Source organism: Podarcis cretensis (genome assembly GCF_951804945.1).
Source record: "Podarcis cretensis genome assembly, chromosome: 17".
NCBI lineage: Eukaryota > Metazoa > Chordata > Lepidosauria > Squamata > Lacertidae > Podarcis > Podarcis cretensis.
Genome location: NC_137187.1, coordinates 18,573,048 through 18,861,405, shown reverse-complemented (window position 1 = coordinate 18,861,405; position 288,358 = coordinate 18,573,048). Strand labels below are relative to the sequence as shown.

General features: G+C 41.8%; 4 protein-coding genes across 9 annotated transcripts in view; all 4 read right to left on the bottom strand.

Moving 5' to 3' along the window:
* The window catches only part of NFIB (nuclear factor I B), a 302,316-nt gene extending 235,455 nt beyond the window's left edge, over positions 1-66,861 (bottom strand). For all 3 annotated transcript variants that reach the window (XM_079959475.1, XM_079959476.1, XM_079959469.1), the window contains exon 1: positions 66,751-66,861. In XM_079959475.1, coding sequence (XP_079815601.1) covers positions 66,751-66,846 — 96 coding nt within the window. In that variant the 5' untranslated portion in view covers positions 66,847-66,861. The remainder of the gene's footprint in view (positions 1-66,750) is intronic.
* Positions 66,862-90,081: 23,220 nt separating this feature from the next.
* Positions 90,082-129,479, bottom strand: ZDHHC21 (zDHHC palmitoyltransferase 21). 4 transcript variants are annotated; one of them, XM_079959777.1, is made up of 9 exons: positions 129,320-129,479; positions 123,369-123,489; positions 122,548-122,746; positions 120,862-120,960; positions 116,168-116,279; positions 113,725-113,863; positions 106,351-106,467; positions 91,087-91,130; positions 90,082-90,603 (listed from the first exon to the last, which is right to left on the bottom strand). In XM_079959777.1, the coding sequence occupies exons 3-9, from the start codon at positions 122,699-122,701 to the stop codon at positions 90,471-90,473; spliced, it is 798 nt and encodes a 265-aa protein (XP_079815903.1). In that variant the 5' UTR covers positions 122,702-122,746; positions 123,369-123,489; positions 129,320-129,479; the 3' UTR covers positions 90,082-90,470. The 4 variants fall into 4 exon arrangements, with proteins under 4 accessions (XP_079815903.1, XP_079815905.1, XP_079815904.1 ...); XM_079959779.1 differs by having other exon boundaries at positions 122,548-122,752; positions 123,374-123,489; XM_079959778.1 differs by having other exon boundaries at positions 122,548-122,752; positions 123,378-123,489.
* A 10,223-nt stretch (positions 129,480-139,702) lies between these two features.
* CER1 (cerberus 1, DAN family BMP antagonist) lies at positions 139,703-141,789 on the bottom strand (the record flags this gene model as incomplete). Its single annotated transcript, XM_079958878.1, has 2 exons — positions 139,703-140,125; positions 141,295-141,789. The coding sequence occupies 2 exons, from the start codon at positions 141,787-141,789 to the stop codon at positions 139,832-139,834; spliced, it is 789 nt and encodes a 262-aa protein (XP_079815004.1). The 3' UTR covers positions 139,703-139,831.
* Positions 141,790-151,124: 9,335 nt separating this feature from the next.
* FREM1 (FRAS1 related extracellular matrix 1) lies at positions 151,125-225,082 on the bottom strand. Its single transcript, XM_079959912.1, has 36 exons — positions 224,847-225,082; positions 219,382-219,476; positions 218,116-218,417; positions 216,875-217,071; positions 216,049-216,372; positions 212,980-213,088; positions 211,761-211,892; positions 208,033-208,377; positions 206,644-206,786; positions 205,665-205,861; positions 203,609-203,699; positions 201,993-202,160; positions 201,061-201,269; positions 197,837-197,930; positions 195,908-196,160; positions 193,436-193,630; positions 191,873-192,058; positions 189,520-189,716; positions 187,182-187,407; positions 184,717-184,861; positions 183,660-183,801; positions 181,982-182,177; positions 180,846-181,110; positions 175,361-175,775; positions 173,663-173,864; positions 171,833-171,977; positions 168,073-168,202; positions 165,978-166,050; positions 163,643-163,792; positions 160,616-160,845; positions 159,149-159,196; positions 158,327-158,482; positions 157,779-157,907; positions 156,224-156,339; positions 154,820-154,905; positions 151,125-152,510 (listed from the first exon to the last, which is right to left on the bottom strand). Exons 1-36 carry the CDS (start codon positions 225,075-225,077, stop codon positions 152,311-152,313), a joined length of 6,522 nt encoding a protein of 2,173 aa, XP_079816038.1. The 5' UTR covers positions 225,078-225,082; the 3' UTR covers positions 151,125-152,310.
* Between the last annotated feature and the right edge of the window lie 63,276 nt (positions 225,083-288,358).

Below are 288,358 nucleotides of genomic sequence, written 5' to 3'. Positions count from 1 at the left end.
CCCCTGGTCTCTGAACTGCCTGCTCCCGCCCCAAAGAAAAGCTATATACCCTGTGCATCAGTAGCCAGGAGAAAAGAGGCATCACCATCGCTAGTGGTGTCACAGGTGGTAGGAGAAGCGTTAGAACCAAAGGGGAGTCAGTACCAGAGAGGTGACCGACAACAAAGCAGGCGGGAAGCAAGCATTGTTGATACTGCATGCCAGAACTAGCGGCAGGACTAAAGTCCAAGTGAGTATAAGATCTCAAGAAAGTCCTACTCCCCCCACCCCCGCAACCATAGATTTGACATTGCTCCGTTCTGGCCCCTGTGAATGGTAGAGGTGGGTGAATGGTAACATTGCATCGGCATCACCCTGTTATCTCGGCATAGATCCCTGATATCTGTGGAGTCAAGTAGCAGTCAAATACAACATTCCCTGTTTTCCTAGAGTGGACATGCAATGGGATGTTTGGTCCAGCCAGTCAGAACTTCCTGTTTCCTCCTGGGCTGGGACACACTTCCTCTTGCATGTGACTAGAGGTGGACATGGCTTTACCTGTGCAGGTAACAAAAGCACTGGAAACACAGCCTCTCTCTTTTCCTTTTGGACTTCATCGTTGGACCAGTAGCTTTTTAGCTAGAGATGTCCTGTTGGCTTTCAGCCAACAGAGGACAAAGAGACTATCTCCAAATGGGATAGATACTCACTGTATCTAAGTATGCCTTCAGGGATCCATCTGTGAACTGGTGATGCTGTGAGTAAACTACTTTTATATATCTTAAATAAGATTGTGGCATGTTTATTCTTTCAAGAGGGAAATAAGGGATCTTATCAGGAATCTATACTGAAAAGCTTAAACAAGCCTGCAACCAGCTACCCACTGTGCGCTTGAAAGGGGAATGGTAAAACTCTGCTAATTTATAGAACTTGCTAGCTCAAGTTAGGAAGGGTATTCTCCCTCCCTGAACATTCCCACATCAGTGTATCCATCAGGATCCATCAGCGTAAGAGAACCGCCGATTGGTACCCTTTACCCCTCCAGCTAGCGTAAGTGGAGTACCAGATTGCACTGTAAAGTCTCCAAGAAAAAAAGCAACAATCAAACAGAGGGTTAAATCTGCAAGCCCATTTTCTTCCCAACTTGGGAACAAGGAGGTTTAATAAAGTAGAAAGTGGTGTTGGGTTACATGAGCCTGTATTAAAGAGCCCGAAGAAAAAACTGCTGGAGGGAAAGGCTTGCACCTTTGATCCTTAACACTTTCAGTACTAATATAAAACCATATTTATTTAGTTATTTATCTATGTATCAAGAATATCCAAAATAATGCATAAAATATACGAATTGGCTGCTTTATACCAAATGGAATACATGAATAACACTGCTGGAAGAGTGTTCTTTGCTAATCCAGTTTTCATTTCAATGAACAAATGTTAGTCCACCTTCTTTCGTTCTTACAAAATACATTAAATAGCATACCTGTGCATCTTATTTTCCCATTCTTCTATTGTGGATGTATTTCTTATTCACAACATACAACATCCTTTCTGCTCCAGCTCCTAATGTATCAAACACTTCTCAGGAATCTATATGTATGATTTTCCTATCAATCATTCAAAATATCAAAGGTTTGGAATTCATAAGTATCCTAGTCATTTCAATACAGGTTGTTTGGTTGTTGTTGTTTTTTGCTATTCAAATAGCTATGTGCTATACAAGAATGAAATTGAGAAGACCCTGCCACAGCATGATAAAAGGTAACGGACCCCTGGTTAAGTTCAGTCAAAGGTGACTCTGGGGTTGCGGTGCTCATCTCGCTTTCAGGCTGAGGGAGCCAGCATTTGTCCACAGACAGCTTTCCGGGTCATATGGCCAGCATGACTAAACCGCTTCTGGCACAATGGGATACCAGAGGGCACAGAAACACTGTTTACCTTCCTGCCACAGTGGTACCTATTTATCTACTCACACTGGTGTGCTTTTGAACTGCTAGGTTGGCAGGAGCTGGGACAGAACAATGGGAGCTCACTCCATTGCAGGAATTTGAACCTCCAACCTTCCAATCAGCAAGCCCAAGAGGCCCAGTGTTTTAGACCACAGCACCACCCGCACCATACCCTCCAATATTTCTCTGATGAAAATAGGGACTTCGATAACAACAACATTTATATCCTACCCATCTGACTGGGTTGTGCTAGCCACTCTGGGTGGCTTACAACATATATGAAAACAGAATAAAACATTTAAAAACTTCCCTTTACAGGGCTGCCTTCAGATGTCTTCTATAAGTTTTACAGCAGTTACTTATCTCCTTGGCTCAGGGGTCGCATAACTCCAAACTGTCCAGCATTTCTCTAATAGAAATAGCGACATCACATTTTTTAATTTTTTTTTCATTTTTTATTGTTAAAATAATTCAACATTAATACACATACAAACACACATTTCATACAACATACCTACATACCTACAACATACCTACACTCAATCCCACAGATAATTCCCATCACCATTGCAATTGAGTAGATTGGAAGTCTAACACAAAGGGTGAGGGGTGTTGGATGGTGATGGGAGCGACATCACATCCAACATTAGGAGTCAAGGCTCTGAAGGCTGCTCTGTTTAAACTTATCTATGAGGCAGAGGCTTCCCATGGTGATCTGCAGTGTTCAATTGTAACATTTAGCATGGCCTGGTATATGAATCCTCTCAAATGCATAGAAGGTTTTTTGTACCAGTGCCTGACACTATTTTAGAAAGAGTGGCCGACTGCACTAGAGATTACAGTGGGGACATGAAGTGTCACTCTTCTGTGTGGGATGAGATACATAAGTAGCAGTTAAGTACAACATTCCTTGTTTTCCTAGAGTGGACATGCAGGGGAATGTTTGGTCCAGCCAGTTGAAAACTTCCTGTTTCCTCGTGGCTGGGACATACTTCCTTTGCATGTGACTAGAGGTGGGTGTGACCTTACCTGTCCAGGTAACAAAAGGGACAAGGCACACAGCTCTCTCTCTCTCTCTCTCTCTCTCTGACTTCCTCCGTTGTAGGAGCAGCTTTTCGCTAGAGATGCTCTGTTGGCTTCCAGCCAACAGAGGACACTGGGATCATTTCTCCATATGGGGTAGATCCACATGTACATATTTGTAACTAAGTCTGCCTTCAGGGATCATACTGTGTTCTGCCTGATGTAAGTAAACTTCTTTTATTGACTTTGAATAAGATTGTTGTGTCTTTATTCTTTTAAGAGGGATTTAATGGAACTTACCAGGAACATACAATTCAGTCTAAGACAGACTGAATTGTATAATAGTGAGAGACTTACACAAGCCTGCAACCAGCTATTTGCTGTGCATGTAAAAAGGGGAATGTAAACTCTGCTAAGTAAAGGAACATGCTAACGCAAGGTAGGAAGGATATTAATAAACAATATATCCTCTCCTGCCTCCCTGAACATTCCCACATTCTGAAGCGGCTTCCCATGTGGATAAGGAAGACTCATGATACACTCTGCAAGGGTTGAGCATCTGAGAGAAGAATCTGAGCCTCTTTTGGCAAGCGGTCTCAACTTGCTAAGGGAGACCCAACGCAGCTGTAGATGATACCTCAATTTGTCATCGGAACAAACTATCACAGAGAAGAAACAACATATTGTGTCTTCTGCAATAATCCCACGACATATGCACAAACACATGTGCCCAAACAAAGAACACAAAATGACAGAAAAGTCTCACATCCACTAAAAAATGTTCTGTCTCGTTCAGAGCCCAAAAAGCACTATGACCTACTAACAACAGAGAGATCAATAAAGGAAATCTTTGTCTTCAAACCCTTCCAAAAAAAAGAAGTCGACTATATCGTAAATGGTTAATATGTTTTACTGCTCAATTTCCTCTAGCAGTGATTCTCTCTCCCAGTGCAGGAAAGAAATAGGGGATGATAGGGGAGGGCCCTTCATATCTCGCTGCCATTAGTAGTGAAAGCTCTGTGGCGAGCAAAAAGAACTGTATATATAAACATATCGGAATTATGGATGGGGAGTGTGGGGATGCGGAGGACGGGGGGCGTCTGCTGATATGTCTCCCTTTAGATGCTCATGATCAAAGTCTAGCACTGACATTAGATAATCAATCTGCAGTTGCCTACATAAAAACCTGGGCAGCATGCAGTCTCCATCGCTTTCAACAGAGGCTTTAGACATCTGAAACTGGGCACTCACCCAAACATTTAGATCTACTCGCAATATTACATACCAGAAAAGGCAGCACAAAATCTGAGGCCCTCCATTTTATTTGCAGTGAAGAAAAAGTGAAGGACTGCCTTCTGAGAAAGGCAGCCTAGCCGACCCCCCTTTCATGCTATCAAGACGTGTATAAAAATCTAGACGACTTGGAAGCCATGTGACCTTTCCACAGCTGAAAAAGGGCCTCAGAGACCTTCACACCTTCTGATTCTAATGCATAATATTGCTCTAACCCAGCTAAAGAGATATGTGCATGTAGGAATTTCAGCCTAATAAAATGCCCTCCAGGAATTAAGAGATTTAGAAAAAAAAACACATAAATAATTTGAAGTTCTTTTTTAAATGTCTCTTGTTTCTAAGGCAGCCTCTTTTGCAATCATCTTATCAAGGCTATCACTTGATAAGTGCAGTACTAGAAATGAGTCCTAAACTGCACGTGTACAACAACTATAGGCAGCCATGGCCCATGAAATGCATTGATCTCAAGCCAACTCTATTTACGCACAAACAATATGATACCATAGGACCAGTTGTGCTAGACCATGAATGGGGCCCATTCTACCCCAAGCTATAGGGTACTGGTGGTCTGTATCATTAACCCATATGTATTTGGATATGCATCTGGTTTATGATCACAGTTCCTAATTCAAGAGGTGATACACATGATTATGCCTGTGTCCCAAATTAGGGTAAACTTTAAAACTAAGTCTCCTACAGATTAAAGTGCAACATTCCCACTGTTAGCAGCTAGGCATGCACAATGTTTTTGCCAATGATACACCAAGTATGATTACAGTCTATTTAGGATGGTTTGGAGGTCATCTTCTGAGCGTGCGCACACTATGTTGTCATCAGCATACTGAAGCTCTATGATGGAAGTTATGGTAACCTTACTCTTTGCTTTCAGTCTGCTCAGATTGAAGAGCTTTCCATCTGTTCGATATATGATTTCTACTCCGGTGGGGAGTTTCCCTTTGACAAAGTGTAGGATCATGGCAATGAAAATAATGAATAGAGTTGGGGCAATAACACAGCCCTGTTTAACACCTGATCCCACTGTGAATGGTTCACTTTGAGAGCCATTGTTATCTGCAGTTGTTGCTGTCATATTATTATGGAGGAGCCAAATGATTACAGTACATGCAGAAAGAATGTGTGAAATCTGCACAGCCCCTGGACTCCAATATTTCTCCCGTGACTCCAGTGTTGCAAATGGTACCCACCGTTGTCAAAGGAGCCACCCACCTACCTGAAGGCCCAATGGAAGTATAGCAGGCATGCCTTGTAGAGACCCACACATTTTATGTTGAGGATGTTATCTGTTCTTTATTCAGAACAGGCTCTTGCATCAACAGCACAAAAAGGAGGCTGGGATCTAAGTGTGTAACTGCACTCCCTATGCTTTTTGTAAGAACATGAGATGAACCTGCAGGATCAGGCCAATGGCCCACCTGCTCCAGGATCCTGTTCTCACTGTGGCCACGCAGATGCCTGAGGGTATCTTGCAGGCTGCACATGAGAGCCACAGCACTCTGCCCACATGCAATCCAGGAATGCTCGAGTTTGTGACCTACCTGTATAGCCTCCTTCCCTGTTTTCAGCTGCATTTATTGCATATGGAACTGTGTCTTTGTTGATGCATTCTATTTTTAATTACGAACGGTGCCATGAGACTGTTGTGGAATACAGTGGTACCTCTGATTAAGAACTTAATTCATTCCGGAGGTCTTAACCTGAAACTGTTCTTAACCTGAGGTACCACTTTAGCTAATGGGGCCTGCCACTGCCATTGTTCCGCTGCCACGCGATTTCTGTTCTCACCCTGAAGCAAAGTTCTTAACCCAAGGTACTATTTCTGGTTTAGCAGAGTCTGTAACCTGAAGCGACTGTAACCTGAAGCATTTGTAACCCGAGGTACCATGGTATCTTAATCAACAATAAAATAAATAATGATGAATCGTGTGTTTGTATCAAGGATGGCTAATCCCCGGATCAGGGCCCTAAAAACCCCTCTAAGTATATTTGTCTTCCTCCAGCCTGCAAGACTAACTAGGAGTGCCGAGTTGGGCCCTACAATGGGCCATGCCTGCCAGGACGCTCTGGCGATTGTGGGGGGGGGGGCGGGTAGCAAAAATCACCCTCCAAGTCTCCCACCCCACCTAGTGGGCCAGTGCTCTGGCAATCACTATGAAGGGGCGGGGGGAGAGGAAGGCAAAAATTGCCCTCCAAGGTTCTTGCCCAGCATGCTGGCTCTCACCTGGGGCAGCAGGGGGTGGCAGCCCCATCCATATTGAGCAGGATGAAGTCCCTTGTGCCCCATATATCCAGCACCCCTGAGACTAACTAGCTTTGGTGGCAGCAGCAGCAAAAAAGGCGGATCTATGAAACCCTGGGTTGGTTGAAGCTTAGTGCACTGATGGGGAGGCAAGTTGCCCTCCCTGCTCATCAGATCAGTAATTTGAGGAGCAAACAGGAGAAAGGGCAATAAGGTGCATTTTCAGCACAGATCAGCTAGCGAGGGGAAGGCTGACTAGCCAGTCCTGAATCTTTATTTTTCACACCCTTGTGCCATACTCCAAAATCCTTTATTTCTGCTAAACAGGACAATTTGCCACCACAGAGCATATCTTTATCCCTATCTCTATCTATCTATCATCTGTCTGTCTGTCTGTCTGTCTGTCTGTCTGTCTGTCTGTCTCTAATGCCATGAGTAATGCCCTCTGCCAGAATGTTCCCATTAGTAGTGAGTGCCCAGATCAATACAGGGAGTTGGGCAGAATAATAATATTCCATCTGGCATCACTTCTCTTGGCAGCTCCAAATGGTTGCCTGGAAGAATGCCCAGTCACTGCTATGTGACCACCATGCACTGCTTTCCTTCCAGTGATAAAACCAGAGTATGTGGTTTCCCCCCCAGAACTACCATGCCATGATGATATACTGCTGCATTCTAAGGCTAATATTGAATCTGCAAAACATGCTTTGCTGGAATTCCATAATGTTTTCCGTACTCAGTACCCATCATTCCAGCCCATATTCATTGTAGTTTCCTTGCGTCTTTCCTCCATGAACAGCTCTGCGTGAACCATGGTATGTGCTTTTTTGGGTTTTTTTTTTTACCCTTGACCTTTTTGGAAAGCAAAAAAAGGTCAATAAGAAACACCACCAATGGCAGCTGCAACAGTGAAAATGCAAACTTGTTAAGTGTCATGACTTCTTGCCATTGGCTCTTGACCATCCCCAAAAATTCACAGAGTCACCCAGAAATATCCAGTGCAAGGGAGAGCCACATTGCAGTTGTCTTCTGCACACAAGGAAACAAGGCGCTGCTGCACGTGCGGGGTTGCAAATGAGGCAGATGATAGATTTGAAACCAAGTTTGCAGGACTCAGCACATGGTGAGTGAAGATGGGATGCATGTCTAGATTTTTGGTTCTTTCATTCATTTTATTTGGTAGCTTGTTAAAACTTGTGTTTTGTGTTTTGTCTGTTGCCTGGAACACCCATTCCCAACCTAAAGTGGGATAGAAACCTAAGGGCTTCTTTTCTGAGCCTGTTTACTTTTTTTTGCAAGTTCAGCTTAGAGATAAGAATATCTCCAGTCCATGGATACTTGCCCAAACAGTGTGAGTGGAGACACACTGCTTTACCTTATGTTTGGCTATATACCTGAAGTATGCAAGCATCTGTTGCAGTGCATAGAGATTTAAAGTGTACCAGTCAATTAGAAAAATGCATTTCCGTCTTATTGGACTTGGGGCTGACACCATTCTCATGGATTTCAACTAGGCTTGTATTCATAATATGCCTCTCCCCTGAATAATCCCACTTCCACTTGCTGAGTTTTTCAAGAGATGCCTTTCCCAGGATTCCATCTGCAATGAAAATAACAGGAGGAGGAAGAACAGTTACAGAACAGAGCAAGGTTTTCTCTATGGTGGTGTCAAGACTGTAGAACTTTTCCTCTTTCTTCTTTCTGGAGATCTGAAGAGCAGCTTTGATATATTTTATGGTGCATTTTTTGACTGACTATTATTTTATTGTGTTTTATTGTTACTGGAAACCACCTTGGATTTATTTACTTATAGAACAGTGAGACAATATAATTACATACTCAGATTTGAATGTAAATAAAAAGGTGTCAGGAAAAATAACAACCAACAAAATTAGTTTGGTGGGAGCTGCTCTGTTTGTGCAAGCACTGCTGGTCTTTGCTACAATCCTGCATGCAGGTATACAAGTGCAAGACACACTGAAATAAGGGGGATTTAATTATAAAAACTGATGAAAAATGGCTGGATTTTGGAGTTCACCCAGCACTAGTAACAAGATGTCTTTTTAACTACTTCTCAAAAGAGTTATGAAAAGGTGGCATGGTGGTGATTAATGAAATAACTCACTTTCTGCTTTTTTTCTGTTACTGGGCATAAGCTGAGGACCTGTGCCTCCAGGCATTAATTTAGCCCTATATGTCAGTTTCAGTGTTGGTGACATTTTGCATAGTTGACATCTAAAAGAACACAAAATACCATATGAATGGCTGGTGAACACCCCCCCCCCCATTTTCAAGGCAGTCTTCTTGCATCCAGACACACTGGAAGAGATAATGATTTAGGGAAATTGTGGTTTTAAGAAACAGCCATAATTTGACACCACCTCAAACTCTCAAAAGGCTGAGGTCAACTTTGTCTCTTGAGATCCTTGGCAGCAGACAGCAGCACACATTCCTAAGCACCTATCTAGCCAGGATGAACACCTAGGCTGAACGGAAGCAGCCCTGAAGTCCAAAGGAGGGCAACTTGCTCGAGCCCTTAGGCCCATGTTCTACGAGGCAAGGGGAAAGATTTATTTCAAGTGCAACACATTTCAGACTAATCCTTCTTTGGGGACACATTTTGCATAAGCTGTTTCCATCAATTGCATGGAACCCTGTAGTAACTCCATACATTAGGCCAAAACATGTCAGGCCTGAAATAAATCTTCCCTCAAGCACCTGATTTCCTGCTAGTGGTGCTTTTTATGATCACATGTCCTACAAGCCCAAATCTTTAATAAGTGTCCAGAACTGACCCTCCCTAACTCTCTCTCTCTCTCTCTCTCTCTCTCTCTCACACACACACCACTTAAGTGTGTGTGTGTGTGTGTGTGTGTGTGTGTGTGTGTCGGGGGTGAGCTTAAAGGACCACAGCATCCTCACTGGGCCATCTTGCACAGCAGTGCCATTGGCTGTCTGCCAGACAGCAGTCCCGTCCCAAGCTCCTGGGCTTTGGCAGCTTCCTGAATTGTCTTTCCTGCTGCCTGCAGAGATATGCATCTGGGAAACCTATTAGAGGTGTGCTGTTGTCAGAGCCACCTCCAGGAAACCAGAAAGCTTGGTGTGGATGGAGGAGAAAAGGATAACAAAATCATTGCCTCTCGTCCTCCCCTTTATTTCATGGGCAGACATTTGTGGTGAGTGGCACTGTGGTCTAAATCACTGAGCCTCTTGGGCTTGCCGATCAGAAGGTCGGCTGTTCGAATCCCCGTGAGCTCCTGTTGCTCTGTTCTAGCTCCTGCCAACCTAGCAGTTTGAAAGCACGCCACTGCAAGTAGATAAACAGGTACCACAATGGCGGGAAGGGAAATGATGTTTCTGTGTGCTCTGGTTTCCGTCACTGTGTTATATTGCGCCAGAACCGGTTTAGTCCTGCTGGCCACATGACGAGGAAAGCTGTCTGTGGACAAACTGTGGCTCCCTCAGCCTGAAGTGAGATGAGCGCCGCTACCCCATAGTAGCTTTTGACTAGACTTAACCACCCGGGGGTCCTTTACTTTTACCTTTTACCTTACTTTTGTTGCATAATAATTCTAAGGCAGACATGGAAACCTGTGGCCTTTTAGATATTGTTGGACTACAGCTTCCATCCTCCCTGTGGTGTAGTGGTTAAGAGCGGTAGACTCGTAATCTGGTGAACCGGGTTCGCTTCCCTGCTCCTCCACATGCAGATGCTGGGTGACCTTGGGCTAGTCACACTTCTTTGAAATCTCTCAGCCTCACTCACCTCACCGAGTGTTTGTTGTGGGGGAGGAAGGGAAAGGAGATTGTTAGCCGCTTTGAGACTAACGAAAAAGCGGGATATCAAATCCAAACTACTACTACTACTACTATTCTTCTTCTTCTTCTTCTTCTTCTTCTTCTTCTTCTTCTTCTTCTTCTTCTTCGTCCATGGGGAGCTGATGTGAGTTCAAGTCCAGAAACATCTGGGAGGGCCACAGGCTCCTCACCACATTCTAAATGCTGCAGGATTCACACCTCTTTGTTTCGTATTGTATCACTGAACGGGAGGGGTGGGGAATTTCCTCTGTAACAATAGCCCTGTCAATCACTTGGTGAGAATGGAGACCATTGTCTGCAAGATTTCATTATGATTACCTTTTAACTTCTAAATATGTCGTAATCACTTCCAGACTCCTGCATTTATGATGCTTTCTTTATTTGAGGAAATGGACCATCATTTTTGACTGAGAGCCAGGAGGGGGTGGGGGGAGAAAGAGAGCTAAAAATGTGTTTGATGTGTATTTAAATGCATAATTTGTTCAATAAGAAAACACACACGCATAGACACACGTGTGCTTCACAAAAACCAGCTTGCTGACAAATTCATGAGAGGTCCATAAATCCATGTCCAGATGTTTACAACAAGGTGAAGGACATGGTGAGACGTTTGCTGATAACTGCACGCCAACCCCTTACATCTGCTTTCAAGGAGCTGACTAAGGGCTGTGAGTATGAAAGGGAGTAGGGACCTTGAACTAGCATGCATCCTTGGACATTTAACACCAATAAAGCAAACCTGCATTAAAAATATATATACCGTATATACTGGATGTAGCAATGATTTCCAGGTATTTATTAGACTTTTTGGATTCTTGCTATGTGCAGATTAAGTGGACTATTAACCTTCTTCCTTAAAAAACAACAACAACCCCATGCAGTTTCCCATGCCCAGTTTTGAAGGGAGAATTAAACAAAGATCCTGTTTCAAAACAAAACAGTTGTTTCATTTCAAGTTTAAATATGTTGTCTGGTTGTTGTCGGGTGGGGGCAAGCATGCTTGCTCTTTCTATATTAGAAGACAGAAACATCTGGGATTTGCTAGTGTTCACTTGTGTATGTGAAATGAGGTATTTTAAAGCAAATAGCTAGGGAGGCTTCTAGAGACACCTACTGGTGAATGCTGTTCCAAAAATCTCCTTGTTATCTTGCACAACAATCACAGATAGGACAACACCCCCCACTCTACCCCCCCCAAAAAAATCGCCAGTGAGCTCAAACTGGGTGTCACATTTGACTTTTATGTAATTTAAGCATCAAACCTTAAACATTTAGCATGCACACGTGATTTAAATTTGACTTGTCTTCTACTTGTCATGCCTCATCAAGAGCTGGACCATATGTGTTGCAAGATATCTATACTCTAAGATAGCCCATGGTGTCATTAAGAACAAAACAAACAACACTTCCTGATAATTTGATTGGGGAAGTGGTCCCATGCTATCTGTACCTCTCTGCCTCCTTCATTCTTTCATTCCTTGATTCAGTTCAAGGATTCATACTCCACCCTTAAACAAATTCCAAAGATGGTTTACAGTTGTTCTTTACACCAGAGAAATATCAACAGGAGAAAGGGGCTATGCACCCTTCACTCAGCGCCAGCACAACTTCCTCAATCATATTAGCAGTTCCATACAGCAGCCTTTTTTATTTTTATACAGCAGCTTTCTAATTATCTGTAAATGGGTCAATAAGCTTTGATTATTTGTTCTGCTGAATCTTAATGGCTTGCTCTTAACTGCTGCTTTTTGCTGCTTCTAGCTACCTTATATTGTATTCTTACCATTTTAATTATTGTTGAAAGTCACCTTTAGTGTTTGACCAGAAGCAGGAAAATAAAAAAAAAAATATTTGAAGTAAGAAAGAAAAACAAAAATTCACCAAGTAGGAGATCCTAATCACTGATTTTTATTTTTATTTTGGCCATAACATTCACATATACTTAAACAAATCAGAAGCATAAACTCTATGTCCTGTCACTTCTCACTGAGATGGTGAAGAGCGCCACTTTGCCAGCAGCCTGCCTCCCTTCCATCTTCCTTTTGACAGCTCAGGGGAAGCTCCCCCCCCCCCCCAGGAAGCAGCCTGGGAATGGGGCGCTATGGTGTGCCGCCTACCCACAACTCCCAAGCCTTCCCTGAGCTGTCGAAAAGAAGGGGAAAGGCTGCTGGCAAGGCAGCGCAGCTCTGCCCCTTCCCCCAATGGCTCAGGGTAGGCTTGGGAGTCGCGGGTGGGCAGCGCGCCAAATGTCACCCCTCTCAGTGATGACACCCGGGGCATCCCGCCCCCACTGCCCCCTTCCTCCGCCCCTGCTGGCTTCTCCCCAGTATTGAAGGGGCTGACATCGCACAAAGTGCTGACACCACACACAACGTGCTGGCGTGGCGTGTGACGTTACCGCTCAATATTGAGGGGGCCCAAAACCTTTCCACATCACTACCTGTTAAAAAAGTGGGGTTTTGCTTCAGGACATTTGGGTTGTCAACAGGACACAGTAAATGCCATGTGATTCGTAGCCCAAAAAATCAGGAACAGGCAAGGTACAGGGAGAGTTTTGTGATGGTGTGGGTGAGCCCTCATTGAGTAGCTCCATTTTCCTAAGTATCTATGGAGATTTTCAAATTCATTCATTGGCTAAAAGCCCTTAAATCCAATTTTGTGTGGGCCAGAATGCAGTCAAACAGCAGAAGAAGTTAATCACTCTGAAGTCACTATGCCTGAGCTGAACCCTTGTCAACAGAAATGTGTTTAGCTGGTATTTTCTGTCTTCTTCTGAGATACAAAATTGTGGCTCATTCTGAGAACTTGCGGTTAAGCAGCAGCAGAGAAGTGATTCACTCTGCAGTCACTACGCCTAAAAAGCCATTAGGGAGAAGTCTTTATTTGTTTTTAATTTAAAAGCAGGGAAGGAAAGAAAGTTCCCTGCCAGAGCCACGTCTTTGAAATTCCAGCAAGGAAAGTGTACAGCCAAATTGACTTTGCAATCGTGTCACAAGAAGGTCACACAACTCAGAATTCAAGCTGCTCATGCAGAAGGATTCTTAAGCAGGGAGACACAACATGCCCTGCTGACATTTGTTTGCCTCTGTGGAGCAGGATAGCGTGAAAGGAAAAAAGTTTCTTTATCTTAAAAAAAGGTAGACCACTGAGAAGCAGTCAGACAGACAGCTAAACATACCCTTAGTTCAAACTGAGCCTCTAGTTTCTTTCTCTGAATACTTCTTTCTCGGCCTCCACTTTTGGTATGTCAGATTTGTGGTTGTTGCAAAGAACCTGCCTTAAAACAGGAATCATCACATATTTTTCCTATATGTGGCCAGAATTTCTTTGCCTTTGCAATGTGAATGATAGTAAAGGTAAAGGAACCCCTGACAATTAAGTCCAGTCGTGAACGACTCTGGGGTTGCGGCGCTCATCTCGCTTTAAAGGCCGAGGGAGCCGGCGTTTATCTGCTTCCGCAGACAGTTTTCCCAGGCCATGTGGCCAGCATGACTAAGCTGCTTCTGGCGAAGCCAGAGCAGCATACAGAAACACTGTTTACCTTCCCGCCGGAGTGATACCTATTTATCTACTTGCACTTTGACGTGCTTTCGAAATGCTAGGTTGGCAGGAGCTGGGACCGAGCAATGCGAGCTCACCCCATCACTGGGATTTGAACAGCCGACTATTTGATTGGCAAGCCCAAGTGGCACAGTGGTTTAAACCAATGTGAATGATGGATACCAGCAATTTGAATAATTTGATCATCTGTCATACTTTATCTCCCTGTTTTAGCCTTAATGTTTAAATGTGCCACATGTACACAGATCCAATTAAATGTGCAGTTGTCATCTTATTTCTTTTGTGTGTTTTTAAAAGCAATATCAATTATACAGTATTTGAAAAGCTGCTTATAGGAGGTGGGAGTTGAAAAGATTGGTTTTGGGATTTTGCAGGTTTCAGCCAATCAGTATGGTGCACAGAGCCAGCTTCTACTGAAATGCCCATCTAGAACTCAGCCCTTTGCAGAAGAAAGTGTTTTTCGGGATGGTGAATGTTCTTCCACAGGACCCCATTGCTCAAATTCTGTATTGACCTTTTCCTTTGTTCTTCTAAGTTTGGGGAATAATTTCATAATTACCCATCAATATAATACTTAATATTTATTCTAGTGTGCATTTCCTCAGTAATCCTTAATAGCAACTGTGTAAAATAGATCACTATTATTTCTTTATTTTGAATACTTATGTTCAACTTTACACCTACAAGAGCCTCTTAGAGCTACTTTTAAAAGAACATCGAGTCTAGTACAGGAACATAAATTATATGGTGTCCAATAAAGATTGCTCCAGCCGAATTTCCTGCCCTTGTCCTTCCTTGGTATCACACCAGGCAGTAAAAAAAGTTAAAGGTAAAGGGGCCCCTGACCATTAGGTCCAGTCGTGACCGACTCTGGGGTTGCAGCGCTCATCTCGCTTTATTGGCCGAGGGAGCTGGCGTTTGTCTGCAGACAGCTTCTGGGTCATGTGGCCAGCATGACTAAGCTGCTTCTGGCGAACCAGAGCAGCACACGGAAACACTGTTTACCTTCCTGCTTTATCTACTTGCACTTTGACGTGCTTTCAAACTGCTAGGTTGTCATTAGCAGGGACCAAGCAACGGGAGCTCACCCTGTCCCAGGGATTCAAACTGCTGACCTTCTGATTGGCAAGTCCTAGGCTCTGTGGTTTAACCCACAGTGCCACCCGCGTCCCTACACCAGGCAGTAGCTTCCACCAAAATCCTCTAAGGCAAGGGCTGGGCGAGGGCAAGGGCTGGATCAATCCAAGGAATGATTCCATCATTCCACCCATGGTGGAAGCCGTCTACATTTGGAGGCAATGGGCAGTTGGAAGTCTCCTAATACTTCATATTATGGCCATATAACACACAGGGGTGGGGGAAGGGGTGTGTGGTGGGTGCGGGCCACCCTGGGTGTCACCACTGAGGAGGGTGACAAAATGCCAGGGGCCTGGGAGAGACGCGGTCGCTTGGGCACGTGCAGGCTCTGCGCTGCCCAAATGGTCCTCCCACTGCCTCCCCCCAGCTGTAGGGTGGCTGAGTGGGAGGAGGCAGGCAGCCCCTGGGGCCCCCGTGGTACGGCCTGCTCCTATGGGCAGCTTGCCCCGCCCCTGGGCGTGCTGCCCCAGGGCCGCTGATAACACAAACTAGTCTAATACTGGAGTGGGAATGTTCAACATCCTAAGTCAATACAAGTGATAAAAACTGAATGCTATCACAAGGCGCTTTGTCTTTTCTGAAGTCTGTCTGTCTATCTATACAGTGGAACCTTGGTTCTTGAACTTAATCTGTTCCAGAAGTCCGTTCAACTCCTGAAACCGTTCAAAAACCAAGACGTGGCTTCTGATTGCCTGCAGGAGCTTCCTGCACTCAAGTGGAAGCTGTGTCGGACGTTGGCTTCAGAAAAACGTTCACAAATGGGAACACTTACTTCCGGGTTTGCGGCATTCAGGAGCTGATTTGTTTGTCAACTAAGTCGTTCGAGAACCAAGGTTTGACTATATGTATGCCTGCCTGTCTGCCCAGGGTTTTTTTTCAGTTGGAACTCACTGCAACTCAGTTCCAGCACCTCTAAGGTAGGCACCATTGCCATTGTAAGAGAAAGAGGGAGGCATTCATGGTGAGTTCCGGCACCTCTTTTTCTAGGAAAATAGCACTGTATCCAGTGCAATGGTATTCTGGAACCCACCTGAGAAGTGCCAGAACTGAGTTCTGGTGAGTTTTCCCACTCTTTCTTTCTTTCTTTCTTTCTTTCTTTCTTTCACACAATGGATTGAAGGATTTCAGAACATTAGTCAAATTACAAAATTGATGCTCCAGATTTTGAAGCCCCTGATCTTGGCAGCTTCTCCTCATCCATGTTGCCTGGTCCTATACCTCTAGAAGCCCAGAAGAAGAGTCTCCTTTAGATTCCTACCACTTCCCCATAGCTCCACACTGCCAACCTAGGTGAAGCCATCGATGCACCAGATCGATCTGATCTCTATTCTTGTGTCTCTATCAAAAATTGAGCATGCTGTTTTCTTTTCCAACAATCTGAGGAACTGGCAGACTTGGCATGCATGCATTCCAGCTAATCAGTGTACACAATCATTATGCTGGAAGTGGTGTCATAAACACACTGCCTGCACTTAATAAGGAATAAAGCCGATCCTGGAATTTCAGCATATATTAATTTTTCTTTTCCATGTTACCTTGACCCATTAATCTAAGGAAGGGATTTCTTTTATTCCACCTCCCCCCCCCAAGGACCTGTCCAAACCATTCTAAAACTGATTATTGCTTTATCTCGCTGAAGATCATAATTAAAATAATCACTCCTCCATGTTCAGCAGCATCAGGCAGGAATGACACAATTTACTTCAGGTTTTTTTTCAGTCTCTTTCCAGCTCTGTGATTCTACGCTATACTGTAGATTAATCTCAGGAATCAGATGTTATTAATAATTGCTTGTGCTTCACTTTTGAGGTTTCCTGTATGATTTCACATGGAACCCTTGATTGATTTATAATGTGGTAACACACAGCCATTTATTAACCTGTTTCTACTGCCAACTAGCGATAGGGGCTCTGTGACATAAAGTATTCTCTACAAATATTTTTCTAATAAAAATAATGAAAAAAACATTTTTCATACAGAACAGATCCTTTTTTTAAAAAAAAAGAAGGTGAAAGTTGAGTCGATTTATGAAAAAAAATTGACATTTTATATTATTAAAAGCAGTCACATGCAGTCTAGGATGTTAAGAACATTTGTTATTGTCTTAATGGAAGCAAGAAAACATATAGAGGCACTGATGTGATAGCCATTCAAATCATACACACCAAGGGAGAATCTTTTAATGTGGGCATGTGAAAACAAAAATACAAAAATTCTGAAATGAAACGAAGTATACCTGATTATTTTATTTCAATAAATAAATACAGTGAGTAATTTTCATTTGAAGAGAAACTCTAATAATAAGCTAGGATTTGCCATTTTTGTTCATGTTTTTCATGGTAACATTATTATGGTATTTATTTGTTCTGTTGAAGTATTTATATCCCACCGGATGTATAGTAAAAGCATAATCGACAAAACAAGGGAATGTAGAAGAGCAGTAATAACCTCAATATACAATATACAATAATCACTAGTACAACACTTTTGAAATGATACTGCTCAGTGCAGGAAAACCACCACCAATGGAATTTCATCTAGAATAAGGTTACCAGAGTTTTTTCAATGAATGTGGAGACACTTGATTGAACTGAGTTGGAATGATAGGATTTTGTCAGGGGACTGATTTGTAAATCTGGGGACTATCCCTGGGAAATGGAGATGTCTGCTAACCTTATCCTAGAACCTTGGTGCCACTGCAGAAAAGGCCGTGACCCAGTTCATTCCATGCTGTACCTCAAATGGTGAAGGGGCCTGAAGCATAGCTTTCAAATATCATGTAGGGCAATCCTACCCTAATCAGAACTAAGTTCCATTCTGTTCCATGGCGCTTACTCCCAGAAGTGTGCCATTTTGTTGACTTGGAAGAATCAGCTATATCAGTGCAAGGAAGAATAATGAAATCTAAGCCCACTGGGTAGACACCCTTTTGACTTCCACAAGTGATTCTGCCTACAGTGACATCCATGCGATATCAGTTGTACATACAGAATGCTGTTTCTTGCTGAGTCAGACCATTGGTCCATCTACGAAAGCCTAGAGAGCTGCTGCCAATCAGAGAGAGGCCTCAGCCCAGTATACCTGAAAAAGAAACCCCACCCCCATCGCTCTGCCCAGACACTGAGGTCCAGCTCTGAGGGCCTTCTGGCAGTTCCCTCGCTGCGAGAAGCCAAGTTACAGGGAACCAGACAGAGGGCCTTCTCGGTGGTGGCGCCTGCCCTGTGGAACGCCCTCCCATCAGATGTCAAGGAAATAAACAAGTATCTGACTTTTAGAAGACATCTGAAAGCAGCCCTATTTAGGGAAGCTTTAAATGTTTTAGCGTGTTTTTAATATTCTGTTGGAAGCCGCCCAGAGTGACTGGGGAGGCCCGGCCAGATGGGTGGGGTATAAGCAATAAACAACAACAACAACAATTACCAGCCCTGTTACCAAGTTACAGTCTTTTCTGAGCCACTTTGTATAAAGTTGACTTGCACCTTGCGCTGGGGCAGCTGGTTGGCTGCCAAGCACATAAAGCTGTAATCACACAAGTTAAATGTGCACCAGTTGTGAGTTGGCTGTAAGTTAGTGGTGAGGAGGAACACAGGGTAGGAAGTGGACCATTGCTTTTCCATTATTGCAGAAAAGCAACAGACCACCCACATCATCAAACGCTGCTGTTGTTTGATTGCACCCATTCTTGTCCACATCTCTCGATGGCTCATGATGAGATGTTCCTGGATTGAGCTTCCCTATTCCTTCCATGTAACTAATTATGCTCGTTGAGCATGAGCGCAGGTGTTTGGCAGACCTGCATGTGCTGCTTCTTTTAAAAGTACATTAGCATTTCAGAACCTTGAATATCTCTCCTATTGTGCTTTCCTTTCTAAACCAAACTTCCCTTTCTAACCTGTTGGTCCTCCTAGCAAATTGCCTCAGATAAACAGAAAGCGAAGGTAAGTTTCAGTTTGCTGCAAAAAGACATTCATTTCCTATGGAGATATACACACTGTAATTTGCATTGCACAATGGAACGCATAAGGTGACACTTGTAAAAATGTAACTAGCAGACTCCTCCTTGTATTAAAGATCAGGGCTGCTTATTACAGTAGCTCATTATGAAGAGATACTAGAATTCAGGAGCATATCCATTTTTATTTATTTTTAATGGAAAACAACAAAATGTGGGGAGTTCCTAAGGAAAGAGCTCTACCACACAATTGCTTGTACAGATAAAAGCAAAAGCATGGATGGCAGTAATGATGGATTGAAACAATATGGCCTTGGTGTGATTTGGCGAGGAACAACTAGAAGAGAGAAGGTGTAGAAAGTCACTACCAGCATACAAAACCACAATCACCTAAACCTGACAGCTAAAATTACAGACACAAACACTGCTGTTTTTGTGTGTACGTGTGTTGCTGTTCCAGGCCTTATTAAAACTGGTTTCCCCCCCCCCCCACGTCATCAGAAAATAAGTGGATGAAAAAAAGAAAAGCACAGGATAATTTCAAAAGGATGGCGATACCATGGAGATATTCCATTAAAAATCCATTAAGAAATTGGGGAAAATGCTGTAACACGTTCATCTACCTGCTTGCTTCCACTGGAAATGTTAGAATAGCTAAGTTTGTCACTACCCAGTTACTTGAATTAAGGCACATCTGAAGTTTTGTTCAGATGTTCTAAACAATAAACTTCTAAAACGCGACTGTTAAATGTAATGAGAACTGAAAGTTTTGGTGCCTCACAATCGAAGAGGAATTTTTGTAAGGGATGTATTTGGACCCCCAGAACTAATATATGACCTCCTCTCCTTTGTCCCACTGTGAGTATTAAAATTATGATTAAACATGCAACCTGCTTCTAAGCATTTGGGATATGACAGGATACAGAGATCTATAGCCAAGAATTTTTCTGATTTTGCATGAAGGTATGTTTCATCGTACAAACTCTTAGGGCCTTCTTTGAGGTTTCCATCCCCTTGCATTTCCCTACTGCCTCCTTGTCCCTCTTTCCCACTAGGACTCTGACTCAAATTCTGACACCTGTGTCTCCCTGCAGTATTCAAACAATCCTCTCCCTAGACACTTTCTTGACTTTTCCCTATTTGGTTCCTCAGTTCTCCTGACTTCCATCTCTTCAGTTCTATTGCTTTGTTCATCCACCTTTGGTTCCTGTGAGATTTTAAAAAACCCAAATATTTCACAGCCGCTGTACTGATTTTGAATATCCTACAACTGACCTTTTTCCTTCACCAGGAATTTTTTTAATGCACAGCCTGTGACAGCGCCACCATTAAGCCAATGACTGGTGGGTGGGTGCTCACAGAAAGGCAACTGATGCCTCTTCCACAGTAGCATAAAATAATGCAAGGTGTGACCAGAAAGTTCGGTGCACGGTCACAGAAATTGAACAGCGAGAAATATTTGAACATACAATTGGCATCAGAAACCCATGAAATGCTCACAATTGTGTATGGAGATGAAGCTGTAGCTCAAAAGACAGTGTATGAGTAGTTTAAGCATTTCTGTGAAGGGCGGAAAACCATTGACGATGACCCTCAGTCTGGCAGACCATCAACAGAGTATGTGAGTTATTGATGTGGGATAGGCGTTTGTCTGCCCGAATGATGGCGGAAGAATTGTATATTCCATGTGAAATCGTTACCGAGGTAACTGAGTTGTCCCATCCTCCATCTTCTCCCAATTTGGCTCCATCGGATTTCTTTCATTTTCCAAAACTGAAATCTGCACTGAAAGGGCACAGATTTTCCAACATTTCACACATCCAAGCTGCTGTGATGAGGGAACGGAAAGCAGTACAAAAAGAGGACTTCTCCAGAAGTTTCCAACAGTTCTCAGTGGTGCATTGTATCAGAGGGGGCCTACTTTGGAGGCCTGTAAGGCATGTATGTTCGAATATTTCTCTCTGTCCGATTTCTGTGACCGAACTTTTCAGTCACACCTTGTAATTCCTCAAAGTGAGGTGAACAATGCTGGTTTCATTAAGAAGATTGTGATAATCTTTAACCGCCCCCCAACAACCCTGCAACAACAACACCCACAACACCAATAGGACAACACATCTAAGATCAAAGAGTAAAGTTTCTGGTGTGAGCCACTGGACTTCCTAATTCTTTGACCATTTTATAGCATGAATGAACAACCTTCAGGTAAGTCTCTTGTGAACCCAGTAGGTTACACTCAATTCTACCTGCCTTAGACTAAGAACCATCAATTTCCATGGCAGATTTTCAAACAATTTTATTAGGCTTTTGATTAGGTCCCTTATGAGTAAGCCCACTTCTCTGTTTGCTATCTCTTCCATCTCCAGATGTTTATGATATTAATGATATTTTTTCCTAGCAACGACACAACACAAAACCTGGTAATATGGGATAAACACCAACTGAGCACAGCAGTAATAGCTAAACATTCTTACAAAAACAGTTTGCCAGGAGCAGATAGCCATAGGTAAGCTGAGTGGCCATGCGGCTTTATAGTAAACATTTGCAGCGGCAAAACAAAGACACCGTCGCAGGCAGGAATCATCTCTCTGTAGCCCTCACACTTCTTGAGTTTTAATCATGGAATGGAAGCACCACTGCAAATCTGGCGGAGAGTCAAGTTTTTATAGGCAGGATTTTGTTGTGCTGTACATGAGTAATAATGTGATACAGCTGGCAGGCAGCATGTTGCTGCTGATAGTACAAAGGAAGAAGATTCTGAGAAGGCAACAAAGAAGAAGATTTTGGAAACCCATCTATCACATCCCGGAGGTTTTCAAAGGAAGGAGAGAAGCCACGGTTGAGGCTCATTCCACAATACTTCACAACAGAGACTGAAATTTAGAGCTGTGATAATAACAAAACATTTGCTAACATCCCCCCCACAGAAGGTCATTCTGTGCCATGTTATGCTAATTTGATATTGATAAAACTATACCTAAGAAAGACTGTTGTGTTTTTTGTATGAACTAGCCCTTTATTTTGGGAAAAAAATTGCTGTGTTAGTGTTATCTCCTCTTTTGCAAAATAAACCTAGATCCTTAATTTTTTTTTCTTTTCCCCGAACCATGACTTTGAGAACAGCGGAGGCAGCTGGGAGGAAAGTTCAGGGATAGTTTTGTTTGAAATAATTTTATAAGTTGTGTGTCTGTGTTTCTTAATTTAATCTTTTTGCATCATTCTGTATGATTTGTGGTATCTTATGTATTGTGATTTGCTGCTATTTTTATTGATTATAGATGACTAATTCTTTATTGTAATTGATAAGTGTAAACTGTCTAATTATTATTTGCTTATGTTTAATTTTAGTGTTTACTATTGTATTCTAATGCATTATTGCATATTGCTTTATTTGGTTATAAGTTGTTTATTTTAAAGTTATTATGACTTTTTATATAGCAGGGGTGCTATTTTTTAGGGAGGAAAGCCCCATTTTTTGGGGTGCCGGGCAAAAATGTCAAGCTTTTTTTAGGGGAGCCAAAGTTGTTGAGCTTCTTTGGGGGGAGACAGTGATCTACCAGTGATCTACCACAGCTATCCAGTGGTCTACCTGTAGATCACGATCTACCTGTTGGACGTGCCTGTTATATAGGATCTGATTGTTACTATTAATGTTTGATGTTTTATTATTTAATTTTGTGTGTGTTGGAAGCCGCGCAGAGTGGCTGGGACAACCCAGCCAGATGGGCGGGGTATAAATAAAATACTACTGCTACTACTACTAAGGGCCACCCTGGATAACACTGACGATACCACACACAGCATCCATGACAAATTGACCATAACTCATTAAATGTGGAAGTTGTTGCAATATGGTGAGTCGCCACATGGATTGCTCAGTGTCACCTCGCTAATGCAATCATTTGCAGTGGTGTGATGAAAATATGCTCAATACACACAGCATTGTATCCAGTAAGCTAAGGACTCCCACATGTCCTATTTTAGGGATGTCCAACAGGTCGATTGTGATCACTGCCAGTTTTTTTTAGTGGGAGTAAATCGCAGTCTCTTGGAAGTTGGACACCCTGTCCTGTTTTATTAAGCATCACTGAATAATGCTCTATTTACCTTCTTACCAATCAACTGCTGCCTTTATGCAGACTATTGTCCACAGAGTAATCAGCACAAATGTTGTGAATAGCTTCAGCAGCACTCAAATGCAATTTCAAAACTGCGCGGAAATTGTACAATATTGCATTATGAGTTGCCAAACAAAGCCTAGGCTTGCTTGATCCACTTACCCTATGATGTTTCAAGGTATGATTGACTCAGATGCAAGATGATTTACTGATATTAATTCAAAACAGATGGTTGTGATTGTAGCCATCTATGGATATGAATCAGATCTACGCATAAAAAACAGGGATTTCCAGCCAAGGTAGAATGACTGCCTGCTTTGATCCCACAAGCCTGTTGTTGAAGGATGTGCCATCTCTAATCCAGCTCTGAGTTGGATTAATTTTCAGAAATAAAAAATACAGCTTCCAGGTCATGAACAAACCATGCTATTTATTTGTTGGCATTTTTATACCTAGCAGACTGATGTACAAAGAAGCGAGTTGCATGAGAATTGGCATTCAAAAAGAATCTCCATATTCCCAGTTGCCCTCCCCTTAAAATGGTTGGGAGCAGGACAGACTTTCAAATAAGGATGCAAAAATCAGGTTTTCTAGATTTTCACAGACTTACCTTGCCTGAGATTGCAAGTTAGTTTGGATTTAATGAGGGTATATTAAACAATAACTGTTATTACCGTATTTTTCGCTCTATAAGAAGCACCAGACCACAAGACGCACCTAGTTTTTGGAGGAGGAAAACAAGAAACAAAATATTCTGAATCTCAGAATCCAGAACAGCAAGAGGGGTCGCTGTGCAGTGAAAGCAGCAATCCCTCTTGCTGTTCTGGCTTCTGGGATAGCTGCACAGCCTGCATTCACTCCACAAGACGCACACACATTTCCCCTTACTTTTTAGGAGGGAAAAAGTGAGTCTTATAGAGCAAAAAATACGGTATATACCGCTATCCTCTCGCTGGATGTCCAAATAGCGTACTCTCTCAGCTAGATCACCCTTAAAATTGCTAGTGAATCAAAAGGCAAAACTCGTGTTGCCTATTTTTAGAGCCAACGCCCTCAGTACTGTACAGAAGAATAAGATCTGGAAATCACATTTTTTAAAAACTCATAAAAAAATGAAACAATCCTAGAAGCCTGCAACCAAAGAACTGTCTGATTAGTCCAAAACATTATGTGAAATTTAGCACCCAACTTCTCCCAGCCACCCTTTTCAGTCCCATTAGGGCAATATCACAATCCTGCAATACAGACACCAGAATAGGTAACTTTCCCTGCTAGGACCTCACATCTGGACCAAAGTGGGGAAGCTTTTTCATGTCAAAGGGCACCAGAAAAAAACTACTATGAGTCCCATTATCAACTGGGGGACTGGGGGAGTTTTTTTCTGGGGGTTATTTACATGTCAGACATGCATAGAACAGTTTGGCCAAATCTACACTAAGTGATTGATTCCTTTATGATGATCTCTCTACGTTCAGTTTATTTATTTCTGAACCTCACTTTGTATGATGCAGACAATCTTCCTGCCCCAACAGGGGTTTATGCTTCTGATGAAGCCAGCATTTCTTTATGTAGACACGTGTCACATATAGTCCTTAAGGTATCACTTGTGCTCTTATCAATGAATTCTCCCCAAGTCTGTCACTTTTGCTGGTCCTTGGTAGCCAGCAGGAACCTGTTCTCCCCTATTTGCAAAAGCAGAGCAGAGCTTTGTCCCCGAGGTCAGTGGGAGATATTTGGACAATACTAAGAAAGATCTCAAAACTTTTTAAGTGTCTTCAAGTCTCAGCATGACATATGGGTCTACCTTGGACAGACTCCACCAGGAATAATGTGTTCAGTTCTGGGTACCACGTTTTCAGAAAGATGTTGAGAAGCTGGAAATTGTGCAGGGGAGGGAGACCAAGATGCTGGAAACCAAGTCATATGAGGAACGGTGGGGGAGCTGGGTATGTTTAGCCTGCATAAGGGGCAACAGACGAGATATGATAGCCATCTTCAAATATCTCAAGGGCTGTCACATGGAAGATGGAGCAAGCTTGTTTTCTCCTGCTCTGTAGGCCAGGACTTGAACCAATGGCTTCATGTCCCAAGAAAGGAGATTCCAACTAAACATCAGGAAGAACTTTCTGACATTAAGAGCTGTCTTGCTGTCTCAGTCTCACTCAGGAGGTAGTGGACTCTCCTTCCTTGGAGGTTTCTAAGCAGATGTTGGTTGGCTATCTGCCATGGATGTTTTAGTAGAGATTCTTGAATTGCAGGGTGGGGGGGGGGAGGTTGATTAGATGACTCTTGGGGTCCCTTGCAACTCTAAAAGTCTATGATTCTTAGCCCTGCTCTCATCTCAGCTTGGGAGGAAATAAAGGGCTTTCCAAGATTTGATGGTACAGTGGTACCTCAGGTTAAGAACTTAATTTGTTCTGGAGGTCTGTTCTTAACCTGAAACTGTTCTTAACCTGAGGTACCACTTTAGCTAATGGGGCCTCCCACTGCCACCGCACGATTTCTGTTCTCATCCTGGAGCAAAGTTCTTAACCTGAGGTACTATTTCTGGGTTAGTGGAGTCTGTAACCTGAAGCGTCTGTAACCTGAAGCATCTGTAACCCAAGCTACCACTGTACTGAGCTTTTCTCTTTACAGAGAAAAAAAGCAGCTCACCAGTGATAAGTGCATTTGTGTGCATTTGTGTAGTAGTGTGCATTATATCTTTTAAAAATAAAAAAGTCCTGACTTTCCCAGCTAAGAAATGAGAAAATAAGTTGTTTCAGCACAGCACGCTTTAATTGTCCACTTACAAACATTGTTTACAAAGGAGATGGAAACCTAACAAACAGAAAATAATGCTTTTCCATAATACTGTATATTCCATCTCGGAAGCAAAGGTTATTTGACTGTCATGATGAAGACGACGATGCAATGAACAATGCTGGGAATGCTGTACCAACAATTATAACAAAATCAAAAGCTCCAGCATAAACACACTCACTCAAGCCTTGCTTTTTTGTCTCATAGAAGTGCTATTGGATTTATGAGCCTTCCTAGCCAACAGACGCTAGGTGGCAATATTCTCACAGCTCTTTAAAGGAAAATACCAACCAAGTTTCTTGCAACAACTTCTCCAGTAGCTTGCCGTGATCGTATAGTGGTTAGTACTCTGCGTTGCGGCCGCAGCAACCTCGGTTCGAATCTGAGTCACGGCAGAAGGGAAGAAAATTTATTTGCTCTTAAAAAATAATAACAATTCATATTCTGCCAGCATCAATAAGTTCCATACAAAAAGACCATATATGTGTGTAGGGCTAAGTTTCTGATGCACTACATTCTAGACATAGCACAAAATTAATGTTTTCTGTGTTTTGCATGCCAGATAGAAAGCACTAGAGATGCAGAAAGGCCCACAGATTTTGCACGGAAGGCATATATATCCCAACAAACCTCGAAATTCTTGTATCAGAACATTTTTTTTAATGCACACACAAGTAAACTCCCCAGTTCTTCCAGATTTCAAGTACTTCTGAAAGTATAATGTCAGTTTGTATGCATTCACCTATTCTATCTCATTAAACTGGTGTGCGTTATTTAAAACTATGTCTTTATTTTATTTGTTCAAAGATTGGGGTGTGGGAATTAAAATATACACAGACATGGAGGAGGATTAAAAGATACAGACGATAGACATGAATATAGTCCTCTGAGTTAAAAGATTAGATTCTAAAGTGATATTATATTATATTTTTATTGTATATTTTTATTGGCTTCTAAAGTGATATTATATTATATTTTTATTGTATTTTAATATACAATAGAGTGGCTGGGGAAACCCTGCCAGATGGGTGGGGTATAAATAAATTATTATTAATTGCAATTATTATTTACTATAAAGCTAAATATTGATAGTGCCAAAGTATAAACATACTATAATCAATGAATAGCAATTAGATCAAAAGCCTGCATGGAATGGAACTACTGTACTCTACAATTGTTTTAAAAGAGCCGGCTTTGAGTGATACAGTATTGCAAAGCACTTGATTTTAGGCTTTTAAAAAACATGCGCATTCCTTTCTGCCGTGACTCGGATTCGAACCGAGGTTGCTGCGGCCACAACGCAGAGTACTAACCACTATACGATCACGGCAAGCTATGGAGGAACTGAAAGTCGCGTTGCTTTTTTCCCCTTCTAAACTAGATGATGACATCTGTACAACTAGCACCACCTACTGGCTAATATACAGATTTAAGAGTTGTTTCGTTGCAGCTTGAAAGAAATACAACTCACCCCAGTGAAAACAACTGAAAACCATCCAGACTTTTCAAATACAATTTCCCCATGTACCCATTTTGTGTGTGCATAGACCAATGCAGCCATATTCTAATGGCTCCACCAGAAAGAAGCTTCTAACAAAGGATTTTCTTTTCTGCAGCAAAGATAGAAGAGAGATCAAAGTTTGCAGCCAGTCCCCATTCCATTGAAAGAATGCAGGGTTTGTGCAATAAAAAGAATTGCCCATTGTATATATATATTTTTAAAAAAGCACATACAAAACATGGAATGAATTATAGAAGGAAGAGTTCCTTCCCCCTGAGTGGCATTATAAATAATAATAAAATGGAGACAAAACTCTTACAGCCTGGGGATTTTAGAATAGCCACGTCACAAGGAATAAAATGACTTGATCCTTGGGGAATAACATGGTTCCATTTAATTTAAAATTTGTTTTTCAATACTATATTATTAATAGCATAGCATAACTATAACCATAATGCAGAATTATTTTATAAAATAAAAATATATCACCGTACTAAAAATCTCCATGTCGTGCTCTCAGAAGTCAACAGTCCTTTCATGTCACACTTCAAAAAGCAACCTTTTTCAACATAAAAGGGCAGCAAATGAAAAACAAACAAAAAGATACAGGTTTGGTATCCCATTGCATGGGAGCAATGAAGGACGCACCCTAGGTATTCTTCCTTTGTTTCTCGCATGTAACCCTGGAAAGAAAATGATACCACATTCCTTGAAGGACAACCTCAGCAGTTTCCACCACCCAAAACATTGTTGTGTGTTCCCTGTACCTCAAGAGACAGCACAACTGGATTCTGTTTCCTAAGGATGATGGAACACTTGAGATTTGTGGTGTCTCTGTAATATTTGTTTGATTTATTTACAAGCAGAATATACTGAGAAGGTTCCTATCACTTATCCCACACAATGAAGATGCATAGGCTTCAGCAGGAAGTCAAATCAAAGCTCTTTAGCTCCATATTGTTGATCTTCCAATTGTTTCTTTCTCCCTTTCCTACTGTCTAGACCAGGCATGTTCAAAGTCCATTTTGGGGCCCCCCTGGCCTGGAGAAACCCTTACCCAAATGACAAAGAGCACTATATTCTATAATCTGGAAAGGGGTGCCCAGCTATCAGGAGTACACCTGCCATTAGCTTCAGCTACTGAAACATCAAGTGATCAGAAGGCACTTTTTATCATATGTGGTGGAAGTGTAAAGCAAGCAAAAATTATTGGGAAATGATTTACAATGAAATGAAAAAGATGTTTAAGACAACATTTGCTAAAAAAACAACAACAACCCCAGAAGCTTTTTTTGTTAGGTATTACAGGACAGGACTTGCCAGAAGAAGAGAAGAAGTTATTCATGTATGCCACAACAGCGGCCAGGATTTTGCTAGCCCAAAAATGGAAGGACGACAAGATACCAATGGCAGAAGAATGGCAAGCAAAACTCATGGAATATGCTGAAATGGCGAAGCTTACAGGGAAGCTTAAGGACAGAGACGAGAGAGCATTTAAAGAAGACTGGGAACCGTTTATGATGTATTTACAGAAATACTGTAAAGAAGTGGACCCACTAGCAGGGTTTGAGTAAACATTTACAAAAGAAATCAACTGTAAAAGTTAAGGAGCAATAATTGGGAAAATAATAAAATGTAAGATGGGATTTCAAATATATGGTATAAAAATGATAAGGATATGAGAACATGTAGTCAAAAGAATTTAAAATTAAGGTAAAACAAAATTAGCAGAAGAAGTGAATAACTAAAGAACCAGAAGAGGAGGTTGAGGGAAGTCATGGGAGTGAGGGAAGAAGGAGATTTGGATTTATACATATTTTTTTCTTGTGTTGATGATGACTATATTGAATATAAAATTGTAAAACTCAATAAAAACCTATTAAAAAAAGAAAAAGAAACATCAAGTGATCATCTCTGACTACAAGCTATAAGACGATGGGCCACCCACCAGCACCTGTAACACCATCCTAAATTAATATGAAAGCACATGGGAAAGAAAACTGCCGCACTCCCTTGTTGATACACAGCAACATTTTGCATTATCTAAAATTGGAAAAGCGCATCATCGTTATCCATAGATAACAACACAGCACCCTTTCATTATGTTACACAAGCCTCAGGAATTATAGCAATCATGGTTTCTCTTTTATAAGTTCTGATAGCAATGTGTCAGTATTCCTAATAAGAATTCTACATATGTTTCAAGGGAGAAAATGGGCCCTTGTAGAATAAAGAATTATGCAGAGTAGATGTCAAATGGTGCCAGGAAACATGCTAAATATCTCACAAAGATTCCAACAGAGACAATTCTTGGTATAACAAAATGGATTTGCACTCATTAGGCAACTGTAATGAAATGAAACCATACCATTTTATTAAAACAAACTATACCCTTCAATTTTCTTTAGTGTAGCATCAATCACGCGAGAACATCAAACAATGGCACAGCAATTAAGGCTATTTTGATAACTGCTATATCTTGAGATCACAGCTGAAGGTATAAATTTTGCAGTTGGAGTTTGCAGCGCAGTCAGACACATTTCACCCCAGCTAATTACAGCCCACAGTTAAATATGTTGTACAAGCAGGGTTGTCAGTCATAACACATCACAGAGACAATATTTGGAGGTATCATACAACAGGAGTGAAGCTGAGCTCCACTACAGATTGTGCATGCTCCAGTTTAGCATGTTCACCGTTTTGGCATGTAAAGCAGTATATAAATTTAACAACAACAACATCATAAATGGAACTAACATTTAAAGCTTGGATTCGAGACTAATATACAAAATAACAAAATGGACTTCATTGCCAGGACTGCCCAGTTATGTTTCGTAAAAGATGGAAGAAGTAAAAGACATAAACACAGAAGGGCGGGGGGGACTGCTAAATCCCATCAGATAATTTTGCCCAGTACAGTGGTACCTCGGATTAAGAACTTAATTCGTTCTGGAGGTCTGTTCTTAACCTGAAACTGTTCTTAACCTGAAGCACCACTTTAGCTAATGGGGCCTCCCGCTGCTGCTGCACCGCCACTGCACAATTTCTGTTCTCATCCTGAAGCAAAATTCTTAACCCGAGGTAATATTTCTGGGTTAGCGGAGTCTGCAACCTGAAGCGTATGTGTAATGGGGGTTGGGGTTGCTTGTGCGTAACCCGCAAACTGCTGCAAGCTGAGTTGTTTGGTTAAAACTTTCCCCCCGGCTGGACAGCCTCTACTCCGTGGCTGTCTCAATCACTGGCAGAATCCGTCAGTGGGCGTTTCCTGAACTTTTTCCAACATAAAAGTTCTTTGACACCAAGTCTCCGCCTAGCCTCCCTGCGCGGAAGCTTTCTGCGCAGAGTGGGCGTCCCCAGCGGAGGTTCTGTGCTCTCCCCGCTGGTCTCGCTGGAACAGTCTCGGAGCCCTCCCTCCGAAGCTCCCTCCGCCTCCCCTTTCTTCCTAGCGTCACGCCTATCTCCTTCCCCAGCGGAAGCTCCCCCTCTCTCCTTGCTGGTTCCCTCTCCAGCGTCATTGGGGAGCCTTACCTCCACCCTTGGCTCTGATGGCAGTTCCCTGACAGTATGTAACCTGAAGCGTATGTAACCCGAGGTACCACTGTACCTGCCCCAAGAGCAAAACATTCATTAAAACCTAGCATTTCTCCCCTACATAGCACAACAACGCTGACAATGGTTTTCCATTCCTGATTCAGTTTTGAGACAATAACCCTTGATCTCAATGTATGCTTACCATAGGAACCAAATCTAGGGTCTGAGGTCCCTTCGGCTCCCCCAATAAAATATTTGAGGGGGCCACCCCCAAGTTGATGGGCATTGCCATTCAAATGGTGTGCATGTGCCATGTCTTGCGATTGATTATAGAGGGCGGGGCTTATCTGGCCTTCTCCAATATTGTATTCAAGTTGGTACCTCTGGTATTTACTCAGAAGTACATCCTACCATAGTCAATGGGGCTTATTACCTGAGCTTTCAATCCTATATCTACTCACTTGAGAGTAGCTGTGAAAGGAAAATGCTTTCAACTGGATTTGGGTTGCTAAAATAGTTGCTTATTAGTTTGAAGGTTTTCTCTAACAGGAGAGTCAAAAGTTAACAGAAATAAAGCAAAAGTAAAAGGGGATGCTTTGCTCAGGAAGTGTGGTACAAGGGAATACTGTGAAGAGAAGGGTCAAAGTTTCATCATAAGAACCTCTAAATAGAAAATTAACCAGGATTCTACTCCCCTGATTAGCTGCAAGGTTGGGAGGGGTTATTAAAAATATAGTCTAGAAGTCAAGTCAGAAAATAGGATAGTGAATTGAAAGGCTATGGTGTCACCTTCTGGAGATGAAGAGCTTCAGGAAAGAGAAAAAGGGACTGAAACCTTAGGGCCTGGGAGAAGGACAGTTCTCTTGCACTGCCAATGGCCCTCAATAGCCCTGTTTTGTTTCTTAATGGTCCTAGCCTGGGCTTGATCATTTTACTAGCCCAGGAATTCCTCTGCAGCTGGTATTTCTCCCTTCACATCCCAAATAACCAAGATACAACCAATAATTAATTTCTAGGGTTTAGGGGGTTTGCCCCCAAATCTATAACAATATTTTGAAGTAGATATGGGGGGGGGGCACCAGGTGGCACATTGGAAGATGGCCAACAATAACATCTTAACAATTAACAATTAAGAGGCTGCTATGGAAAGTATGCAGCCTTCCCGACCCCCGAAGGAGATGGGGGGGGACTGCCTTGCCAGCGGTGTCCATAATGCACCCCCAGAATCGAAAGAAGGGGGTGCCCGGTCACTTGGCACACGCCCTCGGTGAAGTCGGCTTTTCCTGACGCTTTCTCCAATCGCGCCCTGGTTCGCTTCAGCTCGAAAATATAATTGGAAATATATAATTGGAAAGAAGCTGAAGCACATACATCAAGCGAAGTTCGGGAGATAAGACTGCTGATTAATGCATCTCTGTGACCGAAGCGACGGGAGGGACAAATAAATCAAGTGCTGAACCACCATTAAGAGACTGGTATGTTTGGAGTGAAATGGAAGGGGGGTGGAGGAAAAAACTTTTCTTTTCTTTGCCTTATGTGAATATTAATAACCCTCCACCCCAGAAAGACGAATTGTTGCCTTTTATTAATCACAAGCAGGAACTCAAGAGCTGTGTGGAGTGAATTATTGATCGAAGAGAGGACTGGTAAATATCAGAGAACGTAGGAAAATTTTATGACGCAGTTTTAAATGGCGTCTTGCTAAGACAGGCTTGTCTAAGAAAGACGGGGGGAGGAGGACCAGGATCATCGGAATGTGAATGATGAATGGAATGAGATCTAAACCTGGCAGAGCCCTTCTGTGATATACTTGGCAAGCCTGGGGAAATTAAAGGACAGACCGAGGATAAATTCTTTACGGAAGTGTGGAATGGCGTCTGTCCCTATGTGATATGACTTTGGGGAGAGTCTAAAACCCACACAGAGGATGTTTGTTTCCAACCTGCTTGTGAAGATTATCAGAGATTGCAAAGAAAGGAATATATGATAACAACAAGAAGATGAAGAAAGTAATAAAGAGACTATCTGGACAGAACTGAATAGGACTGTCTAATTACAGCAGAAATATAAGTGATGTTTGGACCCCCGTCCGGAGCTTGGAGTATGGGCACCCCCAACAAAAGTTAAAAATCTGGCTGTATAATTTGGAACTAATGTGATTTGGAAAATGTGATTTGATTGGCCGGTTAATAAAAATTATATATATATTTTTAAAAAAATTGAAGTAACTATACTCAAGAAAGCCCTGCTTGACCAATTGTGCTGACCGACTGTGCAGACCCAACTCTGCCACAAACCATATGTGTGAGAGTGGCTGTCACTAAGCGGAGACAAACAAAAGAGTCATAGCCTTTCAACACTTCCTTGGTGCCACCAGACCTGGTGTGCCGCTTGGGCAGTGCTTTTCAATAGAGGCGCCATGAATAATGTAAACGTTACATCAAGTTGCACTTAAGGAGAGTGTCTCTTACACACACCCGATACAGTGATCAGTGTGAGAGCAATAAAGGCATTGGTCTTGCTTCACTTTTACTGGTACAGGACAGATGCATTTTCAAAGTTCATGTCAGCAAGAGGATCTGTGTTCAAAGAGCAAGGAGCCATGGGGGTCCTGCTTTCTCTGCACAAGTTGGGCTCTTTTTTTTTACCGTGTGACTAAATAATAAGAAAAAAAAAAGTGTAAATCTACCAGGATGCTCACCACGGTATTGTTACAGATTTGGGGAGGGCATCTCTCAACCTAACTTACCTCACAAGGTTGTTGTGAGAATAATATGGATCTGGGAAGAGCCTTGCATGCCACACTGAGCTCCTTGGAGGAGAGTTGGGTACAAAAAAACATACATAAATCAAGAAATGTTAAATAATGGTGCTTGGTGTAATCATTTCCTGAACCTGAGTGTACGGGCTGCACATTTCCAAGTACTAAACAAAAGAAAAGAAAAGACCCAAATGGCATATCTATTATACTTCAGGAAAAGTAAAAGCAAAGTAGAAACAAAGCAGTATTAGTCTAAAACTATTATTACAGTCATACCTCAGGTTACAGATGCTTCAGGTTGTGTGTTCAGGTTGCGCACCGCGCCGAACCTGGAAATACTGGAATGGGTTACTTCTAGGTTTCGGCACTCGCGCATGCGCAGAAACACTAAATCGCGCTTTGCGCATGCACAGAAGCGCCGAATCACGACCCGCGTGTGCACAGATTGGTGCTTCGGGTTGTGAATATGCCTCCCGCATGGATCACGTTCGCAACCCGAGTGTCCACTGTATTCCTATTTCACACATGGAGGTTGAATCTGAGTCATATGACTAGTTCAGAATAACCACATCCTCATTAATGTCTGGTTACATATTTTTTTTAGTTCACCTCCCAGATCCCAAATTATAGATTAGAGGACTCCATCAATCCATGTCCCCTCAAATGTCCCCTGTAATGTGTAGCTGGAAGATTGCATTGTCTTCTGGTCCATTTTTAAAGCTGAATTTTAAAGCTTACCAGTGAAGCCCTGCACCATTGGAGATCTGACGCCCAATTGCACATCAACTGGCCTGAGCCTATCAGAGACTCTTCCCATCATCCTGAGGTGAGGCAGGTGAAAGGCCTTTTTAGTGGTGGCACCCTCTGCCTAAGGAGTCTCCCCTGGTGCCTACTCTGCTATTTATTTTAGCACCAGGGAAATAATTTTTTTGTTCCCTCGGGCTTCTGCATTTTAACAAGTTCTGACTGTTGCTTTCATTTAGTTATTAGAATTGCTCTCATTTTGCATCACTGTGCTGATTTTACTATTTGCATTTTGTTTCAAACCACATATAAATGTACTAGATAACTAACTAAATCATAGCATAACGTGACACCCTTGTATTAGTGATTCCCTCTGCCCTGCTTGGCTTCATTGGCTGCAAATCTGCATGGGGGAAATGCTACTGTGATGATGTCACACGTCACATGGTTTTTCACACCTCTCCTTCGGAAGCACACGTTGGAAGAATCCCACGTGTCTGCCATCAACATAGAGTTTGGGTCTCGGTTCTTACTTTGAAGACAAAAATGTATTTGGCTGCATTACATTCAATTAGATAATTTCTTGGAATGTGGTCAACTCTGAACAAACATTTAGGTTGGTTTTTAATATTGTATGACGAGCAACCCTCACTTAACTAACCAGTACTAGATACAAAAGGATTTATCTTCCAGTGCACGATGATGTCCCTTTAATAACTTGCAGCAACATAAGTGCTTACCTCCTAATAGGTTTTCAGCTTAAGATCTAATCATCCACTCTTGAATTAAGATGCTTGAATGAAGCCAACTCATTTGGAACTAAGCATGTTAATGTCAGAGACATATGGTATCGAGACTGAATTACAAAGGATCTCTTCTGAGCCACCTATTATGGAAGCAGGACTTAAGACCCAGCATTATTATTAGTTTAGTCATTTATTCGCTAGCAAATAATTGAGAGTAAGACCTCCTTAAGAAAGTGGAAATAGTCTAATAATTGCAAGCTGGGATATTAATGCACTTCCCTGTTCATTCGGTTTCACCCCCAATGTAATTTATGCCTTATATTCATCTGTAAATAACCTCTTTTTTAAAAAGCGGAAATGTTTTTTAAAAATAGTTCAGACTTAGTTATCCAAATCCCACTGTTAACGGAAACCAGCAGGTTAATGTTCCTTAACTTCTGCAAACAGCTTTGGGGGGAAAAAGCATTGACTAAGGCAACATTTCTAGTGCCCTCAATGGCCTTCAGCTAATCGGTGACATAAAACACTCAGACAGAATCAGTAACAAAATCAGTGACTTCAGCTGACAGCAGTTGTAGCCTGAAGTTATCAGTGTGCCTATCTTCTTCCAGACAGAAGTCAGCCTTTAGCTAGAATACTGGCGCCCAGATCCTAAGCGCATTAATTACACGTAATGTGTTTAGATGTTAATGTTGTAAGGGCAACAAGTGTGTGTTTAACAAAACCTAACTAGCAGAAAGCAAAACAGGGATTCAGAGGGCTTGGCTGAAATTAATCTTGGAAATTTGGGACTTTGTAAAATACAAAAACAGTTTTAAGCCAGGATCCTGTTAATTCCATTCTCCCCAAAAGACGGATTCAAGAAAAGAGAAGCATGTATGAATTTAAGTCTGCTATCAAACTATTTCTCGTTGTATATTAATAAGCTAAGATTTCTAAAAAAAAAATAAAAAATTCAAACTGTATGCCTTTGGTTCCCTCAGCCGATGACTGTTCATTCCAACAGTCCTGTGAGTGAAAAGGGAGGTACAATTTTTTACTGAATCTCGCCTTCCCTCTGCACAGGGGCGGAGCAAGCCAATTGGGTGCCTGGGGCAGTGCAGGTGCCCTGCGCCCAGGGGCAGGACCAGCAGTCCATGGGGGTGGGGCCAGCCACCTGTGGGGCAAGGCTAGCTGGGGCAGGACGCTCCGTGGGGCTTTTGAGGAGCCTCCTCCCACTCAGCCGCCCTACAGCTGAGGGGGAGGTGGCTTTCGGACCGTTTGGGGCAGCGTGGAGCCTGCGGGGGTGCTGAAGGCCCTGCGGTGAGAAGAAGAAGAGGAGGAGTTTGGATTTGATATCCCGCTTTATCACTACCCTAAGGTGCCTTAAAGGAGCTAACAATCTCCTTTCCCTTCCTCCCCCACAACAAATACTCTGTGAGGTGAGTGGGGCTGAGAGACTTCAAAGAAGTGTGACTAGCCCAAGGTCACCCAGCAGCTGCATGTGGAGGAGCGTAGACGTGAACCCGGTTCACCAGATTACGAGTCTACCGCTCTTAACCACTACACCACACTGGCTCCTACACTGGTGAGTGCCGCCTGGTATTTTGTCACCCTCCTCAGTGGTGACACCTGGGGTGGCACACCCCCCTTCCTCTGCCCCTGCCTCTGCAGTTCCCTGTGCCTTTCCAAATCTATTGCAGAGGTTTGGGGAACACTTTGAAGCGGCATGAGACGTAGCCCAGGGGACTGCAGGAAAAATGAGGAAATCGCAGAAAGCTCCTCTTCCATTTCCACTCCACTGGATCAAAGAGACAAAAAAAGTTCTTCTATATTTTTTAAAACAAGCATCGCAGAACATCAAATTACAACTTACAGCACAATTCGAACTATTGCATTCTGTTTCCTCAAGGCAATGCGGTTCAGCAGTTTCAAAAAGGGAAAGAAAGAAAAAGGTCAAGGATATCCACTTGTGAAATCCATCCACAACTTACTTTTCTAGAGCAGACAATGAACAACCTTTGCATTCTCTGGGACTACTCTGTTTTCCAGAGAGTGATGTGGAGCCCAACAATATTTGTCTGCACAATGAGGATGACATCTGCAAAGGCTTCGCAGATACAGTATTCACATGTTCAAGTCTTTTATAAGGGTTTGTTGTTGTTGTTGTTGTTTTGGCTAAACCATGCATCATCTGGCTTGGCAAGCTGCAACCGTGTTTCGTATTTATCAATAGCTATGGTTCTGGGTTTTTCATTTTTAAATGGTTTTATACGCAAATAACGATAATTGTTTTCATAGTCTTTTATTTGTGAGTCATTAAAAATGTCCGGAAGAAGAGCGCATAAATGTTTTAATATAAATATAATTACACAGAGGTATGAACATGTTCATATCACAGACAAAATCCACGAGGGAGACATACCATTATTCTAGGGCCACGAAGGGTGAAATCACTTCTGGCCCATGGCCTGCCAGTCATCCTCTTCACTGCTCAGAATGTAGACCAAGCAACCACAAAACAAGGTCTTGTCCATTTATATAGACAATATTAAAAGCATCACCCAAAAGTCACAAAATAGCGAGCGAGCCCTCAAATTCTTCATAGTAGATGAATAAGCATTTTGTGACAATTGGGTTGATCCTAAGAAAGACATTGCCCAACTGTGGACTCCCCCCCCCCCCAAATGGACCAACACAGCATCCTACGCTTTCTGTTTCAGAACGAAAACATTACAGAGGACAGTAAAAAGGTAATGGTTCTGGTTAGCAAGGTTAATTCTCTGTCATGAAGGCCTCAGCTGTAAACATGCACTATTCAGTTCACTTGAATTTAGTTGGTATTGCTTCCAAGCAGTGTTAGAAACTGAGATACGAAAGCTAGAAGCTAAATGGCACCTTAAACCTAGGTTGCGGAATGCCTAGGTGTGCTTTTTAATAACAAGAATAAACTGCAGCTAATATATTATGTTCATTTTCCACATGGTCTAGTTCTTCCCCTGCCCACCTCCCTAATATTCTTAAGAGGGTCTCTTCTCCAGTCTTCAGAGAGTAGCTGGAAGTGGGGAGGCAGAAAAAGGTCCTCCTTTCCTTCCACTCTGCAGTTTTAATTTGAAATCTTAGGCACAGTGTTGTACCCAGAGCTCAGAAACTGATCGTTTTAATGAAATTCCCTGTCACAAAACGAGCCTAAAAAAATGGGAGTTTCAAACACTACTTCCAAAGTAAAAATGTTTAGGGTTAAATTGGAATGAGGCAACATCTTCCGGTTACTGACCAGATTACTGGGCAATGAACTGCATTTTAAATGATTCTGAAATAAATTATTTGCATAAATACATTTAGGTTTAAAATATTATACCATTCTTAAAATTCTCTTATGCTGATTAAATACTACAATTTATCAAAAGAAGGATGAATTTCAAAGCCTTTCAGAAGTGCATAATTTGCAACAAAATATACTACAAATTATGAGCATGCTTTCTTCAATAATCTGAAAAATGATCTCAAATTCACTTCAATTATTCTGGTGCATTTTTTTTAAAAAAACTGCATTTTCCACCTGCATTTCTTTTCTGCAGTGGTAAAAAACCACCACTTGAGGGCACCTAAGCTTCTTCTGTTTCTCACACAAAACAGGAAACGAAATGCATAAAATGAAGTTACTTTCCTTTTAGCAAGGGAAAACAGGCACTTGGAACTCCACGGAAGAGGGGAAAAAAAAGAGGCTAGAAGGGGTAATTTGGAACCAATGGGGAAATGATTCTGGACCCTGCCCTTACAATAACCCTTCCCACATAAAATCACAAAAAAGTACAGTATTGCTTGCAGGCTTCCCACAGGCTTCTAGTTGGTCACTGTAATGCTGGAGTGGAGGGGCATTTGGTCTGATCCAAGAGGATTGCTCTTAGAATCAGTATAAATAGTGCACAGGATATAGCTTATGAAAAAAGGAATGGATTAAAAAAAAATTGCTATTATTAGGCACTATCATAAGCATTTCCCTTACCAAAACTAGTAAAGGAATTCTTGGATTTCAGAATTCTTAGTCTATTTATTGATTTTGCAAGCGGTTCAATAATTTAATCCATACACATTTGTTTATCAATTTGAGTCTTCAGTCATTTCATTCTTCATTTAAAAACAAGCACATTCAGTGTTCAGATCAGGTATAACTATATTAATTAAAACACCTTTAAAACATTCAGACTGTCATGGCAAGGCTTCCATCAGTGGAACAAGGAGGGCATCATTTATTTATTTTTTTAATGACTTTCCCTCCATCCTCCAAGCCCTCTCCCATGCCCCCAACTGGAGACTTCCTCAACTTTCTGAAGCCAAGAAAGAGATATATTGGTGTTGTGGTGGATGAATGAAAAGGAAAACCTTGACTCTGTGTGCACTATCTATGAAAAAGGCAAATTCTGTGTTAGGGGTCATTAGGGAAGGGGTTGAAAATAAAACTGCCAGTATTGCAATGCCAAAATGACCACACTTTGAATATGGTGTACAGTTATCAGACTGAATATCATGTACAGCTTTCCCTCAAAAAGGATATTGTTACCAGTGCTTTTTTTCCTGGAGGTACACAGGGGTATGCATACCCCTAAACGTTTTGTGAATCTAACAGGAGAAGAAACTAATTGTCGGTGAATTGTCAGTTCCATTGCTACCCCCCATGGTAGCCTCATTTCCTGTCACGGTGTTTCCTGATTCTCAGATGGAAGCAAGTGTTTAATATGTGAAGCAGTGTGGGATGTGTGGTGTTTTACTGACGAAAGTTTGGCCTCATTGATGGGCAGTATTTCAATATGAGTAGGAAAATTACTAACTATTTTTCATCATCATGAAGTAATGCATGGTCTTTGTACTTTTGTCCATTTACTGTTTTTATTTTTCCTAATTCAAACTATAAAATGGTGATTTTGTTGAGTCAAAGTGAGAGTACCCCTAAACATTTTTTTAAAGAAAAAAGTACTGACTGTTGCAAAGCTACAAAGTAAGGGAGGACTGAACCCAGACTTAGCCCTGAAATGTCATAAAGATATCATACAAAGGGGTGGAACAGGGCAGACTTACATGCACCCCGCCAATGAGTGTAACCCCTGTGCAAAACGCAGATTGCAAGTACTAGAACCTGGGGTCATTCAATGAAGCTGAATGTTGCAAGCTTTAGAATAGGCAAAAGAAGGTCCTTCTTCACACTGTCTGGTTCTGTTCTGGTAAAGGGGACGTGGATGGTGCTGTGGTCTAATCCACTGAGCCTCTTGGGCTTGCCGATCAGAAGGTCAGCAGTTCGAATCCCTGTAACGGAGTGAGCTTCCGTTGCTCTGTCCCATCTCCTGCCAGCCTAGCAGTTCGAAAGCACATTAGTGTGAGTAGATAAATAGGTTCTGCTGTGGTGGGAAGGAAAACGGCGTTCTCATGCACTCTGGTTTCCGTCATGATGTCCCGTTGTGCCAGAAGCGGTTTAGTCATGCTGGCCACATGACTTGGAAAACTGTGAACAAACGCCGGCTCCTTTGGCCTGAAAGCGAGATGAGCACCGCAACCCCATAGTCGCCTTTTACTGGACTTAACTGCCCAGGGGTCCTTTACCTTCTGTTCTGCTGAAGACAGCAAGGTGGCACTTTAAAATGAACCAGCAAGTTCCATCTCCAGATAATAGAAGTGTTGGTCTCTCCCCCCCCCCTTTTCCTTTTTGTCTAAGGGCTCTTCCGCAACTCCTTTGAAAACCCACATTTTCCAACTCTGGTTTGGGCCTTCTCGCCCTCCATGGTTCCTTACTCTTCCTTCTCTTGCTTTCTATTGTAACAGGACCACATGTCCTGCTTATTCATTTCTCAAATCTAGTGTCACGTTGCTAATTTTGAAAACCCCAACTTTTGTTATCAACCCATCAACACGATGTCTGAAGGGACATGAAAAAAAGAAGAATTTGGAGGGTCTTCCACTGCAATTCTATAAATGGAGACCAACAGGTCCTAGTTTCACTCAAGTCAGTAGAGTATGAGAGTCATAATCTTCCTGCATTGCAGCAGGTTGGACTAGATGAAGCTCATGGACTCTTCCAACTCTACAATTCTATTATTCTTTGATATGTGTCTACACAGAATTAAGCCCCACTGAATTCAGTAGGACTGACTCCCAGATAAATGCATCTGACCTCCTTGCACTTTCCTTCAAGGTACATTGGCCTGGATGGGGAGGGGTGTGAAAGAGGGGGAGAGAGAGAGAGAGAGAGAGAGAGAGAGAGAGAGAGAGAGAGATGGGTGGAGAGCAGCATAGTTAAACCAACTCTGTGCCTGCACAAGCTCCAGTTTGTTTGTTAGGGATCCTAATAGCAACAACAACAAAAAGTGGTTGCATGATTTTGCTCCAGTCCACTCCAGTCCAGAATTGGATCTGGATTACCTGGAATACACATCTGCATGAACTGTTGTCAACGAAATATGCATTGGGATGTATGTGAAAATACAGATTCCACTGAAGCTAATGCAGTGAAGGCAAACCACCTGCGCTCAGAGATGTTCCTTTTGAATGTGCACCCCAACACAATCTCGAAACATGGGAGGGGGCTACACTTGTTTTGTCCAAATGGTGACAACAGAGAGCCTTCATTATTATAAAGTCCAAAGGCATCAGGAGCAAGGCATTTTAAGGCAGTGGTTTATGACCTGAAAATAAAAGATAGCTTTACATAATTTCAACCTCGCTGCCCTCTGTACTTTTTTTGTTAATTATCCTGTCACACAAGGTCTCAAAACAAGTTGGATAAATGTGGAATAAAAGCTTTCAATTAACTATTTGCTCCAAGCTGTTTCATAATAATATCTGTTTATGGTATGAAGCTGCCCAAAGTATTTTAATCAAACATGGTAGAGTAATTTAATCCAGACAGTTGCGCATGTGAAGATATTTGCTTGTTAACCTTTCACTGAGTAAACAAAGCTTTAACAGCTAGAGTGACAGGGATCAGACATCTCCATTTCATGGCATGCCATATTCTCCAAAGAGTCTGCCACACAAGCCGGATAAACAACATCCATTTGCTCATATATTTTAGCCTATTCATCAGTGTACACATACTCTACAAGCTATATGGACTTCTTTTATTTCATATGAAGTTATTTGTGGCCAAGGGTGACAGATACATTTACAAAGCTTCAATTTACTAAAAAAATGCAAACTCATCATCATGTCTGAATTTTTATCTCCTTAACTCAGTTCTCTAGGAAGGTGAAGATTGCACAGCCGTAGCTGAATCAGACATTCAGACCATAGTCCAAAATAGTCTCAATTATCTGACCTTTGGGTCGTAAAACTTCTTTTTCAGGCTCGAGTAGGTTTTCCTAGCCCTAGGACTTTAAAGATGCAAGGCTTTATATCTACTCAGCACTTAAAGAAAGGACAAATATGTTAAGCAGTGTAATTTTTTCTTTACAGAGCCAGGGATAACACCCTAATAGGAAAAGACATTAATAATAAAACCAGGTTTTATTATTTTATTGTATGATTTTATATTGTTGTAAACCGCTATGATATGTTTTTATGATACAGCAGTATATAAATATTTTTATAAACATAGTCAAGGATGCATATGAAATTATATCTATATCTTTATATATATCTATATATAGAGATATATATCCCACACACAAATGTGGAAGTTGTAGTGCACAAATGCCCCCAGATTCTAATTAATCTTCAGTCATATTGGTGTTGGTGCTTTCTGATTAGCTCTTAGATGATATTCCAGATTGTCAGTATAGCAAAACCTTAATTAAGAAAAAAACAAAAATGTCTCAAAAAAATGAGCAGGGTCTGCAAGATATAATGATATTAGATCAGAAGTGGCCTGAGGCAAAGGACAAAATGATGCCCCACCATTCTATAGACTAAATGTCAAGTTTTAAATTCAACTCCAGATACATAATGCTTTTTAACGGCCTTTGGAAAAGGCTGGCTGTGTGATAGATTCATGTTTTTAAAAATATATAGCTACATGAGCCTGGTTCCCCTGGGGGTTCCCTGGCTGGTAGCTTCCACCACTCCTCTGTATCCAGCCAGTCCATGCCACACAGGCAGAGGAGCAAGCGAAGAGGGCACTGCAGCTTGCACACAACTTTGCCCCCTTGACCACACTGCCTCTGTCTCCTTCCAAGCCAACTTGGAATGGGAAAAGGAAGAGGCTGATTGGCATGGTGCCCATTCACCTTTCTTCCTCCCCAACTCTCCCATGGTGGTAAATGGTGACACTGAGATTGGACAGCTGGCCTGGAGGCCTGAAGAGTTGGGGCTCAGGCCAAGCAGGGATCTACCTGGAATGCTGGCAAGCATAGGCGAATATTTGTTTAAAAGCCACTTCCATGTACAGTGGTACCTCAGGATAAGTACTTAATTCGTTCCGGAGGTCCGTCCGGGGGAGGGGAAACCTAAAATAAATATTGGGGGGAGGAGACAAGTAAACTCCACCCCACATAATCAATCACATGATATGGTGCACTCACACCATTTGAATGGCAATGCCCATCAACTGGGGGCAGGGTTGCCGTATATCTGGAATTTCCTGGACATATCTGAAACCCGTCTGCCAAAAATACCATATTTTTCCGTGTATAACACTCCTCTGTGTATAACATGCCCCCTATTTTGGGGGACTCAAATTTATGAAAATGGGGGAAGAGGACTTCCGTGTATAAGACCACCCCCATTTTTTAACATTATTTTAGAGTTAAAAAAAATTCTAGTCTTATTCATGGAAAAGTACGGTAGCACCAGGGCGGAATTTTCAGAAATCGGGTAAAATGTCCTGGTAAAATCTGGGTGTATGGCAGCCCATATCAGAAGTGTTGATATTTTGGTGAGTTTCCCTCCAAAATAGATTTCTTTTTCTTTTTTTTAGATTTTGCAAAACAAAAACCAAAACAAACAACTCAACCAAAACAAAACAACTTTTGTTTCCAGATTTTCACTTTTTGAAATGTTGTTGTTGTTTAGTCGTTTAGTCATGTCCGACTCTTCGTGACCCCATGGACCAGAGCACGCCAGGCACTCCTGTCTTCCACTGCCTCCTGCAGTTTGGTCAGACTCATGTTTGTAGCTTCGAGAACACTGTCCAACCATCTTGTCCTCTGTCATGCCCTTCTCCTTGTGCCCTCCATCTTTCCCAACATCAGGGTCTTTTCCAGGGAGTCTTCTCTTCTCATGAGGTGGCCAAAGTATTGTAGCCTCAGCTTCACGATCTGTCCTTCCAGCACTCGGGGCTGATTTCCTACAGAATGGATACTTTTTGAAATATGGCAACCCTAACTGAGGTCAGGGGGAGGCTAAAATATTTTATTGGGGGCACCAGAGGGATATCGGCCCCTAGAAGTTAGTTCCTATAGCCTCCTCCTCCTCCACTTATTGTTTGGGCCAAAGCTTGCCCATCTTGGCTCCAGCTAGAAATGAAGAAGCCCCTCACCACTGGAAAAGTTATGTACAAATGTATGAGGGAGTATCCAGTGGTCTCTGCAGCTGCCACACTTTTGGGAAAGAGCACTGAATTTCCTCAGAAAAGACACCGAAGCCACACAGAAATTCCTTCATGCAGGAGCAAGAGGAGCGAGAAAGAATTTCTTTAATGCATCCCTAAAACATTAAAACAGTGTCAAACGCTGATTTCCAGAAGAACATCCCTTACTCAACAAGTCTAACGGGTCAGGGCCATTTATCCATAGACATAAGGCTTATCTCTTCCCCTTCTAAACAGAGGAGCCACAAGGCCCGTCCACACCAGGGCTTCAGAAGGGGAAATGTGGTCCGTGCACACAATGGCTACACACTTGCGCTGTTGTTCTGTGAACAAAGGACAAGATAATTACATCCTGTCTAGCATGTTGATAAGAAAGCACTAGAGCAAATAATGATGAGAAACCCTCCTGATTTTATCTCCGAATAGCTTGCTCATAAAATCAACCGATACCTGAACTAAGGGCATGCGATACAGCAGCAACAGTGAATAATACCTTTGTTTTTCACTGTTCCTTTTGTGCTATGTGCATGAATAGCGTTTTCTCTAGGGAGGTGGTGGTGGTGGTGGTTGCAGGCTCTGAAATTCCTTCCATCCCTCCCCAACTTAACAATGAAAGGTCTCCTTGATTTTTCACACAGGGCAATGAGTTGTAAGTTTGTCAAACAGAAGCAACCTCTCTCTGCTTAACATCCTCGGTGAAGTTCATTAATAAATTATAAAGCACTATTTTTTTTTTATTAAAAGAGATATAGAGAGATTAAAAGAAAAGCTGATCCTCACCCTCAGGCTCACAATCTGACAGACATGATACAAAAGGGAATGGGGGAGGGAACAGGAATGCAAGCAAATTCAGGTACCGATCTTCCCAGTTATATAATCTCAGCAGTTATCCCCTGAAGTGGACAGGTGTACTTAAGCACACATGCAAACACAACTCAGTAGCCTGTAGCACACTCTGGCCAATGGTGGAAAGCATGTTCTTCCAGATCTGCAGGCCATGTTCTTCCTGGCATAGAAGCTCCTTCTACAACCAGTATGGGTGGCCAGGCTGATCTTCCCCTCGCCACGATCTTCCTTGGAATCAGGAAGCACCATTTTCCTGGAATCAGGAAGCACCGTCTTCCCCTGGCCAAGGGCAGAGGCCAGAGTATAGTGGTGCCTTGGTTCTCAAACTTAATCCTTTCTGGGAATCCGTTCAACTCCTGAAACGGTTCAAAAACCAAGGCGCAGCTTCCGATTGGCTGCAGGAGCTTCCTGCACTCAATCGGAAACCGTGGAAGCCATGTTGGATGTTCGGCTTCCGAAAACGCTCAAAACCGGAACACTCACTGCTAGATTTATGGCGTTCAGGAGCCGATTTCTTTGGGAGCCAAGCCATTTGGAAACCAAAGCCATTTGGAAACCACTGTATGCAATCCCAGGGTGATCTTCATTTAAGCTTACTTTTGCTGAAGTATCCCTGGGGCAGTATGGGCCACAAAAGAGAATGGCTCACCTATGCCTATGTGGAGTGGCGTGAAGTAAGGCACTAGGCCAGGGCGGTCCAACTTTTCATACCAAGAGGGACGCAATAGTACTTTGACACAGAACCCTTAGCCTTGTCAAGTGGAGGGTGGGGAGCAGGTAAAGTTAACCATGCTAGAATCAAACTTAAACGGATGCTCCTTGATAAGCTTTTCCCTTACGATGAACAAACAGGGAGCCAACACTTGCATTAGGACTCAAATATATACTAGAGCATCTGAACAGCACTTTAATGTTAAGAAGCCTTGCAATGCTTGGATGTTTGAGAAGTTTGTTTATAAAGTCAAGATTCACACATAATTTTCTTAGCTGGTTATCCAATATCATTATCTGAGATATGAAGCCCTATCTGAAACACCAAGAAATTCTGTGTTTGTCTACAAGCTATAACTTGAGGTAATTCACAGCTCACTGTGTCTCTCTATGAAACCATGAATTACACTCCCATTGGTTAAGAATCTTGCTATTGTAAACAGAAGTCAAAAGTCAAGATCTCTTTGCATGGCTAGGTGCCACTGACTCTTTCAACTCTTACTCACCTGTTGATCATGCATTAACAAACCTAAGGTCTGAACACACTCTTTATCTATGAAATTTGGATACTGCAGAAATCTGAAGAGGACCTTTGAGCCTCCTGTTGTAATTGCAAGACTTAGGCTGCTGTCTAATACACTCTTACCCATAGAAGTCAATGGGGCTTAGTTCTGAATAGAAACACATGCAATTGCATTTCTCCACCCCACCCCAAGCATTGCAATCCTGTTTATATTTATTAAGAAACAAGTCTGTTTAGGAGTGCAGCTTCACACACTCCAAGAGTGCAGAGTTTGGGTATTAGAAATACCTTAGGTATTAGAAATTTCAGGCTGAAAGAAGCCTGCATTCAATATGAAAACTGAGCTTGCTTACACCATTAAACAGAAATATATGCCAATACAAGTCTGAAGGTCTCAGAATGATACAAAATTAAGCTGGAGATCGTACTTTGCTATATTATACAGCTGGCAACACGATTGACCCTGGTTTTTGAGAAGTATACTTTTAGGACCCACCTTATTTTATGACTGTAAGATTTAAAAAACTGTTTTTACTGTTGTGTTTTAATTGCTTTAACTTGCCCTGGAACTTGGTGTGAAGGAAAGGGAATTAATATTAATAATAATTTGTTATGCTTCAGTGACTAAAAAGAGAAGGCAAGTAAACTTACAATAATAGCTTTTATCAGATGAATTTCAGGAAAGACAGGGCAAAAACCAGGGGTCTTAATGCTAGCAAGAAAGGCGACAAACAAAAAAAGTGGGTCATCATCGTGAAGCCACAGGTTAAACTGGAAAGTAAGATTTAGAATGTAAGAATTATCATTGCGGATCAGACCAGTGATAGGATCAGGATAATGTCTTGAATAGAACTTTATCCTGTCTCTGACACTTCCTGGTACTTTGTGGTCATAATTCCACTACATAATCACACACCTAAGCTGTAGAACATTATAACAAAGGGAATAGTGAGCCCTGAAAGCTGAAGGACTCACGGTTTTGGGGAAATAATTAACGCCAGGTGAAGCTTTTACAGCATACCCTCCAACATTTTGCCAATGAAAATTAGGACATCCTATACCACACTAATAATAATAATAATTTTATTATTTATACCCTGCCCATCTGACTGGGTTGCCCCAGGCAATCTGGGCAGCTTCCAACATATATAAAAACACAATAAAACATTTTAAAAGTCATTATTATACAGGGCTGCCTTCAGATGTCTTCTAGAGGTAGTATAGTTATCTCCTTGGCTTGGGGGTCAACTAACTCCATACCCTCTGACATTCTCCGATGAAAATAGAGATCAAATCAGAAACTGGGACAGCTTCTGTAAATCCGGGACTGTCCCTGTAAATAGGGACACTTGACCCATTGTTAAGCATGTGACAATACTGTGACAATACTGTTACATCCCACCCCAATCTCCATGAGTGGTGCAAGATTCCAGGGGTTCCTGGCACTTCCATTGGGCTTCCATTGGGAAAGTTGAGGCACAGCAGATGCCTGGCAGACCTCGCGAGATCTCCAACATGACTTCTGGTTTCTTTTGGAAATCACTTCCAAGGTTTCATAGAGCTTTGGATATTGTCTGGAAGGTTGTGTCGGGGCTCCGACATGACTCCCAATAGAAACTGGGTTGTGGGTGCTAAGCACAAAAATAATTTTTGCGGGTGCCCTGGCACCCAGAACTCCCTAGAGCTGGTGCCTACGATACTCTCACTGAAATCAGTGAAATTTAATAGTGCCTAACTTAGGTAGAGTCTCACCCCTGAACCCTGTTATAATGCCCCTCAAAATCTAACACTCAAATTTACGGGAAATTGTTGTGGTGTGCATCATAACACATGCGGATTTTATATGTGGAGCTTGTGGCAGATACATGCTGGGAAGCAGTGATTGGCTGTGGCTTCCCAATCAATCTGTCATGGATGCTTGAGTTGAGATTCCTGCATTGCAGGGGGATGGGCTAGATGACCCTTAGGTTCCCTTCCAACCCTACAATTCTTTTTTAAAAATAAAATAAAAATTAAAATACATTTATTCAAAAGTTACAATACAGCTTTGTCCACTGCCGTGATATCACCAAATGATCACTCCAACCCTACAATTCTATGTACTTACAGTGAAAAATCCCTGTGTAAGATCATCACAATGACTAATCAAGACTGTGAAATAATTATGCACGGTGACGGGCCATGCCTTGGTGCCAGGAATAGCCAGACATAATCCTAAAGCTCACTTCACATGTAGCACAAAGTTAGCATGAAATTTAGCTATACATTATCAAGATTTCAAAGGTAGAGCTGATCTTTTGGGGTCTTCCTAAAAAACGCTCAAGAAATTTCAGGGTGTCCTGGTTTTTAATTTTTGAAATATGGCAACCAATAAAAGGTAAAGGTAAAGGGACCCCTGACCATTAGGTCCAGTCGTGACTGACTCTGGGGTTGCGGTGCTCATCTCGCTTTATTGGCCGAGGGAGCCGGCATACAGCTTCCGGGTCATGTGGCCAGCATGACTAAGCTGCTTCTGGTGAACCAGAGCAGCACACAGAAACACTGTTTATCTTCCTGCTGGAGCTGTACCTATTTATCTACTTGCACTTTGATGTGCTTTCGAACAAATGGCATAATGCCAAACTAACAGCATAATGAATTTAGGTAGCTATGCAACAATATAGGCTTTTGCCTAAAACAGGGAATAAGTGAGGACAAAATAAAATTTACTGACATTTTATTGTAAAATAATGACTTCGAGAAAATTATACATACTGTTAGTCATTCTCTTAGAAATAATCAAAGGATTGAGAGCTTCTAATCCTTTTCAAAGGTGCAGAGAAGTAAACAGGCCTTATAACCTGCTTTTTGAATTAGGGATAAGACTGAGAAAGTAGTCAATATCTTGGAGAATTGAGAAAGAAAACTCCCCAAGTTAAGCCCATAAGCAAATTTTATATGTATTCTTAATCCAGGCCTATTCAAGTGAAAGACTTAACTTTTTGCTCAAAATCTATAAAAAGTATTGAATGAGATATAAAAAATCATCCAATTAAGCTTCTTTTCAACAGGATCTATATCTAAAATGCCCTAACAGAATCCATATGTGCCCATATGTACTTATTCCCATGGTTGAACTAGTCATTATGGAGTTTGTTTCCATGGCTGAACAAGCCTCAGATTTTAGAAATAGTTCTGGACTATCTTTAATACAGTTACAGGACAGTGTACCATAACATTACAGTACATTTCAGAATATAATAGTATATTTCAGAATATACTAGGTCAACAGCAAGTAAGTTAAAAAGAAAAGAAGCAAATGCTTCATGTACTTTGAACAATTACTGCTTGCCCACTCTGGAGTAAATAACACTCTAGCCAAACTCAGTCTTAAGTATCCAATGAACAAGATAGGTTGTCTAAAGGCTACGAAGGCAATCTCCAGCAAATATTTCTGGGGTGGGGTGGAGGCCGTGCTAGGTTAAAAAATGTACTTCTTGCCCAATAGGTCCTCTTATTACTAAGTCCTCTTATTAGAACACACAATGCCTTCCACAAAGTGTCATTTTAAAATTAGAATTTGCGGTTTCCACAGTCGTACCATGACTACCAACTCTACAGCTTACTTGAACACAGAAGATTTAACCTGCTGTCAAAATCTGTCTTCATTTGGTATAGTTGTAGGGGCCCACACATTTTAAAGATTTATTTTAGAAGTATGAAGAGGCATTTCAGAGTACTGAGAAAATGTTCCAGAGTAAAACAAGCTATTCCATTACATTAATACTACTGACCTGCACATGAGTTGGAATTGGAGAGGAAGAACCATTGTCTCTGCAAGTTATCACTCCGCTTGCCTGATGCTAGTTCATGTTTCATATTAATTAGAGAAGTAACTTCTCTGGGCCTATTTTAAAAAGTGCTTTCTCTGCAGAAAGATCAATATTTGAGGAATAAAAGTTTCTGCATAGTATGATGCAACATGCCATTGGGATTTTGAATTACTGGCAGCTGAGAATTTCTAAAATAGCTGTCATATTGAATATTAAGATGTTTATCTCTGTGAAGGGCCCAGAAATTTCTTTCCTTTCATTTACATTTCTAGAAATCCAATATATGTGTCCTGCTTATATTCACCAACATTGCTAAAGTATTGGTACTTGTTTTGTACAAGTATTGTACTTGTACAAGTTTTGTACATGTATTGTACTTGTTTAACAGAGATGACAATTCATGTCCCTACACCAGGGGTAGGGAATTGGACCTGGCCCACACTCTGCAAGCCAGTTTTGACAGGCGGGTGGGCCAGCCTGGCTACCTGTCCATCAACTGTCACCATATGGCATCAAGTGCCTCAAACGTCAAAGGACAAACCAGGAATATGCTCTAGGTGTGCTCCGGCTTTTTCTCATCTACTCTGACTTGAATTTGAGCTAGGGCTATGAAGATTCAAGCTACAAAGAATTATAGAATTGTATAGCTGGAAGGGACCCTGGGCGTCCAACTCTCTCCAGGAGGAGAGCCAGTATGGTGTAGTGGTTAAGAGCGGTAGACTCATAATCTGGTGAACCGGGTTCACTTCCCGGCTCCTCCACATGCAGCTGCTGGGTGACCTTGGGCTAGTCACACTTCTCTGAAGTCTCTCAGCCCCACTCACCTCACAGAGTGTTTGTTGTGGGGGACAAAGGGAAAGGAGATTGTTAGCTGCTTTGAGGCTCCTTAGGATAGTGATAAAGCGGGATATCAAATCCAAACTCCTCCTCCTCCTCCTCCTCTTCTTCTCTGTAGTGCAGGAAATCAGATATAGCATCCATGACAGATGGCTGTTCAACCTCTGCTTTAAAACCTCCAAAACCTCCCTCCCAAGGGAGACAGTTCCACTGCCAAAAAGCTCTTACTGTCAGAAAGTTGTTTCTGATGTTTAGTCAGAATCTCCTTCCTTGTAACATGAAGCCATTGGTTCTAAAACTAGAGGAGAAGAACAGAGCCAGTCTTACAGCTGAGGTCTGGTTCTGTGACTTGCCACAAAGGGCTCATCCATGCTTCCGCTTCACCCATGTTTTCTAGGCATGGGCTTGAGTGGTTTCCCCCCCTTGCCTAGTTTCTTTCCAAGGAAAAACCCACTCTTTAGTGATGGATCAGAAGAAATGGCAATCCGGGGGAAGCAGGGCTGGATTTAGGTTTGATGAGGCCCTAAGCTACTGAAGGTAATGGGGCCCTTTATATGTCCAGCTGTCCTTTGTCAACAACTAATTTTCGCTGGTTTTTTTGGTGTTGAATATATGCTATATTGTAACTTATGGACCTAATAGGTATCTAAAGCCATTTGCACATTTTGCCATGCAACTAGTCCATGCTGAATGTAGGAACCCTATATATAGAAATGGGCAAACCAGTGATATTTTAGGGAGCAGGCTAGCAGGCAGGGCCCATTATTTACATCATAGGAGTCTACACAACAACACTGTTGCTCTATTTAGTTTTTATTTTAATTGTTTTTTTGTATCTTATATTTTGGAAATATACATCCATTTTTTCCTTAAAATTTTTGTTGGGCCCCATGAGAGTGGGGCCCTAAGCTATAGCTTGTTTAGCTTATGCTAAATCCGGCACTGGGGGGGGGGGGGGCAGAATTGCCGTTTGCTCTGATTGAGCGCTAAGGAGTGGTTTTCCTCAGGGGGGAAGCAGTGGAACAAGAGAAAACATGGATAAGTCTTCAATCGGCATGACTCAGGCTATTCCAGGAAACTCTCCACCTGTATCATTTGTTGTGTAAGTGTCATGAGAATTTGCTCCTCACTCCTCCTTTTCCAGTCCTTTCAGATTCAGGGCAAGGTCGTATGCTTAATAAAATAAGTGCAGGCCATATCCCTATTTCGTTCAGCTCTTTGGAGCACTTTCAGAAAGCTGGCACACCACTATCTTTTTGAGACACTGTCCCCTGCAATGAACTGTGGGTGTTCAGCCTTCTTTCTTTCCTCTGCTTAAACTTTAGCTAGATTGCTTTCCTTATCTCTCCTTTCCCATATCCCCTTGCCTCTGAACCAAGTTTAACCAAGTTTCAGGACTAGTTCTTACTCTTTAGCAGAAAGACACCCCGCCAGTGCTTTTCTAAAGAAGAAAATGTTTTCTGTTTTAAACTACATTTCATATGTTCACAAAAGACCTGGGAAGGTTCAATGAGTGATCCCCTCCTCAGTTAAAACTGTAACCCTACCACCAACTGACAGTGGAAGCTGTTTCATGGTTCTGCCACAGATCTCTCAGGGACTTTTGATACCATCAACCATGGTATCCTTCTGGACCATCTAGAGGAGTTGGGGACATTGTTACGCAGTGGTTCTGCTCCTTCCTCCTGGACTATGTCCAGAAACTGGTGATGGTGTTCAGACCCATGGCTGCTCACTTGTGGGGTGCCTCAGGGCTTTGTCCTCTCCCCCATCATTTCAAACATCTATATCAAGCCACTGGAAGAGACCATCAGGGGGGTTGGGCTGGGTGTTCATCAGTATGCAGATGATACACAGCTCTGCCTCTCGTTTAAATCAGAACCAGCGAAGGCAATGAAGGTCCTGTGTGTCTGGAAGTGGTTGGAGGATGGATGGCAGTTAATGGATTGAGTCTGAATCCTGACAAGACAGAAGCGCTGTTTCTGGAGAAGGTGGGCAAGTGTGGGTGACTCCCTGGTCCTGAATAACATAACTGTACCACAAAGGAACAGGTGTACAGCCTTGGAGCCATTTTGGACTCACTGCTGTCCATTGAGGCGCAGCTTAATTCTGTGTCTGGGCAGCTGTTTACCAGCTTCATCTGGTACACTGACTGAGACCCTCCCTGCCTGCACACTGTCTCTCCAGTAGGTTATCTCCTGCTTGGACTAATGCAATGCATTCTAGGTGGGGCTACCTTTAAAGGTTACTCGGAAAGTACAGCTAATCCAGAATGCAGCAGGAAAACTGAGTGGCCGCTGAAACCATATAACACCAATCCTGAAAGACCTACATTGGCTCCCAGTACGTTTCCAAGCACAATTCAAAGTGTTGGTGCTGACCTTTAAAGCCATAATGGCCTTGGCCCTATATACCTGAAGGAGCCTCTCCATCCCTATTGTCCAGCCTGGACACTGAGGTCCAGCTCTGAGTCCCTCACTGCAAGAAGCAAAGTTACAGGGAACCATGCAGAGAGCCTTCTGGGCTGTTCAGCAAGGCACCTGTGAAAACTACAAAGGCTTTGCATTAGAAGTCCACGCCTCTCTGACACTGGACGTGCTTGATGAATTTTTCGTGCTAGTCTGTTCCTCTGACCTACTTAATCCACTCCTTCCCCTGGCTTGGTATGTGTTTTTGAGACCCCTCTGCCAGCCAATGCATACGAGAACTCCAGTTCATGCAGTTTGCTCTGGATTTTGTTCCTGCAACAAGGTCTGGTGTATTGTAATAAGAAGCAGAAAGTATTTCTCACCAGAAACAATTACACACTCTTCAGCAGATGGTGCTAGATGGGATATTGCCAAGGAAAAATTGGCCTCTTCCTTTAGGAACATCTTCTTTCAACTGGGTGTCTTGACTGGGTCACAACTGCTAGCACACTGCTACCAGCTTCTGATAACTCTGCTATAGGAGTTCTATGTCTCTTATAAAAATATATGTATATTTTCCCAAGGTTTATGGTTCTCCTTACATGGAAAAATCTGGTGTGTCATCTTATTGCCTCCACTGCCAAGAACAGAGGGTCATCGGTGTCAAGCTATGTATCATTCCTTGTTTCACTGTAGTTGTTCCAGGCAACAGTTAACCATGAGAAGACTGAATCAGACATTTGGGACTACAGTTAAGGACTATTTTGCTAATGCCTGCACAGGCTGTACTGATTTGCTGCTAAATGTCTGAACTGCCAGAATGGGAAAATATTACATCTGAGATTATATGAAACTTCAGCCAGTGGTATATTTGATCTGATAGCTATTTCAACTCATGCAAGTCATTACTTTACCCCTCAAGTGTTTGCTATGTTGGCGCAAACATTAGGGGACCAGCAAATGAGTTTGCGTTAGTTAACATGAAGTGTAATTTTGCCTTTTATGCTGTTTTGTTATATTGGTAATTTTACAAACTTAATGATTTATAATGTTTTCATTCAGTTTTGATGAGGGATGAGTTATACCTAGTAATCACCTTGGGGGGCGGGGGAGATTGATTCAAGTTAACTTTGTGGCTATTTCCTTAAGCATAGGAAATTGTATGTTGAGAAAAATGTACACTTAAGAAAACCTTTACATTGTCTAAACTCCTTAGTGTATTAGTCACCCTATCTTTTACACATTTTAAGCTCTTTGTCATTATAGGAGAAATCATCTGCTACACACTTGCCTTAAGCAAAAGCAGTTCATAATCTTTGCCCTTAATCTCTCTTTCAGTTTCCTTCCAATTAGAAACAATCTTTCCCCAATACTTTAATTAATACTTAAACATTAAAATATTAGGCATTATGGAATAAATCATCTGTTGGATGCTTGCATCCAGAAAAACTGGGCTCATAAGCTCTTGTCCTTAATCTTTCTTTCAATTTTCTTCCATTAAAAAAAAAAAAAAATCTTGTCTCAATACTCTAATTAATGCAAATGATATTCGTGATTAGTTAGTATTATGCTAATCTGGGTCCAGAATTTACCTAAATCTGCATGGTGTTGTCTGAGTACCAGATTGCTTTGGGTTTCTTAGTAAAATTACATTAGCCTGCCAGCTGTACAAAACAACATGATAGAGTAGAAATCCAAGCAAATAATCAAGATTACATTAGTTTTGTTTCTTAATGAACAACTGTTTGCATTAGGGATTACATACAAATTATGGTTTTCCTCTCTGTGCCGAGGCAGCCAGGCATCTGTTAATAGGCTTCTTTTTTCCCCTGACTTCTCTAAATAGATTGAAGAGTGCTAAGGCAGCGAGAGAAGAGTCTAATATTTCATGTAATTGAATTTGTTCCATTACAAAGCAATCATCACTCTGAGGGCCACTGCTAAATCTTGAATTTCTTCCTTCAACTGCTCTGTGGAACACAGAGAATATAGTAGTGAATATTTTAAGGAAGGAACCAATCACTCTTCTCCTCTTATTACACAGGAACAGATTACATACCTACCTGTTGGCCGTTACACCTGTGCACTTGCGAATTCCTGCCATTTGTCAGAGAAGGAATGTCACTAATAAACATTATACATGGGGATGTCTAACTTACACCTAAAAGCCCTTTTAGCAAGGAGCCTGCAGAACGCAGCACTGGATAAAATGCAAACTTTTCCTCCGTCCTACAGAAATTATGTGCAGTTTACATATGCAGAACCCTTGGTCATCTGAGTAAGTATTAAACAAATAGTAAACACTTTTTAGAATTTAACACAAATACTTCTAAACACATGTGTGGCCTTTTTTTCTTTTCTTTTTTTGCACTATCCATTTACTGTTCAACAGCCTGATTCAATCCTGCCCTGGTTTCATTTTGAACACCAGTAACATGCCTGTTGTTATTTTCTGCTTGATTTAATTATTTTTCCTGTGTACAGGTCTACTCATTCTTCCATGCGCTAATCTCATCTGCAGAACTCACACTGTGACAGCTCATTACTGCTAGTAAAATGTAGGACGCTGATAGGGAAAGAAAGCCCTCCGTTCTTCCCAGTATTTTTGTCATTGTACATCCAGACACTCTGTTTGTGAGATATAAGTAAAAAAGTTAAATGCAGTTCAATCTGCAGACTACAGAATAGTTAAAGGCTGATAAATCTCACAGCACATGTTGAACAAGGGCAGCAAAACAAAGAAGCAAAACTTTAGAACACTTTTTTTTTAATGTGGCAGCTCCTATTCAGAAATGTATCAAATCTTTTCTTTTTAAAAGTGCCGAATATCTGAAGTGCTGCAAAGGAACAGACGTCCCACCTGTTGAGGAATTTAATAAACCACGAGGCAGATTTTAGCACAGGGAAGCAAACAGGAGATCAGGCTAAATAGTTTGTGACTTTTCAAAAGGCAACTTAAGCGATAGCAACCTCAGGAATACAACAAATCAGTCTGATTTAATTTGAGGACTTAGTAGGCTATCTGGAATCATAATTTATATATTCTGCTTCTTGTAATTTTAATTTTTCGTGACCAGGGAAGAAAGACACTCACTGCTTTCTCACAATTCAAGCTATCTTCTAATTTTCACATGTTGATTCTCTTTTAGTAACATTCTAATAGCATGTTATGCATTTCCCTGCCCAGATACTGTTAGTGACACGTACAATTTTGTGCTATAGCATCAAATGAGGACCAGAACATGCTTCCCTGCTGATATGCTTTAAAGTTAATGAAAATATTCATATGGAATTCAGCAACAGCAGGCATCAAACTCAACCACCCCAAATGCAACATTCTGAAAGCTTCATTACTCTGAAAAGTATGCTAAAATTAAAATTAAAAATGACAAATTCTTCCCTTCATTTATGGAATTTTGATATCTGCCTAGTATTCCTCTATGAACTTGCTCATTAAAAAGCAATTGCATAAAACACTTTTCACTAGATCTAAGTGTGTTGTATGAAGTGCCTAACGTGACCAGATCTCTCAGAAGCTGCAAAGCGCTTCTGATAAGACGTTTCAACTGCGCTCAGTTGAATGTTATCTGTTAACTCTGCTCTATCCCGTTTCCCCTTTGCTATTGTTATTGTTTTTATTTAAACCACTCCATGAATCAAGAACTTGTACGTTGAACCATACATTGTAGATTATTACTGCAAATTTATTGTGCTATTTTTGTGATGTACAAACAACATGAGAAGACCTGGTCTATTTATTTGTATAATTTTATTATCATTATGACCCTTGGTTAAAAAACCCAATCTGCAAAGCATAAAACAACAGATGAAAAGAATGAAAAATCAAAGAGAGTATCTGTTCTATTAAGGCAAGCACATTAAAAAGAATTCCTGTTCTACTCATTGTATGTAGCATTTAAGACTGTACAAACTAAAAGTCTTGCTAGCCTAGCTTACTTATGAAAGCACAGTAATAATAATATATTACTGTACTGTACTGCTTTGTTTATATGCCGGCCAGCAAAAGGCCCATCTCACATCTGTATTTTGGACTCCAAAGATCAATGGAATAAATGAATTCCAATTTGGCTTCTAGTCACTAAAAACTAACACATGCCATCATTATTCACATATGCACCCTTTAACATGTATAATTCAGTTCATTGGATAAAGTTAATATGTAAACCTGTGGCTTTTAAAAACATGCTTTATATACCCAAAGATCATCACACTGTGCTTTTTTTATGTAAGCCATCACTGCAACAATAAATAATTCCACCATGGCTGTTAGCAACATGTCCCAAAAGAGCTAGATGTAAATTTTTCTAATGGCTACTTTCTGAACTACTTATTATACTGTGTAAGCTAGATGGTAAAGCCTTAGCCCAATAGTTTCTTCTTCCATGGTATAGTTAGGGGACTTGAAATGTGAGAGTCTTCATTCCGCTGTGGTACATTCCCTAAGATTTCCTGCAAATGAAACACCATGAAGGGGAGCAAAAAAATGTTGGCAGCCTGATCCGAGGACTAAAGAGGACTCTCCCTGAAAGTTTCAGGAGGAAAGTAGAACTGGTGTGGCAGGGGTAGGGGGAGAGACCCAAGAACTTTCATTACTGGCCATGGAAATCAATGCTAGCTGAGAAGAAGAAAAAGTATGGAGAAATCAACATACAAGGCCCAGAGCATTCAACCTAGCCCTAACTGAAATGGACATAGAACATTAAAACAAAAGATTGAAGCAGACGTTTCAATGGATCAGTGTATCTCAATACACTAGTTCAACAGGCTGGGGCTATGCCCACAGAAATATGATTTCAGATCCTGGGATACATGCAGTAAGACTCATGAAAACAGATGCCAGTTCCACAGTTCTACAATCCCACTCACAGCGGCCTTTCTCCGTGCACATTTGTGAATCGGTGCTACTTTTGCCAAGCCCAAACAGCTTTCACACACCCCACTTAAATAGCAAGTCCCTCATGCCGCATTGCAAGCTCCTATTGAAAACCCCTCACATTTCAAAAAAACATTTGCCATGCAGCACAGAGACATAGCTGTCAACTTTTCCCTTTTCTTGCGAGGCGTCCTATTCGGAATAAGGGAATTTCCCTTTAAAAAAGGGAAACGTTGACAGCTATGCACAGAGAGTAGATGCTACATAAACGGAAGTTCAGAGTTTCCTTGGGCATGCAAAAGTAGCTATACCATTCTTTCGATCCTGGTCCATATCTTGGAATTTTGCTTACTTTGATGTTGAGAAAATGCAAAAACAAGCCCAGACTAGTTATTAAATCCTTGCACAGAGATCTTGTGTCATCTTCCAAACTGTACCTATCTGAGGAAGGTCTTCATAGACGTTGACTATGTTTATGTATATGTATCAGCAGAGATTAGTTGCAGTCAAATTAAATCTAGCACCCCAACTATTTAGAACTTTTAAAACACAAAACAAGCAAAGCGACTCCCTGTCATTGGGTGAATACTAAAGAAGGTTGAGCGGCATGGAGAGAGTTCAAGGCAGACTAGATTTAGACACAAAGGCACCATTGATCAGAGAATTTCATATATTGGTAACTTCAGGCATACTTGGCCAGGTCATGAAGCTGTACTAAATGTAAGAGAGAGAGAGAGAGAGAGAGAGAGAGAGAGAGAGAGAGAGAGAGAACAATACAATCTGGTTGTTTACCTAGCAAGAGTCCACCAAAATGAATGAGAAAATTGGACAGACAGTTTTTCTGGGTCATGTGGCCAGCATGACTAAGCCGTTTCTGGCGAAGCCAGAGCAGCACACAGAAACACTGTTTACCTTCCCGCCTGAGTGGTACGTATTTATCTACTTGCACTGCATGCTTTTGAACTGCTAGGTTGACAGGAGCTGGGACCAAACAACGGGAGCTCACCCCGTCGCCAGGCCTCGAACCGCCGACCTTCCAATCAACAAGTCGAAGCAGCTCAGTGGTTTAAACCACAGTGCCAACCGTGTCTCTTAATACGTATGGAAACATAAAATTGATGTTTGTTATTGATCATATTACATCATTCCATCCTCAAACCCTTTAGATTGGTGTTATGATTGCTGAGGCTTCTGGCCATGTCAAGAAATAATGTGGTTTCCACAAACATGGGGAATGAGCCCCAATTTCCCACCAGCTGCATCCCCACCCCTACCTAGATGTGGCTCTAGGGGGATATCTCCCCAAACCTTCAAGAGTGATTTTTCAGGCATCATTGAGCTATCAAAAGAAAGGGGAGCAAAAATGTGAGCAGGTAGCCCTTTGGATTGTGGTCATTCTGGAGAAGGGAAAACTTTAAGAAACAGAGCCTATTAAAATTAATTCAATCAAGACTTTTGCCTAGTTTCTCAAAGCAAAAAACAAAACAAAAAAGGAGAAGGAAGGCAATTTCTCTGCACTGCACTTCGGCCCTTTGATAACAATAGGATGTTAAAAACACACAAGAGTACGCTGGACTGTTGCCAGACTATGTAATACAACTGAAGTGAATGGCAAGATGCCATTGTCTAGCAGTTCTTTAAAGGTTTTCCAGCTTTCACTTGCAACTGAAAGAATATTGCTCTAGAGAACCATGAGGGACATTTGACATGCAACTATATAGTGGTAGGAGCTTCTCATTAAAAAAAATGTCACCAAGGTAAACTTACCTCCAAACATTTTTTGGCACAGACAGCTTGTAACTCCTAACTTACTAGCGTACATGGCAATGTATCCTTTCTCTGTCACTTTTTTTCATAGCATAACCTCTGGTATGCAAGCTGTACAGGGTACAGGGTACATCTGCAGCGAAACCTTATGCTCTACTGAAAGAGAAGTAGCATGGTTCAGGATCAGGCCCATCAGCCCAAATCTGTGCCGGTACATCCTTCCATCCCTATGTTGGGATATGTTCAGCATATCCATCAACACCACTGAATCAGCACACTGGGAAATTGTCATTATTATTATTATTTCTTGCATTTGTTAGTTGTCTTTCTTACCAAGTAACTCATTGTGACTCACAACCCCTTCCATGGCAAAGCGACACAACATCTTCTGAGGCTAGGGCCACCATCACAGTTGCCCCACACTCAAAGGGCCTCCAGAACAGAGCCCAAAGAAAGAAAGCCCAACAGAGACTTCATCTCAGAGTACTGTGGAAAAACGATGTCAATCAACATTTGATGATATCCTTCTACCGTTCAACAATAGAAAGTGTCTGCATCACTGTGTGGTACGCTGGTTTGACATCAACTGATAGGAAGTGGCTACAGAGGGTGGTGAATACAGCACAAGATATTATGGGCTGTCCCGTGAATCCGCTGGATGAAATAGCGGAAGAACGTTGCCTCAGGAGAGTGTGGAAAATTCTCAGAGATGATTCACACCCTGGCTGGCACTTTCTTGATCTCCAGCCCTCAGGCAGAAGATACAGAAGCATGATTAGTCACACCAACAGGGTAAAGAACAGCTTCTATCCGTGGGCTGTTAGGCTGCTGAATGAAAAGATAACAACAGGGCAACTGACTTTTGGGTTTGGTGGGTGTGCGTCAGTAAACGAGAGGAAATAAGACTAAGAGACCTGAGTGCATGTGTAATCTCACTGTATACAAGTTGTACAAGTGACAATAAAGTATTTCAACATTACTCCAGAGCTGTTGCCATATATAAAGGTGTAACAGGATCTAACAGTTTAAAGATAAGGATGGCAAGGTGTGCATCTGTGAACTTGGAGCAGGATCCTGTTTTAGCTGCTATGGTACAAGCTTTGGTTGCAATTAAAGCAGGAGATAGGATTGGGTTGCCCAGGGAAACATTCTAAAGGAGCAGTTAGGATATTTCCAAGTGCAGAGCTCAGTTGTATATTAAGTTATGATTTGTTTGTTTGTATAAGACGTACAACTGAATGGAGGACTGCTTCAGTGCTGTGAACAAATGCAATGCTGTATTATTAAATGTGAACTCTATGTGAAGTTTTTATCTGAGAAATCAACCCGAAAGGTATGAAATCAAGACCATAGTGATTGAATTACTGAAACAGTGTGAATAGTCCTTCATTTGTAAATATAATGCTTGCTAAACAGTAATATGGCAATACTGACATTATTTTAAAAATCTGCACCAACTTTCTTCTGGGTTTTCAAGACTTTTAAGTAAGTATCTCACATTCAGAAGGTGTTACGAGATAGGCATTATAAGTTTTCACCATAGTACTTGCCATTCGTTTTCCATATGAATTGTGTTTAACATTCATATGTGCCATTCGTTTCACATATGAATTGTGTTTAACATTACACGTTTCCAAACTTTCACTGAGCATGTATTATGCAAAATTAAGAGCTATATGCAGACTTTTAAAAGACAGTATAAACTTGTAACAGACAGTATCATCCAACAGATACTATATGCTAACTGAAGAGATTAGTAAACTGGAAAAAAGTCCAATTTTTACATTTGTAGCAAGAAGTATCATCAATGTTGGTAGACTAAGGGCAGACTGAAACAAACCCAATTATGAAGATAACTTTTTCGTCCTTCCGAGCACTATCAAACATGATCAAGCACAAAAATGCTTAACTATGGCAGGATTGTTCCCATACATTTTAAAATATTAACGAACAGGGAAGCCGCCGTGTCCATGTTTTTATGTTGGAATTGGACAAATGTAGCAACATAAAGTTTCTACATTCCATTTCCTTAACGAAGCAAGAAATACAAGGAGACATAGAACTACAGTTCCTAAATTACCTTAAAAACAAGAGGTAGCTCTGCATCAGAAAGGATGAAAGTTGATTTATGATATTCCACCTGTCTACAAGAACCAAGTCTAAAGAACATCTGTGAATGCCACAGGTACATACAGACATATACTTTCCTATGTAAGGAGACCCCCTTTGGTTGGTGTTGTATTACGGCCTAACACAGGTTTACTTGGAGGTAAGTTGCACTGAGTTCAAAGTACTTCCTCTCTCATTGGTGTGTACAGGACTGCTGCCCTAATCTGATTACAAAGCAACCAAGTACAGTTGTTAATGAAGAAGAATCATAAACCTCAATAAACAAAAGCATTCGCTGCATCTGAAATGCCAAACCCAATTCATTTACTTAACGGTGGTTTATAACAGGAGCAAGTGTTCTGATCAAGACAGATACACAAAAGTAGAAATAGTTCTATTATATAGAAACAAATACCTCTTTTGGAAATTATATGATATGTTTGGGATGCTAACAAGCAACTCACAAATACTACTATAGTTTACCCCTTCTAACCTCTACATTTACAGAAGAACCTCCTTGATGGTATCTTCAGCATTATATATCCATTTGCTTTTAAATCAGTTATGTCGCAAGTCTATTGAAAACAAAAGTTTCGTTAGCACAGTGAATGCTGGACTTGTGGTGCTCTGAAAATAAAGCAAGCAAACGGTTGAAATCTGTGGAGATATATTGCAAGACAAGTGGCCTGCTGGAACTCCTGCTATTAGCATTTCCATGAAAGCAAAAATCAAAGTTAATCTGGGCAAAATATTTAGGCACTCTCCTTTATTTCATTAAGTTGAATGTAGCATATGACAAGTTGCATTAACACAAACAGCCCACAACACAGCGTATGATTACATTATATTTTTGATAACTAAAGCCTGAAAGACCAATATGGGCACAATTTATTTCAAAACATTTGCTTACTAAATGGGGAAAAAAATGAAAATTAGGCGGTACAGCATCTCAGAGATTACTGTCCATACTTTACTACAGTTTCAGAACCTTAGCTTTGATTATAACCTAGTTTTAAATATTAATAAGACATACTTTTTACACAAACCAAATTGCAAATATTGAGCTTGAAACCCAAAATGTGCCTAAACTTCCCTCCTTATATAAACTAGATTACCATAAGTACAAAAAAAATCTGTTCATAATAAACACCATTCAAATATTTTCTTCAATTTAAGACCAAACTGAATAAAAGCATTAGATGAATGCAGATCATAAATATAATATTTTTGCAACAGGATTAGAAATCTATCTGATCATTAAGTAGTGGCCCAGGGTTTAATAAATTATTTCTCTCAATATCTACTTAAAAGTACAGGCACTTTTAAAGATTATTTAAAGTCCCTTTCTTTGAGACTTTCCCACAAGTCTTACAATTTGCATTATTCAAAAATGAACAATATTTTAATAGGAGAAAACATACATATTTTTCTAAACTCTCCATCTCAGAGATGCTTACAAGGAGGAAAAAACAATTGTAAACATTTCAATGATGTTGTAAACATTGTAGTGATCCTGTAAATTCTTATCTACCTTATCTACTTGGAAATAAACCCCAGCTAAACATGTATAGGAAGGGAGCCTGAAATGAACAGAGAGAGACTAAAAAGAATGAAAATTAAGCATATGAAATATCAAGAGATATGCAAACAAGTATGTGACTGTGATACGCTTTATCATCAGAGTCCATATTCAGTGATGGACCCTTCAAAAATGTAAGTAACTTCTTAAAAGACATTTAAAGCATGGTGCCATGGAATTCAATGGGATGACATCAGTGTAAACAAATAGAAAATCTCCCTCTGGCAGTCTGTTTTAAACACATTCACTTGGAAGCGAATGCTTCAAATGGAACAAATAAATTTGCCTACAATCACAGCTTTAAACCGAACCCTAATAATATAAATCAAAAACGTTTCAATGAGACTTCCTTCCAAGCAGCCAACATAGAATTATTCATTTCCCACAAGATAATAATCTAAGTCACACAGGAAAACACAACATTTCAAGCGTTCTCTGAATATACAGTGCAGTTTATTTATATCCCTGATAAGTCATTGCATGAACATTACATACCTAAACTTTTCAACGTGAGCAATTGCTACTTACGGAAGATGGTGCATTTACAAAAGTTTCGTCACTGATTCAGTAGTTAACACATAAACCTTATACATGAAGAGAAGGAACTCATTTAAAGTTTATTACTTAAATGTACATATCTGATAAGAAGAGAAGCCTTGAGCCTACAATACCACTTTTTTTTACAATATCCTTGCATAACAAATTAAAGGAAGCACAGTTATATTAATTATCTGTATTTTAAAGATTATACTAATAAAATACTCATGAGTGAAAGTATTGATTTTCTTTTAACAATGCCAGCTTACTGGAAAGCTGTCCTTAAAGAAACCTTTCTTAAAACATAGGCATATTACTTTTTCAATAAAATCTGTGAACATGCAGTAATTTAATTAAACCTGTCACAACATACATTTTATAATACCATCCTCTGCACAGTGTTGCGCTACTTTAATGGCTCATTTAAATAACGAGCGAACACACGCACCGTGCACCAAATTCTGATTAAAGCGTACAACAGCAATCTGTTACCACCAAGTACTAATGCCAAATTAAAAAACATAGACTCACAAAACCACTTTTTAATCACTGACTCCCTTTCTTTTGTGCAACTAAATTGATGTGATCACTCAGCGTACAAGGGCTCAACAAGTCGAAATAGTTCCCTTCCCTCTGTGAAAAATTCACAGCAAAAAAACAAAACAAAAAACAAAACAACAACGCGCAGCAAACATCCTTTAGATGAAAATACTCCCTGAGTATGTAACCTCCTCAGAAGGCACATAGCAAGAACCACCTTTTGGGGGGAGGAAAAATAAATAAAAGAAGCATAAAGTCCTTGGAAAGTGGTTTGGTGCAGGAAAGCACTAGGAATCAGGGAGCTGCCTTCTGTCCAGACTCTGGGACGTGCTGTCCATTGGCGCTCCTCATACCCACCGGCCATGAATAAAGTGTCTATTGTCTCTGCACTGTACTAATTGTGAAAAAACAGCCCATGCAGTAAGCATAATAATTATCCAGACAAACAAGCAAAGGCAATCAAGGAGGGAATGAAAGGAGTAAAAAAATACACGGACAGACAAAGCAACTCAGGAATGAAATTAATATTCATAATGAAAGGTTTTGCCGGCAGAAGGTCTTCATTCATAGCATGGCTATTTCATACAAGGGGCTATTGTCTAGACAACAAAATGAGCATATGAATAAAATTTCATGAAAACGCTGGTGAAGAGAAAAGCTTTTCTTTCCCAAAGTGCTCCATTGCTGGTCCCCAGTATTTTGTTCAGAGAAACTTTCAAACAGTTCCTCTCAGTAACATTTTAAAAGTTGCCTTTCCCTGGGTTCTCCCTTCTCTTTTTGTTTTGTTTCCTTCCTTTGGTTGCAGCTGTACAAATATGATTATTTTTTTAAAGCCATGCTCGCCCAAACAAAGAATTGGACTTAATATGCATAGCTTCATTAACTAAATTTAATTATGCCAAGCGGCATATTAATCAGTAGTTGCTCTAGTTACTGTATTCATTGAAAGGGAGGAGGAAATTAAGGGAAGTGTGGGGGGGACAATTGCATACTGATTAGGAAGCAGCTCGCAACGTGATACAATGCACTTTCCAAAGAATTATTCAGAAAGAAACAGAATAAATAGGCAGATTGCTCTGTTTTAGGACCAACTCAAGAACAATTAGTCAAGAACATGATGACATTGTTGCTTTCTTTCCCCACCGTCACTGCTTCTAGGTCTACATTCTCACACCCAGCCAGCCTGGGCACAAAGTAAAATTGACATTTTGTGGGGATTTTTGTTGTTGTTTAGTTTCTTTAAAGAAAAGGAACGGGGGTTAAACCCATCCTCCTGCTCCCGCTGTATTTCTAAAAAGGCTGCCTGTGACCCCAACCACAATAGAAGAGAAACCTTATCTAACATGCTATGATGCTTCAGGGCTCCGCAGACACACTGCAACTTGCAGTTGGAAGTTTCTGCGCCTGGATGTGAACTTTATAAACACGTGCATTGCAACAATGAAGGAGGAGTTCAAAAAGAGAAGGGAGGAAAAAAAATCTTTCGGGAAGGAAAAAAAAAATGTTATCACGCCAACTTACCATCCACCAAGTCCTAGCTGACATGTCATAACATAGCTGCCATTTTATGGAGCTGTCCGACGCCTTCCCTGCCATTACGCTGTCAGCAACCTTCATCTGATGCAACTCAATGGAAGATAAGATACCTAATCAAGAAAACATCAGCAGTGACTTGCAGGGCTACATGTAGGCCAATCCTTATCACACTGCATCATGGGAAAAGCTCCTTTATTCGCAAGAACTCCAACCTCACAGATATAAAGACAAGGATCAGGTTTTGTTGCTTGCGTGTTAGGGTGTGTGTGTGTGTGTGTGTGTGTGTGTGTCTGAAGGGATCGGTGAAACGAGCAAACATTCCTCGTGTATCATGTGTACAAGACTTAAGTATTTTTCAAGTGGGCGGCTAAATGCTTTGCTGGGCAATGTAGGCTAAAGTTTATTTGCATTCTTTTTCTGTTGTATATTGTTTGACATGCTCCATGCCTAGCTTTGAGACCAAAAGAAATTGAGGGGAGGGGGGAGCTATAACTGCTGAGAATTAATATCTCCCTGACAAAGACATAATGGTTTCATTCACACAATCAGAGCACAGTTCAAATGTGTATGTATATCCAGTCTCTCTCTCTCTCTCTCTCTCTCTCTCTCTCTCTCTCTCTCTCTCACACACACACACACACACACACACCCACACCCACACCCACACACCCAGGGTGGAGGGACATAGGTAGTAGCTGCAGATGAAGTTGCCAAAGGCTACAAACCCTATTAACATGCTAGACATATGGAAACAGTTTTAACTCTTTGCGACCCATGTTTAAACAAGAGACCAGGAGGCTGGGATGAAATAAATCTGCATAAAGATAGGAGGTGCAGTCAACACTTCAAGTTAGGGAAGGGGCAGGCCACTGGCAGGCTGTGAAGAGTTCCTGCACATTCCCTCCTCGAGAGCTCCTGAACTGCTCATAATGAAGCTGCATTGTCTTCATTCCAAACAGGTCCTGTCCGATGAAAGATATGCCCAGGAAAAGGTTTGTTTGCTTTGTTTGGCCCTTTATACATTTATATCATCTCCCAGCCCCGGGCAATTTCCAGGGCTTAATCTGAGCTCAGAAGCGCTTCACTGTTTTCAATAGCAGCAAATGAAGTCAAGCACAGTGCTTCTGAACATGTGTTGATTACCACTGATTAACCCATAATCCCATGATATTAGAAGGCACAAAATGTCATTTCCAAGACAGACATGAGCCTCAGCACTCTTTCTATAAAAAAAACTTACTTTTCATCATCTGTGCAGCACTCTGCATTCACTGAAAAAGTTATCTTTATTTCTGTTAAAGAGCATGTGCCACTTTTCTTCCAATTGTAAACTACAAAGATTTTTAAAACAACTTAAACTGTTAACTTTCAACAAAGGCAATGAGCTGATCCACATTTTGTGTGACAGGGCTTCACTTCCTTGCCTATTCCCATAACTAACTGAAACAGGACAGTTAGAAAAATATGCAAATATATACAAATTTACTGGCACAGAATTTTGGTATATATTTTTGCAGCCTTGATTTATTATTACAGCCTTGATTTATATCTTCTTTCCATTAAATAATTTGTTAGTTGCATTACAGGAAAGATCACATTGTGCTGGAAACATCCAGGAAAAGAAAGGTTCAATGAAATGGAAGAGAGACTTGAAAAGTGAATTCTTGGAAGAAAAGACGAAAGGTAGAATAAATATTTCTGTTGTGCTGTACTTCAGACTTACTGTTCACAAGAAAAATATGAAGAATTTTATGGCACAGATCATGTTTGTTTCAGCATGGGCCATATGAAACCCAAAGATCCCAAATCTCCTAATGCCATGTTCAAAGCTATGTTAACAAACAAACAAACAAAAACAAACAAACAAACAAACAAAAAACCCTCTTTCCTTGATTAAGTGTTGAAAATTCACGTGTGCAATATTTTATATTAAAGAATCACAAGAATATAGAATATCACTTTATGTATGAAGGATATCAGTAGGAACTATTATTGCAATTTTCGCACACTTTTGACACTACTGATGCCTGCATGGATACCTTTTGCAAGCTGCTGTTAATCTGATTTTTCAATCCATGTAAGGATTTTAGCATGTCAGGTTGACAAATAATTTTTTTCTATCATTTTCTGGCCTTCAAGGATAATGTTTTTTCAATTTTCCTCTTTAAAATAAATATCTTATTTGTAGTGCCATCCTTCTGACATTTTGAGCTACTATTCCATTTAAAGGCTCCAACTGGTGTTTTTTAAATAATAAATAGCAACAACAACAATAAAGTAACAGTTATACATGATCAAGGGTTTTCTCATCTTTAAAATATGTAAATTCTTAAATTCTTGCAAATCCACTGTTACACTGCATTAGAACTTAAATGGTGTAAACATTTTAGCATTATTCAGGATAGAGAGAAAAGCTTTATTAAAATAAGTACACATTTCAGTGAAAGTCCCAATAGAAATTCCTAATATGCAAAATTAGCAATAAAGATGATAAATGCCACATGATATTGCAAGATACAAAAGTCTAACTGAAATTGTGCTAAATCTGTTGAAAACATTTCTAAACAGATTCCACTCATTTTGCCTATTTTAGAACACACTGACAAAATCCAATATGTTGACCTGAATTTTATCTGAAGCAACCTGACAGTTTACCTGAAATCACAAGTGGAAGCAGTGAATAAAGAAGAATGAAATTCCCCTTGACAGCTATCTGCCAGGAAACAGCTGACTATCAACTGGTACAGACCACAGTGCATTTAGTCTCTCCCTATCAAGAACTCACCATGCAAGTAATGTGGTAGTAAAAGTAAACTGATGGTAAAAAGCAACACTTGATTCCCTCCTTCATTATGCCGGACAATATTTCTTTAACCCAGGCTTCCTCAACCTCGGCCCTCCAGATGTTTTTGGCCTTCAACTCCCATGATCCCTAGCTAGCAGGACCAGTGGTCAGTGATGATAGGAATTGTAGTCTCAAAACATCTGGAGGGCCGAGGTTGAGGAAGCCTGCTTTAACCAGTGAAGAACTATAGTGGGGAGTTCTCCAAACTGGTTCACCTAATAGGAACATAGGTACAGCCAAAGCTGAACTAATAAGCAGGCCTCTCCACTCACCTGATTCCCACATCATGGAAACCTTGGTTGTACAGTTTTCAGGAGAGGTCATTACAGAGGTTTTCAAAAGCCAGTTAAGTCTCACTTGTGTGGGTTTTCTGTATGTGTAAATCAAAGCAATTGAGCAGAGGCGGTTAGATGACCAGGGCTGCCCTCACTGCATTTCCAGTGCTGAGTTTTTAATCAGCGCTCTCGCAATTTTATCCAAAATGTACTGTATACTTTATACTGTATCTTATACTTTGTTGTAAAATGCCACTGTTCAATCTTCCAACTCTACTTTTCTATGAGTCTCAAACCAGCATCATGTAGATCAGAGCCCTTAAGCCATTCCTAATTTGTCACTAGGTGCTATTCACTTTTTTGTGATTTAAATATGTTACTTAAGTTACAAGGTTGCCTTTGTTTCCTTTGCTGAAGGTACTGTTCTGTGCAAGAATATTCAAAAATGATGTGAACTTGGCTTTCTTAGTTATTCTTAATGGCCAGCTGGTGAGCGACTAGGGATTTAACAAAGCGAATTTCAGGTGGAATCCTAGGCACACCTGAAGTTTTCTGAAAACAAGCCCCACCAGACACAGTAGGGCAAACATCCAAAACAAACCTGCAATATTCTTGGACAATATTTTCATGAGAGCAAGGAATCTCTTCCCAGCCTTTGGAAGGCGAGAGCAAGTGTGTGATCAGCAGTTTGAGACCCATTTTTCACTTTGAAGTTAGAGAATGAGAGACAGTTGGGAGATTTAAAGCTGGAATTTATCTGAACTGGAATGAAGGTCCAAATAGTTGCTTGGAGGTTGGAGGCAAAACCAGCAATTTGCTGTCTTTTAGTTGCCTATTTTCTCCCAATTTGTTACCAATGGGTAAATAATATTTATAAATTAGTAAATGTTTGTATTTGCTGTTACAAAGATACCTTTAGTTTTCAGTGCTTTGACATCCAACATTCAAAGAAAACAGAACTCGAGGAAGTATGGAGCGTGTTACCATATAATTAAAACCAAGTTACATTTTCTTTCCTACCTTTCCAGATCCTCTTTGAAGCAGAGAGTGAAGATAGTAAGTTTTCTAGCATACCAAGCTTAAAGACTGAAGTTGCAAGGTCCAAACATTTTCCTTGGGAAGTTTGCTCCTTTTTGAAAGCAATAAAGGAACAAGCAGCTTGCTCCATAGTAAGGGGAAGAAGCAAACTACCTTCCTGGCAAATTGCTGCTTGTATCCTCTCCCACTTTCCCCTTCCTCTGGACCCCCTGGGAAACTCAACAGACCTGCTGCACCTGGAACTAGGTAGGGAAAATACAACTGAATATAACCCAGCTGTAGTCAGCCTGAGGAAGCACCATCCACCTTGGGCCTGGACAGAAAAAGCAAGTCTAGAGTGAGAGACGAGGATGACGTTCACTGTCCCCAGGAACTCTTCTCATTGTGATACGTTTGCAGGTGAGCTGAGTTTGGACCCTGGGTTAGAACCCAGTGTCTGAGAGGGAGGACATGGTTGTCTTTTGCTGCTTTGGTTTTTTGTACCCTACTTAGAAATATTTTTAGTATATTAAGCAGTATAGAAATCAAACCAATCAATTGCTTTGAAACTCTAAAGTACTGAAGCTAATTTTCTAATGAATGAAGATAGAATGTGGCAGCTAGACTGGTGAATGGGAGTGGCCACTGAGACCATATAACACCGGTCCTGAAAGACCTACATCGGCTCCCAGTATGTTTCCGGGCACAATCCAAAATGTTGGTGCTGACCTTTAAAGCCCTAGACGGCCTCGGCCTAGTATACCTGAAGGAGCGTCTCCACCCCTATCATTCAGCCAGGACACTGAGGCCCAGCTCCAAGGGCCTTCTCATTGAATGAAGTGAGGTTACAGGGAACCAGGCAGAGGGCCTTCTCAGTAGTGGCACCCGCCCTGTGGACCACCCTCCCATCAGATGTCAGGGAAATAAATAACTATTTGACTTTTAGAAGACATCTGAAGGCAGCCCTGTTTAGGGAAGTTTTTAATGTTTGATGTTTTATCGCTATTATTATTATTATTATTATTATTATTCTGCTGGGAGTTGCCCAGAGTGGCTGGGGAAACCCATCCAGATGGGCGGGGTATTAATAATAATAATAAAGAAGAAGAAGAAGAAGAATGTCACCTTGCAGCAATATTCTAATAGATAACTTGTCCCTTATTTACCAGAAATGTATATTAATCTGGTGGATGGGTTCTGAAGGCCGTTTATCAGCAACCTCTTAAGCATCCATGAAGATGACACACACATCTTCACAAAGTCACATTTTGAGGGGGGGGTTTAAGGATTTCCATTTATTTCAGAAAATACTTCGGGTTGTATTCATTTCTGCTCACACAGAATTTCACTCATGCAATCTCTTTCCTCTCCTTTTCCTGTGTGCCCTCAGAATACACAGGGACATGCAGGGCAGAGGAGAGGAGAAAGTTCTATGGCACAATACATATTATACATATGATATGTAGTAAAATCAGCCTTCTGGCTTCACAATTCAACTGGAAGAAATATCATCAGACTGAAACCTACCACTTGCAATGATTATATGATGTCCGAAAAATATTTCAGAAGACAATCTTTTAATCGATTAGCGCAATTACTTAACAGTTATTACAGTTCTATGGGTGGCAGTGAGGCGTCAACAAAATTGGCCCATTGCTCTTATTGAGAAACTTACCAAGCATGTCTGGCCTATAAATAGACAACTGGAATGTAATGATTTTATTTATATTTGGTGTGCACTTAATGTTTATAGGAATAAGAATAAGCCTAGTTTACAACCGCTGGCAATCACTGGCAAAAGGTTATCCGTTAACCTTTGCATTTTAGATTAGGGAGTGGGATGTTTGTAATACTTTTGTTTTTCAATGATTGGTATTGATTGGCTTGTTTTTTTGTTTGGCTTTTACAGTCTGATTTCATTGCCTTTTTGCTGCCAAAGACTAATGTTTACTGCTGAGGACGATTCTCCCCTCCCCATCCTATATGGACTCATTTCCCACTGAATATAGTAAGGAAGGGTGGAGGGAACCTAATCAATGCTGCTTTGTTCTACTTTTTGTTTTTAGTGTTCTGAATACAAGTTGACAATTATGTAGTTTTTTCAAAGTTACCGTCAAGCAATACAGAAAGGCCTTTTCTCTAGCCCAGCAAAAGTTCAGCATTTTAACGATCTCCCTCCGCCAACACAGCAACACAGGCCATCATAACATGGAGAGGAAATGCCAGACCATCCTACTTACTGAAATGTCATTTCCGTAAAGACATTGTAAATGGAAATTAATGTATTATTTCTAGCAGGATTTGCAAGTAGGCTTGACCATGGAGCTCATACAAAAAACCCCGACATGGTCAACTGTCTTGTCAAATAACAGCCATGCATCAAAAATATTTATTTAGTATAACATAACAAAGGCAGAAATTTACACTAATTAAAAATCCTCCCAACTGTCATAAAACAATAAAATAATGACCACCTCAGGTCTTTGACAAAACCAGTTGTCAGTCATGCCAGCATCAAGAAGACTTTGATCTTGGCGAATAGGAACGCCCAAGGGCAAGATGTTTGGAGGGTGGTTGTATTACAGTAACTAAATTAGGCTGCAATAAAAACCTGAAATACAGTTTTTTTTGGCGAGCAAGCCTGTTTTCTTTAGTTCCAATAGGAGGTATTTCAGAGGATTTAGGGAAAGCTGAATAAAGGAAAGAGGAAGTTATTCATAATGCGAGAAAGGGGGCTTGGGTTCTAATGTGGAAAAGATGTTACAAGTTTAATGTTCAGTTAAAAACACAATCATACTCAGAACAGGGCTTCCCAATACACACACACACACACACGTTAAAATCTATCTAAAACATTAACATTTGAATAAAAGTTCTGTATCTAAGGAAAATATCTACTTGTGATGTAAGTTTCATTGTTCAAGACTCAATGATAATAAGAAGAATGGTAAATGAATTGTAGGGTATATTTCTCATCATCTTATATCCTGGAATTTTTTTTTAATATGTCCTGTTTCGTTGTGAGCATAAAACCAAAGCAAACAGTCTTCTTAAATATGTTTTAAATACATCCTTAAAACATTACTTTAAAATTATTTCTGATTCTATGTTTCCCACCAGTCTGGCTATGAGTGGGCGAAGAATTATGAAATGTAGAGGGTGACTATTAAGGTTGGAAACAAAAAGCTGATTTTGTCAGATGCTTTGGCTGAAGTCAGGGGTGGACTTTGGTAATATGGTGCACCTGTCGAGCTAGTAACTTGGAACTTGGCATCAACTACCTGATGAGGTGCCCGACTTGTGTCAAATTTCAAGCTGAGCCAAATCCAACTGCAGCAAGTGAAAAAGTGATGGAAATTGATGCTGACATTTTTAACAGGCATAGCATAGATTTCTTTCCAAGTTTGGTGAAAACTACCGATTTCCTTTACTTGGGCTCGTCAAGGAAGGCTATTTATTCTCCAGTGCTCTGCTGAAGTTCTGAGCAGTGGTTTCAAAACTTACTGAGGTTTTCCTCTCCTGTGGCAGCATTTACTGGCATAATAAGGCAGTGTGACTTTTGACTGGTATTCATTAAGACTGATGGGGACTGGCAGGAGGGGCAGCCAGAGTCAATGAGAGGCAAAGCCACCCCCTGATTGGTTGTTAAGTACGAAGACAGACTCAGGTTGGTGGGGCAGTGCGCTATTCTCCCGAACAGAACAGCATTCACAACTTCAGAAGGGAACGTTTTGCCAATCCTGAGTGGGGAGGGGGAGAGACTGATCCTGATAGCATTTGGAGGCTGGTGATCCTGTGACGGTTGGTGTATATGTGTAAGTGAACACACATATGTTTGGGTGTTGCTTCTAGGTGAAGAAGGGCATGTATGTGTGATGCTTCTGCAGGAGAGAAATTGGGGGAAATGACTGCATTGAAACTTAAGTAAACTGGAATTGATTGGGGAAAATTGAATGAGGGGGGTAAAATACAGGACCCCTAGTCGGTTAAGTCCAGTCAAATTCAACTATGGGGTACGGCACTCATCTCTGTTTTCAGGCCGAGGGAGCCAGCATTTGTCCAGAGACAGATTTTCTTGGTCATGTGGCCAGCATGACCAAACCGCTTCTGGTGCAACAGGACACTGTGACGAGTGCCAGAGCGCATGGAAACGTTGTTTACCTTCCCGCCGCAGCAGTACCTATTTATCCACTTGCACTGGTATGCTTTTGAACTGCTAGGTTGGCAGGAGCTGGGACAAAGCAATGGGAGCTCACCCTGTTGCATGGATTTGAACTGCCAACCTTCCGATTGGCAAGCTCAAGAGGCTCAGTGGTCTAGACTGCAGTACCACTTGTGCTCCCAGGGAAGGTAGGGAACATGGCACATGCCCACAATCCCTGCTTCAAACTGTAGGTGGGTAGGGGCACCAAGCACATGACAATGTAACAATGAGCTGTAATGGCTGAATGACTTGAGCTACATTAAAGAAAGTCCCTGGTTCACATCTCAGCACTACCATGAATGCAGTGCTTTTCTCAGGGCCTCACTTCTCATCTGTAATATGGGGATAAATAATCTCAGAAAGAGATAAGTATGTGGAGCACTTTCAGGGGTGCATCTTTGAGCAGCTGTTGATGCTTCATCATCTTGGTAGTGCCCACCTGGCACAAACGTCTGGGAGTTGCGTCACTTTCAGTTGCCCACAACCTAGTATTGTTCTGGGTTATTGCAGGAAATTTGAAAGGAAAGTGGCTCACAGCTGCCACACAGATTGCAGAATAAAAATGACAGCAATTCCTACAAGGCTGTCTTAAGCATATGCAGCACTGGGGTGCAAAGATCCGCCTGGCGGCCCCTCCGCCAAGTTGTCCAGTCCCAGGCGCACAGGAGGATGGAGCCGGCCAGCCACCTCAGCGTCGTGCTGGCTCGGTTGCCCCTTAACTTGCGGCACAGAGTTACCTGCAGCAGAAGAGCCCGCCGCAACGCTCCGACCAACGGGCAGGCTCTTACCCGGACTCAGCTCTCGGGCCCCGGATTTTTGGCCTGGTGCCCCTGACAGGCCAGGTGCCCCGCACCCCTAGTGCCTATGGGTATGATGGCCCTGAATCCCTGGGGTATCCAGGTCGGAAAGGCAAAGACTCCTGCCTTAAACCCTTGAGTGCCACTCTTGAGTGAATATCAGAATATCAGAAGAGGTTTTTACCTGGTCACAAAAGCGTATTAATGATGGTGCCTGCTGGACCTCACTAGGGAGCAGGGCTTGGCCCCCACCAATGGTGCAAACCTAGGAGGATGCAAAAATTCCCCCCTCTCCACTCTGGCTTGAAGTGGCTAGGAGCCTGTCCACCTGACCGTGCATCCCCTAGGCTGCTCCTTCGCTGCTCTGGGCGCATGGGCAAGGCTTGCAGTCTCCCTCTGGGTGCCTCAGCAGAGGAATCTGGTTGCTGGCATGGGCAGTCACAGCAGCCCTGTGGGGTTGCCTCCCCATTCGGATGGCGGTGCGAGTGTTGCAGGAGGAGAAAGAAGGGGGGAAGAGGCAGAAGGGGAAGCAGCAAGTGGAGGGAAGAAAGCAGGTGGACAGGCAGTAGCGGAGAGGTGGAGCAGAGCAGACCCAACACCAATGGCTGCAAAGGAAGACACTGGCAGAGTGCAAAGGGCAATGAAAAGCAAAATTTTCGAGTTTCTGCCCCATGGTCTCTCCCAGCTTTGGAGGCACCAATTTATCTCATTGCTAAGGGTGCTAAGAGGCCGAGGAGAGCATTCCACAAATGGGGAGCCACAACTGAAAAGGCCCTCTTCATTGTCACCACCCTCCAAAACTCATTTGGGATGGATGGGTAGGACCTAGCCAAAGGCTGCAGATGAAGATCTAAGGGTCTAGGTGGATTCCTAATTACAGCTGCATTCCAAAAGGTATGAGGGTTCTTTTTAGATCAAAACCAGCTGGTGGAAAGGAGCTCAGAGATCCACAGGCACTGGGAGCCAGTGCAGCTGTGCCAAGAAATGAAGCAATGTTCTGACTTGATACATGTTCCCACCACTAAGCAAAGATTAGCATGGGAAGCCAAGGTTATCAGTGTGCTACAGTAAGTGCACTTTCAGTCTCAAAAAATTGAAGCATTTTAATTATTTCTTTTCCAGTGACTTTTGTATTGTTCATTCATTTCTCAAAAAGCTTGCTTGTTAAGCTATGGAATACAGTATGTTGCACACACACAGGCAACATTTCCTGGTGTGATGCATATTGAGCACACACCTGTGCTTTCAAGTTATATGCACAGTTCTCTACGATATCCCTGGGTACTCCACATCAAATGTAAACCTTAATCTCCCTGAGGTCCTCCTTTCCAACAGGTTGCCTTTCCTTTAATGAAATGCAAATACCTGTCAGCCAGCAAACCTTCCCACTCCGTGTACTTATGAATTGTTCTTTATTTTCTCTTGTACAAAGGCTTTCCCCTCTACTCCTTTTACTGAAGCTTTAGTATTAGAGCTGCTGATGGGGTGAAGTGCATAAGGCTTCCATTGTTTTCATGTTTGCAGGAGCACAATGCCCCTTCTTTAGATAAAAAAATCTTGCCTTTCTCCTCATCAAAGCAACATTTATCTCCCCCCCCTACCCAGGTCACTTTCCCCCTCCTTTCCGTTGCAATCAATATAGCCATCAGTCAGAATATGCTATGCACACATGTTTACTTCTGAATATCATGTTTTTTTTATTTTTTTAAAAAGCTTAGGATTTAGTGACAGAGGTACCGCACTAAGCATATATGTCTTTTCTTTAAAACCTTATATTCATGGCTTCTAAGGGTTCTAAAAATAGTTTACATTGCTTATGTGCATGAATATATTAGGACAGAATAACAGAGCAGGATAAAGAGGGAAAGGCTATGGTTTGAATTAAGTTAGACGCGTTTTGAGAGAGTAAATTGCCATGGATTTTGCAGTGCTCATGCATTCCTCAGTAAAGGAAATCAGCCATAAAACATTTAAGCTAGAGATTCTCTTCAAATGTTTACATGGCATCTAAGGGTAATGTCCAAACATTGATCATTGACTGAAAAACCTTAATGGGAATGGATTTCATTATAATAGGAAGGAAGGAAACAGAGTATGTCATCATATGTCATGCACTCCAGTAGCAATGATAGATATTGGGTTTGGCCCAAAAGCAGTACTTTACTTTTCATCATACAAACAAATAGCAACCACTCACCTACATCATGACATGTCCAGGCACAGTACTGAGTGGAGAAAAATTTGCTCCTTACCAGCTACTGAGTCCAGCCAAAATCAAGGCTGCTCTTATCTATGTTTTTGGTTCTGCTGCTGCAATAGAATGTCACAGAGATTATCCCCATATAGTTGGGGCTGAATTGGAGCCTGCACTTCATAAGCACATCAGTGACTAATGGGTTAAAAGGTAAAGGGACCCCTGACCGTTAGGTCCAGTCGCGGACGACTCTGGGGTTGTGGCGCTCATCTTGCTTTACAGGCCGAGGGAGCCGGCGTTTGTCCGCAGACAGCTTCCAGGTCATGTGGCCAGCATGCCTAAGCCACTTCTGGCAAACCAGATCAGCGCACGGAAACACAGTTTACCTTCCCGCCGGAGTGGTACCTATTTATCTACTTGCACTTTGACGTGCTTTCGAACTGCTAGGTGGGCAGGAGCAACGGGAGCTCACCCCGTCGTGGGGATTCAAACCGCCGACCTTCTGATCGGCAAGCCCTAGGCTCTGTGGTTTAGACCACAGCACCACCCGCTAATGGGTTAAGTTAGTATAAATGAGGGTGAACTATATTAATGTGTCTATAAAGTTTAGTATGACTGACAAGTCTGGTTATCATGTTTTATGCTAGGCATAAGTTTGAGGAGAAGGGGAGCTTTGCCAAAAGTTTATTACAAAGGGGCACATGCTGTATCTAATTCTGGGCACCACAATTTAGGAAGGATGTTGCCAAGCTGGAATGTGTGCAGAGGAGGGCAACCCAGATGATCAAGGGTCTGGAAACCAAGTCATATGAGGAGCAGTTGAAGGAGCCTGGAGAAGAGGAGACTGAGAAGAGATGTGATAGCCATCTTCCAATATCTCTAGGGCTGTCACATGGAAGATGGAGCAAGCTTGTTTTCTCCTGCTCTGGAGGGGAGGACTGGAACCAGTGGCTTCAAATTACAAGAAAGGAGATTCTGACCAAACATCAGGAAGAACTTTCTGACAGTAAGAGCTGTTTGACAGTGGAACTGTCTCCCTCGGGAGGTTGTGGACTCTCCTTCCTTGGCAGTTTTTAGGCAGAAGTCGTGTGGCCATTGGGTGAGCAACGCAGCCAAGCAACACAGTTGGAGCCTCCCTCCTCCCTGGCCAGCAGGGAGGGAGGGAGAGGAGCTGCTTCCTTTGAAACCCAGGAAATTTAAGGGACATCATCAGTAAGGGACAGCAGCAGGACACGGCGCTGAGATAAGGGATTTTCCCGCCAAATAAGGGACAGTTGACAGCTATGCCCTGCAAACTCACAGATCGATGATGCAAGTAGAGTGAAGAATGCCAGAACGATCAGTAGTGTTAAGCTATGCAGTGGCTCCCTGGAAAGGGAGTTGGCCTGATGAAATTTGCTGGAGATTGTTGGGGGGTCTTGTAAATTACAGAATATTTTCTACATCATAATGTAATCCTATTATACATATTTCCTAGAAGTTAAGTTTCACTATGTTTGCATTTAAACTTTGGGGAAGCAAAGCTGAAGTGATAATATCTGGGAAGAGCTGTAACATGTGATTCTCCTGCTCTGTAGCTTCTCTGTGATATTCTAACATTTTGTCGTCGTCGTCTTCTTCCTTTAAAAAAGCCAGCTCTTCCATATCCTATGGGACAAGTCCTGGACGGCAATAAATGGTTGGATATTGTACAGGGTTGACATTCTGTTCACCCTAGCACATCATTGTTAGTATCAAAACAACTATCCCACATCAAGGGGAAAGTTGTTATTTCTTTTTCTTGGAGAGCTCATTTTCCTGCAGCAACTGCACATTTATATTTCAACTTGCATACTCCTCATGCCAAAACACAGTATATGTTCTGATCAAATCACTGAAGCTACACAAACCACCATTGTTCTCCATGCTCAGGGAACTGCACATACAGTTTGGTAAAGACAGTGTTTCTTTAATTTAAAGGGGGGGGGATTGTGAAGGTGAAGTACATGTCAAGCTCACAATGGGAACTAGTACCAGGGTCACAAAACGCTGCACAATTGCTGGCCACTGGGGTCCAAATATATACATGGAGATCTGCATTTGTGACTTTGGGGTTGAGACCATGACTGATCACAAACCAAAGCTTTAGCAAAGGGGATGTTTTGAGAAAAAAACGGCTAAACAGAGAATGTTCAAAAATGAGTTTTCAGAGAACTCACTGTCTTTTATATGTTGAAGTCTTTCCGTTTAAAGATTTGCTTAGCTGTGTTTTATTCCAAACGAACACATCCTCCATCCTTCCTCAAGTCTGTTTACTCAGCTGGATATCCAGAGGGTCCAATTTTCCTTCCAATTGCCCTTGCACGCTAATATAATTGCTGCTCATATGGGTAATTGGTCAGCCTACAGCAGTGCTAGCATGCATTTGTTCATCTGTATTACCTGGCAGCTTCTCAAAATGAATTTTCAACCTCCAGATACTGTTGGAATACATGAAAAGAAGAGCAAGCTTGCAAATGATTTCTGTGGAAGCCATGCAGTAGACAGACAAGTGGGAATATGGAACATATTCCTAGCAAAATATACTTTGGATTCCAAAATACCAAAAGCAAATATGTGCACTCTATAGGCCAGCTCCATAGCTTGATTACATGAAATAGGATTCGTAAACAGAAACCCTATAACTTCTGTACATCATCACACATTTCACATATGCCATGGGAACTGCTATGTACATTGTCATTGTGATGGCAGAGTACCTTGGAATACAGGAACATAAGAAGTGCCTTGCTAAAGCGATCTAATCTAGTCTTTAGTCCCCAGCAGTAGTCAGCCCTATGTGCTTTGGAAACAAAATTTATGTGTGACATCCCTCTTTTATTTATTATACACTCTGGTTCTGACAAAGAAAAACCTGAGTGACAAAAAAACCTACTACATCATGTTTATTTCACCATTATATTTTGCAAATGAAACCACAAATGTGTTATTTTGTATATATAAGAATTATGCAAAAATACAGCAAATAATTAGCAATGTGTGCATTGTAGATGTGACTCTTCAAGGAATCTGGGATGCTTGCTTAACTATTTCTTCAAGTGATTTATAAATCTGAACATATCAAAGTACTGCAAAATCAGCTAAATAGTGTGTGTTTTTCTACAGGCAGCGTCCTGATTTTAAAAGAGAAATTTAACATACAATTGTTTATGTTTATTTAAAAAATAAGATTTCCCAAAATACAGTACATAAGACATCTTAACAAAAGTAAATAATAATAATTGCTAACATAATTTGTAAAGAAAAACAGGGATGTTACATGAAGGAAAACAAATACAAAAATGTTTATAAAGAAGACACATATATTACTTTGAGATATCACTATACAGTAATAGCACAATATGATTCTCCAGTAATCTTTTATTAGTCAAATTCAAGTACTAGACAGCTTCACAATGCCAAATGTAAATAATTTTTCAGTGTTGTTTTGTAGCAGTCTTGGTACAACAGATAAAACAACAACAACCAAGATGGCACTCAGTTATGCTCTAAAATGCTGAATTCCTTGTTACAAAACATTATATGCGCCACAATAGAATATACTTTATTATGGCACTTTGGTTGAAAGTTGGTCAGAAGAGATATGCCATATGACTTTTAGTACAGCGGAGAATGAAAAGCTGCTTCAAGTATATTCAGAAAGTACTAAGTTTGTTTTACCCTCCCCCCCCCCAAAAAAAAACCCCAGCAAGCAGCTATCACAATACCAACCCTCTGAAAACCTCAGACGTAACATTTTCACATTGTGTCCTGATAATGTGTATACAATTACATGTGTTTAACTCTATGGCAGGCAGCGAGATTGTGCTAGACACAACAAGGAAATGATTTGAGTTTTAACAGGGCTAGGTTGTAGGAAATCCCATACCTAGGGTACCTTCAAGCAGTTTTCAGCTCCATTCTACATTTCTGTTAAGAGCAGTTATTGCTGAAGAACCACTTCATAGATACTTCTAGATATAGATACAATGGCACCTTGGTTCTCAAATGCCTTGGTACTCAAACAATTTGGAACCTAAACACTGCAAACCTGGAAGTAAGTGTTCTGGTTTGTGAACTTTTTTTCAGAAGCCAAACATTCTCCATTTTGAGTATTACACTTCTGGTCTGAGTGTTACGCTGAGGTCTGTCTGTTTTTGCTATTTACTTTGTGGGTTTTTTTGTGTGACTGAGTGGAACCCAGTTCAGCTACTGATTGATTGATTGTGTGACTGCAGTACTGTTTATTGCTTTCATTTTATGTATCAATGGTCTTGTTAGATTGTAAAATTCATGTTAAATTGCTGTTTTAGGGGTTGTTTTTAAAAGTCTGGAATGGATTAATTCCATTTTGCATTAATTTTTATAGGAAAGTGCACCTTGGTTTTGGAACGCTTTGGTTTTGGAACGAACCTCCGGAACAGATTAAGTTTGAGAACCAAGGTACCACTGTAAAATGATTTATCAAGCTTCAGTGTGTAGCTACAACACAGCAATCAAATGGCCATTAATGTTGGATCATAGATCTGTAGCAATCCTAGAGGAAAAACATTATTTGGAAGTATCCTAAGGAATTCTTACACATTACCTTTTAAAGCTACAACATAGCAGCTCATGAGAAATCAAGCAGTCATGCGTGTTTCTCATATTCACTGACACAGGGAAGTAAAGACATGCTTCTTCTGCAGATCCAAAACATCCGCTATTTTTGGTTTGAACCTATAATCGCATTTCCATAAACCAGACCAAAACTTTTGACCTTCAGATCCATTCAACTCCTTGACCAGCAGGTGCTGGCTGCTTTAAGTTCCACAATTACTAATACTATACACATTCCCTTTAGAAAATTGCTTTACCTGGTAATCTTAGCTATCCCATCTAAGTTTGGGTATGTCAGGTGAGAGGAAACAGCTTTTGTCCCTCCTGTTATAGGATTTTAGCAGCCAGAGGCAGATGTTGGCTAAACAGAAGTATAATTCAATTTGTTGAAATCAAGTATCTCATCCCCCAAAATATATGGGGGAATGGTGTGGGCAACCAGTATCTCTTGCTAGATATAAGCACTCTTTTATTTGCCCTGAACTACAGCACTGTTTATTTCTCTTACTTACCAGGGAATAAGTCTCCCTGCGTATAGGATTGCACAGTAAATAACTTGTTCAAAGGCTGAGCCCAAAAGATAAACTCACATGGCCAAACTCCCATTGGTTTTAATGATGCTGAACTACACCCAGTTTTTATTCTACGTTATTTTCTCTTTAGAGAGGCTTTCTGCTACTCCTAGCATAGATTATAGTTATTTCCTCCTGAACTACAACAGAGGCATATTTTAATGCTGATCCACAATACAAAGCTATTAGCTATAAAAGTGAAATCTTTTAATCATTTCATTTCTGATTGTGTAATTTTAAATCACTGGAAGCAAAAAGTTTTAATGCTGCGGGTTTTTCCATTACCTAATACTTTCTAACTGCAAAACTCTACAGATCTTTCATTAAGCTTGTTTTGGTCATCTGTGTGGTGCCTCTGTATGCAAACATTTGTTGATTCCCAGAAATTGAAATTAATATTTCTAGTGTGAGAATAGTTATCTGATTTACTATAGCAAAACATACCATTTTGCATTAGAATTGCAGCACATATTTTGGGCATGCCTTTTCCACAATCAAGTCTTCTCTGCCATTTCAACCTATCTTGCCATTAACCTGTTTGCTGAGATACCGTGTGATGATTAAACAAAAAATGGACACAGCACTCTTATTGGGTAAAATGTTTTCCAATCTTTAACTTGTTTTGTGTGAGGTAGAGAGAAGTATATATATACTGTATATGAAAAATGAAACACACTTGCTGGGGGGCAAACCCCCAAATGGGCTGGTCTCAGGTTTGTGATAGGCCTGTAGCAAAGTGCCCTCTGGTGAGTCTGCTCCTCTATCAGTGGGTCTTATTAGGCTGACCTAGCCATGGGGAGTGGCGATGGTAGGAAAGGCATTCTAAGCAGTGCCGAGTGATTGGCTCGAGCTACCCTTTCCATTTTTCACAATGCCCTGAAGCACTGGGATGGAGCCCCCGGGAGATGGTGTCAGGTGTGGGAATTGCTGGGTCCCTTAAAAAGTTGCTCAAGGATAGTGGGTGCCAATGCTTACATCAACAACTTCCACCTAAACCTGGATTCTTCTTCTCTGGCGATCACTCGTAGCCGAGTAAGATTGTCTTCCATAAACAGGATTTTAACAATGAGTCTGTAAGGGACTGTGGAGGCCAATTCTGGACCCACATGTCCTTCCACAGTGGGAACATTGGTTCCCAGGAGGGAGTTGATCATGGTGTGGATTTGCCTTTCTCCCTTGCATTCTGAGTTCGAGTGTCTTCAAAGTCCATGACACCTTTGGTAAAGGCTGTTCTCCAACTGGAGTGCTCGCAAGCCAGTGTTTCCCAGTTGTCGGTGTTTATACTACATTTTTAAAGATTTGCCTTGTCTTTAAACCTCTTTTGTTGCCCACCAACATTACACTTTCCATTTTTAAGTTCGGAATAGAGTAGTTGCTTTGGAAGACGATAATCAGGTATCCACACAACATGACCAGTTCAACAAAGTTGATGTTGAAGAATCATTGCTTCAACACTGGTGATCTTTGCTTCATCCAGTACACTGATATTGGTTCGCCTGTCTTCCCAAGTGATGTGTAAGATTTTTTTGGAGACACCGTTGATGGAATCTTTCGAGAAGTTGGAGATGGCGTTTGTAAGTGGTCCATGTTTTACAAGCATACAGTAAGGTTGGTAGTACAATAGCTTTGTAAACAAGCATTTTTGTTTCCCTGCATTAGGCTAAGTGTCCCATAAGTCCATGACCTATGTTTGGAATGGAATTACCTTTCAAATCCAGTGGTCTACAGTAGCTCCCAATAACATCAAGATCTCAATGTCTAACAACTCAACCCAAGCTGCACAGGATTTTTAAAAGGGGCCGTAGGAAGAAGACTCCTTATGCCCAAGAAATAGAACGTTCCCCTAGTCTATGGAGTCTATGCAAAGCTGCACCTGGTCTATCTCCAGAGCAAGAGAATTTACAGGGAGTTCTGGGCTCTGCCTGCATTTCCTAGTCACCGCATTATGAATCTGCAGTGGGGCCAGTAGGGCTACTGCCTTGGATTATCTGAAGAAGGTTTTTGAAAATATGCTCTGAAACCTAACTTGCACGCTATAGAACTGTAAATATATTTATCCTCATACACTGACATGACAAGTTCAGTTCTAATGCTGTATAAAGCTCCCAAGCTGATTAAAACAAATGGAGGAAGTCTAGTTGTGAATTATTCACTTTACATACCATTGACATCCCTTTAATGAAATGGATGTTTATGGGAACATGGCCATAAAGCTAGACTTACACCAGAGCACCGTTAAGTCTTATAGCATACTGTACATCTCTCAGCACTAAGTGTAGAGCATTAAATCTTTTTCAAGACTGGGGTGCTATTTCTAGTTGCAAATATGCCCCATGGCACCGACTATACATATAAGAAATAATAGAAGGGTGGTTTTCATTCTACTGATGCAGAAAGTTAAAAAAGCCAGAGCCATTTTTGTATAAATTTTAAACTGTCCTCCATTTTGCCATTATGGTAATAACACTTTTCTTTTAATTTTATAGCTTAGAATAGAGAAGGGGAAAAATATTATTGTTAATCAGTGCACATGATAGGGCATTTCCAGCTCAGATCTCTTAAAAATTCAGGGAGGCTCCTCTTGTGATTTATCACACTGATATGGTGAGGTAAACACGGAGTACAACAGGACTGTCCCGCCCTGTGAAATGTGTGCAGAAAGCATGTTGCGCAGGGTGCATGTGTACCAAATCACACATGTAGGAGCTGCTACATGCATCCCTGATTCAACAGGCATGTGCAGTACACATTTGGAACCCTACTCCAAAGCGTTGCCTAACTTGCAGGCTGCCCAGAGGGGAAACAGAGGCGCATGCAGATCTCTAGGCTTGACTGTGAGCTGTGGCCCAGATGGTATGGCTGCAGTGCCCAGTCTCCATCGACAGGTGAGGTTTGTAGACTTTGTTCTCTTACTTGGTCCTAATGAATATGCTGGTCAGGAATCTCAGCAATCATTGCAGCTGAACATTGTCATTACATCCGCTCAGTGAGCCTTCCCACCCACCTTTAGGCAGCTGCCAATAACTGAACTAGGCCTCCCTGAGTTTCCTCACTCATTGATTAACTTAGGGATAGCTCAGTCAGTAAAGCCTGAGAATCTTACTCTCAGGGTTGTGGGTTCAAGCCCCATATCGTGCAAAAGATTCCTGAATTTCAGGGGGTTGATCTAGATGACCCTCGTGCCCCCTTCCATCTCTACAGTTCTGTGATTCTATGGCATCCTAGGATCACCCTTTGTAAGCAAAAGTGTGCTTCAGTCAGGGAACAAAGAGTTAAAATTACAGGACACATCATCACGAAATCTAGTTGGTAACTACCCTAATGATATTGGAATGGAATGATAAATTAAAGGTGTTAAAATATATATATTTTTCTAATCAAATAAATGAATAAATTCTTCCTAAAGTCTGATTCTTATATTACATACATTTACACAGCTATTAATTATTTTAGGTGCCAGATCGCAGGCATTTCCCCCCACCCCCGCCAACTGCCTCGTTTACAATTATTAATGCTTAGCATTGCATGAACATTATGCACTTTTCAACTACTTCAATTCAGACATCCAAAAATTAAGAGATTATAAACAAACGGCACAGATGCAAAATAAGAGTAGAAAGCTAAGCAGCTGCCCTTGTCATATTAAAACACATTTATTTCCAACTAATCTCTCAATTTATTATCCTAATGTTATGTTTCAGATCCACCAGGAAAAGCATTTCCTAGGATTTAAATCTGGGGTTTAATGGTTATGAAGTGACTCCACAGAACTATCTAACATTATGAAATGGGAGGTAATATTACAGAGCAGATAGCCAGTCCAGTTCCTTTAAACTGATAATTTCATAGCATTTTACTAGGGGATGGACACTAAATATTAGGTAGAGAGAGAGCACTTACAACATTTCATTGAACTTTTACCATTTCAATGGTCTGCTTGGATTTCGTAGCAGTATATGCAGAACTGGCAGGAGTTAACCACCTGAGAATTGACAAAGGCTCAATCCCTAACACATCAGATGATGTTGCAAGGACAGATATTGACTACTCCAGGCAGGTTTATTACTAGATATGTCAGCAAAAAAAACCTGCAAATATCTGAATGCTAGAATGAGCTCTTTGTTTTTTCTTTTCTTTTCTGGATACACAGGGACTGTTTTTCCAAGTCAAGTAATATAAGACATTTATTGCACCATCATGCATCAGAATCTAAACATACTTTCTGGCACAAATCTCAATACTCAAGTATGAAAAAGTGACACTTAAAAATACCCTGAATCTTGTTTTCTGAAGTTAGAACATTATTTTTATTCGAGGGTGGAATACCATTGTCATTACATAATTCAACCAAGAGAGGGCACTTTGAGAACAAGAGAAATAAGGATATCTCAACCTCGAATAGTATGTATAGAAACTTTTAGAACGACTGGGACTGTTTTTCTGATGCATTCAAAATTATCTTAAGATTTAGACTTTGCACAAAAGGCATGCATTCATAACAGGACCTTAGGCAGTAGAACACAACAGGCATTTAACAGACGTCCCAAATTTGATTTTCAAAATAAATAATAGCAATAACATAACTGCATAGAGCAACTGTTCCAATTGATATTAAAAGGTGTTAAAATGGAGTTACGGAAGCCAGCGCACAAACAATCTCAGGGGAAAAGGAAATTAAGAACTGTGTTCCTTAAAAGGGAAATGTATACCCTAATTCTGTCAAAAATCTGAATGGCTTTTGTGACTTTTGGAAGACTGGTAGCTCATCTCTTTTCTTAATCAGTTTGCATGGAACATTTATATTAAGTCACTTATTTAAACTTTCCTAAAAGCCTAACAGCAGGCTTTCTCAAAATAAAAAGACCAGAGGGACATTTCAAAACAGGAAATAATTGCTGTCATTTTTATGGCGATGCGTGCAGAATTACCAGAATATCCCATTTTTAGAAGAGGCTGGAAGCTGGGGAAGGGGGCCGAGGAAAGGACTGGCGATTTCTTCGCTTGCACTAAAACTGCACTTTCTTACTTACTTACTTACTTACTTACTTGGAAGTATTTGCTAGCAGCCACAATGTAATCAAGTTTATAATAAAGTTACATCTCTGTGAGATACAGTTTAGGATGTCTAGTTCTGTTTTTGAAGGACAGATCTCCTATCCGACATAGGTCACTTTAACCACATGCAGTATTTGCCTGCCCAGGACCACGTAAGCTGAAGATTGCTAGGGTGCAAAATCTGCTTGCACAGGTGAGCACCTTTTATATGCAAAAGTGGAGCACAGATCATGCTTCCATGGGCAAAGCGCTTATGCTGAAATCTGGGCCTGCGGCAACTTTTGAAGAACCAGAAGGGGTTTGCTTCCTTTGCCAATGCCACCTGCCTGACTCCTGCCTGATAGGGCTGGTCATGCAGCAATCAGCAGCACAAAGGCTCAAAAGCACGCCGCCGAAGGGAGAGCTGCACACACGCTGTACTTCGGGACAGTTACGACACAACGTTTGAACTGGTTGACAACAGCACTCGAAAGGAAATAGATACGATAAGGCGGAAAAGTACCAGGACAGCAATGCTTCTTTACCAGCAGTACAACTGGGGTTAAGCCAGGGTTCTTGCTGCAAACTGTGATGCTGTTCTTGATTTAGTGCACTGCTGCTATCTATACAACATTTCTCAGAACTGTTTCTCTGGATCAGCCCTCTGAATAGGGAGCATCTTTTTAATGGGGAGCTATCTTGCTAATTTTTATTTTATTTTAAAGAATTCACCCATCCTGCTGATTAGTACTTGACATAAATCTGAAATCAACACCAACATAGATCTTTGACTCAGATTACCGTTTGATCAGGTCTAATATTGCTGTATAGGTATGCCCGCTTCATCTCGCTTTTAATCACCAACTGCAGTTTAATAAATTACTACCATCTCATACACACTTAACTATTGTTTATCTTTTTAACATCCATATTTGCTATATATAAATACTATTTTTAAAAATATCTCCCACATATATTACCCAACCTATGCACGCTTGTGATTTAAATTCTATATATTTCTAGCAGTGACTATACAAAACAAGTATTATTTCAGTGACAACACAGTATTTTATATGTTTATATTAGCTATATTTTATACCGATCTGTAAAACCTATAGGTATGATCCAGCCAAAATTAAGCAGTGCAGTCTTCTGCAAGTCTGCTTGGAAGTAAGTCCTATTGAGTTCAATGGGACTTACCCCCCAGGTAAATGTGTGGAGGATTGCAGCCAAAACCCACAAAAACACATGTCATAATAAATTCGTTAGTCATTAAGGTGCTATAAGACCTTTGGATATTTTTGCTGCAACAGACTAGCACAGCTACCATTCAGGAAACTGATGGGCAGGTGGTTCACATGCCCCCCCCCGCCCAATTAGGATTTAAGAGATGCGTAACTTTGACTCAATCATGCCTAATTTTTAAAAATACACATCTACCACAAAGGGCTAATTATTGCATTTACAAAAAACAGGAAAAGAATCTTTTTCTTCCTTTTAGACTTAAAAGTGGGCTGAACTCTTCTGCTTTGCTTTTACACAGGAACAATAGACACTTTTTAAATATATAAAACTGAGGACATAAGACACAAAATTGCCCTTGCTTTAAAAAAACCCCAGTGTTAAAACACCACTCTTTTCTAGAGATGAACTGTTCAATTGATATCATGCCTCATAAATAAAAGACAACTTTGTGGATTTTAAGCCAGGTAAGCAGGAAAAGGGTCTCACCACATGATCTAGTAAGTATTATTGATTAAAAAAAAAAGAATGAAAAAATTCAAGGCAGACAAGACACTTTTGAAACCTATTCATCTATGTAAAACATATCACACTGTCCAATATAAAAACAATTTTGGTCATAACTTTGTACATCAGCTGTGTTTGTTATTAACCTCAAATATTAAAGTAATTCCTCTAAAAAGCTAATTTGAAAGTAAGTACACTTTAAAAGTAAACAGAGAAATGTGCATTTAATCCCAATACGGAACCAAGATCATTATTATTAAAATAAAGCCTGGGGCACATTGTGACGTCTAAGATTGGTGGGTAGATTTTAATTGGCTTGAGGACTGTCATGGTTCTATTATCACAAAACCTGCAACACACTTCCAGCATGGAGGACCCATCTGTGCCCACCATCCATCTGTTTAGACGTGATTGGCAAAGTGGTGGGGAACTCTCAGTGGTCGCCTTTGCCTGAAAGGAATAAACCACAGGATCTTCCAGCGAGTGCCAAAAACTTCTGAGAAGGTCTGCTGCCATGGCTTTCGGGGTCTCGATCTACAGACGACAGCATTATTAGTGAAAGACAGCATTCCCATGGTGCACTTCAGTCAACGAGAACAATGCAGGTTGGCTGGGGAGCCATTACTTGACTCTGATGAATTGCATCCCAGCCACTACAAGAGCAGCTTTCCTTTCACTGCAGCATGCAGATGAGATTTAACTATGAGAAGCACGCACTGCATCTGTATCAACCAAAGGCAGCCTTAAAGCTACGGCAGCCCTCGTGATCCGCACAGTGTTTGCCAACAAAACAGAAACTTTCTCTAGAGCCCGTGCTTTGAAAAGGGAGTTTTGATGGCTTTAGATAGGAAAGAATAGTCTGGTGTTGTTTTTCGCTAAAGGGTCATACGAATCACGGCAAAACAGGGCATGCAAGGCTTTCATTGGTGCCTTCAGAGTTCCCTAAATAGACAATCTTTAACTGTATAGCCCCCCCCCCACATTAAGCCTTTAGCACATCAAAACAGAGATACTTACATGTCTTCACAACAGTTTGCCAGTTTTTCTATGCTCGTAGTGTCCTGTTATAGAGAAGACATTCTTAAGTATTCCCTTGCACAATGAAGATTGCAAATTAATTATTCCTGCAAATGCATATATGAAAGAACATGTTCTTTCTAATGTTCTAATTGCATTAGAGATATTTAAGATGTCTTATAGAATGAATATGTCTATTATTTATTTCTGTAGCCAAAGCCAGTGCAAAAAAACATAAAATGAATGTCACGTGAGTGAGATGAATAAACACCTAGCAATAAAGGACAATGGGAGAGGGTTCACCTCAGAAATATCTCTCTCAAAATTACAAATACCTAAATACAGATGGGCATTTACTCTCGCTAGATTTAATGTGCAGTTAAAATAATTACGGTATTAAAACCAGGCATTCCGTCAGGTAAGAGCTTGCTCCCTGAAGAATGTAACTTATCATCCCCTATAGAACACATATATGAATAGCACCACTTAAAACCAGTGGTAAGACAAGTTTCCCATAGCAAAGGTCACAATCTTAAAGTGGTTTTGAATGTCAATCACCCAGTAGAAATCAGCATTTATTGCTTTCCTGCTCAGGTGGGTGAAGATTAAACACCGTATAAACATAAGCAAAAACTTCTGCCTACATTTGTGCTTCCCCGGTCTCTGTATAAGGCTGTCTAGGATTACAGCCCAAGTGAATTTTATCACTTATTTGGTAAATTGGCACGAAGAAGTTTAGAAATGCATGAGAATGGGGGTGTTGCAGAAGTTAAATTGGAATCTACCTGTAGATCTTTGGATGATTTGTAGTAAAGCATCAAGGATTTCTGACTCCCATTTGATCATTTTTCTTTTTAAGCAAAAAAAGTAACAAAATTATTTCCCCACCAAAATTAGGCTGCTCAAATGAACAGAAAGCACACCAGGAGCGGATGTTTGTGTGCAAAGATTGCAAGGTCAGTTCAGCTCTGGTACTGAAAAGAAGTTCCCAAGCTCAAGAAGTCTTCAAAGACACCTTGTTCTCCCATCCTAACTATGTATCTTTTGCACCTGACTCTCACTGGTAGATCTTGGGGTTCTAGTAAAAAATAGATTATCTCTGACAGGCCCAAAGTCTGCCCACCCCCTATATTAGAGAGCTAATTGTGCAATTGTTCACATGCTCTTTCTAGAAGATATTGTACTGCGAAGATTTTGGTCTTCCATGAGCCCCAAGGAGGCAACAGGGTAGATATCCAAATGGATATAAAGAACAATACATAATAGTATAATTTCAATAATATAACTGCAATAATCCTATTGTGTTCCTGCTGTAAATAAAGAGGTATGTGTACAAAAAGCAAAAAGCAAAGAAAAGCTTAACCACATTGCTAGGGTGGGGAGAATTAAACCAAATTGCAATAAATTGCAATAAAACATGCTCATATTTTCAAATCCAAACTGATAGGCTGTTCTATTTTGCTAATTCTGAACTTCTTCTATTTTAAAATACCTCCCTATTCCAGTAATATCTTTTTCTTTTCTTTTCGGAATCTGAATGGGACTATCAATAGCCTATTTGATATTCAAAAAGGCTGCTCAGCAACCTCAGCTGAACACCATGAATAGAGGAATGGAGAAAAGAAACTACTGCCCTTTGAAAGTTAAATATGGAGACAGCTTAACACATGAAAGCAAGTTTGTCTCTCGTCCACCTGCAAAGTTCTCCTACCAAGCAGATGGGCGAAATCTACTTTCAATGTGGAGCAAAATAATTTACCTTATGTGATTTTTTTTTGGACTGCAACTGAAAGTCAAGCCAGTAATTTGGAAGTAAAAGGATTGAAATATCATTCCTAAAACAGCCCCCTCCATGTGGAATGTCTCCCTCCCTCCCCATTTGTGTCTCATCACAAAGGATGGGTAACTTAAAAGGGTGTCCCCTTTTTAAGTTGCTTTTACCCGTATGAAGGCCCTGATCATTTGGGACCTTAAGTCCAGATCACTGTAGGGGGAGGGGGGTGCAATGACAATACAGGGGCTGTTTAAAGTTAGATTTGTAAAACAGTCTAAATCATAGCAAGATTTTGCCATTCACAGTTTTGTTTATGACCATGTGTAAGTATTCGAGAAAAATTCAACAGCAAGTGCAGAATACGGTGTCAGTTTAGTTTTAATTTGTGCAGTCTTCTTTTATATACTGAAAAGTGTAAAACTTGTAACTGCGCTAAAATTTCTACTGCCCTATATTTTCAGAACAGATACCATTAACAGTAAAGGGTGTTCTATAGTGCACTCTGCAGTCTTCATTTGTCACACTAAACCATGGTTTAGCACAAGCCACAGCTAACCATGGTAACGTGTGATTCCCCTTCCTCTGCAGATAGAAATGGGACTTTTTGTTTTCCCTTAAAAGCAGCCAAACTGTAGGTCATAGTTTACTAGCCATAGATAACCATGGTTAGCTTTTAAAAATCAGCTGCGGGAAACATCGCTTAACATTCAACGACAATTCCTTTCAAGTTGTTTTCAAGGAAAAAAGAAATACCATATTTTTCTGTGTATAACACGCCCCCTATTTTGGGGGACTTCAAATTAAGAAAATGGTGGGAGACTTCCCAGAGTTCTTAAGCTTAAGCTTTTGGGGGGAATGCCCAGACCTGTTGAGCTTTTTTTGGGGGGGGCGATTGCCGGCAATCAGTTACCCGCCTGAACGCAGCTGCCAATCGCATGCCTTACAGAAGACAACTATCGTCTGCCCAATCGGCAACAGCAGCCTCAAATTGCCCGACCAATTGCCGCAACAACAGCCAATCCCAAACAGCCCTTGGCGCATACACCAATCACCCGCTCAATCGCCACTGTATATCTCCTACTCACGGCTGCCAACAATTGCCTGCCCCCCCATACACTACCCAGTATGACCCCAAATTTTTAACAATATTTTTAAATAAAAACCCCTTGTTTTTATTTAAAATAAAATAAATAAGTCAAGAAAAATAAGTCAAGTTTCAATTCTCAGTCATCCTAAGGCTTGGAGATATGGGGAGATTTAATTTTGTCTGCATATATTATATAAATGGCATGGGGTGGGGAGCAGTTGAAATATATATTTATACACATTGGGGACAGAGTGACTTTTGCAGCTGTTGTTAAAATTGAAAGACAATGAAGCACAGAGCAATGGATAAATTTCTCGAACAACAGTGGGATATCAGCTCCGCCCAAGGCATGGTGGATAACAGCAACAACCATGGGAAAGAAAGACATATCTTACAAGGACAGGAAGAAACACCACGGACAGAATAATTGCCACACAAAGGAAGAACAAGGATATAGTTTGAGTTCCTCACTTGCAATGTTATGAATCATTTAATGTGTCAACACGAATAGAAGTTATTAATACTGCAGTTGTTGTATGAGGGGTTATTATTATGACTGGAATGCAAAGGAAATCAGTAAGATTTTGTAATGCAGAAATAAAGCAAATAATCAATTCATCAAATCTAGCACGTGGGAGGCCACTTTACCTAAATTATAGAATTCGGTATTTGAACAATTGTTATTAATAATTGTATTATAAATTGGTATTGTTATAATGAGGCTATTATTGGTTTGTGATTGAAAACTAATAAAAAGTATTATTTAAAAAACCCTATGTATGTGAAAAAAGGAAATATATATTTACACACAGACTGAGTCAAAGGGAATATATAGGTTAAAATGTCCAGTAATTTTTTTAAAAAAAGACTGGGATCCTAACAGTTGCATACAGAATGCCAGAATCCACCCAGTTTTCATCCTTTAGCTCCTCACTCTTCCTTCTACAAGCTGTTCTTGATGACTGAGAGACATTCCAGAGGGAACATTTAATAAATAACAGCAACAAGTATAGGATTAGGAGAAACAATGGCCACTAACACATGCACAGAAATGGCTTCTGCTTATGCCCAGGATGTTTAGATCCCTGCCAAAAGAAATTTTTTCCTCCAGCATTCGCCATTTAACATTTTGGAAGCGATATGACATAAATGCATCTTAAAGGCAGGAAGTGAAGTTAATTCGGACAACATGGGAAAAATAAATGGAAAATTTAGGTAAGAATTAAACAATTATTCTGAACAAGATGAAATGTCTAGATGCTTAGCTCTACTTGTAAGAAGGTACAGATGGGCAAAGCCTATGTTACATTCATATCTCCCATCCCAGCTATACAGCAGCCCTTAACAATATTGATTGGTTCAATACGAGCTCAGAAGGTATGTTTCACTTTCTGAATTGCCAATATTTCCCGTGGCGTTTCAGCTTTCTCTAGCAATCTTGTATCTAAATAGTGACCCAGAATGACCCTGCTTAGCTCAGTACATCTCAGGAGATCACAGCTTGAAGTGGGCAAATGGGAATTCTTGTTCTTTCACTTAATAAGAGCACTTCCTGGTAGACGAGTTGCTTTTCATCTTAATGTCTGTAGTTAAATACTTAAACATTCTTGATTAATCCTAGATCTTCAAGGCTTGTTAAATGAATCTCTTATACCAATGAATCTGGAATATTTGAAAGTAGGACTAAAACATTACCGCCCGATTTTCCCAGATGAAGCATTTGATATGGTAGCAGGCAACTATCAAAAACTGCTTTGAAAAAAAGTTCAAGTGATTGACTCATCAGCTTGCTTGAGAATTCTGAACCAGAAGAGATTTCATGGGATGGATCCAAGTTGGTTCAATAGCGCCAGATGGCAATGAATGAACTGTCAGAGAGGAAGGAGCCATCCACTAGGTTTCATCAAGGACCAGTGCTGGGCCCAGTGCTGTTTAATGTATTCTACAAATGAGTCAAGAGGAAACTCAGATCTACGACTGACGAAAATGGAAAATGGAGAGCCGAGATAACAGGGTACTAGAATAGGAGTACTTGGCAAACAAAATACACTATTTTTTTTTAAAGAACTCATAAATGCACAAGTAAAAGATGAGGAATAACTGGGTGCCAGCAAGAAGGATGTAAACATTATGCTGGAAAATGAGCAGAGACTGGAGCTCTAAAGTTCCATGTACTTTATAGAGCTATATAGATCAAATTATGTTTTTTTAACAACTCTGCTTTCAGTACTCTAGCTTGAGTACAGTCATACCTTGGAAGTCAAACAGAATTCGTTCCGGAAGTCCATTTGACTTCCAAAACGCTCAGGAACCAATGCATGTCTTCCGATTGGCTGCAGGAAGCTCCTGCAGCCAATCGGAAGTCACAATTGATGTTCGGGTTCCAAAGAACGTTCGCAAACTGGAGCACTCACTTCTGGGTTTGCAGTGTTCAGGAGCCAAAATGTTTGACTCGCAAGGCGTTCGACTTCCGAGGTACGACTGTACTGCTAGACTGAGGCCACCAAGCAGATCTGGGTCTGATCAGTGCCTGCATGAATAACTACCCAAGAAACCCACATGGATATGATTTGGGTTCTGGGATGGATATTCCTATAAGAAAGAAATCATTGAATAAATAAAAGCCTAGCACTTTTAAGCCCCATCCAGCATATTTCTGGGCAACAGAAAAATATTCACAACAGCTAGAACCTGAAATAGCTTTGCAGGCACATTCTAGGAGGAATAAACTTTGATACAGCTCACGCAAGTAACTGCATTGGATTTTAGCCTTATATTCCAGACTTATATTACAACTCTCATCAACCACAGCAAGCATGGCCAATGGCCAGGGAAGATAGTAGTTGCATTTCTGCAGTATCTGGAGGGCCAAAGGTTCTCCACACTGATAGAAGTACAATGTTAGCTTTGCTTCATACACTGCTACAATAATTTAGGAGCAAATAGCAACAACATTGTAGCTTTGTTTAGCAGTGCACATTTTAAAGTTCAAAATACAGTGGTACCTCGGGTTAAGTACTTAATTCGTTCCAGAGGTCCGTTCTTAACCTGAAACTGTTCTTAACCTGAAGACCACTTTAGCTAATGGGGCCTCCTGCTGCCGCCGCGCCGCCGCCACACGATTTCTGTTCTCTGGAGCACGAGTTCTGTTCTCATCTTGAAGCAAAGTTCTTAACCTGAAGCACTATTTCTGAGTTAGTGGAGTGTGTAACCTGAAACGTATGTAACCTGAAGCGTATGTAACCTGAGGTACCACTGTATTGGATTGAAAAGCTAAAACGAAACAAAAACCTGCCACCCCATAAGATACAGTCTTACAAAGAGCTGTTTAAGAGGATCTCCTCTCTCCATATGAATCTACGCAGAGCCGGAGATCAGCCTTTCTTCATGTGCCTCCTCTGCGTGATGTCTGGATGGTGGCAACACGAGAACGGGGCCTTCTCTGCAGTGGCTCCCCGTCTGTGAAATGCTCTCCCCAGGGTGGTTCACCTGGCACCTTCATTATACACCTTTAGGTGCCAGGCAAAAACGTTCCTCTTTAACCAGGCCTTTGACTGATCCGATTTACATCCTATGCCCTTTTAAAATGTGTTGTGGAAGGGGGGATTGTTGAGTTCTCTTTGTTTTTATTATATATTTTGTGTTTTCTTTATATTGTGATTTTATGTTGTGAACCGCCCTGAGATCTGCAGGGTTGGATGGTATACAAATTTAATAAATAACAACAGGAGCCAAAGCTATTTTTTTGGTGGTTGTTTTTTTAGAGCTACAGCTTCTTTAGAGCTATAGCCATTTACCTAGGTGTAGGTCCCACTGAAGGGTCATGGGTGGCACTGTGGGTTAAACCACAGAGCCTAGGACTTGCCGATCAGAAGGTCGGTGTTTGAATCCCCGCGATGGGGTGAGCTCCCGTTGCTCGGTCCCTGCTCCTGCCAACCTAGCAGTTCGAAAGCACGTCAGCGTACAAGTAGATAAATAGCTACCGCTCCGGTGGGAAGGTAAACGACGTTTCTGTGTGCTGCTCTGGTTCACCAGAAGCGGCTTAGTCATGCTGGCCACATGACCCAGAAGCTGTACACCGGATCCCTCGGCCAATAAAGCCAGATGAGCGCCGCAACCCCAGAGTCAGCCACGACTGGACCTTTACCTTTACCTTTTAGGTCCCACTGAACTTCAGTGAGGCTTACTTCTGAGTAGACATGCATGGTTAATCTCATATCAAGAATAGCAGTGTTGTGTCTGAAAATTGTTTGCTTTGCACACCGATAGATGCAAATGCATGTTACCAGTTGAAGCTTGGGCCTTCTCATGAGTAAAGCTGCATCTAACATTAAAAGCAACAGGGAATCCCTCATTCATAAAAGAGTGCCACAAATGTGCTGTAGCACAGACTGGACAGACAACATAGGGCATCGAGATTTTAGTAATAAATGTACAGTACGTGCCTTTCATTTTGTCTGAAATCACTAAGATTTCTTAGATATTCAGCTATTTGAAGCCAAGCATTATTTTCATGCAAAACAAAAAATTAGTAGGTTTACATCAGTTTTCCACTTTGGAACAAATATGTCTCAATTCCATTTCAAGGCTACCGTGTGATTCCACTTGACAATTTAATTTATAAAATCATTTAGCCCTCACAATGCCCATTCAGTTCAATGGGAAATTTAAACAGCTGTAAGTCACACAGTGCCTCTGAGATAAAGCCAAATAAATAAATCGTTAATTATTATTATTTTTTATCTTACCCACTTTGCTGGAAAAGTGGTGTAAAAGAATGTTAATACATAAATGATTAAATTAAATTATCAAATGATAAATTATTGCTTATTGGGTAGTATATATGCCTGTAAATAAATAATCAACTAAAGCCAAACAAGAGTAGACTGAGAAAGCTAATAGGGTAAAAAAAAAAAGGCCTTATAATTCCACGATGAAGAAAAATATAGGGCAAATCTGACACAAATCATACATGACTTAATTATTTTATATTTCAGTATATGTAGACGTAGACCATTATTGTCTTAGAAGAATGCTGACATCCTACACTGATCCTGATTGCTGCTCTACTAAAACTTAATTATAAGGATTAATACTGCCTTTGATTACATTTCTAGCATGTTTGAAAAAACAAGTAAAGCCCTAATTATTAAACTAATCAAAACCGTATTTAATAGATTATCAGATTGAGCATATGATTAAAATATTTTGCTTAATTATAATAAGATGCTTTTTATCTCCATAAATAAGTATTTTACAATATGGCTGTTCCAGGCTCTGGTCTGATGTTGTTATATGAAAATGTTTGGTATCTATTACAGAACAAGAAATCAGCACTTTATGTAACAGGGATCAGAATATTATTTCCAATTACAGATAAGTCACTTGTTTTATGTTAAATAGTTGTTCTTCACAATCTTTCCTTTAAAGAAATTTTACTGAGCCAAACATGATACAAATTTTAATATTCCAAGGACAATTTTTGTATTCGTAACTTATATTTTGCCTGGTGCCTTTGTTTCATATCTTCAGGTGCCGGGCAAAAACATTCCTCTTTTCCCAGGCCTTTGAGTAATTAAACAAACAGTAGGAGAGGTATTACTTTTGTTTATAACTGTGGTACGTATTTTTGAGTTTTTCTATTGCAGACGGCCTTGTGATTTAATAAATAGCAACAATTATGATAATAATCAATTAGGCATCTAGCAAGAGAGATTTTTAGGATAAGGCTACTTAAGCAGAAGTTTTGAAACCACACCTTCCAGTAATACTATATGTGTAACTTGTTTTATGATTGTAGCTGGAGTAGAATTTCCCAGTTGCCCTAAAAGTAAACACTACAATCCACACCAAGCTCCTCTGTGCGGAGGTAGTCCTGCTGATTACAATGAAAGCACCAAGTCATTGTTCACCACCGTCATTCACTGAAATGGGAGAAATACTGCAAAGAACAAAAATGTAAATGGTTCACCATTTCGTACACAGGACAGAACCCTTTGCAAATTTGAGGGGGACGCAAGTTGTACAAGAGTAGTTTAGTAAATGTTCCATGTATATTAGCATAGACAGATAGATAGACAGATGATAGATAGATGATAGATAGATGATAGATAGATATAGATAAATAGATAGATTTAGAAATATATACAGTGGTGCCTCGCAAGACGAAATTAATTCGTTCCGCGAGTTGCTTCGTCTTGCGATTTTTTCATCTTGCGGAGCGTGGATTCCCCGGGTATTAACGGCTTTAAGAAAAAGGAAGCAAACCCGCAAGACGTTTTTGTCTTGCGAAGCAAGCCCATAGGGAAATTCGTCTTGCGAAGCACCTCGAAAAACGGAAAATGCTTTCGTCTAGCGAGTTTTTCGTCTTGCGAGGCATTTGTCTTGCGGGGCACGACTGTATAGCTAAAATTTTATGCATGTACAGGGCAGTCTTACCCATAGGTGCTAGGGGTACAGGGCACCCAGGGCGCCAGACTCTCAGGGACCCCAGGCTGAAAGTCCGGGGCCCGAGATTTGAGTCCAGGGAAGAGCCCGCCCATCGGTCAGAGCACCGTGGCAGGCTCTTCTGCTGTGAGCGGCTCTGCACCGTGAGTTTGGGGGCAACTGAGCCAGCAAGAGGCTGAGGCAGCCAGCTGGCTCCGCCCTCCTGCATGCCTGGGACTGGGCAACGGGGAGGAGGGGGGCACCGGGCGGATCTCTGCACCCCAGTGCAGCATTTACTTAAGACAGCCCTGAGCATGTATAATTTTAACAAAGTTTATTTAACCCCTTTCCATCAGTTTAGATCATTAAACAAACAATTTCCATGACAAATTGGAAAGCCAAGGTAAATATGTCCATACTGAAGGCTAAGTGCCTCTGAAAAAAGGACATAAAGTTCCAGTCACAATCTGCTCTTTTCTTTCCAGAGCGGACCTCAAAAACCAACTCACTGTGTCCAGAGTTGGGTGCATGCTGGTGGTAGAGATTGTCAATGCTCTGCTAAGTAAGTTAATAAAAATATAGCAAACTGATTGAAAAGTGTTCTTTTCTGCCCAAAGGCAACTTTTCTGTTAGCTTTTCGCTATCTGTCATACCCTTTGGTATCACTGATCTACATTCACTCCTTGATTTCTCCCCATTACACACTATCACAGACCTTGTGGCTGCTGTTAGTGGATTCAGTGTCTATTATTCAAGTCTGAATCAAGGTGTGTGTTTATGTGTGCATGCACACCAATTGTGGAGAAGGGTGCGTCTACTGACCTGTAACAGAGCTGGCTTCCTGAAACATCAGTACCCAAAAAGTGTGAACTCGGGAAATGTCCAATACATGCATATATACATCCCAGTCTATTACCAGCCCTGCCAACATGCAGGAGATATTCCAGGGCACAATAGGGACTATTTCCTTGTATATCAAATTTATGGACTGCTCTTTCACTATATATTTTTATAATGTTGTTTGTAGCACCTCCAGTTCCGGTTCTCTATTTCAAGTGTAATATCCCCTTCCTTTCCTCACATAGGTCTTGTGAAATCTTTAGGGCCTGTCACTGATTCCTAGACCCAGCTATAAATGCTGAAAGCCAGACCCCTAGTTATCCCAGCGTAATCCAGGATTTCTTTTTCAAACTGTGTTAATTGTCTGGTAGCAGCCTACTTTATTGCTGGCTTGGATGTAAATTAATGTACTTGAGCCCAGAACAACCAAGTAGAAGAAACTATGTCCTATATTCTTTTCAATGCATCAACAGTGAGCAATCTACTATGCTTGCGGAAATCCCAAAGTCTATAAAGACCTTTGCAGCATCAAGTGAAGCCTATAAATATATTTGGAGCACAGAAGTAAACTCTCCAATTTTAGCAGGGCGATATGCTATACAAACGGGACGCAGGTGGCACTGTGGTCTAAACCACAGAGCCTAGGGCTTGCTAATCAGGTGGTCAGCCGTGTCAGCAGTCCCTTTACCTTTATGCTATAGAAATTAAAGGTGTCAGAGTGAGAGTAAGTATTCCAGTCCACATTTTCCAACCTTTGAAAATGGTCAGTATTAAATGTTTTGCTATCCAATCCAAGGACTTGAATCTGTGTTTCCAAAAGGGACACACATATGACCTTCCTTGGTAGCTAAGTCAGTAGAGCATGGTTCATGGGGACAAGCTCCATTGCAAGGGTTGGACTAGAAGACCCTTGTTGTCCCTTCCTACTCTGCAATTCTATGATTCTATATGTGGAGCCCTCCTTAGAAAGATAGACTCCAGTTGAACCCCAAACCTAGAGTCACCCTTCTCCATGAAAGCGACCATGTGTTTGATTTCATTAGCCATATGGTAGCTTTCAAAATGGTGTTCTCCAGAGGAAGGCATATGTAACAAAGAATGTTGAATTCTGGAGGGGTTGCTACAATATGTAAATATTTATTTTCTTTTGTTAATGTTGCAGTTGCTGTTTGGGCACCCCAATTGTGTCACGTGGTTTTGATGGTTACTAACCTATCTAATATATAGTGGCTTTGCTTCTTCTACACAGCCACATCCCTACCTATGGTTTTCCAAAAAATTAAATAAGTTATATACAGTATATTATTTAAATGTATGGCAATCTGTATCTGTAGGTAACAGACACTGGAGTGGCAAACTGGAATAATCAACATGTAGGAGAATTACATTCAGATAATGTATCATGTTTTATTTCAGCCTGAGCATTTGAAAAAGAACCCTACAATTGTTAACTAATTTTGCTTTAAGGCAAGTGTAAATTAACAATGCAAAATTTAAAAGGGAGATGATATATAGCACTGTGTCAAATGCAAGCAATAATGTACAAAAATAACCAATGGACAATATAAACAAGAGCCCTCTACATCCACTAACTGTTATTATTTTCCTTCTCATGCTATTATAAACAAAGTGAACTTTTCTATCTTCCCACCCAACTGTTCAGTATTTATGTTCCAATGGTGCCATCACATTATCATATACAGTTAAAACAATTAATTAACAAGGAGCCCCGGCAGCATTAATCAAATTACTAATGTCAGTGCACAATCAGTTGAGGGTATAGCAAAATACCTATTAAACAAAACTATGAGAATGTATTCGGAATTTTTTTTTTAGCAGATGGAGAAATGAAAATTACATTGTAAACAGTACAAAAAGCAAAATATGTCACCTGCATAATGACATATTTATGTTTGTGTCTTTCACTGAATAATATGTCGGCGTATGAGCTAAATTTATTTATAAAAATCCTTTAACTCTATTAATCATGTGCAAGAGCATATGGAAAAATGAAAATGCATCCTGTTTAGAATTTTAAATAAAAAACAATCAAAGGTAATCCTTAAAATTAGGCTTCAGATTAGTCTCTTCAAAGGATGCAGTTCAACTGAAACATCTGGTAGTGTTATGTTGAGAGACAGACCTTTTTTAACTTTGGAAATGAGATTAGTAGATCAGTTATTTGTAAGTGTCCAAGTAATTTCTAATTATTTTATCTGGGTCACAGATAATCCGCTTTTACTGGCCTCCCACAATGACATCAGAGGATCACTGCTTAAGTGATTATCCTGTTACCTTCCAGCAGCCACTGGGAAGCTGGATTTTCCCATTTGTACACACGGAGAAATGGCAAAATGCTCCAGACAAGTGGTGTGTCCAAATCAAGACCCAGAGTTTGGTAAGAAAACATTCTGTTTGCAAACCACTGGCAAATCAAACAGCAAGAGCATTACCCTAAATTCCAGCCACCTGAAAGAAAAATGTTATCTTGCACAACTCACATTCTGTGATTGCATAATACAGTACATGTTTATCATTCTAAATTATCACTCACTTAATTCAAGTTACTAGAAGGTGTGTCAGTAATTAATGACATGATGGATGCATGTACATATTCATACAAAACAATAATTCAACACAGATGAATGATGGTAACATATACTGATGAGCTTAGAACAAGAACTGAAAGTTAGCATACTGGGAAATTATTTCACCAGCCGTAAATGCCTAAAATCAGAAGCAAATGTACTCCATTTGAAAGTTTCTCACTGACCCACCTGCAAGAGGTTTGCCAGATACAGATCATGGGATCTAATGAAACCAACAAAACAAGCATGAAAATAAAAGGAAGGAAACAATAAGGCAGTCATTGGGACTTGGGAATGCGCACTTTGGTTGATATTAGTTTCCAAAATCTTTTCAGGACATGGATAATAGGAGTATGGATTTGGAGTTTTCCTAAGACATATTCCTATTATGTTTAAATATCATTTTTTTATATGTTAAATCAAGTATTTCCATTTTTTCAACGAAATACTGAGTCTTCGTGTCACCTTTGACACCTACCGTATGTGTAATTCTTTCAGTACCATTCTATTCCAAAATCTCTCTGTGTGAAATCTAAGACAAATAAGTCTATTTCCTGTTGTCCTACCAGGGCACTAGTCCAGCTCCTCAAAATAGGAGGCTTGTCATGCTAAGGCAAACCATGGCTTACTGCAAAGTCTACTCCGGAGGAGATTGCAGTCACTTTTGCTCCTCCCAAATCTTTCTGCTGCTGCACTGTGTTAAGCTGTGACTTTGCTTAGCACGTTGTCCAAATGCAAGCTTGTGGTTTATCGCTCTATCCAGGCTTACCACAAGCTGTATACAAGTTTGTCCTCTGGTTTACACAGCTCAAGAGAGCTAAAACCATGAGCCTGTTGTTCAGAAGACACACTAAGTCAGGCATAGGCAAACTTGGCCCTCCAGATGTTTTGGGACTACAACTCCCATCATCCCTAGCTAACAGGACCAGTGATCAGGGATGATGGGAGGTGTAGTCCCAAAACATCTGGAGGGCCAAGTTTGCCTATGCCTGCACTAAGCCAAGTCACTAGCCGAGCTTAGAAGCAGAAAGACCAGGACGGAGAAAAGTGGTTTAGATCTCCTCTCCTGGAACACATGTTGGCTTAGTGTGACATGTGGATCACGCCATTTCCCCCGTTGGATCATTGCAATATATATATTACTACTTTTCCCAGCTTTAATTTTTGTTCGAAATGTAATGTTGGTTTAACTCCTGTGTCACAACAGTTATGACATCTCCTCACAATAAGGTTTTCTTCCACTGATTCTAGACTTTGCTACTCTTTATCTCCCTGTTCTCACCTTAAACTATTCATTGCAGTCATGCTCCTTTCTAGTTCCATTCCTCGGTACTTTCCATCAGTCTTCCCTTTTCCAGGATGTTCTCCCACCCCCCGTTCTCTGCAGTGGCTCCCCGTCTGTGCAATGCTCTCCCCAAGGAAGTTCTCCTGGCGCCTTCATTACACACCTTTAGGCACCAGGCAAAAACGTTCCTTTTAAACCAGGCCTTTGCTTGGTCTGATTGACATCCTATGCCCTTTTAAAATATGGGGTTTTGGGGGAGGTGGGAGGGCTATTGGGTTGTTGTTTTTATTTTTATTTTGTGGTTTTATATCTTGATTTTATTCTGTGAACTGCCCTGAAACCCCCGAGTATAAATTCGATAAATAATAATATTTTAAAAAATAGGCTCCAGTTATTTTTACTTCTACATTTTTTTTAAGAGCAGCTTTCCCATTTCTCATACAAACATTAAAAATCACACAATTACCATTTTTATTTTACTTTCATGACTATTTGAGTGAGAACTAATAGGACTATTAAATGAGATGAAGAGAGATCCCAGCTTAAATATTTGAGTTCCATTTTAGCGGCAGATGCTTATACATCTGTTTACTATTGGATTCTAATGCATTATTGCATGTTGTTTTATTTGGTATAGGTTGTTTATTTTAAAGTTATTGTGACTTTTTATCTAGGAACTGATTGTTACTATTAATGTTTGATGTTTAATTATTTGTGTGTGTGTGTGTGTGTGTGTGTGTGTGTGTGTGTGTGTGTGTTGGAAGCCGCCAAGAGTGGCTGGGGCAACCCAGCCAGATAGGGAGGGTATTAATAAATAATATAATATAATATAATATAATATAATATAATAAAAATGCCAATTTTATATACCAGGCTTGTATCACTGCAGAAGGGCATAAGCCAATTCTCTTCATACCACTTTCCTGGCTGAAACTGCCCACCGTCCCCACACTATAATTTCCCCCAACTCCCCATTGCTACAATTCTGATCCAAATCATCTCCACTATCCCACTCTGTGGCTCCATTTGCCCTATGGAAAAAAGAAAAAGAAAAACCCAGTTGCAAATCTCCGATGATCTTGTCTGGTTGTGTTTTGAGTGTATCTCAAGTTCTTATATTTGTTGATATTTTGCATTATAGATTGTGCCTGGTAAAGAATTACTTGTTTTTATTCAATATACAGCTTAGCATACTTTTAAGCACTTACACAACAACATGCACAGGGGGAAAACATTATTCTGAAGGAAAGAATAAAATACTTACATTGAATATACCAGTCAACTGAGTATAAAAGAGTCCCGTAATTCCAATCAGCATTATTAAACCCATGAAGGTAGATATTCTTATCAGGGCAAGTTCATGTCTAAATACAAATATATCCTGTAAATAAAGAAAAATAGAAACCATTTTTAGCTGTCTTTTGCATATAAGAAATACAATTAAAGTGAAATTTACTTTTTTTTGTTGCATGCTGCTTCACTCAGCATCAAAGTTTCGAAATATATACAGACCAATGAAGGATAACAAAGTTTGGCCTTTTAATGCAAGAGTAAGTCTTTGAATTGGCACCCAATCTCAAATCTGAAACAACAGATCTCATATTCGTTCCACAAAATTTACAGCATATCAAACTATTAGCAAGTTAGAAATGGATGGGCTAAAAAAAAACGGGTTCTGTCCTCTTCAGGTTCAAATTGTTCTACTATTTCAATTTTCTCTTTCTTCCTACAAAGCCCTTCTAGAGCCACATTTGCCAGTCAGGTACTACTGGTGTGGAAAGGAAATGGTAGCTTTACAAAGCCCAGTATACACAGCTGTGCAAGCAAAGGTCATGTCAATATGTAGGGCATGATCACCTGGGAGTATTTCTCACTCTTTGCATGAGCTAGGTGTACTAAACTATATGAACTAAACATGCACTTTTGAAAGGGTCCATGCATACAGGCTCATGCTTTTTTAACTTGTGGAATAATAGAGAGCTGTGTTTATAAGAATGCAGAGAACAGACTGTCCCTCACATCAAGAGCATAAATCTCGACTAGCTTGTGGACTGGTGATGGAAAACAAATTTTCTAAGAAAACTACTGTGGCCAAAAGCTGCAGTTAAAATCAGGCACCGGAAGAGGCACTTATAAAATCATAGTGTTGTAGAGTTGGAAGGTAAAGGTAAGGACCCCTGGATTGTTAAATACAGTCAAAGGTGACTATGGGGCTGCAGCGCTCATCTGGCTTTCAGGCCAAGGGAGCAGGTGTTTGTGCACAGGTTGCTTTCTGAGTCATGTGGCCAGCATGGCAAAATCACTTCAATGGCACACCACAACAGAAACCAGAACGCACGGAAATGCCGTTTACCTTCCCACTGCAGCGGTATCTATTTATCTACTTGCACTGGCATGCTTTCGAACTGCTTGGTTCGCAGGAGCTGGGACAGAGCAATGGGAGCTCACCCTGTTGCGGGGATTCAAACCGCCAACTTTCTGATGGGCAAGCCCAAGAGGCTTGGTGGTTTGGACCACAGAGCCACCCCAAGGTCCAACCCCCTGCAATGCAAGAATCTCAGCTAAAGCAACCATGGCAGATGGCCACCCAACCTCTGCTTAGTAACCTCCAAGGAAGAGGAGTCCACCACCTCCCGAGGGAGACCATTCCACTGTCGAACAGCTCTTCTCAAGCTACAGAATGTCAGTTAAGTACAACCTGCTCTACACTTCCAGATTCTATATTCGCAATTCATTCTCAGTGAAAGACTCACCTCCCTGATGCCTACAGAGAATGAGCAAAAATTTATGCACACCATACAGCTGTGTGTATAAAGGGAAACTAGGTAGCAAATAGCAGAAGAAAAGTTTTGGATGAACAGTATTCCACAAAGAGAAATTGGAGCAAGCCAAAAGTGGCGCATCACTGAGAGCTTAAGGGCAAGATCAGTCATATGTACCAGGCCACCTTGACTGCTCTTCATCTGCCACTGCAAAGTACAGTGGTACCTCGGTTTACAGACGCTTCAGGTTACAGATGCTTCAGGTTACAGACTCTGCTAACCCAGAAATAGTACCTTGGGTTAAGAACTTTGCTTCAGGATAAGAACAGAAATTGTGTCGTGGCAGCGCGGCAGCAGCGGGAAGCCCCATTAGTTAAAGTGGTGCTTAAGGTTAAGAACAGTTTCAGGTTAAGAACAGACCTCAGGAACGAATTAAGTACTTAAACCGATGTACCACTGTACAAGTCAATGAGAATACATTTGCCCAGGCTGAATACAGGGAGTGACCGATTTGCACCGGTCCGACTGACGAGTGATCACATGCATGCTTGGCACTGCCGACTTGGAAGTGGCCCCCAAATGGGGCAGGGTTATGCACGTCCCACCAATGCACATGGGGGTCAGGAATGGAACCCCCACCCAAAATGGTCGCTGTCTGGACTGCAAAGCTAATACCAGAGTCTTAAAACCCTGTCACATGGACACACTGTCAGAAGTACTAATGAAGGCACACCTCCTGGCCTTTGACATCTGAGGTGTGTATTTTCAGGACTCAGCCTATTCCTGTGACTTTACTGTTTCTGATTTTTAAATTGTTGCAACTAAACCTGGGACCTACTGGTGAAGGTAGGCTGGTAATACTACTACTACTGCTACTGTTACTACTATTCTGTGAACTGCCCTGAGACCCCCGGGTATAGGGCGGTGTATGAATTCAATAAATAATAAATACTACTACTACTAAGAGTAAGAATAATGCACTCCTACTCAACCACTTGCTCCTGCCAGAGGAAGATTTCAGCAAATTTCAGCAGTGCCCTTTCCAAATTCTGTACTCCCCTGCCTCTCGCCTTCTGCTCAATCTACTACATACCACATAGTTGTGACATCAAAGAACTGGTCCCCCTGCCCTAAATTCACCTCTGCTCCTGCTCTCTTGCAGTACAAGATTCATAAACCCCCCAAGCCACACCTTAGCTCCCATGCATTGTCAAAACAGGAGGCATACTCTTCATACCATTTAGATTTTTAAGCATTGGCTATATCACATTTTCTTATTGCTTTTATAAATCATTGCACTTGCATTTCTATTAGTACTATATAGCTCCATGGTGATGCCACACATCCCATTCTGAGTACTTTTGAGCAGACAAGTGGATTATAAATAAATATTATCTAGATTCCTCAGTACATCCTAACCCAAAAGGATTGCAATATGAACCATTAATTTATTTGATATTTAACAAGAAGAAACATGTCCTAATTCCTAGATACAATCACAAGGGAGTATAAGCACTCATGTATCTTCCCTAACATAGGGCTGCACATATTCCAAGATATGTTTGCTCATGTAAACATTCAAAAGAGGGTGGTGGTGGAATCACCTACATTCAAACCAAGGAATAATTCAAAAACATGCAACACGTCCTTAAAATATAATACAAGAAGCTGACCATAGTCATGGGCTCTCAACTATTACCACTTGAAATCCCAGATTGAACACTTCCCTTTGAAGGGTGCTTAAAAACAACAACACTCGTGTGCACACCTGTGATGTTTTCACGTGATCTAGTGGATTGGTCTAAATGGATTTGGAAAAGGAGTAGACCTGGTGTGGACTATGGCTTCCACCAGCCCTGACAAGTAGCATATGGAGGTCCATGAAATTTTCTGAAGTTAAGAAGGGGTCCTCGTATTTGTAAAGGTTATGAACCACTGGATGAGAGATTTCCTTCCTCAAACCAAATCAACATATTTTCCTCCCATATAGTCAGGATGACTACACTGCTTGTCTTAACCTACAAACCAGATGCTGTGGTTTACAACCAGATCTGGTCAGTTTCTCAGCAAGTCAGATTCAAACCAGGGGGCAGGAAGTTGTCTTGTTCAGCTTAACCAGTGTTAGCATGGGTCCCTGATCTGCACTAAACTCTCCTGAAGCTCTCCTACTGGCTGCGTAAACCCAAGGATTTCAGAGGTTCTTTCCTGCTCATCCATGCAGTGCTGCTGGTGCCAAATCAAAGCCATCTCCTGCTGAACTGATGGATCTACACCAAAAAATATTTGGGAAAGAGTGCAGGCACAACTTGCTTTTCTGCACAGTTAAAAGTTGCTTCAACTGGCCAGCGTCAGGGCACAACCCAAGTTACAATGTAGAGGATCCAAAGTAGCAGATCCTGCTTTGCACAAGGCCTTGGAAATCTTCTGCCAGAGCTAAATGGTCTGACTCACTTGGCATATTATCATTCCAGCAGATTTAACAAGACACAAAATGTACAGAGATGGAGACCCATGCTAGCCACTCGTGCTGTAAGCTGGTCAAGTACAAGATGTTGTTTTCATACTTTCTGGAAAGCACAGCATTCCCTGGGAAAAGTTATACCTGTCAGATATAAAATAAGCAATCCTTTCTGACAGTGGCCAGGACACAAAAACCAACAGTCCCTTAATAGATTTGTGCAGTTTCTTTTTAGCTCTTGTAGTAACACTGCTCCTCCTACTGGAGGAAAACGTACATTATCTGCAGCCTACTAAACAAATGAGACAATACATATTATACTTTTAAGGACTTCAATTTTTAAATACTTAAGTTTTTACCCTGCAAAAAAAAAATGGTTCCTATGGATCATGCAAATAACAATCTCTTTCAGATGAAGTTAATGGACTATGCAGAATTAGATAAATTAACAGGAAGAATTTGAAACCAGTGGGACCAGAAATTCACGGAAGACTGGAGTAAATTTACGGACTATTTGAAAAGTATTTGTGAAGACCAGACAACGTTTGTAGGTTTACAAGAAGTTCTGTGAGGAGTATTATTGGAAGTATTGCAAAAATTGATAGAGGAAAGGATAATTTGTTAAGAGACTTAAAGACAATATAAAGTTAAGAAATGTATAAGAAGTGGATAAAACGGTGGATTATCAGAGGTGCTGATGGAAGTCTAAAAAGGTTGTATAAGTGATAAGTTTTGTGGTACATTTTATAATTTATATGTTAAAATCAATAAAAATTATTATAAAAAAGGAAAATAACAATCTCTTTCATTAAATTAAATCTTATTCAGTAGCTTAAAAAGATAACAAAAGTCTAAGGAACTGAAATGCCCTATGGGTATCAGTCAGAGAAGATGGGGTGGATAAAAATAAATGCTTAATCTTAGATTTAATTTAAGTGATGTTTTACAAATTGCAATACAGTTAAATGCTAGTTTCATTCAGGTTTTTTTTTTAAAACGAGCAGAAGGCAGATAAGTCATTTAACAGTGTGATCCTACAACCTGCAGTAAGTATGTGGATCTGTGACAACCTTTGTACCTGTGCATCTTCCTGTCATCATTAGCATTACGGAGAAGCTAAACATTCACAAGAAGCAGTTGTGCCAGTGCAGTTGCTTTAAATCAAATTCTTAGAAAATGTACAAGACACAAAAAAACATCTATTCAATGCAATGGACATATTCTAGTGCAAAACATTGACTGTACTAAGCTATTGTCTTAAACTGTACGTAATTTTTATAGGACAATTAAATGGATTTTGCTTGCTGTTTGTGTCCCTTAGTGTCAAGCAGCAGAATGAGTGATTGGGTAGCACACATTTATGGAGGATATCAAATCCTCAGCTACACAGTCAGAAATGAGCCAAATAGTACACTCATGTCATTTCTGAAGCTGCAGATCTGGCTGAATTCCCATATATTTTTCACTCAGCTACCAATTCCACAGAATTTTTTTTTTTTTAATTGCGGCTATCAAATCATCTGAACCAAATCATTTGCAATATGCAAACAACACTGAATGCCAAAGGCGTGATTTTTTTTTTTTTTTTTTTTAAGCAAGAAGCTCTCAAAACATCAAAATCTATAATTTGGGACCTATAATCAGTTTAATAAGTTGATATATCAACAAGAGTTTTGCCCACACATGCAGACCCTCTGTTTCTCCCTTTGTGCGATCAATGATTAAACCAATAAAATATATAATAAACCATAGTTTCCCAAGACTCTGAGATGCAAAAGTATGGCCACCAGCTTTGGAAATGGTCAGGAGCTTAAACCATGGTTTTAAGTTGGTTTAAAATCCTGGTTTGCCCAGAAGCTGATAGCTATGATAATACACCACATTAATCACCTGAGGCCCTTATCTGTGTTCCCATCTCTAAAAGATGACATTTCTCCCTTGATCATTTTCCTTATACATAAAATTTTCAAAAGCTGATATATTTCATTCTTTAATATTGCACCTCTCTATCGAATTGTACGCAATGCCTACACTGTGCTCCTTATCTGTGAGGTCCTTTATGACAGAGCCCGAGGTCCAAAAAAATACATGTCTGCAGGGCCAGATTTAGGTTTGATGAGGCCCTAAGCTACTGAAGGTAATGGGGCCCTTTATATGTCCAGCTGTCCTTTGTCAACAACAAATTGTCTGTGTTGAATATATGCTATATGGTTATTTACGGACCTAATGAGTATCTAAAGCCATTTGCACATAACAAAATATGTATTTTATCAAAGTAATTGTTGAACTGAAATACAATTAAGAAAAAGTATATTAAAACACTGTTGCTGTATGAAGGTTTTATTTTATTTGTTTTTAATTTTATTTGCTTTTTATTTTCCTTTAATTTTTTGGGGGGCCCACAAGAGAGTGGGGCCCTAAGCTATAGCTTGTTTAACTTAAACGTAAATCCAGCACTGCATGTCTGACTTCTAGACCACTTTTTATCTGGGGAATATAACAACCCCAAAGACTGTACGTTCCTGGGAGAATATACGTTCATGGTTCTTCATGTATAAGACATCCTACATCAAGTACATGTCTTCTGTACTTGAGCAAGTACATGTCTTCTGAAGAGGTCCTAATTCGGTAGGACACTATGAACATTACACATGTGAAGGAAGGTGTTAACACTCAGATTCTGCCAACCCATCCCCCCCAAAAACCAGACTTGCTTACATCTGTGTAAACACCCAGGTTACCACATCTGGAGAGCTTGATCATTGGTATGCCCTGATGTTATGTTACCTAGGCATTTAAAGGTGCTCAAGTATATCTCCAAGCTGGTATGGAAAAGAACAATGTGTACCATTGGTGTACATGTAACCATCGTATTTCTTGCATAACATGTGATAGTTGGCCCAACACTAATGTGTATTTTATTTGTTGTGCATTTTGTATTTTAACATTGTATTGTGGTTTTGAACAGTTGTAAGGTGCCCTGAGTGGCACCAGAAATGCATATAAATAATCATATATAAATATATATATAAATAAACAAAACTGTTGTGTTTAAATGCAGTTTAGAATTGTCAGGCATTGGAATCAATGTCAAGGGTCCACATTGCTTTATTTTCTCCCTACAGATTCGCTATAGATTCCTTTAAAAGCCTTTGCATTTTGCAGCAACTTTCTGGTTTTGTAAGAGCTATTGTCAGGTGTTTGGCCCCCTCCTTATTTTCCTATTTGCTAGATCGATGGAAAAAAATCCATACATTTACATATGTCAAACCAAATTCATATCTCACCCTAGAATGTAAGAACAGGTAACACACACACACACACCCTTAAAATAATTCATCATACAGTTAACTATGAATAATAAACTGTGATTATGTTACCATTTATCCACATCTTGCAAACATAATTTTTTTCTTACCCAATTAACTTTTTTTAGTGGTTCAAAGTAATAACAGTGGCAGAAATCAAGTAGCAGCGTATAAGAACTGAGAAGTTCTGTGTAGAAGCACAGCTGCAAAAACAGCCAGTGATTATCTTCACCAACGCAGTTATTAATCCTGCAGAAAACAAGTGTAAACACACACAATGGAGCGTTAGTCGCTTTCCAAATTTTAACAATGAAATAAGCCTTTCAAGCCAAACCAATGACCTACCAGTTGGGGACAGGGCAGAAGGGAAAATGTTCACCACTTATCTCTTTGTACTTTCATTCCTCATCTATCTCTGTCCACAGTTTTCAGCTGTACAGTTCTATTAGTCTTTTTACACACCAAGGCAATGTGGCTTTTGGTAAACAGGGGAATTTGAGGGAGACACATTCTTCCACTCTTTATCTGACATTCATAGTATAAAAGTATTCCGTACTAAATTTTGCTTTGCTTTTGTAACTAAAATCACCACATAGGACAGGTTGAATGAATGAATGAATCTTTATTTGCAACAGCCATCGGCCATAGCAATAAAACAACAATACGATACACAATGAATAGAAATAAAAAGTCAATTGAAGGAAAGTTTTGTTTCTGCGCATCACTCTAGAATGTTCAGTTCACCATGAGTTCATGAAAACATTGCATTCTGACTTGTTCTTAGTCTGGCCTGTTCTTAGTGCTTGGTTGACAACATCTACGAATGAATGCTATATATTAATCACCGAGTAATTGTTTAAGTCTTGCTATATATTAATCACTAGTAATAGTTTAATAAGGAAGCTTTCACGCCTGTCCAATTCTGTGTTCCCTTTCCCACCCTTTAATCTATTGATGATTAATGTCTATAGGTAACCTTTGCCTTGTACTTGTGTTAACCAATCAGCAACACATATGTGGCAATGCTGTAATATTCAATAAAAGAGACTCCCCGAGACATGCTCGGGAGATGCCTCCCAGATGACACCCACCACTCGTCTGTCGTTCATTTCAACCCAACAGTCAATTATATAAAATACATTTTAGGGTTTTGAATCAATAGTCCAATAGTGGATCTTGTTCTGATTGCCCCAGCTAAAAACCTTGCAACCTTTGCTGTCACCTGCTCATCTTTATCTGCCAAGAGAAAGGACACTGTGGCAGTGGTTGGGCGACCCGGAATGGACAATAAAAGAGGGGTGATAATCTCATTCCTCAAGTCTTTATAAAGAGTGCAAGCCTATTCGGTACTGCCATCTCCACAGGGACTTAAGGGTTTTTCGTGTGGAATCTGTTGGAATCATCCCTCAAGTACAGCCGAGGGCAATACATTAAATCTTGCGAGAGTAAAGGGGCGTCTATATTTTAGAATTGCTACGTTATGCAGATAGGGTGCCAGAGAGTCAAAATGGGAAGGTGGAAAATAGTCATACCATGGGCTTAGATGGGTTTAGATGATCATATATTGACTCAGTAAGATATGAACAAGCCTTTTGCCTGCTTTTGCAACCTCTTCTCTACTCCCTTTCATAGCATGCAGTGATTAAACATGGAAGTCTCTGATTAACCACTGTTACCCTACTGGTGAATGATGATTAACAGGCTCAGAACAACCTGGCATCTTAACTCAACCTTAACTCAACCTCATGTTTCAAAATCCTGGCTTGTAAGCATAGTTTTCCTGTTTAGATTATAGCTTGGTCAGTAGAGCATCTCAGGGTGGTGGGTTCATGCCCCACGATGGGCGGAAAGATTCCTGCATTGCAGGGGGTTAGACTAGATGACGCTTGTGGTCCTTTCCAACTCTACAATTCTTTTTTTTTAATAATATTTTTATTGTTTTTTGCACATATCTTCCAGTATCACATCTCATGAACATCAAATCAAATCTTTGGCTATCACAGCCTAAGACTTCCTTCAACCGTCTAATGGTTTTCTAAAATCATTTCTAATTCTGCATTTTGTTACTATAATTATTGCTTTAGATCCAAATCCTAAATAAACTCATACTTAATGCCTTTTGCAGTAATTTATATAATTCTCCTCACAAAACTTCTTGTAACCCTATAAGGGATGTCAATTCCAACTCTATGATTCTATAACTCTATGCAATGGGAAGCCATGGTTAACTGGAAACATCTGGGTTTCGTTGCTAGTTTAACATAACGGAAGAAGAGAAAAGGTTGAGTGCATGAGCAAATGCTTATATGGATCTTGGCACGGTATTTTGAAACAAAATTATATTCTAGTATTAATAATCCATTTCCAAAGCTTAATTTTGAAAACCAACATTTACACGTTGAATCCTAAAGTCACTTTTTTTTGGGGGGGGAACCTGATGTTTATGGTGATATCATTACTGTGAAATACACAACTATTGGGAAACAATGTCAAACAATGATTACATTAGCAGTCAGTGTGCCTATGTAGGATGTGGTGAGGCAATAAACTTACCACGGGCAATGATGATCCATTTTCCTAACACAGTGTCCACATCGACTGCAGTGGTGAGAACGCTTTGGTCTCATCATATTACATTTATTACATAATTCCCAAAAGTCTCTTTCTAAAGAAAGAAAATGCAGAGTCGGTTATTACAAACTCTCCCCTTCCCCAGAATTGCCATTATGTTTTTGCTTCTTTAAGACCCATAAAGCCTTACTGTAGTTGATGATTTTACAGGAAAAGAAAGGAACGTATAAAAATGTCCCTCGTTTGCATCCCGATAAGCCAAAACACACCAGGTGTTTTAGAAGACCACTGTGATGGCTACAAAAGAGAAAAAGTACAACCCCCCCTTTAATTTAATCAAAGCATATGCAAGCTTTCAGTTTCACAGAACTCTTCATCATGCAAAATGGAAAGCTCACAGAATTTTAGGTAATGCGGTCTATAGATTTTACAAACATCAGAAGATGTCTTATACTGAATCAGACCAATGGCCCATCAAGCAATCTGTTGTGTCCAATACAATATTTTGTGGTGGGTGCTTGTTTGAGAGGTGCCTATGACAGTTTCTCTGGTTTGTGAAAAGGATAGTGACACCTGCCATGATCAAACTACCTGCCTTCATTAAACTAAAGCAGTGACTACAATGAAAATAGCCTCTAAATGGTACTCTTAGTGTGCATTAGATCAATAGAACAGAATTGCGAACATCCCATTTATTTCAAATTAACTAAGGTGCACCTAACACTCTCTAAATAGCACCGTATTTTATTTTATTTTTGCTCTATAGGACACACTTTTTCCCCTCCCAAAATTAAGAGGAAATGTTTGTGCATCCTATGGAGCGAATGCAGGCTCCTTGGCTTCAGCGATAGCAACGCGAAGCCTCCGAAGCGCAGAGGGAGCGCTCCCTCCGTGCTCCTTGGGTTCGCGTTGCTTTCGCTGAAGCCACCTGAAGCCTCCAGAGCACAATGGGACGTCCCGCTGCACTCCAGAAGCTTCAGGTTCCTTTTGCTGAAGCCAGGAAAGCAAGACTCTCCTGGCTTCAGCAGAGAGGGAGAGCTGCGCAGTGCCCCTTCAGCCAAGCGGGAGGAGAAATGAAAGGGGCTCAACCACCAAAAAACAATAACAACAACAAAAACTAATCGGACAGTTATGATGAGAGTGCATGACGGATCTCGCCTCCAGTTTTCCTTCTGTGAACCGTCCTTTCTGTGAACCGTCCCTTGGATCTTTCCGGGCCCCAAGCTGTTATTTGTCACTGCTCAATGACCCACCCTTGCATCGTGGTGTTCCCCTTCTGTTGTTAGATGTATTGGTTTTTTATGCTTCTGTGCTTTTATGTTTGTACATATTTTATGGGCTAATAGCCGTAATAATAATAAAGAAAGATGAAAGGGGCTCCGTTTCTCCTGCTGCTTCGCTGAAGGGGCGCTGAGCAGAGAGGGGGAGAATATTTTTTTCTTGTTCTCCCCCTCTAAAATGAGCTGCGTCCTATGGTCGGGTGCGTCCTATAGAGCGAAAAATACGGTATATGTACAGCTATTTTAAAATTAATTTGGCTTCTGATAATGCATTTAGTTTTGGAAAGGTGCATTTGCAGTGAAAGGGATTTTCATCCAAAGGCTTCCCCCTCTGGAAGGAGACAACCCACAAGCTTGATTATTTGCTTTAAGTGAAGAGGAGACATAATTAGATTTTCATATTTGAGGATGACAAAAGGAAAGGTGACCCCTGAAATGGAAATGGAATTAGGGAAGGTGACATTTGCATGGTCGTATGCTTCTCACTAATACACAAGTCATATATAGAATTATTTTATAGGGTTTTTCAACCATTTCTTATTGAATTTGCTTACGGAAACATATATATATCTGGAAACATATATACGGAAACATATATATATTTATTTATGTAGGCTCAATTTTAAGTCGGAGAGCTGCCATGTTTCTCATCTTGTTGAAAAATGACATCATTTGCACATTGGCAGTATGGAAACCCAATATTCAAGATCATTAAACTAGTAATAATGCCAGATGGGAAACTGATTTTCAATCTGTTCCCATAAAGCCAATGTCACAAAGGTGTTACTCTTTAATAAGAGAGTTACCATTAACAGAAGGCAAGTTTTCCAATGTGATTTAAAACAGGCAACAAATGAATCTGACCATACCAGTTTGTGCAATAATACAGAAACAAAAATAAAATTATCTCTGAAATGGTACAAAACAGTCTAAATTAACAGATACAAAATAACAAAATAACCAAAGCTCCTTTAGTTTTATTTTGCAACAAAGTTTGTGGAGTCGGTTGGGTTTCGTTGGAGGGGATTGTTGCTGTTGCTGTTTTTTTGTATTTTTATTATAGATCCCATGATTTATGTAGCAATTGTTCAGTTTGGTTGTGTATTTTTAATGTCTTGTATACCGTTTAGGACCACTTTTGTTAGGCTGTAGTTATGCTCCCCCTGCCCCAAGTTGTAAGCTGCCTTGAGCATGGTTCGAACTGTGGAAAAGTGGCATACAAGTAAAATGATGTATGTAGGTATGTACCTAAAGCTTTTAATTCAGCAAAATCCAAAGGAATGTGCATACCAGAAAGCAAAAGTCATGAAGTACATTATGTTTTATCAGAAAGCAAAATCTGACAGATTTAAATATGTTGGTGCAAAGTTTCTTGGAACCATTTCTAGTGGTACTGATGCAAGACCAGTGACTTCAAAAACATTTCTTTGCTTCTGCTAAACCCCTAAAAGAAATATATACAGTGGTACCTCGGGTTAAGTACTTAATTCGTTCTGGAGGTCCATTCTTAAGCTGAAATTGTTCTTAACCAGAAGCACCACTTTAGCTAATGGGGTCTCCCACCGCCGGAGCATGATTTCTGTACTCATCCTGAAGCAAAGTTCTTAACCTGAAGCACTATTTCTGAGTTAGCAGAGTCTGTAATCTGAAGCGAATGTAACCTGAGGTACCACTGTAGTAGCTTACTGACTAATACACTTTGCTCCTGTCTACAGCAATTCTAGCAATTCTATAATTGTATCCCAATTTCAGAATCTGCTTCCTTCAGATAGGGCCTACACTGAACACCCACCTATCTCGCCTTTCTGTCTGTCTTGCATTATTGTTGCTTTCAACCTGTGACTATTCCCCCACCCCAGAGCCTTTGGCCTTCCTATCCTTCCCCCCAACCCAATGAACAGACACACAGTTTACTGCTTAATTAGTCATCTTCCAATCAGCTCAAGCCACCCATTTTAACTCTACACATGGGCAATGCATGGGCCCTACCCCTAGGTAGGAACAGGGTTTTTTTCAGCTGGAACTCAGTTTTGGCACCTCTTAGGTGGGTGCCATTGCCATTCTAAGAGACTAAGAGAAGTGTTTGTGGTGAGCTATGCACTTCTTTTTCTAGAAAAATAGCACTGGGTAGAAGTAACATATATCTAGGACTACAATAACACTTCCTGGTGTTGTCACTATAACTGAGTAGTTTAAAAACACACAGGACAATTCTATTTTTGAATTTTCATTAAATTAAGACCAAACCCCCCCAAAAATGACAGTTCTAATGCCCTTCATTCCTTTAAATATCTTATCAAAGCACACATTTCTATCTCTCTGATAAAGATCCAGGACACTGGTTGTTTAAAAAGGTAAAGGTAAAGGTACCCCTGCCCGTACGGGCCAGTCTTGACAGACTCTGGGGTTGTGCGCCCATCTCACTTAAGAGGCCAGGGGCCAGCGCTGTCCGGAGACACTTCCGGGTCAGTGTGCTGCAATTTTTAAAAATTTATCTTTTGATGTATGAACCCCTTTTTTGCTCCAAGTAGTTTAAGTAGCATATAAGATGCAAAAACTATGACCAATATTTCATTTAAAAACTAGCAGGGCACAAAGCATTTTAATATTATCGCAGCTAAATAAATGTCACCATCACACCTGGTATAGACAGAAAGGAGCAATAGAACTTGATGCCATTAGCCTAATGATAGCTCTGTGACCGAAATCCCTTGACAACACACATCAAGTGGTTTCATGTGGATATTAAAGAGCAGGGGAGATAAGCCACCATGGATGTAAGTTCTACTCAAAGTAGACCCATTGAAAATAACATGGCTAACTTAGGGCCATTAATTTCAATGGGTTTGCTATGAGTATAACTTGGTTGCATACAACCTCACAAGCTCACACCCGCTGGGTAACATTTAATTCTCCTTTCACCGCATTCTGGAACCTGGCTGTAAGATAAAGCAGAACCACACCAATGCACTGTCTGATCTCAGTCTATGAAGGCAGCTCAAAAACTGGATGGATATTGTGGTGAACACATTGGAAGCTGCTGAGAAATCTAGGAGAGTCAACCAAAGCACGTGTCTTGCGAAAGGTAACCAAGGCAATATCTGCCCCAAACCCTGGCAAAAACTTAGATTGAAATCACAGAATCATAGAATTGGAAGGGATCCCAAGGATCATTTTAGTCCAACCCCCTGAAATGCAGGAATCTCAGCTAAACCTCTGCTTTAAAACCACCAAGGCAGGAAACCTCCCAAGGGAGACCATTCTGATAGCTCTTACTGTCAGAAAGTATTTTTCTGATGTTTAGGCAGAATTTCCTTTAGTCGGAATACATTCAAAACTGCACCTTTAAAAAAACAAACCACGAGCAACATAAAGGAAGGCGATCCAAAACTGTACCTGTAACTGGTATCTTTGGGCTTTCAGGTAGTCTTCCTGGATCAGCTACTGAGGCTCTCAGTAATGAGACAACACAGAAAAATGCAACTAGGTAGTAACCTGTAAAATATAACAGCAGTCTTCGTAATGGAAATTTTAACGGGCTATTCTCAAATTACTGAAGAAAATAAATTGCACGCAGGTCTCTGAAGGTTCAAATGCAGACTGCTCCACTTTTCAGAAGCAAAGGAAAATATAGGGAGAATACAGAATATGTCTTGCTGCAACACACACAGCAATGATATAACCTACAGGTGGACTGACCTGCTGCACAAACGGCAGAAGCGGTGAGGATTTGTGGCACTTCTGGTTACGAATAAGTAGACTGGTGGGCATGGCAGATGGCAGAGAGTCTAGTCTATGCTACCAAGTTCCTCTCCTATACCCCCATATTGCTCCCCAGCGCATTGGAGTAAGGGTATAACCACTCCAAGGTATTAAAGGGCTGCAGAGGTACTGCAGCCCATAATAAGAGTGGTACTACCTCAACCACTAGACTTTTACTTGTGAAACATTTGTTAAAATATAATCTTACTGATACAAGTGACATTGATGGGAAATGGCAAATCGATTACTCAGAGAGTCAGTCAATATTTCCTGTACGTATCATGCTAGGATCAGTAATCTCAAAACACCCCAGTCAAGCCTAATCTTGTTTGTGAAATCATACATCCCTGGTACCACTTGGTACATCTTTAGAGGGTTAAAAGTTACTTCTTTTGGGAGGAAAGCAGAAGGGATGAACACTGCCCATGTGCAGATGGGAGACACACACTCAAAAAACACAATGTTGCTGTGAAGAGGAAAGGGGAAATGTGCAAAAGAGTTCAATGTAGAAGTTTTGGGTGACCTTTTGATATTCTTAAAAGCACTCCCAAACTTGTTTGCAGGCAGAATTCCCAGGAGAGCACTCTCAATCACCCCTTTCCTTTAGTTAGGGTTGCCATGCGTCCGGAAATTCCCGGACATATCCGGAATACTGTAGTCAGGCGGATACCAGCAAAATGTCCGGCAAAATGTGGACGTATGAAAAAAGCTCAACAACTTTTCTGTCCGGATTTATTGCAACTTTAGCTTCTGATCTTTACTTTTAAAGCTATTCATCTCTCCGTCCAGATTATTCTTTCTCTCTTATCTCTTTGCTCCATCTGTTCTGCACAACCTCACCTACTGCCAGCTCCCTTCTCACTCTCTTCTCCCATTTGTATCTCCATACAATCTGTTAAACCGGTTTCTATGCCTCCTGTCTTGAGAATATAGTCAGTGCACGAAGTTGATGCAGAACATATTGGAAAAAAAGCTATGGAAGTATCAAATTAGCTTACCTGAACACAGTTACAATAACTGTGGATTTGTTTATGAAAGTCAATGAAAATATTGCTATGATCACTATCTCCCCCCCCTCTGCAGTTATTGGGAACTTTTTTATTCCTTTATACATGATATTAAAAGAAATTGACTCTTTCCTTAAGAAGCCTCAAAAAAAAGCTGCATATGATAGATTTAACTGCTGTAATATGTCCATTTGATTGGCTTTTAACTAATTACCCAATTAGTCAAACAGAGAATAATTAAAAGTTTTTAACTGACTGCAGTGGCACACTCAGTCCGAGTGAAATAAAAGAACTAGCGAGAGATGTGACTTACACAGTAGTGTAACCAGTGATATATGCTCCTCTTCATAGTGTGGAAAGAGGATAATTTTTGGAATGAAGACCGTGTTGAAAAGCCAAACAAAGATAATCAGGCCCATACAGAACCAGCCCTGAGGATCAACAACAAAGTGAATCCGTAGTCCCATTGTACATAATCTGAAGGCAGCTTGTTCCACGCAGAAGGGGGGGGGCTAAGCCTAAGGAGGGAAAAAAAACATTAATTAGTTTAACAATTTTATGAAAGTTCCCAAGCTGTGGCAGTAACACACAAATGAATGGCACCACGCATGACGGAAGCAACCTTCAGCTGTAGGTGAAAAAGAAGTTAAGTCAAGGAAGCTGCCCTTTCATGAAAGAGATGCCACACCAGGGTTCACACTAGGAAATCAAATAGGATTCCACACATCACTGAATGACCTTTAGCCAGACAGGCTGCCAGTCCTCCATTTCCTGTTGTCCACTAAGTTTGAAATCCTATACACACTTTCTTGGGTAACCAAGTCACATGAAACACAAAAATAATTACTTTTGGACAAACATTGCTTATCATTATTTTTACTTATTTATTTTTAGGGGCTTTGCATTCAGCACATCGTTCCTGGAGTGGTTTACAAAACAGATGACAGTAAAACACACTAAGAAAAGCATCATCATTAAAAGAAACAATAAAACAGTATCTTTTTTTTAAAAAAAGAGGGCAACAGCTGAAAGCTTCAAAAGTTGGGGGGAAATTATAATAATAAGGTTTTTTGCTTGGTGCTGATAAGAGAGGAACATAGGTGCCAGGCAGTTCTACCTGGCAAGGGTAGCGACATTACGTACCTACAAAACCTGCGCCTTATCAGGATTAAGCTTCAGTTTGTTGGCTCTCATGAAGCCCATTACTGATTCCAGTCATTGACTCAGCACTTCTGCAACTTCACCTGAAATCAGACTTAAAAAAGAAAGAGAGTTAGGTGATTTATTATCCTGTTTCTACTGCCAACTAGCAATGGGGGCTTTGTGATATAAAGCATTCTCTACAAATATTTCCCTAATAAAAATAACGGAGAAACAGTCCTATAGAACAGATCATTTTTTAAAAAAAATAAAAATGTGAAAGTTGCATAGCCACCATCTTCTTGATCACTTTGCCTAAAAACAAGATATTTGCAACTGGCCAGGGCTTGTTATAGCTTTTGAGGGGTCTGGTATAGGTTTCCTTAGGAATCATATCCCAAACAGCTTTTCCAAGATGGCCAGAATTACCCGCTCTTGCAAAGAGGCATTAACCACAACCACATCCTGGTATCAGCCGTGCCAGGAAAGGGTCTGCAAGATATGTTACTGCTGCGCCTCTCTAAGTAACTCATCCACATCCTCTGGTCAGAGAATCATAGAACTGTAGAGTTGGAAAGAACCGCAAGGGTGAACTAGTCCAGTGCAGGAATCTTTTTTTGCTCAACATGGGGCTCAAACCCTTGACACTAAGATTAAGAGTCTTATGCTCTACTAAACCAGACTAACAGGTGTTCTCAACATCTCCCTTGACTGAGCTATAGAAACGGAGGCATTCAAGTCAAGGCAAACATGAATGTTCCTGGACTAGGTTTTCAACAGAAGTACTTACTCTGCCAAACAGAGAACTTTGCAAGGAAACTAAAAAAATAAAATAATAATCCCTTGGATTCCATCAGCCAAATACTCATAGATCCATCATCCCTGTGGAGACTACCGCCAGTGTTAACTTCATTGGGAAATGATCTGATCGTGACGTAGAATCAAACTCCCACAGGTTCAGATCAACTTGTTTATGAACAGGCTGTACTTGAGCAAAAACTTTAAACAAATCAGACATTTATCTAAGCAGCGGCTTTACTCTACTCTTAATTTCACACTTTGCCTACAAACCATAAGTATAGACCAACCAAATGTGTTTCAAATCTCTCTCAAGCAACCCAAAACGTTCTCCTATATAAATTCTGCACCTGCATCCAATTAAGAATTCAGGTAGTCATATTTAAAGCCCTACACCAGATGGGCAGGGTAATACATTATTATTACTATCATTACTACTACTACAAGTCAAACCGCATTTCTTCTGCTACACCTACACACTGCCACTGAACTCCACCTAAATTCCTCTCTTCCTTGAATATCACAGATTGCATGAACAGCCTTTCTTAATCTTCTACATCGCATCGCAACTAGCTTTAAATAGCCATTGCAACCCCTTTGATTCTGTGAGCTCCATCAAGCACAGGAAACCAAACACAGAGCAGGTTGCCCGATACATTTTCCTGTACTGTGCCATAAGTGCTGAGAATTTCATCAACATGTGCAACGATAGGTGCTGTTTTAGCATATTGTGTTGTTGCTCAGATTAACAGATTTTGCATCCCTTATTATATCTGCCGTATCAGAAAATTAGCACAGGTGTTTTCTTTTTTGCCATAGTTAAAAAAGTTTTATTTACAAAGGTGCTCCATATGTTAAGTGCACTTGCTTACATTTCGGTAAGATGGCAATGATGTTGCTAGGGGGTTTGTGGGAAAGACCAGCATCACTGCTTCATCAGTTCTTATTTTTACTACCATAGAATCATAGAACTGTAGAGTTGGAAGGGACCCTGAGAGAAATCTAGTCCAATCCCCCATAATGCAGGAATCCTGCCCACAGCTGTCCCTGGGTGCATTATTGCAGTTTTGCCATTAATCATTGGAAGGAACAGCATAACAGCTAGGCATACCAGGGATGGGAAATCTGCGGCTGTCCAAATATTGCTGGACTCCAACTCCCATTGACCCTCAACCAGCATGGCCAATGACCAAGGATGATGGGAGTTGTAGTACAACAGAATCTGGACGCCCACAGGTTTTCCACCCAGGGTATACTCAGGTAGGCTCCTGTACGGCTGTGACGATCCTAAACAGGAAAGTAAATACCACTGAATTCAAAGTAAGCATGGCTGGGAACACGCTGCAAGTCAGCAGAACTCTGCCAATTAGCCTCCTAGTGACAGCAAGAGTGATTAAGCCGACAAATAATTATCGTAATAAAAAGAGCATGAGTTGTGAAACCAAGCGCCACAGAATCAAGAAAAATGCAAGCATTACAGAGGAAAGACTGCTATACTGCTATCAAACTTTGCATAGCTGTCAAAGTGCTATACAGGAGGAATACTTGGTTATCTGTAGTTTCTGGCCACAGTTGGATACATTTTTGTTTCAACAAACTTCTCCAGCTGCCTTAGGTGTTAATTTTGTAGTGTTTTTAAACCTGTCTTTAGTTATTTGCTTTCGGCATTGTTTTTTAAAAAACAAAAAACAAACTGTTTTTGAAATTATTCTTAGCCATTTTTGTGGTACATCTGTAAAATGCCTTTGAGGCAATTAACACATCAATTTAAAAACAAATGAATTCAACAAGTTTATGTGCAATCAAACCAAGGGAACTTCAGGGTGCTGGTAACTTTTTCTTTGGTGTATGCATGTTTCCAAAGTGACCCTGCTGTAAACCAGCCCTTTTAGCAGAAGTACCCATTTGTAAATAATTTATTTTTAAAAAGCTAATCCCAGCGTACCACACAAACGTTTAGCAGGCATTTCACACCTTAAATTGTACTACCTGTATCAAATACTGCTAATCTCAGCCAACTCCAAAGCTAGAGAGCATGCTTTCACACAGCCACTAACAATTATTCCCATCAGACCTACTACATGCTTACACACGGAGTACATGCTTACATGCTTACACACGAAGCACAACTGTGGTTAAGGTAGAAATAACTATTAAAACTATATTTTTCTAATAAATTTCTGAATTTTCTGCAAGGTAATATAACAATCACTTAACATTTATATTGGCATTCAGGCACTTCACAGCCACAAACCAGTAATTCATAGCCATTAGTTCAATGGGTAGCTTGAACTTTATGATCTAATTATGGGCAAAAAAATATGAGCTGAAACAGGTCTGCGGTGACTTCATGGAGATCATTAACCCACTGCTAAGAGCGGGAAATGGCTCCCTAACTCAAACTGAGAATATTTTCTTACTGTTATCTGAAGGAAAGGAATTTAGTAAACCAGATGTGGCACAGGTTCTTCCCCAAATGGAAGAAGAAGAGGAGGAGGAGTCAAGTTTCTGACCACCATCAACACTGAAATGGGTTTGTTCCAGTGTAACTAATTGGTATTTGGAGCAGACCTTTACTCATAATCTGGATGACATCATCTAGTGATGAGCATCATATGAAGAATCTGGAACATGTTCTCAAGAGGCTGAAGGAACGTGGATTATGAATCAACTGTGATAAATGTGAGCTCTTCAAGGAAAGAGTTCCATACATGGGACAGACCACAGGCACCAAATGACTACACAATTCACCTGAAGAAGTAGAACTTGGAGACACCTTTGTTTCAGCAAGCTTTCCCAGGCATGTAATTTTAGCAATGCAATTTTCAACTTGTGATTTTGGTAAAGATCTTTATTTTTAAAATAACTTAACTTATACAACACACTATATGTAACCTGTGTTTTCTTTTTCAGTATCTTAAATTAATATTTCAAATTAAGTCATTTAGAGTTATAGAGTTGTAGAATTTGAAGGGATCCCAAGGATCATCGAATCCAATACAGGAATCCTGCCCACAACTGTCCCTGGGTGGGCTCGAACCACCAACCTTCCAGACGCACTGACCCACTGTGTCACAGGAGGGCCAGAAGCCTTTCGTTTGAGTAATTGGTATATAAATTTGGTTACTTTAAAAAAACCCTAACAATTAAACAATTACTGCCTTTTAACTGCCCCAGGTGATTGCTTCATTCACTCAGCACTGCAACCTACGACCCTACCAGGCACTAGTGCTTCCAGTCACTGGGATGTCTGCCCTGGTATTGGTGCTGCCAGTTATTCCCTCTCCATGAACATGCTTACTAGGCACTGGCAGTGTCTTTGTATGCAAGTTGGGCAGCCACCACCATTCATCTCCCAAACTGTAATGCCCAACACAGGCAATGCATTTTTGGAGGTATGAGATGCGTGGGCGTAGCCAGGATTTTTGTTAGGGGGGAGCAGCCAAAGGCAGAACCTCAGATAACTGAGCACTTGCAATGCTTTTCAATAATATTTGTGGATCTAGGCCCCACCCCCTTGGCTACGCCCATGATGAGATGGCAGCTTCCTAGCACCAGCCCTACACGTCGCAGAAGCAATAGAAAGGTATTGGCCAAACTGGTTGGCCAACCACCACCTTTTTCTTTTCCAAAGCAATAGAGAGAGTCAGGAAGTCTCAGGCCTGCCTGCCAGGAGAGCAAACAGCAGGCTTTCTTAAACATGTGACCGAGAAGCCAGGAACACAACAGTATTATTACTATTACTATTATTAATTTAATTTGTATACCACCCCTTCAGCCAAGCAGCACAGGGTGGTTTACAATATAGAAACACAAAAATATATAACATAGCAACAAACAAAAACAATAAAAATCTCCCCCCAGTTTAAATGGACACTGATTGTTTAATTAGCCAAAGGCCTGGGAGAAGAGGAACATTTTTGCTTGGCACCAACCGAACCTACCTGGGGAGACCAGGTTCTCGTGTAGGCACCCTCCGGACCTCTTGCAGAGGAGGCACACAAAGAAGGGTCTCAGGTCATGACCGCAAGGTCCGGGTTGGCTCATATGGGGAGAGGCGGTCCCCGAGATATTGCGATCCTGAGCCATCTAAGGCTTTATAGGTCAAAACCAGCCCTTTGAATTGGCCCCGGAAACTAGCTTGTAGTCAGTGCAGTCAAGCCAGGATTGGCATGGTATGCTCAAACCATCTTGCCCCAGTGAGCAACCACAAATTCTGCACCAGCTTAAGTTTCCGAGCTGTCTTCACAAACAGTGCCACAAATAATGTGTTGCAGTAATATAACCTGGTGGTTAGGCTGACTCGATAGGAGCGCAGCTGAACCACCAGCCGAAGCTGATGGAAGGCACTCCACACCACCACCGAGGCCACTTGAGCATCAAGGGACAGCGATGACCCAGAAGCACCCTCAAGCTACGTGCCTGCTCCTTCAGAGGCAGTCTAACCCCTTCAAGCGGGCTTTATAGATCCTTTCCTGGCCGAGACACCTGGATGTCCTCAACTGCAAGCCAACAAGCTCCATGGAAGTGTCAAAAGGGTGTGTGTCCATCAACCCCTTCCCAGCTCCAAGCTTGGGAAGAAGGGTTCATGTTTGATGGTTCTTTGGACCATGAGGTGGTGGTGAGGTACACTGGGCTTGTAGATGGCCCTGGTGGTGGAGGAAAGCGAGACTTCTTGCCCAGATGTGAAGGAGAGGGAGAGGGAGAGGGAGAGGGAGAGGAAGAGGAAGAGGAAGAAGAGGGAGAGGGAGAGGAAGGGGGAGAAGGAGAGGGACAAGGAGAAGGAGAGGGAGAGGGAGGAGAGGAAGAAGAAGAGGGAGAGGGAGAAGGAGAGGAAGAAGGAGAGGGAGAAGGAGAGGAAGAAGAAGAGAGAGAGGGACAGGGAGAAGGAGAGGGAGGAGAGGAAGAAGAAGAGGAAGAGGGAGAAGGAGAGGAAGAAGAAGAGGGAGAGGGAGAAAGAGAGGAAGAAGAAGAGAGAGAGGGACAGGGAGAAGAAGAGGGAGAGGGAGAACCCGGCCCCACTTCCCTCCCTCCCACCACCTCCCAGTTCTGCCTCCCCTTGCCCACAAGTGCAGAAGGGCCAGGAGCATCCCGGCCCACAGCGCCCCCTTGCGGCCCCTGGCGTCACTCCCCTTCCATCCACTCACCGGTGGGAAGCTCCGCCGACCCTCATGTACCCCATGCACTCGGCCGTACTCCGGCTTCCGGCTGCTGTTCTGCGCACGCGCACCGAGGGGGAAGAAAAAAAAAAAAAAAAAGCTCTCTCAGTCGGAGGAAGAACACGGCGCGCTTCCCGCCCTTCGCCTCCTTTGCTGTCAAAGCGACTTCTTCCTGGCGCTTTTGCAGGCATCCTAGCAACGGGAGCGCGGGCGGAGGGCTGGCTTCTCCCTGGCCCAGAGCTGGAAGTCTTTGAGCAAGCCTGGAGCTACGGAAGTGGAGGAATTGCTGTGTCCCAGGCGGGCAGAGCAGAAGAGGCTGTCATCATAATAACCCAGCGCAAACTTCCTTGGGAGCATTAAGCCCCCGGAGGGACTTGCTTGTGAGCAAACCTGAGAGGCGCCGCCTGCAAACAGCCTCGGCGCGCTTCGGTTGCGGATCCAAACTGCTCCAAAATAGTTGGGTGTTTTTTAAGCGAGCCAATGCTAACTTCTCTCTCTTTTTTTTAAAAAAAATTATTTATTGGAATTTTATTTACAACATAACATAACCCCCCCAATACACAATCCACCCTCATTAAACGTGAACATAACATACAGTGAGCATAACATACAACAATACAAACAACGAAATAAAAGACTTCCTTTATCCTCTATCTGGCCTCCTTATTTTCTTATAAACTGTTTCCTTTATGAATAATTATTAAGATTTTTCTAATTATAACTTAAATATCCACAAAGTCTCCAGCAGGCATTAATCGAAACAAGTCCAGGTATGTATTTTAAGGTACTGTCTTGTGAAATATTCTCTGCATTTTCCCCATGCTTTTGAAACTCCTGTCTAGTGTGAGCCAATGCAAACTTCTCACGTTAGTGTCATGCCTGGGAACATTTGCTTAAAGCGCCCTTTGTAGTTACATGCCTCTTACTCTCTCGTGGTGTTACATTTGCAGGCTGAATGCTACTGTTACAGTGAATTCGGAGTTACAGTGTCAGGTGAGTGCAGCCACCAGCGTGGGTTTCTGGGTGCAAATGGTGCTGGATTTATGTATAAGCTAAACAACCTATAGCTTAGGGCCCCACTCTCTTGGGAGCCCCCCCAAAATTCAGTAGCTTAGGACCTCATCAAACCTAAATCCGGCCCTGAAACTGCTACAAAATAGTTGGGTGTTTTTTAAGTGAGCCAATGCTAACTTCTTACATTAGTGTCATGCCTGGGAACATTTGCTTAAAGGTCCATTCGTAGTTACATGCCTCTTATTGTTTCATGGTGATACAATTGTAGGCTGAATGTTACTGTTACTGTGAATTCAGAGTTACAGTGTTAGCTGGTCCCATGTTTGCAGCCACCAGTGTGGGTTTCTGGGTGCAATCCTAAACACGCTTTTTAGGAAATAAGCAGTTCTTTTTTTTCTGGGGTGACGCAGGGGTACGCATACCCCTAAACATTTTGTGAATCTTTGTTCTTTTATCTATTTACTGTATTTATTTTTCCCAATTTGAACTATAAAATGGCAATTTTCTTGAGTGAAAATGAGAGTACCCCTAAACATTTTTTTAAAAGAAAAAAAGCATAGATGGGACATAGATGCCAGCTCCCTGGGTGCCTGAGCACCCACAAAATTCCTTATGAAGGGGCTGGGCACCCACAAATTTTGGTGCCAGTTTCATGCATGCTGTATGGCACCAATGATGGGCACCAATGGTTGTGGGGCCAAGCTGGCACTCCTGCAGTGGGATCTCAGAGTAAATATATTTAGGAGGAATAAATATGTATTTTGAGGAGGAGGGAAATATTTGGACCACACTGATCAGGAGTGCAACAGGGTGTGAGAAGATACTGGAAGATCATGCTTATTGTAGGTCATATTACTCTGGAGTAAATATCCTCCCTAGTAGAAGTTACAGTCCCACTTCTTTCATATAAATGGACACTGGAAGAATGGCAGGGGTGCAGAGTACAGAATGATATGTTAAGGGGCAATTCACTTGTGATAAGCAATCTGGAATATGCCTCCAACTAGAGACTCAGAAATGCTAAGAATACCCCATTGGAATCAGTGGGAAGTTCCTGAGAGCTGTAAATGCTAATTGCATATGACTGAAATAAAAGAATAACCTATGAATAAAACAAATAATATTTAGAAGGGATGGAGTGGGCCACAGGAATGGAACATATCATTAATCACATTGGTAAAGGTAAAGGTAAAGGGACCCCTGACCATTAGGTCCAGACGCGGACGACTCTGGGGTAGTGGCACTCATCTCGCTTTACTGGCCGAGGGAGCCGGCGTACAGCTTCTGGGTCATGACTAAGCCGCTTCTGGCTAAACAGAGCAGCGCACGGAAATGCCGTTTACCTTCCCACTGGAGTGGTACCTATTTATCTTCTTGCACTTTGACGTGCTTTCGAACTGCTAGGTGGGCAGGAGCAGGGACCACGGGGATTAGAACCGCCGACATTCTGATTGGCAAGCCCTAGGCTCTGTGGTTTGATAGTGAGCAATAATTGGTATTAGCAAGGACAGACCTTGAGGAACTGGAGTGAGGTGAGGATCACCCCAGTTCCAGGTACCATCATTCTAATTCTAGAGGCTGTATTGATGTGTTCCTTCTAATAATCTATTCCTTGCTTTATTTGTAGCTTTATTTTATTTTATTGGAACCCAGTTGTGCCAATTAGAATTTGTAGCTCCCATTATTTCCTACGAGCATTCAGCTGGCTCTCATTATTTCCAGCGGGCATCCTTGCCATCCATTTTGCAGATCACAAAATATTTGGGGGAATCCTAACAGAAATATGCAAATAAGTTGGGTATCCCACGTTTCACATCTGCAAAGTTATTTTCTGACAAAAAAATTGCCAAATATAAGATCAACTACAATTTGCCAACACATTATTCAAGTCCAGCAAATTCCCCTTATGTGGCTATGAAACAGAAATATTTTAAGAGAATTCTGGCCTGAGACAAATCAGCGATGGCTGGCCGCCATAAGCAGCTCAGAATGGACAGCAGTTTCGCTGCTCCCAGCTGGGAATAATGCCTTGAGCACCCATAACTGATGCACATACACAATCTCTTGGCTACGGAAAGTCACCCCCCATCTGTCTGAGTGGCACGATGCCCACTCTAAATTAGTCTGACTTCTGCCCTCCAGCAAAAGTCCTAAGCAGATCCTAAATTGTAATAGATGAAATGGGTAGTTTAAAGATTATCACCATGCACTGTGATATGTATTTGGTAAAAATAAAAAAGTACTTATTGGATAAATTGTGAGTGCTGTAATATACATGCTTTTAGTAGGATTAGACTCAAGTTTGGAAATAAACTAGAACAATTTCAAATCTCACATTCACTACACATGCATGATGGAACGCACAATAAGCAATGGTTGGGGCTTGTTAACATATAGTGGTAGATTCTGGCAATATCTGCTGCACCATTTAATGGAGTCGAGCATTCTGTGTATCTTGAATGACAATACAGCTCTGAAAAGGTAGAACCTGGAAGGCTGTAATCGGAAGGCAACTAAGCAGTGCAATCTAAACTGTGTCTACTCAAAAGTAAGTCCAAGTGAATTCAATGGGACTTACACCCAGGCAAGCGTAGCTCAGACTGCTGCTTTAACTATTTTTATTATGAAACGTAAGGCGTGCAGTAAGGCTTGTAATATAGGGCTGGCCAATAATTTGGAAATCATAGAATCGTAGAGTTGGAAGGGACCATGAGAGTTATCTAGTCCAACTCCCTGCAATGGAGGAATTTCAGCTAAAGCATCCAGGACAGATGACCATCCCACCTCTGCCTAAAAAACTTCCAGAGGGATAGCATTGTGCAGTAAAACAACAACAACGATGAAGAGTCTTGTATTATCTTAGGAACAATCCTGGGATAGCCCAGTTGGTAGAGCATGAGACTCTTAATCTCAGGGTCATTTGAGCCCTATGTTGGGTGAAAGTTGCCTGCATTGCAGGGGGGTTGGACTAGATGACCCCCGGGCTCCCTTCCAGCTCAGCAATTCTATGGGGGCATGGTCGTAGCCAGGATTTTTTTTTTTTCCATTTCCATATTTTAAAATTTTTTATAACATTTTTATTTTATTTTATTCACATAATATACATTCTTTACAGCAGACAACTCCTAAATAAGCAGACAACTCCAAAATAAAATCATATGTAACAAAACCGTAAGTCTCATGTTTTCATTTACACTGATCTCCTCTCCATACCTTTACTTGATATTTCTTGCTGCTTTCTGTTTTTCTTATAGAATCTTTACAAAAAATTAAATCTCTTAAATACTGTACCAATCTTTAATAATTTCAATTACGGTAATCCCTTCACCATAGCTGTCAACGTTTCCCTTTTTAAAAGGGAAATTCCCTTATTCCGAATAGGATTCCTCGCAAGAAAAGGGCAAAGTTGACAGCAATGCCCTTCACCTCCCCCCCCCCACAGCCCAGTATTTTTTTGGGGGTGGGGGAATTGTTGAGCTTTTTGGGGGGAGATCACCTGTAAAAATCCCCCAAAAGAGGACATTAAGGGCAGGGGGGGCAGGCCTCTGCTGGAGGGGAGGCAGAACCTCAGTTAATTGAGTCTTTTTAATGCTTTTCAATAATTTTTGAGGATTTAAGAGGGGCAGCTGTTCCCCCCCCCTTGGCTACGCCCATGGAATCAGCCAGGGTCCAGTCCCTAGACCGCCTCTTCTTAATGGGCAACCCAGTTCTTTCGAAAGCCACAGCGGCAAGCTACGCATGCGCTCCGGGCTTGCAGGACATCCGGCTATCTAGCAAGAGGATCGCGGCGACCGGTCTCCATGGCGACGGTTGGTTGCACAGCGCCCTCTTGGGGCTTGTGACGGAAGTCGGGCGCGAGTAGAAGTAAACTCGCCCTCTTCTCCAGCTAGGCTAAAACGCGGAAGCAAAGGGAATGGTTTTGTTTTTGCTCCTGCTGCTTGGAGCATCGGGTTAGCCTGATCCTGCAGGACAACAACAACAACAACAGCAACAACAACAGCAACAACAACAACAAGAAGAAGTTTTCGATTACAATAATAGCCGCATTATAACAATGCCAAACTGTAATACAGTACAGTTATTAATACCAATCATTCAGATGCCAAATTGTATAATTTAGGTGCCCCCCTGCATGCTAGAATAAATGTTTTGATGATTTACTTTATTTCTGCGTTCCAAAATCTTAGTAATTTCAATTACACTCCAGTCTAAATAACAATCCCTTATACAACAATTGCAATATTAACGACCTCTATTTGTATTGACACATTAAATGATTTATAAACCTACAGGTAAAGCAGTAATAATAATAATAGGTGTACCCCTATTATTAACTGATTGGGTGTTACTCCACTTATGGTGCAACTCTTCTATGCTCATAGAGAATAGTGCACATGTTATGTTTGTCACATGCTGCGCCTGAAAACAGCCTCTCTGTGGCTCCCTGCCTGTGCACTGTCTCACCGGAGTCATGCATGCCCTGGTTATATCCCGCTTGGACTACAGTAATGCTCAACATGGGGCTACCTTTGAAGGTGACTCGTAAACTCCAACTAATCCAGAATGTCACAGCTAGACTGGCCCTTTCTCATGTACACAGCTCTTAAAAGGTAAAGGGACCCCTGACCATTAGGTCCAGTAGTGGCTGACTCTGGGGTTGCGGCATTCATCTCGCTTTATTGGCGGAGGGAGCCGGCGTTTGTCCGCAGACAGCTTGCGAGTCATGTGGCCAGCATGATTAAGCCACTTCTGGCAAACCAGAGCAGCGCACGGAAATGCCATTTACCTTCCTGCCAGAGTGGTACCTATTTATCTACTTGCACTTTGACGTGCTTTTGAACTGCTAGGTTGGCAGGAGCAGGGACCGAGCAACGGGAGCTCACCCCGTTGCAGGGATTCGAACCACCAACCTTCTGATCAGCAAGTCCTAGGCTCTGTGGTTTAACCCACAGCGCCATCCACTTCCCTACACAGCTCTTACGACATGTTAAAATTCGTCCGTTGGCAGTTTGCTTCAAGCTTTGAACTGGTTTGAACATGGCATTGAAATCACACTAAGTACTGTACACTTTAATCGACTCTCCTTCCGAATCAAATATTTCAATCCAACGACTTCTGCCTAATGGAATAACTTTTCAGATATTTACACTTCATATAAAATTAGCATCTTAAAAAAAATTCTTTACTAAATTTAAGTGAAAGAAGCACACTTCATCAGATCTCTGTTGATTTAGGACACTGGAAAATTTCACTTTTTTTTCTTTCTGGAAAAGCTACAACTTCAGAAGGAATTCTGTATTGCAATGGCTGTGGAGAAAAAAGTTTGATTCACAAAATGGGAAATATGAAGCTGGCTTTTAAAAAATAGTGGAATAGTGCTTTTAAATGATATGGCAGTCTTAGCTGTTCAAAGCAATAATAATAATAATAATAATAATAATAATAATAATAATAATAATGAGGCTGTTTGCAATCTTGTTGAGCCTGGTGGTCTTCAGTACAAAGTAGGAACCAGAAAGGTTAGACAGACTATGAGCCTCTCTTTGTGAATGAGAGGATTTAATCTTGTTTTCCACACACTTCCCTGGCACTAGTTACATGAAGTGACAACTTTGTCCCCTCTAATAACCATGCTGCTTGGGGGTTGGCAGTGGGGGGTGATATGGTGTTAAGTGTAGGAGCCATGCACCCCAGCGTCATAAATGGGGCCTCCAAAGGGGGGGGGGAGAGCTGAAATACAACAGAATAAAATGTTTATTCTGCTGATTTTAAAAAGGGCTTGGTAGGGGAAAGGACTTGTGACATTGATCCTTGCTGGAGCAAGACTCAGTCCCAAGTGGGTTTACCAGTTGGAGCGCTGAGAAATTCTGCTTCTCCTGGAAAGGAATTAAGTTGTCTGGAAGATTTAATAGGTATTCCAACCACAGGGCTGGATTTAGGTTTGATGAGGCCCTAAGCTACTGAAGGTAATGCGGCCCTTTATATGTGATATTTTAGGGAGCAAGCTAGCAGGCAGGGCCCATTACTTACATCATAGGAGCCTACACAACACAAAACACTGTTGCTGAATGTAAGTTTTATTTGTTTTTTATCTTATATTTTGGAAATGTACATCCAGTTTTTTCCTTTAATTTTTTGGGGGGGCCCCCAAGAGAGTGGGGCTCTAAGCTATAGCTTGTTTATACGTAAATCCAGCACTGTCCAACCACAATGAAATTGCAGGCATATCAGGTCCACAGAAACAGGCCTGTGAAAATCTGGTACAGTATAGGAAGAATGCAGACTCTGTATTCTGTAAGTCAACAGACAGGTTGTTTCTTAAAACACATCTGCTGTTTCAGCCCTCGAGAGAGAAAGCATCCAGGTATTATGACTTTTGAGTGCTACAAACTTAAGTCTGAACTGTGTAGTTCAGCTGCAGAAAGTCTTTCAGCAATGCATTCTGCAATGATCCTTAAAAACCTGCAAAGCAAAGGAGGGAAAAAAACAAACAAAAACCCTTTCCGTGTTTGGAAAAACAACCTTGTTTCTGATATTCCTAAATATTGTACAGCCATGCAGAACCTTCCTCGGGAGTTCCCTGATGTCTGTGTTATGTTGTTGTTGTTTATAAATTACCACAGGAACCACCAGCTGTCGTCATAAAAATTTTATTGGCACTCTGTAAATATTAAATCAGCATGCTAAAATCATGCCATGTGTAGCGGCAGCTGATGCTCTCTTATGGAGGCAGCCTGCAAGAAGGGGATGGCACTTTGTTCTATAAGCCTCCTACACCAGAAGGATATTTTGCAATGCTAATGCAGGTTTTGGTCCTTCCAATGCATTTAAGGCATGATCTGTAAACCAGAATCTCCACCTTTTTGTGCCATGCTTTAATATGCATACCATCACATGAGCTTTTCACTCCAAACATATGCATTTAGCAAACTTTTCTGATGCTGATGGGCCAGAGACATTTTCCCACTTTCAAATGATATGCATGAAACCGAACTAATATGACATTGGTTTTCCACATCAAGGTGGAGTTGTGCACACCCACCATCTATTCCCCCCAAAATTACACTGGACACATGCTTTGGGTTACAATCCTAATCATGTGTATTTGGAATATAGCAGCATTGAAATAAGTAAGATTTATTTAGGCAGTTGAATAAGAACATTCTGTGGGTAACTATTCTTATGTTGGGATAAATTTATACATTGAGAGGATGGTTAAATTTTAGTTTGTTTTATTACCTATATATTCGTGTTTGTTTTGTTTTGTTTGTTTTGTTACCTATATATTCGTGACAAAATACTGGGTTTTGTTCAGAAGATGCACTAATATTACTACCAACATAGTGCATACAATATATGCTTTAAAATCTTTATCTTCACAACAATCCTGTAAGGTGGAAATGATGGCAAGGGATACTGGCTTTTCAAAGAATATCACGGAAAGCAAGCTCAAACAACTATGTTCTTCCTTGAATATCTGTAACAACAACTAGAACCACCTCATGCTATCTTGACCAGCATTTTTCAGTTAAGGTGTTCCACATATTGAGGAACCCTTGTACGCAGAAAATTAGATGTTAAGGATAAGGGTTGAAGTTTGTCTTTTCCCCTGACATACTACCAGTACTTTCCTTGTTCATGGCAGGGTATTCAGTCATATGTGAGACTCACCTGTAACCTGAAATGATTCGGATGAGACACAAGTTTGCCATTTTACAGAGAACTAGAACTATCAGGTGATGAGACACGCAGTGATACATCTGTACATGTGAATATGTCCTAAGGTTTATTAGAGGTTTATTAGAACACTATCCATGGTGCCAACTAGCCGCTCATGCTACTAGAGTCACATAGACATGAATTTAGACGAATAGTTCCTAGGACTGCAGCCTAAATTATTAACATATATGCATTAAAAGAAGCAATACCATATAATTACCAACTTTTTCACAAAGCAAGATCATATATGCTTTGAAGCTATTAACAGGTAAATCTAATAATGGACAAAATGGTCAATTTTAATATGTTGCTGATAACAAAAAAGGCCTGAATAATTATATTATTAGTATTCTACTTTTATTAACTTGCAAGCAGTGAATCTTTCAGTGTCAATGGCTAAAATAAAAGTTAGATGGCATTGAAAGGGAAGGGCTGCAGAGTTTCAAGGTGTTACAGTTGTCTCCAACTGAACTCTTCTATCAGCAACCAAAAATAATAAAAAAAAACCATGCAACACAGTGTTGATTAAACTTTACTGGTATTTTGAAACTGTGCAGGTATTTGTGGTGATTAATCTGCTATTCTAAAGCAGAGAAAAAGTGTACTCTAGGGGCTGGCAATTAACTTCATTTAAAAAGTCTTAAAGTTAACAGTCTCTGTATAAGATGCACCATTGCAATAATTGGAAACTGTACTCCCCACCCCCACCCCACCCTGCAATTAGGAATAGCTCTGAAAATCCTGTAAAATAAAATAGAACACTATGACAAATTAAAAGCAAAGGGAACTTTGCAGAAACAGTTACCCTATGTTTCAAATGTGACTACAGTTAACAGTCCCTGGGATGTATACAAGACCACTGTCCTCTGGCTTGAATTTGTTTTTTTCTTCCTTCCTTTTTTTTTTTGGAGCAATATTCCGTTAGCACCTGGGCTCAACTTGCTCTGAATATGGAAGTTGACTCTGAAAATCAGATCCAATTAACACATCCTTGATATAACAGAATACAGTGTTAATTACATGCAGCTGATCATTGCTGGGTTAATTAAACACTCACCCCCAAAAGCTAAGGCACTAATCTAATTAACAATTACTACAGCTGCTGTTTTCCTCTTTATACCTCCTTTCTAAATGGTGCATATTCACAGTTAGGACCCAATCCGTCAAGTTCTCAGTATTGAAAATTCCCTTTGATCCGGATGGGATTTTTTTGGTAATGAAAGGTTAGAAAAACTGAGTTCTGGTTGCTTTGTTCAGAGAACTAAGGACATAAGGCTAAATGGCTTGACAAGGTATTATTGTCCATGAGTGCTCAGAAAGATTTGCATAGAAAGAATCCCCCTTTTTTTGGTTTGATAATTAAAACAGTTTTAGGTGGCTCCATCAGTTAAGAGGCAATCCTGAACACATTCCTGCATTGTTGTGCCCAGAGTGCAGCTGAACTAACTGGGTATATGTGCACCTAATAAATAAACAGGGACATAATTTCGGTCAGAAATCACAATTACACACATGAAAAACTGTGGTGTGCACCTAAAAACAGGTAAAGGGCACCTATAGCAGTAGCTGATAATAGATCAACTCAGCTCTTTAATCTCATGTGTGGAGAATATCTCACTCACTCACTCACTCACTCTCACACACTCTTACACTTGCACAAACTGTACCAGAGGCTTCTTCAAGATGTTGTGTTGGCATTAAAGTGAAGTCCTGGCTTTTATCTCACCAGTGATAAAAATCTACTAAGAAAAGTTCATTTTGAAAGGCTCAGTTTTGTTCATACACATTGGCATGCAGATCTGAGTGCAGAAATCCCATTTTGGGATCTGTTGTTTTCTGAACCTCACACTTGCATTCTTCGACGATCATGACGACCTTGATTACAGAAGCAGCGATTGTGCAATTCATCTCCAAACGTTTCGTGGAAAACTTGGTGGGCAAGCAGTGCGAGCAAAAGGTGTAAAGGCGATCTTCAAGACCAGGAACGTGAAAAGAGCTGCACCTGCCGAAGCACAAGTTGTTTTGCACCACCAGATCCTCGCAGTTCTCATGTGCAATGCTCTGAAAGAAAGCGCACCGCTGTTAAAGCACGTTCTATGGCACTTCATTAGATAGCATATAAATACAAGAAATGGAATCATATGGAATACTTTTGACATATGAAGCCATTATTCAAAACGTATCTCAGTAATCTTTAGATCAACACTCTGCAGTGGGCCAGTAATATTATTTCCATATTACAATAGGGGAGTGAGAAATAGTGGCTTTGCATCTGACTACCAGTGAGTTCACAGCTAAACAGATTTGAGCCAGGGCTTCTAAGCACATGTCTCAGGTATTTAACTAGTGTGCTACATCAGCTCCATATAAAACCATTGTCTTGTATACAGAATTACATTATAAAAAAAAGTCACTTTTTATATTTGCTGCTACAATTACTGGGGGGTGGGATGGGAATAGGCCCTTTTTCTATTTCAACAGGCATTTTAGGAGAGTTTCTGTTTATATATATATGTAATTTTATTCACTGTATGGTTTTTTTTAATCATCGTTGTGTCCACTTAGAAATGTCAAGGATTAAGTGGCATAGAAATAGCTCAGATAAATAAAATGAAAATAAATTCAAGGCAGAAGCATACATTTCTGCGCTCTAAAATCTAGCACTGTATATTGTTTTCTGAAACCTCCATCGGTATAAAATGGGAATCATTCACCTGAAGCACTGACATGCTTCCAAGTGTTTGTAAATTTTTATAAAAACAAACAAAAGCAAACAAATCTGAAGAAGTGTGCATGCACATGGAAGCTCATACCAATTACAAACTTAGTTGGTGTCTAAGGTGCTACTGGAAGGAATTTTTTTAATTTTGTTTTGACTACAGCAGACCAACACGGCTACCTACTTGTAACTAGAACAAACAAACAAACAGGCTATTGCAATGAAACTTTTTAGCAGCCCAAAGCTACAGGCTGTCTCTGGCACAGACACTTGTAATGTTTTTTTGCTTCCATAAGCAAATTTTGCACTGATAAGACCATGGGCCAATCAGTCCTTGCACTTCTGTAAATGTGGAAAACAATGGCCCGCCTCACAGGGTTACTATGGGTGTGTGGGTGTGTATGTGTGAACCATTTTGCAAATTAAAATTGCAAATAGTAGCTTCACTGGATGTTCCTAAGTATATAGAAGGAGCGTTGGATTAAGTGCTGATTTTAAGATTTAACTTTACCTGAGAGAATGGGATGGTGCTGCAGGTCTCCTGATACATTTCATTTGTCTTGATTGGAAGGACAATCACATCAGACCGTGACTTGGTTTTCAACATGAAAAGGTCCCAGAACTTCTTGGCATCTTTCCTGAAGGGCAGTTCTGCTTCCCTTTTCCTGTGAGGGTGGCACGGAGCGTTTTGCGTTCTCTCCGGAGATGCGCTTGCGGAATAAGTTCTGTTTCCCAAATCTTGAGGGGCATGGCTATCTTTATAGGCCAAAAGAAACCTAGGCACCTCTGGGCTATTTTGCCTCTCGCCCTCCATTTCTGCCAAGAGGTGTGTCCCAAACAAAGCAGTATCTGCCAGAGTTCCTTCTTGGCCCCTAAGATATTTCACTAGCGTATCTCTGTCTTGAGGCAGGAGGTGTAGAAATCTCCTTTTCTTCTGCAGTACAGCCATTTGCTCTGTTGTTCCAAGCCATGAAAGCAGCATCATCTGGACCAATAACAAAAACATGACCTTTTTTAAAATTCTGGCGTGCTTTTCCCTTCCTCACTTTCTTGCAGTTTCAAAAAAGACTGAAGGCAGACTGCTATATTTATACACAGGGTCTGAAGTTTTAGATTCCAGCTGCTCCAAATTGGGGGGGGGGGGGACATGAGGAAGAGATAAAAAAAGGGGACCAAGAAGGTGACACCCATTAACACTCATTAACCCCAGACTCCAGGCCAAGGGCATCTTATCCTTCCTTTTTACTCTTGGAGGATGTGTATTCAAAGTTTGGATCTACAGTGAAATGTGTTTTCCCTGCCAGGGAGTGATTTTAAATGTTTGGGCTGATTGTTTAGCTGCTGTCTAGGAACTGTGGAAAAGTTTCCACATGTGTATTAGCTTCTTTCTGCCCTGCTGAATATCTCAGGAGAGCACAACAAAGGAATGTAGCCGCTCAGCAAAACAAAAGGAAGACTACCACATTTGTAGGTGTAGGTTAAAGCAAGGTTAAATCGAAGACTACCACATTTGTAGGTGTAGGTTAAAGCAAGGTTAAATCGTCTCTCTGAGCGCTATGTGCCTATATTTGTAAAATTCCAATGGAATCTATGGCCAAACAGACAGCTCCCCCCCCTTTTTACTTTAGGTGCACACACTGTGGCAAATACTGAGGGGAATGCGAGACATTAAATGTGGCATTTAATGCAGCTACGCAGAGAGTGATTTCTGTGACTTTATGAAGTGGCTATCATGTTAAAGAGAACTAATAACATTGTAAAAAACATATACTGTGTGGAGCAGTCCAGTCACTACTGCTAACAAAAAAACCCCCACAACATCGAGAAACAAACATGGCCAAAATTCTTCCATCCCTGCTTTTTGTTGTAAATAGAGATAACACCCCCTTTCCCACCTCAGCACAGTCCCACCTTCAAAATTAGCTATTGTGCTTCTGGGCTAGATGATATTTCCACAGTCGGGTATTATATGCAACCCATGTCTGCAAACATTTTGCTTTGGGGAGATCCATTAGCACATCTAAATCAGTTTCAAACTATTCTGTGTAGACACACCTGCGTATCCAGATCAGACTCACACCCCAGATAAAAATCCCAATTGTTGTTGCAACTTCCTGGGAGTTAGGATCAAATCTGTCCTCAGGAGTGCTCCCCTCCCCCTAAAAAATGTTTAGGGGTACTCTTATTTTGATTCAAGGAAATCACCATTTTATAGTTCAAATCGGGGAAAATAAATACAGTAAATGGACAAAAGTACAAAGATTCACAAAATGTTTAGGGGTATGCGTCCCCCCCGAAAAACAACACTGGTCCTTAGATATAAACTTTCTAGGTAGGCTTAAATCTTACCCGGCAGGAAAGCACAGAAATCTCTCCCCCCCCCACCCCAAAAAACCCCTCTTTATTGTTAAATTTATACAGTGGAATTTTACTTGGGAGGGTAGTGAATGTGTCTGAAAATAATGGTGTATGTTTTTTGAGGGAGAGAGAGAGCTGTTCGATGACGCTAAGCAAATCACCTTCTGCACCGAGTGGGGATTATACCGGCCTGTTTTTCAGTTCCATTGTCAGGATTGCTGAGACCATGTGCCTAAGGAACCTCAAAATATAATGTAATAAATTTGTACACACGACAGCACAATATAGCACACCCATTTACTGTAAAACCGACCTTCGGAGTCAAATGCAATGCTGCTGCCATGTGGTATCTGGACCAGCTCATGGGTATATTTGATTTATTTATTTGATTAAGTGGTATGTTTTATTATTTATTGTTTTATTATTTATTTATTTATTTATCACATTTCTACCCCATTTTTCCTTCAAGGAACTCAAGACGGTGCACCTAGTTCTCCTTTTCCTTATTTTACCCTCACCACAACCCTGCAAGATAGGATAGGCAAAGAGAGGGAGAGGGAGAAGGAGAGGGAGGGAGGGGGAGAGAGAGAGAGAGAGAGAGAGAGAGAGAGAGAGAGAGAGAGACTGGCCCAAGGTTCTCCAGTGAGCCCTGGTCTCCCGGGCCATAGTCCGACACTCTAAAAGCTACACCACACTGGTAAATACAAGTTATGCAAGTTTTGAGGAGGTGGCAGGCTTGTTCTTGTGCCTCCGCTATTGTAGATTCTATTTATTACTAAGGAAATCACTTCCATGTAAAGGTGTACAGTGGTGCCTCAGGTTAAGTACTTAATTCGTTCCAGAGGTCCATTCTTAACCTGAAACTGTTCTTATCCTGAAGCACCACTTTAGCTAATGGGGCCTCCTGCTGCTGCCGCGCCGCTGGAGTACAATTTCTATTCTCATCCTGAAGCAAAGTTCTTAACCTGAAGCACTAGTTCTGGGTTAGAAGAGTCTGTAACCTGAAGCGTATGTAACCTGAAGCATATGTAACCTGAGGTACCACTGTACTTAATTCATGTTGTAGCTTTTGCTTGCCTGAAAACTACTTTCCTATGCTATTTTAGTTTTCTATGGTGCAACATTTAACAAATATTACAGGAGAACTAGCCATATGCTGGTAGTGCCTTTCAAACATACACTAGAGATTATAAATTGCAGGATTGTGCACATCACCATATACAGTGGTGCTGAGGCATCTAATCATAGCCTGCATTTTTATTAAGGCTTGATCAGGGCCTGTATTTTAAAATGAGCTTAAAGATTTTCAAATGTTCATGCCAGGCAGAAGACCAGCTGCCTAAGAACCTTGGCAAGATGTTTATTCTCCTGGACAAGGGGCCCCCCTGATTTATAGCAGAAAACAATTCTCAAAGTCGTAAAAAGGGAATTACAGGCTGACAGCCAAGGTTACACTGACCCTACATATTACAGAAGATAAAAAAAGAGATAAACATAATTAAGAGTTGATAAATAGTAAAATAAAACCATGTGCCTCCCATTAAACCTGAGCCATATTTTCCTAATGTTGAAAGGTCAAGAGCAGTGAAAAAGGCAACTGGCTTGGCTGGAGAAGAGGTTTTCTTTCTATCTTATTTTGAGGCTGGAAACTGTTCCTTCCTTTTTTACTTTGAAAAGGTTTATTCTTCTAAAAGGCTATCTATGTTATGTATTAAATATATTGGCTTAAATGTAATTATGCAAAGGAATTAGAAGCTAAGAAATGTTAAATCCTTATGCTAGATTCTTATTTCATATAGTTGGAAGAGATCACAGGGGCCATCAGCCACCAGCTCAGCCCCCCTGCCAAGCAGGAAACATCATTAGAGCACACATATGGTTATCTGTTTAAAGACCTTCAAGAGAAGGAGATCTTTCAATGATGATGTGAACTCAAGATCCTTGACATCTGTTTAAGATAAAAATTTAAGATTAAACCATTTGTTTTGGAGGGCAATAGGGCGAGGTGAGCTGGTAATTAAGGTTCCTTGTTGAGACACATGTAAGATATATTACTACTTATTTGTCATTTATAGATAGAAGAATATATATCTTTTTGTTTCCCATAAAAGGGCATGAGGAAATGGGTGTATCTTTTGTGATTGGTTCTAGCAAACAGCCAATAGGAATTTCAACCAGGCTGATTGGACAGAGGCAGCCACAGGAGGAGCAAGGGGGCTGGATTAAGGAAATATAAGTGCTGGCCATAACGGCAGGAGGCCAGGCCAGAGCTTGGTAACCATATACCACTGTGCCTCATATTTATTTGTCTGACAAATAAATTATTATTTTAATTTCTCTATTGCTGCGTTGAATATTTCATTCCAGCTAAGCGTTAACCACAAGCAGAGTGCTACAGTACGTTGGGTTAAGAACTTAGATTCTTAACCTGAAACTGTTCTTAACCTGAGGTACTATTTCTGAGTTAGCAGAGTCTGTAACCTGAAGCGTCTGTAACCTGAAGCGTCTGTAATCCGAGATACCACTGTATTACATATATTATGCCAAGGTCCTTTACACTCCTCATCATTTCTGTTTTAATTCCGAAAAGAAAAAGAAAATCTGAAAGTGGTGTGTCAATCGGCAAAAAAATCAAAATGGGCTACGTTCTGACTAAGTTTTGTTCAGAATAGACCCACTGAAATTAATGGACCTAAATTAGTCATGTCCCTTAATTTCAACAGATCTCATCCAACTATTCACAGATTCACAGAATCTTAGACCTGAGGGTCATCCAGCCCAACCCAACATGCAGCTGTCATCCATATGAGGATCAAATTTGCATCACACCATAAACACCTATATCAGGCAATAAATTGTACACCTCCTGTCTTTTTTATTTAGAATGGCAATCCCCAGGAGTTCAGGTCTTGATACCTTCCCATATTAATGCAATACTGTACTTATCATGGGTATAGACAGGATTTCTTTCTGGGGGGGGGGGGGGTTTGGGGGAAATCACCCAAAAAGTTGTTGAGCTTTTTTGTGAGATCACCATTATAAATCCCCCCCCCAAGATGACATTATGAGGGGTAGACTTTTGTTGGGAAGGGCAGTCTTCTGCTGGGCAGAACCTCAGTTAATTGAGTATTTTTAATGCTTTTCAATATTTTTTGAGGATTGGGAGGGGCAGGTGCCCTTCTATCCCTCCTTGGCTACGCCCATGACACTTATTCAACTCCATATATTTTCATCTTGATTTACAATGCCATTGGGAGTTGCATTGGCCAAGAACCTCCTGGCTGCTATACACGTAAGATCTGGGATCATAACTGAAGTGTTTATATATTTACAGGGGGCGAATGGCAGAGTGAGCTACTTCTTTGCTTCCTGACTTTGGGAGCTGAGACAACAAAAATGCAAAAAGCAATTAAAGTAACTGATTCCAACATAATTATTCCCTATCGTTCTAACGGAAACAATACAATCCTGTGTCACCATTTTATTATTATTTTTTTTATTGACTGAAACTCACTTTGACAGATAACGGAAGTGGTGGCGGTGTTGCTAACATTTATATCTCGACTTTCCCAACACTTTGAGGAGCTCAAAGTGTATCCTGCTTTGCAGACAGACATGTGGCAGGCACACACGCACACACAGACACACTCTGCGTGGCACAGAGAGAAAAAGTTTGTGATGGTTTGCAGAGTTTTTCGCAGCCGTCCCTGACAGACTGTAGCCTGGTTTCCATATCTTGCCTTATTTTGGGTTTGCTTGACTGTCTGAAAGCATTCTCTCCGTAGAATCGGATTGTGGATTGGCAAGAGTGAGCAGGATTGTGGATCGCATTAGGAGGAAGGCAAAATGAAAGCAAGCCGGGTGCTTGGGAAAAGCAAATGGCATCAGGAATACACAGACAGCTGTTTACACAGGGATTACAATTTCAGCGACTGGAAGGAAATGAGTTCGGAGGCTGAATGGGGGGAAAATCAGCTGGATTCAAAAGCATGCTTAGTGTTTGGTTTGGTTTGCAGTGTTATTAGTAAGGATAATACATCTTACTTTGGATTTAAAGTATATTTTAGCCTAGCAGAGTGCCTTGAACTTTCCTTCCATTTTCTTAAAAATGTCAAGGAAATGAACAACTATCTGACTTTTAGAAGACATCTGAAGGCAGCCCTGTTTTTAATGTTTGATGCATTAATATGTTTTATATGTACCGTTGTCCATCCAGAGTCGCTAGGGAAATCCAATCAGACAGACAGGGAATAATAATAATAATAATAATAATAATAATAATAATAATAATGTACTCTCTCTTCAGTTTATTGCTCAAAACACTGTTGGATGTGAAATAAACAAATATAAAAACTGTTGCCCAAACGCAGCTTTATATATGTAACATAAAGGGAGGGATGTGACTATAGCTTGTATTTTCAAAAGACTCACCCATTACCAATCTTAAACACATTGCATCTAGTGTTTGTGTAAGCAGAAGGCAGCTTGTGGAACCAGAGGTGGCAAGTGATCATCTGAAGAAGGAGAGCCTATCTTGAGCAATGTGTGCCCTACATCCCAGGTTTCTGGGTGGTCTGGAGATACCTTAACCATTTGAGGGCACACCTTACACTCTCATTTCGAAGAACTTAAAAATCTCTCTCTCTTGACTCTTCTAAACAGTAGTGCATGTTGGGACTGTCTGCATGTGTGCTCCAAATCTCAATCCTCAAGGAGCATTGGAAAACCCTGGCTTGGGGTAACCGTTTGAGTCCTCCAGTCTGAAGGAAAAATAAAACTCTCCCCTTTTCAGATTCTTCTCTTTCTTAATGGACATCGTTTGGGTTACAAGAGCACCAGATTACAAGGTTCCGGCTGCTCGAGAAGCAGTGTCTCTCATCTACAGAAGTGCATGCATATCTTTTTAGGTCCAATCCCTCGCACTTCTCGGAGCCCCACCACACTCAGAAGGAAGTGCTTCATAAACAGTGAAATTTGCTCTCACAAGTGGTATTGATGCCCACCAACTTGGATGACCTGAAGAGCAAGTTTAGAAGGATAAAACTAACAATAGCTACTAGCTACAATGGGGTTATGTTCAACCTCCCCTGTCAGAGGCACTATCCCTTCAAATACCAGTTGCTGGGGAATCACAGGTAGGCAGCTGTCTACCAGCTCCATCTGGTACGCAGGCTGAGACCCTACCTGCCCGCAGACTGTCTCACCAGAGCGGTGCATGCTCTGGTTATCTCCCACTTGGACTACTGCAATGTGCTCTATGTGGGGCTACCTTTGAAGGTGACCTGGAAACTACAACTAATCCAGAATGTGGCAGCTAGACTGGTGACTGGGAGCAGCTGCCGAGACCACATAACACTGGTCCTGAAAGACCTACATTGGCTCCCAGTATGTTTCCAAGCACAATTCAAAGTGCTGGTGCTGCCCCTTAAAGCTCTAAACAGCCTCGGCCCAGTATATCTGAAGGAGCATCTCCACCCCCCATTGTTCAGCCCAGACACTGAGGTCCAGTTCTGAGGGCCTTCTGGCAGTTCCCTCACTGCAAGAAGCGAGGTTACAGGGAACCAGGCAGAGGGCCTTCTCAGTAGTGGCACCTGCCCTGTGGATGCCCTCCCATCTGTCAAGGACTTTTAGAAGACATCTGAAGGCAGCCCTGTTTAGGAAAGTTTTTAATGTTTGATGTTTTATCGCTTTATTATTATTAATATTCTGTTGGGAGCCACCCAGAGTGGCTGGGGAAACCCAGCCAGATGGGCAGGGTAATAATAATAATAATAATAATAATAATAATAATAATAATAATAGGATGAGTGCTGGTGTGCGCAGGTTTTGCATGTGAGCTTACCATTAAGGCATCTACTTGTCCACTGTTGAGAACAGAAGGCAGGACTAGATGGGCCTTTGGCTTGATCCATGCAGAACTCTGCCTGTGTTCTTCACACAGTGGGAGTTATTTCTGAATAAACCCACAGAGGATTGCATTGTTAAAGGTTGTAGTCTAAAACTTGTATTCCTGCATTGCAGGGGATTGGACTGGATGACCCTTATGGTCCTTTCCAACTCTAGAATTCTACAATTCTATGAACATGAGAGCATGCTCTGGAGAGGAGTAGGAAACAGAGGGGCTGAAAACACACCACTTGCTTCTTCTACACTGCAATGTAGCAGGGGCTTTGCAATGGAAAAGAGGGTGTTAAGGTTCTTAGCTTTTGAATTATGGTGCTGGAGGAGACTCTTGAGAGTCCCATGGACTCTGCAAGAAGATCAAACCTATCCATTCTGAAGAAAATCAGCCCTGAGTGCTCACTGGAAGGACAGATCGTGAAGCTGAGGCTCCAGTACTTTGGCCACCTCATGAGAAGAGAAGACTCCCTGGATAAGACCCTGATGTTGGGAAAGATTGAGGGCACAAGGAGAAGGGGACGACAGAGGACAAGATGGTTGGACAGTGTTCTTGGAAGCTACCAGCATGAGTTTGACCAAACTGCTGGAGGCAGTGGAAGACAGGAGTGCCTGGCATGCTCTGGTCCATGGGGTCATGAAGAGTCTGACACGACTAAACAACAACTTAGCACTTTTTCTGCCCTCCTTTTTTCCCTACAACCTCCCCCCCCCCACTTCCATGAAGCTGCTTTGTCCATTTGGCAAGGTGATAATGCATCTGGAAAACCCAGCTGGGGGGTTATGACTGGTAGAGGAAGGATTAAGCACCTTCCCCCATTGCAAATTGTCCATCCCTCTCACTTTACAGGGATACTGCAGTTTCCAGCAGCACATTTGCCAGTGATTGTCACCTCATAGGTTTAGTGGACTCTGTATCAAAACAGCATTTACAGTACTCTGGAATGTTGAAAGATTATAACTCTATAGCCGAGATCCATTTATAAGAGCATTTTTTTATTAACACTCTAAGTAATACAGTAAATTATGGTACATATCACATGCTGTGTGTAGGGGTATAAAAGTTGATTAGCACCTTTTATTAAATAAAACCAAACCACATTGTTGATAAACAACATTTTCTTGAGCAGTCAGGAAAGAATGTGCACATCTAATAATAACATTTTTTCTTTTCAACGGTCTTAAGAGGAGAAACAATTGTGCACAAAATTTATGATTACATGTAATTTTATGACTCTTATTACATGTTTATTTATGTCAAAGTTTAACATGGCATTTTTCGCTTCCGTCTGGGAAATTATTCCATCTGGGAAATTATTCTTTTTTGAGATGTTGTATATTAAAGGCTTGCTTGTACACATCACCATTTTATTTCACATCGTACAACGCATGGTTGGCTGATGCGTGGTAAAATGTCCTTACTACTAAACAGGATGATGTCATCTTTAGGGGTTTGACACATGTCATACCTCTCTTGGGGAGGTGGTGTTTTCCCTGGTTTTGTCCTCCAAATTCAATTGGTGTTTCTTACAGGGGCGATTCCCTTCTCTGTTGCAGTCCACATTATTGACATGGCTCAGAGAGAGGAAAAATAAAGAGCGTGAAGAAACAGGTTTCCCCGGCCCACACTTGAAAAGTAAGACTACAGTGGTACCTTGGTTCTCAAACTTAATCCATTCCAGGAGTCCATTCGACTCCCCAAACCGAAAACCAAGGCGTGGCTTCCAGTTGGCTGCAGGAGTTTCCTGCATCAGACATTTGGCTTCTGAAAAACGTCGGCAAACTAGAGGGTAAAGCTAATGATGGCTGCCTTTACTACCACAGAGGGAGAGCATATTTGGGAATTACAGATGGGGAGAATGCTGTGCTAACAAAATGTTGGACTAGGTGAGCTACTGCCCTGATCTACCACAGCTTTTCTTATGTTCTTACTTAGAGTAGCATATCACTGATTATTTTTAAAAAAATACAATTTCTCTAGGAATTCTTTAATGCTGCAATTATCTTGGCTGACAGGTCACACTTATAATGTTAGGTAAACAAGTTAAAGGTAAAGGACCCCTGGACAGTTAAGTCCAATCAAAGGCGACTCTGGGGTTGTGGCGCTCATCTTGCTTTCAGGCCGAGGGAGCTGGTGTTTGTCCACAGACAGCTTTCTGGGTCATGTGGCCAGCATGACTAAATCACTTCTGGCACAACGGGACACTGTGACGGAAGCCAGAGTGCACGGAAACGCCGTTTACCTTCCTGCCACAGCAGTACCTATTTATCTACTTGCACTGGTGTGCTTTTGAACTGCTAGGTTGGGCAGGAGCTGGGACAGAGCAACAGGAGCTCACCCCATTGCGGGGATTCGAACTGCCGACCTTCTGATCAGCAAGCCCAAGAGGCTCAGTGGTTTAGACCACAGCGCCACCTGCGTCCCTACTTATAATGATATTGCTGGCTTACCATTGGAGTTGTCACCATGTGCCACTTGAAATAGAAGAGTGGCTGTGTGTACTTTAGTTTCGGTTACCATCATAATGTAAACTTTTAAAATCTCACAGAATTATTACAGCTTTGGGCATATTACCATAACATAGCAACACGAAACCATCATTCGAAAGAGTTCACCATGTTCCCACTTCCATATTTTCTCTCTGTGTGTCGATAAAAATGTTTGAAGGGGAAGGGAAGTAATTTTGATTTCTTTTTTTTTTTTTACTTAAAGCTCCAAAATTTCTGTAGCCACTATCATGCATCTTTTATAAACTTTGACCAACAGAATGCTGGCTGTTTCCATGGGCATAGCCAAGAGGGGGGGGAAATTAATCAAAATCAATACAAATCTGAGGTTCTGTCCCCCTCCCCAAAATCCTGGCTATGCCCATGGCTTTTTCCCTTTCAAAATCAAACAATTGCAGTGTTGTGAGGGGTAGAGTACCAAGTTCAGGAACGACAAGGCAAGTAACATATGGCTTAATATAAAAAAACTCAACCTCCGCCAACTTCTCTAGCTGTTTCATATTTTATATGTCTTGGAAGAGACTTGATAGAAAATAACTCTGGGGCGAACAAGGCTTGTTCTTCATTCATACTCAATATACCACAAACCCTGGAAAGAGATCAGTCACAGTGTAACATTTCCCCCTATCATTTTTTAACCCCTTCGTATAAAAACCTATTAGAAATAGGTCACCTGACTCCCTACCTTCATGCCCTTTCAGCACCCCTGGCTATAAATAAATATAGCTATTTTTATACATGATGAGGTTTGCATCAGCTGTCTTTACAGTTTCCTAGAGCATATATAATTGTGTCCTTTGCCCTTCCTGCAGTTCTTTCTTTGCCATTTCCCCCTCTGCTGTACTAAAACACAGTTCTTTCCTTTCTTTGAAAGACGTGACGGCTCTTTCACCCAGTTCGTGAAAGCAACACGGTCTCCATTGTTCCATCTGAACTGGCCTGGATTTCTTCTGTCGTTGAAGCCTGTAACAAATTCAGATGTGCAAGTTGACCATCATATAATTGACAAAGTGTTCAGAACAACTTGACCAATCTCTCACAAATATTCTTAGGCTGCATACATACCCAGACCCTCGAAGTGTCCCTGTTTTCCAGGGACAGTCCCAGATTTACAAAAACTGTCCTCGTTATGAATTGAACCTGTAATGTCTTGCTTTTCCTTAGGATGCTCCTATATTCACTGGAGAAATGTTGGAGGGTGGGCAGTTATGAGACCCCCAAGCTAAGCAGATAAGGACCTATACAACCTTTAGAAGACATCTGAAGGCAGCCCTTTATAAAAACAAGGTTTAAAAAATATTTAACGCTTTATTATGGTTTATATATGTTGGAAGTCACCCAGAGTGGCTGGGGCAACCCAGCAGATGGGTGGGGTATTATTATTATTATTAAATAGGATGTCCCTATTTTCATTAGAGAATTGTAGAAGGGTATGCATACCATACATTTAAAGCACATTCACAGAATCCTGGGAACGGACATTTGTTAAAGGTGATGGGAATTGTAGCTTTGTGAGGGGATAAACGACAGTTCCCAGAATTCTTGGTGGATGGGTAATCTGAATGTGTTTCAAACGTATGGTGTGCTTGCAAATCCAAAGAACGGGTTATACATTGGGGGTGCTTTCTTGTAAAAACAAACTCCAATTTAAAACGTAAAACTAGCAGGGGAAATAGGACAGGCAAAGTTGCTTTAAGTGTAGATTTAGTACCTGTAATAGGGAACTACAACAACTGGCTCCAGCTACTGACCCTTGGCCAGGGCTGTGATGCCATCTGGTTAAGGCCTGCTCCCTGTTAGATCCTGAGCCATATGAAGCTGAGCCATGAGCTCTTAGGGCAGGAGGGAAAAGCTCCAGAAGAATGAAGCTGGCTGGGAGAAAGGCCAAACCATTGAAGAGCTCCAAGGACAGAGCTGGTGAGCTTGGAAGTTCAATGCCAGAAACCTGGAAGACCAGAAATTCACCTTCTACACAACAGCAGCAAAGATAATTTAAGCAGGGAAATGTTTTGAAAGAATGGTATTTGGAAATTACCATCCTAAAGACCAGGAGAGGAAAAAATGTCAACCTTGGTGTTATATTGAGGCATCTAATCATAAGCCTGCATTTTTATTAAAGCTTATATGTTTAATCAAGGTTGTATCTTAAAAATGAGCTTAAAGATTTTCAAATGTTCATGCGAGGCAGAAGAGCAGCTGCCTAAGAACCTTGGCAAAATGTTTTTCTCCTAGACAAGGGGGCCCCCTGATTTATAGCAGAAAACAATTCTCAAAGTCGTAAAAAGGGAATTACAGGCTGAGAGCCAAGGTTACACTGACCCTACAAATTAAGGGTTGGTAAATAGTAAAATGAGCCATATCTTCTTCCTAAGATTAAAAAGGCCAAGAGCAAATTGAAAAGCAACTGGTCTGGCTGGCAGAAAGAGAGCATTTTTGGGAAGTCTTTTCTAAAGCTGTTTCTTTCTTAAACTGAGATCCTTTTAAGATTTCTTTTCCTTTTAAAAGGTTATCTATGTTATGTATTAAATATATTAGCTTAAATATAATTATGCAAAGGATTTAAGAAATGCTAGATTCTTATTTCATATAGTTGTAAGAGTTGTAACTATCCTGAAATTAAGTCAGCCACCAGCCCAGCCTCCTGCCAGACAGGAGACGCCATCGAGCACTCCTGATATATGGTTGTCAGGCCTTTTGTTTAGAAACCTTCAAATGAAGGAGATCTCTCAATGTTGATGTGAACTCAAAATCCTTGACATATGTTTAAGATAAAAATTCAAGATTAACCATCTGTTTTGGAAGGCAATAGGGCAAGGAGGGCAAGAGGTGAGCTGGTAATTAAGATTCCTTGTTGAGACACATGTAAGATATATTACTACTTATTTGTCATTTATAGATAGCTCTTTGTGTCCCATAAAAGGGCAAAAGGAAATGGGTGTTTCTTTTGTGATTGGTTCTAGCAAACAGCCAATAGGAATTTCAACCAGGCTGATTGGACAGAGGCAGCCACAGGAGGAGCAAGGGGGCTGGATTAAGGAAATATAAGTGCTGGCCAGAATGGCAAGAGGCCAGGCCAGAGCTTGGTAACCATATACCACTGTGCCTCATATTTATTTGTCTGACAAATAAATTATTATTTTAATTTCTCTATTGCTGCGTTGAATATTTCATTCCAGCTAAGCGTTAACCACAAGCAGGGTGCTACAATATATTTTGAGGGAAATGTGGGCCAGAGGCTGAAGAGTAGACAGTCTGTTGCACTGTATACCTACCTGTCCAGAAGGGTCTTCTTCCACTGAAGTCCCACAGCCACTGCATGTGTGTTTTAGAAGCCACACTTACTAAACTGCCATGGTACCTAAGCTCAGCAAAGGAGAGAGGGATTTTTAGACTCAGAATTATAGACTTGTAGAGTTGGGACCCTGAGGATCATCTAACCCAACCCCCTGCAATGCAGGAATATTCAGCTGTCCCATATGGGGATCGATCCTGCAACCCTGGCATTATCTGCGCCACACTCTAACCAACTGAGCTATCCAGAAGAAGCATCCGTTTTGCCGATAAAGGGGCGATGTACAGTTACTATATCTCAACAAGCTTATGGATAATGAACGTCAAAACTGAGAGTCACTAAAACCCTTTTTTGGGGGGGGGGGGAAATATTGGGAAAGCATGCTGAGAAAAGATACACACAGTGGTACCTCGGTTTTCAGACATCTCAGAAGTCGAATGTTTCGGCTTTCAAATGCCGAAAACCCGGAAGTAACTGCTTCAGTTTTTGAATGCTCTTCGGAAGCAGAACGTGCCACGCGGCTTCCGTATTGGGTTTTCTGGATGTAAATGCTTCCGGAAATGCCTGCTTTGGTTTTCGAACATTTTGGAAGTCGAATGATCTTCCGGAATGGATTATGTTTGAAAATCAAGCTTCCACTGTATTGTGAGACAAGCTGTGATGTACATGTTACAGTGGTGCCTTGGGTTAAGAACTTAATTTGTTCCGGAGGTCCGTTCTTAACCTGAAACTGTTCTTAACCTGAGGTACCACTTTAGCTAATAGGGCCTCCTGTTGCCGCCGCACGATTTCTTTTCTCATCCTGACAGTGACGTAGCGTGGGGGGTGCAGAGGGGGCCGGCCGCACCGGGCGCAACATCTGGGGGTTAGGGTTAGGGGCCGCAAATCCATGGGTTAGGGGGCGCAAATCCACGGTTTAGGGGGCGCAAATTACTTGCCTTGCCCCGGGTGCTGACAACCCACGCTACGCCACTGCATCCTGAAGCAAAGTTCTTAACCCGAGGTACTGTTTCTGGGTTAGCGGAGTCTATAACCTGAAGCGTCTGTAACCTGAGGTACCACTGTATAAGGTTCTATTTACAATCCAGAGGTACCGGTATCTACATTTTGTTAAACAAAGGGTGTGTGTGGGTGTGTGTGGGTGGGTGGGTGTGAAACTATGCTTAAGATGTAATGGCTTTGATCAAACAAATTGCAAAGAGAACTTTGGAATAGGGGTTTAACCACCTACGCTCTACACTGAAATCCCTCACATCCTCCCTAAACCTTTGCAAAAACACATCTAACTTTGGTATTAACTTTTACTGGCAAGAGTATAATTTCTACAGTAACACACTGGATGCGACATTAAACAGCAGGGAACACATATTTAAGAGCTCCTTACTGTTCCCTGCAATCCCGGGCAGCTATGGTCCACGTAACTTTTGGATCGCTGATCAGGATGTAGCAGCTTCCATCATGATGGGTCCAACCGGGAGGGCAGGTAATCACATTAACACCCTAGAATTAGATGGTTTCATTTCAGTATTATTTCCTTCCATGTTCCCACCTTCTGAAAGAAGTGTCCTTTGGAAGCTGAGCTAGCTCAGAGAATTCAGAAAATCTGGGCCCTGGCTGTTCCCTCAATGGCATTTGGATATCAGCTGGAGGGTTCAATCACCTCCGGCTTTTGCCATGAGCCCCTCTGTCCTGCACCACTGCTTGCTTTCCCAAGTAACAACAACAGAATCATAGAGTTGAAAAGGACACCAAGGGTCATCTAGTCCAACCCCCTGAAATATATTCTTGAATGCTGCAGCAGTGACCCTAGAGATAATAATAATAATAATAATAATAATTATTATTATTATTATTATTATTATTATTATTATTATATTTATATCCTGCCCTCCCCAGCCGAAGCCGGGCTCAGAGTGGCTAACAACAATAAAAGTAACACAGCATTCTAAAATCAATTCAAAATCAAATTAATGTCAACCATTGGGCTAGAGTTCTGTGAGGATTACCAAAGGAGGGGGTCAGACTGTGCCTTGGCCAAAGGCCTGGTGGAACAGCTCTGTCTTGCAGGCCCTGCGGAAAGATGTCAAGTCCTGCAGGGCCCTAGTCTCTTGTGACAGAGCGTTCCACCAGATCAGGGCCACAGCCGAAAAAGCCCTGGCTCTAGTTGAGGCCAGCCTAACCTCCCTGCGGCCTGGGACCCCTAAGATGTTTTTGTTTGAGGACCGTAAGGTCCTCTGTGGGACATACCAGGAGAGGCGGTCCCATAGGTACAAGGGTCCTAGGCCGTATAGGGCTCTAAAGGTTAAAACCAGCACCTTAAACCTGATCCTGTACTCCACCGGGAGCCAGTGCAGCTGGTATAGCACCAGGTGAATGTGATCCAGCAGCAAGGACCCCGTAAGGAGTCTCGCCGTGGCATTCTACACTCGCTGGAGTTTCTGGGTCAGTCTCAAGGGCAGCCCCATGTAGAGTGAGTTACAATAATCAAGTCTGGAGGTGACCGTCGCATGGGGTAGAGCCATGAAATTGCCCTCCTGAAACTGCTGTCAGGATGGGACTTGGGTGAGGTAGGCGACAGCAAGACTGAGGCTGGGCAAGCATTTATTCACCCAAAGAATCTTGGGAACTGTAGTTTACCCACCACAGAGCTACAATTCCCAGGACCATTAACAAACTACAGTTGTCAGGGGTCTTTATGTGGGGGTTGTGTGCTTTAAATGTATGGTGCGCTTGCAGCCCTAGTACATGAGAGGGACAAGGGAAACATGACCAAACAGATCCATTAAATCAGTTTATATATGTCTGTCTGCTTCTACAATCCTGCTTTTGATTTGCTGAAAACTGGCTATTTTGAGACAAATTTAAAGTTTGTGTTTTATTTATTTTATTTTCCTTTTATTTATTTTTTGAAAATAAACATTCGTCCAGCAGATTTCTACCTGGTCTGCATTACTCCACAGAGTCCAGGAATGACCATCACACTGAAACATCTTCTGAGTAATTCCTTCAAAATGCAAGAGACCTTTCAAATCTGGCGTGCATCTGTTTGGAAAGGAAAGGCTCTGGACCTGAAAGAAAAATGGATTTTTGGCAAAAAAAAGACAAAACAATCAATTATTATTTTTATTTTTAGTCTCTGTCTCCAGCACTGCAAGCCAGTCTCTTGCATTTCTAATGCTAATGTTCTTCATAGCTTTTTAAAAACATTGTGCTGGACAGATTTTTGCTGATGGATGTTTGTACAATCTCAAATATGATATCCCTGAATAAATCAATGAAGATTTGTGATTCAGGTCTTTCAGGAACATCCTTGGAATAGTCTCCACAACTTTATTGCTTTTACTGTTTTCTTAAGCTGAACAATTTGTTTTCAGAAGATACACACACATACACATTATATATGTTTAATGTTGCTTTAAATATTCATCTTTTGGGTTTTTAACTTTTTCAGAATACTGTGCATAAACAAACAGGGAATAGAAGATACCGGAATGCTAGAGTCCGCTTGCGGAACTTCCATTTTCTTGAGGGGAGCCATATTTTTCCTTGGTTCTCTTTGGTTAATTACTGACGTGGCTGCCATTTTGTTTTTGTTAGGCAATGGGTTGTCATCCTCCACTTTGAGCACTGCCATCCCATGGTACTTGATGAGAAAGAATGACCAAACAACAAACAAACAAACAAACAACAAAAACAGATAGAGAGAAAGGATAATTCCTCACTAGTCAGCTCCAAAGCTGTCTTTGTCACAGAACTAAAAAGAGAGTTTTTAAATACAAGCTATCTTTAAGGCTCAAATTACACATGACAACAGTTTGACCACATCTTTAAACTGGTTTGCCCCAAATCATGTATAAAATGGAGTGAGGGCCCAATTTTAAGAAGAGCATGCAAATGGAGTTGCTAAACTCCTCACCCTGGTGGTCTACCATGACATCATTTTTCTGTCAGCTATATTCACTTTTCACAGGAAAAGGAAGGGTTGTTTGGATATAGGAGCTGGGGGGGGGGGGAGAGAGAAAATAACTGCCCTTCTAATATATCATGTTTGCTCTTAAAGGAGCTAAACCTGGGCTGCACTTCTCACCTCCATCTTGTCTCAGACATGATTAGTGGCAGAGCCTCTTTAAAAACATTACCATCATGTGCAATTTTAGTCCAAAAGGAAAAAGGGTAAAATGGAATATGACTTTAAAATGGAATATAACTTTAAAAACTCAGTTACTATCACTAATCAGGTTGTATATACAGGTAAGCTATAACAAAAGAAGGATTAAAGGTTTATGTTGCTGCAAAATCATGTTCTTACTTTAAAAAAGACACCAGTGCCATTTCTAAAAGTGAAAGAAGGACGAACCTGGAAGGAAAAGAAGATCCAATGTTCACAGCATTTCTTAATAAAGAAAGCAAAATACAATTTTTTGTACTTTAGTGAGATGGCGGGAGTGGAGGTGACAACCTGAGTGTCTATATCATCTATCTATCTATCTATCTATCTATCTATCTATCTATCTATCTATCTATCATCTATCTATCTATCATCTATCATCTATCTATCTATATCTATCTATCTATCTATCTATCTATCTATCTATCTATCTATCTATCTATCATCTATCATCTATCTATCATCATCTATCATTTATCTAAGGCTAACTAATAATTCATCTACCTCACATAATGCAAAAAGGAAGAGGGGTGGGATAGGGTACCCAGCCAGTCCATAGATCACAGGAGGTTCTACAGTAGAACTTCTACCCATATAGCTCCCTATTGAGCTAAGAAGGGCAAATTGTGCCACAACTATTTGCAGCCCTCTAGAGAAATACCTGTAGAACAAACACATCCAGGTTAAGTAAAAGGTTAAGTAAGACGTAAGAAACTCAACCTCGTTTGGGTATTAACCAATCTGTCCTAGGGAACATTCCAAATTCCAAAAGCAGGGGTGGTGATGATAGTGATTCTTACAATTCCATAACACTTAAACATCCTGTCTCTAATTTGGTTAGTTTTATAATCTGTTATCACTTGGGAGCAATTTCTCATTGCATAGGCAGGCTTTTAATAATCCACACATCTACTATATACTGTAGTTTTGAAAGTGATTTGTCTGTCTGTCTGGCCCCCATAGGTTGGATGCCCCTCAATATATTGTTGCCAAACTCAATTCGAGGTTGCCACTTTGAATCAAGGTGACAGACTGAACCTTTCAAAATTCTGCACTGATTTTCACATCTGATTTCAAAATTTCTTAGAATTCCCATGCAATGCCAGGTTGGGGAAAAATTTGGACCCCAGGTGGCCATTATGTAGATCCCCAAACCCCAGGAAACATCTGCATAGAAAATTTGAAGAGAGCCTTATCTAGAATGGATTTTGCTCACTAGCTTCTTTCTTCCCACAACAAGACTTTAAATTTCCTAAAGACATGAAGGTGACATGGCAGAAGCATCATGTCATATGATGTGCATGTCAATTGCACTGACATCTTCGGTTTTTCAGACTTTGCCATTCTTTTTTTAAAAAACCCTACTTCAGCAACATCTGTTTGACCCATAGCAAGACAAAATAAATGGGTACACAAAGGCCAAGAGTGTCCTAGTCACAAAACCTTTGCTGTTCTTGACTGTCGTCTCTGACTGTTGCCAACCTAATCAGTGCTCAGTTCAAAACGAATCATTAAATCATGTGAGATATTCATACAGAAGTACATACACACAGACACCCCAACTTTGGAATAATTGTATCCTCCCACTGTTTGAGAAGCAATCCTTACTATTTTGCCATTTCCAAGGGCTCTTAGCCGGCTCCTTCCAAGATTCACCGAGTTGAATTCTGGTAATTTGTCCCTTCTCTGCACTACCATCTCTTTGGAAGCGGGCAATGGGATCCCTTCCAAATGAACAGTGCCATGCCTGGAAGATGAAGAGGGGCCTGGAAGCAATGTTCCTTTCATCCATAAGTTGTGAATGTTTTGGCTTGAGGAGTGGAATGAGCTGCACTGACCTGAAAGCAAACAAGATGGCAGATGGTCAGTTCTTTTTATATAAAACAGATAGCTGGTCACATTGATGTGGGCGATGAAACAGCTTGTCATTAGGAGTAAGATGATTTTTCATCTGATGTTGATTTGTTGTTTTTCTTTTCTTAACTAGTCCTTGTTTCTGAACTTTATCTGCCAACTTAAAAGGCATTTTAGAAGTTCTAAGGAAGATATTTTTAAGCAACAACAACATCCTTTGTTTCTTAAATTGCATATGCACATAGACCAGAATGAGGTTTCCATGGTGGAGCAAAGGCCACTTATTCTTCTCCATCAGAGTGTACTTGACGTTGTTTGAGCCAGGCATCTGCAAGGCCACTGTGCACATCAATTGCTTAGGGGTTGCCCTCCCCATTTTATCCTTAGAAAACCCTATGAGGTAAGTCAGGCTCAGAGTTCTGATGTATCCAAGGTCATCCAGTGAGCTCCATGGCCTCAGCAGGAAGTTGAACCAAGATCTCCCAGTACACTGGCTCCCAGTATGTTTTTGAGCACAATTCAATGTCTTGGTGCTGACCTTTAAAGCCCTTTGAAATGGTCTTGGCCCTGTATACCTGAAGGAGCATCTCCACCCTCATTGTTCAGCCCAGACACTGAGGTCCAGCTCTGAGGGCCTTCTGGTGGTTCCCTCATTGTGAGAAGTGAGGCTACAGGAAACCAGGCAGAGGCCCTTCTCAGTAGTGGCACCTACTCTATGGAACGCCCTCCCATCAGATGTCAAAGAGATCAATAATTATATGACATTCCATAGACATCTGAAAGCAGCCCTGTAGAGGGAAGTTTTTTAATGTTTGATGTTTTATTATGCTTTTATATTTGTTAGAAGCCTCCCAGAGTGGCTGAGGCAACCCAGTCAGATGGGTGGGGTACAAATAGTAAACAACTTCTTCTTCTTATCTGCCTTGTCCTGGTGATTTTGGCTCATGGACCAGATGTTCCCCAGCCCTGTCTTAGTCCAAGTACCTTTAAACATGACACCACACTCTCTCTTCTAACTGAACCTGCAATACCTGGGTTTACATATAGTCAAGGCTGCTTTTTAGGGCATAGCATCCACAAGGTGGTATACACAACAAGATAAAAAATGCATTAAGACATATTTAAAATAGCTTATCAATAAAGGTATCCACCAAAACTGTTCAGGGCCTCAAAGCTAGCTTTACTGTTAGGAAAGGTGACCTGGAACAACTAGGTTTCTGTGGCACTTCCTCCTGGCCATACCCCCTCACCAGCCCTGCCCCATGGTTTTGTCTAGCTGGAATGTGACCTTGAATTCCAACAATGCCTCCTCCTTGTCAGGGAAGCAGGAGTGTGTGTGTTTGTGGGGGGGAGGGAACTAGCCTGCTGTACAAAGTTAAAATTTACATTTGTTGTTTCGACTATTTTTGCCCCAACCCTGCTCACCATTGGCATGTGACTCTCAAAATGTTGCTCCAAAGGCAATGTGAAAAGGTTCCTCACCCCTAGCCTACATTCCTGGTGCCATTCACAAATACAGTGGTACTTCAGGTTACAGACGCTTCAGGTTACAAACGCTTCAGGTTACAGACTCTGCTAACCCAGAAATAGTACCTCGGGTTAAGAACTTTGCTTCAGGATAAGAACAGAAAACACATGGTGGTGGCGCGGCGGCAGTGGGAGGCCCCATTAGCTAAAGTGGTGCTTCAGGTTAAGAACAGTTTCAGGTTAAGAACAGACCTCCAGAACGAATTAAGTTCTTAAGCCAAGGTACCACTGTAGTTTGGAAGGGGTTTCTACATCTCAGGGAAGAGTATGGCAGATTCCCTCTGCCATAGACAAATGGTCTTTGGTCAGGCGAGGAGATGGAATGGGCCCATAATATAGCCTCATGCACAAAACAATGCCCATGCTTCAGAGTTATTGAGCTTCAGCTAATGTCCCCCTAATCCTGCTAGAGTTGTGGGTACATAACTACAGGTCTGAGTCAGTGGATAGGAATTTGAATTCCCACCCCACTTAAAATACAGATGGCACAACACAACCCTGTCCCCACTCTGAAGTACACATGGGAACCACAGTGCACATCTTGCATTCAAATGCTTCACATGATGTAGATGCACAATTAGATGCAATATGAGATCAAGATTACCAGCCACACAAAATAAACTGTTTACAGACACTTGTTTCTGCACATTGGATCTCCCTTGCCCAACCGGAGTGCAAATATTTAAGGATCTTTTTTAAAAAAAACAACAACACCATGATGAGTCCCAGCAATTCTTCTTTTAAAAATCAGCCATTTGTTTAAGCAAATGTGGTTTTTTTATATTAACGATATGGCCTTTTAGAAAGATATGATAGTAATTAGGGACTTCCCCTGAGTACACTGCCTGTCCAAGAAGTGAAAAAGTTCTATGGTTAATAGAAAATTGTGTGTGTGGGGGGGGGAGCTTCACTAGTTCCTCAAGAGGGGCTTCTCATGAAAGCAATGCTGCAGGCCAAAAATCAAACTCATCCATTAGGAAAAGCTCTTTTTGGGGGGGGGGGAGAGGGGGAGTGCTGTTTTTCCCTCTTGCTCTCGTTGATTCCTTCAAGCTGTGCTTCCTAAGCAGAAGAAGAATAGACATTGCCAGAGGAGGAAAGGTTTGAAACTGTCAAGGCTATTTTCTTTTTTAAATAAAAACACGAAGCATTTTGATCTGAAGGTAAGTGTTAGCAACAACATTTATGTGTTGAAAAATAAGTCGCTTATCAGCCAAGATTGGTCCAGATTTTATTAAGAAGATCAAAAGAGAATACCTCCTTTTGAGTCCAAAATTTTCACTGCAGCTTTTGTCCTACTGCCAAGAACAGCATTCACAGGAGAGATGAGAACCACTTCAAAGACCTCATCGTCTTCCTCTAATCCGTCATAGGTAATTGCTATATTCCACATCTTGGTTGACATCCCTACCAGAAGTAAACATTTTAATTACACTTTAATTGCTTTTTCAATCAACCTAGGTGTCGAAGAAATATATTAATTAACATGTCTACAGCTACAACAGACTAGCTTGTATGTACCATTGTGCTCCTGCCCACTGATTGGACTCCTGTGGTTTTTCCAAATAACACTAACTAGAGACCAAATTTGTTCCTGAGCAATGATGATTCCATTCACACAGTAACAAAGATCTGTTTTCTATAGAGTGGGAAATAATAGCAGGCAGTTCAGGGGGAAGGGCCGGATCGTCATGTAAATTTCAAAAAGAAATAAAAAGTGCTCCTCATCTTGAAATCTTAATTACAGAGAATCCACTATTGTTTTGAAATATTGTCATTATCAATCATCCACGACTAGCTCTGTTTTCAGTGTCAAGTACTTTGTTGCAAAGCCGGAGTCTTCATTGCAAATACCACATAATTTGTTGGCATCACACTATCTATGAACTAAGGTAACTAGTACTGCATAAAGCTGCATCTGAAAATCACACAGGAGGAAGACTGAGATGGGAATCTGAGTTGCCACTAATACTGAGGCAAAACTGGAGGCTTCTGTTGGGCAAAAGGTCCAAGGAGTTTTGATGGAAGCAAACATCTGTCGGAAGGTATAACACCATAATCACCACTGAATTTCGCTTCGTGCAAAATTGCAAAGCCAATTCTGAGGTTCTCGCTTGGGCAAAAGATCAGAGGAATTTCAAAGGAAGAAAAAAAAGGGGGGGAGGGGAAGAGCCTTGGCGAGAGCGGTAAAACTTCTCACACAACCTTGAAGGAGAAGCTGGCAGACTACAGCTCTGGAAGTTAAAAGCAAAGGACAATGCTTACCACCCTCCTAGACCATTAAACCCTGACTGGCCTCTGCAAAGGTGCCATAGTTTATTGTGAGTGTCTCAGAGCATGGACTGACCACAGGGAAAGACCAAATTCCAGTGCCCACACTCCAGAAAGGTGCTAAGCTGGCACAGACTTTCTATGTCATGGAGCAGGTTCGTGTGGAGTATCACTTATATGTGTTACAGCAGCCGTTCATACAATAATCTTCCCACAAGACTGTTAGTCCCCTTTGTGGCCAGTCACAGAAATGAAAGGAACATACAGGGACCCTGTTTCCCCTTAAGACAATTTGTACATGCAATGATTTCAGCCTCTGTATAGGCTGCATCCACACCATGTATTTAAAAGCACATTACTTCCCCCAAAGAATCCTGGGAACTGTAGTTTAAATGTGTGGGTGCGCACAGCCTTGGATGGAATGGTTTATATATAAGCTAAGCTGTAATTTTAATTATATCTCCTGTTCTCCGACCCTGAATGCTTCCCAGAGCGGCAAGCGGTTAAAAACAGTTCATTAAAACAACCAGTTACCAACGGTAAAACATTAATATGGCAGAACTCTTAACAAGAGGTACATGTTAAAATCACGTAAAATCAGCCAGTAAAGAACACACAGACACATATCAATAATGACTTAAACATCTGGACAAATGAGAAGATATTGAAAAGTTAAGAAACTCAATGGCAAGAAACATTTTCTTTTTTTGTAAGCAATTTCTATTGAAAAATGTCAACATAGGTAAAGGTAAAGGGACCCCTGACCATTAGGTCCAGTTGTGGATGACTCTGTGGTTGCGGCGCTCATCTCGCTTTATTGGCCAAGGGAGCCAGTATACAGCTTCCGGGTCATGTGGCCAGCATGACTAAGCCACTTCTGGTGAACCAGAGCAGCGCACGGAAACGCCGTTTACCTTCCCGCTGGAGCGGTACCTATTTATCTACTTGCACTTTGATGTGCTTTTGAACTGCTAGGTTGGCAGGAGCAGGGAGCTCACCCCGTTGCAGGGATTCGAACCGCCGACCTTCTGATCGGAGAGCCCTAGACTCTTTGGTTTAACCCACAGCGCCACCTGCGTTCAATTTTTATTGAAAAATGCCAACATAGAATACAATAAAAAGCCAGGAGACTGGCTCTAATGGCTTGAGGACCCACTTCTTAAGGGGCATTGCATCCTCATTAAGACAGGGTGAAACCCACCTCTCACCACAGTACCTCTGTTTTGTCTGCACTGAATGTCAGTTTATATCACACTACCTGTTCACCACTTTCAATAAATAAATTAATTTTCAAGTTACTGCCCTCTGAGGCAGAGCTTACCTGGATCAAACTGAATAAGTTTAGAAGGAGCCGCAGTAAAATCCTTTCCTGATGAAGCAGTTACTTCATTGGTCTAAGGTAGAAAATGGACAGAAAATGCACAGTATGAGGGGCTGAAACAAAGACTTAGCTGGATCTCTAGAACCAAAGCACACACCTAAATGCACTCTCTGGCCAGAGAGAGCCCCTGGCAGAGTTTAAAAAGTCACAAAAATAAGCAGCAGTGTAGTGTGGGGATTTAGGCTGTTACACTTTTAATGCCCCATTTAATCTGCGACTGGAGCTTCCCTGTTTCTACCCTTGAACAGACTACACACCTTAGTAAATTTAAAAATGCTTTACTTACACAGTTCCAAAATTCAAGTTCATGCATTTATTCATGCAGCAGCAAGTAAACACAGGCAGAAATCTTGGGCTACAAGATGAAATAGCTCTAAGCATGTGGTTGGAGATTGTAGCAAGCAACCTCAGGCATGTCCAATCTCAGTGAGTTCCTTCCAGGTGAGAGGTGTGACCTAGCTGAGTCTAGCAATACAGATCTATGGTATTAATTCCTTCATGCATTGACTAGCATTACACATGCTATAGTTACAGTATATGAGTCTGCAATATCCCAAAGATTTGTCCAGTTTCTAACTAAGACCAGACCTTATCTCAGAAAGGGGAAACACTTTTCCTAGGAAGGTAAGTATGCCATTATGCTTAATGCCATGGTCTAGCAGAGAAGTCTTTATCAACAAAGTCTCCAGACAAATTCTTAAGTCAATGCAATTTGTCTACAGTGTTTCATTACAGCAAGTTAAAGGTCAGTTCAAACCCACAAAAAAATCTTCCCTCTATGCACCCAAAGAGTAGATGGAGTTTAGAGATTCTAAAAGAGGTTTCAAAATGGTGGGCATTTTTCTGTTAAGTCATCAAGATGCGAGAAGTGACACATAAAATGCCACATGGGGTGAAGAATGTGGCGGGCGCTAGAAGTGGTAAACAGTTAACATGAGTTGAAATTTCCCCCCTCGTTTTTTCATGCATGTTTGTATGTACATTTAATATGCTGATGAAGCAATCCAAAATGTTGTGACAACCTCTTGCATACAGTAGTATTCAGTCAATGACTGTTGTGGGCAATGTATCTTGTCTGTGATACCAATGTGTCAGACACTCCAAGTGTACCTATTTTCCAGGGACGTCCCTGATTTAGAGAAGCTATCCCAGTTTCTAATTTGATCCCACTTTTCCTTAGGATGTCCCTATTTTCATCGGAGAAATGTTGGAGGGGATGGAGTTATCCAACCCTAGAGTGTCTGCAGGCAATCCTGTATAGGGAAGGTTTTTAAAAAACGTTTAATATTTTGCTATGTTTTTATATACAGTGGTACCTCTGGTTAAGTACTTAATTCGTTCCGGAGGTCCGTACTTAACCTGAAACTGTTCTTAACCTGAAGCACCACTTTAGCTAATGGGGTCTCCTGCTGCTACCGCGCTGCCGGAGCACGATTTCTGTTCTCATCCTGAAGCAAAGTTCTTAACCTGAAGCACTATTTCTGGATTAGCGGAGTCTGTAACCTGAAGCGTATGTAACCCGAGGTACCACTGTATATTGGAAACTGCCCAGAGTGGCTAGAGCAACCAAATGAAATGTGTGGGGTTTATGGAATGGGACGTCCCTATTTTCATCCTAGAAATGATGGAGGGCATGGAGTTGTGTGTGTGTGTGTGTGTGCATGCATGTGCCCATTACTATTCCCTTAAAATCAGTGGTGTAAGTCTCCCATGCTACACAAAGGGTGATTTTTCTTGTGTGTGTTATAAATGCTACCAAGCTTTTGAGACGAGCGTAATAATTCATTTTGTTTTAATGGCAGGGACCAACATTAAAGTAGGTAGCAGCCAAAAAACAACAACCCACCATTTGGTTTAGGGGATAAAACTGCACCCCAAAAGCCTGAGCAGGGTAGTTCTTTCGACACAAGGTAGGTCAGTTGGACTTATTCTGAGAAGACTTGTGAAGGACTGCACTTTGCAAACTAGCACTTTGCAAATCCTTCAACATCCTTAAACTATGCTTTATTTTCAGTTCCTTATATGACGACATTACCTTCACTGCAACAAAGGCAGAATCTTTGATGTACCCAGATCGGGTGATCCTCAAAGGCAGCACCTCCACATTTTCGCAAACTTCATAAACATCCTGTTCTATTTCAATTTTTGACCATTTCAGTTCCAGTCTATTGGGGCAAAGGGAGAGAAAAAGAAAACACTGTATGCAGGAGAGGAGGAATTTGCAGAGAAAACCCAAAAGTGAAGTCCCTGATAGTTCAGGATCCAAGACAGCTGACATTTATTTCTTGCTGTCTGTGCAAACATACATTTTCTACCAATGTATCACTGTGCTCAGGAGGAAACTGGTCCTAAGAGAGAAGCAAACAGGACTTAATTTGATAAAAGGCTTACCAGAGTTAAACCTTGGTTGTGCTTTCACGTTAAGGCTCAGCCCTCAGATTGCAATGTGTATTCATGGGAACAGAAGTGCCTTTGAGAATGCACAGAACATGCATTCCGCTCACCGTGGAGCAGTGACAGCTGGTTCCCATGTTTTTAGAAGGCATTTAGGGCAAACACGCAAACTTGCTGAGCTCTTTTGGGCCCCCTGGCTAATAATTTGGCTGAGGAAGAGACCCTCCCCCCAATGTTCAGGGGGCAGAGGAGGCTGAGTGTGGAGCCACAGCTTCTATGGCTGGGTTCTCCTCCTGTTGCTGTAGAAAGAGACCCTGGTGCCCCCTGACTTTTAGAAGACATCTGAAAGCAGCCCTGTTTAGGGAAGTTTTTAATGTTTGGTGTTTTACTGTGCTTTTAATATTCTGTTGGGAGCTGCCCAGAGTGGCTGGGGAAACCCAGCCAGATGGATGGGGTATAATGATGATGATGATGATGATGATGATGATGATGATGATAACCTCCACTCTGCTGAGACAGGCAAGAGAATAGCATTGTAAAAGTAGGCAGCAATGTGCAATAGTCAGACTCAAAGGCCTTCCTACTCTCATATGAAAGTGCCACATGCTACCTTTATCTGAAATCCTGAAGGGATACTGCCATCCAGTGTAGACAATACTGACAATACTGACGGACGAGTGGTCTGAATCCAGTTTCCAATCATTCTACTCCCTGTGGCTTCCCATTGATTAAAAAGCTTCTGGGCAGCAACTTCTGTTGGATGAAACCTGAGGCATAAATATCACCTGCACCCCACATATGGAACTGCCTGTAAGATCTCAACAGTTTGGAGCAAAGTCACTATTCCTCATTTATAGGTTAGCAATACTTTTTGAAAAGCTGAATGCAGAGTCATCTAGTGGCCAGTTATGGAACGGAAGTGAATTCTTTACACATCACCATTTCCATGTGCCCCCAAAACAAATGCTTGAGTGCTGTTTTTCTAGGAAAAGGGTTGCCAGAACTCACCGTGAACACCTTCTCTCTTGTTCTCTTAAAATGGCAATGGTACCCACCTGAGAGGTGCCGGAACTGGAAAAAATGCCCTGGTTATATCCACCAAGGCTTCTCCTCCAGAAAGCTTGGTTCAGTTACACTAAATTTAGTATCTAAAAGATCTGATATGATTAAAAACCCTTCCAACGATTGAAGAATGGAGAATGAAATTAATGGACTATGCAGAATTAGACAAGCTAACAGGAAAGATCCGAAACCAACGGGACCAGAGATTTACCGAAGACTGGAGTAAATTTATGAATTATATGAAAAGTATTTGTGATGATCAAACGACATTTGTAGGTTTGCAGGAAGTTCTGTGAAGAATATTATGGAAATATTGTTAAAATGATGAAAAGGAGATGATAGGTTAAGAAAGGTAAAGGCAATATAAAATTAAGCAATGCATAAGAAGGGTATAAGATGGAGGATCATCAGAGGTGCTGATGGAAGTCCAATAAGATTGTATTTGTAATAATTTCTGTGGTATGTTTTATAATTTGTATGTTAAAACTAATAAAAATGTATTTTTTAAAAAAACAAAACCCTTCCAAGTAAAAAGAAAAGAACAGAAAAAAAAGGTTCGCACACAAAACAAAACTGCATGCCCAATTTTTGTTTCTTTGAGTGGAAGTATATCAGATTTTAAACAAAGGAAGAAGGAGGCTCCCCACCATCTGAGTCTAATACTTACCATAGTATCGGTGCAGCGTAAACCAATTAGAGTAAACGGTATTTATAGAAATGCATCCAAAGCAGCCCAAGAGGTTGTAAAGTTGTCTCTACTTAAAATAAAGCTGTACAGATGTACAGCATGCTCAACTCTGAGCAGGTATGGATGTTGCATTGCCCTTCTTGGAAGAATGAAAATTGGGAACATTTAAACAAGCAAGCATCCCCCAGATGTGGCGCTAATGCAGCTCAAAATGTCCTAGGACCCGCAGGATTATTTCTTAGATTCATGCTGTTCTACACACCCACTCAAATTACTTGTGCTGCAATTGGATTTGTACGGCTCCCTTCTTTATTTGCCACCACTGTCATAAACAGAGCATTTGCAGGCAGCAGTTAGTTAAACATTATTAGAGGGAAGAAAGAGTTTGGAGGGATATTTCATCACATAGCTTACACCCTTTTGTTATGTGAAGTTTTTAAAAAACTCACTGAAAATTATTCCATATATTTGGGACATGTTACCAACCCAGATCTAGAGTGACCTCTAGCTGCAGAAAGCTGCATCTAGATGCAATTTTCGCATGCACAATTTAGCAACGGAATGTGCTTAATTTACAGTCAAACTTCCCATCTTACAAGCACATATATAACTAATAATTGCCATCATTAGTATTATTTCTGTCATATTTCACAGTGGGCAAATAGCTTGCCAGCCTTTCTCTGCTACCGTGAAGACTGTGTGTCTTGTCAACAAGTAAGAAAAGAGGATAAACCTTCCTAAATCTGAATGCTTGCATATACACTGTGAAAATGAAAAAAAGAAAGAAAACATGATGGATTGGTGTTATGCCACTATCCATTGCATATTTGTGCAAACTGAAAATATCACTGTATACTTAAGTACAGGCTCTTTTCACAAATGTGAAATGTTAAGGCTAAAGACTGCTTTCCAGAAGTGAAATTGTCTGATTTTGAAATCCTTCTCTTTAATCTCAGAAGTTTGGATGATTTAGGAAAGATGGTTTGTGACTGCCCAAGGATATTCTTCTCATCATCCCTTCCAAAGTGTCAGGATCAATCTCCAGTAATGAAAACAGATTCCAAGATTGAAGGTGTAAGGCCATGTTAGATAATGCCAAACACTTTTCTAAATTTGAGAAAAACTAAAAACATAAAGCTGATAGACTTTCCTGAACAAGTATGTAAACTCTGATAACAAGAGTTCTGTATATTTCAAAAGTCTTCATCTTACTTCAACAGTAAAATGTAGCATTTACCTATTTTCTGCCATTTATAGTCGCAAAAATGTTTTCTCTGACAACTTTTACCACAACACGCCACTTTCTCCTAGCCTGGCATCCTCACAGAGTTGTTTGTAAGAATAACAGGTTAATGTATGTGGAACACTTTGAATGTCGTAAAAGTCCTAAATATAATGTACATAATCACTAAGAGCCAACATAGCACCAACTCCCCAGACAATTCTCTTTCTAGATTTTTTTAAAGGCCTACAATTATTTTTTCTAACTGCTTCCTTCTAGCTCCTGTAAAGAATCCTGCCGCACAAACCTGTGACCCAGTAAAAGGTCTCTGCTTCAAAACCTTCAGCAAGTGACCTGACTTAAGGGAGGAAACAAACAACAAATGCTATGAGCAATGCAAGTGTACGGAGAAAGAAAGCTCTAACTTACATCTGAGGCATTGCAGAGTTTCCTTCAGGATCTGTAACTTGGATCTCCAGGTCTTCTGAATTCCCCTCCCAGTAACGGTCAATGACATAAAGTATGGTTTTGCTCTTTAAATCCTTCTGACTGAATTCATGCTGAATAAATCCGCCTGAGAAAATGAATGAAGAAATGTGACGTCAATCCACTATACCCAACAAACCAATACAGTGGTACCTCGGGTTACATACGCTTCAGGTTACATACGCTTCAGGTTACAGACTCCGCTAACCCAGAAATATTACCTCGGGTTAAGAACTTTGCTTCAGGATGAGAACAGAAATCGTGCTCCGGCAGCAGGAGGCCCCATTAGCTAAAGTGGTGCTTCAGGTTAAGAACAGTTTCAGGTTAAGAACGGACCTCTGGAATGAATTAAGTACTTAACCCGAGGTACCACTGTATAACTTGCCATATTTAAGGGGCCCTGAGGAACTGGAGGTGACTCTCACTGTATCAAGCACTGAGGCAAATCTTCAACTAATCTTCAATTGAGCTGGGTCTGGGTGTTTTACTATTATTCCCTTTGCCCATGGATAGCCCCAGCCATCTTGGTGCCTGAGATACCCTGAGCAAACAGTTCTCCTGCCACTCCCAAGTCAAGGGGCATGGTACTTAAAGGCATTCAAATTATTTTGGCACCTGAGGCAGAACCGCACCATCTGCTCCCTGGCAACAACCCCCCCTACAACAACAATAAATTAAATAATTGACCATTTCCTGCTCCTTCATTATATCCCAGTCTTAGGCAAACACCTCACTCTGTCTAATGGTAGGCCTGGCCCTTTCACAGCACCAAAAGTCTTCAGATGCATCTAACACATAAAATTCCATAAGCCTTCACAGCATTTCCCCCCTAACACTTGCACCTTATGGTCAAGGGTGACATTGGGGGAGTGGTGAGGGCCCCTCAAAATTTTCAATAAGGGGGCTGGGCCCTTCAGTATTCTGCGGTGATTTGCGCACACTGGGCATGCATGCCGTGCGACGTGCTGACATCACTCATACATGCTGCATGGCACGCTCACATCACACATGCAAGCCATGTGGCTTGCATGCAACATGGCACCATGTTGTGTGGCAAGTCAGTGCTCTTCAGGTGTTATGAAAATTGGGGGGTTACCACATGATGTGTGTGTGTGTGTGAATGCGCTAGCTCTGTTCCTCTTTTTGTCACCTTCCATGAGTGGGAAGACTGTCTTGCCACAGAGAGCCTCAGGGCTCCATGCGCAATTGAGAGCCCTGATTTTTACAGGGTTCCACAACACGCAGGGAGCCTCTACAAATGCAAGAGGCTCCTTGCTGCTGGTAGTTGCACTACAACTTGCGGAAGGCAACAAAAACGGCGAGAGGCTGTGTGTGAAGCTAACAAACTTGTCACTGCTGCCTTTTTGTCATGTAGTAACTTTTTTGTAACATCTGAAGAGGTCTTTTGTTGTTGTTTTTTAAGTTCCACACTACCTTGATTAAAAAACCAACACACACTGCAAGTGTGGTTTCTGCTTTTTAGGAAGGAATAGTATGAATTTCTGAGTCCTGCTCTGAGTTCATAGAATATAACTGGCTTATACAGCAAAATGAAATAATTAGGTTTTGAAAAGAATCAATTACTCCCACAAACTTGGGTCCTACACACTTTTCTGCAGAGGTCTATTTCAGTCTGCTTCTCTGACACTTTCTCCTGAAATAAAGTTTCCAGGAAAATTCTTCTGCAGCAAGTCTAATTAGAAGGATCAATTGCAGTACTACCCAACACAATGTATCTTGTGAACTACGTGGAAAGGGGAAATGATACTATACCTGTTGTTATATTTTGCAAGTAGCCGTACCGAGGTCCTCGCAAAATCTTGAAAATTATTTGTTCATCATCTCCATCACAATCTGATGCCTTCAGGGCCCGGGAAGTAATGTAAATACCAAAATTGCCATTTTTCAGAAGTTCTACATCCGAAGCAGCACGAAGGTGGACAATTTCTGGTGCTGCTTTGGCTGGGCTGTCCACCTAAAACAAATATTAATGCTCACTATCACTGATCAAAGGTTAGATATTTATGGATGGATGGATGGATGGAAGGAAGGAAGGAAGGAAGGAGCAACACACTCCTTTACCCTTTCCCTATTATAGCCAAGGCTCTACTTTTTGAAGCCATACATGTCATCAAAACAGGAGTCTTAAACCCAAATCAGTTTGATGAATTAGCTTATATAAGTCCTAGAACACTGAAACTTGAGATACATGCAATCTAAGGCATGCAAATTACTACAACTTTGTGTATGTATGTTTATGATGAAAAGCCCCCTTCATGCAAGAATCATGTGAAGGGGCATAGAAAGAGCTTATGTCTCTAGCCCCATGCCCCAATTCATGTGGCTTCTCAGTTCCTCCCCCAACATCCATATGTTACCATGGGGAAAAGTGGATGTGCCATTTCTTCACACATTCTCAAAGCCTGTATGACTGTGAGCTTCGATGCCTCAAGTTTACACACACAGGCTTTTCATGTTAAACATCCATGTCTAATGTGTGGGCAGTGGGAAATGAGCAAAGACAGAAGCACAGTCCCTTAACCACCATCTACAATTGATGCCCTTTTATGCAATTCACACATGAAGGGGGCTAAAGAAGACAGCAAAAATCAAGGCAACATAAAACACTTCATTTGGCATACAAGCAGTTCAAGACATCCTCATGGATAGAGAAGTAGGAATGTTCCCAATACAAAATAGTAAAAATACAAAGGGAAAACAAGAGAAAGAGAAAAGAGAGAAAGAGAACAAACAGGACAAAGTTAAAAGGATAAAAGAAGGAGGAAAAACAAAGAAGGGAAAAACAGAGATGTACGTGCACATCTCTATCTGCCAATTGTAGGTATTTGGGTGGGGGAAAGAAGTCATTTTCCTTGGACTGAGGACACAAACAGGAAGGGGACAGTTGGAGGAGGGGAGTCCCTGCATGAAAGGCAGGGTAGAAAGGGTCTCCCAGGGTGAGAGACTGGGAGATGATGGATGCTCCCAGGTGGGAGATGGGAGAATCTACCTCTCTGTATGTGGATAAATGACAGGATATATATGATGTAATGTGGTAAAGGGCCTTACAGGTATTTTCTTCCCTCTTCCTCTTTTTTTCTGTTTTCTCTTTCTTTCTTTCTCTCTTTTTTTTTAAAAAAAATATTCTTGTTCTGTAGACTAGTTTGATTCTTATTTTATTTTATCTCAAAAACTGTCTATACCAATATTTTAACAAATTAATAAAGAAGTATGGAAATGGAATAGCTAACAGTCAAAACTTGGGATATTAAGTTTACTTCTTTATTCTACAGAACATACCTATCAACATTCTGTAGTGCTTTTGGAATGGTTTTTTTTAATAAAAAAAATAACAGAATAAAATACAGCACAATAGAATCCTAAAACCTGCATCAAAATGAAGCTAAAGACAATAGTGTGTGTGTGTGTGTGTGTGTGTGTGTGTGTGTGTGTGTGTGTGCAGGAACTTGCCTGGATACTGAACGCCAAGGGCTCTAGTTGCACCTTGTTATTTACTATGAAGCCTTCATTCACTCCATCTGTTGCCACAAATGTAAATCTGTCAATCCGAGAATCCCCTCCTCCATGTCTATAAGCAATGTTCAGATTGTCCACATCTTGTTGGCTGAAGCTTTGCTGCCATAGGCCAGACTTTCTGTTGAAGAGCTGGCCGTACTGTGGGAGCTGTGCTAGGAGAAAGGAGAGGTTCTGCGGATCTGTGTCTGGGTCCGAGAGCTGGAGAATGTCTGGAGAAAGGAATGCAATGCCACCTTCGAGTAAGGTCAAGCCTTTGTTCTTGGCCACTGTGGGTAAGGCTTGGTCCACTGTCTCCAGGATGATCTCAAACTCTCCGTGTTTTGTCCTTAGTCCATTGCTGACGATGAATCTGGCAAAAAGAGGCAAGTGTTCCTGTTTCACCATCTACTGAAATGAAATATAACAGACACCTTTACTAAAGGGTTTGCCTCTCGGTTACTCTGAGAACATATCAAGACCCCAGTCTCTGAAAGAATGACACTCACGAGTGGCAGACACAAAGTCTGTGAACTTAAGAGACAGCATTCAAATGATTTATGATCAAACCAACTGCATAAATGGACTGCAAGCTGTGGGAATGGTTATGAGGATGCAGATACGTCATTGCACCCATGTTTCAGTATTCTGTTATGTTTCTTTTCAGTGACCCCAAATTGCCGTGGAAGTGTTTGTTTACATTAAGGATCGACATGCCACTTTTATGGTGTTCAACTCTTGTTTCAAAATGTTAAAGTGTAACTGATAAACGAACACAGCTATGAGCTGCCCAAGGGAGGAGGCCAGCAGCAATGGCCATGGAAAGAATATGGAGAGGTAGCCGCTGCTGCCACCACTGCCAATCAGGAAAAGAGCCGGTTCATCCTCCACCCCAAGCTCAGTAGAGATGGCACTGGCGGGAAAAATAAGGACGTTCCGGGATCAAATCGGAAGCCAGTATGGCTTTTGTAATTCTGGGACTGTCTCTGGAAAATGGAGACACTTGGAGGGTATGCAATTGCACATGATCTACTAGAAATATAATTCAGTTAGGTAGCCATGTTGGTCTGATGCAGTTGATACACACACACACACACACACACACACACACACACACACACACACAGAGTAGCACCTTAGAGACCAACAAAGTTTATTCTTGGTATAAGCTTTTGTGTGCATGCACACTTCTTGGTGTATCTGAAGATGTGTGTATGCACACAAAAGCTTGTACCAGGGGTCAGCAAACTTTTTCAGCAGGGGGCCAGTCCACTGTCCCTCAGACGTTGTGGGGGGCTGGACTATATTTTGAAAAAAATATTGAACAAATTCCTATGCCCACAAATAACCCAGAGATGCATTTTAAATAAAAGCACACATTCTACACATGTAAAAACACCAGGCAGGCACCACAAATAACCCAGAGATGCATTTTAAATAAAAGAACACATTCAACTCATGTAAAAACATGCTGATTCCTGGACCGTCTGTGGGTCAGATTTAGAAGGCGATTGGGCCGGATCCGGCCCCCAGGCCTTAGTTTGCCTACCCATGGCTTATACTAAGAACAAACTTAGTTGGTCTCTAAGGTGCTACTCGACATATATATATATATATATATATATATATATATATATATATATACACATATATACACACATATATAATGTTGATTTAAAGTCTGCTACCACTGTCAGCCAAGTTTCCTCTCTCCAATGAACTATTATTTTGTATAAAAATAAAAGCTGTCTGGCAGCAGGCCTTCAAGGTCACAGCAGGCAGGGGTCTTCCTCAGCTCTCCTATCTGAGTGCCTCTGAGACAGGAACAACTCTTAATTGGGGTGTGCATTGAGCCACAGGCATTTTGTTCATATGTACAAACCAATGAATATTTGAAACACTTATTTCACCTTAGCCCTAGGTCAAAGGCCAGAGCTAGAACTCTTGAGGTCAGAAAAGCCTTGATACCATTGGGGTCGTGTGCCTGATTCTTGATGTAGAGTTTGTGACATCTTGGCCTGAGAAACTGCTGATATTCAAGTTACTACCCTGAAAACTTCCACTTATGATTCAGAGGTGACCAATGTGTGTAGGCATTATGCCATCAAACGGATGGGGAAAAGAGCAGGCAGGTTTGATGATTTATAAGAGTAAGAAATATATTTACTGAAGGTAAATATATTCCCATCTGAGAAAAACTGCAGCAGCTGTCTGAACTGACCTAATGCTTGCTCCAGCGGTAAAACGGATGTCCTGTCATCAGTTTAGTTATATCACAGCTTCAGCTGGAATGAAAGCAATGATGTGGATGTAGTCATACCTTGGTTCTCGAACGGCTTAGTTGTTGAACAAATCGGCTCCCGAATGCCAAAAATCCAGAAGTAAGTGTTCCGGTTTTCGAATGTTTTTCTGAAGCCGAACGTCCGACTCAGCTTCCACTTGAGTGCAGGAAGTTCCTGCAGCCAATTGGAAGCCACACCTTGGTTTTTGAATGTTTTGGGAGTCGAACCAATTAAGTTCGAGAACCAATGTACCACTCTGTAAGGGCCTTTTTATGAATTTTGAGGGTGAAGAGGGAAGATGATACTCAAGCGTCGGACCAAATTGTTAAGCGACTTCCCTACCATCAACAAAAATTACTTCCACCCACTGTTCTTGTAAGCAGAGGGATGAACTGTGCTTTCTCCTGAAAGGTTTTCCTGACTGAAGATGCACTTTCCTATTCCCTACAAACAAATGGAAGTTTGCCCACGCAATTGAATGGAATGAATAAAAAAGGAGCTGACACCAGGATAAAATACTTCAGACCATGTTGCCCTAAAGGACTATGGTGGCAATTTGCCACAGAATACACCCCTAAGCAGTATGGAGACCTCGGAGTTCTGCTGCCCCAAAGAATTGCCTATATAGCCTATATAGTGCTAGTCCATGATGCAAAAATACTAATACTAAAGATTTATTAGGTTCTTGCTTTAGAAAGGCCCACAGATATATTCATCCCAAACCCAAGTAAGGTAAAGGACTTAGCAAACAGTTCAGCCCATGAGGATAGATTATCTGTGGTCCAACTTTCAAAGGCAGGCTAGTAATTGCCATGCAAATGGCGTGCATTGCTAGGTCCCCCCAGACAATGAGGTTGTTTGTTTCAAGGAAACACCATGCCCCTTTCTTCCAGTGTGTTGTTTATTCCATGTTTAGTTCTGTTCCACGTTTCCCTCAGGAATGGGAAGCAGCCAACATTCTCATCACTCTGATGAAATTTTTTTGGGGGATAACTCTCGAGCTTAGTTAGGAGGCTGAGTCACGTGACTTGATTTCACCATTACCAAGGTTTTCAAGGCTTTCTCTAGTTCATGGCAATAGAGCTGGCTGCAGGACTTACCATCTGTCATGGCATTTAAAATATAAAAATGGAATCAGGAGATAGTGCCAGCTTATTACAAAACTGATCCACCGTGTCAAAATGGAGGACATTAGCATGTTCTTTTAGCATCCTGCTGCCAGCGTCTGATGTCAGATTGCTAATCACTTGAAGTCATCTGTCCAAAACAAGCACTGCCAAATCCTTCTTCCAGGCCAGCAGCATCAAACAATGCTGTGAGGTTTACGATGAAATAAAGTGCCTTAACGGACGGTAAAAATCTGATCATTTAAACCCTCATTTAATTAAATGTCACCAGCCCTTGGTGTTTTATTTTTTAATAATCTGCCACAGTATTTATATCTCAATATATAACCAACTGCTTGGCCAAATTCAAACAGCCAGGAACATCATTTTACAGTGATTGAAACAGACACGTATATCTTCATTTCATTAAAATACCTCGTCAAAGTGTGTCTGGTCTGGGCATAACACTCTGGGCATGTCTATAAGCAATGTCACACGAATTTCACTATAGGTATGTATAAACACACACACATAGTTAGACTGGTAGCTACATCTATGCATCTGAACATGAATATGTACCATCTTAGTTAAACTGGAACAAAAACAATGGTGTGAATCCAGAATCTGGCTTTTCCCCAGTCTACTAATTAATTAAAAAAAGCAAAATCCCAGATGAGGACAGCAAATCGACACAGAACTGCCGATAGATACAAATTTGTTTCATTAATCAATGTCTCTGCTTTTTAACCGCCTAATCAATGAGTTTAAGTAAAAAATTTCAAATTGTTAAAATACATCATTACACTATATTAAATTAAAATATCTCCTCAAACCACAGAAAAATAATCTTAAATGTGCTTCCTGAATCAAGATACGGGAATAAGTAGTTTGCAAGGCAGTGGGTGATATTCAACTAAGTTTTACTCAGAGCAGATGCATAAAAACAAATGGGTCTAACTTACGTCCATTAATTTAATGGGTCTATTGTCAGTAAAACTTAGTTGAATACCACCCAAAATGTTGCCCTGAGCATGCACACCAACTCTATTTGCAAAGTCTTGGTGTTCAAGGAGATCCAGCATTATGTGACATTCTGAATTTTTCTTCCAGCTTTAAAACTGAGTGCAGAAACTGAGCAGCCAAATTAGTGGTGCAGCTAGGTAAAACTTCATTTACTTACGGGCAATAATGCTGATGCCCTAGAAAGGGTTCATGGGCGACCTATGAAAATAATTAACAACCTAGAAAGCAGGTTCCAAATGAGCTCGGTTATACCATATTTTTAATGTGTGCTTTTAGGAGACAACTAAAATGTTAACACACAATCCATTTATGTATCTACCATGTTCCCATTATGGACAACTCCTTAGACCACAAAGACATTGGTAACTATTTCCCATGCGGTGCAGGGAACTGTTCAAGTGCTATTCTTATTTTAGATGACTAGTGGGAAACTGGTGGCCCTTCAGACTACAGCTCCTCTCATCCCTGACGCCTGGCCACATTGGTTGAGGCTGATGGGAACTGGTGTCAAACAACATATTGTCAGAGTCATGGCCGGCAGAGAGGTATCTGCAGAAGGGGAGGAAGAGGCAGAGGAAAACAGGAACTTGATTCTTTCACACAACAAAAGTGAGATAAGCCCCCCTCCAGAGGAGGAGGAATTGGCTGCGCCTGAATCTCCAAGAAGTAGGAGGCGGAGCAAGAAATTAGAACAAAGGACGACCAGCAGGAAGAAGGGCTGGAAGCCAGTCGAGTCAACTGATGCCGACAGTGAGGAATGAGTTGTGGGAAGCTTGGATTGCTGTAAGCCTGTTATTGCTAATAAACCTCAACTTGTAAAACTGCCAGCGTTTTGTGTCTTGTGTGAGAGAAGTGCTAACATGGAATATATGGAGGGCCAGAAGTTCTTCAACCCAACATGGATCTCTTTGCATGAAGATGCCATGCCCAGAAGGAGAATGCTGTACCACCTCCTGCCATGCATTGACTGTTCCTACTTCCAATCTTGATGCTACTTTTATTAAGAAAAGCAATAGATTTTTCACTGCTTACCTGAACGTATCCCTTGGAGAAGCTGCCTTGCTATGGTGGACATAGCAGACGGCCTGGCCTGCCACATCCATTTGGCTGAAACTTGTAATGGCAACTCCAGGATAGGTGACATACTCAAGCTGCCCGTACTGAGGTGGGGAGGTTATCACATAGAGGATCTCCTCTGGCTTCTCAGTGCCATCGACTGCAAGGAGGACGTCAGTCATCAAGTAGCCTCTGTCGCCCTTCATCACAGTGAGCGGCTTTGTGAAAACTGCAATGTTTCCTATAGGACACATGGAACATAAATATTAACAATATTTTTTGGTTTGGATTCTTACTAGGCTTCTGCTGGTGGGAGTGCTCCTTGAATGAAATTCCATTCACAAGATGTTCCCATGAGCAGAAAAGGAAGAATGTGACTTATATTGATTAACCCTCCCCGTTGAAATGTATTTTGAAGGGTTGGGCCCCCCCCTATATTTCTGATGGAAAAATAGAAAGAGGAGCATAAATTGCGGGTGTCCATTTATTTGCCCTATGACCAGAATGGAAATCAATCTGCTGAATATGAAAGGTATTTGCTGCTATCAATATATAATTGATAACTCCCCACCCCAAAATGCAGTGTGTTTCCTGTGCATTGAAATGAATAGTGTAAACTAATAATTAATTACAGTATGTAAAATTCTGCTATCGTAGACGATGAGATGAATAATGTAGTTTTTGTTAGAAGCTGAACTGCAGCAGAACAGAAACAGGACTGTTCGTGAAGAACATGGGTTGGAATGGAAATTGATGCCTTCTTACAACCTTGTTTGGAATAAGGGTAAAGTTTGTACAACCTCCTTGTGATGAGCTCTATAGGATTAGATCACTGTGAATGTGTGAAGCTACCAAGGGCCTGCTTGGAGCTAAATTCATACATACCCAGTGCCATTTTTCTGGAAAAAGAGGTGCTGGAATTCAGCATGAATGCCACTCTTGTTCTCTTATAATAGCAATGGCACTTATCTGAGATCTGCCAGAATTGAGTTATGGCTGAAAAAAAGCCCTGTACACACCCATATACAAGATCAAGTATGAGCTGCTCCTTATGAAAAAAAAAATACTAGGAGGAATCTTGCCTTACATGTGAAGATTAGATATAGATATACCTTTTTCCAAGTCCTTGATGGTAATAGGGAAAACCACCTCTGGTGATCTGTTGTCTCCATCCCACAGATGAAACACAAAACTGTCCTGCTCCTTTGAGCCAATTGTTCCGGTGTGTATGTATCTCACAGCGTTCATGTCTATGTCATTCTGGGTGCACTTCATCCCATTTTGGAGTGTCTCCCAGTCATGGCCTACCTAAACAAAACAAAACAAAAAAACCCTGTCACTAAACAAAAGAAATACCATTTTAGTGATCAGCTGTGTGTAATGCTAGTGATGAGACCTTATAAGCCAGGGGTCAGGGACCAACAACACCTTGGCCTAATTTCATGCGAATGACAAGGAAGAAAAACAAAGGGGAAGGGGTAGGTGTCCTGTCCACATTTGACTGTGGCCCTGCTCACTTTTGGCTCTAATCCTGCCTAGCATTGATTCCAGCCCCACCCAGTGCCACATAAATTGCCCTTGAAAGGAAGCAGGATAAAAGACTTTCTGCCCCAGTTTATAAAGCATAGCTCAGGAGTAGCCAACTTGGTTGGCTAGACTACAACTCCCATCAGCCAGCACGGGCAGTGTTCAAGGATGATGGAAGCTGTAGTCCACAATATCTGGAGCGCTCCTTACTGGCTATCCCTACTGTTGTCCTTAGCCACTGTAGAAAAGTAAAAAAAGGTAAATGACCCCTGGACAGTTGAGTCCAGTCAAAGGCAACTATGGGGTTGCGGCGCTCATCTCGCTTTCAGGCCAAGGGAGCCTGCGTTTGTCCACAGACAGCTTTCCAGTCATGTGGCCAGCATGACTAAACTGCTTCTGCTGTAGCGGGACACTGTGACAGAAACCAGAGCACACGGAAATGCCGTTTACCTTCCTGCCACAGCGGTACCTATTTATCTACTTGCACTGGTGTGCTTTCAAACTGCCAGGTTGGCAGGAGCTGGGACAAAGCAATGGGAGCTCACCCTGTTGCAGGGATTCGAAATTCCAACCTTCTGATCAGCAAGCCCAAGAGGCTCAGTGGTTTAGACCATAGCACCACCCTCCACATAGCCACTGTGGCCTACGGCAATTATATAGTTCTGAAAATATAAGCAGGGGTACATTTTTGGCTGCTGCCAACCTAGCAGTCCAAAAGCACGTCAAAGTGCAAGTAGATAAATAGGTACTGCTCCGGCGAGAAGGTAAACAGCATTTCCGTGCACTGCTCTGGTTCACCAGAAGCGGCTTAGTCCTGCTGGCCACATGACCTGGAAGCTGTCTGTGAACAAATGCCAGCTCCCTCAGCCAGTAAAGCGAGATGAGCGCCACAACCCCAGAGTCGTCCACGACTGGACTTAATGGTCAGGGGTCCCTTTACCTTTACATATTTGGCACACACAGAATTAAAAAGAACAAGAGTCCCGGTGCGTGTTCTTCACACTTCCTATAATCAACTTCCTCTGAAACAACTCTGCTGGCAGAAGTTCCACTGATGTGAACAGAACATCCACTACTGGATTGTTCCAAGGATCAGAGTGGAAATTATCTTAGGCACTGCAAGGTGTTTCAAGCCATGAGAGACTATTAAGAAACAGGAGGATTACACTGATTCCTATTCTAACCCAATAAGTCTGGGTTCCTCCTTTCCCCTCTCCCCCAAGCATTACTTTGTTTGGTTTTTGTAGAAATACAAAAACTGACCTTGAGCTGAAGATGTCCATTTTCTGGGACACTCTCAAATAAATAATAAATTTGTTCCCTTGGGGTGTCTTTATCTTCAGCTGACAGAACAGCACTAGAAATAATTTGGGCTTCACCCATAGTCACCTCTATCTTACCCTTCCTGCAACAAACAGACAAAGGATCCATCATGTTATTTGTTGAAAAGGAGGATAATTACAGAAATAATGAGAGGAAGAATCAGTCAGAGAACACCCCCCCCCCACAGATTTCAAGCAAGCAAGGCATCATTCTGTTAATACAGATGAAGAATGAGGTCTTCAAGTACAGTACTGAGATCCTAAATTATGGTCCAGTTCATACAATGGCATGAGGAGTTAGGGATAGAGGAGAAATCCAATTGCATTTGAAGGTGAACTTACATAATTTGCCCTTTCCAGAGCAATACACAGACTGAAACACAGTCACCTTTCTAAATTTGCACTTCCCTGGTCACGTGATGTGTAAAAAAATAATAATGCATATACAGCAGTAAAGTATGCTTGAAATGCATATATTGAGGTTGCTTTGCACAAAGTTATATATTAGGCAAAAATACCTATATTGGGAGATGTTTGCACTAAAATGGAAAATGGAAAAAACACAAATTTGCCTGGAAATGTGGAGAACTCAACTTTAAATGAGAAACTGATATAAACTGAAATGGTCAGAGTAAACCAGATAGAAAACTACAGCGGGGAAAAGGTCTGAGTCAAAGTTTGGAATGACCACCAGAGGGTGCAAACATTGTAAACTTGTTGCCTTTGATTTGTATACAATATGAGTGTGTTATTTTGTACATACAAAGCTGTGTATCTCTGTTTGTAGGTACCTCGGATTCAGATTTGGCTACATTGCTCTCTCTGCTCATAACAGAATGTCCTTCACCAAGGATTGTTTTTGTGGAGTGCTGTTGGCATTAGTCTGTGGTTATTTACAAGAGATGAGCTCTATTAATCACTAATTTGCTGTTGTGATCACCGCTGAATCACTTTGTCAGAACACATGCACCAAATTGGAACATGAACATGTGGCTTACTTGCTCAGCACTGGTTTCTCGTCATTAACTGGAATGACCTCTACCGAAATGGTTTTTGACACTTTATGTTTCCCATCTGATAGCTGGATTGAAAAGCCATCCGCTAGGCTGTCGGAGTCATCATGCATATACATCAGCCTCATTCCTGGAAGGTGGGATGAAGGGGACAGTAACAAGAGAGAGGGAGAGGGGGGAGAAAAATTAATCGGTTTCCCTCAAAATCTCTTTCACATCATTTCCCACTGTTTCCACCCTGCTCCCCGCCCCCCACAAGTCTGCTGGTCACAGCCAGCTTGCTTCAACTAGCATGGGACAAGCCTTGAATACAGCAGCTGTTCATTAATCCATCAGCACACCATTGACTCAAAAACACATATCACGGCCTGCTTGACTAATAATGCTCCTATGAAAACAATCTGCTTTTTTAAAAAGAGAGAGATTGAGAGAGAGAGAGAGAGAGAGAGAGAGAGAGAGAGAGAGAGAAGAATGTGTCTGTTTTGTCATTCATCCATCCCTGTGAAATTTAAAAAAGGTTCACATTCCCTTTTGAGCACATATAGAAACCATATTTCAACCACTCTAGTGAGATTTGATAAAAATGTTGGGAGGTGCCCCACTGTGGCTCTTCCCAGTTAGCCAGTGCAGTATGGGAAGAAACCAAAGGGGTTTGCACACACCAAAAGGACTGTGGTCTAAACCACTGAGCCTCTTGGGCTTGCCGATCTGAAGGTTGGCGGTTCGAATCCCCACGACGGGGTGAGCTCCCATTGCTCTGTCCCAGCAACCTAGCAGTTTGACAGCACACCAGTGCAAGTAGATAAAAAGGTACTGCTGCGGCAGGAAGATAAATGACATTTCTGCGCGCTCTGGCTTCCATCACGGTGTTCTGTTGTGCCAGAAGCGGTTTAGTCATGCTGGCCACATGACCCAGAAAAGCTGTCTGTGGACAAACACCAGCTCCCTTGGCCTCAAAGTGAGATGAGTGCTGCAACCCCATAGTTGCCTTTGACTGGACTTTACCATCCAGGGGTCCTTTACTCTTTTTTTTTTTTACCTTAATTGGGAGGAAGCTTCGTCGAACTCAGTGGACCCGACTTTAGAACACAAGTTGTGAAGCTCAGGCACACAAACCTTTCTGAAGATGCAATGACTTGGGATGAAGATTAGGGAGGGGGGGCTGACATTGTGCGTGATGCATGGGCGACAGATGTGATGCCATCGTGTGACAGCTTGGCCTCCGTGGCTGGTGGCTCGTCTGCCTTCTGCTCCTCCTGCCACCGCCACAGGCTGGGGGCTGCTTCCCCTCTGTGTTAAAAGGAGGAGGAAGAGGATCCACCATGTCACAACGGTGTTGCATCTGGGCATCACGTCTGACTTCGTGATGTCACATCCAACGCCCAGATGAACATTGCGACGGCTCAGCTAACAAATGTTGGGGGGCTCAAAGGGGTCCAGCCTCTAGATGTCAGTGCCCTGCCTCCCTTTCTGGCTCTTGTGACTCCCCAGCATAGTCTCTGCCCGCTTTCGCCATGCCAAGCATTATTTTATAAATCAGGCTCTGCTTTATAAAGAAATGTTGAAGCTTTGTTGATTGATGTTTTCATTGAGCAGTCTTGGTCTTTTGACAACTCCTCTTCTCACAACCAAAAGCAGAGGGCCTTCCTCTGCACAGCCAACTCAGGTTGCATCTAGCAATTCTTTCATATTATTACAATGCCTTCAGCCACCTATTTTCCAAACTAACTTCCAGTATCTGTAGCCTTGCAAGAAAAGTCCTCCAGCTCCCTTGATCCGTTTGGTTGCAGAAAGACCTGAATGCCATTCACAGTGTAGTTTTATGCATGTCTGCTGAAATGTGAGACTCACTGAGTTTGAGGGCCTTATTCCCACCAAATTTACTGTATTTTACTCTGAGTAAACATACGATTGAATTGCTTACATGTCTTAAACAGATTTGTAGCCTGATCCTATCAAGCATCCTTTATTCAGTCAAAGAAAAGAAAAAAACCCTAGCAAATTATGGTTAGGGGTCCCTTTACCTTTACCTTTATTCCCATGCAAATATGCATAGTACTGTAGTTTAAATATGATTTTCTCATAGAGATGCTGTGTACACATCACCAACTTAAAATACAGCTTTTCCTCAATTCGGATCAAAGCTGGTTTGGAGAAAAATGTATCAAAACACAGCATTTCAAAAAATAAAATAAAATAAAATATTTTTTTTTTAAAAAAAACCACAACACTTCATAAGAAATGACAGTATAAAAGTACAGGGCTAACATGTGTACATCACTTCCCAAACAGTGGGAGTACACTGGGTTCAGGGTAGATGTGTACACAACCATAGATAGATAAAAGACAACCTTTGAACCAGGTGCAGAAATAAAACATGAATATTTCTTATTATCCCACCATCTGGCTGTAACTGTTCTGAAGGACAAACAGGCTGGGAGAGCATTTACCGTTTTTCAAAAGCTCCATGGAAAACTCATGCATAGGAAGTTCGTGGTGCTGGCGACTGTCAGTTGCATGTTTATAGCGGATGATGTCATTGCCTTGATTCCCATTAACAAGGAAGCCGTGCTGGGGTTGCCGGAGGACAGTAAAGATCAGGGGATCTTGAGGTATGTCCAGATCAACAGCACTGATTACAGATGGATCCAGTTCCTTCATCTTGCCCTCCTGCACCTGAATGGTCAAAGGAAGTCAGAATTCTTTTGCAGAATGAGGGAATAATATAGACATGGAATTTGTAAGCTTGCTGATGCTCATCTAGTCTGTTCCAATAAGCCATCATTAATTTTTGCTGGTGCTCAAAAGTCCACCTGATCTTAGGTTAAGGTGTATCTCAAAGCATGCATTTCAAAGGTCTCAGGCTCAATTCCTATCTTCTCCATGTAAGGCTGGGAGAGACCTCTGTCTGAAACCATGGAGAGTGGCTACCATTCATTGCAGACAATTATTGGAGGAATTGTTGGACGAAATGTGGAGTGATGGGAATGTACAGTCATATGTGGTGGGATTGTCCATTGGTTAATGAATTCTGGAAACAGATTGGTATAGAAATATCAGGAATTGTGGGTAGGAAGGTGGAAATATCTAAATTAATGGATCTTATTAGCCTGAGTAGCACCGAACTAGAAACAAAAGAGGAATGTAAATGGGTAAAACTGATGGTAATTGCAGCCAGACAGGTTATAGAGAGTAATTGGAAAAATGCAGAAGAGCTAGGGGTGAACCAATGGAGGAATAGACTGAAAAATATTATAATCTTAGAATATCTGTGATGATACATAAAATCAAATGGTTTAAGGTCAGTGAGAAGGAGGAGGATTGGTTTGAGAAGATATTGAATTATTTGGGTTGGTTTGAACACTTTGGGGCAATTAAAATGTTAAAAGTTAAATAAACCTTGTGGAGGGAGGAGTGTTAATGTATATAGAATTGTACATATGGTTGATTTGAATATGTTATTATTGATTATGTATACCCAATGTATCAGCCACCTGGGGGGTTTCACTGTTTGTGTTTTGGTTGTTGGTAATATATATATATATATTTAATAAAAAATCATTCATTGTAGACAATAGCGAACTATTTTGCCTGGACATATGTTCCTAACTCTACTGCCCAGCTCCAGCCACCATTCCTCTAAAAATGCTGTGCAAACAAATGCAAATAAATGGTGGAACTGTAAGGTAGTAAAAGGATTTTGGGAATGGCAGATAAATTTAATGGACTATGTTGAAATGGCTAAAAAGACCGAACGAGTCAGAAGGAAGACCAATATTTTAATAAATGTATAACTTATCTTAAAGACCATTGTAAACAGTTAAAAATCATTAGTAGGATTGGAATATCACTTGTAGTTCAAGGGTGAATTCTGGACATAATGGAAGAGGTAAAGGGTTTGGATTATCATAAAAGATGTGGGAGGAATTGATTAATAATAGGACCCACAAAGGGGAGGATGAAAGTCCATGAGATTCCTTGAAAACTTGTTTTTATTATTTATGTTTGTTATATTTCTGTAAAATTGTAAGTTGAAAAACCAAATAAATAAATTTATTTTTTAAAAAACAAATGCAAATAAAAAACATGTGAGCCAAGGGATAGGAGATTGGGCAGCTAAAGAAAATGGAACCAAGAGGCAGAAAGAGCATCCAGGTGATGTTTAGGGACCAGGACAGGTAGCAAGGAGCAGAAGTGATGGATGGCGACTATGAAGAATAGGGAAGCTGAGTCTTGAGCCAGAATAAATCCAGAGCAAGCTTGGAGAAAACTGTGACCCTCCAGGTGTTGTTGGGCTACAACTTCCATTGGTGATGCTGTCTGGGGCTGAGGGAAGTTGAAGGCTTCCCATGCCTGGCGTAAAGGATAGAAAGGCAGATGTGGGTTGATGAGGACTGCAAGGAAACCAGAAACTCAAATTAAGACATCTTGAATCATGCACTGGTTTACTTGGGCACTGGTTTACTTGAATCGTGCACTGGTTTACTTGGGGTTGACTGAATACACAGGCATAAAATATGGTGTTCCCAGAGGACGGCCTGAAGGCACATGAGGCCACCACCTTACCGAAGCTAAGCAGCTCTTGATCTGATCAGTGCCCAAACAGCTGATCTCCTGGGAATCACATGATGGACTTCATGATGGAAAAAAGGCAGGATATAAATGCAAGGAAACAAATAAATGGAATATGCTGGAAGAGTTGTGTGGGGAGGAAGCGAAAGTAAAGACGAGCTATGTTCTCTTTGAGAAAGGAACAACCAGAGGAACACATGATATTTCAATCCTTACTGTAATATTCCTTGCTTCAAATTCTGGCACTTCATCATTCATCGGGTTGATCAATACATAAAACGGTGTCTCCATCGAACGATGCTTCCCGTCAGTGGCATAAACCATAAACTGGTCTGAGGTTGGTTCTATTCTCCTGTGCCTGCTCTGGACATAGTTTATGTGCAGACCCTTTATGTTTTTCAGCTGAAATGAGGCTAGATGAAAGAAATGCAAGTTCATACTGGATATGCATCTTCTCCTGTCCTCTTTGAAATAACCTTGCCATTCCCTAACATGTACACTCGTTTGGGCTACAGGTGTTTGTAGAAAAGAGGAGGGATATGCTCCAAAATGCTTCTGTGGATGATATTTACACAAAATGTGTTCTGAGACCTGGGGTGGAGCAAACCCCTCAAAACTTTGGGACAATTTTAACATCCAGTGGCTGTGGGAAACCAACTAGAAGGGGCTCCCAATTCAGGAGTCCCCAGATTTTGTTTTTGTTTTACCCCACTATTCAGCAGTAGTCCCAAACTTGCCAACAAAGCAGTTTACATGAAAACAACAACCATAAATTAAAACTGCTTAATAGGAAAGCAAAGGCAACTTATAATGAAAAAAACATTTTAAAAACTTGCTTCAACAGTTGAAGTTGAAACTTGCTTTAGCATTGAGGATGGGGTGGAATCCACCAACATACTTTAAGGCAGCGGATGGATTAAGAGGCCCAGGAGATGCTGTGTGGCCACAGAGAGAAATGTTGGTGGCTGCCTCACTGAGACTCAGTCAAATTCAAAAACTCCCCAGTAAGAGTTTTTTTCACTATTCCAGGCAAGGTTGGTTCCAAGTTTAATAGACGATGCTCAATATAAAGCCTTCTGATGCTCCCCCGTTGCACCATGCAGGGCCGGATTTAGGTTTGATGAGGCCCTAAGCTACTGAAGGTAATGGGGCCCTTTATATGTCCAGCTGTCCTTTGCCAACAACAAACTGTCCCTGTTTTTTGTGTTGAATACATGCTATTTGGTAATTTATGGACCTAAAAAGGTAAAGGGACCCCTGACCATTAGGTCCAGTCACGGATGACTCTGGGGTTGCGGCACTCATCTCGCTTTACTGGCCAAGGGAGCCGGCGTACAGCTTCTGGGTCATGTGGCCAGCATGACTAAGCTGCTTCTGGCGAACCAGAGCAGCGCACGGAAACGCCATTTACCTTCCCGCCGGAGCAGTACGTATTTAACTACTTGCACTTTCACGTGCTTTCAAACTGCTAGGTTGGCAGGAGCAGGGACCGAGCAACGGGAGCTCACCCCGTCACGGGGACTCAAACCACTGACCTTCTGATCGGCAAGTCCTAGGCTCTGTGGTTTAACCCACAGTGCCACCGGCGTCCCTAATTTATGGACCTAATAGGTATCTAAAGCCATTTGCACATGTTGCCATGCAACCAGTCCATGCAGAATGTAGGCACCCTATATATAGAAATGAGCAAACCAGTGATATTTTAGGGAGCAGGCTAGTGGGGAGCAGGGCATTACTTACATCATAGTAGCCTACACAACACAAAACACTGTTGCTGTATGTAGGTTTTATTTTATTTGTTTTTTATCTTATATTTTGGAAATGTACACCCAGGTGTGTTTTTCCTTTAATTTTTTTTGGGGCCCCCCAAGAAAGTGGGGCCCTAAGCTGTAGCTTGTTTAGGTTATACCTAAATCCGGCACTGGCACCATGCAGCCCAGCCCCCTCCTCCATATACCGCTATTTCTGGCAAGTACAGAAATGAGGGACAGACGTACTGAAATGAGGGACAGACAATGACAAAGGAGGGTTAACTTGTCATACTCTGTATTTACCCACATTGTCCCGAAGAGACTTAGCATCACTCTCTTCATCACAATGGCATCCACCTGGCATTCATTGGAAAACCAGAAGAGGTGGGGGCTTAAGGCAGTAGCACTGCAGTGGTGGAGTGGCTCAGCTGGTAGAGCATGAGACCCATAATCTTAGAGTTGTGGGTTCGAGCCCCACTTTGGGCAAAGGATTCCTGCATTGCAGGGGTGGGGACTAGATCAGTGTTCCCCAAACTCAAGTCTCTATTTTTGGGACTACAATTCCCATTATCCCTAAGTAGCAGGACCAGTGGTCAGGGATGATGGGAACTGTAGTCCAAAAACAGCTGGAGCCCCAAGATTGGGAAACACTGGGCTAGATTATCCTAGTGGTCCCTTCCAACTCTACAATTCTTTTGATTCTTCACTGGTAATGGCCCCTGCATACATTTGACCACAGGAAGGCAAAATGGACTGCAGAGGTGTTGGCAATGTGCCTCGATTTAAATACAAATTGCCTTTTCCTGTAGAACACATACCTATGCTTATTCCCACATTGCTTTTCTCAAAGCCAGGGGAAGGCAGTATATTCTCTATGTACCCAAATTGGGGAGGAGAAGCTAAAACAAGCTGTAAGTCATCTGCTTTCGTGTCAGGATCAGCGGCAGACAAGTGGTTAATGGTAATGGCAGCCGAGGTGCCCTCATCCACAACAAACATGGCACCTGCAAACAAATGATACAGTGATAAGTACTAGTCACAGGTAGGTAGCTTTGTAGGTCTGCTGTAGCCGGAAAAAAAGAAAACAAATTCCTTCCAGTAGCACCTTAGAGACTAACTAAGTTTGTTATTGGTGTGAGCTTTCGTGTGCATGCACACTTCTTCAGTGATAAGCACTGTGTGACTTAAGAAGCCGGAATTGCAAAGCTAAAGAAATGTCTCAAATAACTGGTGGTGTAAGCCATCGTTCATCTGCTTGATAGCAATGTTTTCCAGGCGTGCCGTACCAATGACTCTTCATCCTCACCAATTGAACAAGGAGGGAGAAAGGGGGGGAGGGAACCACACTTGCAAAACAATTCTGCTGATAAGCTATTCAGTATGGTTTATGCAGTGCTCAAGATCGGTTGTTACCTCTGTTTGTCACAGCATTAATTGCCTGAGAGCTGTTATGAATTGCTCATAATGAACCATTTTTCATGCATCAGTGCTTAATTTCCCTGCTGGGACAATCCTTCATTTCCAGAACATTGCTTAGGTGATAGACTGCAAATCACAAAGTTACTCATACATACCTCATTGAAAAGTAGTAGACATGCACACATTACTGGCAAAAGAGCTGCCTTTCGTATAACGCCACTCAGTTATAAAAAATAAACAACTATTGAAATTGTCACAGAGAATCAATGCAGTGTCTGGTCTAGGCATGTAGGATTCATTTAGGTTATGTGATTTCCCCCCCCCCCCCCCCATGGAAATCCCTTACTTCAACATTTTTAAGCTAAGCATGCATGGAACAACCGTCTTAAACCTTCTTAAAAGAAAGACAGAGATGGAAAGAAGATTCTGTACCAACCAAGGAAGAGTGGCAGATTAAATTAATGGACTATGCTGAAATGGTAAAACTTACTGGAGCAATAAGAAACCAAGAAGAAAAAAAACTTTATTAAAGAATGGGGGAAATTTGTGGAATATTTGAAAAGTTATTGGATACATTTAAGTTCATTGGCAGGATTAATTTAAAACCAAGCAGTTAAAATTAATGTTAAAGGAAAAGTAGGGAATAATTAATAATTGGAATAATGAGGGAAATGCAGTGCAAAGAATTAAAAAATATAAGAAACCACAAAGTGGTGGGGTAAATATGTCTATTGGGGAAATATTGGATTTGTATGTTTGTAAAAAAGTTTAAAAAACTGAAAAACAATTTTTTAATATATAAAAAATCTTTGTACAGTGGCTTGAAAACCTTAAGTGCTTTGTAAATAAATTAGCACAGACAGTTCAGCATTGTCCTCACATGTCCTGAATTATAATCTTAAATTCTCAACAAGCCAGCTGGGCATACAAAAAATAAAATAAAAAATGTCAAGATGTTTTACCAGTAACAATGGATGGTGGTTGGTTGTCTATAGGAAATATTGTGATGTTAATATCATATACTGGAAAAGATTTATGGAGCGGAACAGAAGGAAAAGGAGATTTGTCATAACAACACTCGTTTGTTGGGCCAATTTCATCATCCGAGACAACAAAGGTAAGGATATCAAATAAAGGGGTCAAGCCAATCTCTCCACCTGGGGAAAACAAAGAAAGAAACAACAAGAGAGAAAACAGGATATTTTTGCAATGCAAGAAACATTTGTTTAAAATGCCGAGGTGCAAAATATTTTCAGCAATAGTCATGAAGAAGAAACGAGAAGAATGGGAGGCATTTCTAAAATTACTCAATTATGGTAGCTTATTCCTTCCAACAGGGATGTGGGTGGCGCTGTGGGTTAAACCACAGAGCCTAGGACTTGCTGATCAGAAGGCCGGCGGTTCGAATCCCTGCGACGGGGTGAGTTCCCGTTGCTCTGTCCCTGCTCCTGCCAACCTAGCAGTTCAAAAGCATGTCAAAGTGCAAGTAGATAAATAGGTACTGCTCTGGCGGGAAGGTAAACGGCATTTCTGTGTGCTGTTCTGGTTCGCCAGAAGCAGCTTAGTCGTGCTGGCCACATGACCTGGAAGCTGTACGCCAGCTCCCTCGGCTAATAAAGAGAGATGAGCGCCGCAACCCCAGAGTCATCCACGACTGGACCTAATGGTCAGGGGTCCCTTTACCTTTACCTATTCCTTCCAACAATGATGGCTAAACTGTGGTGCTCCAGATTTTGTTGGACTTCAGCTCCCATCCACCATGATCAACACAGCCAATGGTCAGGAAGATGGAAGTTGTAGACCAGAAACAACTGGAAAGCCACAGGTTACCCATCCTTGTCTTGTAAGGAACAATAACAAAGACATCCACATGGTTGCATAGACATCTTTTCTGTATCATACAAATAATATAAAAAGACTACCCCCAAGAAAAAATGTTAACCTAATGATCTAGAAATCAATACATAAGTCTATCACTTAAGAGATAAGCCATATATGTAGGAATTATTAATGTTATTCATATTTCTGTATTTTCCCCAATAACCATTTTGGAAACAATTGACAAGGACTATGAAGTCCCATTGCTTAAAATTGGTATGTTCCAATCTCTTTTGCAGAAATAAATGAAACTGATAAGTGCTTCCAGTTGGCTTGGCTACGGCCAGTATGATTTTATTTCCAAGATATGAACCAAAAGATTTTAATTTCCAAGGAACATCCATTATTATTCAATAAGGGTTGGATCCAGAGATCAACATGAAGAAGTGGGCAGGTGGAAGCTGATTACTCTCTCCCTGCAAACTGCCCCCAGTAGCTCCCTGAAAAGTCTCTGCAAAATTAAAGGTAAAGGTAAAGGTACCCCTGCCCGTACGGGCCAGTCTTGACAGACTCTAGGGTTGTGCGCTCATCTCACTCTATAGGCCGGGAGCCAGCGCTGTCTGCAGACACTTCCGGGTCACGTGGCCAGCGTGACAAGCTGCATCTGGCGAGCCAGCGCAGCACACGGAATGCCGTTTACCTTCCCACTGGTAAGCGGTCCCTATTTATCTACTTGCACCCGGGGGTGCTTTTGAACTGCTAGGTTGGCAGGCGCTGGGACCGAACGACAGGAGCGCACCCCGCCGCGGGGATTCGAACCGCCGACCATGCGATTGGCAAGTCCTAGGCGCTGAGGTTTTACCCACAGCGCCACCCGCGTTCTCTGCAAAATTACATACCATAATAACAAACAAAAACAATACACCCCCACACAATGGAGTTCCCTTTATCCCCAAGATAGGGTTGCAACCACTTACAGTGGTGTCCCGCAAGACGAATGCCTCGCAAGACGAAAAACTCGCTAGACGAAAGAGTTTTCCGTCTTTTGAGGTGCTTTGCAAGACGAATTTCCCTATGGGCTTGCTTCACAAGACAAAACGTCTTGCGAGTTCTTGTGAGTTTTTTTCCCTTTCCCCCCCTTTTTCAAAGCCGCTAAGCCGCTAATAGCCGCTAAGCCGCTAAACCGCTAATAGCGCTAATCTGCTAAGCCGCTAATAGCCGTGCTTCGCAAGACGAAAAAACCACAAGACGAAGAGACTCGTGGAACGGATTAATTTCGTCTTGCGAGGCACCACTGTATAATGGAATTTCATGTAACAGGAATAGAGACTTGGCCTGGATAGATAAAGGTTGCAATACGTCCAGAATTTTCCGGATAGAGCCAGTATTCGGCCCTCGTAAACAGCGTATGGGTGGAAATTGGTAAAAAAAATGTCTGGGAAAATCTGGATGTTTGGCAGTCCATGTCAGAAGTATAGATTTTGGCGAATTTCATTTAAAAACAGCTCAAAAACTTTTTTTTTTGAGCTTTTGCAAAGAAAGCTCAACTACGTTGGCCAAACTTTTTGAAATATGGCAACCCTATGATATATGATCAGAGCATTGCTCACACTGACTTGTATGTTCGTATTCCACTGCTCCAGAAACAACATCTACTTGTGGAAAGCGATCTACCACTATCCCATCTTTCTTCACAACTCCATATTTAGGATTTCGAGCGAGCATGAACATAAGCTGCATGTCTTCACTGTCTTCATCAGTAGCATAAAGGTTCTCCGAGGTGATGGCCACTGCCTGACCCTCTGGGCATTCGATGGAGGGAATGAGGTCAGCATTCATGACAGGAGGTTCATCATTTACTGGATTCACCTGGAAAAAATATGCTTGAGAGCAAAACTGTGCTGGCCATTCATTTCTGTGTGTAAGCATGGTTGCAAAGACAGGAAGCTATGACAGGATGAAGGGAATGTTTTATTTACAGCAAAGAGTAAATGCTGGTAGATTTGGGTTCAGTTAAGCAGAACACCAGCTACTGACGCTACTGTTGAAAATAGGGATGTCCTATTCCATTATTATTATTATTATTATTATTATTATTATTATTATTATTATTATCATTGTTATTATTATTATTATTATCATTGTTATTATTATTATTATCATTATTATTAATAATGCCTAGCCCATCTGGCTGAGTTTCTCCAGCCACTCTGAGCAGCTCACAACACATATAAATACATTGTAAAAAGTCAAACATTAAAAACTTTCCAATACTAAGGGCTAGAAATTTGGAAAAAAAGGACAGATTAACAAAAAGCAGGTAAAGAAAATATTACAGTTATAGGCAACTGTTGTGCCTACAAACTGTGAAAACCCATGTATTCGCTTACAGATAGGCTATCCTAAGGCAGATCTTCGCATTTCATGGTAGGAAATTTGTCAATGTTTCTAAATATAGGTGTCGCATCTCCACATGTGCAAACATGAAAGGGAGCACTGACATAATATATTAAGAAAAGAAAAGCAGCTTTGGAATGACAGATATTGAACAGTGGGGGAAGGAGATGTTTAAACTTTTCCCAGCCCATATATTAACTCAAAATTCGACCTCCTAACCAAAGGGTTAAAATTTGTTTATATGTATTATGGGGAGAGGGGAGAGAGAGAGAAAAAGAATTCTGGAAATTTTGAGCAAGGAAATGGTGGGCCAGGAAAGGGTTAAGCACGCAATAAACTGATTGACTGACTTGATGCAGCACCTATTTGTCTCACTGAGGGTCCAAAACTGTAGAAACATAACCCTCTGCAAACACCCCTAGTGTACTGATATCTTCCTAATTTTTAAAATAATGGGCTTTATACAACTCCACGTAAACCTACTGAAATGGATGGACCCAGTGCTTTTTTTCTAGAAAAATAGGTGCCGGTATTCACCATGAAGTTGTTACAGTAAGTGTCACATTTTTAAAAATAAATAAATAAAAGAAGTGCTGGTACTACATACCCTTCAGTTACCCCCCCCAACCCCCCCAAAAAACAAAAACAAAACAACAACAACGCACTGAATGGAGCTAAGTTAATCACATCCATTCACCTCCATGAGGCTACTCAGAGTATGAGCAACATTGACTAAAACATCCCAATGTATCCAACCTGATTTTTGACTTTTCATAAACTAGGGAGTTTTAGCAAACAATGCTAGGGCCAAATATATACAAAACACAGCACAGTGTTTATTTGCAAGTGGTTTCAAGTCCTTTAAGGATGAAACATTCATACGTAAAAATAAAGCATCTCTCTTTTGCTGATGCATTGCATTTTTCAGGATTTAATTCTGAGTGGATTCATCCCTGACAGTACAGGAAAAACTGAAAGGTGCAGGTATCTCTTACAATAATACCCATCAAACACGTATAACATAAGCCTCAAAAGTGCAGAAGAATCCCTATCTCGTCCAAGACCTCCCAGTTTCTAAAATAACCACAAAGCCCCCTGAAAATTGTCATCTTCCAGAGAACGAATATTCTGATGAGTCTCACACTGACCTGAACTTGCAGAATGAACTCAAAGGAATTGATACCATCTGTAGCTGCAAGCAGGATACGGTCCAGCAGAACCTCAGAACCGTCGTGAAGGTACCTGCAGGGATAAAATTATGAACTCATTTCAAATGTTTGCATTGTTACCACTGCTGCCATCAGCACCACACACCTACTACAATGTGCAATATATAAGAATTCACAGTCCTTGCCAAGAGATCTAAAAATCTTAGTAGTTAAACTACTAGCAATGTTAGTAGTTAAAGATAGAGGTGAAAGGCAAAGAAAGGGGATGGGGCATCAAAACTTAGGAAGGAACATAGGAAAATGCCTTATACAGAGACAGAACATTGGTTCACCTAGTTCAGCACGGTTTACATTGAGTGGCAGCAGTTCTTCAGGGTTTCGGACACCCCTAGTCCCAACTGGAGAAGTCAAAGATGGAACCTGAGACCTTCTGCATGCAAACCACTGAACTATGGCCTCCCTTGAGTTCAGGTGGACTTCCAAGCGCCTGAAGCCACTGCCTGTAGGAGAAGCTGGGATCCAAGCAGTTGTTTTGTCTGCCAACCCTTGCCAGCCCAGAATGAAAGGCAAGCTTGCCTTTCGCCCAGTTGCGTATAGAGGCCCCCAAGCCACCCCCCAATAACTCACACATCACACATGAATTTTGGTTTGGGTTTTTGGCACAATTTTGGCCACAACTTTATTTAAATACATCCAAGTGAGTGGTTGCTTAGGCATTGGTTCTGACTATCTGTCCTTGCCCAGGGGACAGAACTGACTTCTGGATTCCAGCGAAAGCCAGTGCGGGAAACAAATTTTGGGGAGAAAATGAAGCTGGGTCTCAGTCCCTCACTTCTCAACTTCATGCTCCTGGTGGCTTGCACGGCCCAAGTCCGATGCCAGAGACAAGGACAAAAAGAATGGCAAGCCCCTGGATTCCTTTAACGGAATTCCCTTTCCGCACCACCATTGGAGGGGTAGGCACTTACCCCTCCACCAACCAATTTGAACCAATGCCTAACCGCCAACCTTACAAGTTGTGATGATTTGCTACGCAGTAGGCAAAACCAAATGGCACCAGCCAATCAGCCAAATGGACAAATTCCTACCAGGCCCCTGCCTCAAAGTAGACGACCCCATGACAGGCATAGCAAGGTCAAGCGAACAACCCCCCCCCCCCCCATACAGAGAGGGTGGGCGGGTGATCCGGTGCAAGCAGCCAAGAGAACGCTCAAAGTTGGGCGACCAGTGTTTAAAACCTCTGACCCCTCCTTCAAAATTGGCAACAAGCAGTTCTCCCCAGCGACCCAATTAATCAATTCACTGCCTGGGTCACTCCACAAATCCGCCCGGCAACAATGGGGTGGCTTGTATCCCCCACCGCAACACGCGCTCTCTGCTAGGGAGAACACGTTTTGCTGAAAAACATCACTGCTCCTTTCGGCAAGGAGTCTTTTGATTCACAATAAAACCTAGTGCCGATTGACTGGAATAGATGGGATTGGCATTTGTATGCTTGAGAATCCAATTTCTTACTATATCGTTCTGCAAAATAAATTAGGGTATTTATTTATTTATGTATTTATGTATTTATTTATGTATTTATTTATTTCAATTTCTATGCCGCTTTATATTTTTAATAAAAATCTCAAAACGGTGTACAGCATATTAAATCAATATATGAATAAAACAATAGCTGGGTGATGTGCCTCTGGCCTCATGAGGAGCCTCTTCAGTAGGGCTGGTGAGTCTGGCCAGGTGGAAAGGGCCTTGTGGGGAGTGGCCTTCACACTCACAGCTGGGTGATGTATTTATTTGCATATTTATCCGCCCTTTCATTTTTTTAAAAAAATAAAAAATAAAAATCAAGGCAATATACAACATATAAAAATAAAATCAGTAAAAAGCATCCACAAAACCATAAATAATATTCTTTCCAGTACTCTCTTCAGGGTATCAGACAGGGGCCTTTCCCTGTCATACCTGAAGAAGCCAGAGGTTGAAGTTATAGTCCTCCTTTCTCTTCCTCCTTCACTGGAGTAGTTAGTAGTGGTACTGATACCACCACAGGGATTAATTTAATGCTACACTGGGCATGCTTCACTTACTTACTTACAAGGCTTACTTACTGCCTGTTGTGTAACAACAGCAGCAACTATAAAGCTTCCCTCCCTCATTAAATTAGGTGGCTGGAAAAAAAATCCAGGAATGGGTATGAAATAATTTTTGAGTTTGGTTTTGGTACTGCTCAAGATTTAACAGCTGAGCATTCTCAGAGAATGTCACCCCACTAAGCCAGTATTTTTTGCGAGTGGTGGCAGACCTTTGTAATAATGAAGTACAGTGGTACCTCGGGTTACAGACGCTTCAGGTTACAGGCACTTCAGGTTACGGACTCTGCTAACCCAAAAATAGTACCTCAGGTTAAGAATTTTGCTTCAGCATGAGAACAGAAATCGCACAGTGGTGGTGCGGCGACAGCGGGAAGCCCCATTAGCTAAAGTGGTACCTCAGGTTAAGAACAGTTTCAGGTTAAGAACGGACCTCCGGAACGAATTAAGTTCTTAGCCAGAGGTACCACTGTACTTCTTCATGCAGCACATTAGCTAAACTCACTCTTATCGGAGGCAGTGATGCCCACCAACTTGGATCAGATCACTTTGAAAAAAGGATTAGGCATATTCATGAATGAAGAGGCTACTGGCCACAAGGTCCGAGTTCCACTTGCACTGTCAGAAGCAGCATGCTTCTGAACATCAGTTGCTGAGAATAAGTTGTTGGGCAAGATCTTTTTATGTAAACAAAACAAAACAAAATAGGTTCCACAACCCTGAAGTCTGCCCTCTCCTGCTTTTCAGTGGAGCGGAAAAGGCCCTGTCTCAAAAAACAAACACAAACAAGCATATCAGAGATGATGTTCTGTACTAGCCTTCACTGGAATTCTAGCTTTGTATCTGCAGGGAAGTGTGTATGTGTGTGTGTGTGTGTGTGTGTGTGAGAGAGAGAGAGAGAGAGAGAGAGAGAGAGAGAGAGAGAGAGAGAGAAAGAGAGAGAAAGAGATTCCCACCTTTGATCCTCAATCTATAGGTGAATTGCTGGAGTACATCAAAACATACATCACAGTCATTTGTTTCTGCTGTCAGTACTGTTTTGATTCATGGGCTGAATTAGCAGAATCTGCATCAAGAACAGAGCAGGCATATATATATTCAGCGCCTTCTAACCTGACTTTGGAGAGGTGCAGGTCTTCACAGGTGAGCCAGTCCCCCTGATTCATAGGAATCCCAGCCAGCTCAACAGCTCCGTGAAGAGGTGGCCTTAGCAGATGGATGCGGATGTTCTCCTGTTTGGTGTCCACATCTGAAATTAAAAGGTGGCCCTCTGTAATGGTACATGACCCCCCTTCTTCTACTTTCAAGTTGTTTGTGAACACCTGAAGAGAAGCAAAGAGAGAAAAGTTCCAGTGTTCCTCTCAGAAGATGCTTTTGTTGATCCTTTTACCTTGAGGTAATCTTTTTTTACCACATCATTTTGCACAGCTGAAAAAGGGGAGATGATCTACCTACAGTATTTGCAGGACCGCCACAGTGCAAGCTTTATACAATTGTAATTAAGTATGAGCAACAGAAGATGATTTGAGAGATAGAAGATCAGGTGCGGCAGAAGGAGAGAAACAATGACTCCATGGAAAAAGAGGTGGGAAGTTGGAAAAATAAGAAAAAAAGACAAAATTGTGTTTTGACTGCATATGTTAAAAATGTTGAAACAATAAAATATATTTTTTTTAAAAAAGAGGGATTAAGCACTCCCATTACAGCCCACCAGTTTTTCCATGCAAATGATACAATCTGCCCTGAATTCACATTAATGAAAAGCCACAAGCTTGGGAAACACATGTTTGTCCAAATAATGTGTGGTTTCTATTCTGAGACAGTAGGATGGAAAGCAAAACTTATCCTTCTTAAATGTGTTTAGGGAAGACATGATCTAATGCTAAAAATATTACACTTTGATTTCATCATTTAAGAGCTGAAACAACAAAAAGGAAAAAAATTCACAAGCCCAAACAACAGCTTCTCCTTTTTTAGGTAAGTTCAACCCTGAACAATGTCGAATCTCTAATTTTTTCTTGTTCCTATTAGCATTACAGTCATACCTCTGGAGCTTGGTTGTCTACTGGGACAATGGTAATGTTAAAACAGATCCCCTGCAAAGTGTTGCCATGTCGATTGCCGACTGAAAATATGAACTGGATATACTGAGGATCAGGGCCGATATCTTGCAACGGTGGCATGTAAGCAACTTTCATGTGGTTTACGGCATGCTAGGAGCAAAAAAACAAACAAAATGTAAAGGATATGTTCACCCCCCAATTCCCATATCTAAACTTGCATTACTATTCACAGCATAGTATACATTGTATTCAATACAGTAGGGGTAGGGAACCTATGACTTCCATCAGCCCTAGCCACTTGGCCAAAGGATGATGGGAACTGTAGTTTAACAACATCTACAGGGCCACAGTGTGCTACTCCTGGTAAACATAAAGGATATAGTAATAAACTCCACTGGTTTTCTAATCATCATATACCTGCGGGTATATGGTGGTACAGTGGTACCTCGGGCTACATATGCTTCAGGTTACATACGCTTCAGGTTACATACGCTTCAGGTTACATACGCTTCAGGTTACAGACTCCGCTAACCCAGAAATAATGCTTCAGGTTAAGAACTTTGCTTCAGGATGAGAACAGAAATTGTGCTCCGGCAGCGCAGCGGCAGCAGGAGGCCCCATTAGCTAACGCAGTGCTTCAGGTTAAGAACAGTTTCAGGTTAAGTACGGACCTCCAGAACGAATTAAGTATTTAACCCGAGGTACCACTGCATACAAATTTAATAAATAATAAAAATAATAATTACAGTAAGATCCCATATACAGTCGTACCTTGGAAGTCAAACGGAATCCAAAACATCAGAAGACCAAACTGCGGCTTCTGATTGGCTATAGGAAGCTCCTGCAGTCAATCGGAAGCTGCAGATGTTCAGGTTCTAGATCAAGGGAAGTAATAGGGCCATTGTATTCTGCTCTGGTCAGACCTCACCTGGAGTACTGTGTCCAGTTCTGGGCACCACAGTTCAGGAAGGACACTGACAAACTGGAACGTGTCCAGAGGAGGGCAACCAAAATGGTCAAAGGCCTGGAAACGATGCCTTATGAGGAACGGCTAAGGGAGCTGGGCATGTTTAGCCTGGAGAAGAGGAGGTTAAGGGGTGATATGATAGCCATGTTCAAATATATAAAAGGATGTCACATAGAGGAGGGAGAAAGGTTGTTTTCTGCTGCTCCCGAGAAGCGGACACAGAGCAATGGTTCCAAACTACAAGAAAGAAGATTCCACCTAAACATTAGGAAGAACTTCCTGACAGTGAGAGCTGTTCAACAGTGGAATTTGCTGCCAAGGAGTGTGGTGGAGTCTCCTTCTTTGGAGGTCTTTAAGCAGAGGCTTGACAACCATATGTCAGGAGTGCTCTGATGGTGTTTCCTGCTTGGCAGGGGGTTGGACTCGATGGCCCTTGTGGTCTCTTCCAACTCTATGATTCTATGATTCTATGATTCTAGGTTCCAAAAGAACGTTCATAAACTGGAACAATTACTTCTGGGTTTGTGGCGTTTGGGAGCCAAAACGTCCAGGTTCCAGGGCATTCGACAACCAAGGTACGACTGTATGAAGTGAGGCTACTGGGTGACAGGTTTTAACCTTGATAACTAACCTGTGTGAATGATATCAGTGACGGAGTAGCAGGATCCTTAATCAGTTTAGGAATGCTGTCAACCACAAACAATTTTCCAGCGTCCATGTGGCTGCACAGAAAGGTATTGTCATAATAGAGAACACATATGCAGAATCATATAACATTTTAAATACCCAAAGAAGATACAAATGTACATCCCAAAACTACTGTAATTTCTCTCACCAGAAATAGTCACAATCTCCCCATTAGGGTTATATATTTTTTACTCCGCCCCCAACCCCCCCCCCCCAATTATTTCCTGTATCATAAAGGGATGGACCTTTGCTTAGAAACACTGAAAAGGGGACTAATTCTTCTCAGATGTGAAAAGGTCACCCTGAAATGCAAAGTTGGAATCATTGTATTACTACTCATAAATATTAGCACTTAAAAACCCCACAAAAAACTTTATGGAACTCTTTTCAACTTTTACAGCTGTCTGGAACTTCCTAAAACTGTTTTGAACTTTCTAGAAGAAAAATCCAAATATTGGTCTATATAGAAAGCTTTGTGGGCAAACAACTAAACTTAACTTTTAATATTTGTTTCAGTGGCAATATACAATGTCACACAAGAACCTTGGTTTATTCTAAGCAATAAGAAGTGATCCACAATGTTTGAAACATTGTACAAGCATTAGAAAATTTGCAAGATCTATTTTTCCTGTATTATAATACATACTATGCATGTTACATAATACATTTTAGAGTTGCATATATAAAAAATCGATTTATTGACTTCGGGGTGACCTTTTTTCAAAAGATTTGGAAATGACACTTCATTCCTTTGTTTTTAGACAAAAGTTCATCTAACTAAGCTACAGGAACATGAGGTTGCAAAAAAGTTATAACCCTACTCCCCATCTCTACTGTTTCAGATAATTTCACAATGGATTGGGAAATCAAAGCAAGCAAAATATGAAATGCAATTAGGATTAATTTCCTGTCATTTCATCCATCTACCGGTGCTATGTGAAGTCACACGGTCAAAACCTTGAATGGTGAACTGATTGTAGGGTTCATGCTTTGCAGTCTATATCCAGTTGTTTGGACTGTGCTTGCTGCTTCAAAAAAGATCTTAGCAGTCGAATAGGAGACATCAATTCTCAGAACCTAGGGCTACCATACGTTTGGGATTTCCTGATTTCCTTGGATTTGTCTGTTGGAAATAGCATCTGGGTGAGTTTTCCGAAAATTGGTACAAATGTCCAGGAAAACCCGGGCTTATGGAAATCCATGTCAGAAGTGTTGATTTTTTGGAGTAAAAATATGGTGTGTTTTTTTTTGGTTTTTTTTGCAGAAACAGCTCACCAACTTTGGCCCAAAAAACAGCTCAACAACTTTTGTGTCCAATTTTTCATTTTTTTAAAAAATGGCAACCCTACAGAACTGCACTTTCACATCTTCTCTCAAAGCAGATTTGATTTTTTTTTGGGGGGGGGGGTTGCTTTCTGTTGGCTCATTGTCTTCTGACCGCTGCTGTGCTTTACCATATTAGTTTGTGTGCATTAACTGTTTTACATCTGTTCATAAATTAAGGATGGAAAATGACAGTGGTAGCTAGCAAGACCTGAGACTGGCACCACGTGGGCAATGCAGAAGAATGGGCTTTGGTCAGACTACCGTATTTTTTGCTCTATAAGACTCACTTTTTCCCTCCTAAAAAGTAAGGGGAAATGTGTGTGCGTCTTATAGAGCGAATGCAGGCTGCGCAGCTATCCCAGAAGCCAGAACAGCAAGAGGGATTGCTGCTTTCACTGCGTAGTGATCCCTCTTGCTGTTCTGGCTTCTGAGATTCAGAATATTTTTTTTCTTGTTTTCCTCCTCCAATAACTAGGTGCATCTTGTGGTCTGGTGCGTCTTATAGAGCGAAAAATACGGTACTTTGAAAACATTCTTAACTCCCCTGTCTGAGGAACGCAAATACAAATGCTAATTACTAATCAGAGTTTTGCTAGGTCATCACCAGCTCTGCCATGCAACATTTTGAAAATGCACCCTTTGCTATGAGAAGTAACCATTCACACAAGCCTTACTGATGTACAGAAGAGAAGAATGGGGGAGAAGTTATAGTATAGATGATCTCCCTTTCCTGCGCTTCTCTGTCGATATAACTGAGATGTTTCTTTGTTAGATGGGCGATCTCAGTTTCCTTGACAGTTAGATGGCGGCTCGTTCCTGAAATTTCTTTCGGAAGTTGATCATCTGAAGGAATTATGTGCACTCTGACTTCCTAGTGTAAGGATTTAGAAAACCGTTATATAGTGGTGGTCAGGATACCCAGGTCATTGGAAATATTGCAGCAAAAAGGCCATGGTGTTTAGACAGTGTTAGACAATAAGCATCTAGCATCTGCTGGAAGAAATGGCAAGACTGGAAAAGATACTAAAATATTCTTCAAGTGTCCTGTGATTCGATAGATTTCTGTTAAAGTCACTATTTGAAAACTTTACAATGTATTTTTTCATGAGATCTTAAACTTGGGTTCTAGAACTACCCATGACTGTTGTTTTTAAAGATGTGTACATACAAGTTCAATTTGTTGAAACCCAGACAGACAGAACAGACAGACAGATATTACAAATAAATCCCAGCATTTTCTGTTATCCAGATTGTGTCTAATTATTCACCATATTAAGGCAACTTCAGATTTTCTGTTTGCCTGCTGTACAATCCCTTCTCTGAACATTGATTCATAGCCTTGAAATTTGTGAAGCATTTTAGTAATATAATGGGCTGAATCCTTCCGGTTTAAGGAAAAGTAGACTATCACACTTTACAGTACACTCCTATGTATGTTTACTTGGGAGTAAATTCCACAGTGAGCATGTTTAGGAGTGCAGTCCATGATTATAGATATATTTTATTGATTTGTTTCATTTGCAAAAACAAAGAAACTATGCTGCCAACATTAAGTGAAAAGCATAAAAAGTCAACAATAAAATGACATTCATAAAACACAGGTGTCATTGTGTTCTCCCTCGTGACCTTGCAATATATCCCCCAATGACATACCTGAGTTCCTGAAAGATTGGGAGGATCATTACAGTCACACAAAATGAATTCAATGGAATCTTCAAATATTTCTCCTCCTAAGTGATGGTAGTAAATGATCCCATTGAACAGATCTTTCTGAAGAAATTTAGTGACAGGATAACCTGGTGAATCACAGAAGAAAATATATTTTAGACCTAAAAGAATTAGGGCCTTGTATTTAATGCCATAATGGTGCTCCTATGAAGGCTTTGTGGTTTTTCTAAAATAAAAAACCGAAGTATTTTACTGATACCTCCACTATGGAGGAGAATATGACCCTTTATAATAAAAAAAGTGGTCAAACTCTCTGCCACAGGCCTCAGTTATTTTCCATTTAGCATGTCTGGCATTACCTTCTCCCTTAAAGCTGCCAGGGATCTTTGGACCATGAAAATATCCTTGGCTGCCCAAGTCCTTTTTAATGAAAAGCAAATAAAAGAAATTTCTCCTGAGAAATAAACATTTATGAGGAAATGTTTTACCAACCAAACTCAAAGCAACTCAGTAGCAGTCTATCAACTTTCTTGGGCATGACCGAGGTGTACACTTTGGTTTTCTTCATTGGTTGGGATTATTAGACAAAGGACTATGGCGTCTAGCTTGCCTGGATGCAAGATAGAGGGGATTTGTGAGAAACTAGCCTATTGTAAAAAGGTAACAGTTACATTTGCTGCACTGTCTCCCACTGGCATGAATGCTGCCCACAATGGAATGAGTATCTTAAGCTTGAAAAGGCTCTCAACCCCTCGACTCAGGGCCGTCTTTAGCATATGCGCCATTGGAGTACAAAGATCTGCCCAGCGTCTCCAAATTAACTTTTATTGAACTTTTATGGGGAGGAGGGAAGCCCAAAGTTTTTGACCATTTTTAGGGGGGGGGCAACTCAAAGTTGTTGAGCTTGTTAAGCTTTTTTTTGGGGGGGGGGGAAGACCGCTCACCTGCTACTGATCGAGAGGGACTGGTTGGCGTCCCCCTGAATTTGATACCCAGGTGCCCCACGCCCCTTGCACCCCTGGGTAAAGACGGCCCTGCCTGGACAAGAGTCTCATCTTAAACAAATTAATTATGCAGGGTACCCCCAAATTTATGGGCATTGCCATTAAATGGTGTGTGCGCACCACATCTTGTGATCGATTACGCAGGGTGGGGCTTGACTTGCATAATCAAACCAAAGCCAAAACTCACAGCCTGTTTACTAAGGCCTGGAAAACAGTTGAAATCTCAAGTGTTAAAGAGGGATTTGGGAATATATCTGAAAGCAAGACATAGACATAACACACACACACACACACACACACACGGATGCGCACACACAAATAAGCAGAAAGAAAGATGTTCTCCCCCCCTCCAGCTTGTCTAACATTTTACCAATTAGGTCTGGTCCAGGTTTCTTCATGATTTCTCCTGCCTGTGATGCTTTGGTTATATTGAAGAGTATGTAGTCATCGCTGGAGTCCATGTCGGAGGCTTGAAGCATTGAGCCTTGGATCAGAATTGTCTGTCCTTCATGCACTTCTATTTCAACATTACTGATGAGAAATGGAGGGCTGTCATCTTTAGGTAGAATGTTGATTGGAAATTTGTGGCGACTGCTGTGTCGGTTATCAAAGATCCTGAAGACAATATAGTCCTTTGTGGAATCACTGTCATCATGATGGTAACGGACAAGACCATCCTTAAGGTCTGAGACCGTGAACATGAATCCCTTTCCTCCTGTCAGACAACAGCAGGAACATGATTCATAATGGGTATATACTTTTTTATTTTTATTTTTTTTAATAATATTTATTAAAAATTTTCCAGAATAAAAAGGAAAGATAGCAAGAAAGAAAGAAAAAACAAATATGATTTACACTTGGTTTCAGTGGCATCTTTCCCGGACTTCCCCCCCCTCCCCCTCTTGTATTCCATTTCCCTTAAATTGATTCCACAGATTCTTACCCCAAATTTTAAAACCTTATTTGTAATTTTAAATAACCCATTTATTCCAAATTTATCTTATTTATCTTAATGAACCATTTCTCCTTATATTTTATATAATTCCCTAAGATCGACCCCATTTCCCTTCCACGAATTCCCCTATTTTCAAACAACAAACATGAAAAAAGAAAAGAAAGAAATAATATATAATTTTACAGCCTTTGGATTCCAAATCTCCCCCCCATTCCCCGGTTCCAATCCCCAAAGTTCATCCATTGTCTACTGCCAGCCTGGTGTATCCACGTCTATATCTCAACTCCACTTTGCCGTCTTTTGATAGCTTTTAATTTCAGAAAGTCCAATCTCGAAAAAACTCTCAGAAAAAGTTATTGTTCTTCCATCCAGACCTCTATGTTTTTAAGAGTCTAATTTAAATTCTATTTCTTGGTCCTTTTAAAGTCTGGATGTTCCAAATACTCCGGCTTCAAATTTGGTCCAGCTCTTATTCCTCAGGTTGCTTTTTCCTGTTCTGCTGCAGAAACCTTCTAATTCAGAAACTTCTTGTTCTCCACAGAGGCTTTTGTTATTCAGGAACATAACTTGCGTCAAGTCCCTTCCTTTCTTCAATAGATAAATCCATTGTCTCCTTTAGTATAGAAACCTCTGTAGACAAAATAATGCTTCGTTTTTGCAGCTTTCCCAAGAGATAACAGATCCTGCTCAAATTCATAGTATTTTTCCACTTGCTGCTACTGTTGCAATGTCCCAGCCTCCCTCTAGAGGGAATATGGTAACTTAATTTCTTTCAAAATCAGACCCAAAAGTCAAATAACTTGTTGCCTTTATTTCCAATAATTTATGTCCAAATTGTAACAAATATAACCAGCAAAGCCAACGTAACAAAGTTCTCTTTTATTTTCCTGCTTTGACAGCTACTTTGACAGCTGTCAAAGTTTCTGTGTCTCTTCACCAGTCTCTCATAGCGGATCGTTCCCGGTTCCCGGGGGGGTTGCATTTTAGTTCCCACAAATCAGTCTTCTCCTCCAGCACAATTATTGTAATTTCCCTTCGTGAAGTTAAAAATTTTTCTCAGGAAAACAAGTTCATCTCTCGATCTTAGTTGTCAAATCCTTGCGTTGAGCCATCTACAACGGGGGGGGGGGGCGGACTTCCTTTTTGCACTCCCCCCGCTCGCTCCAAATTCAAAGATCAAATTTCCCTTTTAAGTCCAATCAATTTACTCACGGGTTGTTCCTTTTAGTCCAAATCCGAAATTTTCAAAGAAGAAGTCGTTGCTCTCCGCCGAATGGCATGCGGCTTCGCTGGGCAGGGGAAGCATTGGACTCACAGCACCACACCCCCTGTCACCCGCTCCGCAGCCTTTAAAAAGGCTCCTTCGCGGGTCGGGGGGGCGCAAACGGTGCCCACCGAGTCACCAAGTCCATGGGCATCTCCGCCCATGGTTTTTGAGGGTCCCCGCGTCGCCGGCACGGCAGGACCCGACCCCTACCCAGCCGACTCCCTCCGGAGCTCGGAGGGAGTCCGCCATTCGGCGATGGCGCCGACCCGGAAGCCCATAATGGGTATATACTTTTTTAAAAGGTAATACTACTTTAGAAGGTGTGAAGCTTATGGACAGAAATGATTCAGTTTGTAAGAGGTAGAAATTGGAGGGCCAAGAGCAGGAAATCATAAAGGATTTCAGCCCTGCACAAATTCACTCAATGGGCCACCATTGGTGATCATCCTTCCTCATAAATTGCAGAAAACAATCTTGTTACATAGAAGAGATTCTTCCAGACTAGCCAGGCCAAAAAACAACCACCATTAAATGAATACGATTCCTTCACCACAAACATCAGAACTGGCTTACTAGATCAATGCTGGTTCACTGAGTGACAGACACAACATCGTTTTTCTCTGGGATGTTAGTGAAACAAACAAGAACATATTGCAAAAGAATCCAAACTCCCTATGAATGCAACAACATATAGGCTTCCATGTCGCAAGAGCACATTATTTGGAAGACTTAATGAGTTACCCACAGTTAAAATTGCAGAATAATAATTTTGCAACATGTGGCAATTAAAATGCACCAAACAATTTCCCACAATTTTTTATACAAATAACATGGGGTGCAATTTGACATTCTATCCCTTTCTTTGGTGTGCTTTTAAAAAAATGTACATGAAAAATGTGCATTTAAATTAGATATTTGTTCCCTAAAATACATGGTTTGTTTTGGGTTTTTTTATACACTTTTCAATGCATTCCCCCCACCTGAAATGGAGGGATGATCACCAATGGTGACTCAGTGAGTGAATTTTAAGGTTTTGTTTTATGTTGTTGTTTTAAAAAAACTGCATTGGAAAATTCATAAACATACATAATCAGAATGACAGCTGCATTCTCATCTGCATATAAATTTGGGACCTGCACATTAGGTTTCTTTGCTTTGAAATGCAGACCAAACACATTTCTTCTCTATTCCTAGTATCAAGCAGAGGGTTGTGTCCAATGTTAGTCATACTCAGAGTGGACCCATTGAACTTGATTTGCATAATTAACTTAGGACTGTTAATCTTAATGGGTCTATTCTGAGTAGTACTTACTGGTAGTTGGAACAACTCAATCTTTCCCATCACTGGCTAGCTAATTCTTTAAAACTGAGATACCAGGGACTGCGCTTGGAACCTTCTGCATGCAAAAATATGTTCTCTACCACCAAGCTACAGTTCTCCCCGTAACCTTTAGGGTCCAAAGGTTTAAGAAATACACAGATGTGTCTTTAGTAAGTTCATGTGGGGCCAGTACTAGACTTACAGCTGTGCAGAAGTCATACAAAGGCATTTGTCAGAAACCATGCCTCACCAGGGTGCTGTATAGTTCTCACAAGTGCTGTACACCTGGAATTTCCTGGACATATCCAGAATACGGCAGTCGGTAGAAATCGGTGTCTGGGCAGAAATCGGTCAAATGTCCAGAAGAAGCTCAACAACTTTTCTGTCTGAATTTTCACTGTTTGAATAATATGGCAACCCTAGTCTTGTCATGAGCCCAGTGGTGGCTTCCTCCTCAAGTCCTCATTGTCATGGCAGCTGAAAAGGTGAATTGTTGCATGAACTGCACTGACCAATAGTAACATCTGTATATAGACATCAGGGAGGACACAATACCTCTTAGAGTGAGCTGTCCATGCTGTAGACCATCAACAGTGACTATGCGAACACCATTGATGTCGTCATTGTCTACAATCTGAAACTGTTCCCAAGTTATAGGGCGAGACTGTCCTTCCAGGAGATCAAGACCTAGAACAGAAACCCTGAACCTGTAATTTATTCAGAACAGTAAGAACAATAAGTGCAACCCAGCACTAATGGTGAATTCCTTTCTATAACAGATGCCAACCACTTGCATGGGGCCTTTGAGTAAACCATGTTCAAACAACCGTATGGTTTACTCAAAGGTCCCATGCAAGTAGTTGGCATCTGTTATAGAAAGGAATTAATTTCATCCGTATAGAGCTCTGGAGGTAACTCTTGGAAGCCTCATTTAGCACTGACCCCTTCAAGAAACTTCACTGGGGACAATGGCAGACCCTCCAATTGTCCCTATTTTCCAGGGAAAGTCCCAGATTTACAGAAGCCCTTCTGGTTTCTGATTTGATCCCGAAATGTCCCACTTTTCCACAGGACGTCCCTATTCTCACCAGAGAAATGTTGGACGGTATGGAGTTATCTGAACCCCGAGCCATCTGAAGGCAGCCCTGTATAGGGAAGCTTTTTAATGTTTAATGTTTTATTATGTTTTTATGTATGTTGGAAGCTGCCTAGAGTGTCTGGAGCAACCCAGTCAGATGGACGAGATATTAATAATCATAATCATAATCATAATGGAATAGGACATCCCTATTTTCATCAGAGAAATGCCAGAGGGTGTGCAATGGCTTTCAGATCACATGCTCGTTTTGATTCAACAAGGGACACATGATGCAGATATGAGTTGATTTCATGAACCTCCCCTGGGTCTTCCTAGGAGACAGCACAAAACTAGTGTCACACTGAGCCTGGTTAGCTCAGCTGTGGTGCTAATAACCCCAAGGTTGCAGGTTTGATCCCTGTAGCTGCATGTTCCTGCATTGCGGGGGGGGGGGGGGGGTTGGACTAGATTATCCTCAGGGTCCCTTCCAACTCTACAATTCTACGAGTCAACGAGTCTATGACAGAAACAAACTCAAGGACAATTTCTTTCCCCACAAAATAGCATAATCCCATGTGGCTTCTCATTTAAAAAGGCTAAAGAACCTATTGAAAGACTATTGGTTTGTTGCATCTGACCTCTGCAGCCACACCCTGTCTTTTAAAGAAAACTATCAAGCATAATATGAATTCTCACCAGTATTCCATGAGACCCGAGGAGCATTTGTGTGTGCCGTTCTAACAGAGATATGGATAGTAATTGGTGAACTTCTTTCAAAGTACAAATCATGAACTTCAAACTCCACCTGTTACACAAAAATGGAAACAGCATTTTCTGAAGATTACCTGGGAAGATGAAACAGCAGCTGACAAGTAAGAGACTATTGCAGAGTGGGGAACCTGTGGCCCTACAAATGTTGTTGGGCTGTCGCTACTGCCATCCCTGACCATTGGGGATGCTGTCTGGGGTTAATGGGATTTGGTGTCTCACAACATCTGGAGGGCCAACTGTTTACCAACCTCTGAACTAGAGGAATCTTGAAAGATTTTGAGCTCAAAATAACACAGGAAATCAACCACAGAGAGGTTTAGACTGCTAAATGGAACCAGAATGTTTAAAAGGCCATATGTTTTCCTCCATAATCTCCAGTATCCCCCCTTTTAAAAAAAATGCTGTTCCCTGTAGTCAGTTTGTACAATTTAATTCTTTAAAAAATGTTGCACACGTGAGACATTCATTTTAACTTCCACAAGAGGGAGTACTAATTATACTTCCATGGTATTTTTGCAACTGAAATGAAAATGCTAGGGATTCTTTAAAAGAATAGAAAACACCCCCCTTTTTACTATTTTTTGAAAGAAAAAAACACCAAACCAGAAATAATTAAGGTAATAGATAAAAATAGGCTAAATAGCAGCTTATGGAACACGTTTTCACTAAGGAAAGGGCACTGATATCTCTGTTCCAACAATACTCACTGCCATTGCTATTTGCTAAAATTTAAAGAGATGACAAGATCCAGTCATAGGTGACATTTATCTTTTCTGTTTAAGCTCTCATAAGCATTTATGCATCTCAAATACTTGTAATTCTTTTCTAATGTTATTAAATTGTGTAAGTTCTCCCATCTTATCGCCTCTCAGCATCAACCATTCCTCACACAGCATGCACAACAGAACATGACAGATTCCCTGAAAGGATTAAAGGACAGCATTGGATGAAAAACATTGGTAATAATAATCATAATGATCATAAAACAACTATATAACTTTCAAATGCTGTGATCCACATTTTTAGTAATTTGGGAATTTATAAGGAAAGTGGGTTTCATGTTTATTAAGGGGCAAATAGCCCTCCTGATTCTGACAAATTAACTGAGGCAGTTGAACAAACTTTAGTGACACACTGAGATGGTTCACATGTGCATGCAGGTCACCAGATTCCTCATGATTTAACAACTTAACATTTGATGACCTGTAATACAATGTGTGAAATCACTCTGTTGAAAAGTGCTGTGATGTAACCAGAGAATGGGTCAAAAGTCCAGAGTCCCACTGAACAGGAGCCCCCTGTCCTGAAATGAAGTACAGTGGTACCTCGGGTTACATACACTTCAGGTTACATACGCTTCAGGTTACAGACTCCGCTAACCCAGAAATAGTGCTTCAGGGTAAGAACTTTGCTTCAGGATGAGAACAGAAATCGTGCTCCGGCGGAGCGGCAGCAGCAGGAGGCCCCATTAGCTAAAGTGGTCTTCAGGTTAAGAACAGTTTCAGATTAAGAATGGACCTTCAGAACAAATTAAGTACTTAACCCGAGGTACCACTGTAACACACATTGCAGTCTATAGAGAGGGGGGTCTAACAAGGCTATTAATTCCAGAGTCCAAAATTACCTAAGTGCCACCACCATGACTGGAAGTCACTGATGTGTTTCTGGGCAATGATACTCAGCATGGTCATCCTCCTGCTGCGAGGTAGGTTAGGCTAAGACAGCCTTTCTCAACCTTGGATCCCTAGATGATGTTGGACTACAACTCCCATGATTCCTAGCCAGCATATAACGAATGATCAGGGATGATGGGAGTTGTAGTTCAAGAATATCTGGGAAATCCTGGGTTGAGAAAGGCTGGGCTAAGAGATGGCACCTGGCCGAAGGTCACCCAGTGACCCACGCAGCTGAGAGGGGATTCGAACCCCGTTCTCCCAAGTCATAGTCCAACACTCCAGTCATTGTGACACACAAAGGGGGGGGGGAAGCTCCTGCTGCTCTGTCCCAGGTCCTGCCAACCTAGCAGTTCGAAAGCACGCCAGTACAAGTAGATAAATAGGTACCACTGTGGCAGGAAGGTAAACTGCATTTCTGTGCACTCTGGTTTCCACCACAGTGTCCCATTGCACCAGAAGCAGTTTAATTATGCTGGCCATATGACCTGGAAAGCTGTCTGTGGACAAACACGAGCTCCCTTGGCCTGAAAGCGAGATGAGTGCTGCAACCCCATAGTCACCTTTGACTGGACTTAAGTGTCCAGGGGTCCTTTACTTTTATCTTTACCCTATTCGACAACAGAAGTTGAAAGAGAAAGGATTGCCAACGAAGGAGGAATGGCTTGTGAAAATGATGGAACGTAATGGCATAAAGAGGACATGATGACAAAGTTTTTAAGGAGTAATGGAGACCACTGATCTATCAAACAATCACCAATATATGAAGTTGCAGGCAGGATTTGATATAGAGTCAAACCTTGGTTGTCAAACGCAATCCGTTCCTGCACTTAAGTGGGAGCCGTGTCGGATGTGTGCCTTCTGAAAACGTTCAAAAACCAGAGCATTTGCTTCTAGGTTTTCGGCATTCAGCAGCTGATACATTCCAAAACAGAGGTGTTTGGAAACCATGGTTTGACTGTATAAGCCAGGCATAGGTGAACTCGGCCCTCCAGATGTTTTGGGACTACAACTCCCATCATCCCTAGCTAACAGGACAAGTGGTCAGGGATGATGGGAACTGTAGTCTCAAAACATCTGGAGGGCCAAGTTTGCCTATGCCTGGTATAAGCAATGGATTACTGAAATATTTGATGGTAGCGGGGTTTAGATAATAAAAGTATGTGTATTATAAAACAGCTAATAAAAAGGAATAAACAAACAAACATCAGGACAGTAGGAGTGGAAAGTCATCAAGAAACCGTATATTTTTTTTAAAAAGTCTTTCTTGATAAATGCTTTGAAATCTTGTGAGAGACTTCATTAAAATCGCTTTGGTTACCTCATAATTTCTCCTCTCTGTGTGGCTGCTGTTTGGTGGCTGATAAGCAATAAGCATATCATTGAGGCTGTTCCACGTGAAGGATGAGATGGGCCTCGTATGGTCTTGCAGATGAGTGATGTAGCCTTCCCGGGGTGGTCTGGTGATGTTGAAGATGAGCAGGGATTTGGCTGTTTCACCATCTTCGGCATCCAGTATGGTTGTTGACAACAGGCTCAGAATGAACTGGTCTGCTTCTAGGATTTGCATAGCCATGAAGGCAGCTTGGGGCGGCTGGTTAGGAAACGCACCTCCAATGTGAACGGGAAGCCAAGCATGCTCAGACTGTGGAAGAAGAAGCAGGTGACAAAGTAAGCGTCTAATTATGGCTGAATGCTCTTCTGGCAGCCTAACCCAGTGGTGCCATTCAGGTGTTTTGGACTGCAATTCCCATAAGTCCCAGCCGGCATGTCTGAGGCTGGTGGGACTTGTAGTCCAAAACATCTGGAGGGCACCAGGTTGGCAAAGGCTGGCTTCACCTAAGCCTGCATCTGTCTATGCCAAAGTTCCTTCCTATAAGGCCAGGGGTCAGCAACCTTTTTCAGCCATGGGGCGGTCCACCGTCCCTCAGACCATGTGGTGGGCCGGACTAGATTTTGAAAAAAATATATGAAGAAATTCCTAGGCCCCAGAAATAACCCAGAGATGCATTTTAAATAAAAGGACACATTCTACTCATGTAAAAACACGCTGATTCCCGGACTGTCTGTGGGCTGGATTGAGAAGGCGATTGGGCCACATCTGGCCCCTGGGCCTTAGGTTGCCTACCCCTGTATAAGGCCTTTACCTTGTAGATGATCTTGCTTCTGCTATCTGTGAGATCCAGCCTGATGGGAATGTAATCAATGTTGGGCGAAGGAGGGTCCAAATGCTGGTATCTTAGGCCCATCAGGAGAAAATCTTCACAGCTCACTTTAATGTTCTGTATGGTCTTCAGGCCTGAAACACAGCTCCCAGATGAACAGTTTTCACCTCTCCTACGTCCTAATGGCCCAAAGGAAATCACAGTGGGTTTTTTCTCTCTCAACAGAAACATGGACAGAAGATGCAAACCAGACACCAGAAGCTAGGAACAGTTCACGACTGAAATACCTATGGGAAGGAATGAGGGGGCTATGAGATGTTCTGTGAATAATTTTTATAGCCAGCTCCAGCTTTATGTTCTGTGTGAATCAGTTGGGGTATCTCTCTGTTCATAGAATGCACTCCCAGAGAAGCCCACCAAGGACACTTGCCTGACGTCCACTCTTATTATTTTTTAGGCATCATGTTAAGGCACATCATTTTATTAGCCATGGTACAACAATAAGTAACCAACCAACCAAACAAACTCCTGTGTTGCAAAGTGAATGTCAGCAATGTCTACACAACACGATGACCATGTACATACGCAATAGACAATCTTTTAGAGAATTCCTTCAAACCATAACAAGTCCAAAATGAAATCTTTAGTCTCGAAGTCTCTGAAAATCTTTAAATGAAGCGAGGCACCAGACTTTGTACGATAACAGACAAGCTGCGAAGCTTTGTGTATTCAGAAAATATGATGTCCAACACTGAACAGTGATTCCGGATATTGATTACTGTTTCATAGAATTCTTTGTCAGTGTGGTGGAAGGATATAGAATTGCTTCATAAACCCATCTTATTTCGAATGAATGTATGTAAATGAAAATATCAAATGCTGTGGAACAGTGCTCATTTAACAATGTAGATGGTCATCATGTTGTCTAGATATTGCTGACATCATTCTATTGGGCAGAGGCAGCAGCTTACAAAGGCAATTGGGGGAACCAATGTTGTATGCATGACGTCAGGACATCGGTTGGAAGGAGCTGGGGCAGAGCCAAACACAGCGGCCATTCAGCTTTAATGACTGGTGGCTCCTCCTCCCATGATGTTCCATGATGTGTCACGTCATGCCCCTCTCCATAATGTGGAGGCAAGTTGGCGCCCCTATACAACCTCATCATTAAACGAAGATATTTGTGATGATATAACAGGTGCAAAAAAACGAAGTGTACATACCTGTTGTGGGAGGGAAACTATGAGGCTGATCTCCACGAGGCGGTTCTTCTTCTGCTGATGCTCTGACAAGTTGCCCATGGGCTGGCAGGAAAGTTTCTACAGAAATCAGGCTTATGGTACAATCCAAGTTTATTTTCCTGTTGTAGTCTAAAGTAATTACGTTCTTGTTAATTACATTGGACAGGCCATGAAAGCCAGGGACCTGTAGGGCACTCGAGCTCATCTTGATAATATTACAATCAGGTTCAAGTAACTTTACAAGGAAGGGAACCATTTCAGTAAATGTCTCGGTTTCCATAAATCTGCAAAGGGCAAGAAAAAAGACAGCCAAATTTTATCAAGGAAAAGAGTTGGGCACATTTTGGAATCTACAACATTTGGTATACAGTGGTACCTCAGGTTAAGTACTTAATTTGTTCCAGAGGTCCGTTCTGAACCTGAAACTGTTCTTAACCTGAAGCACCTCTTTAGCTAATGGGGCCTTCTGTTGCCACCGCGCCACTGAAGCACAATTTCTGTTCTCATCCTTAAGCAAAGTTCTTAACCTGAAGCACTATTTCTGGGTTAGCGGAGTCTGTAACCTGAAGCGTATGTAACCCGAAGCATATGTAACCTGAGGTACCACTGTATTTTAATTAGGCTCCTGAGCTTGGAACCTGCTTGTGGGTTTCTGACAGGCATCTGGTTGTCTACTGTGAGAAAGCCACTTCCGCAATAAACAAGGAGGTGGGGTTGCGGGTGGCAAGATTTTGATTAAATTGCATTCTAATTGTTGCCGTCATTTTTGCTAATTCAATCATTTCATGTTGCCGTCATTTTGCTAATTCAATCATTTCAAAAAAATTATTTTGCCAATCTTTCAATGTTGGTACTTCTTCTGATTTCCTTTTTTTTCCAATCAATAACCTTGTGGCAGCTGTTGCATATAAAAAGATTCTCTTCATGTTTTGGGATGTCATTTGTTATAATTCCTAAAAGGAATGTTTCTGGTTTCTTACCAATTGTTGTTTTAAACATTTTTTTTCAGTTCCTCATGTATATTTCCCCAAAATTTCTTAATTTTATCACTTCCCCACCATACATGATATAAGGTATCAGAGGGATCCTTATATCATGGATTTTTAATTTTCTTTGTAACGCGATATAAAAGAAAACTCAGAAGAGATAATTCACTTAGCATTACCTTTTAATATTAGGTGAATGGTAGAAACATGCTTGTTCTTTCCTAGGAAACACCCCCTGAGCCATCACCCCAATGCTGCTTACCTGTATAACCTCAGCATGACTAAGTCTTCATTGAGAATTGGGCATCCGTTGTGAGTGTACTTGACTTCATTGGGAAGAAAATGGCAATCAAACACCTGTTGAAAAATGGGCTTTGTTTAAAGAGGAGGCATCATATTTCAGACGTTTTCCCTTTTGGCTCATTTTAGTTTATCTTGAAAAAACATTTTGCAATGCAGAAGTGATTTGCATAATTACCCTGTGGTATTTATATAAAAAATGGGTAGATAGCTTAACAATGTTTCTGGGACTGTGGGGAATTAATACAGTTATAAGCCGCCACAATCTTTGAGCAATCAAAGACTCCTGGGGTTCCAAGAGCTTTACCCAGGGCTCAGTTTCCATGGAATGAAGGACAATAGAGACTGCAGTGTCTTTAGCATATCTGGTTTTATTTACACATATATACAACCACTTGAGAATTTGGTATAGTGGTTAAAGAGTCAGACTAGGACCTGGGAGACCAGGGTTCAAGTCCCCACTTGCTTACTGAGTAAACTGGGACCGGTCACTGACTCTCAGCCTAACTTACGTCACAGGATTGTTGTGAGAATTAAATGAGGAGGGGGAGAACCAAGCAGACCACCTTGTGCTCCTGGGAGAAAAAGCTGGGATATAAATGCAACAAACAAACAAACATCTTCAGAAGATATGCTTGTCTCTCTTATATTTTATGTAAAGTGGCCCTCAGTGCTCGGTGATCATATCATGATCCTGTACACTGCAGCATTCTTAAGACAGACTTCCGAGTCTTCCTAATACACAGACGTATAATACGTATAAACAGAATATAATAAGGAAGGACAGATCCTGAAGCTGAGGCTCCAATACTCCAATATATGAGAAGAGAAGACTCCCTGGAAAATACCCTGATGTTGGGAAAGATTGAGGACACAAGGAGAAGGGGACAACAGAGGATGAGATGGTTGGACAGTGTTCTCGAAGCTACTAACATGAGTTTGACCAAACTGCAGGAGGCAGTGGAAGACAGGAGTGCCTGGCATGCTCTGGTCCATGGGGTCATGAAGTGTCGGATACGACTAAATGACTAAACAACAATAACATCATCATCATAATAAACAGTGACATGGATCCAGTTATTTGCATTTAGTTCCCATTTAACTCAATGGGATTTAAGTTGAAGATGGCAAGAACTAAAATTCAACCAGCTTAGTCTGGAGGATCAAGCCAACTGGGACTATGGAGCTCCAAATTGTATATCGGATATCCAACCACACATTGCTGCTGCTGTCTGACTCTCAGAGCATTGTCATGCAGGTTCCCACTCACTGCAGTTGATTTGGACTACAGACAGACTGCTTTGGCCAGAATGCTCATTCATATTACACTTGCCTTGCTTTCACTATATTTTCCCCGTATCCAAAAATGGTCCAAGACATTTTTTGTAACTGAGTTAAATAATAATAATACGCCACCACACACACTCACAGGGTGGCAAAGACATAAGAAGCTAAACAATTTGTCACCATTAAATTATCCCCCCCCCAATCTGTCACCTGGTGGGGCCAACATCACCTTGCCTAATGGTAAAGGCAGCCTCGTCTGCATTGACATTGGGCAGTGCATTCCCACCGGCCCCACACGGGACACAAGGAAACACATCTGAGTCCCTCTCACCAATTTCGTCTCACAAATGCAGCCAACGCAGGAGAGAAACCAGATGCAACTCTTAGTCAATGCAGGTTTACATTTCTCCGAAGAGTTGATTTAAAACAAAGCCAATTTAAGCCCCGCATGTGGAAATGACTTCAGGTGCTCACTGAAAGAGCGCTAGGAAGTCAGAGAAGCAATTTAAGGCTCACGTCTCCAAATGCTCTTAGCCTTGAGAATTCAGCTTCCTTCTAATGGAAGACGAGAGCTGCAACACGGTACAGGCAATGCTATCCATCAGAGAACTATGGCCATAATAGTCATAAATTGTGTTTTTCCAGAAGACATCATTAGTTCCTCCACTTAATTGATAACGAGGGAGATAAATAATGAAAGCTTTTTTCCTCAACATGACTCTTGCCGTAGACAGACAATGATTATAAAATAGACACAATCTGCTTTGTTAAAGGGAAACAGCTGTTTTATGCTTCCTAATATGTTTTTCTTTCATATGATCAGGCAGCCATAATTGTCTATAAATTTAACAAGTAAAACAAAGGAGAGCTAAATCTTTTCCTAATTACTGTCTGGCTTTGCTTTTATTTCCACTTCAACTACTTTTCAATTACAATTTGTAATTAAATTGTCACACATTCCTAGCACATTACTCACTTTAACGACAGCAAAGGAAATAATAGGACAGGTTCTTGCATAATGCAGTGTTTGCTGGTTAAAAGCACAATCTCTTTAGCAAAACAAGGGCAAGTTCTGCCATGGGGGGGGGGCTGGCAGTTAAGAGTTGCCAACTGACCAGAGCATGTTCTGCTTCTATGCTATTAGCATCAGCTCAAAATGAACCGAAGGCGTGGCGATCAGCATTATTACCTGATGATAACTGCATATTGCTATTAGGCATAGGTAAAGGTAAAGGGACCCCTGACCGTTAAGTCCAGTCGTGGATGACTCTGGGGTTGTGGCACTCATCTCGCTTTACTGGCCAAGGAAGCCAGCATTTGTCCACAGACAGCTTCCAGGTCATGTGGCCAGCATGACTAAGCTGCTTCTGGCAAACCAGAGCAGCGCACGGAAACACTGTTCACCTTCCCACCAGAGCGGTACCTATTTATCTACTTGCACTTTGACATACTTCCAAACTGCTAGGTTGGCAGGAGCAGGGACCAAGCAATGGGAGCTCACCCCGTCGTGGGGATTTGAACTGCTGACCTTCTGATCGGCAAGCCCAAGAGGCTCTGTGGTTTAGACCACAGCACCACCCATGTCCCACTATTAGGCATAGGGATATGCAACAAACAAACAAACAAACAAACAAACAAACCCCACAACCCTATGTCTAAACTAGAAGGATAGCAGAGGTTACAGATATACTGTGTGTTATTGTTCCAAAATCACTTGCTAATTTCCAATGTCATATTTGTTTCTTCATCATGGCAGCTTTATTCACAGTAAAACATTCCCACACAATGCTTCATCTTAACAAATGAAGAATACAAGTCCTACTGGAGCAAAAAAGAAAAAAGAGGTCTACTTAGTCTAGCATCCTCTTCTCCACAATGGGACAAACAAAGTTTCCACCTAGATTGCTATTTGGTTCTTAGGGCTAGTTTGCAGAAATTAATTTCTTTTAAATGTTGTGGGTAGCCATGCCCACCTTGGGCCGCACCCACCACTGGCATGCACTCCTAGGCTTGCCATACGTCTGGAAAATTCTGGACATGTACGGAAATTGGATGCCTAAAATGGCGTCTGGGGGGAATTATTGAATTTTAAGCAGAGATGCTTCTGTTGCTGCCGGTCATCTTCCTGTCCAAAGGCAGCCGGTGCCTTTAAGGGTCTCCCTCCTGCAACATAATGAGTGCAGCCAGATGGAATGCGCAGGGCTGGAATTTTAATTTTTGAAATACGGCATGCCTATGCACTCCTCTAGAGTGAGATGAGCGCACAACCCTAGAGTCTGTCAAGACTGGCCCATATGGGCAGGGATACTTTTACCTTTATGCACTCCTAGAGAGCTGGCCGATGCCAAATCAAATTTGGCCACCAAAGCTGTTGTAGGGGGCTGCACCTCTGCTAGGTAACTAGAAGAACTTCCTTTGTGTAGAGAGCAACAAGTAAGAGATATTCGGCTTCCTCTAAAGTATATTCATCCAATCATTTGATGAGGCAGATGGTGAACATGTATTAGTCCACATATGGGGTGAGCTTGGTGCATCTCTGAGAAAGGGCGCAACTGGTTGGTGCACGAGCAGTATTCATTGAAGCAAAGTGACCAGAACAATGTTCCTGTTGATAATTGGCCACATTTTTATGGGCTGCTTACTACATAAGAGTGAAATTTCTTATTGCTATAGCCAGAAGAATATAAAAAGAGCCCAGAGGAGTCAGAACAAAGGTCCATCTAGCTCTGGATCAGGTTCCCACAGTAGCCTCCAGTAAGCTCATGAACAAGGCATTCAGGCAGCAGACTCCCCCTACCCACTGATATTCCAAAGTGAAACTAGGCATATGGGATTTGCATGACTGCATAGGTTGCATACACACCATATGTTTAAACTACATGCCTTTCCCCAAAGAATCCTGGGAACTGTAGTTTGTTGAAGGTGCTGAACCTCGGGCTCTCTTTGTGTGTGAACTACAGTTCTTAGGATTCTTGTGGGGGGGGGGAACTGTTTACTTTAACTGTTTGGTGTGCACATAGTCCTCAGATCAGACATTTCCCCACCCAGCAGCAGGAGGAGCCAAGTATAATTTTGTGCACCTGACCCGTTTATGTTTCCAATACCAGGGTGGCGGAAGAAAACACACATGATCACTGCTCTCAGTGCCAGCCACACTGCTCTCAAAGCATCCCATTCTATTTTGTATTAGTAACCAGATCAAGAAAACGTTGCTTTCTCCACACAGGTTCCCATAAGTAAACCCAGATGGGACAAAAGTAGAAGAAAGGTGATATGGGAAATATGTCTGATGTGGAAAGAAAGCATAAAAAACCCCTTTGTATGTTTACCATCTGTTGATGGTAATTCTTGGGAACTGAACAAGTCCCATGGTATGCTGTGCATTCACATTTTAGTCACGCTATTACTACATGGGGAGCAATTAAAAGGAACCCTTGCTTGTGGTTAAGAGCTGTACAGTGCTGGGCTTTGCCCTGGGGGGGGGTCTTATCTAAAATGTACATGAACAGCTGACTTACCTCCTGGTGGCTTTTAATAATAGTTTAAAAAAACCCAAAGCAAGCACAAATTAGAAGCGTTTGAGGGCAAAGTGCTGTTTCATTCAGCAGCAGTGGAGAAAAATTAGAGATAAGTCTGCTTTGCCCATCGATATATAGGTGGGGCTGTATGCAGTTGCTTCAGTTTGGGAAAAGATGTCTCAAAAGCTTTTAACTAACAAACAAGCTTCACTCATAATGAAAAGCCACTGAGAGCCAGTCACTGAGACCCAGTGTGGTGTAGTGGTTAAGAGCAGTGGACTCGTAATCTGGAGAACTGGGTTTGATTCCCTGCTCTTTCACATGCAGCTGCTGGGTGACCTTGGGCTAGTCACGCTTCTCTGAAGTCTCTCAGCCTCACTCACCTCACAGAGTGTTTGTTGTGGCCGAGGAAGGGAAAGGAGATTGTTAGCCGCTTTGAGACTCCTTAGGGTAGTGATAAAGCGGAATATCAAGTCCAAACTACTCTACACTACAATGGAAGCCAATGCTATGTTTGAGAATGGCCATTCCGCCATTCCAAAGTCCAGTTACTCCCAATAAGTCGTCCCTTTTCTTCCTCTTCCCAGCTCCCCAAATTTCCATGCCAAGATATTTCACATACCTGTGGGGTTAGTTTCCCAACCCTCTGCGTCATCGGCTCGTTCATCACAACTTCCACTTTGCAAGCGTCCTTCTCTCGGGGAATGGAAAACTGCAGGTCCTCTTGCAACAGGAATATGGACTGGCCCTTCATCACTTTCACCCCACGGTTGACATTGACAAAGGAGGAGTGGATGCTTCTCAGATTAAGTGCAAAGAGCAAAAGGAGCCAGCTGTTCCCCAAAGCCTTCATAGTGTGGTTAGCAAAGGAGAAAACTCTTTAGGGAAAGGGGGTTGTTTTCTTAGTCCTTCCTGGGAAGCTTCACCACCTGATCATGGGCATCAGGCTACAGTGTCCTCTATGTGCTTCATCAAGAATATTTCCTGCATAATGGAATCTGGACAAGGAACCTTTTCAAAGAATCCTCAGGTAAATAAATTCATGGATCAATCCCAACATTTAGAACAACGGACACGGTTTCCCCCAAAAATCTAGGGGGTGGGGGGGGGGAAAGAGAGAGAGAGAGAGAGAGAGAGAATGACATTAATGAAAAGGAAGGTACTATGCATTGCGTCTGTTGCTACAAGTGAACATCATGCCTTGACATCCCACACAATCATATTTCATTTCAGACAAGAAATGAGCTAGGTTGGTGGGAGACAGGCAGCTGAAGGGCTTTATCCAGGCTGCTACAACTCCCCATCTCCACCCCACATGCTCAGACCAAGGTTACCAGGCTGCAGCAATTCAGGTATCTTGTGTAAAGGGGGGGGGGGGGAAGGTGCCGTACTCACCATGAAGTTGTTACACACTTTTAACATTTGAAAACAAGGTGCTGGTACTTGAGTACCCCCAGAAAAAAAGCACTGGTTTTGTGCATGTCACACAAAGCTGGGAAGGCCTGAGATACTTTGGGCAATTTTCAACCAAAATGTACAATGATTGCTGCTTGCAGTTTGGAACTTTAATCCTCTCCTGCCACCAAATCTGCTCCAGAGGGTTGGGGGAAACCCAAGAACAGAATGAGGGGATGGCTTTTTTTGTGGTGGTGGTAATGTTCTATTGCACTGATGTTGGTGCCTGAGGTAGAAGAATTCAAATCACAGGGTATAATATAATTAACAAAACAAAAACAACAACAACCAGGCGTTTTGGTGCCATTTAATGTTACCCTGATATTTTCTGCTTGAGGCAGGTCATCTCATGCTGCCTATGAATAGAGCCAGACCTGATTATGGACCGGAGATCAATAGTCATAATCATAATCATAATCATCAACTCAGATTTCCTCATTGTACACTTCTGTCACCAGTTTCACTGAGAGATATGGAAGCTTTTTCCAAATCTGGATCTTATGCATTTATCAGATAGTCCTGGGGAAAGCTTTTCCACCCATATCAGTGTTCACTCATGAAGCTCTACAGACCCTCCAAGTGTCCCTATTTTCCAGGGACAGCCCCGGATTTACAGAAGCCATCCTACTTTCTGATTTGATCGTAGAATGTCCTGCTTTTGCTTAGGATGTCCCTATTTTCATCAGAGAAATGTTGGAGGGTAGGCAGTTAAGCGACTCCTTAACCAAAGAGAGGAGTAACTGTACAACCTTTAGAAGACATCTGACGGCAGTCTTGAAAAGGGCAGTTTTTTAAGTTTCATGTTTTATTAGGTTTTTATATATGTTGGAAGCTACCTAAAGTGGCTGGGGCAGCCCAATCAGATGGGTGGGATATAAACAGTGTTGTTGTTGTTGTTGTTGTTATATAGGACATCCTTATTTTCACTGGAGAAGTGTTGGAGGGTATGAGCACATAGGGAAATTCACAATGGTACACATCATAAATTAAGTTGTATGTAGGGTTGCCATATGTCCTCTTTTTCCAGGACATGCCCTCTTTTCACTGGGTAGAGTTCTCATAGCAATCAAAAGTAGAAGTCAGCAAATTTGTCCCCTTTTTTTGCTCTTGAAATTATGGCAATCCTAAGTGGGGAATGAGGAATTCAACAGGAGACTGTCGCTTAACGGTTGACCCATGCTCCTCTTTATAACACACAGTTCTGTGCAGATCATCAGAGAACCTAAGAATAGCTCTGCTGAAGCTGATGGGAGCTGTAGCCCCAAACAGCTAAAGGACACAAGATTGGTGAAGTCTGGTTCAGTCTATGGCACTGCCCTGCAGACACTTTCCCATGAATAACATCATACCACCCACTCAGCAGACAGATGAAGCAGATCCTCTTTGAAAGGCATGGAGTGCCTTTAATTATACAATACTGTAATAGTGATCAAGCAAATGTGCTTTGATCCCACACTCTAAGTTTTATATGCAGTTACAACAAATACCCCCACCCCATCAAGACTACAGTCCGCAGAGCATCTTATTTAATCATAGGCTGGCAGCTGAGCCCTGCATAAGTTTTGTTTCATTTCTTAAGTGAGGTAAAGGTAAAGGATCCCTGGACGGTTAAGTCCAGTCAAAGGCGACTATGGGGTTGCAGTGCTCATCTCGCTTTCAGGCTGAGGGAGCCAGCGTTTGTCCACAGACAGCCTTCCAGGTCATGTGGCCAGCAGGACTAAACCGCTTTTGGTGCAACGGGACACTATGATGGAAGCCAGAGCGCATAGAAACGCCATTTACCTTTCTGCCACTGCGGTATTTATTTATCTACTTGCACTGGTGTGCTTTCAAACTGCTAGGTAGGCAGGAGCTGGGACAGAGCAACAGGAGCTCATCTTGTTGTGCGGATTCGAACCACCAATCTTCTGATCGGCCAGCCCAAGAGGCTCAGTGGTTTAGACCACAGCACTACCTGCATCCCTTTCTTAAGTTGTCATATACAAATCCTGCCTGTAGTAATTAAAAGTGAGCAGTTTTATTTATTAATTAAGGGGGAGATTATCTTTTCTTATTCCCCCAATAAAAAGAAACCAAGAACCTGCATGCTCTGCTTCTTTCGATAAGTTCACAGTGGGGTTGAGTGGCTTAGAGGAAATGCATGCTGTGCCCATAACTGGTCTTCACAATTCTGGAGGACTGTGAGCAAGGCAGAAGGCTGCACCCAAAGCCACGCCACCGGTGTACCACTCATGCAATGGATTTCCACCTCCTCTCCTCTCACCGTGCCCTCCTCAAATCTGCTCCAGAAGGTCCCTCAACCCTTTAGGGCAGGTTTTGAGGATAGGGGGCTGCAGGGGAGAGAAGATGAGCAGGGAAGTTGTGCAAGCGCAAGTGGGACATTTGATACAATCAAGAGTCTTAGTATTTTGGCCAGAGCCATCCTAAACTGACAAGGAATGGCGCTTCCCGTCCCCAGTTCAGTCTTTAAGTGAAAACCCTTCCATTTCCCCTTCTGTCGACACCAACGTGACCTACATACTTTTTAACTCTTTGGGGCTTTGTTTGTGTGTGTGCCAGGGAAATACAGTGGTACCTCGGGTTAAGTACTTAATTCGTTCCGGAGGTCCGTTCTTAACCTGAAACTGTTCTTAACCTGAAGCACCACTTTAGCTAACGGGGCCTCCTGCTGCCGCCGCACCACCGGAGCACGATTTCTCTTCTTATCCTGAAGCAAAGTTCTTAACCTGAGGCACTATTTCTGGGTTAGCGGAGTCTGTAACTTGAAACGTATGTAACCTGAAGCGTATGTAACCCAAGGTACCACTGTAAAGGAGATCTAAGACTTACCCCATCACCCCTTGAGACACACATACCTGACCCACCCTGTTTCTGGGTCCACAACCCTTAGAGCATAGCCATTCATAAAGCAGTAGAATTTTCCACAGCCATAGCCTCTGCCTATGGCTCTCTGTCTCTGCCAACAAAGAAAGTGATCTATCATATCCTCTATGCCCTCAGCCACAGTCCCAGGATGTCTCTTTACTCTATTGTCTTCCCTGTGTCTCATTGTATATTGCAATATCTGTGGGGCAGGAACCTATGCCCTTTCCTCTGTAAAAGACCATGTGCATTGATGGCGCTATATAAAATATCAATACCGGTAGTATAATGAAATGGGAGATTAGATGGCATGTGAATGATGCTGACCTGCTGCTAAAAAACTTTCCTCTATTTATTTATTTTTTACCATGTCCCTAACTATAGGACTCTCTCTCTCTCTCTCTCTCTCTCTCTCTCTCTCTCTCTCATCATTGGTAAACTCTTTAGCAGGCCATGTTGTGCTTGCTTTCTATACACTCAACTATTCTGAAAGAGCACTGATAGCCTTATCTTGCCTGCGGTGACTTCATGCACTCAGGCAGTTAAAGTTTATCTGAAAATCAAAGGAAACACAGCATCCGTTTACCTTCACAGCCAGCTTTTATGGAACACTTTGAAAGGCGGCCACAGGCATTACAACAAGAGCAGGCTAACTAAGATTCTTTGTTAGGAAGTGTTTTTTTTAAAGCCTCTTAAATGTTGCCTATTCAGGCTTTTTACTTAGCTGAACAATGGGCTGCTAGATCCTTTGCGAAGGCTTATGTTGCCATTCGTGAACAAGGTACTGTACTTCTACCATCAGGTTGGGCTTAGAAGAGTTAACTACAGTAAGCACTAGAGGCAGTGGCATAGCATGGTTTGCTGGCACCGGGGAGGCCGGGCACGGAGGTTGAACAGAGCCCCGCAGTGCCAGCTCAGCCCTCACTGCTGATACTGTCGGAGTGACCCCAGCCCCAAGTCACTTTGAGATCCCAGCCTCACAAAGCGACTCAGGTCTGGCAAGGGGGCATGAGAAGGACACAACAGTCATGCGCCCTTCAGAGGGCAAGGCTGGGATTGAAGGGCACATGGCTGTTGCATCGTTCTCATGCTGCCATGTGATCATTCAGAGCAGTTCCCAGACTTGCAAAGTGGTGTGGGGCTGGCAGGGTGGCGTGAGCAGCCCCCCCCCCCGAAAAATGTGCCCAGGACCATTGCCCCAACAGCACCTCCCCCCCCCACACTATGCCCCTGACTGGCAGCAGGCAGCTAGATGGGGAGGGGAGGAGGACACAGAATTGTCATTGTGAAGGTTGCACTAAAAATCAAGGAAGGTAGTGGTAAAGAACACCCAATAATTGTTTGTTCATTTATTCATTCATGCAGGGCATTCATAATTTCTGACCCCGCCCCCTATCTAAAATAAAGGCACATGATGAGCACATTTTGCTGAAGCTAAGCAGATCAACAGTGCCTGGATGGTTCACTATACAGAGCTGCCTTCAGATGTCTTCTAAAGGTTGTAGAGTTACTTATCTCCTTGGCTTGGGGGGGTCAGATAACTCCATACCCTCCAACATTTCTCTGATGAAAATAGGGATGTCCTAAGAAAAAGCGGGACATTCCAGGATCAAATCAGAAACTGGGATGGGTTTTGTAAATCTGGAACGGTCCCTGGAAAATAGAGACAATTGGAGGGTCTGCTGTCCTAAGTGGGTTTACTCAACAGTTAATCAACAGAGCTTATTCCTTAATTATTGAGTTTAGGATTGTAGTCTAAATCCTGTTTAAAACTCTATGAGACATTAAGCAGCCTGTTATGCTGGACTGTAGCCCATACCTTGCTTTAATAATGAAGGACATGCTCCTTCATTAGATATTTCATAAAATTATAGATCTGCAGAGTTGGAAGGGACCCCATGGGTCATCTAGCCCAGCCCCCAGAATGCTAAGGCAATTTGGCATCTTAAAATACATTTCATGTCATCTTATGTAAATTTAACACAGCCCCTTTGAAAAGTCTGTCTTTTGCAATACAAAAATCTTCTGACACGGAGGAGGGAGGAAAGAGAGTGTTTTTCACTAGGTTTTATCATTACATACACATACAGTGCTGCTTGAGAGTGTTGGATATGGGTGCCAACACATTTCTCAGTCTCACCCACCCGTTTATGGAATGCCTGGGAGGAAGAAGCAAGAGTATTTCTTCTTCCAGGTCTCTGGGGTTTCTATATAGAAACCATTTGGAATGTAGGCAGCAGAAGATCTCACTACGTGCCTCGTCGTGAAAAGAGAGTGGGTGCAAGTGATGAATTTGATTTCTCGGTGATCTTGTTAGAACTTAAAATGCTCACCTGTGAGAATGGTACCTCATCCTAAACAAGTATTATATTCTTCGACTATATCACTTAGGAAAGCCTCTATGCTATGGCAAAAACAGCACTGTGAGCCTCACAATATTCACAAGCACACACCATGCATTATCTTGCAAACATGAAATCTGTGCCGATTCATTTATATGTGCAGCTATCAGATAGGAAAGAGGGAGGAAGAGTACTTACAGGTAGCAGTAGTCCGTGAAGAACTCCAGCTCAAGAAGACAGCACAGCCTGGGAAGGATAAGGAGTCACTGACCCAATAATCTCTGGTTTAAAGGACTTGCAGAATGAGAGAGAGGGAAAGGGAGAGGGAGAGGGAGAACTCCAAGGAGGTGGGGTGGAGGAGCTGAAATTCCAGTCTTTCTGGTCAGCTTGCTTGTATCCTCCTTCTCTCTCCCCCCCCCCCGCCCTGTACTAAACATCCACATTAAAAAGGACTTTCAGCGATAGCTGGCTGCAAGACAGCTGCTGGCTTGAAACCTTCCAGAATACAAAAGCTCCAGTGCTCTCTACGATAAGGACATTCTAAAGATGCCTTCAAGTGTTTACACTGAGCTATTATTTTTTTGGCAGAGAGCCCTAGAACTTCCCATTTTCTTCCTTGCTAGTTGACTGCACTGAAGCTGCCTCTCTCCACACAAACACACGCCAAAGACACACACACACAGAGCCGAAGAGGTTATGCTGTTCACTCGCAACCACCACCTCCCTGCTACTTTTGTACCCCTTGCATCAGTCTGTCACCCATCTATCTGAGGCCATCGTGAGATTCGCCAGCAAATTTCAAAGTACTGAGGAGAATGTCCTGGCTGCCGCTTGGCAACTCAGCTGAGTGATCCCTAAAAGGCTGGCCGCAAAGTACCCACAACGTTTCTTATCAAAATCTTGTGATTAATATCATGGTTGCAGATGGCTTGAACTTTCAGATGCGAATCCAAAAGGACATCAGGCCAATATACTTTTTTTTACAGGAAAGACCTCAGAATTAAACTCTAAATGAAATAGCAGCGTGAAAAAGTTGAGACGACAGTCTCTTATAATCCCACTGCAAGTGTAAACAGAGAATATGTCTCATTCTGAAGACAGACATCTTACCTCTGGGCTTTGTTAAGGAAGCACTGACTGGACTTGAGATGCCTGCCTTTCCATATAGCCTCACACACAAAACCAAAAGGAAACTCTTTAAAGAAAACGGCTCATTAGAGCAAAGCAGATGTTCTTATTTTTCATTAGGAAAGGTATAGGAATACAGGAGGTTGCCTTATATGGAGGTCAGGCCTTTGGTTGATTTAGCTCAGTATTGCACATGGGCAGCAAGGATTCAGCTACAGTCATACCTCAGGTTACAGACGCTTCAGGTTGCGTGCTTTCGGGTTGCGCACCGCGCCGAACCTGGAAGTACCAGAACGGGCTACTTCCGGGTTTCGGTGCTCACACATGCGCAGAAGTGCTAAATCGTGCTTTGCGCATGCTCAGAAGCGCCGAATCACAACCCGCACGTGCACAGACACGGCACTGCGGGTTGCAAATGCTGCGGGTTGCGAACGTGCCTTCCGCATGGATCACGTTCGCGACCCAAGCATCCACTGTACAGCTGCAAATAATAATGTTTTAGTTGTATTATACAAATGTGACACTAGATGGCAATGGTGAGCTAATGGCAAATTCAATGTTATTTTCAAAACTTTTTTTAAAGCGTTTTCAGTGTTTTTAAAAATATTTGTAGATTCCACCCAGCTCTCCAAGGTGTCAGGCACTTTTTTCCAGCAGTGCCTAGGAGACAAGGGATTGAAACTGGCACCTTTTGCATGCAAAACACAGGTTGTCCCCCTGAGATGCATGCCTTCCTCATAACTATGTAATGCACACCCTGCAGCATTCCTCATAGGGACATTTCTCACACCCTAGAACTGGCCCTTCTTAACCCATCATTTTTGTCCACCACCCTCCAACAGCCTGAGAAAACTCCTTAATCCCTATTATACAGTGGAAAATAGGATGTCAGACGCCTCCGCTGTCATGCGTTTTGGTTCTCGGATGCCGAAAACCCAGAAGTAACTGCTTCGGTTTTCGAACGATTTTTGGAAGCCGAACGTGCTATGTTGCTTCTGTTTTGAGTTTCCCCGTTGCATTGAGGCTTCCACTTTCAATTTTCGGTTTTCGAACATTTTGGAAGTCGAACCGTCTTGCAGAACAGATTACGTTCAGAAACCAAGGTTTTATTTGTTTTCTTTAGTAGATTTACAAAAAGAAAAACACATACCAACAAATAAATTTTAGAGAGGGGCAAGATTAGATGTGGACACACGGAACATTTAATTCCTTAAAAACACCAAGACTCCTTGAGCTCCACTTTGCTCCCCATTTCTTCATGCCCAGGGAGACCCTGCCCTCTGCCAGCCCCTCACAGCTGGCACATCACACTGGGCTGGTCCCTGAGGGCTACAGCCTCTCTTCCTCCTCGCCTGCTCTCCAGCAGCTGCTACAAGCTGCCCAAGGAAGGAGGCTCTCAGCAGCAGCCATTGGAGAGGCAACAGGATGGTCCCTCAGTCCCGAAGCCACCACCATCGCTTGGGACAAGTGCTGGCTCCTCCTCCTTCCTGATTTCAGTGGCGGCAAACTGGCAGGGAAAATAGGGACATTCAGGATCAAATCAGAAGCCAGGACAGCATTTGTAGTTCTGGGACTGTCCTTGGAAAATTGGGATGCTCGGAAGGCCTGTGTATGCAACCTGAAGCTTGCCCCCACAACCAAATATCATTCATGTGAGAGGTAAGGAAGCTGATACCAAATGGACTGTAAAAGTGGCAGAACTGGAAACAAAAGGGGACTTCTGGTGGAAATATTGTACTAAAATTCATTTGTAGATGCAATGTACTTGGTCCTTGAGTTGCCTTTCTGGACACTGGCTGTTGTTAGAGCAGTGTTCTGAGTGCAGACATATAATTTATCCTAAGCAAGCTGAAAGAAAAGAAGCAGCTGACAGCACAATTCTACCTGCATTTACTCAGAGGTAAGTCCTCCTGTATACAAGACCTACTCCCTAGTAAACATATTTAGATGGTATCCTGAAGAAGGGACCATGTAAATGAGACATTCAGCAAATGTATATATTCAGCCAAATCACATGGCAAAATTCTTCTTGGATCATATCACTTCAGATTGCATATTTTGAATGCTCCTACATGGGGGAGGGAAACCTTACATGTAGAAAAAAAGCTCTTTAAATGTACCAGAGTACTGCTAATAAATCTCCAAAGTTTAAGTCTGTGTTAATGTGTACATACCTATTTGTCAAGGCAGGGATAACGTCTCAGATTTTAGAAATAGACCTGATATTTATGAAATTCAATACATTATTTCTGCATGCTACATTCTCTCTTTCTGTTTTACTGCTGCATTTTGTGGACTAGCTTTCTCATCAGAGCTGCGAAAACGTTTTAACGTGTTAAATCTGCCAGACATAATCAACATTCACATATATCCTGTAACGAAATCCTTTTGATGGGCGGTCTCCCTCTCTATTATTCATCCCCATGCTTGGGATCTGGGTTATGTCTGTTTAACAATAAGCATGTGTGCTGTCAAAAAGCCCCATGTACTGTATTTGCTAGTTAGAAGATCACTTTTAGGCAGTAGCAACAGTGACACATCTTGCCAGGTTCAATATTCATAAGTGCAGGAAGTTGACTTATTGCTCCCAGTCGTACTGAAGTTGGTTGTGATCATGTCCCACTGCAAGCTATGAAACTTAAAGTTGTGATTAACTAATGGCTTAAATGGAACTTAAATATACTGTATACATACATATATGCAGTTTTGAAAACTGCTATTCAGAATAACTGACATCAAGAGTTCAAGAGTTCAACTTTGCAGTAAATCTTGTAGATAAGACTGTGTACATAAAAGACTCAGGTCGATGAGACACCCGGGTATGGTCCTAATACTAATTGCATTGGGACATTCAGTGCATATTATAGTTCCTTTGTATATGGAGTTCTGTTTGTTTTGATTAGATTCTATTCTCTATATTCCTTCATTGTTGGATACTTAAATGGGACTTAGACATGGGTGTTCATGTCCTCAATATCCCACATATCATATGCCAACTTATTAATTCATCAGGTAAAAAGGTAAAGGTAAAGGACCCCTGTACGGCTAAGCCCAGTCAAAGGTGACTATGGGGTTGCAGCCCTCATCTCGTTTTCAGGCCAAGGGAGCCAGCGTTTGTCCACAGACAGTTGTCCGGGTCATGTGGCCAGCATGACTAAAGCGCTTCTGGAGCAATGGGACACCATGACGGAAACCAGAGCAACAGAAATGCTGTTTACCTTCCTGCAGTAAGGTATTTATCTACTTGCACTGGTGTGCTTTCGAACTGCTAGGTTGGCAGGAGCTGGGACAGAGCAATGAGAGCTCACCCCATCGCAGGGATTCGAACTGCCTATCTTCCGATCAACAAGCCCAAGAGGCTACAACTCCCATCATCCCTAGCTAGCAGGAGCAGCAGTCAGAGATTATGGAGACTGTAGTCCAAAAACAGCTGGAGACCCAAGTTTGGGAAATACTGATTTGGAGTAATTTCTATTGAGAGTCCATAGAATGCATAAGAAGCACCCCTACTGTTGTTCTAGGAGTCAAAAAGAAGTAACCCCAGTTCTGTTTAATGAAGACCCCCTAGAAGGGGAAACACATCCTTTCTTTTTGCTTTTGAATGAATGAAATCTTTATTTGCATCAGCCACCAGCCATATCAATAAAACAAGAAAAATGCAGTATACAGAGGATAAAGGTAAAAAGTCAATTATGCAAAATACATTTTGGGGGTTTGGATCAATAGTCAAATAATGGATCTTATTCTAATTGCCCTGGCTAAAAACCTTGGACCTTTACTGTCACCTGCTCATCTTGATCTGCCCAGAGAAAGGCCGCTGTGACAGTGGCTGAGTGACCCGGAATGGACAATAATAGAGGGGTGATAACCTCACTCCTCAAATCTTTATATAGAGTGCAAGCCAGGAGGACATGAGCCACCAATTTTCTTTTTGCTGTTTGGTTGCAACTTCCGTTTGGGTATGATTTCAATCCTAATTTTGAATTTCTGTGTGGAAAAAAAGAGTTTGGTGTTTTAAATAATTTTAATTTTGCATCTATTTCAGATCATAGTCAAGTAAATCTGATCTCTGCAGCTGGTGGTGGGACTGAGGGGCGCTAAAGGATTCCTGGAAACTTTTATCTTTATGTGGCCTGGTTGAAAGGTTTTCATCTTTCTTTGGTTAGCAGATAAGGATCCCGGGAAGACCTATTCTTGCTGCTCACAAATAACAGTGAAGCTTTGGTAAGAAGGAACACCAAATGATAGCAGTACGTCAACGCACCACTGATGATTCTTCCTCGATAAGAATCGAAAACATTCCTTTCAAAGGCTTAATGTTACGGAGACCCAAAAACATTTTAAAGGCTCTGTTTCAAATACCTAGCCTTGGGGGAGTTATTCTCAGCTTCAGTGACAAAACAATTGACCTCTTAATTCATGGTCCGTGACTGCCCTGTTTTCTGAGAAAAGAAAAAGCATGTAGCTGTGACCTAAAGTGAAGTTTTAACAAGCGTGTACTTCCATTAGGAAGACAGAAAGGCATGCTTTTCTTCTCTGGGGAAGAAAGGAAGGGGGGTTTTGCTAGGAAAGGCTGCTAATAGCTTATTATCTGATGCCAGCCAACTCCCAAGCACAAAATTCAAAGTGGCTACATTTTAGAACAATAGATTTCAAGATTCAGTATATCCATTCATGTGTCCCCCACCCCTATGTCATTGCTGTTAAATAAGTTTTTCCTGCTTAATTTTGGTAATTTTCCATATATGCTATTTGTTTTTTCTTACGTTTTTTCCATATATGCTATTTGTTTTTTCTTACGTTTTCTTACGTTGTATTTGTGATTTACTGTTATTTTATGTGATGCTGCATGTTAGTGATTTTTGTGATTTTTGAAATTCAAAATAGGCAAAAAGCAAAATGGAGTAAAAGAGAAAGAAAGAGATTACCTTGAATGTAGCCAAACCTGTTGATCACTGGGACCTAGAAAAGACCCTAACTCTTTGACAGTTTCAACAATTTATGCATCAGGGCAGGGTTTGTTTTTTCAGGCTCAAAAAATATTAATGCCATTTTCAAATCAAAATATGCTTTTGCATACGCTTCAACATTTCCCCAATGAAAATAGGGATGCCCCATTCCATAATTATAATTTTTCTATTTATACCCCACACAACTTATTGGTTTGCCCCAACCACTCTGGGCAGCTTCTAATACATATAAAAACATAATAAAACATTAAACATTTTTAAAAACTTCCTTATACAGGATTGCCTTCAGACAGCTCAGGGGTTGGATAACTCCATACCCTCCAACATTTCTCCAATGCAAATAGGGGCATCATAAGGAAAAGTGGGACATTCCAGGATCAAATCAGAAACTGGGCCAGCTTCTCTAAATCAGGGATGTCCCTGGAAAATAGGGACATTTGGAGGGTCTGCTTTTGGGAATAATGGAGAGTTCCATTTTTGAGTTTATCAACCTAGCTTGCAAAATATAGTACCACATGATTTCCTTGTTAAAGGAATCTCCTTTTGGTCTCTCAGTAAGTGGGGAGCTAGGGCAAAAGGCAAACATGGGCAAAGCATGCATACATTTTTCTCTCATGCCACCCACATGAAAATAAGCTCAATGAAGGCTGCAGATGCTCATTGGCACCCCCTGTCTTAAAAGGAAGCCCACCAGTGAACAGGAAGAAGCTAGTAACAGGGGCGCCGCTAGGGGCGCCTTGGAAGATGGCGGATATTAACATCTATCCAGCTCGCACGAGGTTATTAGAGGCTGATTATGGGAGGTAAATCAGTCTCCCTCATCTCTCCAGGGGGGAGAGATGCAGTTTTCACCCGCTGTTGCCATAAATCACCCCCAAGTTCGGAAGAAGGAGGGGGTGAGGCACTGGGTGTACAACCCTCGGTGGGCCTCGGAACTCCTCCGAAGCTGCTTCCAGGTGCGAAACTAGTTGTGTTACTTAAAAGGAAAAAAATTGGTGAAAGATAACGCACATGCTTCAAGAAAGGCAGGAGGTTTTTATCTGCTAACAATTTTACCATCGAAATGAAGAAGACTGAGACGGAAGATTACATCAAAGTACTACAGACATGGTATGTGGAATGGAATGTAATGGAACTGAAAGAGGGGGGAAATGACTTTTTTTTTGGTTGTTGTTCTATGTGATTAACTAATAACCCTCCCTCTTAGAAGATCCATCACAGCAATTAATTGGCAAATGCGACTAAAAATGAACTGTGTGGGAATAATATGAACTTAAAGGTTTTACTCTGTGAAGGATTTGGAAAGAAGAAGGGCTCTCTTTGTGACGCAGTAAGAATGGAGATGTGATATGAGACCTGTGTTGCAGGAGGTTTGGTCTTGGGGAGGGCGAGCCGAAGATTTATTATTTTCGATGAGATTGCGAACTGGAAGGGGCAGCCCTTCTGGAAAAAGACTAATTTATGATGCAACAGGTCGGGAAAGTTAAAGAGCAAGCTTTTAGACAAAATGGTGATTGCTCGCTCGAGCGGACATGCCTGGACTATTGGATGAGAGTGATTTATGAGAGAGCAGTACGAAGCCCACACAGAAACACAAATAAGACTGTTTTTTTTCCCCAACCCACTTGCGGAGCAACTCGGAGGTGAATGAAAAGGAAAATGAGTAACGACAAGGATTGAGAAGAGGGGACTGGAAATATCATTCTTAATATGAAAGCAGCACAAATATTCGAGGATTGGACTCCTGCCGATCAAGAAGCATGGGTACCCCCCCACAAAAATTTATAATTTGGAAAATAATTGGATTATATGATTTGTATTGTTATAATTTGGAATAACTGGCTTGATGTGTTTAATTTGGTAAGATGAAACTTAATAAAAAATATTTTTTTAAAAAGAAGAAGCTAGTAACAGGTGAAGAAACTGTTTTAGAGGAAAGGGGCAAGGAGAAAACTACTAACTAAAAGGCCAATGGCACAGAGAATTTGAACCTTTTTCATAATAGAACTTACTTCTGATTTTTAGTATATATGTAGTAGTAAAAATGGCGAATGACATTGTTGGATTTTTAAAGAAGAAATACAGTACTCCATTACCTGTGCGACCCGATGCATAGCTACTTAGAGGTAAACTCAATTGAGTTTAATGAGACCTTCTCCTGAATAAGGTTATATAGGATTCCAATCCAAGTGCCAGATGGAGCCAGCATTTTAATTCTGCTTGCAGCTGATCGAGGAAAAGCAATGGCCCAGCACTGTTAAAGAAGCACATTGCCAAAGCAACAAAAACTCACCAGACTACAAGCAGGATCCGTTATATTTCAGTTCCTCTGCCTGCCCTTTTGGCATATACATGTGATAATATTTATTACGTGACAAATGCAAAGAACGATCCCCACATCCGATGTGTGTGCAGAAAACACAGTTTCATTTAATTCAAGTCAGGGAGGTTAAGCCATATGGCAAAGCAGCGTAAAGGCATGTCGTATATACATTTTGTTAAATAAATTTAATAAAATGCACAGTGAAGAGGCATAATTTTCCAAGAGAATCCAGGGAATAGGTAATGAAAATGTTTCTGGGCACTTTTTCAGCCATTAAGGAAATAGCATCACTGCCCTAAAGTAATCACACAACTATTTGCATGATTTGCAAGCAATGAGATTTTGCTGATTAATTGCTCCTGGTTTTATTCCTGCTATATTTTTTATAGGGAGGGTGGCCAAAACAAGCACACAAACCAAATGAAAGGAAGATTGATGAGAAATAGTGAAGCTGATTATTAAAATATTTACAACTTGGCTGAAGCCAGCTGTTCTTTTATCGTTGATTCTTCAGCAAAGACCAGCTGAGTAAAATATTGTGTCTTTGAGTGTGTGTGTGTGTACTATCAGCCTGCAGAATCTACTTCTACACACTAAAACTGCCACATTTCTTTCGTTGAACAGCTAATCACAATGGGCAACACCCAGTGATGTCCTCTCACTTGCACAATAACCCACTTGCGCAGCAAGACTTCTGATTTTATTTCTTCCTCCCTCCAACACCCCCTCAAAAATCAGATGTTGGTCCCAGCAGACACCTGCTCATGCTGTGTTGGATCTCAACCAATGTACCTGGATGACATATTCTCCAACATTTCTCTGATGAAAATAGGGTCGTCCTGTTCCATAATAATTCCATTCTGCGTGGCTTCCAATACATATAAAACATAATAAAACATTAAGCATTTAAAAGCTTCCCCATAAAGGACAGTCTTCAGATGTCTTCTAAAGGTTGTATAGTTACTAATCTCCTTTGCTCTGGGGTCAGATAACTCCATACCCTCCAACATTTCTCCAATGAACATAGGAACGTCCTAAGGAAAATTGGGACATTCTGGGATCAAATCAGAAACTGGGACGGCTTCTATAAATCTGGGACTGTACCTAAAAAATAGGGACACTAGGAGGGTCTGGGATGACACGTTTTAAAAAGATGGCGGTTGCGTGTTGAGTCCACAAAGCCACCCACCCAAAAATACACACACCACACATAAATTTTTGTTTAGGTTTTTGGCATGATTTTGGCCACAACTTTATTCAAAATACAAAAAATGTGAGTGGTTGTTTAGGCATTGGTTATGACTATCTGTCCTTGCCCCAGGGATAGAGCTGACTTCCGTACTCCAACGGAAGCGAGCGTGGGAAACAAGTATTGGGTGAGAAAATGAAGCTGGGCATCAGTCCCTCACTCCTCACCCTCATGTTCCTGTGGGTCTTGCACGGCCCAAGTCCGATGCCAGGGACAGGACGAAAAGAATGGCAAGCCCCTGGATTCCTTTAACGGAATTCCCTTTCCGCACCACCATTGGAGGGGTAGGCACTTACCACTCCACCAAACCATTTTAACCAATGCCTAACCGCCAACCTTACAAGTTGTGATGATTTGCTACGCAGTAGGCAAAAACCAAATGGCACCAGCCAATCAGCCAGATGGCAAAATTCCTACCAAGCCCCTGCTCCAAACAGACGACCCCATGACAGGCATAGCAAGGTCAAGCAATCAGAACCCCCCCCCCCCAATTAAAGGGAGGGTGGGCGGGTGATCCGGTGCAAAACAGCCAAGAGGACGCCCAGCGTTGGGCGACCTGTATTTAAGAACTCTGGCTCCTCCTTCAAAAATTGCAACACTCAAAATTCCCCAGCAACCCAATTAACCACTTAATTGCTTGGGTTTTCCAAAATCTGCCCAGCAAACCACAGAGTGGCTTGTTTTCCCCAACTGCAACACGTGCTCTCTGTTAGGGAGAACACGCTTTATGAATGCACCACTAATAATTGAATGGCTGATCATATTTGTGTGATTAAAAAACAAAAAAGCAATGCATTTACTACTTTACTATGGCCCATGAGGAACTTGGATGGGACCGTTTAAATATACACATTTAAGCTCTAAATCCCTCGCTGCTCATGTTATTTATTTATTTATTTATTTATTTATTTATTTATTTATTTATTTTCCTATTTGCATCCTAGAAGGCCCTGAAGGTAGTTGGTAAGTTGCAACAATAATACGGTAACTAAAACCAAATATTAACCATTTGTTAAAAACAAAACAAACAATCTAATGCAATTCACGTTGACAGAGGCCATGCCAGAGACCAGTGAAGTTTTCAACACTGAAACACACTGGCAGGATATGTATGTGATCCCGCCCCCCTTGTTGGTTTTCAAGGAAAGAGGGAAGAAAAAACAGACATTAGGTTTAATATATCCATCTTTTAAAAATTACTTTGAGCCTGATTCAGCCACAATTAAGCAGATTGACCTTGCAATTCTAGACACATTACTCAAAAGTAATCCCTACTTTTTCCAGTGGGGCTTGTTTTCAGGCTGTGTACACGTTATTGGCTTAAAATGCAACTAGGCAGTTCTTTTGTCTCAGTTCAGGTGCAACCTGGGACCTGTGCACACCCCTTTCATTCACTGCCTTGATGCAGCCCTACATGATATGAGACATAGGGTTGTGTGCAGGCTTCAAACAGGGCCCAAACCAAATGAGGCTAATTTGGGGGTCAGGATGGGTTGAGGCAGCCCTGGATCACTGTGAGTCAGGCATCCCAGGGCTGTCAGGGTATGTCATCAGGGAGGAAAAAGGAGAAACTGTGAGAATTGGAAGGGGCCATGAGAATCATCTAGTCCAACCCCTTGAAATGCTGGAATCTTTCACCGAATGTGAGGCTCAAACCTGTAGCTTGGCATTATTTGATACAGAACATAAAAGTCCTTGTGAAAGTGGCACAGGATTGTGTAAGTCTGTAGTGTTGTATGTATAGACTGTCTTAATTGGAACACCATAGAATATACATGACCGTAGGTGGCATTCATCTGCTACGTAATTGTTTTTCCATATGTGCTCTTCCTGGCCATTTTATGCCTGGATGATGTGTATCGTGTTCCCTTTTTGCAAAATTGGAAACATGCAAACACTTAGCAGTGGAAGCCACTGCCTAGCCTGTGCCGACCCCAGTCAAAGAGATGATGGACTCAACATAGGCAAACCCCTATAGGCCCCTGTTCCCCAAATCCCATGGAAGATGAGAGGAGAGCAAAAAGCTGCAAAAAGCCCCTACCAGCCTTTTGTTTTGAAGAGTTGCAAAGACAGAAATGTAACTTGCTTAGAAGTTCCTTTTGGGGATGGAAGGAGATTCCCCAGGCAATTGGCTGCCAGCTTTGTGTTCTAAAGGGCTGAGCCTTTTAACAGCTCGTGGATAATTAACAGGACTTCTTAACAACATATATTTAACAAAAACAATGTGGCTATAAAGTTCCATTGCCCGAAGGCCTTGCCAACTGGGAGAGAACTAGAAACGTGTTATTGCTTTATAGGACTAAAAAGAAAAAAATGTAATAGCAGGCCTGTTTCAGGGAACAAGGAAATTGTATTTTTCAGCACAGAAGAAAGACTAAGGATCTATATAATATTGTAGAATCTAGTGCCAATGTTAAATGTTCAATTTTAACACCTTGGTCCAACATGAGGATGCTGAGTGTGTATTTGTTTGAGCTGAAAAGTCAGGGAGAGTCAGAGTTTTTGCAATAACGCAAGGCCAACTAAAAGGGGAACAAAGAGGGGGAGACTGGGGTGACCAAATTGAGACCTCCTCCCCTGCCCCACCCTCCAGCATTCAATAGATATTAGGCAGTTTTGTAGAGCAACAGTAACTGAAACTTATTCTTAAATCAAGGCACTTGGTCTGGAGAGATGTACACAGAAAACATCTTCAGATATGGGGCTGTGTACATACCATACATTTAAACCACACACCCCATCCCAAGAATCCTGGGAGCTGTAATTTGTGAAGTGTGCTGGGAATGGTAGCTCTGTGAGGGGTAAACAACAGCTCCCAGAATTCTTTTGGGTCATGTGCTTTAGATGTATGGTGTGTCTACAGCCTAAGTTTCCTCCCATTGAATCAAGGCTTGATCGTGTTCATCCGTGTACGTTGGAGGTGGCTCTGTGTGTGTGATGTTTGTGTATGTTATATGCAGGAGTGTGGCAAAGTCACCCCCAATCTTTGGCCACATTGCACTCAGGGTTGGACAATGCTTGTGTGACCAGGCGGCGACAGCCCCAGCCCCCAGGCATCACAAGAAAGGAATAAAGACTCTGACAACATGTTATGGAATTAAAATTAGGCCACAACTTTATTAAACTTCCAAATGTAGGAAGACCTTGGCTTAGGCCTTGGACATGTATCCCTCCCAGCCCCCCAGCCGGGGGGAACTGGGGCTCATCAGGGTAAATGGGATATGGGAGTGCTCTGCGAGATGTAAGTGTAGCAGGAAGCCAAGCCCATATCCCTGCACACAGGATAGTTCACTGATGACCTTTCAGTGTATGGCCAGTGACACCCATATATTGTTGTTTAGTCGTTTAGTCATGTCCGACTCTTCGTGACCCCATGGACCAGAGAACGCCAGGCACTCCTGTCCTCCACTGCCCCCCGCAGCTTGGTCAGACTCATGCTGGTAACCTCAAAAACACTATCCAACCATCTCGTCCTCTGTCGCCCCCTTCTCCTTGTGCCCTCCATCTTTCCCAACATCAGGGTCTTCTCCAGGGAGTCTTCTCTTCTCATGAGGTGGCCAAAGTACTGGAGCCTCAGCTTCACAATCTGTCCTTCTAGTGAGCACTCAGGGCTGATTTCCTTCAGAATGGAGAGGTTTGATCTTCTTGCAGTCCATGGGACTCTCAAGAGTCTCCTCCAGCACCATAATTCAAAAGCATCAATTCTTTGGCGATCAGCCTTCTTTATGGTCCAGCTCTCACTTCCATACATCACTACTGGGAAAACCATAGCTTTAACTATACGGACCTTTGTTGGCAAGGTGATGTCTCTACTTCTCAAGATGCTGTCTAGGCCTGTCATTGCCCTTCTCCCAAGAAGCAGGCGTCTTTTAATTTCGTGTCTGCTGTCACCATCTGCAGTGATCATGGAGCCCAAGAAAGTAAAATCTCTCACTGCCTCCATTTCTTCCATAAGACACCCATATATATAACCCCTTTAAGAGGGGGACCCTGGAATCACTGCCACAGAGGGGTGAGTCGCCACTTCACCCCCCCCAACCCATATAGGGAAGAAAAGACTAAAGGATTCCACCCAAGGCCACAAACTGCCAAAGTTGTGATGAATTGCTACGGGGAAGACAAAACCTGCCAATGCAGGAAAATTTCTTCCTGGTCCTTCAACAGCAACCAGTCAAAGACCGTAGCAGCGCCTGCTAAATAGGAAGAAATAGTTAACCTGCAAGCAAGAAACACTAAACAAAGGAAGGGTAGGGAGGGTGAATCTCCAGAGCCGACTGCCTGGCTGTTGTCAGCTCCACCCCCTATTTATAAATGGGGCTAGCTCCACCTCCCAGCAAGAAACTTGACTACTGAGGCTGGGTGTGAACCTCCAAAATTAACACTGAGAGGCAAGCTAGCCCCTGTTTGCCAGTAAGCTCCCTGGGAATTGTAGCACCACATGCAATCCCACAAAGGGCACCCAAAATGTAAAGTGTGAGCACTCATTTCCAGGGACAGTCTCAGGTTTACAGAAGCCGTCCCTGTTTCTGATTTGATCCTGGAATGTCCTGCTGTTTCTTAGGATGTTCCTATTTTCATTGGAGAAATGTTGGAGGGGATGGAGTTATCCAACCCCTGAGTCATCTGAAGGCAGCCCTGTATAAGGAAGGGTGTTTTTTTTTAATGTTTACTGTTTTATTATGTTTTTATATATGTTGGGAGCCTTCCAGAATGGCTGGGGCAAGCTGGTGAGATGGGCAGGGTATAAATAATACAATTATTATTATGAAATAGGACGTGCCTATTTTCATGGGGAAAATGTTGGAGGGTATGGTCCTTAGGGGAAACCAACAAGAACTCTACACACACTTTAACTGCTCATTTATAGGCAGAAATTCAACAGGAGCAGCTTTCCCTTGCAGGCATATGTAAAGCTGCACCTGTCCAAATTTTTATCTGCAAGGCTTTTAAAAGACACAGAATCTCTGCCAGGAAAGAAGATGGCATCACTATTGCTTTGAGATTTATGCTATATTTGATTATCACAGTTAAACAGACCAAAAGAGTGATGTGGTTCAATTTAAGAAAAAAATAAACTACAGTGGAACCTCGGGTTACAGCAGGGATCCATTCCGGAGACCCCGCCGCAACCCGAAAATGATGCACATCGAAGCGTTGCATCTGTGCATGCACGAGCGGAAGTAAGTTCCAGTACTTCTGGGTTTGCCACAGACATTCACAGAAGCAGCGGATGCAAGCGGAGGTGGACGCAGAACGAGGTTTGACTGTATAAGTGTTCCTTTACATATTTACAAAGGACTTCAAAACGTTAGGAAAGACCTTTCATTTCTTTATGACTTTTCAGAACAGTCCTGAAATTGTAAAGTGCCTCTGCCACTTTATAACGCTCTCCTAAACCCAGAGTGGCTCCTTGATGCTTGGGAGGTATTCTGAAGTTTCCAATCTAACAAAGCAGCTTAAATCGACCATAAGCCTCTAAAAAGATTAATTTCCAGGGATTCTCATACCCTGGTGCCTCGCCAAGAGTTTATTAAGACGACAATTTAATTAGAGAAGATTGAAGGACTCTCCTGAGATTTAAAGTCAGAAAAGCCTACCTCCAGACAACCAGGAAGCTCTTTCAGAACTCCCCAAGTCCTACTTGTTCATTTGCACAAAAGTGAACCAATGCAGATCACATCAACACAGTTTTTACAAGTTTAGGTCACCTTCATTGCCTCACACCAGGAATCCCTTCCCCAGACCCAAAAGGGAGTGATTATTTTTGCCCACAACCTAATGTTATTAACACAGTTAGCGCAATCCTACCTTTAGGTTTAAAAGATGCAGCGGACTGTATCTGTTAAAGGCAGCAGAGGGGACCCAAGAGCAGTGGTGTAGCGTGGGTTGTCAGCACCCGGGGCAAGGCAAGTAATTTGCGCCCCCTAACCCGTGGATTTGCGCCCCCTAACCCGTGGATTTGCGCCCCCTAACCCGTGGATTTGCCCTAACCCCAGATGTTGCGCCCGGTGCGGCCGGCCCCCCTGCACCCCCCACGCTACGCCACTGCCCAAGAGTACGGCTTCAATAGGAAGTTATTCTCTCTCAGAGAGAGAGAGAGAGAGTTTTTATTTGGTTTTACATATTCATTCATAGAAATAGTATTCTTGCAAATATTAATTTTTTTCACAAGATTCTTTTGTATCCTAGGACTCCCCCCTCCCCTCTGTGGGTTCTTTAGGTAACTTTTTCAACTGCATATTGTAAGTCCATCTAGTTTACAATCCTCCATTATATCCAAAGTCTATGCATCATTGCAAGAGTTATTTAAGGCTTGCCAAAGAGTTCAAGTGTTTCCAGTGGTCTTTTAAATACAATCTATATTTGTGCCATTCTCTGTTGAAGTTTTTATCCTGCTGGTTTCTGATTTTCCTGGTTAATCTTGCCATCTCTGCATAATCCAATAATTTCATCTCCCAGTCTGCCCTCGTAGGTACCTTATCATCTTTCCAGCTCTGGGCAAGCAGCATCCTTGCAACAATAGGAAACTCTTCTGTGCAGCCCTCACTGAAAGAGCACAACCAGTTTGCTTTTTTGCATCAGGAATCAAAATCTCTTTAGTTTTTTTATTTCTTTCCCTTTTCTCTCCCATCCCATCTCTCTCTCTCTCTTGTCTTTTCTTCTTCTTTCTGACTTTGTTCTCCTTTAGACTAAGTAGCTGCTTTATCTTAGTATATCACAAAAATGATACTTTTTGTATAGTTACTAATAAGTAGCAATAAATAAGTAAGTAAATAAAAAAAAGGAATCAACATCTCTTGGGCTTGTAATTAGTCATCCTGTAAGTTCAATGTTAGTGCTCTTCAGATGAAGAGTGGTAGGTAAATTTAATCAATATTGACAACAACAACGTCTAACTCTGGGCACAGAATCAGAAAGGGAACTAATAGCTGACCCACACTGACATAAGCTCTTCAAATCCCTTCCAACTCTACAGTTCTATGAAAGTAAGTGGCTGGTCAGTGGATCATTCCTGAAATAAAAGATCAGACTAAATGTATCTTCGTTCTTTTCATCTCTTCCATTTATACCCCAGTATTCTTACCCCAGGGAACCTATAGTGAAGTATGTGGTGCCCATCTAGGCACTTACCAGACTTAGGCGTACTTCACTTCAACAAGGTGATGGTTTCAAGTGCTGTTTGGGACTGGACAGAGGAGGAGTGGTGGTGGAGACAGTAGCGTATTGGCAGGCAGCAAGTGGAGGTGCTTTATAACAAGAAAAAGAAGAAGAAGAGGAGGAGGAGGAGGAGGAGGAGGAGGAGGAGGAGGAAGAAGAAGTTGTTTATTGGGTACTCTGGGCAGCTTACAGCTCTGGTGCCTGTTCATACAATTTTGTGGACCCCCATTATACATTGAAATGAAAGTTAACTATAAAGAAGTTACATGCAATTTCATAGCTAGAAATGTGTCTGTTCACGTACATATTATGTGTACCTCCAAATTGGAGATTCTATTTACTAGGGAGGGAGTCCCACTGAAATATGCATTATTTACTTTTGAGCAGACATACTTTAAACTGCGGGTGAGGGGTTATTGTTTTTGTATGTTACTATGCATTTTTGGGGTTTTATATTGTATACAGCTCTTTGATCTTTGGGTGAAGGGCAGTATAGAATTATTATTATTATTATTATTATTATTATTATTATTATTATTAGCTTATATAATGCTTTCTTTTGAGGTAAAAATGGTGCTGGTACTCACCATGAAGTCGTTACAGTAAGCGGCACACTTTTAACATGGGGGGAGGCGTGAGTATTGCATACCCCCGAGTACCCCCACAAAAACACTGATAATAATAACACATAGGATCACACTGTTCATGTTCAAAGCTTGTGCCAATATAAGTTAACCCTCCCCCCTCCCCCAACTTGGCAAACCCACCCATGGAATTCACTGAAGTATTCATTGTTCAAGCCAGTAACTTTATTAATTCTGCCTGATCTAGACAACAACAAAACCCCTATTAAGAGTCTAGCCAAAGACTGTAGTTTGATCCTTTTAAGTCATGGACTCAAGTCAGGTATGTAATTACATGGAAGAGAATTACACAGACGGTATCAAAGACTCCTTACGTGTGGCTATGGATATGATCTTGGCTCACAACCTTTTTTAGAGCATACTGGGTTTCACTGCTTCTAGGTCCTTGTTATTCCACAAATTACTTTTTGAGCCTGTGAGAAGGAGGGAGGAAACACTTTTAATACAGTGACAGTAAACAAGATTGAAAAGCCTGATCAAACATTGACTGTGTGTGCAGCCATTGCTTGGACCATGGAAACTGGGAAATTAATGGGTGGTAATTCCACTAACAGGGGACGCGGGTGGCGCTGTGGTCTAAACCACTGAGTCTAGGGTTTGCTGATCAGAAGGTCGGCGGTTTGAATCCCCATGGGGTGAGCTCCCGTTGCTCAGTCCCAGCTCCTGCCAACCTAGCAGTTTGAAAGCACGCCAAAGTGCAAGTAGATAAATAGGTACCACTCCAGTGGGAAGGTAAACGGTGTTTCCGTGCGCTGCTCTGGTTCACCAGAAGTGGCTTAGTCATGCTTAGTCATGACACAGAAGCTGTACCCTGGCTCCCTTGGCCAGTAAAGCGATATAAGCGCCACAACCCCAGAGTTGGTTGCGACCGGACCTAATGGTCAGGGGTCCCTTTACCTTTACTTTAACTCCACTAAGAACTTCAAACCACTGTAGGGAATGGCTCAGATGAGCAGGGCTGGCCCAATACATTTTGCTGCTTGAGGCAAATGACAAGATGGTTTCCTCATTCCACTCAACATAGTCTTTATATCCTGGTATGATTTGCTGTGGCTGGGTGCTAAGCTGCAGCATATCTAGGGCTCCGTCATAATAAAGTGGAAAAAAGGTAAAGGTAAAGGACCCCTGGGCAGTTAAGTCCAGTCAAAAGCGACTATGAGGTTGCGGCACTCATCTCACTTTTCAGGCTGAGGGAGCCAGGGTTTGCCAACAGACAGCTCTCCAGGTCATGTGGCCAGCATGACTAAACCGCTTCTGGCCCAACGGGACACCATGACGGAAACCAGAGCGCACAGAAATGGAGTTTACCTTCCTGCCACAGTGGTTCCTATTTATCTACTTGCACTGGTGTGCTTTCGAACTACTAGGTTGGCAGGAGGTGGGACAGAGCAACGGGAGTTCACCCCATCACAGGGATTCGAACCGCCAACCTTCCGATCGGCAAGCCCAAGAGGCTCAGTGGTTCAGACCACAACACCACTCCTCTCATTCTGCACATGGCTTATCATTATTATTATTTAGTAAATCACCTGAAGACCACAGGGTAGTTCACAAACATGACTCAGCATGATTCAACCCTATTGTGGTAGTTTCACTGTTATGTGCGAACATGCACATGCCATTCAGAAATGGTACTCCTGGTTGCAATCTAGTAGTCCAGTAAAGGTTTAAATGTTTATTCGAGCTCGAATTTTCTTCATAGGTCTCACTTCACTACTTCAAAAATATCTAGAAAGTCTCTGAAAAGAAATAATAGTGTTTCTAACGCTGGAAATATGGAGGTGGTTGGGGACTTTGCAGTTGTAGGAGTCAGCTGGTTTTCTAATCCCATTTTTTGACAGATGGTTACAATCAGCCTCACCCTGATAAGCACAAGCAGAAACACAAGTTTACATTCTTAGCATCCTCTGGATAATATCGCACGGAACCATTAGTAAATTGCATCTACAAAATGGTGCATTTGAGATGTTTTCAAAGGGATTCTTGATTCGTTCAGTTCCTTCTGTTAAGATATGGGTGCAACTGACCACAGTTAAATGGTAGACACATCACTTAATCATGGAATCATAGAATTGTAGCATAGCTGTCAACTTTTCCCTTTTCTTCGGTATAAGGGAATTTCCCTTAAAAAAAGGGAAACGTTGACAGCTATGATGGTAGAGTTGGAAGGGACCCCAAGGAAGATCTAGTCCAACTGTCTTGTAATGCAGGAATCCCATTTGCTTCCACACACATTTGATAATTTTCAAATTTTTATGGCTAGACTTTCAAATTGATCTTTAAACCTTTTTCTAGACCTCATTATTTGTAAACTGTTTTCACTGGTGTGGTTGCCACATTAATGCCAACATATCATGTGGTGTTAATCGTATTTTTTCTGTCTTGCTTTTCCTTTTGCTTGGTTTTTTTTTTGGTAGGGCCAAACATAGCTGGCAAGGACCCTGGAGAGCTCTCAGTCACAAAGAGTTGTTGCCTCAGCTACATGCTAAGTCCACCTGAAGGTTGACTGACTAGATACCTCCTTTTAGCCTCATCCCCACTTTAGGAGCCATCTGTTCATTAAATGGGCGATTGGCGTATGCTATTATGGCTGGCTTCTGTGGCATGGATGGCATTGGAGAGATGTCATGTATGGTAGAGGATTTGTGTGTGTGCCTGACAAAGAGAGAGAGATGCCTCATCTTTTTCCAAGTCTTCCTCTGAGTCTAATTGAGGATCACGGCCAGATAATGTGCCAAATTCTGATCCTTTCACTGAGCTTCCCTCATCTCCTAACACATCCATTTTCGAAAGGTGATTCTCTGCTGAGAGTCACTTGTGTGCTGTGATATTTGCTTTCACAAACACTCCTTTTCTTTAAAAAGAATCCTTTCTTTGTAGTCAAAAAGCCTTGTTGTTGTTTAGGCATTTAGTCATGTCCGACTCTTTATGACCCCATGGACCAGAGCATGCCAGGCACTCCTGTCTTCAACTGTCTCCCGTGGTTTGGTCAAACTCAGGTTCGTAGCTTCGAGAACACTGTCCAACCATCTCGTCCCCCGCTGTCCCCTTCTCTTTGTGCCCTCCATCTTTCCCAACATCAGGGTCTTTTCCAGGGAGTCTTCTCTTCTCATGAGGTGGCCAAAGTATTGGAACCTCAGCTTCAGGATCTGTCCTTCCAGTGAGCACTCAGGGCTGATTTCCTTAAGAATGGATAGGTTTACTCTTCTTGCAGTCCATGGGACACTCAGCACCATAATTCAAAAGCATCAATTTTTCGGTGATCAGCCTTCTTTATGGTCCAACTCTCACTTCCATACATCACTACTGGGAAAACAACACCAGTTCCATTACAACACGGCCTATCAGTTTCATAATACGAAGGTGGGTGGAGAACAATGATTTCCTGAGTAGGAAGGCAGTGTCTGCTTATCGTCGCAGGAGTTCAGTTCATAGAGTGTGGATGGTGACATCCTCCAAGCACCTCATCTATTATTTCACTGAATAAAAGCATATCATTGAGCGGCAAAATAGTCTTCTCCATATTCCCCCCCCCCCCATGTTCAGGGGTTGGATAACTCCATACCCTCCAACATTTCTCTGATGAAAACAGGGACTTCTCAAGGAAAAGTGGGACATTCTAAGATCAAAGCAGAAAGTGGGACGGCTTCTGTAAATCCAGGGCTGCCCCTGGAAAACAGGGATACTTGGAGGATTTGTATTCCATATAAATTCCATATTTTTAGGTGTATAAGAGGATGTGTTTTGCTTTAATTTTTTAATCAAATATTGGGTTTCGTCTTATACATGGGTGGTGGGTTTCAGGTTTGGGCTTGGGCTCTGGTCCTATTTCTTAATTTTGGATTTTTTTAAAAAATAGGGGTTGTCTTATACAGTGGTACCTCAGTTTAAGAACAGCCCTGTTTATGAACTATTTGGTATACCAGCTCTGCAAAACCGGAAGTAGTGTCCCGGTTTGCGAACTTTACCCCAGTCTATGAATGGAATCCGGACAGTGGAAGAGCACCAGCAGCAGGAGGCCTCATTAGGGAAAGCACACCTCGGTTTAAAAACAGCTTTGGTTTAAGAATGGACTTCCAGAATGGATTAAGTTTGTAGACCAAGGTACCATTGTACATGGAAAAATATGGTACTTACCAAAATAATATTGTAATTATACATTATATTTTGTCCCCAGAAACAGGCACAGACCACATACACAAAGTCATGCATCAGCATTTTGAAGGATTTCACCCTCCTTAATAACTTATCTACAAGCTCTGTTCTATACAAGGAGTCCCAAGAGAGCCAAAACATGAACTATAGGAGACGTATCAGGTTTATATCACTTCCCACAGTTTATCTTACCAAGCGGGAAGGCAATTTGTCCTGTGTCACTAAGCACATTCATAACATCATACTGATAAGGTAGTCTTGGGGGCCTTGATTTATCCCCTGAGAAGCGAAACAAGAATTGCCAGCTTGACTGTGTCCCTTCCATAGAACCATCTGTAACTGATAAAGCCAGCTCCCCAAAGGAGTTTCGGAAAGGAGGTGGGCAGAAGATGAAAGCCAAAGCAGATTTACATGCAGCAGCCAAGCACAGTTAACCCACAAAGTTCTCCCCCAGGCCTTCTGGCAATTGTTTTTGATTTGGTAATCTGTTTTAAAGACCAGAGGAAAAACATGTAACTCTAGTTGCATAAATAACTCTGAGGGTGTGCAGCAGGAAGGAGAAAAAGCAAGCCTCGGGCAAGTTCTGTATGGCAAAAAAAGTTTAAAAGGGGGGAATATGAAACAACTCAAAACAACACAGATAAAATGCTCAGAGCAAATGCAATAGGTTTAGATGCTGAATCTGTATTGGGTGCTTACAATAGGTTGGCACTGATCTGGAGTAATTTCCCCCCTTGGTGTTCATAGGGTAAACTTGCTATTTTTTGAAAACAACTCCATGAAGCTACTTTCTGAATCTCTCTCAGGAAGTGAAAACAGCAAAGAACTTGTGGACCTTAAAGACATTTACGATAAGCATGGGACAGCCAACATGATGTGTTCCGAATGTTGCAGACTACAACTCCCATCAGCCTCAGCCAGCATAACATATAGTCAGAGATGATGGGAGTTGTAATCCGAAGTTTTCATGGACTAATTTAACTAGAGTGCACTTTAGCAGATGCATGAAATAGTAGCCTGGTTGGCAGGCAGATAATCATGCTGCAGTCTGTAATTCTTGCGTTTCATTTCTTCTCTGATCTCTGGGTCACAGCAGTGGATAGAGTGTTGGACTGGGACCTGGGAGATCAGGGTGCGAATCCTCACTTGGCCATGAAGCTCAGTGGATGACCTTGAGTCCATCATTCACCCTCAGGATCTGTCACTGGCTTGTTGTGATGATAAAATGGGGAGGAGGAGAACCATGTGTGTCATCTTGCTCATAAGTAAGCCCCCCTCTCTCTCCACCTCTCTCTGTGTGTGCACACACATGCACATACCTCTGAGGGTCTCTGCTTCCTTTGGAAAATTTCTAAGGAGAAGGAGAGGGAAAACAATAAATACCGGTACTGACTTTGCTATTTTCACTCTCTTAACTCCAATCTAACAAGGTAAAGGCAAATGTGTGTGGATGTCTATCCTGTGGACATGTGAAAACAATTACAAGTATCCAGTGTATTAAACTGGCTAGCTTTAATAACTTTTAAAAGTGTAGTGCCAAAATGTAATCTCAAACTATGAGTAATGGGGCTGCTCCTGAATAACATTTTGAAGAGAGCCCTCCACCCCACCCCGGCCAAAAAAACATTGATTTTCAGTTGGTAGAGTTGTGCTGTAGGCTTCACAGCTGCAGTTGTACTGTAAACCTAGAACTGAAATTTAAATTTCATGCAGAATCCAACATTTGACACTAATTTATTTGCTGAAATCAAAGGGACCCAGAGTCTCTTTAGTATGGGCTAGTGACCCTCCTTACTATGCAAATGTCAAAATAAAAGTAACTCTGAAGAATAAATTAAGATATAGCCCTGGCTAGCATGACAAGAGATTATAGGAGTTGTGCTCCAACCACATCTGGAGGGCTGCAGGTTCCCTGTCTTTAATCTAGCCAAATATAAACTCTCAAGTTCCAACCATACTGTATATTTAAATGGGAAATGTTTCTGGATGTGTTTAATTCTCCCACTGGAACAAATGGGACTAAGGCTGCAATACATGCCTCTGCAGGAGCAAATCTCACTGAATTCAGTGGAATTTATCTCAGTAGACATGCTTAGGGTTACATGTTAGATACTTAACTTTTGGCTGGATTGTGATTGTGCATTTTCAGATACATAATGCCGATTGTCACCATTGATCTATTATCAAGACAACCACATTGTACATAGTTCTCAGCTGTACTGAAGACTCCTGCCTCTCACCTGAAACACTACTGCAATAAGATCAGGCTATATAGAGCATTTGTTGGAAAAATAGCCTGGATGTTACAATTTAATATATTGGGGGTTGGAGAGAAAGAGAGAATATTCCCACAGCATACATATCACACAACATTAGCCAAAATTGTTAAGCACCGTATTAACACACTCTTTAATGAAAGAAAAACATGCTTGTGAATTTTTCAACAATGTGGGAGAAAGGAGTAGAAAATTATCTTCAAGATGGGATACCAATGTGACAGTCATGGATGGAAGACAAATCAGAAGGCAGCTGCAGCCCTGGGCTCAACTCCCCCAGGGGCTTCCAGTTGTTCAAAGACGCACCATATGCAAGGCTCTGCAAGTTCCATAACTTGAGTTCCATGCGACATTCAATAAATTACTCACAGACACACAAACTACCCTTGGAATAAAACTATTCTTTGTCAGTTAGCAGTAGTGTAAATCTAGACTGAAGCTGACTGAGGCTAAGTAAGAGGATCTGACCCAGAAGGGACTCTAATGTTTTCATCTGCCAAGATTAAATCATGCAAGGAGCACTTAAATTTCAGTTTCCTGGGTTTGACAGCGCAGAAAAACTGTGATTGAACAAACCAGGCAGGAATGCTACATCTGACTCAGGCTACTATCTCCCTTGAACACTGAGATTTTGAGATGAAACTGAATGCCCAAAGCACGCAGTAGGGCTGGGCGATATCTGGTTTTCAACTTCTCGATATATCACCAGCTAAACATCACAATATACTGATATATCGCAATGTCTGAAATCAGGATGGAGCTATGGAGAGGCATTGGCTGGCTTCATGTTTCCCCCCATATTTTAATTTTTGCATAGCACACACATCATGAATTCACAATATATTGCCAGTTCAAAAATAAGGAAATCAATATCATGATAAGGACTTGAAACTGGTTTTGGACGATATATCGCCTAGCCCTAACGCACTTCATGATTCGTGACATATTGCCAGGTCAAATATTAGGAAACCATTATCACAAGATGGACTTCAATCCAGTTTTGGATTATATATTGATGTATCACCCAGTCCTAGTACACAGGACCCAAAGCCCCTTCATTTCTCTGCCATGCCCCCGACACAGTAAGAAAACTGCACCAGCCCTGGAGTTCGGAACCAATGGGAGGAAAACAGGGAGTGGGAGAGAGGGAAGACAAACATGAGCACACTGGAATAATCTGAATAAAACCTGTCCCTTCCCCACAACTCCCCCCCCCCCCCGGCTGGGGCAAGGCTTGAATCCAGTCCACTACACTGTGGCTCCTACACAGATTCAGTGACGGTATAGGTTTGTTCACACATACACAGGTACAAGCTGTCTTGCGTTTATGTGAAAGTGGTTGATTTGTACAACTCAGCTACTGTGTACATAGGCGCACAGACCGTAGGCCTGCTAATGTTATATGGAAAAAACTCTAGGAGTGAGTACACAGAATAGGGTTGCCATGAGTCCTTTTTCCCCCGGACACATCCTCTTTTTTTAGGGGTAGAATTTGGGACAATTGCATTTATTTGCTTTGAATGGCACATTGATTGAAAACTGATTTTGAAAACTCTGACTATACTTTCTGGACATAACTGGTGGCTGAAGACTTGCTTTCCCCTTCTCTTTTCCCACCTCCCTCAGCAATATATCACAACTTCTATAGCCTACATACAGCAGGGGTATTTAAAATGAGAGTCGTCATAGCGTATTCTTTTTTGCTCTTCAAAATACAGGATAGTACACGTTGCTTGGAGGTGGCAACAGGATATGACTGTTACTTTCCTGTTGTGCTGAGGCAACTGGTTGGCAGTGGCAGGCAACTGTGCTAAACAAGATGGCGGACTAGGCAGTCTGAACATGCAGGATACTTCTTGTGTTCTTGTGGGAGAATGCTATTCTATGCATCATTTTACATTATCCTTAAACACATTTGAATACATCAGCTGGGGGCTCTGAAAGACCAGATTTTTGTGGCTGGTGTGCACATTCTATGTGCCATATGGAAGAATTAATAAGCTAAAACATCACAAGAAATTACCGACATTTTGACTGGCCTTAGGGGGCTTTTTACTGGCAAAAAAACTGGTTCGGTCCCAATGGAATTTCAAAGTGTTTCAGACTGGAGCATTAAGGGATCTTGATTGCAGCCTTGCCAAAACCACTGGAGACATAAAGAAGCCTGCTTGGTGGTCTTTATTACAAGCTCTTTCCCAGATGCATTAAAAACTTGCTGTGCTGGCTTTCTGGGAGAGGACAATGAAGTCAGATCTACTGAATCCTAAACTCATAAAGGCAGCTCTAGCTCTCTTAACCAATCCCCAAACCTATTGCTCATCCTGACTCGGCACTCCCTGATTCCTCCTATGCTGAGGCACCAACAGACATGTCTAGAAGCTGTATGAGTACAAAATCGTAGACCAGGACTTAAATGGGTAGTCCCCAGGTTGGATCCTTTCACACTAAACAAGTTTCTAAACAAGTTTCTGTATGCTTTTGGCTTTCTCCACTGAGTGATGCTACCAGCAAGGGCCTAGGCCTAGAGATAAGCACTCAGTTGTGTGCTGTAATCATCAGGGCCAGATGTCTACTATCCCTTGAAGCAGTTCTGAGTCAGATAGTGCTCGGATCGTCATACAACTCACACAGAAACTCACCACTTGCTCACACTACTCATCTGCCCACCTGCCTAGAAATTAGCTTCAGTGGTACCTTGGCACTCAAATGGCTTGGCTCCCAAACAAATTTGCCCCTGAAAGCAGCAAACTTGGAAGTGAGTGTTCCGGTTTGCAAACGTTTTTCGGAAGCCGAACATCCAACGCAGTTTCTGCTTGAGTGCAGGAAGCTCCTGTAGCCAATCGGAAACCGTGCCTTGGTTTTCAAACAGTTTCAGGAGTTGAATGGACTCATGAAATGGATTAAGTTCAAGAACCATGGTTCCATTGTGCTGCCTTTGGGAAACAGTGTAAGAGATCAGACTTACTACTGCTCCCGAATCCCTAGATCCAGTGATGCCTACTGTTGCCCAGAGCAAAATGCATGAACATTTTAAATATCAGCCCTCCTCAGCAGTTTCGTTTTTTCATACACACAAAAAGAAGTTGTAATGTCACAGTAATAATACAGAAAATACCATCCAGCTCTTTTTTAAAAAATGAAGAAAACGGGGGTAGGGCTGGAAATGGGAGGCAAATTTCAAATTCTGTTAAATTTCAAATTCCCTCCCTCAACCAGCTGCTAGGTAGGAGGACAAAAGCAAGAAGGGTGGATCTACATGTGTGTGTGTGGAGGAAATACATTATAAATAAGTCATAAATCAAATCGTTATACAGACAAACCACGGTGGTCGACGTAATCCATTCTGGAAGACCTTTCGACTTCTGAAACATTCAGCAACCGTAAACTGAAAGCGGAAGCCTCAATACAATAGGGAAACTCAAAACGGAAGCTGTGTAGCATGTTTGGCTTCCAAAAATTGTTCAAAAACCAGAGCAGTGAGTGCTGGGTTTTCTGTGTTCAGGAGCCAAAATGTTTCAGAACTGAGGCATTCGGGAACCGTGGTTTGACTTTAACAAAAGAAAGAAAACCTCTATGTAAAATCACATAGAAAAGATTGGTTCTCTACAGTGCCATCCGGTGTTGCATGTTTATAAAACATTTAAAACGCTGTTTTTTGACTAATGTAGCTGAGATCAGAGTCTAAGTGTATGTGAGCTAGGCTAGAAGCAGGCAGAAACTGGAGATGTAGAGCGATGCTTGTTTCCTGTTTGGATCCAAGGCTTTGGCTATGGGAGAAGCAAGACCTTATTGGGGTGTTAATGTTGTGAACTCCTCCATCAGGCTGTATATAGGTATAAAGAAACCATATATCCTAAAGTCTCTGCTGTGCCTCATTCTGAGGAAACTGAACCCTGAGTGAGTGTCAGGAACCCCTGAAATCTCACACTGTTTGGAGATTGGGGTGGCATGCAACAATATGTACCTCGGGTACCAAAGGTGTGTCTTCAGCATGTGATCAGCCACTCCTGGTGGTGGTGGTGAATGGCTTAGGGGCTGTGGATAAAAAAAATAACGTGGTGAGAAACCCGTTTATTGTTTCCAACCAGAGAACACATCATCAAAAATGGAAACAGACACCCTCCACCCAAGATATTGAGGATTATTTCTCATAGTGCCTGGGAAGAACTGCAACCATACAAAAAATGGGACAAAGATCCAGTTGCCAATCAATAAATGAAAACAGGGACAGAGGCTGCCTATACGACTTAGTAATCAAGTTGTCATTGTTCATTTCTGCACATTTGAGTTTTTCTTGCTTGGGTGCCAGACCAAAGCACAATGAAGGAAACAGCTCGGAGTTTGCAGGACTTGTTCATTATTTTTCCCATTGAGGTTTTGAGTTGTGAAGCAAACAAAAGAAAAGAAAAAGATTAAATATTTAAATATTGGACATTTGGCAAGGAAACCTCCTCGTTTACAGAAAGTAAGACTCATCTCTCTCTTTCTCACAGAACTAGAATTCCACCCCCACCAAAGAATGTGCTCAAAGCTGTGAATAAGATCTGCCAGAGGGGCCTTTTGTCTTAAGTGAAATAAATTTAAAATTAGGCCCAGCAGCTGCAACAGCTGTTTCAGCAGGCTGGCTTCCTCATGCTCAGCACTCACTATTCTTTTTCTGTTTTCACAGAATCACAAAGCAGGAGGGAATCAAAACAGAGAATCTAGTCCAATTCCTAGCTTAAATAGATTTCCTAAACCTTGTGAGGCAAATTATGGAGTGCACAATTTGTTTCTCATGCATTGGTCACAGGCACTCCAGTCTACTTGCTACCCTGATAGCACCTTGGAAGATGATGACGAACTCGCATTGTAAAACTCTCTGGCCTTTTAGAAGTATTACTATTTGCACATTACTGGAGGTGAATCAGGGGTGCCGTGCAAACTCTTTCTGGTCCTTGAGTAATTCCGGCAAAGCAAACCAAAGAGTCCAAAGAACACTACAGCTATAGGCCTGTGCAATAAGCTTCATTTGGTATGCAAACATGGGAAACTGCGATTGAAAAAGAACTTCTGAATGTTGTCTTTACAAAGGTTAAAATGTGTTTGGGCCATGGAAAACGAGCGAAGTCCCAACTAAAGAAGATTGGCAACTTAAATTGATGGAATATGCACAGCTTGCGGACCTAACATATACAGAATAAGAGAACAAGAAGAACATATGCTTAAAGAAGATTGTTCATTCAATATATGGAGGAAATTGTGTTTGCAGTCATACCTCGGGTTACAGACGCTCCAGGTTGTGGTTTTTTTGGGTTACAGACCTGCCGAAACCCGGAAGCACCGGAACGGGTTACTTTCGAGGTTCAGGGGTCACGCATGTGCAGAAGCTATTCCTTCTCAAACCTGGGCAGTGTACATACAGTAAGGAACTTTGGCACTCAATATTTTCATGCCACAACCTAAATGTCACTCAATTTGTATGGTCATCCAAGTATTGCCTCTATATAGATTCAAACACATGTGCCAATCGACATTGGGATCCTATGGATTGGGGTTTTTTTTAAGTGGCTAGTGCAGGCATAGGCAAACTCAGCCTTCCAGATGTTTTGAGACTACAAATCCCATCCATCATCCCTGACCACTAGTCCTGTTAGCTAGGGATGATGGGAGTTGTAGCCCCAAAGCATCTGGAGGGCTGAGTTTGCCTATGCTTAAAGGTAAAGGGACCCCTGACCATTAGGTCCAGTCGTGGCGTATTCTGGGGTTGCGATGCTCATCTCACTTTATTGGCCGAGGGAGCCAGCATACAGCTTCTGGGTTATGTGGCCAGCAGGACTAAGCCGCTTCTGGCAAACCAGAGCAGCGAATGAAAACGCCGTTTACCTTCCCGCCGGAGCGGTACCTATTTATCTACTTGCACTTTGACGTGCTTTCGAACTTCAAGTTTGGCAGGAGCAGGGACCGAGCAACGGGCGCTCACCCCGTTGTGGGGATTTGAACCGCCAACCTTCTGATCGGCAAGTCCTAGGCTCTGTGGTTTAATGCTTGGACTAGTGTAAATATGCTGCTTAAAGAAAAAGAAAAGGCAGAACGGTTCTCTTTTCCTTCCACTTCCCAATAGAAAACTCTTCATCCTGAGAAAAGGGGAAGGGGGTCAGAGAGATCAACACATTCTTCCATAGGTAAAATGGTAACTGATACCCTTGCGGAATAGCACTTAATGTGCAAGCATCGGGAATTTATGAAGGTTTAGGTTGGAGAAAGCACACAAGAGCAGTTCGACTTTGAGAAGGTTGCCACCTGCTGTGAAAATTAAAGCACAGCACTGAGCTCATGATCAAGAAGTAAAACACAAGCAGGAAAGACCTGAATCTAGGGCTCTTTTGAACGTCCCTTGAGGACACACCATTTCCCCACATCCATGTCATTGCAATATGCGCATTTTGTAGGATATCTAAAGAACTATTATAATTGCATGAAAACGCAAGCAGGATTTGCTGTATGAGCAACAGTCAAAAGACATTATGGCTAAGTAAAGACTGTTAAAAGTTAAAATATGCAGTATTAAAGGATAAACATGGGGGGGATGGGAAGTCAATGGATTAATTTGTTGACAGTAAAGTATGTAAACTTTTGAGAACTAAATAAACAAAATAGTTTTTTAAAAAGAAAAGGTGATAAATAACTGATATCTTCCACTCCAAGAGTTGTTCCAGCAATGTCCCTCTGGCCACCCAAGAGCCTCTTTTAGCTGTTGAGAATGAGTCTCTCTCTCTCTCTCCCTCTCTCTCTCTCTCTCTCTCTCCCCCCCCCCCCCCCCGCCCTGCAGCCAGGAGGAAATAAGCCTTGCAGCAGGGAGCAAGTATTCCTTCCAGCACTCATGGCAGCAGCCGTTTCAGTGAAAATTTTCAACTTTCTAATTCCCAAAATGAGGGGTGCTAAAAAGTTGTAACATGACCAGGCAATTCAAAAGATATTTTAGTTAAATTAATTTAGTTAAATTAATATAATTTAGTTTTGCTTGGTAAGTAGAATGTGTGTAAAATTGCACGGAAATCATTAAAAATGATGGTCAAGTTCTTGCAGCTATATTATATTATATTAATTATTTTTATTATATTATATTATAATTATAATTTAGTATTGCCTGACATTTTCAGAAGGTAAAATTAAAAAAATGTAAAGTCAGGCATAAAGTCAGACTATTGGCACAGTCATTTTTTAGAGGTTTGGCAAAACTTTTTGCAAAAAACCCACAAATTCGAGACAAGGCACAATGGTGTTTTATTCCTGCAAGTTTATTATAACACTTGTAAGGTATCTTTTCCATCTTTTTCTCATGCTGGGACACTGTATGAGATGTTTTAAAAAGAAAAGCAGAAAAGGAATGCGATCACTTTGTCAATAGCAAGTTTCTGCTGCCCTCTATAGAGCAGTCTTAGAAGTGGAGACACTCAAAAATGGTCACCAAGAATTGTAGGTAGCTGTGTTGTTGATCTACAGAGGGGAGTAGAGATACCATACTTTTCTGTGTATAAGACTATGTCTATTTCTTTAAAAATCATGCTAAAAAGTGGGGGTCGTCTTATACATGGGTAGTGCATAGGGTGGACGTTGGATCGGTTGTTGCCGAGGCTGTCAGTGGCTATTGTGCGTGTTATTGGTTGCACTTCGAGACCCCCAACCACCCCTCAAAAAATGAAGAGACAGTGAAACGGGATTCTAGTTTAAGTTAGTGGGCAAAATTTGGGCCACAACTTTATTGAATACAGAATGTGAGTAGTATTGGCTTAGGCATTGGAATCATCCAAACTATATCAGACTCCCACTCGCTTCATGGGGAATCTGATAAAAGGGTGAAACACCACCAGAGGGAGCCCCGCCGATGCGAACTGACTCAAGCTCAGCCCCGGTGCCCCTGTATGGCCCTAGCCCAGGGATAGGCAACCTAAGGCCCGGGGGCCGGATGTGGCCCAATCGCCTTCTCAATCCAGCCCACAGACTGTCTGGGAATCAGATGTCTTCTTCAGATGTCTTCTAAAAGTCAGATAGTTGTTTATTTCCTTGTTTGTTTATTTACAGAATTTCTAGAAATTTAATAAAGATATAAATAACAAAACCATCTTGTAATGACCAACTCCCCCCACCCCCTTTTTAAAGCACAGAGTGAAGTGGAAGAAACTGGGCGTTGTGATTACAAAGTTATTTTAACATCTACTTACAATTCACAGTTTAGCATCTCTTTGCTTGCTGTCTGATTTCAATATCTGGCCTTTTTCTTTTCTTTTCTTTTCTTTTTTTTTGCTTGTTGATTGAATGTATGGGCAGGAAACATGCTGTGCCATTAGCAGAATTTTAGAACAAGTGTGTCGCTTGATTTGTCGGTGGGAAGATTATTCTTTCCACCTACCCCCACACACATGCACAACCTTGAAGCACACCAGGCTCCTTGTGTTTACTGAGACACAACAGAGAATATCATAGCTTTAAGACATATGATTTATTCACCTATTTACACCTTTAGACTGCATAGAGGGAGTCCAGATCTTACAGTATGGGTAGGCAAACTAAGGCCCGGGGGCCGGATCCGGCTCAATCGTCTTCTAAATCTGGCCTGCGGACGGTCCAGGAATCAGCGTGTTTTTACATGAGTAGAATGTGTCCTTTTATTTAAAATGCATCTCTGGCTTATTGGTGGGGCCTGCCTGCTTTTTTTAAAATGAGTAGAATGTGTGCTTTTATTTAAAATGCATCTCTGGGTTATTTCTGGGGCATAGGAATTCGTTCTTTCTTCTTCTTCTTCTCCAAAATACAGTCCGTCCCCGCACAAGGTCTGAGGGACAGTGGACTGGCCCCTTGCTGAAAAACTTTGTTGATCCCTGTCTTACAGCATGGTAATTTGAGGAGGAGCTTGTTGCCAGAGTAGTGCAGCCATGAAGTCTCTCCCTTGAGCCAGCCTGGTCCATACTAGACAATCCATTCAGACTGAAATGCGGATGAGCATGCCAGTTTCAGTTTCACTCAATTTCTCATTTTTGCCATCTTCTTTTTCCAGGCTGTGAGTCCTGGAAGACCTGTTTCTTGTCTTGCTGGTCTTTTCCCACCTGGCCTGGGAGGAGTTTGGACTGACTCCAGCTACAATCTACACACAGCTTACAGCTGGACGGCTACATTGCAAAACCCAAAGACTTGCATATTTTGACGCATAGCTGTGCTTTGATTCAGTGTGTCTCCAGGGTTTCGAACCGGGGAACCTCCCAGCCCTACCTGGCTGGCAATGCTAGTGACTCTTGCAGGCTGAGGTGATGCTCCACCTGTGAGCAATGACCCTCCCTCAGGTTCTCCTTCAAATCTATTTGTAGAGTCCGTAGCAGAGCCGTAGCTAGGTGATCTTGTCCCCTGGCAGAACCATCCAGATTGTGCCCCCTAGCCATGGACAAATTAGCTCTTCTTTCTACTTCTCCTCCACCCATTCAATCCACTGTCTATGTGGTCTAAACTACTGAACCTCTTGGGCTTGCCAGTCAGAAGGTCGGCGGTTCGAATCCCCATGACGGAATGAGCTTCCGTTGCTCTGTCCCAGCTCCTGCCAACCTAGCAGTTCAAAAGCACACCAGTGAGAGTAGATAAATAGGTACTGCTGTGGCGGGAAGGTAAACAGTGTTTCTGTGTGCTCTGGTTTCCATCATGGTGTTCTGTTATGCCAGAAGTGGTTTAGTCATGCTGGCCACATGACCCAGAAAGCTGTCTATGGACAAACGCTGGCTACCTCGGCCTCAAAGTGAGATGAGTGCCACACCCCATAGTCGCCTTTGACTGGACTTACCCATCCAGAGGTCCTTTACCTTTACCTATTTAAAACCATTTCTTATGAGGCAATAATCAATATTTATATTTATGGACTTTTAAAAGCCAATTTTGTGCCTCCCCCATCGCCTGTGCCCCTGGCAGGGGCCCACATTACCACCCCCAAGCTATGGCCCTGGTCAGTAGACCTAAGTAACACTATCAAAATAGCATTTCTTGCTTCTTCAACTAAGCAGCATATAAAGCTGCAAAGTTTCTTCTTCCCCAATTGGTGCAGTGCAGGGTCGGGTGGGGGGAATATATTTTTGAAGGTAATTTGCCTGAGAAATACAATACAGTGGTACCTCAGGTTACATACGTTTCAGGTTACATACTCTTCAGGTTACAGACTCCGCTAACCCAGAAATAGTGCTTCAGGTTAAGAACTTTGCTTCAGGATGAGAACAGAAATCGTGCTCCAGTGGTGTGGCAGCAGCAGGAGGCTCCATTAGCTAAAGTGGTGCTTCAGGTTAAGAACAGTTTCAGGTTAAGTATGGACCTCCGGAATGAATTAAGTACTTAACCAGAGGTACCACTGTACTGTGAAATGCTTTTTTTCCAAAATGGAAGACCCAACTGTCGTTCTTCACCATGCATAAGCCTGACGAAAACCACTTCTCTGGCAAATGCTTGTTATATTCCAGATTCACCTACACAGCATTTCTCTGCTCATCAGGCTTTGTTTCTTCCACTTTTACAATTGTCCACAATAATCTGGTTTTCAGGGTTAGTGCGTAAGACTAGGTAAATGAGGCCTACCTCACAGGGTTGTTGTGAGCATAAAAAGAGAGGGAGGAGGACTTCATATGCTACCTTGAGCTATATGGAAGAAAGGTGGGATATTGATTTCAAAGTAATTATTTTTAAAATGGCTGGAAAGCACTGTAGTATGTATCATATCATGCTTGGCTTGGGTTGTTGTTGTTGGTTTTTAAAAAAATCCATTACAGCGGTTTGATTTTCATTTTAGTGCACATGTCTGTGCTTATTTTTAGGGCTGTGTTAAAGTCACATTAAATATACACACAATTTCACAAAATGAACATATGTAGACCAGCAGGAGGATAACTTCCCATGCAAAGGATGGCAGCCCTCTGCGTCTGCTGCTCGATCCAGCAGGCATTCGGCAAAACACCTTTGTGGTGCAATTGGCTTGCTTAATTGTGCAAAACAAAATCTTTTCAAAAACCTGTTCACAACGGTCAGTGAAAACTGCAGAGCGCTTCAGTCGCTTTGCTGCCACAGAGCAGCCAAGGCACAACTCTGCTTTGATCAATAGGTGGGGCTGTTGTTGCATTACTTGCGATCAAGACTGGCAGCATAAAACAGAAAATGCAAGTTTGCAGAAAGGCTGAAAACAAATTTACCTAAGAGAGTGTGTGTGTGTGTGTGTGTGTGTGTGTGTGTGTGTGTGTGTGTTAGTTACAGGGAAGGAAACCAAAGTAGTTAAAGGCTTTCAACAGCAAAATTTATGAAAGGAGGGTTAAAGCATAGGCAGCCCCATCGTCTTGTATCATCATCCTGTGTATGCCTTCTAAAAGTCAGACAGCTGTTTATTTCCTTGTTTGTTTATTTAGAGAATTTATGGAAATTTGGGAAATAAATAAATAACAAAACCATCTTGTAATGACCAACTCCCCCCACCCCTTTTTAAAGCACAGAGTGAAGAGGAAGGAATTGGGCATTGTGATCACAAAGTTATTTTAACATCTACTTCCAATTCACATTTTAGCATCTCTTTGCTTGCTGTCTGATTTCAATATCTGGCCTTTTTTGTGCTTGTTGATTGAATGTATAGGCAGGAAACATGCTGTGCCATTAGCAGAATTTTAGAACAGGTGTGTCGCCTGATTTGTCAGCGGGATGATTATTCTTCCCACCTACTCTCACACACATGCACAACCTTGAAGCACACCAGGCTCCTTGTGTTTACTGCACATTATCATATGAAGCTGCTAAACGCTGAATCAGACCACTGTGCATCTTGCCCAATATTCTCAACTCCAGCCTGCCCCAATATCAGACATGGCAGCTATTGAATGTTTTGTTGTTGTTGTTTAGTTGTTTAGTTGTTTAGTCGTGTCCGACTATTTGTGACCCCCATGAACCAGAGCACGCCAGGCACTCCTGTCTTCCACTGCCTCCCGCAGTTTGGTCAAACTCATGCTGGTAGCTTCAAGAACACAATCCAACCATCTCGTCCTTTGTCGTCCCCTTTTCCTTGTGCCCTCCATCTTTCCCAACATCAGGGTCTTTTCCAGGGAGTCTTCTCTTCTCATGAGGTGGCCAAAGTACTGGATGTTACATATGAATAACTGTAGGAGTGCTTAGTTTGACACAGATTGCACACTCAAATGTAGCATGTGAACACTCACCAAGTTGGATATTAGCCAGTATTTTCATTACAACATTTAGCTTTGTGTTTCCAATGAAATGGCTGGCTCCTGAAGCATTTCAAGAAAAGAATTTAAAGTGGATTGGCGACATTTCCCTTCAAAATTATAGGAAGGGCTTTGAATGCCAGCTTCACCATTTCCTTCATTTGGTTCAGGAACTTTATTTTCAGTATCAACAGGACTCCATTTTTGCACCACACACAGAGACACTTTTAATTGTTCTCCAAGGTGAGGGAAGGGACAACGTGGGATCAAATCAGAAACTGGCTTCTGTAATACTTGGACTGTCCCTGGAAAATCGGGATACTTGGAGAGTATGCCAACCGTGTGCTTGAACTCAAGCTGAATTACCGTACATCTTTCCCAAAGCCATTCCCCTTGCTTCTTTTATCCCTTCAGTTTCAGTGACAAATACCTCAGCCTTATGCAGGAATTCGCCCCGCACCCCAAATCAAGTATCTTCGTCTGCTCATGCAAATTGTCTCCACACAGTAAGGGAAAGACTGGCATGAAGCAGTCATGCAGCTATCATTTACTCTGAAGCTGGAGTCAGGTGCTGAGAACAGGCATCAAAGCTCTTTTAAGTCACTTCGTTCAAATGTTATCCCCTCTGTGATGTCCGTAACACCAGCGTGCCCATACAAAGAAGCCACCCTCCTGCACTGTCAGAAGATGAGCCAGTATCTAAGGTTACGGTTGAAAGGAAAACTCAGAGCTTGGAGCAAGCGGCTCAGCCTTGCCTCACCTGTCAACCCTCCTGGTGCTGCCTGAGTACAAATCAAACAGGAGGGCCATTAGAGATATTGGGAAGGATGGGGACAATAACTTCACTGAAGTTAAAAGGCTGGCACTTGGTTCAAGAGTAAATTGCAAAAGAGCAGGCAATGTCAAGAGCTTGCTTTATACCTCTCTTTTGCTTCAGCTGGAGCCTGCTCTGGATTGCTGAGTGTTTGGGCAAGGCATTCTCAAACGGGCAAGGCATACACCATTGGCTGCTCCTTCTAATGGTGAGTTGCTCAGACTGACAGGCCAGGGCTTTATTGTGGCAGACACTAATACTGTGCAGTTTGAAGTGACTGGAAGCATAATAACTGACCAGGCCCATAAAGATAGTATTCAAATTTACCAGCAGAATCATAGAACCATAGAGTTGGAAGAGACCTCAAGAGTCATCTAGTCCAATGCAATGCAGGAATATCAGCTAAAGCATCCATGACCTCGGCTTCAAAACTTCCAAGGAAGGAGAGTCCACAAGTTGGATCCTCCTAACAGAGGGTCCATGTTGTGCTCAATCCTGGAACTTTCCCCCAACCGCTTGTGGGTGGGGCTTGCCCCACTCCAAGCCGGTGGTGCCACAGTTATGCCAATGGCCTTTAGCCAATCGGAAGCGTGGCAAGGTTGGGGGTATTTATTTGGCAGTGCGACGTAGGGACCTCCTGCCAAGCACTCGCCCACCCACCTGTTGATTAGGTTGTGTTTGGCCTTGCTTTGAATTTCTGTTGGTCACCTATTTTGGAATGGGGGCTGGGTAGGAATTTTGTCCAATGTGGCAGATTGGCTGTGGCCACTTGGTTTTTGTCTACCTCTTAGCAATCATCACAACTTTGTAAGGTTTGGTGGTTAGGCATTGGTTTAGGGGAATATGGGGAGGTGCGGCCATCACCTGCCCCTCCAATTAATAGGGTATTCCGTTAAAGGAATCCGGGGGTCTGGATCTCATCCGAAGCCCGGAGAAGGGCTAGGGCCATGCCAGGACCCCCGGGAACCCCAGGGGTGAGCACCAGTCAATATACATTGATGGAGCTCCCCCTGCTGTTTGTTTGCCCTTCCAGGCTTCCTGCAGGGTGGGGCAGGAGCCAGTTATAGTTTTGATACCAATGCGTAAGTCATACCAGTCACATTTGTTTATTTAATAAAGTTGTGGCCAAAATTTGCCCATTAACATTTAAACTAAATTCTGTCTCCACTGTGTCTTTATTTCCATGGGGGATGGGTTTTGGGGCTCGGAGCACAACCTCCAGAGAGAGACTGTTCAACTGTTGAACAGCTCTTACTGTCAGAAAGTTTACTCTCTAGTTTAGTCTTAATCTCCTTTCTTGTAACTTGAAGCCATTGGTTGAAGTCCGTCCTCCCCCCCCCCAAAAAAAAAGCAGGAGAAAACAAGCTTGCTCCATCTTTCATTTGATAGCTATTGAGATATTTGAAGATGGCTGTCATATCTCCCCTCAGACTCCTCTTTTCCAGGCTCAACATACCCAGCTCCCTCAACTGATCCTCATAAGGTTTGATTTCCAGACCCTTGACCAGCTTGGTTGCCCTCCTCTGTACACATTGCAGCTCGTCAACATCCTTCTTAAATTGTGGTGCCCAGAATTGGATACAATATTCTAGGTGTGGTCTGACCAAGGCAGAATAGAGTGGTACTGTTACTTCCGTTGACCTGGACACTATACTTCTATTGATGCAGCCTAGAGTAGCATTAGGGATGTGGGTGGTGCTGTGGGTTAAACCACAGAGCCTAGGGCTTGCCGATCAGAAGGTTGGCGGTTCGAATCCCCGTGACGGGGAGAGCCCCCGTTGCTCGGTCTCTGCTCCTGCCCACCTAGCAGTTCGAAAGCACACCAACGTACAAGTGGATAAATGCTCCGGTGGGAAGGTAAACGGCGCTTCCGTGCACTGCTCTGGTTCGCCAGAAGTGGCTTAGTTATGCTGGCCACATGACCCAGAATCTGTATGCCAGCTCCCTCGGCCAGCAAAGTGAGATGAGCAGCGCAACCCCAGAGTCGTCTGCGACTGGTCCTAAGGGTCAGAGGTCCCTTTACCTTTACCTAGAGTAGCATTAGCTTTTTTGCTACTGCATCACACTGTTGACTCATGTTAAGCTTGTGGTCCACCAAGACCCCTAGATCCTTTTCACACATACTGCTAGTAAGCCAGGTGTCTCCCATTTCATATTTGTACATCTGGCAGGGTTGGCCAGAGCAAGAACTCCTCCCAATACAATACACAGGCATCCTAGCTCAGTGCAAAGGGGTTATGGATTGTGGCCTCACCATATAGGGAGCCAAGCAACAACCGAACATCTACGCCCACTATAACTTGTAGAACAGTAACACAAATAGAGTAGTGGAGCTATTCTGCACACTGGGCCATCAATAAACTTCTTTAAGCTCTGATTTCAGGCTCATTACTATTCACAATGATTTTCAAAGCAGTTTAATTTTTCAGACCAAAGGTGGGGATGCATCAGTAGGAGCGAGAAATATCTCATCCACTGTCAGTGATCTAAGCAGATATGACTCCCGATGATACCTTAAGGATATAGTGTTATCTTTCTCCGCACATTACTCCCGTTTGCATTTACAAACAGTAATTTGCAATGATGTGTGATGCTTGGTGAGATGTCAGCGTGAAAGATTTTGCAAAACAAGCAGGCAGCCCTACTGATGCATTACAAAAGCAAGAAAATGTAAGCCAAGATTCACAGAGTGGGAATAAATGTCCGGGATAAGATGTATCAGCTCCCTCACTTCCTGTTCTCCATCGCCTCCCAAAATGACCCCTCTGGGCTTCTTTATGGCTTCAACATGTGTCTGGAGTTGCAGTTTTTCAGCACAATCCAGTGTCTCTTTACTAGGGCTGTTCACAGTCTACTCTGATTCACCCTTTGGGTTCTGGCTATGACTCCTGGATCAGGCCTATTCCCACCCTGGATTTATGCCTGATGGTATTTTTTTTTTTTAATCCTATTTTAACATAGTGTTACAAAAGTTGGGTGGTACCCCCATTCTCTGCTGAGCAATAGCAAGATCCTAGGGGGTTCCAGGCACTCACCCAGAATTCTCCATTATGGAGAACTGAAACTCAGCAGAGAATGTCATAGCTTTACGAAATATGATTTATTCACCCATTTACACCTTCAGACTGCATAGGGAATCCAGATCTTATAGCATGGTCCTTTCAAGAGGGGCTTGTCGCCAGAGTAGTGCAGCCATGGACTCCAAGTTATCTCTCCCAGCCTCCCTTCAGCCAGCCTGGTCCATACTAGACAATCTATCCAGACTGAAATACAGATGAGCATGCCAATTTCAGTTTCTCTCAATTTCCCATTTTTGCAGTCTTAAATTCAGTTCATCCCATTTCTACATCTTTTTTTAAAAAAAGCCAGCACAGAAATTCATCTGAATTTTTTCATCTTGGCCATGAGTCCTGGAAGACCTGCTCCTTCTCTTTCTTTTTCTTTTTAACCGATTAATCATTAACATTTATTGAAGAAGCTTTCCTGGGATAATAAATTTGGGAAGGAGTTAATACTATTTGCTTGTTTTACATTTCAAAATATTCATTTGGGCAACCTTAAATCAATGACTTCCCTTCTTCTCTTTTTGTGGTTCGTTTTGCATACCATACATCCCTGCATATTTTACATGCACTAAACCATTCAGTAATCCATCGTTACACCACCAAAACTTATTTACACTGTTGAATTTATCTTAATGCTACCAGCGTTTTTAAATGCACACAGTTTTCACCCATATATTCAGTAAACATTTCCCAGTCTTCTTTAAACATATGTTCTTCTTGTTCTCTTATTCTATATGTTAAATCTGCAAGCTGCACGTATTCTACCAGTTTAAGTTGCTGTTCTTCTTTGGTTGGGACCTTGCTTGTTTTCCATTTTACCTGCTTCTTGTCTTGCTGATCTTTCCCCACCTGGCTTGGGAGCAGCTTGGACTGACTCCAGCTACAATCTACACACAGCTTACAGCTGGGTGGCTACATTTCTGTGTCTTTTTTTCAGGCTGCTAGTCCTGGAAGACCTGTTTCTTGTCTTGCTGGTCTTTTCCCACCTGGCCTGGGAGGAGCTTGGACTGACTCCAGCTACAATCTACACACAGCTTACAGCTGGGCGGCTACATTGCAAAACCCAAAGATGTGCATACTGTATTTTGATGCATAGCTGTGCTTTGATTCAGTCTGTCTCCAGGGGTTTGAACTGGGGAACCTTCCAGCCCTACCTGGCTGGCGATGCTGGTGACTCTTGCAGGTTGAGGTGATGCTGCACCCCTGAGCAATGACCCTTCCCCAGGGTCTCCTTCAGTGTAAAATAGTGTTGCATGTGAGGGACTAGGGCCTGAGGCAGAAAGCCTTTGCTGCACTGATAGGGTTTATAAAGCTCAATATTCACCTATGGAATAGCAGAGGGCATGGCACAATAGAGATGAAAAGGGTGCTGGGGGGAAATAAGAAGTTGCTGGTTTGTCACCAGCTTCCCGGCAGTTATTAATTTGTATGGCTTTAGCAGAGTTCGGCCTGTCTATATTAGCTGGGGACTGGACTGCCTATCTTTTCTACCAGTTACTGAGGTCGGTGTAGGAATTAATGAACTAATTCATCTATGTCTCAGCAACTATCAGCACGAGTGTCAGCTTTAACAGGGACATTGGTGGAATGGCCAGGACTGTTTTTAACCTTTCACATCCTTCCAGGCTTCAGTGGAAAGGATGCATTTATTCTGTGTCTCAGGATACCAAACATTTTCCTCGAGGGCTAGTTTGGATGCTTCAGATGTGAGAATTGATGCCCTTTTCTCTTTCTGCTGATGTACACCTTGTAAAAAAAAAAAAAAAAAAAAAAGGTAGATCTGGTAAATTTTAAAATCTCTTTTTTTTTTAATGAAATTTGTTTTTTTCAAATTAAAATTTTACAGAGATATATCAAACATAAATCATAAAGACAAGATTCCAAGGAATCTCCTGGACTTCCATCCTCCCCTTTGTGGGTCCTCTTATTAATCCTTTTCTCCCGCATCTTCTATGGTAATCCAAAACGTTTACCTCTTCCATTATGTCCTGAATTCAACCTTAAACTACAAGTGATATTCCAATCCTACTAAGGATTTAAACTCTTTACAATGGTATTTAAGGCGAGTGCACCACAGGGCCTCTGGAGTCTGCCTGCCTTCTCCTACTCAGCCGCCCTGAGCTGGGGGGGGGGGAGGCAGCAGGCGGACCGTTTGGGCAGTGCGAAGCCTGCGTGCACCCAAGCCCTGGAAAGGTCAAGGGGGGGTGTTCTTCCTCCCTGCCAGAGTTTGCGTCCGGGAAGGGTTAACCACAGTAGAGGGAGTCCGGCTTCAGAGAGGGCCACGACGCCCGGAATCCTTTATCGGACTACCCTTCAATAAAGCGGGGCAGGTGATGGCATTACCTCCCCTTTTCCACCTACAGAACTATATCAATGCCTAACCACCAATACCCAGAAAGTTGTGACGATTTGCTACGAGGTAGGCAAAAACCAAGTGGCAAAAACCAAGTGGTGCCAATTTGCCAAGTGGAAAAATTCCTACCAGGCCCTTCAATGGCGACCAACCAAGGTCCATAGGAAGGTCAAAGAACAAAACCTTATAGGGTGGGAGGGTGGGAAACAGAACAGCTGGGAGATGCCCGGCCGCGTCCCGCCTTTATAGGGCAGGCCACATCCCCTGAGCCGGCCAATTGGCCGGCCAGGGAGTGATGCGGCCAGGAATCCCCCCCAATCGTGCGGGGGCTGAGCTCCACCCACCGCGTGTGTGGAGGGGTCGTGAAGCCCGCAACCCCACCTCCTCCAAAGGACGGAAGTGGCTTCATGGCTCAGTGAATTGGATGACATCGCAGTACTTTGTAGCCAATCATATTCCAATCGTCACGGTAAGAGAGATTGCTGTTAGTGAAGGTAAGTGAAGACAATATGAAGAACAAGTAACTTCCCCCTTCCAAAGACCTGCTTAAAAATAATGATGCTTTTTTGACATTGTTGAAACTTGAGTTTTATCTCAGTCCTAGTAGTTTATTCCAAGGCTTTCCATGTGCTTACATGGGTCCTCCCCCCCCCAAAAAAAAGGGTCACTAAATTTTACTTTTTATTCTTTCAGTGTAACTTTAGAGCTGTTAGATACGTGCCAATTTCATATTTCATATTGATTTTAGTCTCCCCAGATCTGCTTCTGCATGTCTCAAGAGTGACTTGATATAAAGCTGACATACATCTGGCTGATCTAAAGGGACTTTGTCAAGGATTCTGTGGGAAGTGCCTTAAGTTATGTGCTGATATGCATGGATGAAAAGTGACATCAGAGGGACACGAAGAGAAAATGGAAACACATTTTTCAAGTTCAGGCCGAGGTGGAACTCAGTGTGGCTTCAGAGTGGTTCACACATTTTTTGCCATTTGATGGGCACTTCATTCACTCGCCCCATTGAAACTGCACTGTGCCTTTGAGGTGATACAAAAAGCTCTCTCTGTGATGACTTACTCACACTTGCAAGGCATTACTCAATGCTGCAGTCATCAAGTGCAAAGGAGGCACGGGTGAACCACGCCTTAAAATACAGGTGATAAGAAGAAAGCTGAAGTTAAGTACTGCATACGGTTAAAAATAAAGATGTCTTCTTAAACGCATGCACAAACCTTTCAGAGGGGTGCAGCAAAAATGCAAATACCATTAGCTGTGCCATTGGGGGAATGAACACTGAAAAGGATATACCAAGAGCTCTGGCCAAAGATTTCAATACAAGGAATAATTCCTACTCGAGAGTTGAAAAGAAAAACGTGTATATTCTGCTAAGAATAACAGTTTTAAACTAATAGTAAATTTAAACACAACGTATATGTGCGACAGTTTTAAAATAATAGTAAATTTAAACACAACGTTTAAGTGCAGAAATAATGTAGTTTCAAATATGCAGTGATATAGTATAAAGGTACATAAAATACCAGTAGACAACAATTGTTTTATACAAGTTTCAATGGCAGTCAAAAAGAATCCATGTTATATAAAGTCAGAATAAAGAATCAAATAGGGCCAAAAAGAAGTATCCGAAGTATGAATTAGATGTACGACTCAGTAGTGGTGACCAGGACAGGGCCCTGTTTCGGAGTAAATGCCTTCTTCAGCTGGTAATATTGTGTTTAAATTTACGTTTTTCTTTTCAACTCTCGAGTAGGAATTATTCCTTGTATTGAAATCTTTGGCCAGAGCTCTTAGTATATCCTTTTCAGTGTACTTCCAACAAGAACTCCAATTTCTTTAACGATTGGGGGAATGAAATCTGATCTGAATCATAGCTGTCAACTTACAGATTTGAAAATAAGGGACCAGCAGCCTCGAAACTAAGGGATCAGTAACCAAAATAAGGGATTTTCCCAGCACAGGTATGTTCAGCTTCTGAGCCCCTTCAAGCCAAAGGCAGAAAGCCCAGCCAGCAGCCAAACGAAGCCTCAAGCAGTGGTTCCCACAGCGCAGCAACCTGGCAAAGGGGATGCAGCAAGGAAAACCACCGTCACCTCTCTGCTGGGAAGCGCTGAGCAAAGGCGAGTCCCCCAGCAACACAGCCGATTTGATCAGCACAAGGCATGCAAGCTCCACCCCCCAGTCATTCTTAGCAGCCTTATTGGGTGAGCAACGCAGCCAACCAACACAGTTGGAGCCTCCCTCCTCCCTGGCTGGCAGGGAGGGAGGGAGAGGAGCTGCTTCCTTTGAAACCCAGTAAATTTAAGGGACATCCTCAATAAGGGACAGCAGTGGGACACAGTACTGGGATAAGGGACTTTCCCGCCAAATAAGGGACGGTTGACAGCTATGGTTCAAAATCCCCTGCTTATGGAATGTGAGCTGTGAGAGAGGAGTTTTGGCCTTGCTTTACCCTGACATGCTAGCTTTCTACATCCAGGTGGCTTTTAATATGAGACATTCAAATATATTATCTCCTCCCAGCGTCAACATAGGGGGCGGAGGGGGCTTCAGCTCCCCCAATATTTTTGGGCAGGGGGCAGCACCTCCCAAAATTGAGGGGGCCGCCATCCCCTGCCACTGCTGGGTACCCTCCGTGTGCCCCAGCCTCTGCCCAGCAGCCAAGTAGCCAGGTGGCAGCTGGGACAGGCATGGGAGATCTTTGCTTCACTCGTCTCAGCCTCTGTTCCGGAAGCCCGGGATCCCAGGAGCCGGGCAGGGACTGGGACAAGCAAGCATGGAGATCATCCTCCATGTGTCCTCCCCAGCACATGCCAGGTGGCGTCACATGATGCATCATGTGACATGTCATGTGACCACACCCCCTCAATGTGGGGGGCAAGTCGGCGCACCTGTCTCCTCCACTCTGATTCTTGGAGGTTTATCTTTTTTATTTTTATTTTTAAAGTTTTTTATTAACAATTTCAACGGGGGCTTCAGCTCCCCCAATATTTTTGGGCAGGGGGCAGCACCTCCCAAAATTGAGGGGGCCACCATCCCCCGCCACTGCTGGGTACCCTCCGTGTGCCCCAGCCTCTGCCCAGCAGCCAAGTAGCCAGGTGGCAGCTGGGACAGGCATGGGAGATCTTTGCTTCACTCGTCTCAGCCTCTGTTCCGGAAGCCCGGGATCCCAGGAGCCGGGCAGGGACTGGGACAAGCAAGCATGGAGATCATCCTCCATGTGTCCTCCCCAGCACATGCCAGGTGGCGTCACATGATGCATCATGTGACATGTCATGTGACCACAGCCCCTCAATGTGGGGGGCAAGTCGGCGCACCTGTCTCCTCCACTCTGATTCTTGGAGGTTTATCTTTTTTATTTTTATTTTTAAAGTTTTTTATTAACAATTTCAACGTAACAATTTCCCTCCCCCTCCCCTAAGAATCCTCCCTCCCTCCCCCCAAGACTTCCCTCAGCTCCTCTCTCTGATTTCTCAACTCATGTTATTCTCTGCATGCTGTAAAATTGTATATATCCTTTTATTATCTGTCTACTATATTAACCCTCAATAAATTTGTGTATGTTTATTCAAAACCTGCCAAGGACTCTAATTCATTTTTCTTCTTCCTTCAAGTTTTTAACTAATAACTTAGATTTATTTCTGTTTAATTTAAATCCTGCCACTTCCCCAAATTTCTGAATCTTTTCTATAACTCTAGGGAGAGATATCTTTTTATTTTTTATTTATTTGTTCTAATGATTTCATAAGAAAACAAACCATCAACCAAAACGCTTTAACACATTACAAAAAAGATATAATAGTTTCATAATACAGATCTTTTGTGGCAACTTCCCATCATACCATCATCGTTCCTGGTTCCTTAGTTGGTTTGTCGCACTTATCTGATTCCTGGAGGTTTCAAAGCTCTTACTCCTAACCTTATAATTCTATGATTCTAAGATGGTACAATCACTTGAGGGCAGTACCATTTATCTCCCACTTTTTGGAACATTTAGGGTAGCTGTTAAATATGCTGCTGAAAATTAGGAGGCAAACCTGACATTGTTACTTAGCATAGGAGGGACACACACACACACACACAGAAATTCCCAGTGAGTGAGAGTAAAGAGGCTGTTGCTGAGCTGGAGGAAAGCCTCGGGAGAGTTGCGCTACACGCTTCAACGCAAGATGAGCTGAATACATTGCTTGAGAACGTTGTAGCTAGTGGCCTCATTTATCATACTGACAAGGATACTGACAGCTATCTGCAGTAATTCATCAGAGCAATGGTTGACTAGCAATGAGGGCTAGCTAGCCGGGAGCAGATATGGGCTCTCTCTCTCTCTCTCTCTCTCTCTCTCTCTCTCTCTCTCTGTGTGTGTGTGTGTGTGAGAGAGAGAGAGAGAGAGAGAGAGAGAGAGAGAGAGAGAGAGATGGAGCTGTTTGAAACAAAAATCCCGGGGTTTTCAACGTTTGCTTTGCTTCTGTCATGTTTTATTCATTGTGCTTAATGGAAAGCAAACAGGGTCCCACATTTAATGCAGATTATTCCACTGAGCTGTCTTGATTTGCACAACCCTGCAGGGAGGTATTCCTGTTCTTCCTTTCAACTGTGTGCATTTGAGCTGCTGCTTCCAGCTGTTGATCACCTTTGCTCTCATGGACGACATAAGAAAAGAGAGTTGTTGCATTTTAAAACAAGTTCAGGCTCCGCAGACGTGGACAGAGAAGGAGTAGCTAAAAATGGAAGCTGGCTTTTTGCACAGCCTGCCTTGGGAATTCAATTGCTCTGACTCATTAAATAGCATGGAATAATAATAATAATAATAATAATAATAATAATAATAATAATTTTTAAAAATCTGCTGCTTATGAAGAGGCAAATGAATGGAGCTGTCTGTCTAGTGACTGATGCATTTCTAAGAACAGGCTAAGTTGGAAATCCATGGCATCAATGAATGTGTAAAGATGCAATAGGAAATATAACTTTAAATCTGGCAAAGATATGTTGGAAAAAGGCGTGAGTCAAATGCATGCTGACAACATAATGGCTTTCTGCTCTTAATTGTGTTCTTTAGCTGGGGATTCTGTTAGGCTGCAATGATTCTAGGTCCCTCTGCAGTTAAGTCCCTGTTGCTTCCTTTTAAGAAAGCTCCGTGTTTTTGAGCTTTTTTGCAGAAGTGTAGCTCAGAAAAATCACTCCAGCCAAGAAGGTTGCTGTGCATAGGAATTCACTGAGGGGTGGCAGCGAGCGAGCAAGAGAATAGTGAGGTGAATAACTGAAGAGGTGTGATTGCTCACTTCTCTGAGTGATGAGAAGTTCTAGGAGTGAGGCGTTTGGCTTCCTTTGGTAGGAGATCACAGAAAGTTTATTGGCATTTGAAAATACATGAGTTTAATTACAAGTATCCAGGTTGAACGTAGGTGGAGGCACATCTGAAACATTCCAACAGCCAAATCATCAAATCTGTACAGAGCGACATCAAAATGCTACTCTGTTCTCTGTTTCTTTGTCTCTCTTCATTTCTCTTGGTCTGGCTTGAAAACTGGACATTGTCTTCTTGGGGCAGATTGACACTCATGGTTTTTAACATTAAGGAATGGTTTTCATGAAGTAGAGGGACACATGGCATTGTACTTTTAACATTCATGATGCATTATTAAAATGTGACGCCAGAGCGCATTGCAGAACAACCAGCGACCAGCAGTAAGGAGACATTTTGATGAAAAATAACAGAGGTAAGAAATACTTTATTTTATGCCCTGTGACGTTTTAGAACAATATATCCTATATCGTTCTGATAATGTTAAACAGATCAGTGTAGATCCAGCCTTCACAGTCACTTAGACTAGGGGTAGGAAATTTCCACCCTGCAGGACAAATCTGACCCACAAATTTGGTCCATGAGGCTGTTTTCAGCCAAGTACTACACCTAACCTGGCTCAACTGAAATGGGGTTTGCAGGTGCCTGCAAAGCTGCTTGCCAAGCACTGCACATGATTTAATTGTCGGCTGATTGTTGGGTCTTGGCAAAGCCCTATGCATCTTGCTCCAAAGGGTAGTGCTTTGCAAGGGACTTGGCAAGACGTGACAATCAGCTGGTTGTCGGGTCCCTTTCAAAGCATTATCATGGGGTTTGCATGGGTTTGTTGTTGTTTAGTCATTTAGTTGTGTCCAACTCTTCATGACCCCATGGACCAGAGCATGTCAGGCACTCCTGTCTTCCACTGCCTCCCGCAGTTTGGTCAAACTCATGCTGGTAGCTTCCAGAACACTATCCAACCATCTTGTCCTCTGTTGTCCCCTTCTCCTTGTGCCCTCAATCTTTCCCAACATCAGGGTCTTTTCCAAGGAGTCTTCTCTTCTCATGAGGTGGCCAAAGTATTGGAGTCTCAGCTTCAGGATCTGTCCTTCCAGTGAGCACTCAGGGCTGATTTCCTTCAGAATGGAGAGGTTTGATCTTCCTGCAGTCCATGGGACTCTCAAGAGTCTCCTCCAGCACTATAATTCAAAAGCATCAATTCTTCGGCAATCAGCTTTCTTTATGGTCCAGCTTTCACTTCCATACATCACTACTGGGAAAACCATAGCTTTTACTATACGGACCTTTGTTGGCAAGGTGATGTCTCTGCTTTTTAAGATGCTGTCTAGGTTTGTCATTGCTTTTCTCCTAAGAAGCAGGCGTCTTTTAATTTCATGGCTGCTGTCACCATCTGCAGTGATCATGGAGCCCAAGAAAGTAAAACCTCTCACTGCCTCCATTTCTTCCTGTTCTATGGTTTGCATGGGTACCACATGATAATCAGCTGGTTGTTGGGTCTCTTTTGCAACTTTCTTTGCACTTGTGCAGTAAGAATGCAGAGTTTATGGGCAACAAAAAATACTCTTTTCTCTGCCTTGAGCATGCATTTGTTCAACGGAATATTCACTTTCAAAGGTTCCATAGGCAACATGTTGAACAACACGGGAGCCGACATTTTGTTGTATTTGCAGTGAAAGGTGTCATTTTGAGGGGTAGGAAACAATCTCCTGGGGTGGTGGGGATTCAGATTTTATTGCAAAACTGCAGCCCATCTCCTTTCTGTAAAACGCACATGACCAGAATGGGTAGATCACACTTTGGACCCACTCCCTTTGAGTGACCGTTGCCAGTTAAAAGGAAGCCAAGCTTTCTGTCCCTGTTTGCCTGCCTCTGGAAAGATTGCTACAATGGGCCCTACTCTTTACAGAGAGCAAAACACTCCATAAAAAAACCAAAAAAAAACCCATGAGGGCTATTCAACCCTTCATGTTGCTTTTGTGCTTCGTAATAATACCAGTTGCTTATGTTTCAGCACCAAAATAGCTTCACACTGTCTATTTGAAATGAGGAATTGTGCAGCAGGAGACAAGCACGCTGTTTGCAAGGCAATTATGCAGGCATTATAATTTCCAACCTGATTGCAAACTCATTTTGAATTGCTGTATTGGAGATACAGCATAATCTAACTCTCCCATTTCTTTAGCTCCTGGTCCCACAGAAAAAAAAACTCCCTTTGTGTGAAACAATGCAGTGCTCTCCATTGATTACTCCAACCGATAACTCTGGGAAGTATAAAACACACACACACACACACACACACACACACACACACAAAGAGACACCTCTAATTTAGATGAGAGTAAAAGTCTCATGGCAGGTATGGTACTTAGTCACTAGAATAAAGCCATCAACTTGGATTTAAAGAGACATAGAGATTAAGCGATTTCGCTTAATGTCAGTATGATGAGTTGGGAATGTGGGGAACCTCTCTGCACTGAAGCTAGGTTTAGGAGGGCTCACAAGAACTCTCTTGTGGGTTACATCCACACCTTTAAAGCACTCTTATTCTACTTGAAGAGTCATAATCATCATCATCATTTTATTATTTATATGCTGCCTATCTGACTGGGTTTCCCCAGCCCCTCTGGACTGTCATGGCTTCCTCCAGAGAATTCTAGAAACTGACTTTTGTTCAGGGCCTCCTGACAGCTCTCAGCACCCTTTAGGAACTACACTTCCCAAGAGTTTTGGGTGGGAAGACCAATAATAAGAGGTGGGAGTAGACCTATGATGTAAAAGTGTACAGAGGTTGGATGCAGCTGGGAAAATAAACCATAAGGTAATGTAGCTGAAAGGAAAGCGGGGGAAGGAAGGCTGCTTTTAACATAATCCATTCTGGAAGACCGTTCAACTTCTGAAACGTTCGACAACCAAAAACTGAAAGAGGAAGCCTCAGTACAACAGGGAAACTCAAAATGGAAGCCATTTGGTATGTTTGGCTTCTGAAAACTGATTGAAAACCGAAGCAGTTATTTCCAGGTTTTTGGCGTTCAGGTTCCGAAACATCCGTCAATGGAGATGTTCAAGAACCGACATTCCACTGTACTAGTGAAAAGGGTCTACAAAATATGTTCTCAGCTGCATTGCTACAGACCTGGATGTCATGACCAAGGCTGGATCTACAGTTACCTGTTTAACATTATTAGAACGATATTAGATATATTGTTCAAAAAGTCACAGGGCATATTTGCATAATGAAGTGTTTTTACCTGTTTCCCTATTGCTGGTTGCTCTGCAGTGCCCTCTGGTGTCACATTTTAATAACACATTATGAATGTTAAAAGTTGGATGTCACGTGTCCACATGGTTATCAAAACCATTCCTTAACCCTTCCTTAACGTTAAGAACCATGAGTGTAGATCTGCCCCAAGTATACCTCTTGATACTTTTGTTGGAGATGACCTTGTTGCACACTTCCAAACAAACCTGCTGGAGTAACATAGGGGTGGGGAGATAATTGAAAAGGCATTCTCTTTTGCAGTCACCTCCATATTTCAGACTCTTGTGGCACTTGGGAAAGGTCTCAGTTTATGATCTCAGGACCTGGATAGGTATATGTAATGGGATAAGGGGCTGCTTGTGCGTGAGCGCTAAGACTCTCACAGTTTTGTAGTTAGTTTTAAAACTCTCCCTCTCCGCGCAGCCATCAGTGAATGGCTGCCTTAATCGCTGGCAGAATCCGTCAGTGGGCGTTTCCTGAATTTCTTCCAGCATAAAAGTTCTTTGACAGAAAGTCTCCTCCTTGATTCCCTACGTGACAGCTTTCTGCGCAGAGTAGGCGTTCCAAGGGGAGGTCCTGAGCTCTCCCCACTGGTCTCGCTGGAAGCGTCTCTGAGCCTCACCCCCTCCTGCTTCCGCGGAAGCTCTCCCTCTCCCCCTGCTGGTTCCCTCCTCAGCATCAGAGGGTCTCCCAGCATCCGAGAGCCTCTCCACCACCTTAAGCTCCGATGGCAGTTCCCTGACAGTATATATAAAGAGATGCAATATCCACCAGATGCTAAAATCACAAGCCATAAGAGAGGGATTTATTAAGGAATGTCTCAAGATTGAGATGTCTTTTTTGAAAGGGGAAATCCTAACTCAATTTTCACGGCTTCACATCAGACAATTAATGTTATTTCATGTTCAGTTTTATTTCTTCTTACTTACTTTTAAGAAAAAAAACACCATTGAAATTGTCTCAGGGATGCCAAAGACAAGCATTAGACCTATTTTCTGCATGGCTGTGTTACAGGCACGGGTGGAAGGAAAACAATAAAATACGATCTAAATTTTTCACTTCTTTGTCAAAGCGAACAAACACAAGACAAGCCTGGTTTAGGCCCTCCGGCGGTTTTTAAAATGAAATTCTCACATCTCACTGAATTGCTGATCTTCGGTGTCCACATCTTGTTGTATATATTGAGGAATTTCATGGTGGCTGTAGAAGCCGTGGAAAACTCGCATGCTAGCAACCTGGTTATCATTAAGGAAGCTGTTGATTTTGAAGCCATTCATAATTTAGCTGCAGCACAGCAGCTCCGAGATCCCTATGAGGATCAAAGAGCCTGTTTGTCTGCAAGGCGTGATGATTCACAGTTAAAGATAAGCCATTCAGTATTAGAAAATTATAAAGAGGAGATTTAGGGGTGGAGGGAATCTTTCCTAAGCACAAACATTTCCAGATATTGACTCATCTTTAGACTACATGATCTACAGGATGAGCAACAACTTTTTCTGAATGAAGAGCTGAGGTGTTTAGGAGGAAATGTTATTGATCATGTAAAGAGCTGCCCTTTTTTATTATTATTATCAAAGGATTGGATTGTAGTGTGTGATGCAGGAAACGAACAGTAATGAAACAACCATTTCTTGAAGGAATGCAGAAATTGATAACATGCTGCACCCCTAGATAAGATTTGCCAAGCCATTTTGCTTTCTTTTATACTGTCTCTAATCCCTTTTTCCTTTGGATATACAGTGGTACCTTGGGTTATGAACTTAATTTGTTCTGGAGGCCCGTTCTTAACCTGAAACTGTTTTTAACCTGAGGTACCACTTTAGCTAATGGGGCCTCCCACTGCCACCGCACAATTTCTGTTCTCATCCTGAAGCAAAGTTCTTAACCTGAGGTACTACTTCTGGGTTAGCGGAGTCTGTAACCTGAAGCGTCTGTAACTTGAAGTGTCTGGAACCCGAGGTACCACTGTATCTCAACAAAGCAAAGAAAGGCTGAATGTGGATTTTTGCTTTGACAGGTGAAGCTACTGACCCAAATCTTTCCCAAGCCAGTAGACCAGGAGACAGGAAGTGAACTGTCGAGGGCAGAAGGGAAGAACATGGATCTCTTCCATCAACCAGGAGATCAAAATCCTAGCTTTGTGTGGGGACTATGTTCTGGAACCCCGCATGCATTGGTGGGGGTCTGCATAAAGTGTTCTGACGCCCCCATTCTGCCCTTTTAGTGATCTATTAGTGACATTTTCTGGCCACTTCCAGGTTTGGCGCTGCATGATTGAGCATCAATTGGACACAAGTAAATTAGCTGCTGAAGGGATGTGGGTGGCGCTGTGGGTTAAACCACAGAGCCTAGGACTTGCCGATCAGAAGGTTGGCGGTTCGAATCCCCACAACAGGGTGAGCTCCCGTTGCTCCGTCCCTGCTCCTGCCAACCTAGCAGTTCGAAAGCACGTCAAAGTGCAAGTAGATAAATAGGTACCACTCTGGCGGGAAGGTAAACGGCATTTCCGTGTGCTGCTCTGGTTCACCAGAAGTGGCTTAGTCATGCTGGCCACGTGACACAGACGCTGTACGCCGGCTCCCTCGGCCAATAAAGCGAGATGAGTGCCGCAACCCCAGAGTCGGTCCCAACTGGACCTAATGGTTAGGGGTCCCTTTACCTTTACCTAAATTAGCTGCTGCCTGTAATAATTTTCTGGAACTCCCTGCCTATTAATATTAGGTAGGTGGCTAATATTAAGTGCCTAATATTAGGTAGGTAATATTTTTGTTCAGGCCAGTCTACCAAGACATGTAAAATTATTATGTATATTTGTTTTTTAACTATTGAATATTTACACACACACACACAGTTACTACAGTATGTCTACTTGTTTTCAAAGACTTGATTTTATTGCTATTTTCTTATGACTATTTTATGTCAACTTTTTAGAGATTCTTTTTTAATCCAGTGGTATATAAATCTTGTTATGTAAATTGTTATGTACTGAAGTTCTCACCCTGGGCCAGCAGGGGGATACTTTTCACTCAGGTCCACATATGCAAATAAGGGAACGAAAGTGACGTTCAGTGAAAATGGTTACTATTCACAGAAAATGGTTCACAGAAAATGGTTACTATTGCGTTCTAGTGGAGCTCTATATAAGCAGGCTGGCTGAACCCTTCAGTTCAGTTCTGTTCTAGCCTGTGAATAAACAAGAGCTGTTGGAAGAATCACTGTGTCGTCTGATATGTTCACCCACAACTTAACATAAATAATCATATAAACGATCAGTTATTGAAACGAGCCTCACCAGAATGCAAATAGGCAGGTTGTACACTTACCTGCATGCATATCAGGTGTTGGCAGAAGGTGGGTTGGGATCTATTGCTAGGCCACAGTGAGCTCAGCTGCATTTTGTTATGCAGACTATAGTTCTGGGCTCAGAAGTCTTTCATTCTTAAAGTATGAATACATCCACACCATGGATTCAAAACATATGTCATGAGATCGGGCATGGATTGGTGGGCTCAGACTGGCTCATTCATCCTTGAATAGTATCCCACATCAGTCACCTGACTTGGCCATTCTCCCTCTGCCTCACAATAGGGGAAGGCTCTGAGGTATGAAACCTGAAAGCTTTGGTACGAACACTAAGCTTTAGAAGTGCAGCGCGACTCACCAATATAAATGCTTATGAAATGCTGGTTCCTTTTCCATGAATGATTCCATGCTGGCTGCAATGTGAATGCTAACCTGTGAATGGATTTCTAAAACACAGATGAATGGACTGTGCTCCCACAGTCCTTTTTTTCTTGGTTACTGTGCAGGAAGAGAGAGCAAGCTACAGATGAAAGAGGAAACTGATTTATTACATTTGTGAATCCAGAGACATATTTTGCCCCTCCAGAGTGTAACCTGCATCGCCCCCCCCCCCGCCTGCCTTATTCATGCTGCAGCCTCTTTCAAGTTCAAAGTTGCTTCCAAATTCTCATCTCGTGGAACTTGTAATGAGATTCCCCTTGACAAACCTTTAGGGAATCTTCACTGGCCAGATTTTTTAATATATATATTAAATTGTTGGAAGAGATGTGCTTCCAAGACTGAAAAATGGTTTATTAAAAAAAGAAGAAGCTTGTACTGAGAAAACATTTTCTAAAAAAATATTGTCAGGAACTAAATGATGGTAAAACTTTGAAGATCAGGAGCGGATCTACACTCATGGTTTGTAACGCTAAGGAAGGGTTAAGGAACAGTTCCCATAATGTAGATGGGCACATTACGTTTTGCTTGTAACGTTCATAATGCGTTATTAAAATGTGACACCAGGGGATGCTACAGAGCATTCAGGAACCAGCGGTAGGGAAACTGCATTGTTAAAGGTAAGGAATGTTTTTAATCGACCAGTATGCCCTGTGACATTTTAGAAGAATATATCTAATATCCTTCTAATAACATTAAAAAGGTCAGTTGTGGAGTAGGGACACTGAGGCAGTAGTGAGTACCGTACTGTCCCCTGTATAAGATGAGGTTTCCTTACTCCAAAATAATGTTAAAAAACGGGGCTCGTCTTATACACGGGCAGTGCATTGTGGGACCACGTGATTGGTTGCAGCTGCGAGCTGCAGCTTGTAAGTGGCGATTTGGTGGGTGATGGTTGGCTGTGGCAAGGGCTGCTTTGGATTGGCTGCTCCTGCATTAATTGTTTGGATGATTGGTTCCCTAGGATCAAGGGCTCCCTTGGATTGGCTGCCACTGCGACAATTGGGTGTTCGATTTCCAGCTGCTATTTGCGAACAGGCAGACGCTTGTTGGCTTCTGTGACACGAGCGATTAGGAGCGTTTTTCATTCGGGTTAGTGTTACCTGGCCAATTCTTCCCCCCAGTTTCTTAAATTTGAGTCCCCCAAAACAGGGGGCGTCTTATACACGGGGACATGTTATACATGGAAAAGTATGGTATGTGTGAGACAGAGATAAAGTGGTTTAGGGTGCAAAGCTGCTGGCTGGGAGAGGAGGCAATTGGCAGGGGCGAGAGATGCTTGTGATGGTGAGTAGAAGACAAGGTTGTGAAGGGATGCTGCAGATATAGCACAAGCAGGTTCAGATGCTCCATGGAGTAAGGGGAGTTCAATGGTTTGAATGCAGCAGAAAGTGGGAAATAAGGGGTAGGTTCTTGGAATCGCCGGGACCATAATAATAATAATAATATCTTTAATACGGTCAATGACCAGAAAGCAGTTTATAAAAGAAATACGGCATTATAAGCAGTATCGTGCTACAAATAACAGTGGAAATATGGCCAATTCACAGAATTGGTGCTTATATTTATGACCAGGTTTCGTCTTTTAAGGTTTTAAAAATTAACTTCAAATGTCGCTACTGTTTATTATCGTTCCTTCGATGTTTACAATTTGAACTCCGTTGCTGACATCATTGCTCGTCTTATTCTTGTTGCAATGTAACAGTACTTTGCCAGAGGCCTGTTAATTTCGGGCTCTTAATCGGCTAAGAGGTGTCTGATATAGGTGTCGTCTGTACTACGAGGTATTTTCCTCAGAATCGGTTCAATCAGCTCCTTTCTTGAGTCTCGATATAAAGGGCAGTATAAGATGACATGCCTGATGGTTTCGATTTTGTCGCTGTTACAGGGACATAATCTTTGTTCGATCGGTCCAGAGTTTCTCTGTATCTTCCCTTGTTGTATCTTCCCTCTAGAAGAGCTGAAGGGAGAGCGTTAAAGCGGGCCCTGGGAAATGCCCATCAGTGTTTTGCGTTGTCTAGAACTTTGAGATAGTTTGCTAGATGGGGCCTTTGGGAATTGTACAGGGGTTTATAGGTTATCGGAAGTTGATTAAAATCATTTTGGGCTTCAATGTCCCTGAGTCTTTCTTTGATTATGTTCTTGGCCCTTCCCCTTTCTAAGCTTAATAAATACTCTGGGGAGAGACTATATGTGGCCAATTTTCTGAGAATGCCCTTCCTCCAACTAGAATGGAATTTGTCAAGAGACATCAGGGAAAGTAGTCCAACCGGCGAATTGTTAAGTCTTAGCCAAGTGCATAAGGTTCTTATCCATACTTTGGCTTTAATACTGTATAAGCCCGCTTCCAATTGTAGGGCGGCATTTGGGATGCATTTAGGTGTTTGCAGGAGTGATCTAAGGAAGCCTGATTGTATCTTTTCATATGGGTCTAGATTAGAGAGGGAGACGAGTGGTGCGCCGTATAGTATTTGTGCTGTTGGTTTTGCAACGAATAGTTTAATTGTAGCAGGAATGAAATTTCCTCCCGTTGTGCGGTGGTATCTTAGGATTGCTGTTGTACTTTTTTGTGCTGTAGAGGAGCTATAATTTATGTGGGCAGTCTTCTTCCTTGATGCTTGGAATATAACTCCTAGGTATTTAAAGCATGTCACTTGTTCAATCTCCTGATTGTCTAAATTCCATCTGTATATTTTTCTTTTATTAGAGCAAACCATGATTTTTGTTTTTTGGTAGTTCACTGCTAGTTTATCTTCTCTACAATATTGGGATAAGCTGTTAAGAGCTCTTTTGAGGCCCATCTGAGTCTGGGAC

Coding starts and splice junctions, on each gene's coding strand:
- FREM1 (XM_079959912.1), bottom strand. CDS start 225,077: ATGAAGGCTTTGGGGAACAGCTGGCTCCTTTTGCTCTTTGCACTTAAT. Junction 205,862..206,643: donor CCAATCTTTCAGGAACTCAG/GTATGTCATTGG, acceptor TCCTTACACTAG/GAAGTCAGAGTGCACATAAT. Junction 173,865..175,360: donor CCTTGGCGTTCAGTATCCAG/GCAAGTTCCTGC, acceptor TATTTGTTTTAG/GTGGACAGCCCAGCCAAAGC.
- ZDHHC21 (XM_079959777.1), bottom strand. CDS start 122,701: ATGGGACTACGGATTCACTTTGTTGTTGATCCTCAGGGCTGGTTCTGT. Junction 116,280..120,861: donor CCCAAAGATACCAGTTACAG/GTACAGTTTTGG, acceptor TTCTTTCTTTAG/AAAGAGACTTTTGGGAATTA. Junction 90,604..91,086: donor GCAAACTGTTGTGAAGACAT/GTAAGTATCTCT, acceptor TGTCGTCTGTAG/ATCGAGACCCCGAAAGCCAT.